This window comes from Moschus berezovskii, chromosome 24 (genome assembly GCF_049115385.1).
Source record: "Moschus berezovskii isolate FMDL1 chromosome 24, NW_MosBer_1.0, whole genome shotgun sequence".
Lineage (NCBI taxonomy): Eukaryota > Metazoa > Chordata > Mammalia > Artiodactyla > Moschidae > Moschus > Moschus berezovskii.
This window is the reverse complement of record NC_142483.1, coordinates 35,958,615-36,246,972: the sequence shown is the minus strand read 5'-3', so window position 1 is coordinate 36,246,972 and position 288,358 is coordinate 35,958,615. Positions and strand designations below refer to the sequence as shown.

Here is a 288,358-nt window from a genome sequence, read left to right as displayed (position 1 = left end):
TTTTAAATTAATTCTTGGAGTAAAACAGAAAACTACTTTAGGTTGAATGATAATGAGAACATAGAATAGAGAAATGATCCGTTTCCGTTCCGTTCAGTCGCTCAGTCGTGTCCGACTCTTTGCGACCCCTTGGACTGTAGCCTACCAGGCTTCTCCGTCCATGGGATTCTCTAGGCAAGAATACTGGAGTGGGTTGCCGTTTCCTTCTCCAGGGGATCTTCCTGACCCAGGGATTGAACCCGGGTCTCCCTCATTGGAGGCAGACGCTTTAACCTCTGAGCCACCATGCAATTAATTTAGTACTTGTGAGTGACAAAAATAACTCTGAATACACCAAAGGAAAAAAAATTGACTATACCCTAATACAAAATGAAACATTTAAAGTTTGGGGACAAAATAAAAACAAATGATACTTTTGATTTTCAGTTATGAAATGCATTAAACTTTTAAATTAAAAACGAGAGAAAAAAAGAACAACAGGTAAGGAAACAAACAAAAACAAAAATACAAAAGCTAAAATTGAAGTAAAAAGGTGTTAAAAAACAATAAGGCAAAAAATTATATTAGCTTGAAATAACAAAGGCAATAGATATGATTATGAATACTGTATTATAGACAAAATTTGACATGACTAAGCAAGAGAAAAGTAAAAGAAGATGCAAATACATTCTGAAATGAAAAAAGGAAAGAAAACTCATATAGATTAAAATTTAAATATTTTGAATCATCAGACAGCAATAAATTTTACCATCTAGAATAAATTAATAACCTGGAAAACTATAAACCCCCAAGTAAATAGAATGTTGGATCATGGCATCCGGTCCTATCACTTCATGGCAAATAGATGGGGAAACAGTGTCAGACTTTATTTTGGGGGGTTCCAAAATCACTGCAGATGGTGACTGCAGCCATGAAATTAAAAGACACTTAACTCCTTGGAAGGAAAGCTATGACCAACCTAGACAGCATATTAAAAAGCAGAGACATTACTTTGGCAATAAAGGTCCGTCTAGTCAAGGCTATAGTTTTTCCAGTAGTCATGTATGGATGTGAGAGTTGGAGTATAAAGAAAGCTGAGCGCCGAAGAATTGATGCTTTTGAAGTGTGGTGTTGGAGAAGACTCTTGAGAGTCCCTTGGACTGCAAGGAGATCCAATCAGTCCATCCTAAAGGAGATCAGTCCTGAATATTCATTCGAAGGACTGATGTTGAAGCTGAAACTCCAATAATTTGACCACCTGATGAAAAGAACTGACTCATTTGAAAAGACCCTGATGTTGGGAAAGATTGAAGGCAGGAGGATAAGGGGACAACAGAAGATGAGATGGTTGGATGGCATCACCGACTCAATGGACGTGAGTTGGGTAAACTTCGGAGCTGGTGATGGACAGGGAGGCCTGGTGTGCTGCGGTTCATGGGGTTGCAAAGAGTCAGAGATGACTGAGTGACTGAACTGAACTGATTAAAAAAAAAAAAAACTATAATAGACACTGAATAATAGTCTAAAGTTTCTCTCTTAAAAAACCATCACCTCAGGCGGTTTCACAAGTGATTTCTACCAAAATTTCAGAGTCTATCTTATATGAATTATTCCAGAATTTAGAGTAAAATGGAATATTTATCAATTCATTTTGAGGTCACATAGCTCTAATGCCATACTGAGATAAGGATAAACTTAAAATAATTGAATTAAAAGCCAATTTCATTATAAACATAGATTTTAAATGATAAAATTTACTCTTGGCCAACATATGTCCCTATGTCATTGCCTTAGTTTGACTTCCCTGGTGTCAGATGGTAAAGCATCTGCCTACAGTGCAGGAGACCTGGGTTCGATCCCTGGGTCAGGAATATCCTCTGGAGAAGGAAATGGCAACTCACTCCAGTACTCTTGCCTGGAAAATCCCATGGACGGAAGAGTGTGGTAAGCTACAGTCCATTGGGTCCCAAAGAGTCGGACACAACTGAGCAACATCACTTGTAAACTTGCCTTAGTTTACAGCTCTGCTATTTCTTTTCAATACTGCCTCCAATGGTGTTCTACATCATCTACTATGTTTTTTATTTCCTTGCAAATGTTTCTTATTATATTCATCATCCTTTCTTCTCATGCAGCAATATTTTCACTTCAATATGTTCTCTCCTTTTACTTTTGTGCTTCTGTATTAGAAAGCATGTCTTTTGACTCAAATTAAAGTTAGTAAACCGTATCAAATTTTTCATTTCCTTTCCTATTTTATTTCCTAATAGCTCACTCACAAGAGTTATAATTCATCACTTAAAGAACTGGCTCATGAAAAAGAATGTAAGATAGTAGTTGGATTTGTTCTAACTTAGTGTTAAATGTTGGAGAAGGCAATGGCAAGCCACTCCAGTACTCTTGCCTAGAAAATCCCATGGACAGAGGAGCCTGGTGGGCTACAGTCCATGGGGTCGCTACTAGTCGGACAAGACTGAGCGACTTCACTTTCAATTTTCACTTTCACACATTGGAGAAGGAAATGGCAACCCACTCCAGTGTTCTTGCCTGGAGAATCCCAGGGATGGCGGAGCCTGGTGGGCTGCCGTCTATGGGTTCGCACAGAGTCTGACACGACTGTAGCGACTTAACAGCAGCAGCAGCAGTGTTAAATGTAAGAAGAAGGCTTACAGAAAACTGTGTTTCAATAATATTATTAACTATGTGGTAATGATTATTATTACTAAGATTTAACAACAACAACAAAACCCTATGAGTTTTAGATTGCTTATTATGTTTCAATAGCTTTCTTTGATATTCATATTATACAGGAGAAAAGCAGAACTTACTCAAACAGAGATTTTGCTCAAGATCAGCCAATTACTTAGTGGCAGAGCCAAAATTTAGATTCATCCAAATTTTCTAACACCATACATAAACTTTAGTATCAAATACTTGGCTCTAAACTATTACTGGATATTAAGAGGTGACTAGTCTCTACATATTATAAAATAATAAATATCAATTCATATTTCTATTGTCACTTCAAATTTATCTATTTTATAAATTGGTGTGTTCTCACTTTTGCCAGAAGTCTCTGACAATTCTGAAAATGAAATCTAAGAATATAACATTTTCCCTCTTAGGTTAATAATGTATAGACTTTTGGGACAGTGATTCATGAATAAGAATGCATAATAAATAAGGATGGTATTTTTTTAAAATATTATGCTACACAAATATTCATTTAAATATTGTATATAAAACCAAAAATGATACATATTAAATGTCTTAAAAAGTGGATTTAACTAAGCAAAATATTGGAATGCAGGCAATGAAATAGTATGAAAGTACTATTTTTTAAAGTACTATTTTTTTTAAAAGCACTGATAATGTAGAAAACAGCAGCATGAAAGGGTGTTGATAAAAAACTAAGTTACTTTTCTGTTGTTTAAAAATGTTTTCACTGAAATTTGCGCTTTGAAAGGGTGGCATTTATGGTATGCAAATCAATTTTTATTAAACTTTTTCATATTTGGTACAAATTAAAACAAGGGACCGATTGGTTAAAAAATTTCTTTCCTTTAGTTTAATGACAACTTTATCTTCTCTTGCAAAATTTAAATAATATAAACACATTTTGATGTTTTTTCATGCACAGAACATATCATATCTGTGAAACAATGAAATACGCTAAAATTTTAAATTGGCTGCATGTTTGTACCTGTGCCCATAAATGATTTTCATTTTTAAATTTCTGCTTATGTAGCCTTCCAATTTTTCCATGTTGAGTGCTGTCTTGATTATTAAATATGGAATATAATTTAAACATTTTTATTCTTTGTGTAACTGCTAATCCTTATTTGTAGAATGCTATATGAGAGCAGTTCTCAGCTATGTCTTTTTTTTGTTTATTTTAAACACAGATTTTTTTATGCTTTGCATGAAACAATTCAGCAGTACCTGCTTATTTTTTTTAATGTTCTCTTAATTGGCTGGTTGGTTGAGGCTCTGCCAAGCATGGTTAGGGGAACTGGGTGGTATAGGAGTAGGTGGATATGGGAAGGGCAAAGCCTTGAGTTATCACTCATCATTACAGTGGTCTGTGACAATGCATCTTCAAAATTGCCCTGTAGAGGTGCACTGTTTGACTTTGCCTTAACATTGGGTATATTAAAACAAGGGAGCACTCAGGTGAATTATTTATTATTCCTACTTGAAATTAATCAAATATACCTTCCTTCTCATCTTTAAAATGAGGATTAAAAGACACCAACAGGACATATGTAAGTATTTCATCAGATAACATATATTTGACAGCCATCTATAGTTTCCAGGCATATATAATAAAATTCAAAAATAAAAATTCTGTAAATTTGAAAAGATATTCTTAAATGTCTTTCTGTTGCAAACTTGGTCAGTCCCTATTGAAGTAAAAGTCTCTCAAATCCCAGGTAGAAATGATTTATATATTTGTATATTGAAATGGCTATTTCAATGGTTATTTTTGACCCAGATTTCAGTAAGTGTTAGGATTATCTTTCTGGAGGTAAACTTACGACCTCAGTCCAGTTCAGTCACTCAGTCATGTTCGACTCTTTGCGACCCCATGAATCACAGCACGCCAGGCTTCCCTGTCCATCACCAACTCCCGGAGTTCACTCAAACTCAAGTCCATCGAGTCGGTGATGCCATCCAGCCATCTCATTCTCTGTCGTCCCCTTCTCCTCCCGCCCCCAATCCCTCCCAGCATCAGAGTCTTTTCCAGTGAGTCAACTCGTTGCATGAGGTGGCCAAAGTTTTGGAGTTTCAGCTTTAGCATCAGTGCTTCCAATGAACACCCAGGATTGATCTCCTTTAGAATGGACAACTTACGACCTAGGTGACCTTATAAAGTCAGCCAATGTTTTCCAGTTTGCCTGAACGAATTCACATTCCCAAATGTTACTAAATCTAAATCTATGGGGAATATTCTTTTTTTAGGTGAATATGGGGAACACCTTGCTTGTCGATTTACAAGATAGACCCTAAAGTCAGAGGAAAAGACTGAATGAGACTTTACCTTGTACTGCTTGTGCTCAGACGCTCAGGCATTTCCAACTCTTTGTGACCCCCAAAGCTGTAGCCAATCAGGCTCCTCTGTTCATGGGATTTTCCTGGCAAGAATACTGAAATGGGGTGCCCCTTCCACCTCCAGGGAATGTTCCAGGACCAGAGATCAAACTAGAGTCTCTTTAAGTCTCCTGCAGTGACAGGCAGATTCTTGTCCAGTAGTGCCATCTGGAAAGACCTTGCACCCCTTAGATCCAGTTTTTTAATCTTTCTGGGTTTCAGTTTCTTCATTTCTAAAATAAAAATTCAAAAGAAGCTGGATGATTGGGTAATGATGGGGAAATCTTCAAGATAGTACCTGGACAAACTATTTTCAGTACGTTCTTGCTACTTTTATTGTTGCTACTATTACTTTATCAGTGAGTAAAAGGAGATTATTGCACCATTTTCTCTCCCCCAGTAGGTGGTTTTTCCAGTAGTCGTGTATGAATGTGAGATGTGGACCATAAAGAAGGCAGAGTGTCAAAGAATTGATGCTTTTGAATTGTGGTGTTGGAGAAGACTCTTGGGAGTCCCTTGGACTGCAAGGAAATCAAATCAGTCAATACTAAATGAAATCAACCCTAGATATTCATTGGAAGGACTGGTGCTGAAGCTGAAGCTCTAATACTTTGGCCACCTGATGTGAAGAGCCAACATATTGGAAAACACCCTGATTCTGGGAAAGATTGAGGGCAAGAGTAGAAGTGGGTGACAGGGGATGAGATGGCAGTTAAATGGACCCCATCTATAGACACTCTCATTTAATACACCCCATGAAATATGTCCAAATGTTTGACTCTCTTCCACAAATTAACTCTTTTATGCTTATATCTTTAAAAGTTCCAGCAATTAGTGTGTGGTAGCGGCTGGTCCTCAAATTATATTTTAAGAAGGCTTTATTGTATCTCAACTTCATCTGCAGAATCATTTAAAATTCACAAAGCCTTGCATTATCACACATCAAATGTCACAGTCTGGCAGTTAATCTTATTGAAAGGTTAGGTATGTGTAGCACCTGCAAAGGTTTCTGAACTGAAGATTGCCAGGATTTGATGCTAAAATGACGATGAAGGTAAAATTAAATTGAGGATTGGAAAGGCAGCTGTGTATTAACTAACTTTTGGATATCTCAATGTCTTAAAAGTTCCTGCATATTTTTCATTGCTTATTGAAGAGAACAACAGCTTACACAACAAATATCAATCTTCTCTGTATGAAAACAAGGTAGTCCTTAGGTTTGCTTCTCTCTGTGTGATACTAAAATAAGGAAGTAAAAAAATGTAATGTGCTCGTTAATAGCATGTTTGGTTTTAATTCATCCATTAAACAGAGAACATTTTTTAATATGTCAAATTCTGCAAATTCTCAATTAGGTATGTGTAAATTATCTTCAGTGTGCAGATTTAAATATTAGTCTATTCTCACTAAGCAGAATGTCTGTGATCATTTTTTGCAAGGATGTGTGCTCTGGGAATGTAATCTTTAATATTTAACTCAATCCAAATATAATTATAAAGGACAAACTTCTGGGGAAAAGGAGAGAAAAATGCAGCCCCGTTTGGATTACAGTTTTGATTACTTCATAGACACAAATGTCTAGAAGAACAAGGCAGGTAATGTAATTGAGTGTCATGGGTCAGTTCCGGCATATGTGTATCATTCAGTGGGGCTGGAAGCCCCCTCTGCTACTTCAATTCCTGGCCAAATTGTGGGGATCTTGGGTCTATATTACTAGTGCTTCGTGAAGTGACTCATTGTTTAAAAACATACAATGAAAGCCAAACAAAAGCTATCTGCAGACTGAATGTTGCCCAGAGGCCATTCATTTATTACTTCTGGCAGAGAATGTGAGGGCTAACCACAGGGCAGATGCTTGATGTTAGTGAAAAATATACTCAGAGTCTGTAGAAAACTATTGCTTCGTGCATACTACCATAACACAGAGTTCTTTGGAGAGCTATTTGCCATAAAAATTAGTTTATTACTTTGTACTAATGCTGCTTGTCTTTTTATGTGATAGTAAGTGGTCACTAATAAATTATGTATAGCAGATACTCAGAAATAGGAGGACTGACTCACCACTTGTCAAGGGACCCAACATTGAAAGACAGAGGTAGAGACAGGAATCTCAAGGTGTTTCTGAATAAGTAACAGGTTTATTTAGTGGGGAGTGTTTTTCCTTCCAAAGCAATGCTCCTCTCAGCCTGAACAGACCCACGAGTATAAAGCCCTCTGTAGCAATTTTCCTGGGCCATCTGAGTAGAGAGGTTGCCTCAAATTTAGGTATTGGTAGACTTTGTAAAGGCTTCCCAGGTGGTGCTAGTGGTGAATAACCTGCCTGCCAATGCCAGTGAAGGAGACATAAGAGACGCGGGTTTGATGCCTGGGTCTGGAAGATCCCCTGGGAAGGAAATGGCAACCCACTCAAGCATTCTTGCCTGTAAAATCCCAAGGACAGAGGAGCCCTGTGGGCTACAGTCCATAGCATTGCAAAGAGTGACTGAAGCAACTTAGTACGCACACAGATACTTTGTACAGACAGTATATTGTTGTTGTTTAGTTACTCAGTCGTGTCTGACTCTTTGTAAACCATGGACTGCAGCATGCCAGGCTTTCCTGTCCTTCACCATCTCATGGAGCTTGCTCAAACTCATGTCCATTGAGTCAGTAATCCATCTAAAATCTCATCCTCTATTGTCATCCCCTTCTCCTCCTGCCTTCAATTTTTCCCAGCATCAGGGTCTTTTCCAATGATTCGGTTATTCACATTAGGTGGTCAAAGTATTGGAGCTTCAGTTTCAGCGTCAGTCCTTCTAATGAATATTCAGGACTGATTTCCTTTAGGATTGACCTGTTTGACCTCCTTGCAGTCCAAGGGATTCTCAAGAGTCTTCTCCAACACCACAGCTCAAAAGCATCAATTCTTCAGCGTTCAGCCTTCTTTAAAGTCCAACTTTCACATCCATACATGACTACTGGAAAAACCGAAACTTTGACTAGATGGAAGTTTATCAGCAAAATATTGTCTCTACTTTTTAATATTCTGTCTAGATGTTATACCTTTCCTTCCAAGGAGGAAGTGTGTTTTAATTTCATGGCTGCAGTCACCATCTGCAGTGATTTTGGAGCCCCCCAAAATAGTCTCTCACTGTTTCCAATGTTTCCCCCTCTATTCTCCATGAAGTGATGGGACCAGACGCCATGATCTTTGTTTTCTGAATGTTGAGTTTTAAGCCAGCTTTTCACTCTCCTCTTTCACTTTCATCAAGAGGCTCTTCAGTTCCTCCTCACTTTCTGCCATAAGGGTGGTGTCATCTGCATTATGAGGTTATTGATATCTCTCCTGGAAATATTTATTCCAGTTCAAGCTTCATGTAGCCCAGAATTTTGCATGATGTTCTCTTCATATAAATTAAATAATCAGGGTGACAATATACAGCCTTGATGTACTCCTTTCCCAATTTGGAACCAGTCAATTCTTCCATGTCCAGTTCTAGCTGTTGCTTCTTAGCCTGCATACATGTTTCTCAGGAGGCAAATGAGGTGGTATCCCATCTCTTTAAGAATTTTCCATAATGTGTGCAGAAACTGTGTGGAATCCATTAAAATTATGATACTTGGATTTTTGTAGTAAGCTCAGGTTCTGCTGTTGTCGCTGACCCCAGCTGTGAAGTTGGTTACTTCCTTTCCAGCAACAGGATGATGGTTTCCACTAGGTTTTTCCAAATCCAAAGAGAGTCTACAGCATTCTCTTCTTCTTCCTTCTTCTCTTAGTTTGTCTAGCAAGAAATTTCTCTTGTGTCTGGTTTTCAGTGTAGTGGGTATGTATAATCTTTGTGTTATGCTATATCAGAGTTTTCTGATTTGGACAGAAAGTGCAGGAGGCTGAGGGGGAGAGAGTATATAAATGCTGAGGGAGCCATGGAGTTGTCCCACTCAGATTTCTTTGAAAAGAACATGCTGTGGGGAGTTCAGTTGACTAAGAGCCTCAAGCTGCCACTCCAGAGAAGGTGGAAGGCTCTTTTAACAAGGGTTGCTGCCAGGCAATGACTAAGGACCTTGGGGTTCTAGTAGTGGACAGATTTCCTGCTCAGTGAAGGATTCTTTCAACTTACAACTTGCTTGAATTCTCCATATTGTTCTGGCAGAAAATTTTTCAGACATGAGCTGTAGACTGAGGCTCTTCTACTCTATCCTTCTTCCACTTTCTCTTTTCACAGAATTGAGACCTGCCTTGTGGTCTTAAGATTTTGCCTTTTTCTATGCTTTTTCCCTTTCTCCGTAATAGGCTTTCTTCCAATAAATCTCTTCAATGAAGCATCTGCTTCTTTCAAGACACATGTGACATAAATATTATAATCTATGTATAAGAATGTGTGTATGTGTATGCACATGTTTGTGTGTCCTTTCTGTTACAATGTATGTTTCTATAATGTAAACTAAATCACATACAGTGGGCATATAACATAAAAGTACCTGTTTCAAGTGCTGAAATTAATTATTCTGTACTTGATTTTGGGCTTCCCAGTTGGCTCAGTGGTAAAGAATCTGCATGCCACTGCAGGAGATGCAGGGACATAGGTTCGATCCCTGGGTCAGGTAGATACCATGGATGAGGAAATGGCAACCCACTCCAGTATTCTTGCCTGAAAAATTCCACGGACAAAACAGCCTGGTGGTCTATAGTCTGTGGGGTCACAGAGTCAGAAACGACTGAACGACTAAGCACAGACACATAAATGTACTTGATTTTCCCAGCATATTAATATTTTGAAGCCATCTGGGACATGCTTTCCCAGAATTAAAAGAGAAACCTTCAGGAAGTTGGAAATACTACATAAGTGCTTTCTATTAGTGCAAATATCACAGGTTTAATGGCTTCAGAACCACTAAAGTTTTCACAACGTGTCTGCCAAAACTGCAAATGCAAATGAATCTGAAAATATATTTCCTGTGTGTTTAGAAAAAACCTGAGGCAAAGTCCATATTGTGAATAAAACTTTTAATTTTTATAAAATTGGTCTCAGTTGGGAGTATTTCCCTGTAAGTAAATTTATCTTGGGGGCCGAGCCATACACCTTGGAAGACATTGGTGGATATCCCCCTAGGGGCCAAGGGTAGTTGAGATTTAAGTCTGTTGATAGCCATATTAAGATTACTATTCTATTAGTACTCCGGCTACAAAGTTACATGTTTTTAGTGCTCTGTCGTACATTATTTAAAAAAAAAATGCTGCTATTTTAGCGTGTGATTTTGTAGAGCACAAGTTTTCTCTCATTATAGAAGAAATTCTAGTGTATATCAATAGTGATATATATTGTTCTTTCTTTTCAGAGAGCCAGGGTTTGGCAAATTAAAAGCTTTAGTTTACAAGATTGTCAAAATGAGCCTGGCTTATTTTGGAACTCAGAATTGAAACACTGATCTTTCTCTTTCATTTGTGTTTTAACCATCCTCTGTTTCCACTCAGGCAGTGGATAATCCAGAATGAATTCAGAGAAGACCCACGTTAAAAATGCAAAGAAGCAAATATGTTTGAAGATATGTCTTCATGTAGGCTTGTTGCCTAATCACCTAAGTGACTCATTTTGTACTTACCCACTCTGAAGCACCCGGGATTCAAATTCATGCACCAGAAGAAGAACATTCACAGGTTGTGGACCTTCAGGATCACTTGGTAAGTGGGGGAAAAAAACAACACCGAATACCAATAATTTGCTGTTTTAAGCACATAACAGAGGCAGAATAATAACTTAGAAAGCTGAGAATGGATTTTATCAAATGCTCCCCACTACTATTTGCACAGATAAAATGTATTCTTCTTCTTTAGCCACTTAAATGATGACCTTTCACTAGGAAATTTTCATTCTGGTAACCTAAGAGAAATACCAAAGCATAAATATATTTTCAGACATGTGGGGAAAAAAAATAAATCTCATATATAGAATGTTTTGTCCTCAAATAAATTGAATGTCTTCTCTAGGAGGGAAGTTTGAGATTCAACTTCATAAAAATAATATCTAAGATTTAAGAATAGCTTTCCTCCTACTCCAATGATGACAAGAGAAGTAAGGGGCATGTATCATGATGAGTGATCTGGAGAGAATATAAGGAAGCCTTTCTTGATAAGGCAGTCCTAAATCACTGCAATACTAAGAAGGATTGCCAAGAAATAAAGTTCACCATTATAGTCTTTGGAGCAATGTGTCCTAAATAAGCAAAGAAGGCCATGGGTCATATGGCCCTATCATGTAATAAATCTTGTCTATTTTATCTAACTCATCTTTAGGTAAATTTCTTAAAATCTCTGCTGTCTGATTCTTTTCATGAAATAGTTGATGAGTGATTTTATATTTTTCTGTTCACATGATTAAGAGAACAGAAAAATAAAGATGAAATTTATCTCCAACAATTAGTCTGTAACACTGGTTCTCAAACAACAGTAGATGGTAGAATGACTTGAAATGAAATGTATTATGATAAGGCCTTACTCAGCACTAACAGAATCAGATTTCCTGGATGTGGAGCATACACCTTGACTTATTTTAAAAGTTTAAAATGATCTATATTTTCTCAAGAGTGGCTTGAAATGCCAGTCAAGAACAAAATATAATTTTCTTATGCAAAACTAAACAGGACCATACCAAGAAAATTCAAGTTTATCTGGGACTTTTAAGCTGTGTGGTGATCATCTAAAATCCTTAGTGGAGGAGATAGGGCCTGAATCAAACAAAGCAAAATTAAAAATCACCTGGTCTTTAAAAAAAAAGAAGCAAAAAACCCTTTAGAACAGAAATGTCAAGAACAGATATTTTAGAAAGAAATATGTTTTTAACCCTAAGATTTTTTGATTCAATTGAAAGGAGGCTTCAGCAGAAGTGGTCAAATATCTTTATGAAATATGTGAAATTAACTGTTATGTTACAAAATTCTTTGTGATTGAGTAAACTGAGGGTCTCCAGTGCATTAACAAGAAATTACAAGATCGTTTGAAAGATGCAATGGGGTTACTAAAGTGAAGTCTCAGGATATAAGCATTGCCAATACTCACCAAAATATGAATCCTTTCCTTACCCCTAAATTGTTAAGTTACCATGGACAATAAAAGGAGGCTCTGGGATAACAAATATTTAAGTAGGCACTGATCTTTTTTGTATTTTGCACATAAGTTACAAGTGAAGGACTGATGCTGAAGCTAAAACTCCAATACTTTGGCCACCTGATGTGAAGAACTGACTCATTGGAAAAGACCTTGATGCTGGGAAAATTGAAGGCAGTAGGAGAAGGGGATGACAGAGGATGAGATGATTAGATGGCATCACCAACTCTATGGACATGAGTTTGAGCAAGCTTCAGGAGTTGTTGAAGGACAGGGAAGCCTGGCATGCTGCCATCCATGGGGTCACAGAGTTGGACACAACTGAGCGACTGAACTGAACAACAAGTGAAATAATTTCCAACACATAATATACTGAAAACATTTCCTTATTTTCTATTTCACTTTCAGGAAAGTTATTCCTGCATTTAATAGCCATAAAGAATGTAAAATCATAAAATAGAAGATTAAAAAAATCATGAGTTCTACTATAGTTTTAATACATACAGATTTTATACATGGTTGTAATTACAAAAAGGAAGTTTCTGCATTGTCTCTAGTTCTGGTTATTAGAAGTAATACCCTCCAGCCTGAGCTTGGCAGTCTATACCATTGCCACACTGAATTTCAAAAGACGTTTGTAAGATGGACAGTTGCCAGTAAGTAGCCTGCTTCTATCCTATTTTAATATTAGCTTAACAACTGGAAAGATATGGCTCTTTAAATATTAAGCACATGTTCAATTATTAAAGAGCTAACATTCTTTTTCTTATTGCTAAACCTGTATGGAGAGAGCACTGAAACTAATATGCAGTCTGTTACCAGTTTCACAAACTGGGATACCACATATGCTAAACTGTTTCTATGCTGTCTTGGTCATCAAAACAGAGCTCAGCAATACCAAAATCTGATGAAGAGGCAATTAAAACTACTGATCAAAGTTTCCAGTGGGCACAACGGATTATTTCCAAGAGGGATGTGCAGATTATTGCTCAAAGCAAAAATAACTACAGATGATTATTTTGCCGTTGATCTAACAGGAAAGAATTGCCAGCTAATGAACCTCAGGAAGGAGATTAATTAAAGGAATAAAAGAATCCTCTTACTCTTACCCTTTTTCAAACATGAACAAGTCTAACAATTGGAAGTAAGATTCGTTAAAATGTGGCAGTAAGTAAGAAAGAGAAAATGCAATAAAAACTGAATTTCTGGATAAATAACAGGCTTCCATAAATAGTGCATCAATTAGCTAATGAAGGTCAGTAGTTTATCAACTTTGGACATGTTATCATGGAATTTAAATATCTTAATACTTAAATTAATGAGTCTTAAAATTAATTTAATAATATAGACAACTTCATCATGTTTGCTGGTTAGAATAATTTTAGCTGTCCCCAGTCCTCCTGATCAAATTATTTTGATCAGGGCATTTTACCTACTTGGCTTATTCTATTCTTATAGAACACTGGAAGAAGAAATATAAGGAACATTTAGTAGAAATAGATTTATAAATAAAATTTTATTTGTTGCCCAGTATCCAGCACTTCAGTCTTCCCAAGTGGCTCAGTGGGTAAAGAATCTGCTTGCGATGCAGGAGATGAGGGTTTGATCCCTGAGTTAGGACGATCCCCTGGAGGACAAAACGGCAACTCACTCTAATATTCTTGCCTAAGAATCCATGGACAGAGGAGCCTGGCAGGCTATATTCCATAGGGTCGCAAAGAGTCAGACATTAGGCTGAGGCATGACTTGCAAAAGGTGTCAGAAATGACATCCAACCCTTAAAAGACTGTACTCTTAAGGTGGAGTAGTCATGTAATGGTGTCTAATGATACTGGTTTCTGTACTTCTGCTACCATCATTAGGTTGTGTGAGTGTGTGTACTCTGTCTTGTCTCCTTTTTTTTGACCTCATGAACTGTAGCCCACCAGGCTCCTCTGTCCATGGAATTTCCCAGGCAGGAATACTGGAGTGGGTTGCCATTTCCTACTCCAGGGGATCTTCCTAACTCAGGAATTGAACCCACGTCTCTTGCACCTCCTTCACTGGTAGGGCAGATGCTTTACCACTTGTACCATATGTGACTCCAAGCAGGTCATGTCACCTCATCCACAAAATGAGGTACTGGATGAAATACTCTCCCTTTCTCCTCTTCACATTATAATTTTACAACCTATAAGCTAGTAAAGGGAAATGTAGCTGAGATAATGCATGAACCTAGCAAAGAATAAGTTACTGACATTCAGCTTTGGGATATTTTACTTTCATATTTATATTCTTCATGGGTTGGTGTTAAAACTAATTTCATTCCCAGGTCACATCACATGATGGTAAAGTCAGATGACTCAGATTCATCATGGGAAGAAGGGTCAACTAGTCTATGAATAATTCACAAAGGTAGGTAATACATGAGTTAGAAATGGCATTTTATGTTTAAATAAACATGAATTTCCATATGCTTCGTGGAGACTAAGACATAATCCATTAAGCAGATGTTTATTAAGTGCTTACTTTGTGCCAAGCAATTGTGTTTGAAACTGGAAGACCCAATGCAGGAATTAAAATTTATATTCTCTACCTTAAGTAAACTTACAAGTTAGCTGAGAGCACTCCAAATGTCAAAATACCATTCTTTTAAAATGTAAACTATAGCACAGTGAATTCTGGTACAATTTTAATACTTGAAGACTTGCAAAATAGAGACTTGCAAAATAAATTGATTTAAAAATACTTATGACTCACTGGAAAAGACTGATGCTGGGAAGGATTGGGGGCGGTAGGAGAAGGGAACAACAGAGAATGAGATGGCTGGATGGCATCACCAACTCGATGGACATGAGTTTCAGTGAACTCCGGGAGTTGGTGATGGACAGGGAGGCCTGGTGTGCTGTGATTCATGGGGTCGCAAAGAGTTGGACATGACTGAGCGACTGAACTGAACTGAACTGAACTGATGACTCTTTTAGAAAATCCTAGCAAACACAGAGAAGTATAGACAGAAGAATAAAAATCATAGTCCCACAGTCAGAGATAACCACTATTAAATATTTTGTTATATTGTCCTTTAAAGTATGTTTTGTTTTACCTGGTTGAACTCATATTCAATTTTGTAGCTTCCTTTTGCTTACTTAAAATTTAATCATAAGCATGTTCTCATGTCATTAAATGTCTCTATAAACATTTAAAAAAAATTTAAAAATAAAATGTAAACTATAGTTAATTAAGTAGTAATTAAATTGTTGTTGGACATTAAGGTTAAGTTCTTAATGCATGTATAAAATAAAATATAACAGAGAAAATAGAAATCTTTCTATCTCTATCCAAAAGAGGATACTGTGTGATACAGTGAAAAGTTGAGCAATTAAGTGAAAATCCAAGGAAACTTGAGAAATGATCAGAGATATTCATATATTAGGATTACAGATCTCTCATAGGTCATGGAAAGAAAGTACCTGATTAAATTTAAAACTTGCCTGTTAAAATAATTTCCTTATGTGTCAGTGCTGTGAATTTGTTCCAAATAATGAGACACGATATACCTTATACCAAAATGGAAATACAGTAATGTCTAAAATGAATGCAAATTATATGGTACAAATATTCAGGTATTAATTAGTGACTTGCTTACCTTCACAATGTACCCCCTTCATTTCTTTAGTTAATATATGATGAATTTTTATTTCATCTCTGCATTGGCTAGAATGAAGTAATTTTTGCTATGGCAACAAAACATGAAACCTAAAATGACAGAAGTCAATTACTTGCTACACATCTGAGACCCAAGCTAAAGAAATAACCTCAGTCTGGACACAGCATTACATGTCATGACATAAGAGAAAGAATTGATTCACATGTTGGTTCTGAAAGATTCATTGGTCAAATCAAATGACATGCTCAAATTTGTAGCCAATATGGCAGGAATTGGTAGCAAATATTTGTAAATAGTAATAATTTCTACCATGACCTTCCACTGATTTCCTCTTACAGAGTCATTTTTTAATTTCAAAAATTTTTCATGAAAGTTCTGATGGCTCAGGGACAAAGAAACTGCCTGCAATGCAGAAGACTCATGAGACATGGGTTTACCCTGGGTCAGGAAGATCCCCAGGAGGAGGGAATGGCAACCCAATACAGTATTGTCACCTGAAAAATCCCATGGACAGAGGAGCCTAGTGGGCTACATTCCAAAGAGTCGCAAAGAGACGGACACAACAGAGCATGCATGAGCACAAAACAGTACATGCATATACTTTTTAAAAAAATATTTTATGAAAGATTTTTAATATTAAAAAAACAAAACTAAACAAAAACAGTGTTCCCTTCCCAATCTTACCTTTGCTGAGTCTTTCCTCATAGCTAACATTAGAAAATGAGGACAGTGATTTTAAAGATCAACTTTTCCAACTATGTTGCTGGTTAAGATAAGCCAGTGTTGGGAGTAAAATTCAACCTTATATTTTAAAACAAGAATACCACCATTCCACGGGATCACCAGACCTATGCATTAACACTCAGATGCTATGTGGACAGAAAACCTTCATTGACTATGTAAAGGGAGTCTTTTTCTTTGTTTAGCTGACACTTGCATTTATATGGAAAATTCAGTGCTAAGGTTCCATCTATTCATGTTCTGTCACCTTTTGATTCATCTCTTGTAAAAGTCAATATGTCACTATTCTCTGTATGTCAGTAGAGACTGATTGGACTGCTGACTTTAAAGACAGGTCAGAAAGTCATTGCAAAAAAAGGTGACAACCTTTACTGAAACAGAATGATGCTAAATGTCAAAGAACAAAAGATTTAGATGCAATTTAAAGACTGACATGCAAAATATTTAACTGTGTTGCTGGAATATTAGGTTCCAAATCATGTAAAACTGACCTAAACTCATCCTACAGCTCTGCGGATTCACTCTGGAATACCACCTCCATCCTGGGTTCTCCTAGAATGGAAATGGAAGGAGAGATAGCCAGGTATCATTTTCTGGAAGGAGTACCTATCTGCATCAAGGCAGGTGTGAAATCTCAGCACCAAAGGGACAAAACAATTCCAAGTTTAAATTCTGATTATTTTCATCAGGTTTCAAGTGAAAAATGCTTATATCTCTGGAGGTGTGAGGTCTGTTTTCTTTTTGTTAATACTATATCGATCAGTGCTTGTGTGCTTAGTAGCTTTAGTCATGTCTGACTCTGCAACCCGATGGACGATATACAGCCCATCAGGCTCCTCTGTCCATGGGGCTTTCTAGACAAGAACACTGGCATGGGATGCCATGCCCTCCTCCAGGGGATCTTCCCAACCCAGGGATTGAACCTGTGTGTCTTATGTCTGCTGCATTGGCAGGAGGGTTTTTTTTTTTTTTACCACTAGAAACACCTGGAAAGCTCATCAGAGATTCACATAAAGAAGACATATTATTTCTAAAGTAAGTAAAACTATTCTGAAGAATTTTTGACACTTTCAGGAAGCCTTCAGCAATTCGTTAAACTCTATTTTTATTCCTGGAAAATATACTCATTTTAGATTATTCTTGAACCTCCACTTCTGCCGATGTGTCCTATATTGAGTAGATAGCCTCGGGAATCAATTCTGAAAGAAAAGTGAACTAAGGTTGAAGTATGATGTTAGAGGTGAGCTGGGGTTATGTCAAGACCAGAGAAAACCAGCCAGAAAAGGTCAGGGAGATATATTACTTACATTAATTTAAAAATTGAAGTGGGTATTTTGTTTAACAAATCAAATGATTGCCTTTCTTCTTTACACGACTTATTACATTTTAGCCAATGGTTTAGATTTCTTCCTACATGTCCCACACTGTGCTTGGTGCTGAGAGAACAACAAAGAACCAGACATTTTGACTTCAAAAAGTTTGCTGTCATACAGGAAGCCAAGCAATCCTGAATATGTCACATACTGTCATACAGGAAGTCAAACAGTCCTTATCAATAAAAGCCTTTTATCAACAAACAGGATAATTTCACCATTGCATTATAAGATACAAATAGGCACAGAATACCTTGAAAGTGCTTAGCTGAACCCCATAGTACATATTCAGCTTCTCTGGTGGCTCAGAGAGTAAAAAAAACTGCCTGCAATACAGGAGACCTGAGTTTGATCCCATGGTTTGGAAGATTCCTTGGAGGAAAGAATGGCAACCCACTGCAGTATTCTTGCCTGGAGAATCCTCATGGATAGAGGAACCTGGCAGGCTACAGTCCTAAAGAGTTTGACATGACTGAACAATTAAGCACAGCAAAGAAGGCAACATCTGAGCTGGGTCTTCCAGGATGTATAGTGATTACTATGTAGGAATACATGAAGAGCATTTCAAGCAGAAATAGGATGTTATGTCAAGACCAGATATGCATGACTCACTCAGTTCCTCCAAGTGGCTCAGCATTATGTTTAGAAAACAGTTGAACAGTGAATAGATGTGAGGCCACAAAACAGCAATGTTTTATGTTCTAACTTTCTATAATGATGGAAATGTTCTATATTTTTATTGTCTGATGTCGATACAGAACCAGTAGCCACATGTGGCTTTTGAGCACTTGAAACATGTTTAGTGAGCTGAAGAAATGGATTTTTAATTTTACTTGATTTTAATTAATTTCAATCTAAATTATTATGTGTAGCTAGTGGCTACCATTTAGTGTAGCAAAATTATAGAAGTGCATGCTATCCATGTACAGCAGGCTAAGGCCCTTGGATATTATTCTGACAACATACAAAGCCCTTGATGGTTTTAAAACAGGGCAGTAGCATGGCACAGTTTATGTTTTAAACAGATTACATTGTCAACTGCGTAGAAGATGGATTTAAGGGGCTAGGTCATGAGGCAGAGAGACTAATTAAACACCTCTGTTGCTATCCACAGAGAGAACCAGTAGCAGGGATAAATGGGTTGATTTGAAAAATATTTAAGAAATAAAGGGCTTTATGAGAATGAGAAATGACAAGAAGGTTCTGGGTTGGGTGACCACATGCATTTATGATACAAAGAACACCAAGATGAGAGCTGTAAGATGAGACAAACATGTTTATAACACCCAACTTGTTGTGAATAGTATACAGCCCTGATAACCACTGATCTCCACAAATAAAACTGTTGAGTTCAGTTCAGTTGCTCAGTCATGTCTGACTCTTTGTGACCCCACGGACTGCAGCTTGCCAGGCTTTCCTATCCATCACCACCTCCCAGAGTTTACCCAAACTCATGTCCTTCGAGTTGGTGATGCCATCCAACAATCTCATCCTCTGTCATCACCTTCTCCTCCTGCTCAATCTTTCCCAGCCTCAGGGGCTTTTCCAATGAGTCAGTTCTTCGCATCAGGTGGCCAAAGTATTGGAACTTTAGCTTCAGCATCAGTCCTTCCAATGAATATTCAGGACTGATTGATCTCCTTTAGGATGGACTGGTCTGATCTCCTTGTAGACCAAGGGACTCTTGAGAGTCTTCGCCAACACCACAGTTCAAAAGCATCGTCTTCAACACTCAGCTTTCTTTATCATCCAACTCTCACATCCATACTTGACTACTGGAAAGACCATAGCCTTGACTAGATGGACCTTTGTTGGCAAAGTAATGTCTCTGCTTTTTACCATGCTGTCTAGGTTGGTCATAGCTTTTCTTTCAAGGAGCAAGCATCTTTTAATTTCATGGCTGCAGTTACCATACATGGTGATTTTTGGATCCTCCCAAAATAAAGTCTCTCACTGTTTCCATTGTTTCCCCCTCTGTTTGCCATGAAGTGATGGGACCAGATGCCATGATGTTCGTTTTTTGAATGTTGAGCTTTAAGCCAACTTTTTCCACTCTTTTCTTTTACTTTCATCAAGAGGTTCTTATCAATAAGAGCCTATAATCAATCAAGAAATCATGGTGCACTCACATCTGCTCATACATCCTGACCTGCATCTTTGCCTTCCTTTAGTCAAAATATAATTTTATAAAGGGTGCTTTTTTCCCCCTTGATTCCATGGAGAGTGTTCTGAATATACAGTTAACTCAAATAGAAGTAGGTTTAAAGGTGATTTCTAATGACATTTTTTGTGTGTCTGTATCTAGTGTTGCCTCAAATCAGATGCTTCTAGAATCTTTTTATGTTTGGTTCAATCATTTGGTTTTTTGGTTAGATAGTCTGAGTTGGTCTTGTGATGCTTGTAAATGAAATAATTCTAAATTCTGAACCAGAATCGATTGGCAATGACTATTTTGCTGTCTCCACTGCCATTGATGTTCAGTTCAGTTCAGTTCAGTCGCTCAGTGGTGTCCAACTCTCCGCGACCCCATGAATCACAGCACGCCAGGCCTCCCTGTCCATCACCAACTCCCGGAGTTCACTCAAACTCATGTCCACAGAATCGGTGATTCCATCCAGCCATCTCATTCTCCGCCGTCCCCTTCTCCTCCCGCCCCCAACCTTTCCCAGCATCAGTCTTTTCCAGTGAGTCAACTCGTCGCATGAGGTGGCCAAAGTATTGCAGTTTCAGCTTTAGCATCAGTCCTTCCAATGAACACCCAGGACTGATCTCCCTTAGAATGGACTGGTTAGATCTCCTTGCAGTCCAAGGGACTCTCAAGAGTCTTCTCCAGCACCACAGTTCAAAAGCATCAATTCTTCGGCAATCAGCTTTCTTCACAGTCCAACTCTCACATCCATACATGACCACGGGAAAAACCATAGCCTTGACTAGACGGACCTTTGTTGGCATTGATGTAGGTAATACCGAAAGGTATTTCCTGCTATTTTCCCTGTTTATGCTTGGTGTAGAGAATTTGAGGAGCAATTAGAGATGCCATTATTGTTGATCAGGATTAGATGCCCATGGAGAAACTTTTGAATATGTCTAATTCACCAAGAATTACTCAGCAATTGAGACATTGCAATTGGCAGCAAGTAATTCTCCATTGTAGTGAAATTCAAGTTTTCTGTCATTCTAAAGTGGATGGTGACTAAAATAAAATCTCTTATTCCTTCCTCTCCTATATTTTCCAGAGGACTCATTTTGTCATAGGGTGACTTTTTCAAACACAAAGGTTGCTGCTGCTGCTAAGTCACTTCAGTCGTGTCCGACTCTGTGTGACCCCATAGACGGAAGCCCACCAGGCTCCCCCATCCCTGGGATTCTCCAGGCAAGAACACCGGAGTGGGTTGCCATTTCCTTCTCCAATGTGTGAAAGTGAAAAGTGAAAGTGAAGTCGCTCAGTCGTGTCCGACCCTCAGCGACCCCATGGACTGCAGCCCACCAGGCTCCTCCATCCATGGGATTTTCTAGGCAAGAGTACTGGAGTGGCTTGCCATTGCCTTCCCTGAACAAATAAGTTTTTCAAACAGTAATATTGATATCATGTTAAACTGAAAAGAGTTCTACTTATGCTTTCAAAAATTTTCACAATTTTTAAAAATTATTAAGTGGGTGAATACACATTTGACATATGGTTAATATTCAAAACCTGTCACTATGTTATCACTCATCGCTGTGTTTAGAGAGTAGGATCTGGAGCCCTGTTGTCTAGATTCACATTTTAGGTCCACCTCATGCTCTGTGATCTTGGGCAGGTTACTTAACCATTCTGTGTGTGTATGTTACATAAATTGTTTTGAATAGTGCATGACTTTCCTGGTGACTCAGAGGGTAAAGAATCCACCTGCAATGCAGGAGACCCTGGATAGGAAGATCCCATCGAGGAAGGTCATGGCAGTCCATTCCAAAATTCTTGCTTGGAGAATTCCATGGACAGTCTGTGGGATCACAGAGAGTCAGACACAACTGAGCAAGTAGTACATGTGACAGAAAATTCTCAAGAAATGCTAGTTCTTTTATTGATATATTATAGAGACTTCCCAACTACATGTATGTTTTTATCACTATGCAAGTTAGAAGCACATGAATATTTTCACTGGACTACTTTGGGAGATAACAGGTATGGTGCAAATGATTCCAGTCCAAATGATGAAACAAGGTATCTATTAAGTTAAAAAATAAGGAAAAAAGATTCCTTCCTTAAAGCAAAAGAAACTGAAAGGATAAAATCACACCATTCATGCAGTAATGAATTCTAAAATTCATTCTATGAGTTGTAGCTATAATATGACTAATGGAATTGAAAGCAAGAGAAGATTCTAGTATACCCGTAGGCAACAGGTGGAGAAAAAAAAGACCTTGCCCCTTCAGTCAGCTGCTCACAGCTAGACTAGTTTTCTTTTTCTTTTTGTCCAGAACCATTATTATCTGATGATCTATGTGATGATTGCTGGCTGGCGATCTCAGTGAAATGTGCTTGCTGGCTTACTCCTGGATTTAATTGATTGATGTTTCTGTTATAGAAATCTCGGCTGCACTCCATTCTAAGTGATGTACTGCTGGCAGTGTTTATACAAAAGCCAACGAGTGAATGGGCCACAAAGATAGCCTTTTAGTCCAGACATTGCTCCATTCTTCCTGGGCAGGGAACAGGCTAGCAGGTGAAGAAACAAAGAACACATCTGGTGGCTGCAGCTGCCTTTGATGTTTATTTAGTGGTTGGCAGATTTCAAATACAATCATTGATTCAAATACTTGCTGGAGTCTCCTCTCTTGTCATTATTTGGCAGGTCCCAGCAGTATTACCCCAATATCTCTTATTCACATTTATATACAGAAAAATGTCTATTTACTGCATCATATGAAAGTATTTTTTAAATAAAGCTGTACCCAATGGGACATAGGATGTGGGCTCAAAACCCAGCTCTTCTGGTTAACCTGAATGCACTGGTCAAGTTTTTTCACCTCCCTGAGCCTTAGCTAGCTCATTTGTAAATAAATTAGAATTACAATACCTGCTTCATAGAGTGATTGCAGAATTAAATTAGGTAATGCATGTAGATGACTGGCACATAGTACAGCTTAATAGATGGAAGGTAATAATAATTATCATTATCATAGTAAATCACGCACACAGTTTTTATTAAAATTATTAAGTATTTCAATGTGGCAGGGATTTTATTATATCTATTTCTTAATGACATGGCTCAGAATTTGCCATTTTCCTTGCCCTGTTACAGACAAATAGTGCTGTAAGAATTAATTTTTAAAAAGCCATCTTGTTCATTTTTCCCAATGTTTTATTACGAAAAATTTCAAATTTTAGTGAAGTTGAATTTCACAGTGAACATCATGTAACCACAACCCACCCATCTATCTTGTAGTTTTTAATTGTTTTAACATGTACCTGGAATTGGAAGTTTCATTCTAGTTCAAGAAAAAGTTAAGCCTTGCAACTTAGAAAAGTCAGTAACAAAATTGCCTGGCTCTACTCCAGGCTAAAGAGTACTGAGGGAGCACTATTGACTTCTACATTTTTAAATGTGGGGGGCTTTTTATGTTAAACCAAACCCAGATCCCTGAGACCACCACTGGAGGCGGAACTTCCAGATGTGTGGGTGTAGGGAGAAATAAGGATTACCTGTACACATGTTAGGATAGTCAGCAGTTATTTATATCTGGGTAAAATAACATGTAACTGAACACTAGAGGGCAAATTGCAATCAGTTTGAAGAGAGACAACAGTCAGTCTACTTTTTTGGAGGCATCTCTTTCTGAGTTCCTAGTTTCTGGTTACTCAGTTTCTGATTACTGCCACTACTCACTTCCTAGTGGACATGCTACTTAACCTTTTAAATTCTGATCTAGTCCTAAGTAACCTCTGTTCCTTCCTGTTTTCTGAGACTGGCTGACATTTTAATCTGTTCATATTTATATCTGTACTTCTATCTATGCATATGCATTTATATATCTATTTTGACTGTCTAGACAGAAACACACACAAACGTTGTCATTTTAACTAAATGCTAAGGGAAAAAAATGATGGAAGCAAAGAGCTTGTATGTAACAAAGCAATTGCATTAATAAATGTGAGTGCTGCTCCTATAATGTTTATCAAACACCCAGATAAATCTCAGACAATTCCGCACTAATTTTCCTGAAATAATCAGTCTCCCACATAAAGAAGCCTAGTATGTTTTGCTGACATCTGTAAACCTGTCAGGTTTACCTCCTTCATTTCTTTCCTGTTTGCAGTAAGAGGTATCTACTTTTTTCCTACCAGTGATAATCAAAAATGTTTAAAGGAGTATCACTGTAGAAGATATCACTCACAGATTTTCTTCACTTTTGTATATGGACAAAAATTTAACAATTTCTATGTATGGATGTGAGAGTTGGACTGTGAAGAAAGCTAATCGCCAAAGAATTGATGCTTTAGAATTGTGGTGTTGGAGAAGACTCTTGAGAGTCCCTTGTACCGCAAGGAGATCCAACCAGTCCATTCTAAAGGAGATCAATCCTGGGTGTTCATTGGAAGGACCGATGCTGAAGCTGAAACTGCAATACTTTGGCCACCTCATGCGACAAGTTGACTCACTGGAAAAGACTGACGCTGGGAAAGGTTGGGGCAGGAGGAGAAGGGGACGACAGAGAATGAGATGGCTGGATGGCATCACCGACTCTGTGGACATGAGTTTGAGTGAACTCCGGGAGTTGGTGATGGACAAGGAGGCCTGGAGTGCTGTGATTCATGGGGTCGCGGAGAGTCGGACACGACTGAGCGACTGAACTGAACTGAACTGAACTGAACATTGGCAAAAACAAGTACAATGACAAATTATATTTCACCATTTATGTAATTGATTTCATATCCTTTTGGCAATTTCTGTGACATTTTTCTGTCTGAAAATGTTTCTCTTGCAAGTTGCTGGTGAGCATCACACCAGACCCCATGCATTCACAGCCTGTTTATTCCTTTGCTAACACCTTCAAAAGACCACATTTTAGATCAATCATACATATCTCTTTAGCTGAGAGTGGTGGGTTTCTTGGCATCATTAAAATTCTCACAATAATTGAACTGACATTTCAAGTTCTATGCAATAGTAACTTTCACCAAATCCCCAATTCTTGTCCATGCTACCAATAAATGTATAGTATGCGATCAAAAGCTATTTGTTGAGTGGATAATTGTGTGATTGTTATAATAACTTCAGCATGACCATTGTTAATTCATAAAAATAAATTTCAGACAGTTCATTGAGGATGATTCTATCACTGATTAAAGTAAGGGTTAGAGCTAGTATTCAAATCACAGAAGCTGTTTGAGGCAATCCACATTTCTTCATCCTCTTCACCTTTACAACCATCACCTTCTTTTTTCCCCCTAACTTTTTTCCTGTGTGGTAAATATTCTAGAGGCTTCCCCAATGACTCAGCAGGAAATCATCTGCCTGCAAGGCAAGAGACACAGATTCGATCCCTGGGTCAGGAAGATCTCATGGAGTAGGAAATGTCAACCCACTCCAGTATTCTTGCTTGGAAAATTTCATGGACAGAGGTACCTGGCATGCTAATGTCCTTGGGGTCATATTGAGCTGGACATGGCTGAGCACCTGGAAAATACATCTAGAGCTTGGTACCTCCTCGATGGTGCTATAGAACCCCGCAGTCTCCCTCCTGTGATCCTATAACAGCTTTCCACCCACGTGTTTCTCCTGCCCTCCACAATTCCACAAGCAATATTGTGTGCCTTGTGCCCTTAAGCCCTTCACATTGCCTCACAGTGTTGACAGTGTTATCTCCATATTAGTCTTGCATTTGAAAGTGAAAAAAACAATACTTGCTGTCATCCCCAGATAGATGATGTACTCAGGGTAAGCAACAGTCACTTTGTACCCAAAGTGTGATAAACCTGTAATAGTCTGATGGGTCCTTTCCCCTGACCTGAAAAGACTTCAAGGTGTCTTAAAGATAAGGAACATGATCTGAACATGAAGGTTTCTCTTTTCCCTTCTTTTAGCTTTGATCTTTCTCTGAGCCTTATTGAATATCCTGATTTACAATTAAGTGGATTGGAGGAGACTGTAGAAAAGACTACATTGCAAAATCAAACTAGATGAGGAGAACATACTCCCTACTGCACTGGGCTGACAGAACAGAGGGATGTGTGTGTCTTTTCTATATTTTTGTGTGTTCTGTAGCCTTATGCCAGGTAAATTTTAGTGGACTACAGCTTTTAAGCTGAGATAAGAAGCAAAATCTGAAAAAAATAAAAGTTTAGTCAAGTTAGACTAACGGAGTTGGTTGAGTGTACTCCTTCAACTCCATTTTAATGATGTTAAGTGGATAATATATTTTTGATGATTAGTTCTTTAACAGTGAATGCCTTAAATTAGTGTTTCAAGGTATGAAAGACTTAACTTGAATTGGTCTATACTATATAACTGGAAGGTCCAGAGGTAGATCTAGCTTTAGGTCTACCTGGACATAAAGGTCCCAAACATGTCCCTAGTATATAATATTGCTCTATCTCTTAATTTTGCTTGAAACAGTTTTTTTTCCTCCTCTTTGTTTCAAGATGGTTACTAGAAGCTTGTTACGTCTATACACTTAGAGATTTAAATCCCAAGAAAATCCCTAATGTTTGTCCTATGGCTAGCCTGTAACTAATCACCACAGCTTGGAGAATGAGACATACTGCGCGGCTTTTTTCAGAGACACATGTTCCATCATTAGGGTTTAGACTCTGGTGAACCCACAGGGACTGAAATTGAGTCGTGATGTGAGAAGATATACTAGCAGCTTACATAACATTATTTATTATGGTTTGACTTATGTGAGTTATAAAGATGAATTCAAAAGAAGCTCCACCTTTAAATATTGCATAATATACAAAGTGGTAAACTTCATCAGTGAACTCCGGGAGTTGGTGATGGACAGGGAGGCCTGGCGTGCTGTGATTCATGGGGTCGCGGAGAGTCGGACATGACTGAGCGACTGAACTGAACTGAACTGAAACTTCATCAGAGAGATTAAGAAGATATGCTTGGAGACTTGGAAAAGCAGTGTTTACAGGAAAATGGGTTCAAGATTCAAGGAAATAATACTTCAAAGCCCTTGAATGGATTTTTATGTTCAAGGATAAATAATGAAGATGGGAAATGTAGAAAACAGCTTGGGCTCAATCATAGAGTAAATGCAATACTCCATATAGAAGTGTAAGGCAAGGGATTCTAGGCAGAAGCAACAGCATAAAACACACACACACACAAGATGACTGGACAGTGAACTTTCAGAAAACCATGGAATCATAACTGTTACTAAAGAATGCAAAATGAAGGTGGAGTAGTGAGAGGGAAGTTTGGAAAGGTCACTTAAGACTAAACTGTATAGATCTTGGTAGATATATATAGTTTGGATAACGGGAACTTAACCTATCTGTAGGCAGGGAGAAATCACTGTAGCTCTTCAGGAGGGCTGCCAGTAAAACTCATCCAAAGGTGGAATATAAGTTAGGAAAGAAACAAGAAGTCAGGAAAGAGTTCATTAGGGCCTGAGAAGATTATCCTTAGTACTTTTTTCATGGCTACTCATACATGTGAGATAGAGTAAGCCAAGACTATTAGAGATTGAAGAAGTAGAGTTAGAACCACTGCCATCTGGGTATTAGGACAGATCTGAGTTTAATTAGTTTGGGAGCAGCCTGGTTCTGTGGCTGTTTTGGGGAATGATACTCTTTGAATTGTTTGGATCAAAATTCATGGTTCTTAGCACTGGCACCTTCAGAGAAGGCAATGGCAACCCATTCCAGTACTCTCGCCTGGAAAATCCCATGGAAGGAAGGGTCCATGGGGTTGCTGCGGTCCATGGGGAAGGCTGCGGTCCATGGGGTCGATAAGGGTTGGACACGACTGAGCGACTTCACTTTTACTTTTCACTTTCATGCATTGGAGAAGGAAATGGCAACTTACTCCAGTGTTCTTGCCTGGAGAATCCCAGGGACGGGGGAGCCTGGTGGGCTGCTGTCTATGAGGTCGCACAGAGTCGGACACGACTGAAATGACTTAGCAGCAGCATAAGCAGCACTGGCACCTTAGAATGAAGAAGAAATAATCTCAGATGAGCTTTTGAAAAAATAATTAGTCTGAAGAGAGGCCTCAGGTAAGTGTATTTAGTCTGAAGAGAGGCCTCAGGTAAGTGTATTCTTAAGATGAGCTCCCCAGGTAAACTTAATGTGCAGCTAGGGTTGAGAATCACTGATCCTAGTGGGAAGAATATTTAACTGATTGCTCAGTGAGTTCAGTTCTAGTCTGAGCTCTGTCTAAATTTGCTATAAACATGCATGAGAATTCTAACATGCTTCTCCATTGACCAAAGTAATACGTACCGACATGCCATATGATGTTGCTGAAGGATAAAACACAGATTTTGAAATAAGATCTATTAGAGTTGAATCCAAGTTCCTGTGCTTACTAGTCCTGTGGGCTTGGATAGATATACTAAGTCTTTTTGAGTCTCACAGAAAAATTTAGGGACTTGCTCAAAGTAAATACAACAAATGCAAAGTGGACTGTAACTTGAGCTCAGGTCTGCCAAAATACCTCTACACTCAAACTTTCTTCAGAGAAGGAGAAAGTCAGTGTGGATTCTATTTTAAAAAATTATTTCCCATTGTGATTTATTACAGAGTTGAATATATTTCCCATGTTATACAGTAGAAACTTGTTGCTTGTCTATTTTGTATAAGGTAGTGTGTATGTGCTAATTTCAAATCTTTAATTTACCCCTCCCCCACCTCCTTTCCTCTTTGGTAACCAAAAGTTTTCTATTTCTATAAGTCTGTTTCTGTTTTGTAAGTAAATTCATTTGTATCATATTTTAGATTCCACATATAGGTTATATGATACTTGTCATTCTCTAACTTGCTTCACTAAGTATAATAATTTCTGTGTCCATCCATGTAGCTGCAAATGTCATTATTTCAATCTTTTTATGGTTGAGGACATGAGTTTGAGTGAACTCCGGGAGTTGGTGATGGACAGGGAGACCTGACGTGCTGTGATTCATGGGGTCGCAAAGAGTCGGACTCGACTGAGTGACTGAACTGAACTGAACTGAACTGAATACTCCATTGTGTGTGTGTGTGTGTGTGAGACTCACATTTTTATCCATCCGTCTGTCAATGACATTTAGGTTGTTTTTATGTCTTGAATATTGTAAACAATGCTGCTATGAGCATTGGGGGTGCATGTACTCTTGCAAATTAGAGCTTTCTCTGAATATATATCTAGGCTATACGTGAGATTGATGAATTAAACGGCAACTCTATTTTTAGTTATTTAAGAAACTTCTATACTGTTTTCCATAGTGGCTGCACCCATTTACATTTCCTAAAGGTGGATTCTAATGGCCAGAACACATGTCATTTATTTTACATTTGTGTCTGTTTGCTCATTTGTACTGTGGTGAAGTTTTTTTTTTTTAACATGGCTTCTTGCAGATTTACAACAGCAGAAATAAGCAAGTATTGACTGCTTGGTATATTCAATACTATTAAAAGTGTGAAGCATGTATGCTGCTGCTGCTGCTAAGTTGCTTCAGTCGTGTCCGACTCTGTGCGACCCCATAGACGACAGCTGACCAGGCTCCGCTGTCCCTGGGATTCTCCAGGAAAGAACACTGTAGTGGGTTGCCATTTCCTACTCCAATAAACTTAAATAATTCTTAAACAACTTATAAACTTGGAGTTATTGTCTCTAAATGTAGAAAACAGCAGTCAAGTAAGTTGCTCAATATTACACAACTGTAAGTGCAAGTTTTCAAGCCAGATGATCTGTCTCTAGAACCGTCACTTTTAACCACTACAGTATAGTTTTAAAGCTTCTGCTGCCACTTATATGCTGGATCAGCTGAAGTCCATTTGAACTGGGAAACAGCATTAAGAGAACATGCTTTTGAACTGAAATGCTACTGTAGGCAACGAATGCCTCATAAAGTGTCCCAACACTTGCAGGCTCCTGACATGACAAGATTTCAGATCAATTTACAAAGTCACCTACTTTCTTTTCCTGGAAGGCCACCTCTAACTTTAAAGGGTCATGGAATAAGAGTCTAAACCAATATTAACATGAGGCGTAAAGAACAATAAATCTGCCTCCCATGCACACATAGCTCAGAAAAAAGCTAGTATGCAATGACAATCTCATAAAAACATTATTAGAAGATAAAACAACACAATGAAGTCTAGTGGGATTAATGGATGGGCAGTAAATCTGACAGATCTTGAGTGAGTTGAATTTGGATTCAATGTAATTTAGTATTTCCCTGAATAGAACCAGAGGCCCTCTGATAAATTACACTGATGTCGAATGAAGTTGATTCTCCTCCTGTCTGTAAAAGGGACATTCAGAACATGCTATAGGGAAATTTTTGTTGCTTTTTTCTTAGGATAGAGAGAAAGCAAACAGAATGTGACAAGAATAGAAAGAATTCCTTGCTCCATCTTTTGGCTGAATGACCCCAGTTTGTCCATGAATATGATGATTTTGTGGTTTTATGAAGAATTAGTTTCACTGGTGTTCTTTTAGGGTTAGAGACAGAGCACCTTAAAGACCTATTCATTTTTTTTCCTCTCTACTCTATCAGTTAAAGACACCTGGGTCAATAAATGGAATGGGAAATATGAGATGGGTGTTGTACCAGACATCACAGATTTAAAACAGGGAATTCAACTCTATTACTATTCTTCTAAGAACAAAATATTGTTAATTAGCAAAATCCACAAGATCAAAATATTACTTTCTTAACAAGAATAGGTTTGAAAATGTGTCATTCATTATGCTTGCTATACTTTTGGACATTCAAAAACAGATATTAAGATGCCATAACGACAGCTAAACAATATGTATATTCCCAGATTCTCAATATCTAGTGACACACACACACAAACTTTGAAGAGACATTAAAATGATAAATTTTTCCCCTATTCCAATGGTTATTTATATTATATGTACAAGCACTAACATGAATTATATACCATCCCATTTAGAAGACAGGTACAAACACAGTAAATTAATTATTTTTCTTTCCAAGAAAAGAAGAAAAATATTGATGCATAATTACTTATAATTATAAGCACTTCAAACCCAAGATACATGTCCTATACATCTTTAAGGCCAATTGTACTTCTGTATAACAGTTTCTGAGTAAATATTTTCGAATTTTGTTAAGTGGAGTAGTTCATACGGAATTAAATCTACAATTAAATGTTTGTTTAAATACTCATGATGAGTAACTAAGCGAAAGAAAACTCATACTTTAATCACTGTTAAGAATAAAACATTGTAGGTGATATGAACATACGTGTAACACATTGGGTGATACAAAATGTAAATCAATAAGAGAACATTTTATATTCTTCCTCTGACTCTTTCCTGCTATCAGTGCTAGACAAGTGTGTCTCTACTGAGCAGACTTTATAGCATTTCTACTCTAATTAGACTCTATCAATTTCCTTCCACAGTGAAATGACCTTGAAACATAGAAAGCCCTTTTATCGCTAGTTTAAAAAATGCTTTCTTGTGAGATTTCAAGTTTTTCATTTCTCAGACCTAACATCTTTTCAGCAAGGGCATTCTTAAGAATGCTCTTTGGAATGCATATGCCATAAATAAAAATGTCTAACCTTCACCTGTTAAAAATTATAATTTCTGAGAAAAAAATGTTATGTTTTTGATTTGAACACTAGAAATTTTTGAGAAAGAGCCAGAAGGCAGTTATTATTTTGTCTTCTCTGATTGTATGAATTTGAATTCCCTTGAAAGTGATAAGTGCAAATAGGATTCAGACGTATTATAAAATGCCATTTTGAAATGATCTTTGCATTTAAATCCATGAGATAGTATGACTTGGTGAACCTAAAGACTAGGGTGAACTAATTACAGATTCTGTGTCAGTTCAGTTCAGTGTCTCAGTCCTGTCTGATTCTTTGTGATCCCATGGATTGCAGCATGCAAAGCTTCCCTGTCCACCACCAACTCCCGGAGTTTACTCAAACTCACGTCCATGGAGTCGGTGATGCCATCCAACAATCTCATCCTCTGTCGTCCCCTTCTCCTGCCGTCAATCTTTCCCAGCATCAGGGTCTTTTCCAATGAGTCAGTTCTTCGTATCAGGTGGCCAAAATATTGGAGTTTCAGCTTCAGCATCAGTCCTTCTAATAAATATTCATGACTGGTTTTCTTTAGGATGGACTGGTTGGATCTCCTTGCGGTTCAAGAGACTCTCAAGTCTTCTCCAATACCACAGTTCAAAAGCATCAATTCTTCGGCACTCAGCTTTCTTATAGTTGAAATCTCACTTCCATACATGTCTACTGGAAAAAACAGCATTGACTAGATGGGCCATTGTTGGCAAAGTAATGTCCCTGTTTTTTAATATGCTGTTTAGGTTGATCATAACTTTCCTTCCAAGGAGCAAGCATCTTTTAATTTCATGGCTGCAATCACCATCTGCAGTGATTTTGGAGCCCAAAAAATAAAGTCTCTCACTGTTTCCATTGTTCCCCCATCTGTTTGCCATGAAGTAATGGGACCGAATGCCATGATCTTAGTTTTCTGAATGTTGAGCTTTAAGCCAACCTTTTCACTCTACTCTTCCACTTTCATCAAGAGGCTCTTTAGTCTTCTTCGTTTTCTGCCATAAGGGTGGTATCATCTGCATATCTGAGGTTACTGATATTTCTCCCAGCAATCTTGATTCCAGCTTGTGCTTCATCCAGCCCAGCATTTCTCATGATGTACTCTCCACTTAAGTTAAATAAGCAGGGTGACAATATACAGCCTTGATGTACTCCTTTCCCTATTTGGAACTAGTCTGTTGTTCCATGCCCAGGTCTAACTATTGCTTCTTAACCTGCATACAGATTTCTCTGGAGGCAGGTCAGGTGGTGTGGTATTCCCATCTCTTGAAGAATTTTCCATAGTTTGTTGTGATCCACACAGTCAAAGGCATTGGCATAGTCAATAAAACAGAAGTAGATGTTTTTTCTGGAACTCTCTTGCTTTTTCAATGACCCGTCAGATGTTGGCAATTTGATCTCTGGTTTCTCTGCCTTATCTAAATCCAGCTTGAACATCTGGAAGTTCATGGTTCACATACTGTTGAAGGCTGCCTTGAAGAATTTTGAGCATTACTTTGCCAGTGTATGAGATGAGTGCAATTGTCTGGTAGTTTGAGCATTCTTTGGCATTGCCTTCTTTGGGATTGTAATGAAAGCAGATTCCTTTTCCACTGTGACCACTGCTGAGTTTTCCAAATTTGCTGGCATATTGAGTGCAATACTTTAACAACATCATCTTTTAGGATTTGAAATAGTTCAACTGGAATTTCATCACCTCCACTAGCTTTATTCGTAGTGATGCTTCATAAGGTCCACTTGACTTCACATTCCAGGATATCCGGCTCTAGGTGAGTGATCATACCATCGTGATTATCTGGGTCATGAAGATCTTTGTTATATAGTTCTTCTGTGTATTCTTGCCACCTCTTCTTAATATTTTCTGCTTCTGTTAGGTTCATACAATTTCTGTCCTTTATTGTGCCCATCTTTGCATGAAATGTTCCCTTGGTATCCTAGATTCTTTGTAAGTGATTTCAATTCAAGGAAGAATACATTTATTTATTCAGAAATATAGCATTTCATTTTGTTTCTAGAGTCGTAACTTTAAAACTCTACATGGTTATAAATGCCAAAAGTTCTCTTGTCTTCAAAATAAATCCAGAATCTACTTTTTCTTTATGAAAAATATAAATTTTTGTTCCTTTTTAACACAAAAGAAAGAAGGGGAGTCAAAATGCATTGGGCTTATTCATACAAAATATAAAGTTGTTTTCCGTTGAGCTGCTAAACTAAATTATGGCTGGTTGAAAAGCACACTTGGCTTTGGTTTTATATGATAATAGATACACATAAGAAATAATTTTTTTTTTTTTAAAAGATCAAGGACATCGTGTTCCCTAGCTCTCAAGAAAGGACAGTGAAATAGACAAGAATCCATAGGTCCTCTTTTGATTTGCTGGAGAAAATAAATGAGAAAGAATTCTAGTGCTGCTATTTCTAGGGCTGAATTTAGGAGACAATGCTTGAGAACAGAGACTGCTGTCTGCTCTTGGTCAATGGATTCATGAAAGTAAGAAGAATTCTGAAATAATTCTTGCCAGAAGAATATAGAAAACCTTTCTGTGCTTAAGAGTGGGAAGGGAAGAAGACCCACCAAATCCCAAATTTGGTGGTCTCTAGAAGGTAGAGTTGGACATGACTGAAGCGACTTAGCAGCAGCAACAGCAGAAAGTATAGCAGTAATATCTCAGTGACTTCATTGATTCCATCAAAGTTAGATGAGGGGCAGAATCCAGGTATAGCCCTGGTGGAACTTGAGCCAAGGTCAGGGAGAAAGTGCTGTCATTGATGCTAAAAGGAGACATAGTTACTCCTTCAGGACGTCCTCTATAGTGGATGGAGCCAGGGGAAACTGAACACTGCCTTCAAACACACACACACACGTGCACACAATGCACCCCACACATACATATACACAGCCCAGAGCTGCAGAGTCTACAATTTTAGATGAAAGCAGATCAAAGTATAAAAAAGACTCCTTATCACTGATTTGAGTTTCCATGTTAACTGGCAATTCCTCAGCAAAGGATGTTCAATGCTCTTAAATACTATTGGGTGGGCTAAAAAGTTCATTTGAGTTTTTCCCATAACATGTAATGTACAAACACAAATGAAATTTTTGGTCAACCCAATATTTCTAGTCTAAGAAGTTATGCATATCTTTTACTCTCTTCTTAGGATAGACAAATATGAGAATTACAAAGAATTTTTGAAGTAATTTAACTTGGTTTTTTCCTAGATATATATTTTGAAAAAAGTTTTGGGTTATGAGGCAAGCCACTCCAGTACTCTTGCCTAGAAAATCCCATGGATGGAGGAGTCTGCTAGGCTGCAGTCCATGGGGTTGCTAAGGGTCGGACACGACTAAGCAACTTCACTTTCACTTTCACACATTGGAGAAGGAAATGGCAACCCACTCCAGTGTTCTTGCCTGGAGAATCCCAGGGATGGGGGAGCCTAGTGGGCTTCCGTCTATGGGGTCACACAGAGTCGGACACGACTGAAGTGACTTAGCAGTAACAGCAGCAACTGTTCCAGAAACAAAATAGCTATGTCTGTGTGGTCAAATTTCATTAATCTATAAGATAAACACAATTAAAACAGATTTTAAAAATCAGCTTATTTATTTTTATTTTTGCTAACATTCTATATGATTTGGGATCCTCCAAGGCAGTATTTATGAAACTGTAACGTACATAGGAATCACTTCAGGATTTTATTAAAGAGAACATTTTAATTCCATAGAATGGGGTTGGGCCTGATATCTCTGCATTTCCTTTCTAACAGGTAACTAGGTTATGCCCATCCAACATCTGGGAGGTATATTCTGAGCACCAAATTCAGAGGGGTATGAAAGAAATGCTTGTCTACTAATTGTCATTTCCCAAATTAATTTGACCACAAAACTACTTATTAATATCTTGGTGAACACTAATGTTCCCTAGTGTACAATCTGGAAAATATCCATAAATCTACTTTCCTGGTTTAAACAGGCTGCTAGTATATCTCTTTTACACAATTTACGTGCAATTTTAAGTTTTGGTGTAATTATAGGGGCTTCCCTGGGAGTTCAGCTGGTAAAGAAGCTGCCTGCAATGCAGGAGACTCTGATTCGATTCCTGGGTTGGGAAGTTCTCCTGGAGAAGGGATAGGCTACCCACTCCAGTGTTCTTGGGCTTCTCTGGTGGCTCAGATGGTAAAGAATTTGCCTGGAATGTGGGTAGACCTGTGTTCAACTCCTGGGTTGATTTCCTGGAGGAGGGCTTGGCAACTCACTCCAGTATTCCTGCCTGGAGAATCCTCCTGGATAGAGGAGCCTGGTGCGCTATAGTCCATGTGGTCACAAAGAGTATTGTGAATGCATTTTAATTCCAAATTAGCAGAATCTGAATGAATGAGGTGTTCTGTGTAATTAAATAAAGACTTAATGAGAAACATTAACATTAATGAGAAAGTGTGTAAAGTTCAAGTGAGAATTTTATATTTTATTTTTTATAATGAGTGTTTTTATTTCATATCAACCAGGAAAGAGTTAAGCCCTGTGGAGGGCATATTCTTTTCTCCGATGGAAAATAAATAACTAGTATTCCTCAGGGCAGAAACTAAACTCTAACAAGGAGAAAGAAAGGACAGGCTCCTACTTCCTCATCTATATAGGCATTCTGATTTATCCCTGGGGACTTTGCTTCATCTGGGCAACTTTAATTGGCCTCACTTGAAAATTCTTTTCTCCTCACATGTAAGGGAAGTCAGATCTTATTAAAAAAAAAAAAGAGAGAGAGAAAGAAAAAAATTTAAAGGAAAAAAATTTTTTTTTAAAGAAGAGAGAAAAAGAGGAGAGAAGAGAGAATGAGAGAGAAAGACGAAATATGATTGTCCTTTTCCTTGGGGAATGTGTATTGCTTCCTGATTCTCCAGGATTACAGAAAGATCCAAGGATTAGCCCAAACTCTTTCAGAAAGACTCACATGTGATTTTAAAATGGAAGTGGGATGGTGGAGAATTTTATATCATTGATCTTTTTAAAGGACGGGTACTCTTTTTGCATTTTATGGTTTTAGCATCTACACTAAAGATAGTTTTCAAATAATTCCTCTTCTACTTACTTTCTACTTACCTACTCTTTGACTTTCAAAAAGAATTCCTCTTCTACTGATAGTAGGGCATATGGGTTTGATCCTTGTTCCTGTTTATGAGCTACGATTCCATATGCCTCATGGCCAAAAATCATAAAATAGAAGCAATAGTGTAACGAATTCAATAAAGACTTAAAAAAAAATGGTCCACATAAAAAAAGAATCTTAAATAAATGACAGTGTTAGACACTCTGCTAACTAAGCACTTTACATGCATTATTAACTTTAATCCTTCAAAAGAAGCCTATAAGATAAATATTTATTATTATCTCCATTTTAGAGATTACAAACAGAGGCTGGAAAAAAAATTAAAGAATCCATCTAAGTCTACATATTAGTGTGACCTGGGGTAGGAACCCTGGTCTTGTCTCTCAATGCTGCACACCATCCCTCTATAGTTAATGGGGGCCATTAATTTCAAAAAACAATCTAGAGGATCACAAATGATAATCACGTTAATCTCTCTGGCTATGTGTGTGTGTGCTCAGTTGTGTCCGACTCTTTGAGACCTCATGGACTGTAGCCCCCCAGGCTCCTTTATCCATGGAATTTTTCAGGCAAGAATACTGGAATGGTTGCCATTTCTTCCTCCAGGGAATCTTCCCAACCCAGGAAATGAACCTGAGTCTCCTGTGTCTCTTGGATTGGCAGGTGGATTCCTTACCACTCTGCCACCTGATCTCTGCCTCTGATCTTCCTGGTGCTTCTCTAATTAAACAAAATACTTCTGTCTTCACGTTGCAGCTATTACAGCCATGCATGTAGATCGTGAATACTACTGAAATCTCAATTTTTCCTGAAATTCAGTGTGTCTTATGAAAAGCCTTAGAATATGATTACAAAATTTGTCAATGCTCGGAGATTCCAGATGAAATATTGTCTGCTCAAATAACATTTCAATAATGTAATGGTTCCACATATATGCATTAATATATAATATTTGTTTTTCACTTTCTGATTTATTCATCTGTATGATGGTCTCTAGGTCCATCCGTGTCTCTGCAAATGGTACAATGTGAAATCTAGAAAAATGATACAGATACACCTGTTTGCAAAGTAGAAACAGAGACACAGATACAGAGAACAAATGTATGGTAGAAGGGGAGGTGGGATGAATTGGGAGATTGGGATTGACATATACACACTACTATGTATAAAATAGATAACCAGTGAGAACCTCTGTTTAGTACAGGGACCTCTACTCAGTGTTCTGTGATGACCCAAATGGAAGGAAATCCAAAAAAAGAGGGCACGTATGTGTACATGTAAATGACTCAGTTTGCTGTACAGCAGAAACTAATACAACATTGCAAAGTTCAGTTCAGCAGCTCAGTCATGTCTGACTCTTTGTTACCCCATGGACTGCAGCTTGTCAGGCCTCCCTGTCCATCACCAACTCCTGGAGTTTACCCAAACTCATGTCCATTGAGTTGGTGATGCCACCCAACCATATCATCCTCTGTCGTTTCCTTTTTTTCCCACCTTCAATCTTTCCCAGCATCAGGGTCTTTTCAAATGAGTCAGTTCTTCGCATCAGGTGGCCAAAGTATTGGTATATCCCAATAAAATTTTTTAAAAGTAAGGTTACTGAGTTTATTTTCTTGGGCTCCAAAATCACTGCAGATAGCAATTGCAGCCACAAAATTAAAAGATGCTTGCTCCTGGGAAGAAAAGCTATGACAAACCTCAGTTCAGTTCAGTTCAGTAGCTCAGTCATGTCCAACTCTTTGCGACCCCATGAATCACAGCACGCCAGGCCTCCCTGTCCATAACCAAATCCCGGAGTTCACTCAAACTCATGTCCATCAAGTCGGTGATGCCACCCAGCCATCTCATTCTCTGTCGTCCCCTTCTCCTCCCACCCCTAGTCCTTCCCAGCATCAGACTCTTTTCCAGTGAGTCAGCTCATCGCATGAGGTGGCCAAAGTATTGGAGCTTCAGCTTTAGCATCAGTCCTTCCAATGAACACCCAGGATTGATCTCCTTTAGAATGGACTGGTTGGATCTCCTTGCAGTCCAAGGGACTCTCAAGAGTCGTCTCCAGCACCACAGTTCAAAAGCATCCATTCTTCGGCACTCAGCTTTCTTCACAGTCCAACTCTCACATCCATACATGACCACTGGAAAAACCATAGCCTTGACTAGATGGACCTTTGTTGGCAAAGTAATGTCTCTGCTTTTTAATATACTATCTAGGTTGGTCATAACTTTCCTTTCAAGGAGTAAATGTCTTTTAATTTCATGGCTGCAATCAGCATCCGCAGTGATTTTAAAGCCCCAAAAAATAAAGTCTGACACTGTTTCCACTGTTACCCCATCTATTTCCCATGAAGTGATGGGACCAGATGCCATGATCTTTGTTTTCTGAATGTTGAACTTCAAGCCAACCTTTTCACTCTCCTCTTTCACTTTCATCAAGAGGCTTTTGAGTTCCTCTTCACTTTCTGCCATAAGAGTGGTGTCATCTGCATATCTGAGGTTATTGATATTTCTCCCAGCAATCTTGATTCCAGCTTGTGCTGCTTCCAGCCCAGCGTTCCTCATGATGTACTCTGCATCTAAGTTAAATAAGCAGGGTGACAATATACAACCTTGACGTACTCCTTTTCCTATTTGGAACTAGTCTGTTCCATGTCCAGTTCTGACTGTTGCTTCCTGACCTGCATACAGGTTTCTCAAGAGGCAGGTCAGGTGGTCTGGGATTCCCATCTCTTTCAGAATGTTCCACAGTTTATTGTGATCCACACAGTTAAAGGCTTTGGCATAGTCAATGAAGCAGAAATAAATGTTTTTCTGGAACTGTCTTGCATCTCCATGATCCAGCGGATGTTGGCAATTTGATCTCTGGTTCCTCTGCCTTTTGTAAAACCTGCTTGAACATCTGGAAGTTCACGGTTCACATATTGCTGAAGCCTGGCTTGGAGAATTTTGAGCATGACTTTACTAACGTGAGATGAGTGCAATTGTGCGGTAGTTTGAGCATTCTTTGGCATTCCCTTTCTTTGGGACTGGGATGAAGACTGACCTTTTCCAGTCCTGTGGCCACTGCTGAGTTTTCCAAATTTGCTGGCATATTGAGTGCAGCACTTTCACAGCATGACAAACCTAGACAGCATATTAAGAAGCAGAGATATCACTTTGCTGATAAAGCTATGGTTTTTCCAGTAGTCATGTATGGATGTGAGAGTTGGATGATAAAGAAGGCTGAATGTCAAAGAATTGATGTTTTTGAGCTGTGGTGATGGAGAAGACTCTTGAGAATCCCTTGGACTGCAAGGAGATCAAACCAGTCAATCCTAGAGAAAATCAGTCCTAAATATTCATTGGAAGGACTGATGCTAAAGCTCCAATATTTTGGCCTCCTGATGTGAGAGCTGACTCATTGGAAAAGACACTGATTCTGGGCAAGATTGAAGGCAGGAGGAGAAGGGACGACAGAGGATGAAGTGGTTGGATTGTATCATTGACTCAGTGGACATGAGTTTGAGCAAGCTCTGGGAGATGGTGAAGGACAGGGAAGCCTGGTGTGCTGCCGTCCACAGGGCTGCAGAGTCGGACACGACTGAGTGACTGAACAACAATTGAGTTTATATGATCTCAGTTTACATCACTGATGATTTTATTGTCTTCCTTCTCCCCAACCCTATATATTAAATTCTTTCTTTAGATCTTGCTGAAAAATAGGGTTTAAAATATAAGCATTGCACAATGTCAAAGGGGTTTTTATTGAAGTATAGTTGATTTACATTACTGTGTTACTTTCAGAAGTAGAGGAAAGTAGTTCAGTTACATATATGTATATTTTTCAGATTATTTTCCTTTATTGCTTATTTAGCTTATTACAAGATATTGAGTATATTTTCCTGTGCTATACAGTAAATCCTTGTTGCTTATCTATTTTATGTGTAGTAGTTGGTATCTGTTAATTCCATTCTCCTAACTTATCCCTACCCCTTGCTTTTGCCTTTTGGTAACCATATGTTTGTGTTTTCATGCCTATAAGTTTGTTTCTGTTTTGTATATAGATTTGTTTGTATTAGGTTTTAGATTCCACATATAATTGATATAATATTTGTCATTCTTTCTCCGACTTAACTTCACTTAGTATGATACACTCTAGGTCCATCCATATTGTTGCAAATGGCAATATATCATACTTTTCATGGCTGAGTAATATTCCAGTTTGTGTGTGTGTGACATTTCCTTAAACTGATCATCTGTTGATGAGCACTTGGGTTGTTTCCATGTCTTGGCTATTGTAAATAGCGCTGCTATAAAATTTGGGGTGCATATATCTTTTAGAATTAGAGTTTTTATCTCAAAGCAACTTCTTTACGGTAATGACAATTAGAAAGGAATTCTAGATCGATGTGAACCAATAAAAGTGCATTTGCAATGCTAATTGTTCACCCTGAAAGTGGACTAAAGAAAAATCTTATTATTAATCTTGAAATGTTAGCAATTTTGAAACACCTTGAAAATTCCATTTTGTGAAATTTCTGTGATAAGAAAATCGTACTATTTTGTGAAAGTGTTAATGATGTTCATGACCTCTTTTAAAACTCTGAGCACTTTTAACCTTTGGCTGTCCACCCTAGTGTCCTCCAATGCCCTGTGTACATTTCAGAGTATACTTTTTCCAGTCAATTTGGTCTTCAGTGTGATTAACTGACTTTTGTTTTAAAAACTACACCAAATCCCTGCCATCCGTCTATTAAAAGACTTAAAAGCAGAGAGAGAGTCCAGAAGTGAGCACATTCAGCCAGTGATAGCTTCTCCTGCTGTTTAACTACTGTTAACATTACCTCAGCTCCAGGGCCGCATGGCAGCTGATTGCCTGATTTTAATTTACACACCTGTTTATTCACCAGCTCCACGGTGATGCAGAAGGGAAGACAGGTATGATGACTAGAAATGTGCCAGCAGTACATTTTCTCTTTTGGCTTACTCTCCTGCTTCTCTTTCCTGCTGTTAGCTACTTTCATTGTCAACCTGGATCTCAGGCCGTCCCGCTTAGCAGGCATTCACTTAACATTTGGCCCTTTGCTTGATTCGGGGTTGGCCGGGTAGGCTCAATTGTGGGAAACTATGGCCAAGACATGAATCAAAGTTGATTTTCAGCTACTTAAAACAAAAACCTTAATCATGCTACCTGTTGAAATTTTCTGACCTTGAAAATAGGAATTCTCCACCACTACATGGATAGCCTATTAAAAAGGAGAGATGTGACTTTTCCAACAAAGGTCCATCTAGTCAAGGCTATGGTTTTTCCAGTGGTCATATATGGATGTGAGAGTTGGACTATAAAGAAAGTTGAGGGCCAAAAAATTGATGCTTTTGAACTGTGGTGTTGGAGAAGACTCTTGAGAGTCCCTTGGACTGCAAGGAGGTCCAACCAGTCCATCCTAAAGAAGATCAGTTCTGAGTGTTTATTGGAAGGACTGATGTTGAAGCTGAAACTCCAATACTTTGGTCACCTAATGTGAAGAGCTGACTCATTTGAAAAGACCCTGATGCTGGGAAAGATTGAAGGCAGGAGAAGAAGGGGATGACAGAGGATAAGATGGTTGATGGCATCACCAACTCAATGGACATGAGTTTGGGTAAACTCTGGGAGTTGTTGATAGATAGGGAGGCCTGGTGTGCTACAGTCCATGGGGTCACAAAGAGTCGGACACGACTGAGCGACTGAATTGACTGACCACTACGTTATACACCTTGGGCCACAGGGTTCTGCTAAGTGCCCCAGACTTTTTTCTGGGACTGAATAGAGGCTGCTGAGAGGTGAGAAAGGCAATGCGTTAATACCACAAGCAAGAGACAAACGAATAACTGAAACCCTGGCTGATTTCCTAAGGATAAAAGAGAAATGAGGTTTCTGGGAGTGTGAAAGTGGGCACACAGGTCCACCTAAGCTACATTTCCCACAGTCTCAGAACACAGGTTAGCCAGAGACCCACGACAAACATTCACGACACGTACAGTTTTATAGGGCCCTCACTCAGAAAGGTCCTGCACTTGGTTTAATGTCCTGCTAGATTCACCTTAAAATTCTTATTAATTTTTAAAATTTTATTATTGGTGTATAGTTGGTTTACAATGTTGTGTTAGTTCCTTGAATCAACTACAAATGTATGTGTATCTGCTTCCTTTCAAGCATCCCTCCCACCCACTCCCTTCACCCAGCCCTCTAGGTCATCACAAAGCACTGAGCTGAGCTTGTGCTATGCAGCAGCTTCCCACTAGCTATCTATTATTTTTGAACAAGCAGTTTTGCTTTTTCAATCAGCCCTTGGCTCCACAAATTATATCGCTAAATACAAAGCATGCTAAAGTATCTCCAGAATGATTTAAGAAATCAGTGCTAGTTCACTCAGGTTTCCACATTGTTAGACCTTATGTAGTGGAGGGAACAGATGGCACCTGGAGGTGAAAAGACAATAAAAGCAGAAACAAATACTTCCTTGCTAGCACTGACTTATGGAACTTTATGCTTACATTGAAGTCCTGTGAGTTGAATGGTGATATTATCTAGTGCAACACCACAAGTGCGTCAACCTTGAAGTTATATCAGTAGAGATTTAGAAACTGAATAATGTTGAGCAGTGTATTGTCCACTGAGAGGGGTCATGCCCTGCCATGCTCTCCTAATTTTTAAAATATGCCCAGACTCCATCAGGTCCTCTCAGACTCTCCCAGGATCCTCTCTCCAATGATCTAATGCTCCTACAGTAATTTCAGAATTTCCAGATCCCATTTTCTTCCTCACAGATTCCCTCAGGTTCCCCAAGACACATTCAAAACCCCAGTCCTTTAGTCCTTCCTCAGAGGACCTCAGCTTCCCACAGGTTATGCTAAGATTCCTAAAGATCTGAAAAATTCCCTCAGTCTTCTGTGTACCCCTACGCCCCTCTAGTCCCTCAGCATCTCCTGCCCCAAGGCACTCTCTTCCTGGACAACCCTTGGGAAGATTCACCCCAGGTGAGGAACCCTAGGTCGGCAACAAAATCCTCTAGCATGTCAAGAGGAATTACTGCTGGAGGCCTCCTGCTGCCTCCAGAAAATGCTGAGGGAGAAGCTGTCACTATTCCTTAGTGCCTCTTTGGTCCTGGGCTGTGGAAAGGAAGAGGTTAAGCAGGTGCTGAGTATCTGTGTGTTCTCAGAGGCTCTGTGGGCTCAGTGTTGGGGTGTGTGTTTTTTCTGAATCTCTGAAAAATTCATTTCCATCAAAGAGTTGGAGTCAGAAGGAACTTTGGTTAGAAAATCTTTTTAGATTTTTGAGATTTCCTCCCAACATTTTGTCAATTAGGGATATGTTAATGTGTCAAAAGTAAACATTTAAAAGGCAATTTATCTTTCGTGACTCAATTTTGTCATTTCTTCATTCATAAGCATCTACTTAGAATCTCAAAGCCCAGAATTTTGGGGCCCTTCTTCACCTCTGAGTGACGCCACCAAATTCCAGGGTTTAATTATCTCCGATTCCTCAAAAGGGCCAGTTTCTATAGATCTACTCACTTTTTCATTATTCCTTTCAGCAGAGATGTTCTGAGAGCACAGAGTTAGCAGCAGTAAGAAGGACTAGCAAGGGTGCCGGCACTGTCACATGGATGGCCTGGTGGTTGAGATATACAGTAGCGGTGCACTGTGTTTTCTTTCACTGAGAAGGGGCACACACAGTTTAGTGAGAACATTTAGAAGGGAAAGTCAGCCCAAATTGGGGGCTTTTGTCTCACTAGAGAGAGATGCTGAATCTGAGGTTCAAAGCCTGGGAAGGAAGTCTCCCATGGAACTGAGTGGTATTGTTACAGGAGAGGGGAAAGACAGCAGAAGATTTAGACTCCAGAAAGAACATAGCACCTTCATAAAACACGTTATTTGTTATGCCTGGACCTTGGATATTGGCTGGTAGGTTAGAAAAAAAAAATTGGCATGGGATCTTTTATGTCAGTCTAAGGAAGTGTAGCTTTATGTAAAGGCAATGGGAAGAATACCAAGCACATTGCATTTTAAACTAGGGATAGAAAATATTCTCAACTCTTAAGGGACCAACTCTGAACTCAGAGTTATAATTGTAAAGATGATCAACTATAAAATAAAACAGTGGACTATTTTAGTCAATAATTTTCAAAGTTGTACCACATGCCTGCTGGGACAGGGGCAATGCTAAACGTTGGGGATTACACAGTGAACAACAGTTCTGTCTCCTCTCCTTGTGTTGTCGCAATGCAGGTAGCTTCTGGACCTAACAGAAATGGAAGAAAAATGAAGCCCTCTCAATGTCTTGGTGCTGATTGCCCCAGCTGGCTGTCAGTAGCCAATTTAGCTATTCTGTATTGCACAGATCAGTGGGAACCATGGGCCCCTGTGCCTTAGTTACCATAGCTCAGAATAAAGCGAAGGACAAATGACATTCCCTGCTGTCTTTTTCATTCTGAAGAAAAATTTCCAGTGCTGAAGAACAGCTAAATGCTTCCTTTTGTGTTTGTCTGATTGTGGACAGCAGTAACCAAAGCTGTGAAGTCAAGTCTTGTTTTAAGAGAAACAGGTAGGCTCACCAGTGAACTAACAAAACATTCACAATGGGAGCAGATGACATAGCACATTTTCAGCTCTAACTGAAATCTTTACATTTCACCCAATAGGAGGTCTTATCTCTTCCCTAAAGTGTTCTGTCTCTTATTTCCTTTGATTTGACTTTGGAACTCAACTTCAGTGCAAGATCCATGCTACTTTCTGAATTTTCTCAGAAGATATTTCTGGGGTTGCCAGAGAAACAGAACCAACAGATATATTGCAAACCAACAGTTCTACACTTGTATGGATTTCCACTCTTGTTGTAATATTCATAGAAATACACCAACTGTAAGAGATCTCTACTTATCTAATATTGAGAAAATAATTCTAGGCATATACAGTATAATGATACATGATATAATATCAGAGCCCTGGATTTCAAAGAAACCTTTTCAGACTTTTAAAAGAGAGAAAAATCATTACGTGAATATATAAATAGGTAGTAACTGAATCATAAATACAAAAGGGTTTCAAGATTCTGAGTTTCAAAATGCTATTTTTATTATACTTTTTGTGATTCCCCCAGAGCAGTCTGGATATGTGTCTAAACGCCTGCATTTGTGTATGTGAGAGTGTGTGTGTTCTGAGTACAACTGTTTTTCAAATTCCAAAGTACTCAGCCTTTTCATTCTAAGCAGTGAGAACAGTGGGGGAAATTGTCTGACAAATTGAAGGAGAAATTTATTTCTTCTAAAAAAAAGAGAGATTACTATCTTTATGCACAGAGTACATAAACTTGGATTTCAAAAACAAATTATCCACAATTTTCTCTGCTTGAGTTACCAGGATATTGTGACAAGGGGGAAAAATTAAATTGGATCTTACTGCTATTTATTAACATTCCAGATATTGAGGGAAGCACATTTTCATTTGAACCTTACTGCTCTATCATGATTTTCTAGGGAGTGAATTTAATGTTGCATTGATAAAGGGCTTAAGTTTTCCATTTATTAAGCTGCATTTTTCCTATACAGCAGACAAATCATTATTTCAAGGAATGATTCTTTTAATAATAAATAATACAATGATATTAATAATAATTGACTTCTATAAAGTAACTAATCATTTTAATTCTAATGTATCATCTCAGTCACCCAAAGTATTGAATTTTAGTTTCTGTAAAATAGGAGTATTCTAAAAATCTACTCTAAGAACATTTATATACATGTCATAGTCCAGAGAAGTCAATTCTTCAAAAGCCGTGTATATAAAAATACCAACTGTTTATAAGTTAGATTTTTCTCACTAAGATGTTCTATCCTTTGTTTTATTATGTCTCTTTAATAAAGACCTTTATTAAGAGACTGTTTTCATATTGTTTATGGCTTTAACAAAAATGATTTCATAACCTACAGATATAAATTATTTTATGTCTCTCTCTTTTTATATCTGCTTTTTATTCCTATACTTTTTATTTTGTATTGGAGTATAGCCAATTAGCAATGTTGTGATAGTTTCAAGTAGACAACAAAGGGACTCAGCCAGATATATACATGTATCCATTCTCTTAAACTCCCTTCCCATCCACTCTGCCATATAACAGTGAACAGAGTTCCCTGTGCTACACCATAGTATCTGCTCTTTTTTTGTCTAGTGTGGTCATTTGTCATACAGAAAGGCATGCAGATGTTAATAGTTTATTTCATTGAGTTTTGATAAGTAGATATATGTGGTTTTACCATTACTGAAATCAAGATACACAGCATTTTGATTATTCCACAAGTTTTTTGATGATCCTTATTGGTCAGTCCTGCCACCTGCTGAGTTAACCTATAACCTAGCTTCTATTACTGTAGATTGATTTAGCTTATTTTTTAAATGTTTATATCTGGAATCATAGTGTATATACTCATTTGTGTCTGGGTAATTTTTCCTCAGTATAGTATTTAAAAAATTAATCCATATTTCATGACTGGCTGAGGAATTTGTTCCTTTTATTCCTGGGTAGCATCTCATTTTCATGAATACAGAGCAATATTAATCTATTGTATTCATGGAAATTAGGGATGTTTCAAACAGGGGCTCTTATAAGTAATCTTCATCAACATTCTTGTACATATGCTTTCAATTTTCTTGAGTATTACTGAATCATAAGGTATTTTGTTTTTAACTATTTTAGAAACTGCCAAATGGTTTTCTAATTTGGTTGTATCATTTTACATTCCACCTTCCTTCCTTACCTAAGAGGATCAGTTCTCCACATCCTTGTCAGTTCTTGTATATCAAACTTTTTACTGTTAACCATTGTAGTGGATGTGAAGCAGCACCTCCTTTTAGTTTTAATTTGTTTATCTATTATAGCTAGTATTGCCAAGCATCATATGAAGTGCTCATTGACAACTCATAATCTTCTATAAAATATTTATTCACAAGTGGTTTTACCACTTTTTAAACTGGATTATTTTCTTATTATGATTGGTCTGTATCCTGGATAATAGTCCTTTGTCAGATAACTATTACAAATATTTTCCACAGTTCGGGGTTTGCTTATTTGTTCTTTTATCTGAAACATGAACAAAGATTTTTATTTGGAAAAAGTCTGATTTATCAACTCTTTCTCATTATTATAGCTTAAATAATTCTTTAAATAATCTTTGCCTATACCACAATTATAAAGATATTCTGTATTTTCCTATAGAAGATTTATGGATTTAACTTTTATATTTAGGTCTATGATAAATCTAAAATTATTTTTTCTGCATGGTGTAAAGTAAGATTCAACTTTGGCATCAACTGCTGAAAAAAATCTTTATTAATCTGTAGAATTTCAGTAACATATTAATATCAATTTACCATTTTATGTGTGTTTACTTCAGTACTCTGAATTATGTATCCTTGATTTTTTGTTTATCCTTATATGAACACTACACTCTTTAATTATTGTAGATTCAAAGTGAATAGTGAAACAGGCTATAATAAGTCCTTCAAGCTTGTACTATTTTTTCAAGTTTGCCTCTACATTCTAGCTTTGAATTTTCATGTAATTGTTATTATAAGCTCATGCATGTCTAAAGCCTTCTGGGATTTTTATTGGGCTATCTTGATATTGTAAATCAACTTGAGGAGAATCAGTATCTTAATATTGAATCTTCAAACTCATGTCCTGTAAAATATGTATTTGTTTTGTTTATCAGTAATATTTTATATATTTTCATATAATATTTTCTATATACTTGCTTTCTTGCATGTTTCACTATATTTATTGCCAGTATTTTTGTTTCTTTTTTGATGCTATTATAAGTAAATGGTATTTTGAAAATTTTATTTTCCGATTGTTTGTTGACTGTGTGTGTGTGTGTATGTGTGTGTGTGTGTATTTTATTGACTTTGTATTCTGTGCCCATGCCAAAATTACTTACTAGTTCACTTAGTTTCTTTCTAAATTCCTTTGGATTTTTAAATGTACACAATCATGTTATCTTCTTTCCATTGTTTATGGTTTTTATTTCTTTATCCTCTTTGTTATACAAACCAGGACCTCCAGCATGGTGTTGAATAGATGTTTCTGAGAAAACTTATGTATTTATTTATTTGATTCCTGATCTTCTTAGAAAAAAAATTGATTTTAAAATTGTCTATGATGTTAGATTTAGAATATTTGCAGATGAGTCACTTCAGACTCTGAATCCCTGTGGACTGTAGCCTGCCAGGCTCCTCTGTCCATGATGGAAATGGACAGGCAAACATACTGGAGTGGATTGTCATCCCCTCCTCCAAGGGCTCTTCCTGATGCAGGGATCTAACCTGCATCTCTTATGTCTCCTGCATTGGCAGGCGGGTTCTTTAACATGAGCACAACTGGGGAAGTCCATTTGCAGATGCACTATATCCTAAAGATGTTCTGTTTCTTGTTTGCCGAATATTTTTATTTAGTGTGAAGAGGTACTGAATTTCATCAGTTGCTTTTCTGCATCCATTGTAATGAGAATCTTTTCTCCTCTACCCTGTTAATAGGATGATTTCCATTGCCTGACTTTTTAATATTAATTCAATTCTGCATTCCTCAACTATAGTGTATTATCCAATGTATGTATCACAAAACTTGGCATGTTTTTATTTCAAAATATTTTTGTGTCTATGTTCATGAGTTGTATTGGATTTTTCTTTTAACATCTATATATGTTATTATAGTATGCAAAATATTTGCATATATACCTATAAATGTTAGATATTATCTATATATTAATTATATAGTAAATATAAATTTTTATATATACATTTCCTTTAATCCTTTATTATTAGGTATAATACCCTTATCAAATGAGCGGGGAAGTTTTACTCTATTGTCTGAATAAAGTTACAACTGGTATTATATCTTCTGTAAGTAGTTGATGAATTCACCAGTGGAGACATCTGAACTCAAAGGAAAAAAAGAAGTGAAAGTAAGCAAATGAAGTGACAGGAAAGATAATAACCAAAGAAGTTCAGGAGTTTAGAATTAAGGTCTTAGTTGCAGAAAGTTGGGGCAATCTCAAATCTCAAAATAACTTTCCATTCATTTTTTAAAATTCTGTGTCACTTTGCTCAATATCTACCTTTCCGGGAAAACAAGTATGATCACCCATGTTTAGGTCATGTGATAGTCTTTGCCCAACCTTTAGGATCAGGAAGCTAGTGACAAATTGGTATCCCCATTAAAAGATGGAAGGTCAATTAGTCAAATAAATTAAGACAGTCTTACAAGGAGAAGTGGATGAAAGAGAGAGATGGTCTTTTCCAAAAGCAGCTTTTGATGAGGGATAATTTTGGGTCCCTGAAGAAGGTATACTGGCAATAGCTGTATATCTTGAAAAGATAAGCTCTTCTTAACAACCTGTAATTTTTTTAAACCTCAAAGGCGCCTACAAGAGTTTTAATTGCTTGAGTTACTGGAGTTAATCCTCCAATCACTTTCTGGCCATTGTTGTAAATAATAATCTTCATTAATGCAGTGACACGGAACACTAATCTTCTAATTCACAGTATGAGGTACAAGGAAAGCATAAAGATAATTACTCAGTAGAGAAAAAAGAAAAAAAATTTCCTGACAGTTTAATACCTTATAGCAAAGATGAACCTTACACATTAAGATATTTAATTTTCACAATATGCATTGATGCTAATCTTTAAAAAAATCTTATACATTAAATGGAATTTTTAACTCTCCTTCTTAGTTCTTTCTCTTTGGGACTGTAAAGTAACTTTTCCACCAAGAAACAGAACAGAGACATTTATATTTTTAGGCAATTTGAGTTGTTCAGCTTTATATGAAATGAAAATTAATGGCCCTTGTATGATGAATTTAAAAAAAAGTAACTGATGGTAATTAGAAAGGCAGTTGGTGATGTCAGCAAAGAGTGTTCTGATGTTGGAATGTAAATGTTTGAAGCTCAGATGTTACAGAAGTCATAGATTTAACTAGTCCTCAGTCCAGAATTCAGAGAAAATTCTCTCTAGCTGAGACAAAATGCTTATTGTGGGCAAACACTGATGAATAAAGCATCAGTTAATGTCCCAGGATCATAAAATTTATGAGTGAAAGTGGGTCCTAGTGATCATTCTAGGTTAAACCTCTCATATCACCAATGAGAAAATAGTTACTATAATATTAAATGATTTTTCCATTTTGCTCCATTAGCTACTGGGTTGAGAACCATGAATTTTAGATTTTCTCTTCAATATTCTTCCAACTCTACTTCAGTATGGATCATTAATTAAATAATATCCATTGAATGTTCTCAACATGATAGGCAATGTGCTGAATGGTTTATATGAATCCCTAAGCTTATCTTCTTGTTAACTCTAGGAGGTGGAAGTCCTACTTCCTCCCAAATGCAATTCTTCTCTCATGGCCTTGTATCCACCACAAAGTCTCTCTTTCTCATTCCAGCTGACATATCTCTATTTTTCTATTCTGACCTGTGGATGACTTCCAAGAAACTGTTGTCTGTCTGAGGATGTCATATGAGAATAGCATCCTATTTTATCCTTTTATGGGAGGATTCCTCTTTCCACCAGCCAGAATGTCAGCTGAGAAAGGTTATTACATCTGTTGTACTCTCCCTGTTGTGATTGGTAAATATCTCTTGTATAGTTTATTTAGAAGTTAGCATTGATCAGAAAGCCAGTTAAGTTTATACCTTTCACATATTTCATGTTTGGTTTAATGTGAGAGGGGTTGACCTCCTGATCAACCTCCCATTATTCCCCAGCATCCTTTCCAAGGACAAGGAACAGACAACTCGAGGAACTTGAAGTGGTGTGGGATGAGGAAGAAGCTTCCTAGTGATAATCAATGATAATAATAAAAATAATATATAGTGTAATGGTATGATTTTTTTAAAAATTTCTAGAGCTCTGGGTTATGTTGTACAAATCTCTTAATCCCTATTACCTATTTCCTCCTAGAGGGACTGGGAAAGAACATATTCTTAAGTCTAGCTTTTGTCTTAACACCAATTTTTTGTCACCTTGAAGAATTTATTTATATCACTGAATTTTTTTTTATCTTTAGATGAGAAATGAAAACAATTGAGTTCAGCTTAGTATAGCTTTTTCTATACTGCCTGCCTCCACAAATCCACCAGACAGTACACTGAATGGCAGTCCTGGGATCATGCTATGTTTTTAAATTTTTCTCTGCATCTTCACACCTGATCCTACACTGCTTCCAACCCCACTAGCTAAGCATCACTGCTCTTTATTTTTTCGTCTTGAAACACAAAGTTGAAACAAGTTCAGTGGTCACTGGCACGGAGCTTAAATTTTACAGGATAAGTGATTATGTTGCAGGATATTATTTGAACTTTAGATGTGAAAGCTAGAATTTAAGTAGCATTTCTTTGGCAGCCATGTACTCTCATTTTAATCTGTAAAATCTCCTCTGAATTGAAGCTTCTTTCAAATATCACCTTTAGATGAACTTGTGATAATCAGCGCTTCATAGGAAAAAGTGGCCTACCATGTGAACTTATCATATTATACATCCTAGAGCCATCAGGAAGATATAATTTGCCAAGTAGATAGGAGTTCTGTTTCCAGTATAATTAAAATCCCTTTCATTATTTTAATATACCAGAGCACAATGATCTCAGGACACAATGCAAATCTGAATCATTCTTCATGCAGTGATTTGAACTGTGACAAGACAATATCTCTGTCCCATCTCTATCCCATTATATAGAATTATACAAATTTAATGTCTTTTTTTCTTTCTCTGTGATATTTAGAAAAAAAATATTATGCTTGGACTTTAGTTTTGAAACTTTAAACGCCTTAGACACATGAACATTTGAACAATGAGACATTTGGTAAGCAAAGATGCTGCTAGCCAGGAAATCACTATGGAAACGATCAAAGACATGGAATATGAAGATGATCAACTTCAACTCCATGTTAATTTTTTCTCAAGGTTGTGGCATTTTGGTTCATTGATTCATATGTTGAAGTGTCTTTTAGAGGAAATGCTGTCAGAGACAAAGTAGAATCTCCCAAGATTCATTATAGAGTAAAATTTGGAACAAGTCAGACTCAAGTTCTTCAAGTAAAATAAGATAACAAACAAAATATCCCAAGGAATCATAAATCCCTGCTAAGGCATAGTCATATAGAACTTGGAAACTGAAACACTAGGTATATCCCAAATAAACTATTATCATAAGACTGTGGTGATTCTTTCATTTCAGGTGTTGTATTATGACAATCTAACATGTAATGAATTATCAGAGTCCTCTCTACTCATTAAACAGCAGTTCATGCTTAATGTAAGCTCTAGGTTAAATTCAGCTGTAGAACTTTTTATCTATTTTTTTTTGGTAATTAATTTATTTTTTATTGGAGGCAAATTATTTTACAATATTATATTGGTTGGTTTTGCCATACATTGACATGAATTCGCCCCGGGTTTACATAAGTTCCCAACTTATGTAAACTTTTTATCTATTTTGTGTTTAAACTAAGTGAAATTTATAATTGGGGCAATAATTTTAAAGTTTAGAAATGAGCTATACCTTAGGAAATATAGTGAGTCCCTTTTAAAAACTGAGAAGTTGGCAGATGGAATATAATTGATGACTAAGAACATGACTGAACTGGAAGGGACCTTGAAAAATCATCTGATCCACCTGGAAGTCTTTAATTTGCCCTCCAGTAGCTAAATGTCTCAGGCTTCTAGAACAGATAGATGCCTGTTCCTTCTCAAAGTTCTCCAGGGAAGGAGTCTCAACAACTTAATTTGATAATCCGTGCCAGGATTTTATCACCTTGACAGTCTAGAAGTTCTTCTTTATATCCCATAGAAATCTCTCTTGTATCCTGTTTTCTCTAGGTAGATTTTCAGTGAACAGAGAAACATAAAATATTCTGTGCCCTTCTGAGAAATTGCTCACATACCCCAGTTGTTGCATCTTAATAGTATCTCCTCTGAGCTAAATTATAACTGTCCTCTCCTGTTTTGAACACATAGGACACATTCCTGGGTCCTTTGGAATTACTTTTTCCCTGATCATGAATTTCTGAAATAGGAAGTAACTTCTACCTGTCATATGTTCAGCTCCAGGGAAAATAGTAACAGCTATGTTTGCACAGTACTGCACAGTACTTTGCAATATCCAAATCATTTCATGTGCTTTATTTCATTAGATCTACAACATCAACTGTGTTAATTAGGCAGAGAATGAAATCCTCATTTATATTTTCAGGATTATGTAAACTTATGTGTTCATGTGGAATAAAGTACTAGTAAATAAACCCAACTGAATATATTGGGCCCTTGATGCATACTACACACAGCTATCTACTTTGCCATATTATTTTAGGTGTTTTCACAAGCTATTTCACATACCCATCAGGGACTATTTGTAGTTAGAAAAGTTGATTTTATTGTGTTTATAGTACATGTTTTTCCTATGGCTGTGTAGCTGGTCAGTAGCAGAGCTTGTATTTAAACTCATGTCTCCTCAATTAAGGGCAGAAATATTCCTCCTTCTAAATAACTGCCTCTTCCTTGGCATTTTAATTTATTTTGTAGCAAGATATAAAATACAACAAAGTAAAAAATTATTATGATAATTATATTAGGTAATATTTCAATCAGTGATTAATAAGAACATGTTAGCCTTAGGGTTAGGAAAAGTGCTCAATTAATGCTAGTTTTTGTTATTACTATTATCAGCGTTATATGAACAACAGAGGAATAAAACAGCTGAGTTGAAATCATTAAAAGCAATAGAAAGTGATCTCATCTAAGTTCAATAATTCCACAAAAACTTTTTACAAAAGTAATACTTGCACTGCAATTCATGTTGCTTAGAAAAAACTTCAGATTAACTTACAAATCTAAAAGTCAACAATGCAATATGAGATTTTCCAGAAGTTAGAGAAATCTTGATATTAGGTAACCAAAAGTCTGAGTGTAGTGCTACACATAAGTTAGATAAATTATTATAGTGGACTTCAGATGCAAATGTCTACTGCTGTGAAATGTCTAATATTTCAAAATCAGTTCTTTGATTTTTCTCTCAGAGAAGAGAAGAGTGAATAATTTATTCATCTCTTGACTATGAACATCGCTATGTGACGCTTTTGAATTAAAGACGTCTCACATTTAAGCCCCTTGCTTGTTAAAATACTCAATCTAATGCCATAAGAAATTCTTGTCACTAAAGACCTGAAAATGTATTATTTCTTTCTATTTTCCAAATGTACAACAAAGCTTTCTTAGTGTTAAAATAGATGTCATTTGTTTATGCTGAAACTACTCAGAGCAGTGAGTTAATGTTTAAGGGTTCTGTATTTTAGGTCAGTTTTACTAATTGGTTGTTTTATAATCAAATCATTTAAATAGTTTTCAGTTCCCTTGGTGTTGTGGACTGTTTGTGTCCACCAAATTCATATGTTGAAACCTAATACTAAATGTGATGGTTTGGGGAGATAAGGCCATTAGGGCAGTGCTTAGATTATGAAGGTTGGGATGTGTGAATGAGGTTCCTGTCCTCCTAAAAGAGAACCTAGAGAGCTCCCCTGCCCCCTCCATTGTGTGAGGACACAGTGAGAATTCTATGAGGAAGAGGGTTCTCATGAGACATCAGGTCTCCTGGTACCTGGACTTTGAACTCAGCTTTCAGAACTGTAAAAAATAAATTTCAACCGTTTATAAGCTATCCAGATGAAAGTATTTTATAGCAGCCCAATGGACTCAAACATTTGCAAACACCAGTCCCTTCTATTCATTCCATTGTGTGAATTAGATGAGATGTTCCAAATGAAAGAACTTGGAATATTAAGGCATTATCCCCACCATATATAGAGTTTCAGCAAATACAAAGCATTTTCTTACTGTGTCTTTTATTTACAGGTTCTCCATAGTTCTTAAATGTGCATGTTAATTGATTGATCAGCCCTATACCCCCTTTTTTCTACCCTTTCCTTTGTTCAATATCTCTTTCTCCAAAACGCGTACACAATTTTCAAGTCCTGAGTCAAATATTGCCTTCTCTGAAGATCCTTACCTTTCCCAGACTGAGACAGTCACTTCTTCAATCTGTGATCTCATCCTGATGTAACAGTTGCCGTGCATGGGCTTAAATATCTGTCTTTTTGTTTTTTTGTTTACTAGACTGAGTTCATTACACAGATCAAAGTACATTCCCTTCAAACAGACTCCCAAATTATGAGAGCTTCTAAAGAGAAATTATAAGCTCTCACTACTATACTGATTAATCTTCAGGAACACACATTTGAATTATTTACATCACTCTCACTCTATCAGTAGAGATTTTGCAAGAGGGATTAATACTCTCCTGAACTGAGTCCACTACCAATCAAAAGAAAGAAGCCAGCAATCCTCCCACCGCCCCACTCACCTCACCTCCAAGCCCTGTGCCTGCTCAGGGATCTCCCAGTACTTCCCCTGACCCTTCAGATCCACCACCCAATGCTCTTAATCACTAGGCACCAGCAAGGCTCCCATGGGTTCCGGAGGTTGAGAAAGGCCCAGCTTTGGTGGTCAGATGGACTTAGATTTGACTTTTGACTGCCAAATGCTTTTGGAAAAACCTTAAAACAGTTAACACTTCAGGTGTTTTTCCATATCTAGAAAGGATATGGAACACCAGTGTGTTGAGGAAAAAAAGTGTGTGTGTGTTTGTGTGAATGAACCATTTGTAGAGGACTTGGCACATAGTAAGCTCATTAATTATTATGGGCTTTGGAATTTGAGAAATATGAAATTATATCCTCATTCTGACTCACCCAATGATCAGCTGGCTAGATAAATTTCAAGTTTTGGGTCTGTGTGTCTCTCTTAAACACACACACATAGACACATGCGCACATACACATGCATTCTACGCTATGACATAAAGAGGAATGGCATCACTATACTTAAGGAATTTATTTTCTAGGGTAGACTACACTTTCAAAAGCAGCAAGGTACACCTTACTTAAGGAATTTATTTTCTAGGGTAGACTACACTTTCAAAAGCAGCAAGGTACACCTCATTCAATGTTTTTTCCCCACTAAAAGTAATCTATTCTAAATCCGTTGAGTCTAGGCCTACTACGTAGAGATGTTTGATTAACAGGAATCAGTAGTTTCATTTATTGCAGATAAAAATAGACTTTATTTTTACTTCTTAAATGGCTTCCAATTCTGGGTAAATTATTTATTTTTACTTTTAAATGCCTTCCAATTCTATAAGGTGTTTGCTTATTTCTTTTGAGCGTCACAACCAATAGCAAGATAAATTTTAAAAAGCAGTAAACTCATGTTTATTTAAATTATGAAGTCCCCATAGCTCTAGTGGTTTAATAAGTTGTCTAGAGTCACAGAGCTATAGCAAAATAATAGCAGTTTTAGTTGTCATTTATTGAGATTTTATCATGAGCTGAGTAGCATCCTGAGTGTTTTACATGTATTATTTCAGTGGTAGGAGACAGGTGTTATCTACATTTTAAAGCTAGAGGAAGTGAGGCTGGTAATTGTGAAGTTTTTGCCAAAAGAACCAGAGACAGAACTGGAAACAAAAACCAACCCCCAAACCTGTGCTCCACTCTGCATCCTAACAAGCAGAGATGTCCAATGGTCATACATGTGGACTTTAGAAGGGTTCTTACCCTGGTTTGAGTCATAACTCTATTATATTACCTGAATGACTTTCACAAAATTTATCTAATTGTCTAAACATCTGTAAGTTAAGTATATCATAATAGTCTCAATCTTGGGATCTTGGAATGATTTGACTAATAAAGGTAAAACTTTTGGTGAAACGCATACTGTGTTCTATTCTATGACAAACCTAGATACCATATTAAAAAGCAGAGACATTACTTTGCCAAAAGAAGGTCTGTCTAGTCAAAGCTATGGTTTATCCAGTAGTCATGTATGGATGTGAGAGTTGAACCATAAAGAAAGCTGAGTGCTGAAGAATTTATGCTTTTGAACTATGGTGCTGGAGAAAACTCTTGAGCATCCCTTGGACTGCAAGGAGATCCAACCAGTCCATCCTAAAGGAAATCATTCCTGAATATTCATTGGAAGGACTGATGCTGAAGCTGAAACTCCATCCAATACTTCGGTGACCTGATGCAAAGAACTGACTCAATACAAAAGACCCTGATGTTGGGTAAGATTGAAGGCAGGAGGAGAAGGGGATGGCAGAGGATGAGATAGTTGGATGGTATCACCAACTGGATGGACATGAGTTTAAGCAAGCTCCAGGAGTTGGTGATGGACAGGGAAGCCTGGTGTGCTGCAGTTCATGGGGCCACAAAGAATTGGACACAACTGCATGACTGAACTGAACTAACACTGTGTTCTGAATAATGTCTTTTATTATTAGTTCTGTCTGTTGCTGCACTAGTTCACCTTCCACATTTCTTGTTCATTTTCCTTCTCAGTAGACTTTTCAATTCTTTAAATAAATAAGACAGAAAACTTGAAGTAAAAGAGACAAATGTGATATTGTATTTCTCAAGGATTAGAGGGTGTGCCACTTTTATGCATTTTTTTCTTTCTGGCCCACCCAAAGGAGAGAAATTCTCTCTAGAATTTCTCTAATTCTATACAGACTTAATGGACCATTAAAGCTACCTTACTCTGAGAAACCTTGCTTCTCCTGAAATAGAAAAGTGAAAGTCTGTGACAATGATAACAAATATGGAAAAGATTATGGACCATGTCTCAAAGGAAAATATCCCTTTTATTAGAAACATATTAAGGCAAAGGAAATCAATCTTGTGAGATCATGAAAATCTGGAACAGTCTAAAGTTGATTTATTTATTTAAGATTTATACCCAGTCCACTTTCATAAAGGATTCAAAGTGGCGGCAGACTGGGCTAAAATCATTTTCTTGTAATATGTCTCAGACTGGAATTAGAAGTTCGTTTTCTAGTAGATGAAGTTAAGCTGATTATAGCAAATGAGCTATTGAAAATCAATACCATAGAACTGTTCCATTAGTACCTGTACAATCATCCCAGGATTATAAGTAATATTTATACTCTCAGACACTGACATTTTCAGGAAATGAGATGCAGAACATTTGCACGGGGCACAGCCACCTGTGGTTGCTTGGCTTTGATGATTAAACATGTTGTTAATGAGGCCAAGGTCATGGGCTCGCTCTCTCCATAGCACAATTATCTCTTTTCTGTTTTGCGACTGTGAATGGAATCATATTCCTTCAGCAGTTGCTTTACTATAATGTGCAAGGGGGTCACTGAAGCTAAGAGAACACTCTTGGGTGATGACATATGCATCCCCACTGTTAGAAGCATGCCACCAAGTATGTGGCACATTGGTTGGGCCTTTTCTTTGGACAAGATTGAACACACAGAGAAATGTTCTCTCTTAAATATACATACACAATGCACTTACAACACACACCCACATACACATACATACACACACCTCTCTTTGGGAAAGGGAGGGTAATTCAGAGCAATAATAACAAGGAGGAAACAAGTCCCAGTTTTCACATACACAAGGTCTTGGATAGGTAAAGTCTTTCATTTTTCAAAAATTTTTTAAAAAAGGACAGTCTGTTTACCTTACAGAGATGGAATAGTTCTGATGATATAATATGTGTATAGCACTTGGAAGAGACACACCAGTGATTTTTTAAAAAATCAGTATTATTTAGGCATTAGTATGTACCAGGTATTTTAGTAAGTTCTTTACACATATTATCTCATTTAATCTTCAGAGTTCCTTATGGCATGGGTGCCATTGTTATCCTTTTTGTTCATGATGAATTAAAGTGAGATTTAGAGATTCTAAGTAATTTTCCCAGTTCCACACAATGAGAAGACAACTAATACACAAGCCTAAGCTGATCTCACTCCAGGGCCCACGTGTTCTTGCACTGTGCTTTATTATTTCTGTTTTTCCTAAAATATGAGCTGCTGTGGTTATTCTAGCCTCTATTAACTGGCCTTTAATAATGTGGTCCATTCTCTAACACAGAAATACGATCATCTCCTGTGGGCTGCCTGCTCCTTTAGCACAAATCCTTCAGTTGGCATCATTGCTGTCATACTTCAGGAGCCTGCTAAAGTCATTTTGGATGGTGTATTCCCTCAGGGACCTATGTGAACATAAATTCCCTATCTCCAGAGACCCTTACAAGAAATCTAATGTTAAGTATATAAAGCAAAGCAAACAAGGACCACAAATTACTTACCTCTCTATTTGTATGCATCTATTTTTACCCCAAGGGTCCAAAAAGATGGATTTCTAAAGCAGATATTCTGGGAAGCCACATAAACTCTAGGCCCTGGTTCATTATACAGCAATACCAGTGACTCGAAATTTCCACTCTTGAAGGCTAAATAAGTTACATCTGTTTGATAATGTTGAAATATGCTTCCACTATTATAACCTTCATCTTTTATTCTCTGGAAGAAGAAATTATATCTTCAGAAAACCTTTTATAGAGTGGAAATCCAGAGATTACCAAGTTGACAGTGTCTGTGCTTGAGGTCTATTGTTGGCTAGCTTTTAAACTAAAATTTCAATTTCTGAGACAGTTTGATGAAGTGGAAAGAGCATGAATGTTGGAGGAAGTTAAGACCTAAGTTTAATTCTGCTGTTTACTAGCAATATACTGAAGCAATTATTCTACCTTTTTTGATTTTCTCCTTTCTTGCCTGTAAAATGAGGCTAACAATACCTAATTCTAGTTTTGCAGTGACAGTTATTACAATTAATATAAGCAATATAATTGCCACCAAGTATCTATTGCATGTAACTATTAACTATTTTAATTAGGAATTTCTAGGGAAATACTTCTATTGATTCAGAAGCATGGGGAGATAGAACATAGGTTAGTTTTCTCCCAAAGCAGTCTTTCATTGAACTGTAATGGTAGGAGCATCAGCCAGGGTCTGTACCCAAAATGGGATGAGTATGCCCATGGCTACTCAAAATCAGATAATTTGAGGAGGGCTTATAAGAGGATATCCATAAAGGCATGGGAGAGTTCAGTTACTCTGCTGCTGCTAAGTCACTTCAGTCGTGTCCGACTCTGTGTGACCACATAGACGGAAGCCTACCAGGCTCCCCCGTCCCTGGGGTTCTCCAGGCAAAAACACTGGAGTGGGTTGCCATTTCCTTCTCCAATGTGTGAAAGTGAAAAGTGAAAGTGAAGTCGCTCAGTCGTGTCCGACCCATAGCGACCCCACGGACTGCAGCCTACCAGGCTCCTCCATCCATGGGATTTTCTAGGCAAGAGTACTGGAGTGGCTTGCCATTGCCTTCTCCGTCAGTTACTCTATCAGCTATCTATTGCTATAACCTAGACAGCATATTGAAAAGCAGAGACATTACTTTGCCAACAAAGGTCCATCTAGTCAAGGCTATGGTTTTCCCAGTTGTCATGTATGGATGTGAGAGTTGGACTATAAAGAAAGCTGAGCACCGAAGAATTAATGCTTTTGAACTGTGGTGTTGAAGAAGACTCGAGAGTCCCTTGGACTGCAAGGAGATCCAACCAGTCCATCCTAAAGAAGATCAGTCCTGGGTGTTGATTGGAAGGACTGATGTTGAAGCTGAAACTCCAATACTTTGGTCACCTGATACGAAGAGCTGACTCACTGGAAAAGACCCTGATGCTGGAAAAGATTGAGGGCAGGAGGAGAAGGGGACAACAGAGGATGAGATGGTTGGATGACATCACCGACTCAATTGACATGAGTTTGGGTAGGCACCAGGAGTTGGTGTTGGATGGGGAGGCCTGACGTGCTGTGGTTCATGGGGTCACAAAGAGTTGGACATGACTGAGCGACTGAACTGAACTGAACTGAATAAAAATACCCCCAAATTTAGTGCTTATAACAACTATCTATTTGCTTTTAATTCTGTGGGTTAGCTACTTAGGTTAGGGTAAACTGGAAAGTCCTTCTTTTTGTGCCTGAGATTACACATTTAAGTGCAGTGGTCCAGCTGGCTGGATAGAATTTAAGTGATCCCAGATGACCTAATCCATGTTTCTGAAGATCAATTCTGGTTGCTGGCTGGGCCAGGCTCTCTTTGGTCATTCATTGTCAAGAAGCCAAACTGGGCTTCCTTACATGAGCATGTCACAGATCCAGGAGGGAAACGGTAGACTCTGTAAAGCCTCTTGAAGCCACTGCTCTAGAACTTAAATAAAATGTATCTCTTATTCTATATTCTCTTGGTTAAAGCAAGGGGGAAATCAACACATATTAACAGGACAGGAAAATTCACTCCAATTCTACACTGAAGAGGAGAAAAGGTCATGTTGCAAAGGGACTTTTATACAAGGACAAGAGTAAGAGCTGCAGCCATCTCTGCAAGCAATCCAACACACCAGCTCTTGGCTGGAAGTGAAGAGGAAAGGAAGGGGTTATCAAAATTCTGAGAGAGAAAAATACATGGAATCAGCTCCCTTCAGAAAAAACAGTAACGATAGAAAAAGACCTGTTTAAAGGATCTTCCTCCCAATTTTCTGCCAATGTTCCCTGTTTGCCATATTGAAACAGTAGCCAGAGAAAAAGAAACTCATTAACATAATCCTTATACATCATCCTCATGGAACAAAGAAAACTGTGGAGAACGGATCTAGAGAAGCAAGCAGAAGATAACCTACACAGGAAGGGAGGCGATATATCATAACGGACATAGAATATAGGTTTTGTAGTTGACTAAATCTGTTTGAATTCTTGGTCTGATATTTTCCCACAGGGTGTTTAGGAAGCCATTTCTTCCCTCTCAGCTTTAGTTTTCAGTTTGTAAAACCATTATAGGAAATACCTTCACTGGAAGATTATTGTGAGGGATGAATTAAATTATGTAGATAGATAGATGTGTGTGTGTGTGTTACTTAGCACAGTAAACGGCAAAGCATGGTAAGCCATGGAAAAGTCATGTGTCAATAGTAAATAGACAAAGCCAATGTATATTTGTTTTGCTAAAGTCAATTTCTTGTTGCTTAGAAGTTGGCTCTTAATTTTATGGTTGTTTCATTTCTCTCTTGCACTTTGCCTGAGTAGGCAAAGCCTGTCTACCAGATTCCAGGGCCCATTTCAAGCCTAACAACCTACAGAACCCTTCTAGGTTGCTCACTACTAGAGTGATGAGGGAGAAATTGATTCCTCTGCAATGGTGAGGGAAGCTAGGAAGCCAGGGCCTTGTATAATCATGTTTATACAAAATGCCATAGATGTCTCATTTACCAGCAAGTTCTCTTCTCAGCCCTTTGTTCCACATGAAGTAATTACATAATCCCTCTGGAATAGCAAATGCAGATACCACAGCTGACTAGAAGAATTGGCATGTGCTGAGATAGAGAATGGAGTGACTTCCTTGTGAAAATTGGTCCCCCAGAAGCAGCCTGTCTCCTCCAGTCTATTCATCCTGCACTCCTGTCCCATGCCCTAAGGGTCTAGGCTATACTAGCTACAGATTTACTCTGTGCGGCCTGAACAGTGCTATCAGAGAAAAAGGTCTCGACCCTGAGGATACTGAGGCAATAAACCGTTTCTGCATCCTCTCAGGGAATCATACACAATCCAGGAATAATAGAGTTCTTGGGAACTTGAATATTATCCCATCAAGAAATTCCCCCATGAGTTTGGGGTGATGTTATTCAGTGCCATTTTTGTAGATTTCTGGCATATAATGTTTATTGTGATAAATCATTTTGGAAACATTGAATTAGACTAAGTAGTATGTTTCTTTATTTCAAGACTTCAAGGATTCTTTAGATTGATAAAGTGCCTTGTGGAACAACTAGAAGGGAAATGGTAGTTTTATGATTTACCATAGACGATTCCTTTTGGGGAAGGGTCTCCTGGGTTTAATACTTCACAGATCAAAGTTGGAGGAATTTTTTTAATTTAAATTTTTTATTTTTAATTTAAATTTTAAAATTTTTTTAATTTGGAGGAATTTAAATAAAAAATCAATTAATCTCTCTCTCTCTGTCTTTATCTCTCCTCCTTCAATATTGAGTTCCAGATAGAAGGGACCTGTCAACAAGATATGAGTGCATTATGAGACAGATAATCTTATAGTTAATTTTGGACTATCATAGTGGAATAAAATTCAATGAAAATTTTAAAAGAGCCTTGTGGCCCTTATGCACTGAACTTGGCCAGCTCTCTGAATACAAGACGTTTATTTCAAATTGATTTTCTCACAGGGGTAATTGTGTCTGTTCATCCACAACCTCTCACCTTGTTGTGGCCTCTGAGCCCAATGATGTATACTTTTTCTTTACATTTACTTTTTCTTTAGAAACCATCAGCTGCATTCCTATCACATGGTGGAACAAATGGCAGGTCAAATGATGCAGCAGTATAATACTAATTCTCAAGCTTATGTGGCAATTTTAACTCTACACAGTTCTTTGTGTACAGTTTACAATTTTATTCTTTCAACTCTCTGTAGAGAAGAAAGTACAAGTAGAACAAAGTTCTTTAAATGTTAAATATTTATGTTAAAGTAAATACAACTATGCAACAACAAAGACATACCCCTAAGTTCCTTTGTCCTAATGATTTACTCCAATTTTTCCCCTAAATGTGCAGTTTCTACAGTATGTTTCATTGAACTTGTCTCCTATGATTTTCTATGGAAAAAAGTTTCTGTTTTCAAATAAAAGTTGGAAATGATCTATATTATACAACACATGTCCCTCAAAAAATCACAATATATAATACAATGACTAAAGTTCTACAAAGCCTGAGAATAAAGGAACATAATTAAATTTATTTGACTTCTTACTTAAAATTGGTCTTAGAACCCTATGTTGCATATCATTTAAAGGCAGTTTATGTGACAGATTTTAGAATTTATCTCTCTGAAGAATGCAAGAAAGTATCAGTGGAGGCTGCAGAGAGGAAGGAAAGAAATAATACTTGCTGAACAACTACCCTCTCCTAAGTGATTTACATTCATTGGCTGATTTCATCATCATGACAGGCTTGGTGGTAGATATTAGTGTGCTTTTCTATGAGATGAGAAGCAGGTTCAAGAGGTTAAGTGAATGGTTCAATATCAGCCAGCTGGAAAATGATGAAGTTGCAAATTGACCTCTATTCTTCCTGGTTCTAGGAAGTGCATCTGATCCTCTCTAAAATAATTTTAAAGTTTCTTGCAAATTATTTCAAAGCCTGATTTTTAGAACATGTTCCCCATTTCTCCAATTACCTAAGCTCATTCTTGTACTAGCAACCACTTCTCCTATTTGTTTACACATTCCTAAGTACCTGGTTATCACTTCTTGTCTGCTGTGGCTAGTTTTGCATTCAGGATTCCTTGTATCTAAATCATGAAGAATTTATGAGCAATCGTTATCAACAATTACAGTTATAAACATTTCCAGTGCTTTAAAAGGAAATAGATACACACACAGAGTAAAATCCATAATCCACAATCAATTTATTACCCGAGAATAATGCTGGTAGAACTATAATTTCTTTTGCATATTACTGTGTACACTATATTTTCAGTATCCCATAAAACAGGTTGTATGAACTGTATTTAGCAGAACTTTGAAACCAAGTTTTTCTCTGTACTTTGATTATCATAAAGATTGCTATTTTAAAATAATCAGAATTAATGAGATAGTAGTGTTTGGGGTGTGTGTGTATTTGTGTATAAAACGTATGTATGCATGTGCATATTCAGTCGCTCAGTCATGTCAGACTTTTTGTGACCCCGAGGACTGTAGCTCCCCCAGGCTCCTCCTGTTCATAGGATTTTCCCTGTGAGAATACTGGAGTGGGTTGCCATTTCCTCCATCAGGGGATCTTTCTGACCCAGGAATTGAACCCACGTCTCCTGCATTGCAGGTAGGAAATTCTTTATCACTTAGCCACTGGGAAAGCCCTCTGTATGCATATGTCTAATTATATAACCATTTATATTTGTTCTATGTCTATATATTCATCTTTGTGTGTGTGTTTGTGTGTACATGCAGTTTTGAGTTGTTTCTACATTACCAGTTACATAAAATGGATTTTGTTGTCAGGTTGTGTGAGTTTATTTCTGACTCTCCATTCACTGTATGAGCTCGGCAAATTTCTAAAACTCACGATGAGTGCTTCTGATTACTGCTCTACCACAAACTTGATGACTTACAAAAGCACAAAATAGATTCCAATGGACTAAAATCAAAGTTTTGGCAGGGCTATGCTCCTTCGAAAGGCTCGGGAGCAAAAAAAATTTTTTTTTTTTTTGGCCTTCACAGCTTTTAGAGGCTGCCTACATCCATTCAATTGTGGCTGTCAATATCAGAAATGGCCCATCAAGTTTTTCTTACATCAAATCACTTCAAACCTGATTCTCCTTCTGCCTCTAGCTTTCATCTGTAAGGGTTCTTTTGATTACATTCAGCCCATCTAGATAATCCAAGATAATCTGCCCTGCTATAATGTTCATAAGTTAATCACATCTTTAAAGTCCCTTTTGCCGTGTATGGTACATTTCACAGGTTTCCAGGTCAGGACTCTGACATACTTGGAGGAAGGAAGTATTATTCTCTCTACCATACTGACTGTTCTAAGATAGCCTATCGCCTAAATGATGGAGCCTACATTTCAGGATTCATGTTTGAGATCTGAGATAACAAGAGAAAATGTCTGATATGCATTGTGAGAAGGAAGAGATTAAATTTAATATATATCATATAGAAACTTTTTATGACAAAGTTTTAGGGAAAAAAAAAACATAAAGCTATCCTTAATATATGGTCAGAACCAAAGCTGTGTGGGTAATTAGAAAGTGTGTTCTTCTTATCATAGTTCCCGAGAAAAGTTTATCTTGCTCGTTACAGAAGAAAAGAGACTTTTTTTTTAACTTTTGCCAAAAAAAAAAGTCATAGTTGCGTGTGGCATTATATTTAGAAGAATTCTGAAGGTCAGAAGGAAGGATTGTCATGGTTATGATGGTAGAATTATGCGTTACATATTGTCACCTTTTTTCCATTAAGTTGATATGTTTTAAATGTAGGTAGATGTGAGATAAAATAGGCGTTACAAATGTAATTTAATGAAAGCTATCTAATTTCATGTTATTTTCTCTTCCATAAAAAAATGGTGATGCAATTTGATAACTGTCTACTTGTTTTAAGGAATAAGTAGCATAGCAAAAACTCTAAGTTATGTTCTAGGAACAGAAAATTCTCTCAGGAAATATATAAGTAGTAGTCATTAATCCATGATTAATTCCTTCTTGTGTAATTAAATAATATTTGTTTATTAGACACATTAAAATCTATTATTTGTTACTTATTTGTTTCTAAAAAAATCCCATTTATTGTGAGCTTCCTGAGTGCCAGCACTGTGTTAGGAATTGCAGATGTAATGATTAGCCAAAAACAAGATTTCTGTCCTCGAGGAGCTTGTGTTTATTGGAAAGTATAGGAATAATTCAAAGTGACACGAATAAATTTAAGAAGAATTTAAAGCTCTAGCTAGGATGTGTGTTAGCAAAGAGTTCCATTGTTACAATGGAGAAATTTAAGAGGGTGGGTTTAACCTAATCAGAGTTAATAGAAGCTAGATAAAAGGAGCAAGAGCAGATGAGTAAAAGCAAAAGGAAATTCCAGGAAATGATAATGATTTGTGCAAAGGTCCTGTGGTGAGATGAGTATAGCTCTTGGGTGAAGAGGAAATGAAGTTCCATTGTGCTAGAACACTGAACCCAAGGCTAGAGTAGCAACAGATGAGTTTAAAGAAGTTATTAGAAGTGGAGATAATTAGAAGGAAATAAGGAAGGGAAATATGTGACAAGAGTGGAAAAGCAGTGTATGATGGAGATTATCTGATAAAAGGAACTTCACTAACAGAAAGCTGTATCCCTACAGTCCTTTAAATTCCTGTAAGTGGATCTCCTGTTTCTACCGTTTCTCTTTTTTACTGTGGTTCCTGTCCCACACCATGAGAAATACCATGTGTCATGTGGCGGTCCTGGATCCCTATTTCTACCATGAAGTTGCAAATATGGAAGGAGGAAGATATGTTGACCCATCATGAAGTAAAAGGTTTTTGTGAACTCTAGAAAGACCATCGTTAGCAATATTTACATAGGAAAAAAAGTGAACATTATGTCTAAACAACCAGATGATAGATTTCCTAGAGCAATGTAATTTGTTCATAAATTGGTGAATGTATGACCTTAAGACTGCAATCATTTCATCCTGTTTGGGAATGGCAAGAATTATCTCTCATCTCACTAAAAACTCACCTGCAGACTTTCTCAGTGGCTCAGCAGTGAAAAATCCCCCTGCCAATGCAGGAGGCACGGGTTTGGTCCCTGGGTTGGGAACAACCCCTGGAAAAGGAAATGGCAACTCATTCCAGTATTCATGCCTGGAAAATTCTATGGACAGAGGAGCCTGGAAAGCTGCAGTCTGGTGGCGGGTGGGGGGGGGGTGTCACAAACAGAACTGAGCACACAGACACAAACAAGAACTCACCTAACTATGATTCTAGGGGTGATGACTGCTAAGATGTAGGTGGGTTAGAAAAAGTAAAGAGGAATCGATTTAAAAGAATAAATTAAACATTGATCTTGGTGAGGAAGATGTCCAAATCATTTTACTTTTTGATATTAACCTGTCTTCTGGACAGAAGAAGCAACAGTGCTGGAATTTTGTTTTTCTTGAAATGTAAGTTTACAGAGAAGTCCTGCTTATTTAATTGTCATAAAGCAAACCAAATTGTCTTAAAATTCAAATTCCAGAAAATGATTCATGTAGAACATAATTGTCATGATATCTTTAAAATGCTTGTTTATCAGCTTGTCTGAGATGAACTAATAAACGGTTCATATTGATAATAGACTTTTTTTCCTTCTTATTTCAATATGCTCTTCTTATATATATTAGAAAAAATTTATAGGCAAACTAGAATATTTAATATTATCATTCCATATTCTTGTATTTAGATTTCTTTTTGTTCTAAAATATGTATCTGGCAAAATACATTCAGACTGATTCTTAAACAAAAAAAGAAAAAGCAAAACTTTCTTGATTTCTTCCCTAACTCGTGTCTTCCTTGTGCTCAGCATAATACTAAGTGCTGGAGAATTCATAGTCCTCAAATAGACTGATGGTTGTAAAATCAAGTGCCAAATGTTGACATTGAGATGTATGCAAGAAGCTGTACATCCACTTCTCCAGAAGTGCACACACAATCTGAGGAGGAGGAGGATGGATTATGCAGAGAGGTATCCAAGGTGGCAGTGGCTGTCACTAGAGCTGCCTACTGAAGATGCTGTTCCCCAGACAAAGAGAGCAATGTGTTCCATGCAGAGAATGAAGCATAAGCAAAAATCTAAAGAAATAAAAGAAAAATGTTGCCAAACAGAATTTGTTACCCTAAACTTAATAATTCAGCTTTCAAAGACTCTTTTGGAATTAAATCAAAGGAAAAAAATAAAAACCAACAAATTAGAAGTGTATTGATTTCTCATTTTGGAATTTCTTTAAACCCCCCAAATTTTTTTGGATTTCAATCAGTAATCAATATATATTTTTAATTTTTTAATTGAAGTAACCAATCTTAATTGACAGAAGTATTCTGCAAATGCAGTTCTCTAGTTAATTTTGAATCGTAGTTAACGTTTCTTCTGTGTATTTTAGGGGTAAAAAAATTAAGCTTAGTAAAGTCAAGATGGCAATCTAAACAATCCTGTTTAAAGGGCTAACTCAAGATCTTTTGGGGTTTAGGGTTCTTGTTGTAAAGCTTCGATTATGTATCATTCATAATACTTAAGAACTACAAAATTATTTTAAAATTTCTGGGCATAGCAGTGCATTATAAAGAAGAAAAATGTGAGACTTGTGGAGTGATATAGCCCACTTCAAAAGGAACCACAGAGGTCAAGTATTACTACGGACTGTTAATGAAAGTGCTGACCAAGATCTCCTTGACCCTAATTTCAATGATGTGTTCTGTTGACCCAGATGTGTTCTACCCAGATGTGTCATAAGTACCTCCAAACTACCAAGTCCAAACTAGAAATCTTGATTTTTCCCTAACTTCTGTATTCTTAGAAATGCTCCTTCCCTAGTCTTCTCCATCTGATAAAACAACAACATCAAAATCCAAATCAATTACCCAATTTTAGCCTGCCAACTGGTAGTTCTTGACAAGTCCATCCCCAACTGCCAACCCAGTCTAAGCCACTAGTACCCATCACAGGGGCTACTATTAGAACCTCTGGTTCTGCTCTTGACTCCTGACCATCCATTTATCACACAGCAGACAGCGTAACCTTCTTAAAGTATTTTGTTTGTTGTTCAGTCACTCAATCATGTCCGACTCTTTGTGACCCCATGGACTGAGCACACCAGGCTTCCCTGTCCTCCATTACCTCCTGGAGTTTGCTCAACTTCATGTCCATTGAGTTGGTGATGCTATCTATCTCATCCTCTGCCATTCTCTTTTCCTTTTACCTTCAATCTTTCCCAGCATCAGGATCTTTTCCAATGAGTCAACTCTTCACAACAAATGGCTAAAGTATTGGAGCTTTAGCTTTAGCATCAGTCCTTTCAATTAATATTCAGGGTTGATTTCCTTTAGGATGGACTGGTTTGATCTCCTGCAATCCAAGGGACTCTCAAGAGTCTTCTCCAACACCACAGTTCAAAAGCATCAATTCATCAGTTCACAGTCTTCTTTATGGTCCACTTCTCACATCTGTCCATGACTACTGGAGAAACCACAGCTTTGACTAGACAGACCTTTATCAGCAAAGTGATGTCTCTGCTTTTTAACATGCTCTCTAGGTTTCTCATAGCTTTTCTTTCAAGGAGCTAACCTCTTTAAATTTCATGCTTGCAGTTACTATCTACAATGATTTTAGAGACCAAGAAAATCAAATCTGTCACTGTTTCTACTTTTTTTCCCTTTTATTTACTATGAAGTGATGGGACCAGATGTTGTAATCTCAGTGGGTTTTTTTGTTGTTGTTGTTGTTTTGTTTTCTTTTAATGTTGAATTTCAAGCCAGTTTCAGTTCAGTTCAGTTCAGTTCATTTGCTCCATCATGACTGACTCTTTGTGACCCCATGAACTGCAGCATGCCAGACTTCCCTGTCCATCACCAACTCCCAGAGCTTGCTCAAACTCATGTCCATCCAGTCAGTGATACCATCCAACCATCTCATCCTCTGTCATCCCCTTCTCCTCCTGCTTTCAGTCTTTCCCAGCATCAGGGTCTCTTCCAATGAGTCAGTTCTTTGCATCAGGTGGCCGAAGTATTGGAGCTTCAGCTTCAGTATCAGTCCTTCCAATGAATATTCAGGAATAATTTCCTTTAGGATGGACTGGCTGGGTGTCCTTGCAGTCCAAGGGACTCTCAAGAGTCTTCTTCAACACCACAGTTCAAAAGCATCAATTTATTTATTTATTTATTTTGTTGTTGTTCTAATTGTTTTTTATTTATTTATTTATTTTAATTGGAGGCTAATTACTTTACATTATTGTATTGGTTTTGCCATACATTGACATGAATCTGCCACCGTGTGTACATATGTTCCCCATCTTGAACTCCCCACCCACCTCCCTCCCCATCCCATCCCTCTGGTTCATCCCAGTACACCAGCCCTGAGCATCTTGTATCATGCATCGAACCTGGACTGGCGATTTGTTTCACATATGTTAATATACGTGTTTCAATGCCATTCACCCTCGTCCTCTCCCACAGAGTCCAAAAGACTGTTCTATACATCTGTGTCTCTGTTGCTGTCTCGTATACAGGGTTATCGTTATCATCTTTCTAAATTCTTGTATGTGTTAATATACTGCATTGGTGTTTTTCCTTCTGGCTTACTTCACTCTGTATAATAGGCTCCAGTTTCATCCACCTCATTAGAATCAATTCAAATGTATTCTGTTTAATTGCTGAGTAATACTCCATTGTGTAAATGTACCACAGCTTTCTTATCCATTCATCTGCAGATGGACATCTAGGTTGCACAATTTGTATGGAAATACAAAAAACCTCGAATAGCCAAAGCAATCTTGACAAAGAAGAATGGAACTGGGGGAATCAACCTGCCGGACTTCAGGCTCTACTACAAAGCCACAGTCATCAAGACAGTATGGTACTGGCATAAAGACAGAAATATAGATCAATGGAACAAAATAGAAAGCCCAGAGATAAATCCATGCACCTATAGACACCTTATCTTTGACAAGGGAGGCAAGAATATTCAATGGAGAAAAGACTTTCTCTTCAACAAGTGGTGCTGGGAAAACTGGTCAAACACTTGTAAAAGAATGAAACTAGAACACTCCCTAACACCATACACAAAAATAAACTCAAAATGGATTCAAGATCTAAATGTAAGACCAGAAACTATAAAACTCCTAGAGGAGAACATAGGCAAACACTCTCTGACATAAGTCACAGCAGGATCCTCCATGACCCACCTCCTAGAATATTGGAAATAAAAGCAAAAATAAACAAAAGGGACCTAATTAAAATTAAAAGCTTCTGCACAGCAAAGGAAACTATAAGCAAGGTGAAAAGACAGCCTTCAGAATGAGAGAAAATAATAGCCAATGAAGCAACTGACAAAGGATTAATCTCAAAAATATACAAGCAACTCCTGCAGCTCAATTCCAAAAAATAAACAACCCAATCAAAAAATGGGCCAAGGAACTAAACAGACATTTCTCCAAAGAAGACATACAGATGGCTAACAAACACATGAAAAGATCCTCAATATCACTCATAATCAGAGAAATGCAAATCAAAACCACAATGAGATACCATTTCACACCAGTCAGAATGGCTGCTATCCAAAAGTCTACAAGCAATAAATGCTGGAGAGGGTGTGGAGAGAAGGGAACCCTCTTACACTGTTGGTGGAAATGCAAACTAGTACAACCACTATGGAGAACAGTGTGGACATTCCTTTAAAAACTGTAAATAGAATTGCCATACGACCCAGCAATCACACTCCTGGGCATACACACCGAGGAAACCAGAATTGAAAGAGACACACGTACCCCAATGTTCATCGCAGCACTGTTTATAATAGCCAGGACATGGAAAAGCATCAATTTAAACCTACATACTATTTAAAACTTAAAACCAAATTCTTTCTCATGACCTGAGAAGTCCAGGATAATAGGATTCCAGCTTATCTCTGCACATTCATGCCAGTGTACACTTCCGGCTCCATCCTCAGTGGCCTTCCTTGAGCCCACTATAACACACTGAGCTCTACCCTGCTTAAAGCATTTGTAAATTTCTTTTTCAGTTTTCAGTGTAAATGGAACTTTTTCTAAGTTGTTGGACCTTGTGTCGCTCTCTATCACAGCCCCTTCATTATTTCCTCTTAGCATTCATCTCAACTTGTTAATATTATTATTATAATTATTATTATTTGGTGGTGTATAGTGGGTGGGTGGGAAATTGGTTGTTTATACCTGCTGCCTACTTGTAGCACATTTATCCTCCACTAATTTCTGCAGAGCAAAGCACAATGCATAGAACATGATAAACAGTAAGTATTTCTTGAATGATTTGATGCATCATAAATAGAGATCTAGTCAATGAGTAGCTACAAGTTTTCTGACATCAATATGAACAGCAGGGAGTATTTTTTAAGTTGATAACATAATTATAAAACTTTCTTTCACTTCATATAAATGTTCATTTTTCTTACATTACATACATTGTTCACTTGAAAGTTAAAATAAAGAGTTCATTTAAATAAGAATAAGGCAACATTCTATAAAAAATGATATTTATTACTAAGGTTTCAAAAACATAGAGGGAAAATTAGAAATTAACATAATTAAAATAACACAAACATAAATAAAACAGAAAGAGGCTGTTCTCATTTCTGGTACTACTTACACTTCATCTAAAACAATAAGTTCAAAGAGAGTCTTGGCCAATCAGTACCCATTAAAATTATTTAATTTTTCAAAATTTATAACTCTTTTATTTTGTATATAGAAAACACAATTCCTTGTATATTCCATTATGTATACGGAAAAGCTATTTAATTTTCATTTGACAGATATAGAAACTGACGTTCAGAACAAATAAGAATCTTGCTTGAGGATATCCAACTAGGGGTTGCTAGTTCAATGGTGTTTCCATGATAAAATCTTATTTTCTAAGTACTTTTTTGTCACATATAACCCAAATCAAACTCAAATGTCTAAAAAGTTGGACTAACCAGTTTGGAGCTGGGAGCTGGGAGGGGGAACATGGTGAAGGAAAGAGCAGTGCTTCTCAGTGGGATGACCCTATTCAGCAGCCCACTAAGTTGGCCCCATATAAGAAAGTGGCATGACATCTCACTTCTAAACACTGATAACTATTTCAGACTTTGAACAAACTGACACTCATGACATCTAATCTGTCTGTAGATGGCTTTGATCTTGGGCTGAAGGTTAGCAACCTCTTTAAAAATACCAAACACACTTTTAAAAAACCAAGTATTCATAGATTTTGGCAACAAAGTGGGTTGAAACTTACATTGTCACCGAAGCAGAACCTTTGAACCTATAATTTTGTGTGTGTTATTATCTGCTAACTAAAAATACTTGCCTGGATAGATATATAGAATTAATATTGCAGCATGACAAGATGAATACATTTCATAACAGTGTGTGGTTAAGTGTATGGACTTTAGTTAATTTGGCCTCAGGGAAATAGTTACAACTTAGACCTTGGAATGATGCATAAGGCTTCTTCACAGGTGGTGTTACTCCTGAGCTTGACTCTACACTTTTGAGAGTCACGTTTAAATAGACAAACTTAAGGTTCTTTTGTCTATTAAAAATCTTCTAGTAGAAGGAGAATAAACTTTTGTATAACTCCATGGTATTTTCTATGAAGTTTGCCCTTAAAATTTTACTTTAGAACAATTGTAAAAAATTAAAGTATTTTATATGCAGTAAGAGGGATAAACCTATCTAGGAAAAAGCCTACCTAAGGAGACAAAAGAATTGTACACAGAAAATTATAAGACACTGATAAACGAAATCAAAGACAACATAAACAGGTGGAGAGATATTCCATGTTCCTGAGTAGGAAGAATCAAAACTGTGAAAATGACTATACTACCAAATGCAATCTACAGATTCAATGTGATACCTATCAAATTACCAATGGCATTTTTCACAAAACTAGATCAAACATTTATGGAAACACAAAAGACCTCGAATAGCCAAAGCAGCCTTGAGAAAGAAGAATGGAGCTAGGACTCAACCTTCCTGACTTCAGATTATACAAAGCTACAGTCATCAAGACAGCATGGTATAGGCACAAAACCAGAAATATAGACCAAAGGAACATGATAGAAAGCCCAGAAATAAACACATGGATAAAGTACCTGTGGGTACCTTATTTTGACAAAGGAGGCAAGAATATACAATGGGGCAAAGACAGCTTCTTCAATAAATGGTGCTGGGAAAACTGGACAGCTACATGTAAAAGAATGAAATTAGAACACTTCCTAATACCATACATAGAGATAAACGCAAAATGGATTAAAGACCTAAATGTAAGGCCAGAAACTATAAAACTCTTAGAGAAAAACATAAGCAGAACACTCAATGACATAAATTAAAGCAAGATTTTCTATGACCCAGCTCCTAGAGTAATGGAAATAAAAACAAAAGTAAACAAGTGGGACTTGATTAAACTTAAAAAGCTTTTGCACAGCAAATGAAACTATAAGCAATGTGAAAAGATAACCCTCAGAATAGGAGAAAATAATAGCAAATGAAACAACTGACAAAGGATTAATTTCCAAAATATACAAGCTGCTCATACAACATAATACAGAAAAACAAAAAACCCAATCAAAAAGTGGGGAAAAGACCTAAACAGACATTTCTCCAAAAAAGACATACAGATGGCTAACAAACACGTGAATAGATGCTCAATATTGTTCATTATTAGAGAAATGCAAATCAAAACTACAATGAGATATCACCTCACACCAGTCAGAATGGCCCTCATCAAAAAGTCTAAATGTTGGAGAGGGTGTGGAGAAAAGGGAACACTCTTGCACTGTTGGTGAGAATGAAAATTTATATAGCCACTATAGAAGATGGTATGAAGAATCCTTAAAAAACTAAGAATAAAACCACTGTATGACCCAGCAATCCCACTCCTAGGCATATATCCTGAGGAAACCAAAACTGAAAAAGACACACGTACCCCAATGTTCATTGAAGCACTATTTACAATAGCTAGAACACGGAAGCAAACTATATTACCTTCTCAGATGAATGGATAAAGAAGTGTGGTATATATACGCAATGAAATATTACTCAGACATAAAAAGGGACACGTGTGAATCAGTTCTAATGAGGTGGATGAACCTAGAGCATATTATACAGAGTGAAGTGAGTCAGAAAGAGAAAGATAAATGTTGTATATTAATGCATATATACGGAATCTAGAAAGATGGTACCAAAAATTTATTTGCAGGGCAGCACTGGAAAAGAGTCTGATGCTAGGAGGGATTGGGGGTAGGAGGAGACGGGGCCGGCAGAGACTGAGATGGCTGGATGACATCACCGACTCGATGGACATGAGTTTGAGTGAACTCCGGGAGTTGGTGATGGACAGGGAGGCCTGGCGTGCTGTGGTTCGTGGGGTCGCAAAGAGTCGGACACGACTGAGTGACTGAACTGAAATGAACTGAACTGAACTGAATGGAGAAACAGACATAGATAATAGACTTATGAACACGGGGAGACGGAAGGGTAGGGTGAGATGTATGGAGAGAGTAACATGGAAGCTTACACTACCATATGTAAAATAGAGAGCCAACAGGAATTTGCTGTATGTCTCAGGGAACTCAAACAGGGGCTCTATATCAACATAAATGGGTGGGATGAGGAGGGAATGGGATGGAGGTTCAAGAGGGAGCGGACATATGTATACTTTCTGGTTGATTCATGTTTGCAGAAAACAACAAAATTCTGTAAAGCAATTATCCTTCAGATAAAAAATAAATTTAAAAAATTAAAATATTTTTATACAGTCAGAGCTACATCAGTTACACATCTTGCCAAATCATACTCATTTAACACAGAGGGCTTACTGAAAGAAGACATTCTCAAGGTAAACTTTTCCACTTTTTTAGAAGTGGTGATCTGAGTCTATTGAGCAATCTGTGTTTGATTTATACACAATTTCTACTCAGAAATGTATGCTTCCTTTTGATTGTTTATTTACTCAGAAACTTTTTTTTTTAAGTAACTACTGGAGTTTAGACATTTCCCTTGGCATGCGGGTTGTAGGAGGAATAAAAAGATAACATCCAACACTTCTGGGACTTATTTTCGAGGACGGAAAAATAAGAAATTATATAATTTGATATAATGTAATATACTATATACTTACCATATAGTATAGTTGGCCTTCCTTATGTGTAGGTTCCACATCCGTGGGTGTGTGTGCCATGTGTGTTCATTTGCTCAGTCTTGTCCAATTCTTTGCAACACCACAGACTGTAGCCCATCAGGCTCCGCTGTCCATGGAATTTTCCAGGCAAGAGTACTGAAGTGGGTTGCCATTTCCTCCTCCAAGGGATCTTTCTGACTAGGGATTGAACCCACGTCTCTTGTGTCTTCTGCATTGGCGGGTGGATTCTTTACCACTGCACCACCTGGGAAGCCCACATCCATTGGATATGGAGGGCCAGTTCTAAAGAAATTGAGTGTTTGTGGGTTTTGACATCCAAGGGGCATCCTAGAACCAAACAATCCTTCATTAATACTGAGAGATGATTCTACTATAATGTAACATAAAACATCACCTGATAACATCACCCAACATAACATGATATAATGTAATAAAAACCATTATAAGTTTTCTGAGAAGGATATCAATTTCAGATACACAAATCCAATATCTCAATTCTTATCAACAGATATGAAGTAATATTTATTTCTCCCCTGTCTATTCGGACAATGGCTTGTAGGTTCTTCAGATTGTCTTAACTAGTTACAACTCATACTTCTGCACATATCTAATTTGAAATGAGTCCAAACATTTCTGAAAATAGCTTGAGCAATGTCCATTTATTTAAGAGATTTTCTAAAGAAACTTCTAAGGGCTGTACTCCCTTAAGAATTTAAAAGGATAAAAATAGCTTTGTATGAGTTTGCAAGTCTAAAGATAATAATTTAGGATGACAGCACTTTCACTTTTAAATAGATAAGGAAAATGATCTGATTTAGAAAGCCAGTAATATATTCAATTATTCTTTGCTGTCAATAAAAATAGGCTGGAATTTATCTGCTCAGAGTTGGTTTAGGAGATTTTATAACTACTGCACTTAAAGGTAATAAAAATTGGTCACACCCTTTATTGTTACTATCAGAAGCCCTGGAGAATATACTTGAAGTTTATTATGAGTAAATATCAGAAACAAATTCTCTTGTTATGACATTTACTTCACAAGCTGGCAACTCAGTCACAAATAGATGTAGATTACCTTATGTTTGAAATAAATTTACCTTGTCCATGCAGTCTTTTGGGCTTCCCTTATCGCTCAGTTGGTAAAGAATCCATCTGCAATGCAGGAGACCCCGGTTCAATCCCTGGGTCGGGAAGATCGGCTGGAGATGGGATAGGCTACCCACTCCAGTATTCTTGTGCTCCCCTTGTGGTTCAGCTGGTAAAGAATCTGCCTGCAATGTGGGACCTGGGTTTGATCCCTGGGTTGGAAAGATCCTCTGGAGAAGCGAATGTCTACCCACTCTAATATTCAGGCCTGGAGAATTCACAAAGAGTTGGCTATGACTGAGCAATTTTCACTTTCACTTTTAATGCAGGCTATTATGAATGCACCTAAAATTTAAGTATTACGTTTCATATTTCTGAATTGCTGTTTTCCCCCAGGCATGGATCTGGACTCAGTCACTAATGCATGCTTTTTCAAAGTGTCATTGCAAAAGTCATTATGTTTCTTGGAAAAAAATATCATAAATTATTAGAATTTATGAAGTGCTGTTATTTTCAAAGTCATTTATGAACATTAATTAATCAGTTTCCAGAACAGATATCTACCAAATACAGCATTTAGTTCCAGGAATAACATGACAAACTTGCAAAGATTTCAGCTTAGCATACTGCCTACTCTTTGACAGGGATGGGGAGCAAAACACTTTATTACATCAAGACTTATTTTCTCTCTCATTGAACTACAACTTACTACTTTTATTTAGTCATCACATTTACTTCTCTTCAGAATTTACCTTGGACAAGATACATATCTCCCAAGATATGCCTTACCAGACTAAAAACTATGTTTTGAAAAATGGGAAAGTAATCTGACATTTCTGATATGTTCTCAAAAACTACTATATTCCAAAAATTTTACTTTATTATATTTCTTTCAAGAATATGTTATTTACCCACAAAAATCTGGAGTTCAGTTTAGCATATTATTTTAGTCAGACTTATACAAGAAAAACATTTATTTTCCTGAGGAAACTAAGAAAAAACAAATCTCCCTGACAGTTGGCTGTTTAATTCAGCCCAGGAAGCAAACTGCATGTTTCAGGCATCATTCATTCTCTCTGTTGAGGACTATAACAAGAACTATGAAGTACAAAACTATTAAAAATAATGAGGGAAACAACTTTGCCTTTTTGTAAAAATTATGTTACTGTGTCATGACATTAGATAAATAGCTACTATTTATGATTTCATAAAGAAAATGAATTTTAGTATGGAAAATTAAAAACATATAGTCAACAAAACAATACAGGATTTTGATATTTTTTGTTGTTAATTCTTTAAATAACTTGTTTTAAAAGGTGGACCAGATTTCCTAGACCTGTAATTGCACTTATATATATAAACAATAATTCCATAGAACTCAGAACATTGATGTTCAAGGAATACAGATAAAGACCTTGGCACACAATCTTTGGTCAGTGGACCAAGTTAAACTTAATTTGATGGTATTTAGATAAAAGAAATATGAATATTTTAAAAAGATATAAAGAACACCCATGATTTTCAGATTTTGATTTTTCTCAGAACATGTCTTAAATAACAATAATAATTAATTAATTCATATAAAGTAAACTACTCCTGTGCCAAATAAGATATTTTGAAATCAAACACATAAAGCAAACTAGTATTCATACTCAACTTCATTTCATAAGTGTGAATTTCATCACAAAATTGCCAAAAACATAATAATCTCCCAAATATATCATAGATTCAGTTCTGTTCAGTTCAGTCACTCAGTCTTGTCCGACTTTTTGCAACCCAATGGACCACAGCACGCCAGGCTTCCCTGTCCATCACCAACTCGCAGAGCTTACTCAAACTCATATCCTTTGAGTTGGTGATGTCATACAACCATCTCATCCTCTGTCATCCCCTTCTCCTCCCGCCTTCAATCTTTCCCAGCATCAGGGTCATTTCCAATGAGTCAGTTCTTCACATCAGGTGGGTAAAGTATTGAAGTTTCAGCTTCAGTCGTTCCAGTGAATATTCAGGATTGATTTCCTTTAGGATGGACTAGTTGGATCTCCTTGCAGTCCAAGAGACTCTCAAGAGTCTTCTCCAACACCACAGTTCAAAAGCTTCAATTCTTCGGTGCTCAACTTTCTTTATAATCCAACTCTCACATCCATACACGATTACTGGAAAAACCATAGCTTTGACTAGATGGATCTTTGTTGGCAAAGTCAACTTTTTAATATACTGCTAGGTTGGTCATAGCTTTTCTTCCAAGGAACAAGCATCTTTTAATTTCATGGCTGTAGTCACCATCTGCAGTGATTTTGGAGCCTCAAAAAATAAAGTCTCTCACTGTTTCCATTGTTTCTCTATTTGCAGTTAAAATCTCACTACACTGTCTAAATTTTTCTTTTCTCACTGAACAGTGAAAACTATATCGCTGTTTTTTTTCTTTCTTTCTTTTTTTTAATTTTATTTAAAATTTATTTATTTTAATTGGAGGCTAATTACCTTACATTATTGTGTTGGTTTTGCCATACATATATCATAGTTTTGAGTTAAAACTATATCATAATTTTAATGAAGTTGAGCCTGAACTTCTCTCTTTTTTTAAATTTTTTAAAGCTTATTGTCCTTTAGTTAAAAAATTGAAGTATATATGATTTACAGTGTAGTGTTAATTTCAGCTGTAAAGTGACTCAGTTATACATATACTGATATATATGTTGTTTCTTGAAATCCTGTTTCTATAATGATTTATCATAGGGTATTGACCATAGTGTTCTGTGCATTTCAGTAGGACATTGTTGTTTATCCATTCTATATATAAAGCCTTACTTCTTGTAACCCCAAACTTTCATTCCATCTCTCCACCAACCCCTCTCCCTTGGCAACCACCATTCTGTTCTCTATGTCCATAATTCTTTTTCTGTTTCATAGACAAGGTTCACTTGTGTCATATTTTAGATTCAACATAAGTTGTTGTTCAGTCACTAAGTTGTGTCTGACTCTTTGTGACTCCATGGACTGCAGCACACCAGGCTCTCTGTCCTCCATGTCTTCTGAAATTTAAATTCGTATCCATTGAGTCGGTGATGATATCAAATGGTATTTTTTCTTTCTCTTTCTGCCTTAACTTCACTTAGTATGATAACCTCAAGTTGCATCCAGGTTGCTGCAAATTGCATTATTTCATTACTTTTTACGGTTGTAATATTCCGTTGTACCACAGCTGTTTATCCATTCACCTGTCAGTGGACATTTGGGTTGTTTGCATGTCTTGACATTGTAAATAGTGCTGCTATGAACATAGGGGTACATGTATCTTTTTGTATTAAAGTTTTGTTAGGTTATATGCCCAGGAATAAGATTGCTGGATAATATAGTAATTCTATTTTTAGTTTTCTAGGAAGCTCCATACTGTTCTCCACAGTGAAAGTGAAAGTGAAGTCGCTTAGTCGTGTCTGACTCTTTGCGACCCCATGGACTGTAGCCTACCAGGTTCCTCCATCAATGGGATTTTCCAGGAAAGAGTACTGGAGTGGGTTGCCATTTCCTTCTCCAGGAGATCTTCCTCACCCAGGGATTGAACCCGGGTCTCCCTCATTATATGCAGACACTTTACCATCTGAGCCACCAGGGAAGCCGTTCTCCATAGTGGCTTTATCAATATTCATTCCCAGCAGTGTAAGATGCCCTTTTCTTACACCAGCAGTGTAAGATGCCCTTTTCTCCACATCAACTTCAGCACTTGTTTTAGTAGACTTTTTAATGATGGCCACTCTGATCAGTGTGACGTGGTACCTTATTGTAGTTTTGATTTGCATTTCCCATAATAAAAAGTTGGAAGGACTGATGCTAAGACTGAAACTCCCTTTGACCACCTCATGTGAAGAGTTGACTCACTGGAAAAGACTCTGATGCTGGGATGGATTGAGGGCAAGAGGAGAAGGGGACGACAGAGGATGAGATGGCTGGATGGCATCACCGACTCAATGGACATAAGTTTGAGTGAACTCCGGGAGTTGGTGATGGACAGGGAGGCCTGGCGTGCTGCGATTCATGGGGTTGCAAAGAGTCGGACACAACTGAGCGACTGAAATGAACTGAATAAAAAGTGATGTTGAGCATCTTTTCATGTTCCTATTGGCTGTCTGTATTTCTTCTTTGGAGAAATATCTAGATTTTCTGCCCATTTTTCCATTGTTCTTCATGAGTTGTATGAGTTGTTTGTATATTCTGGAAATTAACTCCTTGTCAGTCACATAGTTTCCAGGTTTTTTTTTTTTTCTCTAGGTTGTCTTTTCATTTTATTTATGGTTCCTTTGCTATTCAAAAGCTTGTAAGTTTGCCTAGGTCAAGATGGACCAGAACTTCTAAGGGTTCTTTGCTCTTTGAAAAAATATTCAATTTACCTATTATTTTTGAAAAGTCCAGTTAAGAAAGCTCAACACAATTGTTTAGGCTAATGAAAATATGGGGGAGGGGAAGCGTGAAAAGCTTTGCAGCATGTTGTGTGGGTTATGGTTGTTAAAACCTGTTTTGTACTAAAAATGATACCACTCTGCAGCTTGATATATAATTATAGGGTTTTAAAGGAACTTGGAGATCATGCAATCCCAATATCTCATTTTACAGATAAATAAACTAAGGATGGTGTCTCCATAAATTCATTTCAAAAGTTTTGGGGATTAGAATTGAATTATTTAAAATAATTAAAAAGGGTACTATAATGGTTAAGTTTAGGTGACATTGTGACTGGGCCAGAAGGTGCCCAAATAATCTTTGTGTATTTGTGAGGGTGTTTCTGCATTTGAATCTGTAGACTGAGTGAAGCAGATAACCTTTTTCAATTTGGAAAGGTCTCATCCAATTCATTAAAAGTAGAAAAGAAACAGAAAAAAGTAGGCAAGTATGGAAATAACTTACCACGTTCTAACAGTGTATAGCAAAAAGTAGGAAAGTAGAGTTATAGAAATGATTCATCATGTTCACATCAGTGTATAACAGTACACACAATCAGTAAAGGGAGTCATTGGAAATCCTTCCTAAATGTCAAAGGAGCATGGACATCACAAAGAATATTTTCCTTGAAAGGACTGATGGAACCACAACTGCTTTCATTCTTTAGCACCATTTTGTGTTGAGCAGGCAAATTACTCATTTTTCTTGAAGCTGCTTTAGATTTTGACATAAATACAGATTGAATCTGTTTTCATAGTCTATTGAACACTTAAATTAGTAACTTATTTTGCTGGGTGTTTAGTTCATAGTAGCAGATGACAGCAGCTCTGTTTGTTAACAACTTACAGTATTGCATGCAACATACTCAACACTTGTGTACATTATGTCCTTTAACCCTCATAATAGTTATATGGGAATGTTAAAAGATATACCCAACACCACACTAAGAGTCGAGATTCAAATCAATCTAATCAAAACTTGCACTGTTTAACATTAATGCCAAATTATATTCTGAAAAATGTAGTATGGATGGATGAAAATATAAATGGTATATTACATATTGAATAATGCATTTAATACTCCCATGATTATGAATTAAAATTCACCTGCAAATGTATGTGTTGTTGATAAGAACTGACTTAGCTTTTGGATTCATACTCAAATGACCATGCATCTAGTTCTCTTAATCAGCAAAAATGAAAATCTCATAGTATATCTCATGCTCGTTATGACTATATCTCAGTCTCTACTGTGGGATCCAGGGCACAAATCTTATGTCTAACCAAGGTGAGAAAACCATTAAGACCATGTGCCATCACTGGTATGTGATCAATACAAATGTGTGTTGTTCAGGCAGCTGTGGCTGTGCCAAATGATATTTTCAGTTGCTTGTTTATTTTGTTCCGTCAAAGCACAGTCAGATCTTAAGGTGCAAGGATAATAAGGTTCATTGATTTTACTGCATGCTTGACATACTCCAGGAGCAAGGAGCAAATTCTGAACTGTGGAAAGTCACTGTTCCTCTGCTGTTGATCGGGTATTTTAAGCAGTTCTAAAATATTTTGGAAATGAAAATGACAAAATCCAACTTTGGGGATTGTGTGATTTGAGAGTTGTGAGGAGAGTTTATATATTTTCAATGTAATTGAGATGTTGTACCATGTTAAGAAGGCAAAAAATAGTGTGTCCATTCCTCAGCTCCCCAGGACACCAAACCTAATTGACTGATAGCTAGAGCAGGCTGACAGCAGGACAAATCCCTCAAGGCTGTTTGTGAAGCAAATAGATGACTGCTTAGAAAGGCAGAGGTGTTCTCGTTAACCTTTCATCCTCCTATACTGCTGTCTCCAGACTGTACAATCAATCCTAGGACTTGAGACCACTGACTTTAACAGGTACATCCAAGAGAAGAGTCAACCCACAGGAATCTTTCTAAAGCTTGGACAGTATAAAATTATATTTATAGTTGCAAAGAACATTAGCAAAAAAAGAAAAATTTTGACCAAAATGTCAAAAACTTAAAGTAATTTTGTTTATGGATTTATTTATCATATAAAAATAAAGCCACACACATTGCTAACAATTTGTAATAATTACCTGAGAACTGTTCATGCACCTCTTCCTTGGGATAATTCAGAATTGATTTTAAAATTAAACTTTGCTATGAGAAATTGCTTACTGGAGCCATTAGATTACTTTTGTTGGCTACTTATTCCCTACTTTAATTTTTCTTTGCCAGAAAGCACCTTTTCTGCCATTTTTATTACCGAACCTGATACAAAAGTGAGTTGCGAATAACATCAAGTATACAGTTACGCTACTGGGTGCAAATATTTCTGTCCCAAGTTGATTCAGAGATAAAAGCACATCATGCTTTACAATAGTTGACATTTTTAAAGAATCCATAGTATAAACAAACAATTATATTTTATTTCCAAAACTAGGGTCAGATTTTAAGTTACTGAACTAAATTGCTTAGAGCATATAAGATATGGACATCTTAGCTATGGAAAAAGCAATTTCTTTCATACTGACCATCACTATCAAGAGATTTATATATACTTTCCATAGAAGCCACAGCAGTGACAACTCCATGCATTAATTTGGCACCTTCTGAATATGTGTAATCATGTGTGAACACTAAAATTCCAAAGTGTTTAAAATTTCTTTATTTAATGTACCATAGATATTTACAAGATTTTAATAATATACATTTTTTCTTTCCAAACAAGTCTGCTTTGAATGTTACTTTGTCACGGGGACTTTTTTTTTTTACAGAGTAATTTGCTTTTTAAAAAACTGAAAGATTTATGGTTTTATTCATCATATAAGTGGCTGAATAGCAAAACAACAAAAAATTGTGATAACAACTGACAGGAAATGGACGCTAGGTTCTAAGACTGAAATGCCTCTGGAACTCAAACCTGCAAAATATAAAAATGAAACAAAATATATTGAGAAAAAGTAAAGTCACTTGTTAGATTAATTCTTCATGAACCAAACACATACTATCATTTCTCTTTTAATACCACATTTATTACACTTGTTTCACTTACATTGCGTTTAATTTTAGGACTTGTTTTTTAACCCTCTGATTTAGGATATCTGTTTTAACTATAAAAAAAAAAAGAAAGAAAGAAAAATGCCTAAACTTGGCCAAGTCTGACTAAAGGGCAGAATAGGATTGGCCAACATGTAGTGGCTGATGAGTTATACTCAGTCACAGCTTCAGATAGATAAGTGAGTGATTCTTCTAAAGCAGAAATAATAAATTATTATTATATACTAAATCTGACTGATTGGTGTTACCTGCTTAGGACATCATGTTGAGAGGATTTGAAAGCACTAACTCAGCTCAGTATGAATGCCATAATCGATTAGTGATGTCTGCCATGAAAATGGCAATGGAGATGTACCTACACGTACATCACACTTGTTTTTCCTGCTCTGAGAAGCTTGCAGGTACCCATGGAAAACCTTTCCAGTTTTGTGCCAACAAGATAAAGCATATACATACCAGCGACAGTTGTGAAGTTTTTTTTTTTTTTTTTAGTTTCAAATTAGGAAACATAAAACTGCTTGCCATATGTAAACATGTTATAAATTTGAGGGACTAAAGAAAATTGACTCATCACCTCTTGCTCACAATTGAAATATGGAAAAAATAGACCTTTTATTTTTCAGCCAATATTTAAACAAAAATTGGAAAGATTCATAGAGCCCAGATTTCATGCTGGCAGCTGTCTTTATTCAAAATCCACAACAGCAATGGTGATTCAACTTACTTGACATTTTTGGAATCCTAATTTCTTCACTGCTGCTTCCATCCCCACCATCACTAACTGTTCTTATTTCAATCAAGTAGTCCTCTTCAAAGGGAACCAGAAGCTCAGCAGATGTGTTGTTTGTTTCCAAAATATGAGTTTTACTCTGTCTGTTTTGCCGGTATAGAATCTGAATAAAATGGTGAATCGTGTTAAATGGACATGTAGCTTCTCGAAGGTGCAGAAACTCTTACAGAACGCTAGCACTGTGAGCCTTATCCATGGTGTAGTCCTTGGATGGAAATATCTGGTCTACATTTTTTCTTTAAATTTTGTTGTGAAGAAAACATATTTCCTTTTTGGCCAATGCTTCTAAAATCAGTATAGACTTATCTCTATTAATTAAGTCGCTTGAGGCCATTATTTCTGGAGTTTGCTGTGGAAAGTTACTGATTAGTCTGGACCCATTTCAAGTGTCTGGATACTATATGCATTTGTCAGCAGATGATGTTCTTTACCACTGATGGAAATGGTTTGTCTTGTTATTTGTCTTATTATTGGATTTCTTTTATATTGCTGATAGATTATATCCTTTTGTAGCCTAAGTTTTAGAAATTCTGTTTGAATATACTTTTTGATCTCATTCTCATCTCACATTTTTAATACCTAAATACACAATCATATTTTTTGAATATGGGTGAGTTGCTTGAAGAAAAAAATGTTGCATACTGTAAAGATTTATTTGTTAATGCTTCAGGACACATTACTGACCTCACAGTATAAAATTTACCATGAAGAACTTAAAAGCAGTAATGCTAAATATTTCCAAAGCATTAGAACAAAGATTTCTATATTTCCACATGCATAAAATGTGTTTCTTATGGTTCTAACATTTATCATTACTTAGGTATCTAAGTGATCTGTTTAAAGGAAAAACAGAATACTCACCTTGTAGCCTAACACTTCAGACTCATTTTCCATAGTTTTTACATGCTCCCAGTTTAGGCATAGCTTAGAGTTTGTCAACTTCCAGGCAATGTTAGCTGGTGGTTGGCTTGGAGCTTTAAAAAGATAATCAAAGATCCAAATGAATATTAATTAGTTCATGGTTACCGTATGACCCGACAACACAAAAAAGAAAAATAAGTCCTGGATAATTAGCATGAAAGGAGGTAAAATGTTTTTAGTGTCATTTCAAATATCATATTAATTCTAATCAGAGGAAGTAAATTCATTCAAATTCCGGTCATTTGGAAATGTTTTTGTGACAAACGTGAATTAATAATGGTATGCTGCATTTCCAGCATTAATTTAGTAATAATTTCTGTTGAATTTGTTTACTTTACTATATGTAAATAGATGGAGGGCTCCTTTATCTGATGTTTAATTTGCCCATCAATGAGCCTCTCAGACAAACTCCGGTTGCAAACTTTTTACATATATCAATACAGAGGTGTACATTCCTAGTAGTCCTTTACTTTTAATCTTGTATTAATTAGGACTCATTGACTATAAATAACACAACCAACTCAAGTTATTTTAAACAAAATATTAGCAATAGATTGTGAAGGATATAGGGGACTCTCCTGGAATTCATGGCAGAATGCAGCAGAACCTTAGAGGACAAAAAAATGTCTGAAAGCCAAGAAGTTCCTCTCTCTACCTGCTAATCTTGCCATGGACCACCTCTTGGTTCTGTCAGTATATGCAGCAGAAATCAAGGCTGCCTACCTCATCTGAGATTTGAAACCTCCTTTGTTGAGAGGTAGTTCAAGCTAGAATCTCCAGGTAAAAGCTAATGATTGGCTTAATTTGGCCATATTCTATTTTATCCTAATCCATTGTGGCTAGACAGTGAGAAAGACATATGATTCTCAACACAGATAGAGCTAGTAGGAACCATGAAGAGGAAAAGTGATTACAAACTAGGTGATCATCCCGAAAGGTGTCTACCCTGAATCCAAACTGTGGTTTTAGTTCCCTAAGATTAATGTTTTCTGGGAGAAGGAAGGTATGAAGTTCAAGAAGACATATTTAGAATCAGCTTTCTAAAGTAATGGATCTCAACCAACTGGAAGATTTTACATACAAGAAAACTAGAGTCCAGGTTGAAAATCTGCTTCTTCAAAACCATATAGATAATGAGTGCTTAACCCAGTCAGAATCCTGGTTTCTTGACTTTTAATCTATTTTTTGTTTTTCTTCTGCATGACAGCACACTGCTTCTCCAAGATTTGAATCCACGTGATTATTTTTGAGATTTAAGAAACTGAAGAGACTAAAAATAATTCAGCTGGATAGCAGAGGCAAAGATAAAACTGCCCAGAAAGATGTTTTTTGCATCTTATTTGAATTTGTGAGGCTAAATGAACATAATATTTAACTCATTATAACACTGATGGAAATGATTTCTTTTGGAGTTTTAACTCAATGGCTATTTAGTGTCTTATGTGCCACTGGAAGAATTACAGGGTGTCACCCAACATTGCCTTATGATATATCTACTTGCCTTCTCTAAGTCCATGGGATGTCATATACCTAGTCACTTATACCTCAACTGGCACATAGTAGAGAGATAAACGTTTCACCCATGCTCCCATGGGGCTTAGTTCATATATTTTATTATGAATTTATCACACTGAATTATAGTTATTCATGCTTTGTGTTTCTTTAAATTTACTGAGAATGCATTACCAGCCTCTAGCATAGTGCTTGGCATGTAGGCAGAGGCATATATATCATATATGTTGAATAGTGACTGTGTAATAGATGGCTAAACAAAAACCACTCAAGGTCCTATGTGATTTTCTCAGATCATGTAGATTATGCACTGGACAGTGAGCAGACCCATAGGTGACACAATGTGGCAAATCTGTTAATTATGCTATCCTACAATTGAGGCTAATTGACATGGTCATACCTACAGAAACCCATATGAATTTATAAAATAAACATGCCAGATGAATAAACCATGTCCTAGTACATTTCTTGACAATATAAACCAAATAATAATTAAAAGCCTGAGAGTTTTGCACGTAGTAAGAATTCAGTGAAGAGGAACTAAAGAGCCTCTTGAGAAGGTGAAAGAGGAGAGTGAAAAAGTTGACTTAAAGCTCAACATTCAGAAAACAAAGATCATGGCATCCAGTCCCATCACTTCATGGCAAATAGATGGAGAAACAGTGAAAACAATGGCAGAGTTTTATTTTTCTGGGCTCCAAAATCTGCAGGTGGTGACTGCAGCCATGAAATAAAAGGATACTTACTTCTTGGAAGAAAAATTATGACCAACCTAGACAGCATATTAAAAAACAGAGATGTTTCTTTGCCAACAAAGGTCCATCTAGTCAAGGCTATGGTTTTTCCAGTAGTCGTGTACAGATGTGATTGTTGGACTATAAAGAAAGCTGAGCACCGAAGAATTAATGCTTTTGAACTGTGGTGCTGGAGAAGACTCTTGAGAGTCTCTTGTACTGCAAGGAGATACAACCAGTCCATCCTAAAGGAAATCAGTCCTGAATGTTCATTGGAAGGACTGATGTTGAAGCTGAAACTGATACTTTGGCCACCTGATGCGAAGAGCTGACTCATTTGAAAAGACCCTGATGCTGGAAAAGATTGAGGGCAGGAGGAGAAGGAGACAACAGAGGATGAGATGTTTGGATGGCATCACCAACTCGATGGACATGAGTTTGAGTAAGCTCTGGGAGTTGGCAATGGACAGGAAAGTCTAGTGTGCTTCAATCCTTTGGGTCGCAGAGAGTCGGACACGACTGAGCAGCTGAACTAAGCTGAACTGATGACAATGATTATAGTTTTCAACTGTTTTTCCTCAATTTATTTCAAAGTGCCCTTTCTAATCTTTCTCAGTTATGAAAGAGATAATATAAAAATTCTCACAAGATACCACAATTTTAATATCTAGTATACTCTTTGGCACATTTCTTTTATCTCTGGTCTTTAAAACAAAGTACTAACTTTAACAATTTCATATAATCAATACAGCAAAAATAAAAATTCATGTCTTTGATATCACTGGCAGTAGCAGATTCTGAAGGTATTATCTATTGCTGTGCCTTTTCTATATGTTTGCATGTTTAGATAAAAAGTACTCCTTTTATACTATGAATCCATTGATGATGCTTCAGATGGAGAGAAAGAAGAAATGACTTCTATTAAGTATATGTTAGTGACTGTGTCTCTGAGATTGGGATATTTGCATTTGTTTCCTCATCTACCATAACAGAAGTAAGGCATTCCATGGACATAAAATGAGAAACATTTTATCAGGAATGAATTCATGGAATGAATGGCTAATTGTGTGGGTTATTGGGAATGCTTTACTCTTCATGCTTTCTGGAAGATGTAAAGAATTGGACTTCGAAGTCAGAGAAACCTGAATCTGTATACCGTCTCTTCTGAGAGGCCTGGTTTTCCAATTTTGGAATGAGACTAACATATCCCAGTTTATAAGAGTTTTAGCTTCCATGAAATAAAATGAGAAATGTCCCTCCATTTGTTAGTGGTCCATAATATATTGCTCAGTAATTGTTAACTCTCTTTCCTATGAGTATCCATTCTTCACTGTGGTATTACGACATAGTCAGTTTTTCAATGGTGTTCAATGTGGATTGTTTCTAATAACACAGTTCCAAAGTTTGCAAATGATTCATTTCTTAAATATAATTAGGGGTATTTTTAAGATTTTCCCTTCATAATTTTGTTCTTCCTTCAGTTTTTCATGTACTTTTTGAAAGGCAGAAAAAATTGGGAATTCTCAGCTAATAATCTGGAAAGTTCTCATAGTCCAGAGCTTTTCTTATTTTGTCCATGGGTGTGACTTCAATGTCTATGCCTTTTGTCTAGTATTGAGTTGGGAAAAAAGTTTGTTATTTCTAAAAGGTGCTTCAGAAGGCCTTTAACAATTCTGATTTCATGAGTTTGTTGTATTTACCTAAACTGGATTGTAGATATCTGTGACAAAATAGAAATTTCTGTCACCTTGAAAAACCAAAATACTGTCACGTGGATAATATAAAACACATGCCATGTATGTTTATACCTAGTTGGTCACTGGAAAACTCAACAGCAAGCATTTTTCCAATCTTTTGAAAGAATTTTGCAGGCAATTTTCAAAGACTAAATTATTTTCTATTAATCAAATGACAGAGCAACATTAAACTAGCCCTCTGCAGCTCTAATGGCTTCCCTGTGATCAATTTTTCTGTAGATGGCATTTATATTCAACTGTCGTTCACACTGTGAACTCAATTCAAAAACAACTTCTTATGTTACACTTCTAAGTAACAGCATGGGGTTGACATTTGGGAGAGAGAGAAAGAACATAAGTGCAAGATGAAATAAAAGCTTAATGCTTCCTTTATGTCTAAATATGGATTGATTGCATTATTTACAACAAGAAAAATTCAGTACAAAGTGCTAGTCAGTCAACGTCAGGGGCCAAATTGAAGCAAAATTTGCAAACACTTTTTATTACTGGGTCTGAATACTTCTGTCTGTATAAGCAGTGCTTTTCCTCTCCCCTTTCCTCTTGGAATTGATGTAAATATTTTTCTCCCTTTAGTTGTAAATTTAAATTTTATTTAGTGACGTCTGTGTAAATGACAATATACTTGCAGTGGTCCTCAGTTTTCTTTTGGAAAGACAGCATTTTCAGTAAGCTACAATACTTAGTATCAAACCACTGATATTTATTTTAAAAATCCCATATTTAAATAAAAAAGACTTTTATTTAAAAGTCTATCATCATCACCACCAACAATAATAACAAAGACTTAAGAAACTTTGTATATACTGTTCCATCTATTTGGAGGTCTCTTTGTCCACTAGATCTCTTTATTTTTTTATGTCATGTATGTCTCAGCCTCTTAATTTCTTCATAGTAACTTTTCATAATTTGTGACTATTTTATTTCACTTTTTCTTGTTTTTATTTGCCTCCCCACTAAAGAGAAATTGCCTGAAGGCACATATCCTTTCTGTTTTAATCTCCATTAGTCACCTAACCCTGTTCATGGCTCATGGGAGGTACTACTCTCTTGAGTGAAAAACTGATTCATTGTATTTCCAAAAATAAAAATAAAAAGGCTCTGTTTTCTGCTTATCCAATCAGAACAGGCAAAGATTTTGATGAATGTAAGCTCTGCTTTCTCACAATTTACAATGGATGACCAAATATCAGATGGAAAATCTAGGCAGTGGTAGTGTGAATATGTGATGCATGTAGATGACTACTATTCAGAGTTAATTATAGTGTCATCTAAAGGGCACGGAAAATCAAGGTAAGACCCAGGGATAGCATTTAGAATCAGAGCTATCCTTGGTGATTCATGAAAGCCATTTCTCATATTTTCTTTGCATGTTCTTCCATGACTCTTGAAGAAAATTTCTGCAACAAATTTATGAAAAGAAAGAAACTAGAAGTACTTTAAGAAATGCATAGGAAGTGAAATCACCTCTCAAGAAGAAATATAATAATATATGTTACCACACATTGAGCTCTCACTGTATGGCTGCCTCTGGGTCACCTCGCTGTACATTATATCCTTTAGTTCTTAAAGAAAACTCTGGAGGAAAGTACAATCATCTCTGTTTTTCAGTTGAGAAAAAAGGTTCTGAGTCATTAAGTAAATAGACTTCTCACACAGTTCATGGCTGAGCTAAGACTCACATTCAGTTATTTCACTCTGAAGTCTTTTTCTAGTTCTTTTCAAAGGTATCTCACAATGGGCCAAAGTTATGGAATCACTCATAAAAAAAAAATGCCAACATATTAAAGAGGAAATTTATAGATCAGTAGAAAAGATATTTGTCTGTTTATAGGCATGATGGGGTCATTACAAACTGAGAGAATGCATAAAATCAGATAATCAAATATTAAATGTTAGATCAGTAAGTCTGGCGCTGCTGGATGAGGAAAGGGAATGGAAAGTAATTTGTGGACAGTGTGAACAGACTGTGAAAGATCTTGTACACCTTTCTCTAGTCTTTGTTCTCTGAAATAGAGACAATGAAAATTTGAAATTAAAAGAGGATGTGACTCTTATTACAGGAGGAGAAAATCTCAAGGCAGTTTGAGGTTTGGACTGAAGATCTGAGAGTCTGGAGAGAGGGAGACACTATTTAGATGATTAGAAATGAACACTACAAATTAGCACAATGTCCATGGGATCCAGAGATTCAGAGTCTATATTCATTGTATGTCAGTCCAACACATGCCACAATAGAATCTTTATAAGCATCTTTATTTTTTTGTATCTAGGAATTAAAATAACATACTTCTTGATGTGCTTTCATAATTAAGATAAGTATACTGAATATTAATACTAGGCTTAGGACTTAAATGTGCTCAGTATTTTGTAACTGTGATTGGTAGAATCAGGGCCTCCCAAACATATCCAGGTTCTGATCCCTCAAACCTGTGGATATCTTACTTTATATGGAAAAGGGGATGTTGCATGTATAATTATGTTGACGATCTTGACATAGAGCAATAACCCTGGATTCTCTGGGTGGGTTCAGTGTGATCAAAATGATGCTTATGAAGGAAAGCGCCAGGGTCAGAGGAAATGTGAAAGGCAGAAGTAGAAGGTTCTAGTCACAGGGAGACTTGAAGATATCATGCTGTTGGCATTAAAGAGAGAAGAAAGGGTCACAAGCCAAGTGGTGTGTGTTGTCTCCAAAAGCCAGAAAATTCAAGGAAACAAGTGCTGTTCTAGAACTTCCAAAAGGAGCTCAGAAGCTTACCCAAAGCTTGTTTTCCAACCAGTGAAACTCATTTTTGATTCAGCCTTTAGAAGTGCATAATAACAAATTTCTATTGTTTTAAAACACTAGGTTGTGGTAATTTGAATAGCAACAAGAGAAGACTAAAGCAGTTTCTATTAGATTTTCCAATGACAGTGATAAAAAATGTTGAAAGAATAAAATTAGAGATTTGATTGGTATTCAAATACAAAATGGAGTCTTGTAGAACCTTATTCTCAAGTCCTTGTTGGATATTTTGATAAAAGAGTTCATGCAAACAGGCTGGTGTAAGAAAAATTTAAGAAATATTGAAAGAAGATGCTCATGAAAGAAATTAGGAATTACAAGGGGTTTTATTCATTTTTTTTTTAATGAAAAAGAAGAGGGATGCTAAACTTCACTTTATACTTTCTGACTCTCATCTCACTCTTCTCTCACCAGATATATTCTAGCACTATAGCACTTGGATAAAAGTACTCCTTGTTAATGAAATTGTTTTCGAAGGACATGTTTCATACTCTTTGATGAGGCTGATCTCATGTGAACACTCAGGAAAACCACCAATAAAGTTCTTGGCACTTAATCAAAATTTCAGTCAAGCCCATTTGTAGGACCAAATGGGTCAACTGAACACATCTCTTGCTACTGTGTCTAAAACAAGTTTTCTGCTTAAACACATAGAGTATGTTAGCATAAACTATCATATGGTTGATTTAGGATGCACAAGCAATCAAACTATCAAATTCAAAGTAAAGAAAAAAAATTATTTTTAAGGTTATATATGTGTGTAATCTGTATGCAGGTCAGGAAGTAACAGTTTAAATTGGACATGGAACAACAGACGGGTTGCAAATAGTGAAAAGAGTATGTCAAGGCTGTATATTGTCACCCTGCTTATTTAACTTATATGCAGAGTACATCATGAGAAATGCTGGGCTGGATGAAGTACAAGCTTGAATCAAGATTGCTGGGAGAAAGACCAATAAGCCTTACATATGGAAATGACACCACACTTATGTCAGAAAGTGAAGAAGAACTAAAGAGACTCTTGATGAAAGTGAAAGAAGCGAGTGAAAATGATGGCTTGAAGCTCAACATTCAGAAAACTAAGATCATGGCATCTGATCCCATCACTTCATGGAAAATAGATGGGGAAACAGTGACAGGCTTTATTTTTGGGGAGACTCCAAAATCACTGCAGATAGTGACTGCAGGCATGAAATTAAAAGACGCTTACTCCTTGGGAGAAAAGTTATGACCAGCCTGGCCAGCATATTAAAAAGCAGACACATGACTTTGTCAACAAAGGTCCATCTAGTCAAGGCTATGGTTTTTCCAGTGGTCATGTATGGATGTGAGAGCTGGACTATAAAGAGACCTGAGTGCCGAAAAATTGATGCTTTTGAACTGTGGTGTTGGAGAAGACTATTGAAAGTCCCTTGGACTGCAAGGAGATCCAACCAGTCCATCCTAAAGATCAGTCCTGAATATTTATTGGAAGGACTGATGCTAAAGCTGAAACTCCAATACTTTGGCCACCTGATGTGAAGAACTGACTCACTTGAAAAGCTCCTGATGCTGGGAAAGATTGAGGGCAGGAGGAGAAGGGATGACAGAGGATGAGATGGTTGGATGGCATCACCATCATGAGTTTGGGTGAACTCCGGGAATTGGTAATGGACAGGGAATCCTGGAGTGCTGACGTCCATGGGGTCACAAAGAGTCAGACATGATTGAGCGACTGGTGTGTGTGTGTGTGTGTGTGTGTGTGTGCTTATATAGGTGGTTCTCTGTATCTGTGTATCTCTGGATTCAACATTAGCAGATTCAAACAATTTAAGATTGAAAATGTTTGAAAAAAATTACAGAAAGTTTTAAAAAGCAAAATTTTAATTTGCTGTGTGCAGTTAATAATAATTTACATAGCATTTACATTGTATTAATATTTGCAACTATGTAACATTTTACATTTTTATGTATATATAAGTAATCTAGAGGTGATTTTAAATATACAGAGGATGTATTAATATGTAGGTAATATACAAATTCTATGATTTTTTTATGCAAGGCATGTGAGCACCCATAGATGCCCTTGGAACCAATCCCCCTCGACTACTAAAGGACACATGTATGTGTATGTGTATATAGATGTATGTACATGATCTTATATGTATAGCATGTGTATATCTATATCTTTTTGCTAATTAGTTTATTGTTTGGGTCTCAGCCCACCTTAAACTGGTCAATGGAAGTAAAGTAATACAAGGAAAAGAAGAAGTAAAACTCTCACTGTTTGCAGATTACATGATCCTCTACACAGAAAACCCTAAAGACTCTACCAGAAAATTGCTAGAGCTAATCAATGAATATAGTGAACTTGCAGGATATAAAATCAACACACAGAAATCCCTTGCATTCCTATACACTAATAATGAAAAAATAGAAAGAGAAATTAAGGAAACAATTCCATTCACCGTTGCAACAAAAAGAATAAAATACTTGGGAATATATCTACCTAAAGAAACAAAAGACCTATATATAGAAAACTATAAAACACTGGTGAAAGAAATCAGAGAGGACACTAATAGATGGAGAAATATACCGTGTTCATGGATTGGAAGAATAAATATTGTGAAAATGAATATATTACCCAAAGTAATTTATAAGTTCAATGCAATCCCTATCAAGCTACCAACGGTATTTTTCATAGAGCTAGAACAAATAATTTCACAATTTGTATGGAAATACAAAAAACCTCGAATAGCCAAAGCAATCTTGAGAAAGAATGGAACTGGAGGAATCAACCTGCTGGACTTAAGGCCCTACTACAAAGCCACAGTCATCAAGACAGTATGGTACTGGCATAAAGACAGAAATATAGATCAATGGAACAAAATAAAAAGCCCAGAGATAAATCCATGCACCTATAGACACCTTATCTTTGACAAGGGAGGCAAGAATATTCAATGGAGAAAAGACTTTCTCTTCAACAAGTGGTGCTGGGAAAACTGGTCAACCACTTGTAAAAGAATGAAACTAGAACACTCCCTAACACCACGCACAAAAATAAACTCAAATTGGATTAAAGATCTAAATGTAAGACCAGAAAATATAAAACTCCTAGAGGAGAACATAGGCAAAATACTCTCCGACATAAGTCACAGCAGGATCCTCCATGACCCACCTCCTAGAATATTGGAAATAAAAGCAAAAATAAACAAATGGGACCTAATTAAAATTAAAAGCTTCTGCACAGCAAAGGAAACTATAAGCAAGGTGAAAAGACAGCCTTCAGAATGGGAGAAAATAATAGCCAATGAAGCAACTGACAAAGGATTAATCTCAAAAATATACAAGCAACTTCTGCAGCTCAATTCCAGAAAAATAAATGACCCAATCAAAAAATGGGCTAAAGAACTAAACAGACATTTCTCCAAAGAAGACATACGGATGGCTAACAAACACATGAAAAGATGCTCAACATCACTCATCATCAGAGAAATGCAAATCAAAACCACAATGAGGTACCATTTCACGCCAGCCAGAATGGCTGCTATCCTAAAGTCTACAAGCAATAAATGCTGGAGAGGGTGTGGAGAGAAGGTAACCCTCTTACACTGTTGGTGGGAATGCAAACTAGTACAACCACTATGGAGAACAGTGTGGAGATTCCTTTAAAAACTGGAAATAGAACTGCCATACGACCCAGCAATCGTACTCCTGGGCATACACACCGAGGAAACCAGAATTGAAAGAGACACATGTACTCCAATGTTCATCACAGCACTGTTTATAATAGCCAGGGCATGGAAGCAACCTAGATGTCCATCTGCAGACGAATGGATAAGAAAGCTGTGGTACATATACACAATGGAGTATTACTCACCCATTAAAAAGAATATATTTGAATCAGTTCTAATGAGGTGGATGAAACTTGAGCCTATTATACAGAGTGAAGTAAGCCAGAAAGAAAAACACCAATACAGTATACTAACGCGTATATATGGAATTTAGAAAGATGCAAATGATAACCCTGTATATGAGACAGCAAAAGAGACACAGATGTATAGAACAGTCGTTTGGACTCTGTGGGAGAGGGCGAGGGGTGGGATGATTTGGGAGAATGGCATTGAAACATGTATATTATCATATGTGAAATGAATCACCAGTCCAGGTTCAATGCATGATACAGGATGCTTGGGCCTGGTGTACTGGGATGAACCAGAGGTATGGGATGGGGAGGGAGGTGGGAGGGGGGTTCAAGATGGGGAACACATGTATACCTGGGGCAGATTCATGTCAATGTGTGGCAAGACCAATACAATAATGTAAAGTAATTAGCCTCCAATTAAATAAATTTTTAAAAATTAAAAAAAAAGTAAAGTAATATGAGATGGTTGGCTTGAGTATTTTGTCACCAACTACACTAGAATGTCTGTCAGTTTGTCACAGATCTGTCAGATAAGAGAGGTTTTTTTGATACTACATTTCCACATTTCTAATTACCCTTGATTTTGCCTGAGATAGAAGCTGAATTATACACAAGAGTTTTGTGAGTTTGGCATCTCTCAATCAGCTATAAAGAAATGTCTGGGCAAATTTAAAACCTCTGATTGATTAGAGATTTCCATCAGATTTTCAGATTAACTGAAAAAGGCTAGACTCTATAAGGGCCATAGAAACAAATAGTTCATACAGGTATACAGCAATGGCTTCACCAACCCAGTCAACATAGAGTAAATCAGGAAGACAAATTGAACCACATCTTTAGCTAGTCCATTCTAGAAAATTACATATGACTTAGTCTACATCAACGTAGGGGATTGAAGGAGAACTGGTTTAAGAGTTGTTGATCCATACAAACTCTTCCATTAAAATGGACTGATAGTGGAGGGTTTTGTTCATCTGTTTGTTTCCTGCTTAGCAGTTTCATAGCACTTTGTATTTTCTAGTGTGCTCCTATAATCAAAACCTCATTTGTGCCTTACTGGTAATTTGAGAAAACAGTGAGGGCAGAGGAAGTTTTCATTTAACAGTTTAGAAAATTAAAGCAGAAAAATGAAATGTTTTATCCTGTACCAGGTCATGAGTCAGTGAAGTACCTAGAATTAGAACACAAGTCTCTAGCCACTGGCTGGTATTATGGACACAAGTGGATAATACATCCTGTAATCGAAGACCTACTAACTGAAATGATTCCCAAGTTCATTTTGGACATGGCCAATGTATCTATATGGAAAAGAACTTTGATTTTCAAACTTTTTAAACCACCTGTTCATTCCCAATACATAGGACATAAAGAATACAGTATTTAAAGGTTTGTTCTATTTTTTCTTTTTTGTTAGTAGCAGTGCATTCATGTATTAGTCATTCTCCAAATTCAGCAACTATATTTGTTACTCTTTTTCATTGGAATTTAGAGACCAAAAAGTGTTTCAAAAAGCCTGTTTACACAAATAATTTATGTCTATCTACAATATGTAAGAAATACATAAGTATTATTCACTTATAAAAAGAATAAATTGCAGTTCTTACTAAGCCGTATCTGATCAGACATGGCTGTTTACTACTTTGACTCACATTATGGAATGTTTGTGCAGCACCAGAGTGATTCACAGGGCAAATGCAGCAATAGTCAAGTATTAATCCTTTATTCAGTAGGTCCTATCTTTGTGAAAGATATTTAGTTTATTGTTAAGGGAGATAAAAAGAAGCAGGAGAGTTAATTCTTGGATTTCAGAGGCTTTCCAGTAATTTGCAGTGATAAAATATCATAGAGGGAAAGATCTAGGTATCTGACAGTGAGGAATCACATCAAGACTCAAATGTTAAGACAAACAAAAACAAACAAAAAAACCTATTTAATAAGCATTTACTAAAGTATATGCTGGACACTTTATATTAATTATCTCTTCCAATCTCGAACAAGGCCCAGTGAGAAAATCAGTACTACTTATTCTTCATTTTACAGATGAGGATATTGAAATTAAATGATTAAATTAACCACTTAACATCCCCAGAATGGGAGGTCAGATTTTGATCCCAAGTTGGAAGAGGGCATCAGAGACATTGTATTTCATCTATATACTCAAAATATTTTCTCTTTTGCAATTCCAGAAAGATCAGAACAGTTCATTTTGGTTGTTATCAGAAAGTTTCAACAACTATCCAGATTTATAGGCCAAATCCACTAATCAGTTAAAGCAATCAGTAAAATGATGAGGTGGGATGAATGAAATGGAAATTGAGCAATAAAATACTTATTGTAGGTAAATTGTGGTCCCTACAGTGTGATGTATACTTACGGGACTTCTTGGTGGTAACGTTGACTGGAGGGCTTGAGGGCCCTGTCCCAGCAGTGTTATAAGCTCTCACAGAAGCAAAGTAGACAGTGTTAGCTTTCAGGCCTGTGATGTTTTTGGTTGTGATGTTTCCACTGACCCTGATTTTGCCAATCATGGATTCTTTGGAATCATCTGTCCAGTATAAAACCTGCTCATTAAAAACAAAAAACAAGCAATTTATTGTTTCCTAATAAGTGCCAACCACAGTGGTGATTGGGAAGAAGTCAGGAGCACAAATGAGAGGATATTTTTCAATTAAAATGGTTATACAATGACAGCAAAATAATCAAAGTCCAAAATTTATTGAAAGAAATAAAAAAAAATATGAAATCACAATGGAAATGAGAAAACCTAGTTTTCTTTTTTTTTAGATTATCACAATAAAATATTTCATGAAATATCTAAAGGGTAACAGCTTTACATCCCCCCCAAAAAAGTGAAAGTGTCAGTCGCCCAGTTGTGTCTAACTCTTTGCAACCCCATGGAATGTAGCCCAGGCTCCTCTGTCCATGGGATTCTCCAGGCAAGAATACTGGAATGGGTAGCCATTCTCTTCTCTAGGGGATCTTCCCAACCCAGGGATTGAACCTGAGTCTTCAGCTTTGCAGGCAGATTCTTTACTGTCTGAGCCATCAGAGCTGAAGCCTCAGGCATACAGTAGTAAGTCAGAACAAAATAAGAGTCATACTTTCAATGACTCACATTATGATGTTTTGCTATTGACTTTTCTTCCAGAGTTCTTTGAATCACAGATGAATTATTAATTCAGCATATACTGATCCCTTCCTATACATTAGCACTGTTTTAAGCAAATTGGAGAAGACAAGAAAGAATAAAGCATAAGGCATGCCTTTGCACCACTTATAATCAAGATGTTAGAGCACATATGTGAAAAGAAAGCAGAGGATGCATCTGCGGAAAATCATATGGAAATAAATGCTATCAGAATTTAAAGACACATAAAACCAGAAAATAATCGGAGACGAGTTCAAAGAGCAGGGGAGAGTAGAGATGATCTTTGAGAAATAAATAGGGTTCACTTAAGAGGTATGGCCTTCTAGGACTGGAGTGGCAGAGGCACCTACAGAAAGAAGAACTTTCTGTTTGGACAACTGGGTTTATATAAAAGGAGAAAAAAGAATAAAGGCAAAATTCTACTTTCATTCTAACACCAAAATAAAGTAAACCTTGTTACTCATTTTTGAATTATTAGATTTGCAAGTCAAAGAGGAGTAATTTATTTATAAATCCCATCTATTAACTTTGTAAGAATGAAAGACTGTAAGTTTGAAATGATTTGTTTCACTCTATATAGACTATAATGGCAGATTAGGAGAATGTAAGCTTTATCTTGTCACATAACTGCCTTTTCCAAGATGACTAACTTTTTCAAGTAATGTTCCAGTTCAAGATTAGGTTTCCTGGTAAGATTAGTCTATTGTTTAACAACACTAAAAATTAAATGCTTACTTCTCCCCAAGAAACAAACATGACTGTAGCTTGGATAATTAAATAAGATAATCACCTGATGACTTTTAAAATTCTACCATTTGTTAATTTACTTGCTTAGGATCACCTGGAAAGATCCTCTTCATTAATTCCCCTCTGTAGCTTTAGACACGCACTATCTTATATTAAGGGCTTCCTGGGTTGGCTCAGTGGTAAAGAATCCACCTGCAATGCAAGAGATGCAGGAGACACAAGTTCTTCCCCTGGGTCAGGAAGATCTCTTGGAGGAATAAATAGCAACTCACTCCAGTATTCTTGCCTGGGAAATCCCATGGACAGATGAGCCTGGTGGGCTACAGTCCATGGGGTCACACAGAGTCAGCCACAACTGAGCACAGAATAGCACAATTTATATTAAGGACTAGGTTGGTAGTATAGGACTGTTGAACAGAGCTGTTGCCAGCTGGCATATTCAGAGTGCAAAGTGAAATTACTGTGGATTACCTCATAGCCCAGAACTCTTCCTGTGTTTCTATTCCAGGCAATAGCATTCCATGAAACCTCCATTTCTGAAGCAGAAAAGCTTTGAACAGAAGTTCCCCTTGGGGCCAGTTGAGGTTCTGCCATACAGAGAAACATACAACCATCTTAAGCAGAGTGGTTCATAGAAAACAAATGCAAAATATACATACAGTCTCAAGGAGGACCAATCTAGTATTGACTACAACTTACCATCTTCCCCAGAGTATATAATGGATGCAGTACTCTGGGGTCCTTCTCCTTCTTTATTATATACACCCACTTTGACTTCAAAGGGAGAGAGAGGGATGATGTTTTCATTTCTGTAAATAAACCTTGATGACTCTACAGATGGTACTCTTTCCTTGGTCCAGGTTGTTGAGCCTACTGGCCGCAGCATGACGATGTATCCAAAGTCCTCTCCATTCTGTAGTTCTTCTGGAATTGACTTGGGCAGAAGTGATCAGTCACTGAGTACTTACAAAAATATTTTGTATAGCTATTATAATATTGATTGATTTTTTGGCATATCTTTTATAGAGGTAAGATGAATATGTATACTGCTTAATGAAATTATTTTAAACAAATTTCTATTGGGAATGCCAATTAGAAAAATGATCCCAATTAAAGATACTCAAATAAATGAAAAATTCAAATGGAAAGATAAAACAGGTTTTACATGCTTATATCACCTTCCCTCCCTGCCGCTACCTCTTGGCAACCACAAGTCTGATCTCTATGTCTGTGAGTCTGTTTCTGTTTTGTAGATAGGTTTATTTGTGCCATATTTTAGATTCCACGTGTAAGTGATATCATGATAGTTGCATTTCCCGTTTTGAACTACTTCACTTGGTACGATAATCTCTAGCTGCATCATGTTGCTGCAATGGGCATTATTTTGTTCCTTCTATGGTTATTATTTCATTTTATACACACACACACACACACACACACACTCGCCACATCTTCTTTATCCATCAGAATCTCTGAATGCTTTAATTCCTCTCCATTATGGAATTTGAATATGATATATAGATGTTTTGGGGCAATAATAAATAAACTTAGAGCATAAGTAGAAAACGTACAGTAGCAGGACACTGAGGCAGTGGAAGCTAAGAGAAAATTGAAAGTGTAAATTATACAGAGAAGAGACAGAATTCAGCTGTTAGTCAAGTAGAAAACTGGATGTAAAGTAAATGGGAAGAACCGAAGCACAAGCAGGAGGGACTGTTGGACCTGGTGCTGGATTATCAGAGTAGCTGACAGAACAGTGATGGACAGTGTTCCAGTTCTTCATTTAATCTGTCTGCTTAGCTATTGAGACTTTTCCCCATCCTTAGTATTTCTCAAGTAGCTTTAAAATCAGTTCAGTTCAGTCACTCAGTTGTGTCCAACTCTTTGTGACCCCATGGACTGAAGCACATCAGGCTTCCCTGTCCATCACCAACTCCCGGGGCTTGCTCAAACTCATGTCCATCGAGTTGGTGATGCCATCCAACCATCTCATCCTCTGTTATCCCCTTCTCCTCCTGCCTTCGATCTTTCCCAGCATCAGAGTCTTTTTCAGTAAGTCAGTTCTTCACATCAGGTGGTCAGAGTATTGGAGCTTCACTTTCAGAATCAGTTCCCTCCAATGAATATTCAGGGCTCATCGAGAGGCTCTTGCTTTCTGCCTTTAGAGCGGTATTATCTGCATATCTGAGGTTGTTGATATTTCTCCCAGCAATCTTGATTTGAGCTTGTGCTTCATCCAGTCTGGCATTTCACATGATGTACTCTGCCTATATAAGTTAAATAAGCAGGGTGACAATATACAGCTTTGACATACTCCTTTCCCAATTTGGAACCAGTCTGTTGTTCCATGTCCAGTTCTAACTGTTGCTTCTTGACCTGCATACAGATTTCTCAGGAGGCAGGTAAGGTGGTATGATATTCACATCTCTTTAAGAATTTTCCACAGTTTTTTGTGATCCACACAGGCAAAGGATTTAATAGTCAATTAAGCAGAAGTAGATGTTTTTCTGGAATTCTCTTGCTTTTTTAATGATCCAAAGGATGTTGGCAATTTGATCTTTAAAATAAATCCCCATTAGTCGAGATGACCTAAGCTGGTCTCTACTTCTTACCATGTAGAACAATCTAACAAATACTGACAGCGAAAAGTGGAAGAAATACACAGTCCTGAAACCTTAGAAAAGAAAATGCTTCCTTGTGTTAACACTTCTTTTTCACAGATAGATCGGAATTAAAACAGTTAAATTTGAGTGGTATGGAAGAGATTTGTAAGAGTTTAAGACACTTGCTAGAGCATTTGATTTGTTTTGGATGCTTCTCTGATCTTAGATTTAATCCACAGGTTTAGTTCATCTGAGAAATGGAGGACTTCTGCTTTTCTTAGTTAAGTACAATTAATGTTTCACATGGCATTCCCTCAAGAAAGATCTGCACACAACATTTTCAGTTTAGAAGGGAAAAGAGACTTCTTTAGGTTCTTCCATTCATCCTTTTCATATTGGCTGATCCAATGATGGAGAAATATACAGAGCTATTTAAAGTGGCCAGAAAGATAATTTTCTCCTTTAAACAAAGAAAGTATTCAACAGAATACAGAAATTCAGACATTCCACTGGTGATGAAATCTATTAAAGCTGATAAAGGCTAAAAATATAATTTTTCAACCCTGTGTCTGTAGGAAATAAATTTTCAGTATAGACCAAGAGTCAACAAGCATGGCCTTTGAACCAAACCTGATCTATAGCCTAGTTTTGAGTGTTTTGAAAACACAGTCACACCTGTGTATTTATAATGATATACGGCTTTTGAATGACAATGGTAGGGTTGAACAGTTGTAATAAAAAGACCATACATCCTGTAAGACTGAATAGCATTACTGACCTTCTAGAAAAAAGTGTACCAACTGCCAGTTCAGGTGTTTATCTTTTACTGTATAGTGTTTTATAGTCACATTTTATGTGAGAGATTTACCATAAGCATCTCAAAGTTGGAAGTACTTTGGAGTATAAATGAAGGTAAGATATGAAGATATGAGTAAAAATACCTTAGAAAAGGAGTTAGCAGTTATTGCATCTCTCAGATTAGATATCATGTCTGCTGCGGCTAAGTCACTTCAGTCGTGTCCAACTCTGTGTGACCCCATAGACGGCAGCCCACCAGGCTCTCCCGTCTCTGGGATTCTCCAGGCAAGAACACTGGAGTGGGTTGCCACCTCCTTCTCCAATGTGTGAAAGTGAAGTCACTCAGTCATGTCTGACTCGTAGTGACCCCATGGACTGCAGCCCACCAGGTTCCTCCATCCATGGGATTTTCTAGGCAAGAGTACTGGAGTGGCTTGCCATTGCCTTCTCCAAGACATCATGTCTAGGTTAGTGTAAACAAAACAAGCCAAAATAGAAATATACACAAAATACACATAACTTTGGCATAGAAGAAAACATAGGTCTATTATACTACAGTGTAATTATAAACCACAATGATAGAGTCAAACTGAATTTAGAACAGTGATTGGACCTGGATTAGTGTTAAAAGTTCAAGGGGTACTTCTTCATCCACAGTGAATAACTTTGGCCTTCAGTGGTCTCTTTGTACTCCCAAGTTCTTTTTCAAAACGTTGTTCAGATATGCTATGATGGTGCCTTTACTGACCTCCTCTCAGACTGAGTTAAGACTGTCCTATTGGGTTCTGAGCATTCAGACTTTTTCTTAAAAATTTATTTTTGTACCCTGACTGCTTGGAACAGTGTGATTACTCATTAATTACATGTTCATTGATATAAAAACATTACTACATTCCTAGTGGCTCAAACTAATGTGTTCATCTCCTCCTAAGTATACATACCTGGTTCCTTGAAGAAGTTCGGGCACCAGAAGAATTTAGCTCAGTAACTGCATGTACATGATGCCAAATGTGAATGATAAATGGGAATTTGCATCCATTTATACAGTTTCTGTTAGTGTCTGCATATTTGATATCCCAAGAAAAATACACAAAGGGATTGATTTTAATTGAATTTTTTATTAAATTTAGGTCAGAAAAAAAATTTTTTTAGAGTGATAGATTCTCAAATATTGGGGAACCTAGGGTCTCTTGCAGCAACAAAAAAGCAGCAATATAGAGCACATAAGAGAATAAGACTGGTGGTGGTGAATGTGTTTAGGAAAGCAGGCAGGAGGCCAGATTTGGCCTGTAGGTGAAGGTCTGTGGAACCCAGCTTAAGAAAAAGAACACTATGAATCATGGAAAAATTTTTTGTTGTTGTTAACTTATATCATCTCCATTTAAGAATAGTATACATAGAATTTCCCATTCTTCCCATGTATAGACTGAGTAAAAGCCACAATTTACCTACCTTTAGTCTTTTCTGACCATGGAGGAAAAAAAATAGGTGAAGTCAGGCAAATGATGAAATACTCATATGACTGTCAAAGAATGTTGAAACCTACATAACCTACTCATCATGCCATAAAAACAATCCTTTTAGACCACTCGAGAGTCAGTGTTTTTGTGGGAAACTTGTTTGGTAGACAGGAATTATTTTAACTTAATACTCAATGCAAACACAGAACTCCCACCTTCCCTGAACCCTGACTTTGCTTAGGGACCATTGGAATTCTAATTCAGGACAAAGTAAAAGAGAATGGAATGAAAGTCTTGTGGTCAGATGCTTCTCTGTCCATCGATCTCACATTTCTGTTTTCTGGGTGTGGCATCATGACCACCCAGCATTGTCATGGAGTAAATGACATGAAATGTCCAGCACAGCATCTCAAATCCTGTCAGTTCTCGACAAGTGAGTTACCTCTGTGTTAGCCAAGGCCACACTTGGCTCCTGGCTCTGTATGTCACAACTTTTAGAAAACATCTATGTGTCTCCATGTTCTCTCATATGAAGAGAGCTTAATAATACTGCTCTTTCTGTAATGGAATTTTTTGAGGAATAAAATGAACCATGTATACAGAATGTTTTATACTACTGCAAAATCACTTACAGATGCAATATATTACTACTGTTCTACAGTGGTATTTCTCAACCTTAGCACTCTTGACATCTGGGGGCAGGTATTTTCTCGTCATGGGGGTGGGTGGGTACTATCCTGTGCATTGGAGGATGTTCATCAGCATTCTCACCTCAGATACACCCCTCCCCTCAGTTGTAAACAACCATACATGTCCTCAGATATTGTAAAATATCTCCTGACGTATGAATCACCCCACACCTCTCAATGAGAGCCCCTCTAATGTATCAAACATCACAATTTTTAACTAAAAAATCCATGGCCATCATGTTCTTAGGTGTAATATTAAAATGTCCAAAGAAGTAGATGGTATGGCTGTGAAAATTATCATCACTGTGTCAAAAGCATGTACACGGGGCAACGACATGGCAAGGCTCTTTTATCCCTGAGGCTCAAAGCTGATAATGAAGGCATGAAATGCCATGCATTCCCAAGAGTACAAAACATTTGTATATAGGACTCCATGGCACAACTTAGCCTATGAAAGGTGAAAGTCGCTCAGTTGTGTCCGACTCTTTGCAACTCCATGGACTGTATAGTCCATGGAATTCTCCAGGCCAGAATACTGGAGTGAGTAGCCATTCCCTTCTCCAGGGGATCTTCCAAACCCAAGGATCAAACCCAGGTCTCCTGCATTGCAGGTGGATTCTTTTCCAGCTGAGTCACAAGGGAATGACCCAAGAGAAATGCACAGAAAGGGAGTGCTGATTTAAGGGAGAGACTAGTAGGGAGATATTTCTTTTGAGACAATTGTAGAAAAAGCTGTGTATTCCTACCCCCCACTCAAGAGAGGTTAAGGGGCTACTTCTTAACCAAGTGACAAGGCTTCAGGGGAAAAAAAAAGGCTCATGGAATGTGGGGGATTTGTCTGAAATTTGGGGGATGTGGGTTCTTTTAACTGACAAATGCCTGAGAAATTTCCAAAGGGGAGAGAGATCTGGAGATTGTATTGTGGCAGAGTAAGACAGGCCAAGTGGGGACTCATTGCACCTCCACAGAACGTGGAACAAAGATGCATGTTTGCTGAGGGAAGATGTGAAACCTATGTAGGAAGCTGTCTGTGAGCACCATTAAAAGGTACTATCCACAAACAGTATCTAGAGGAGAAAGACGACCTATAACCGAAAATTTGGCCATGGACTCCAGTAACTGAGGAGACCTTCCAACAGCCTGCGCCAATGGATGACAACTAGAAGGCCCCAGTGGGGCACCTCCTGAACCTTCCCCACCACTACCACCAACAAAAAACAAGGCAAAACAAACAACTGCTCTCTGAAATGTCAGTTAGAGTATACCAAAGTCAAATTACAAATGACCATCAGTTAGAACCATTTCTGTCCATTACCTCTTCTCCCAATCCTAATTCACTATAACTCTGGAGGAACTAGCTTGGGAAAGGAGAAATTGAATAGCAGAATGAAGGAAAGGGGAGAACTGAATATGCATTCTCTTTCACACTGTAGAATCCCTTGCCTAAGGCAGACATGAGCATCTGGAAATGAGAAACTTTAATTGGTTGAAAGTCCAAATTTTATGATAATAAAACAGGTTGAAAAAATTTTTAAGTACAAAAATCAACCTACCTGTTAATACTTAATAATGATGATTACAAAAGCTATGCCATCTGCCTAAGCTTTCATCTACATGCTGCTGCTGCTAAGTCACTTCAGTCGTGTCCAACTCTGTGTGATCCCATAGGCGGCAGCCCACCTGGCTCTGCCCTCCCTGGGATTCCCCAGGCAAGAACACTGGAGTGGGTTGCCATTTCCTTCTCCAATGCATGAAAGTGAAAAGTGAAAGTGAAGTTGCTCAGTCATGTCCGACTCTTAGCAACCCCATGGACTGCAGCCTACCAGGCTCCTCCATCCATGGGATTTTCCAGTCAAGAGTACTGGAGTGGGTTGCCATTGCCTTCTCCATCATCTACATGCAGGGAAGAACAAATTGGAAGGATTTAAAGAGCAATGATAGGAAAAGAATTATTTTTTACCTGCATTCTGCTGAGCCTAACTCATAAATATTTTAGAGGTAATGAATAAAATAATTTCTCGTTCATTAACTAGTAACAAAAATACTACTGACCCACCATCAGCAGCCATTGGGCTATGTTTCTTATTTGGGAAAGAATTGCATTGAGTTAGTCAACACAACTTTTGGGGGAAAAATACTCTCTTACTTGGGGGAAAATTACAAAAAATTTCCAATACCTCCTCTAAATTATGCATCATCAGGAGTCTCTCATACCATGTATTTTTATATACTCAGTAGTGATCAAATACATCTTCTTTGTTTTTCAGTGTTCTTGTTGGCCAGCTAAATCTTTTTCCCTCAAAATAATTGACTTGGATAGAAAATTACCTCCCAAGTAATGATGAGTTCAGACCGACTTCCTCCTCCTCCATTGATGTTTGTTGGCGCCACGGCAGGGACTGAAAGCAACCAAGAGAAATGTAGGATGGCAATTATTAAAGCATTTTTTCATCATGAAGAATTTTATTTTTGGATTTCACCTGAAAAAATCTCATGCAGGCACATTATGAGAGAGTCTTGCATTTTTAATGAACATAAATTATGTTTACATATATCCAAATTTCTAAGAGAGAGGACGCAGTCGTGTTTGATACACGAGCACCCTGGCTCCAAAATAGAGTAACATCATGTGTTTGACATTATTATGCATCATCTACTAATTGGCAAAATGATGTTCCATTCAGATGGTAACAGCAACACTGCTGATTTAGTGCCTAATTATACAGTTGTGTTGTAAACAAGTTACTGAAGCAGTCTATTAATTAATTTTTTTCCAATAAACAAACTAAAATAATTTTTCTTTTTGTTAGTCATCAAGAGATTTTAATGTTTAAAAATGAATCCTTAAAATATATCAATTTAAATAATCTTGGTTCATAATTCCATGTTTGAATCTCAAATCTCTCACTACAGAACAGGACATTTCCTCTAATTTTTCACAATCAATGTAAGAAGATGTTCTTTGATCAAGGATGTGATTGAGAGAATTACCTGGGTTTAACTTGTACCCTAAGACTCAGTGGAAGAACAATACAGAGACTGGTCATGTTTACAAAGTAGGAAAATATACATCCTTCAACTATACCTTTGTAAGGACTAGTATAATGAAATGTAAACATTTCAAGGTAAATTGTAGAATTGATGACAACTGTGAGCATGAGTGTAGTAGTGTAGTGTGTAATCAGAATGAAGTTTTATTTTATACATGTTGAAGTGTTAAAAAGTACTTTTCCTGAAATAATAACAAATGTATGCTAAATCTGTGATAAGGATACTTTTTAAACATTGAATTATATGCAATTATTTATATTCAATCATTTTAAATTAAAATATTCAATGTTTAGTTGCTCATTTAAAATTTTTCTCCTACCATGGGTACCATTCAGATAAATCTATTTTATTTGTTCCCATTTCATACATATTTAACTCCAAAAATGATATAAGGATATAATAATCTCCTTGTTTTTTTAAATAGTAAAACCAAACATTACCCACTTTCATATTCACATTAGCCCTAACTTTGCCTATTTTGATCTTCAGAATTTATTCAAATGATTGCCTTGTACCCATACTCTGTTTTCTAAGTCTTCCAATGCCTTTGGCCAAGTGCAGTGTGAATTAGAATAGATTCTATAGTTGCAAGGATTTTTAGTACATGATAGCTTTACAGTGACATACTTTAGGACAATCGAATAGTTCAGATGTATAAGAAAATTATTTTAAATTATGCTTTAACTCTTTCAAAGTCTTCAGTATTCTGGGTAATAGCAGTTCCTTCTTTTATTCAGTTTTCAAATGAACCATACTAATACTAAAACCATATTGAGAGGAATTACTTTTGATAATATCATCCCTCAAAAAAAAGTCAAACTTCAGTATGATTTGGAGATCCAGGAAAATCATCGTAAATACCAAGTTTCATTATGCTACTGAAATGAGAGTATCAGTGGTTAACAGAAAGTGACATTAAAAACTTTATTGTAAACCTTTCGAGTCAGCATCAACACTGCCCAGAGCTACCATAATACAAATCAACTTTGAACAATCTAAACAAGCTAGTATCCAGAGTCATGAGGCCCATGTGTAGATTTATATAAGGTTGTTCTATGATAGGGCTTGGGAATTTCTATGTTTAGACATTTCACTATGTCAGGCCTTTTCTCATTTAGGTTATTGACTACTGTTATGGTGAATGCTGGAGCTTAAGTCTGGGTGTCTGGTTTCTAATACTGACTGTCCAAGATCATCAGCTACATCCTGGTCTTCCTTTTCTTCTATTAAAGACTCACCTCTTAGCTCTAAATTTTTTTAGAATGATTTAATTTATGATATCACTATCAAATATATTATTTTCCAGCCCCAGTCCTATAATAAAATGACTAACATTACCTTTTGTTTAAAAAATGATTTATTGACATCTGACCATTGAGAACACTTTTTTGGAAGTAGTTTGTGTGTGTTAAACCAAGTCAGTAGCAGCATGATCCTTCATTCCATTCCATTCCATTCTGTCGCTCAGTCGTGTCCGACTCTTTGCGACCCCGTGGACTGTAGCCTACCAGGCTTCTCCGTCCATGGGATTCTCCAGGCAAGAATACTGGAGTGGGTTACCGTCTCCTTCTCCAGGGGATCTTCCTGACCCAGGGATCGAACCCAGGTCTCCCGCATTGGAGGCAGACGCTTTAACCTCTGAGCCACCAGGGAAGCCATGATCCTTCATAGGTGACTGGATACAAATATGAACTTTTTTGGCTACATTCATTGAGATGATCAAATGTTATCTTGGGTGTGAAAGTTTGAGTGGAACAAAGAGTATCCACTGAAAAGAGTTTAAGAAGGTGTGATTTCTGAGTCAGGTTCTACTTGTATTCTGCTATTCAGCAAGCCACTTGATGCTCAATTAGCACTTCTGTTCAATGAGTTTAACATTCACCTCATTTGCATGTGGAAAAATTTATGCTATCACTCATTGAAGCTGCAAAGCTAGGTCAGAGTTGAAAAATAAATGGAAATGTGTGGCTGACTGCACCAACAGTCTTAGTTAATTCTTGGCTAGCTACAGTATTTAATGAAACAAGTGGTAACTTATTTACATTTACAAATCTACAGATTCTCTATTGGATTTTGGCTAGAAAATAGATAAGATGAGAGGACAGCTTTTGAAAAATTTTTATTTTTGACATGCCTTCCTAATCATCTTGTTTTGAATTCACTTTTTGGGAGAAAATAAACATTGCACATAAAAGTGTAAAATAAGAGCCACTGGTTTACTGCTCCTGATTGTGGACCAAAAATGATGCATGACTTCTCACTTTTCATCTTTAGGAACTATATCATAAACAATCGTCTTCATCTTTAGAAGACATTGATATCTTACCTGATGCTTTGGTTCTTAATAATTCTGATGGCTTGCTTGGTTCTCCAATCCCAATGCTGTTCCCAGCAACTACACGAAATTCATATTCAACCCAAGGATTCAAACCAACCACTGTTGCATTGAATGTCTTACCATTGAGAATTTCTGGAACTGAAAAGAAGGTTATGCTTTAGGCAACTAAATTGGCACTAATTAAAAAGATCAACTATTTAATCAAAACAAAACAAAATATTTGTTTTAGAAAGTCATCCAAAATCATGCATCACTTACCTGTAGAAACAGCCTGCCAACCCACAGAGAATGGTGTCCGAGCCTGAATACTAAATATTTGAATGGGGCTGTTATTATCTGAGCCTGGTCTCCAACTTAGTTGACAAGTAGCACTGGAAATATGTTTCACTCTTACATCCTCTGGGGGCCCTGGGGGACCTTGAAAAATATGTTTTATGATGACTATATTAGAAATTACTAAATTTGTGGATTTGGGACAAGGATATTTGATCTGTCATGCTTAGAAAATAAAATATTGAACATAATGTATTTTAGCACATTACTTGTGATAAAAACCCTATTAATTCAGCTTACATGGTGAGAGATTAATTTAGAAATGCTTCCTTTGAAGATTAGAAAATGCCAGTCATGGGATGGTTGAATATCATCCGATAGAGAGCTAATCTCAAAAACTGAGAACCATTCTCACCCATTCCTCTCTCGAAAGCTAACTCAAAGAAATGCAACTGATATGGAGTACTTCAAAAAGAAGAGTGGTTTATTATGAATAGAAAGCATATCTAAGTTTTAGGGACCAATACTGCTAGCTAAGTCTGATCATTCCTTATAAAGAAACAAAACCTACTCAATTCAATGTTCATATCTATAGTCACACCCTGGGGTCTTGGAGTTCAGGAAAAAAAAAATTGTGCTATTTATTTTACTGGTTTATCATAATGTGGTTACTCAAAAATCTACCATGTACATACTAATGTCTTTGATTGTGAATAAACAGTGCTCTCATCTATTTTCAACATCTTTGCTTACCTCTCACAATGATATCACCGTCAGCAGATAAACTTTCTAGTGTTGTTTTTACTGTGCATAGATATTTTCCTGAATGATTTAACTGAATATTCCTTATCATCAAATCCCCAACAGATTCCTGTAGATAGAAAGGGAAAAAGGGATAAAAGCATAATGACACCCAGCAAGTCTCATTTTTTTTTAAGCTGGATAAATATGAAATATGAGGCACCTCTGAAATTAGGAGATATACCAGTATCATTATAGTTTTTCATACTTGATCCCTTTTATTACCCCCTTTATTATAACTGCATCTAGAACACAAACATTTCTATGAGAGACATAAAAGAAAATAAAACAAAAACAGATGCAGCTTTGTAAACAGACAGTGAGTGATTATCCATGCAAATAAATATGGGGACAATAATTATGAACAATGTTGATTCATGTAAAAGGCTTGATTTACTTTATTAAGCACTTAAAAATTTCAGCAACTTACTCCTCCAATCCTCTCAAAATGAGCCACTCCTTTTTTAAAGTCTATGACATCTCCATTGAAAGACCATACAAATACAACTTCAATGGAGGGGTCATGGGACACCTGGCAGGGTAGGACTATACTCTCGCCAACTGTAACATCCATTTTGGAAGGTGGAACGGTAATAACAGTCCTCTCTGTTGAGAAAAAAATTATTGTTTTAAAAGCTTATAAAATGATAGTATATGGCTATAAAATGCATATTTTGAATGGTTGTGCTATTGTTTGAAATTATATAAGTACAACATGAAGCTCTACTATAGTCAATAAGGAAAATTATATTCCCACTTTTCAGATATTTCTACATTATTCAATATAGCCTATTACTTGAAAGAAAATTCAAGACATATTCTCATTTATACTTAATATTAAAATAAGTAGAAACCAGGGACCTCAAAAGACAACATTCACGTCATAGAGAGTGCACTACACCATTTTTATTATTATTTCATTCTGAAATTCCAGGCAAAACCTTGTAACCCACAAAATGGTTACAACTCTAATTATTCAGTTAATTTCATATACTAGAAACAAATTGTGTTCCTAAGTTCATAATTACAATAGCTCATATTAAGATTTATAATCATAAGTTTATATTTGCCAATGTGAATACTACATATTTATTCTATTTCTGACATAGTCATAATAAAAAAGTTTCCATTTTAGATAAAAGTGCAACATGAATAGGAAAGAGGTAACTGTTTTATTTTTCATCCAGCTTTTTTAATTTTAGAGTTACATATCTATCATAAAAATATTTGCTTCTAGAAATATGCATCACAATATCAATCCTTGCTCTACAAGTTCTATCATGTCATTGACCAGTTTCAAAGGACAATTTGAAAGGACACAAACAGATTTCCAGTTGGACTCAGGAATCCTATATTTCTGTGGTTAAAACAGACTCTTAGTGATATCATTTTTTACACATTTTATACCAAACTACATAGTTTTGATTTTAGAGCACTAAGAATTTACAAAAATGGCAACTCAATAACCATAAAGAAAAAAAAAAAAAAGAACTTGGACACACATTTGCATGTAGATATGCACTATCTTACCAAAGTAAAATATATTCTAAGGGGTTAATATCTAAGAATTAGGAATTTTGGCAAATTATATTTTAAAAATATTGTACATGAAGTTTCAAAACAGTTTTAAAGAAAAGTGAAATTAGGACCCTGGAAAATCTCTTTCTCTAAAGATCACTCATAAGATAAAATTTAACCTTATAGGAGGTAGGCTAAAATCTTTCCTTTCTTTCTGGCTTCTCTGTATTGCTCAAGAAACCAAAGTAGCATTGAAGTTGAATGTGTATGTTCATACGATGAATTTGCCACTGTATTTTATAAATAGAATGTTTAAGTATTGTTCTAATATTTTAAAAGTTGTGATTGTTTTCTTAATAATAAAAAAGTAGGAAGAAATAATCATAGGCTTTAAGGTACACATAAAAGAATCATGGAAAAATAAAAACACATATTATATTTTCCAAATATGATGGAGGAAAATCTAACCCAATCTACATCATATGCATCTTCCTATTTTTATATTTTAAAGATACTCGTTCCATTATTATATTAGATGCATACACTTTTTATTCTAATTATTTCTGGGAAAACATTTCTAGAATGATTTTTAGGGCTAAATCCATTCTTAATCCCAAGCCTTCTTCACGGGTATCCCACAAAGAAAAGATAAACTATATCATGGTTTCAATAATACTTTTTAAAACTAGGAAATATTTTCCTTCTTATAGTATATTTAAAAATAAATATTTCACTAACATCTATTTACACTCATAGGAGGATGAGGTAGATAATTCAATGTGCTGGTATAATAAAACTGCTCTGATTTAAAGTTTTAGATCATGCAATTAAAAATAATTTTCAAACATTAAAAATGAAAGCCTCTCCTTCTAATTATGGCACTGCAAAGTGAGAAAATTAGACAAATCATTCCCTATATACATAGCTCACCAGAAGTATAGCAATGATAACTAAAACTTCATGAATAAGAAATAATTTATTACAATGTTCACATATTTTCACTATTTAATTCACTTATTAAGTAATATTTATTGAGCAACCACCAAATCCCAGCTGTCTTCTAAGTAAAGGAAATACAATGAAACATTAAAAAAACTAAGATCATGGCATCTGTTCTCATCACTTCATGGCAAATAGATGGGGAAACAATGGAAACAGTGACAAACTGTATTTTCTTGGACACCAAAATCACTGCGGATGGTGACCAGAGCCATGAAATTAAAGACACTTGCTCCTTGGAAGAAAAGTTATGACAAACCTAGATAGCATAATAAAAAGCAGAGAAATCACTTTGTCAACAATGATCCATAGAGTCAAATACTCTTTTCCAGTAGTCATGTGTGTATGTGAAAGTTGGACTATAAAGAAGGCTGAGCACTGAAGAATTGCTGCTTTTGAACTGTGATTTTGGAGAAGACTCTTGAGAGTTCCTTGGTCTGCAAGAAGATCAAACCAGTCAACCCTAAAGAAAATCAGCCCTGAATATTCATTGGAAGGACTGATGTTGAAGCTGAAGCTCCAATACTTTGGCCACCTGATGTGAAGACATGACTCATTAGAAAAGACCCTGATGCTGGGAAAGATTGAAGGCAGGAGAAGGGAACAACAGAGGATAAGATGGTTGTATGGCAGCACCAACTCAATGGACATGAGTTTGAGCAACCTCCAGGAGATGGTGAAGGACAGGGAAGCCTGGTGTGCTGTACTCCATGGGGTGCAAAGAGCTGGGCATGGCTGAGTGACTGAACAACAACAGGAATAAAAGCACCAAATAAAAATGATCAATGAGTGCCTTCACAGAGGTTTATATCTAAAGCAACAAGCTGATATTAAATCATACTCAGAAATACATAGCTATAACTATGATGAAAAGTGAGAAAGTTAGTTACTCAGAGTTGCGTCCAACTCCTTGTGATCCTATGGACTATAGCCTACCAGGCTCCTCTCTCCATGGGATTCTCCAGGCAAGAATACTGGTGTGGGTAACCATTCCCTTTTCAAGGGGAGTTTCCTAACCCAGGGATTGAACTGGGGTCTCCTGCATTGCAGACAGATTCTTTACTATCTGAACCACCAGGAAAGCCCTATAACTGTGATAAGTGCCATATAATTCTATTAAAATAGTGAATGCTGAAGGATCATTTTATTAAGAAAAAGCTGCTTTAGTTCACAGTAAAAGGCAAATGGATTTCCAGGTAGTGCAGTGGAAAGAATCTGCCTGCTCAAGGTTCAATCTTAGTGTGAGGAAGATCTCCTGAAGTAGGAAATGGCAACACACTGTAGTATTCTTGGGATAACAAAGGATTGGACATGACTGAGTACACACACAAAGAAGGCAAATAGGAGTTAGCTAAGTAAACATAATTGGCAGGAAGAAGTAACTTTATTCACTATGCAGGCAGGAGCATTTACAAAAAGTCTGTGTAAAGAACAAATATAGCCTGTGAATACAAGGCAGCCGTTTTGCTAGAAAGCAGTGTTGGAGAGTGAACAAGAAGTGAAATTGGAAATTATAATAGTCTCAAAATGTAAGCTTTAGATGTTCTTAGGGACAGCTACATAATATTTGGATTTTTTTTTAAATAGGGTAAAAGCATTTTGCTAAATATGGAGAACTTTGCTTTAAAAATAATATATGTATTACCTATAAAATTTAACAGAGTAACAGTAATACATGAGTAACAACATAAGCATACAAATTGCAAAAAATATATTTTTGCTTCAATTTTATATAATGCATTAAATAATAATACTTTAGTAATAAAGTTAAATCCTGATTAATCATGAGAGTTTTCTCACTTTTCTGTAAATCTATTTATCAGGTCATCAGAATTTACATTTTTAATAATTTTATTTTCAAGTGATTGACATCAACTGCTCATGGCAAATATAAAATAACAAATGCTTTCTGAAATGTTTCTTTTAAAATTTGCAGTCACGTTTCTGTTGATGAACTTGTTATAGAACTCGAGAGTATTTTACAGGTGTGACAATGTTGGAATAAACTTCTGATGAATTATTTAGAAATGCTGAATCTTAGAATGTCTAAAAATATTGATTCTCAAGGAATAATTTTTCTCTAAAAAGATTTAACTCTTCATACAAATCCATTCTGCTTAAGTTTGGATTTAATTTTAGATGTTAATTTAAACAGTGAAACATATTCTTTGGACACATCCTGTAACTTGTGAAGGTTTCACCAGAAACTGAAAGTGGTTAATGGTTTATGTATAATCCAAAATGTTTAGGCGTTCTACTGCTGTATCTTCAATTATGAAGAAACACTCATTAATAGTTGGTTTACCTGAAGCTTCATATAAAAGTAGTATTTTTCCCACTGGGTAAACTAATATTTAAATTTGAATATATATTTCTAAAGCCTCTGGATATTAGCTTTCTAGTGTTGCACACATTATGAAAATCATGTATGCTAAACTTTGAAAAATTCATGTAACTTTGATATGCTTTATTGCAATGTCCGTATGTAGGCTTTTGCTTCATAATACTTTACTGACAAAATTTACTGGCTTGGCCCTGACAGATTCTGTCCTGGTGCTCGGGCTGAAGAGTTAATATTTGTACAAATGACATTTGACATCCTCTGAGGACAGATGGGGTAGCTGACCTCTCACCGTGGATCTTGACATTGACTACTTTCTCTTTCCCTTGCTCCCTTGAAGCCCTTGCTGTCATCCTCTGATGTTTCTACAGCTGCTGCCATCATCAGCTTTATCAATTTGGCCCCAGGTCCTGATGTGCCACCCTCCTCTGGTCCTCAGCTCATGGGTGTACGTGATACCACCAGTTGTGCATGAACATTGCCTGCATGGTGCTCACTCCTGAGCCCGTTTGTGCACAAGCAGCTGCTGCTGAGCCATAAAAACTTGTTTGTGCTTCTACCCAGCATATCTCCTCTGCTCATGTGCATGCTCCATTGTCCCTGTAGACTTTTCACTTACAAAGTACAAGTTCAGAAACAAAGTGATCAAGGATTTCAAGATAGCGACTGTAGAGCATTAGACCAAACATGAAGCAAAACTCAGCACGGGATCCTGTGTGACTGGGCTGCACAATGCTGAAACCAGCCCTGGATGCCCTGTTAAAAAATTGCTGATAAAATGAGAAGCCTTAGAAGTACAAAACAGAGGGAATAAATGGCATAGAGACATACCAGTTTCTGTAGGGTGAAAAAAAAAAAAAGGGATTATATTTAAAAGAAGAAGGTTCTATGTAGGCAGACTTGTTATCCAAAACAGGGAATGCATGATTATCTGAGCACGGTTTCCCTGTGAGTACCCTCCTGCGGGGGTGAGGGGAGCATGGACAAGAACACTTAAAACTACTGTATTCTGTCCTCACACCACATGCAGACCTGCCCTAATCCTGTGTAGGTGGCTCTCCAACACCCACAAGGCTGTTAATTGCTATCTAAAGAGCTCCCTTCTGCAACCGCTACAGTTCTATCTCTGAACTAGAAGTGAATATTCCGCAGAGACAAAGTCACACTTGCAGAGAATGGAAGAATGGTTCTCGAGCAGAAGAAACAGACACAATTTTTATGCTATTTTAGGGAAAGAACAAGGAGTAGCTTTAGTTCATTAACAAGTTCAGACTCCTCCTTTGCATACACTTTAGCTTCTTAAGAAACTAACACTGGAGAAAAAAAATTTAAAGCTATTCAAATCACTCTGGTGGAGTGGAGGGATTTACATACACACTTCTAGTATACTCTTTTCCTGGAAACGCATACATTCTGGTAGAGTAGGTGCAGTAAACTGAAGCTCATTATTAACACTGAAATACTTCTTGGTGTTTGTGGAAAAGTGAGATAATTAGGGCCTGAATTATAATGAATTAAAAAGCAAGGATGTTGACTGTGCTAGACTCTAATCATTTGTGAAACTTTGAAATTCTTTAAGGCTCTTTCTCTGAAACAAAATAAGGGAACAGTTATTCCTTTTCATTTCACATAATTATATTTTTCTTGCCTATTCCTTAAGTATTTATAGAAATTCTGCTTTAATAGTTTAAAAATTTAGCATGAATTTCCTGGAGACTATGTTCAAAATGTGAATTTCTCTGCTTTCACAAGAATTACTGATTCAGCAGGGTTGCAGGGAGAATCTCGAAATGGATTTTTAACAGGTTGCTTCTTCAGTTGATTTTGATGTGGTCAGTCCAGGTCCATGCTTTGAGAAATATTGCCTTAGGTTTTGAAAATTGAACCTGAATTTTCTATTTTAGAAAAGTCCGAACTATGTAAACTATATTGTCATAAAGCCACCAATGCTTTGGTTTCAGGGGAAAATCATATCCAGTAAAATGTTATGATAAGTGATGCTTCAAAAATAAACCAAGATGAACTTCTCAGGCTATTCAACTATAATTAATTCTGTTTACTTTGTTTGCTTTTAGCATTTTGTAGTACATTTTAGCATATTAAAAGCTCTGAATATTCCTGCATTAAAGAATCTTTTTAAATTTTATTTAATTCTAGATTTCCTGCACTTACTAGATAAGGAACATTTTAATTCATGCATCACCTCTTAATATATCTTGAAATATAAAGAATTCTAAGAAATAAAGTTTGGAAATATGACTTTAATGGTTAAAGAGAGTTAAAATACACAGACATATACATGTATATGTATACATATATATGTATGTATATTTAGCATGCCTAATGCATATATAAATATATATTTATGAGAAAATCATGTAAAATTTAACTCTGAAAAATTTTTGGAGTAATTGTTAATATTTAAGATGAGAAAATTGGTTTATTGTTATGCAAAAAAGATCCTCTTATTTAAAATATATTCTGCAATATTTATAAATGGAATTATAATGTTTATGATTTGCCTTGAGATAATGAGTGGATTTGGGGAAAGTAGGTGAGGATATAGGTGAACCAAAGTTGGATATGGCTTCCCTGGTGGCTCAGAGGTTAAAGCGTCCGCCTCCAATGCGGGAGACCCGGGTTCGATCCCTGGGTCAGGAAGATCCCCTGGAGAAGGAAATGGTAACCCACTTCAGTATTCTTGCCTGGAGAATCCCACGGACAGAGAAACCTGGTAGGCTACAGTCCACGGGGTCGCAAAGAGTCGGACAGGACTGAGCGACTGAACGAAACGGAAAGTTGGATATGAGTTGATAATGATCAACCCTGATTCATGAGTACATGGTGTTCCTTATACTAACTTCTTTACTTTTTTGCACGTTTCTAATTTCCAGTAACAATAAAAGAAAGACAGAAAGAAAATGATGAGGATAATGAATATTTACATACAGAATAGGGAGGCACCTTTTCCATTCAGCTTTAAGAGTGATGACTGACCATTTTTTGAAGGTTATTTTAAGTATGAATGGCATGAGTTAATGAAGAATTCATGAAATAACAGAATGTTAATATTTACTCTTTTCAATCTATTTCAATGAGATTTGTATCATATGAAAGTAGCTTGATATAACAATCCTACCCTTAAGAAGTGTAAAAAAAGACTTAATAAAATCCATAATGCTTTTGATGAACTTTACTCAAATTCACATTGTCAAAATAGACAGTGACATTTCCAGAAAACATCTTAAGAGCATCTCAGGAGACATGAAAACTATCATCAAAGTACTCCAGAATTGTTTAGCATGATTTCTTTAAATATAAGTGTGGCTTGTTCCTATATGAATGGCAAAACATACTATTACATATCATGATCCGCAGGTATATTTTTACAAGCCAGGGATGCAATCCATCATGTATTGGTCTTTTCTGAGCATGTAGGAAATATTACTTTGGGTCACTATTTATTTGTTTCCTTTGTAGATTTAACTCAGTGAAAATCTCCATCTGTGAGTAATAGTCTTTCAGTGACATTGTTCAGAATAATAATGGCTCACGTGGTTCTGAAATTATCAACTGCTCTCAAAACACTGACATTATCTTAAGAAAATCACCAAATCTTTCTCCCTCTGTAAATATGTGATTCTGCCTTTACTTGTCTATGACATTATTGAAAATGTTGCTAAGATACCAATATAAATGAAACTAGTATATAAATAGCACTTAAAACAGGTGATGAAATTCTCTGGTATTCTCTCTTATTAGTTAACTTGTGAAGACTAGAAATTAAAACTTTTAATTTGGATCCTCTTTCTAATTCCTCAGAATCTCAATTATTCTCATATGAACATATTAACTCTTCCCATCGTTTTTAATTTCTTCTTCCAATTATGTTCTTTTCTGAAGATATTTTGATGGATTTTCTGAGATTTTGTTTGTGTGAAAGCATCTCTGTTTTGTCTTCATTAAAGAGGATATCTTTTCTTGGAATAGAATTTATTGTGTCATCTGAAAGATGGTTAAAAAGGTCTTTCTGCTATCTTCTTGAGTCATTTAATTCTCTTGTTATGTTAACTGTCAATGTCTTTGCTATTTTTTTTTTAATTGGAATGATTTTTTCTCACCTTTGGTTTCACTGCTGCTGCTGCTAAGTCACTTCAGTCGTGTCCGACTCTGTGTGACCCCATAGATGGAAGCCCACCAGGCTCCCCCGTCCCTGGGATTCTCCAGGCAAGAACACTTCACTACTATGTGCTTATTTAACTTTTCCTTGTGTTTATCCTAGTAAGGCTTATATGATTTCCAGAATAGATGACTGCTGTCATTTAAAGTTTTTTTGTTTTGTTTTGTTTTTTTTTAATCTCTGGCAAATATTTCTTCAAATTCATCATCCTTCATTTTATTTCTCCCCTCTCTGCTCGTTTTGGTATAAAGGGGAAAAGTCCAATATGGCAGTAGCCATAGGGGGAATCATGGTCAGATAATGACTGTTTTTTAAATTATGTGAGTATGGTGGTGGGAATGATACCTCGGAGGGGATAATAGAGATGAAAAAGACAAAGTGAGGGAGAGGGACAAGAAGGGGGTGGGGAGGGAGAAAAAGAAGGAGAAAGAGGGAGGGAGGGTTGAAAGAGAGAGAGAGAGAATATCCCTGAACGTGAGAAGGAATTAATCTATTGTACAAGTGGAAGAGGTGAGTGCATGACCCATATCTCCCAAACTGTGCTTTCCAGTTTACTTGATAAATTTTGTTTAAGCAAAACATAGCTAAAACTTGACTTTTTCTAAATATCAGATCAGAAAAATAGAATCACAGTAAAAATATGATGTACAATATAGTGGTAATGATAACTGATTATATAGTATTTATTTCAAGTTCTTCATAAACATCTAATAAATGATGTCAAAGAAATTTATTTTCTAGGATACAAATCCACCAAAACAGAGACCAAGAATGGAGACAAAATTTGAGAAACTGTAATGAAGTTGAATGATTTCTAATTGACTTACTATAAAGTTCAGTCACAGGCTGGAAGTGGGAAGACAGAGGAGAAAACTTATTTAGCATGTCTTTATGTATTCATTCATTTTGGAATTTATGAATAGGATGTTATTTGGTCTCTAAAATAGTTTCCCATCTAAGAAGGAGACCAGCAAATTATTTTGCTGAAAGAATATAAAAAAGAGGGTCTTTGAACTGCCTATCACCAAGCCCAGTTGAGGGTCAGGGAAATCCTACTGAAAACAAGGGAATTAAGGAAATATGTACACAGTGATGTGAGAGCTGGACTGTGAAGAAAGCTGATCACCGAATAATTGATGCTTTTGAACTGTGGTGTTGGAGAAGACTCTTGAGAGTCCCTTGGACTGCAAGGAGATCCAACCAGTCCGTCCAAAAGGAGATCAATCCTGGGTGTTCATTGGAAGGACTGATGGTAAAGCTGAAACTCCAATACTTTGGCCACCTCATGCGAAGAGTTGACTCACTGGAAAAGACTCTGATGCTGAGAGGGACTGGGGGCAGGAGGAGAAGGGGACGACAGAGAATAAGATGGCTGGATGGCATCACCGACTCGATGGACATGAGTTTGAGTGAACTTCAGGAGTTGGTGATGGACAGGGAGGCCTGGCGTGCTGTGATTCATGGGGTCGCAAAGAGTCGGACACAACTGAGCAACTGAACTGAACTGAACTGAGGTACACAGTGAGTGCTGAGATCTGTGGGTTGTAACCCTGTTCAGCTCTGAGAGTGCTCTCTGCTTGGCCTTTGCTCTCCCGACAGGAAACCTGGAAGGGAAGTGAGGGACAGTTGTCCTAGGAATCTGTGAGCCTAAAGAGAAAATACTCCAATATTTTTCTTAAGGTTCTCCACAGAAATATCCTGACCAAATCATCTAAATATGAAGTTAAATCATTCAAAATTCCCACTCTTGATTAGAGCTTTCTGTAAGATTTTTAGTGATTTAAATATGAACAGACAACAGTTCCACGATGTATCTTCAAACACCTCTTAATAAAGGATAGGACTTATAGAGAAAAGAAAGTAGTTTAGGAACAGAGAGACCTTGCAGAAAAAAACAAACTAGAAAAGAGAAAAATCTACAAGCAATACTTCCAGAGGAAAGGAAGAAAAGAGCAAGATATTATTTAAAAGAATAGCCAGAAAATAAAAAGACACTTAGAAATTTTTATTGAAATAAAGCAATAATACAAAAGAAAATCTGGAAGGTAAAGTTGAGAAAATATCCTAGAAGGTAGAGCAAAAACAACTATAAAATGGATGTGAGAATATAGGAACATTTTATATATATAATATATATATATAAACATATAAGCATGTAGATAGACTATACCTATCTAAATATATATATAAAGTACAATAAATTCTACACATAGATGAGTCGATACATACACACATGCATACATACACTCATAAACTTGACTACCAGTCTAGGAAATCTATTATAAATGGGCATTTAAGAAAAAGAAACGGAGTAAATTATTACTCAGAAAGATTTCCCAGGCCCAAAGAGCTATGAGCTTCCAGGATGACAAAGTGCACCAAATGCCCTGTAAAAAAGGCTGAAAATAAATTTATACCAATCATCATGTAATTGTGGGATACTTGGGAAATAAAGACTTCTAGACAGAGAGAGCGAGAAAAGATGTCACAAACAACAGGTCAGAAATCACAATGGTTTCAGCTTTTAAAGCAGAGTAAGATTTCCAAATTTATGAAAAATCATGATTTCCAATCCAGGATTCTGTTTCCAATTAAAGCATCAATCAAATGAAAGCTTAGTGTAAAGACTTTTTCAAACATGAAAGATCTCAAAAAAAAAATGCACTTTTATTGATTTCTTTCTCAAAAATCCATTGGAAGATGCAGACTCTTCAAACGAGGAAGTGTGTCAAGAGAAGGGCATGGTGCTTAGGCAACAAGGCTCCCCGACAGAAAGGCATGTCAATATCAAAGAGAGTAGAGATAGAATTGAGGAATGAATTGTTGTCAGGTCCATAGAAAACTAAGTAAACAAACAAGAAAATTACTGACTTTAGGGAAAGCAAGCACAGGGAAATCAAAGCTAATACTCTGAAATAAACCCTACAGAGAAAACAAACAAACAAACAAGGAAATTGGTGTGATGGAGTCTAATTCCCCACCTCTAGCAAGACAGAAATGGAGGAGTTTTTTAATCTTTATTTAATATACTTTTCCTCTTTGAACCTATACTTGCAGTAGGGCTTGGTTGCTTTATATCCTCTTAGCCAGTGCGAAATGGTCTGCTCAGACACGTGTTTTTCAGATTAAAATCTATGTGCAGCATTTCATATTTATATTGTATTCTGCCACAAGCAGAGTATAACTTAATTCCAATGCACAAAATAACCATGGTCAATATATTATAGTTTCCCTGCAGTTACCATTACCCATTTATCTTCCACTTCAATATTTAAATGATTTGGAGCAAATATTAAAAGACTACCCTGAACACCTGAGTAAAAGAAACAAATGAAGAACCGTCTGGAGAAAGTAATTTTCTTAAATTTGTCTAAATGAAAAAACAGGTCTAAGTATCATGCAAGGTAACACTGAAAAATTCCCTAGCAAGTAATATAAAAGTAATAAAAAATGTAAACACAGATCTTCTGTATTAACAAGTAATCAAAACAGGGCCTTCCATCTGTTTAAAAAGAGCATGCACTGTAGATTCTGCTTAATGAATTAAATATGCCAACAACTCACTTTCAAAGCGATTAATACGTAATAGGCAATGACTATTTATGGGATCATATTTATATTTCCTATAAATAGATAGTGTTCACTCAGTCCTCCAACTGTAACTTTATTCTGGGTTGTAGTAAAACACCAGGTTGAAGTGTTCTGTAGCTTTATAAGAGATGAGATCAGAAAATTTTTATTTTGCCTGGATACAGGACCTAATATAAAATGTTTCCTTCTGAATGTTTATGTTAGGTTTGCATGCGTGCATGCCAAGTCGCTTCGGTTGTGTCCAACTCTTTGTGACCCTATAGACCGTAGTCCACCAGGCTCCTCTGTCCATGGATTCTCCAGGCAAGAATACTGGAGAGGGGTGCCATACCCTCCTCCAGGGTATCTTCCCCACCCAGGGATTGAATCTCTGTCTCTTATACTGGCAGGCAGGTTCTTTACCATGAGTGCCACCTGGGAAGCCCTATGTTAGATTTAGGGAAGATGAAGTAAGAAAATAAAATCCAGAAGAGGAAAATTAGAGTCAATTAATTCCATTGATTATTTTTCCCCTCTGCACTTCCTCACCCCCTTTCCTACCCTATTCCTTTTCTTGACTTGAACGAATTTGCTAATAACTCTTTCTTTGAGTATTCAGGATCTATAGGCTGAAAAGCTTGCATCTGGGTGTTTTTTTTTTTTTTTTTAATATTGTAATGACACACATTTTTCCTTAAAAAAAAAAAAGCACTAGAGCTTAAGTGACCAATGTACTAGTTTAGAAATAGAATATCCAAGGAACAGAGAAGTATATTCACTACTGTAGCCTCAGAATGGAATCATGGGAAAAAAAAGACTGAACTTCCAATTGTAAACCAAATACTTAGGGCACAATGTGAATAAATTTGAGAGGGAAAATGGAGGCAAAGATATTTAAAATTCAAGATTTTTTTTTTTTTTTTTACTGCACAGACTAAACCCACTGTTGGTTCAACTTTGCTTAGTTTTTCCCTGCCAGGCTCCTCTGTCCATGGAATTCTGCAGGCAAAATACTGAGGTGGGTTGCCATTCCTTTCTCCAGGGGATCTTCCCAGCCCAGAGACTGAAACGAGGTTTCCAGTATTGCAGGCAGATTCCCTACTGTCTGAGTAACCAGGCAAGCTGATAATGTATTTTGGTAGACTTTGGGGTTACATTCAGCAAATGTACACTTAAGACTTATATGTTTCTTTACATATGTAAAGTTTACTTAAATGATAATGAGTGTAATCAAATTTTGAACTATATTTAATAAATTAAAACGAAGTATTTAGAGGGAAGTACTAATATCTGCAAATTACTATATCTTTTTCTGAACTTTAAACAATGCCATGTGAAATTATCTCATGTAATTATTATTATATAACTTTACTGGAATATAAAAAAGAAGGATAAAAATAGTTCTGCCACTTAATATCAATAACATAAGGACCTTGTCAAGTAATTTTAACCCTCCATACCTCAATCTCTAATGATCACTTGCTTCAAAGTATTGTTCTAGGGTTCAGTGAGATGACATACATAAAGGACCTGTGACAATGCCTGGAGCAGAGTATATACTTGATAAAAAATGATGATGATAAATAATACAACATTAATAACAGCAAAAACAAACTCTTTAGGATCTCATGCTAGTTCATAATTGAACCAATAAATCTAATTTCAAAGTCTCTGCTTTTCACCACCTTAAGAAGTGGTATATGGTCGTCTATTTGACCTCTTTAATTGGCACAAACTAAAGCTATACATTCCCTATTTTTATTAAGAGTAAATAAAACAATGCAAAATTTTAACCAATAGTAGATTTGGTGACAATTTTCTTGAATAATCAAAAAATGTGCAAACTTGCAATTCATTAATTATAATTAATATACAATGTACATCCTATAATGCATAATATATATTTAAAAGAACCAAAAGCAGCTTAACATACCTGGAAATTTTATTTGAATGATAAATGTGCTAGATTTTTAAAAAGCTATGAACTAAATTGTTATGAAGGCCTAAATATTATTGACATTATTGGGTTTCCTTACATGAATGGTTTTGGTTTTTTTCTCCTTTATTCTTGAAGAAATTAATGAAATTCAGGTCTCAAGAACTCACTCGGCATTATTTTCAATATTGGAGGGGGAATGAAAATTTCATATCTAGACAGTGTAAAAATTCACTATATATTTTTTCACCTTAAAAATACTTCCATTAAAAAATTTAAGTCAAAGTCTTCTTTATATTAAAGCTTTTAATTCATTCTTTGCAGAAAATTGGGATGTAGAATTAAACATTTGGGGAAAGACATTAGCAGTACTTGGAGAATTCAACCACTAAAAATAATGGATATATTCCACTGTGTCTTGTCACCTCTGTGAAACTGTATTTTTGGTTTACTCAGGAAACCAGGCTTCTAGATACAGCTGAGTTAAACACCTCAAATCTTTTAAACTGCCATGGAAAACCACAAAGCCTCCAATTATCTGCCTATCTTAGTATTTCTCTTAGTAAATGTAAAATCACATTAGTGAACACCCTCTTCTGCTAGAGAAAATGGATAGGCCACTCTCCATGCTGGTATAATAAAGACTTCTATCACAAAGAATAAACAACTAAATGAGCAGCAATAAACTTAATTTGCACATTAGATATGCTTTTCCAAGTTCCGACATTTCAGTTGAAAATAATGCTGAAGCAATGAGGCCTATAATTGAACATCCAAAACTTCTCCAGTGGGGAAACAAAAACAAATGTTGCCTGCAAACAAGATCATTTCTAGAGCCTGCTGTTTCTGTGCTTTTTAATAATTTTCCAAATGCCAGATCAAATAATTTTCCCTTTTATGTGACTTTCATATACCTCTTAGTGTATGTACACATTGTAATTTTACAAGTCCTCAAAACGAAGACATTTAAACTCTCTTTCCTTTCAATTTCCTGTTTGTGCCCATGGAACATGTCCTCAAATTACCCTGGGCATCTTCTGAGGCTCTGGCAAGGCTGGTGCTAATTGCACTTCCAGTGTTTGAATGGCAAATTGCTTTATCCTGCTGCATTAGTGAAATAGAAATTTCCAACATACAGTGCAGATAACTTCAGAATCCTCTTAACACAGATAAGCCATATCAGCTAAAAACTAAGCTGAAAAATATCTTACTCTTGTAACTATTATCTTTTTACATGTTATCTAGCAACAACATTTCTTGCATGACTGAGGCTGATAAGTAAATTCAAAGAAAGATGATTGCTTTATCAGTTTTACTGAAATTTCTCATTTGCTCTTTACCACCATATTACCAGAAAGGTCATTGTAAGCTGATCTTGATTTGAGAGACAAAATTATACTTGATGCTGTAATGACAATAAATGAACACTATAGACAGGAAAATACAAACACATACAAATATACAGGCGCGCACACACACACACACATGCACGCACACAGAGAAATATTAAATCGTCGTCACAAACAGCCAGATGGCTGCTCTTAATAGTCAAGAAAATGACTGAATCAATGCATATTATTATGTTTCCTCCTCAGATTACAGCTTCAATTCTATAGGTTGTAAAATAATAATTTTTGGCAGTGATACCTTCAACATTCCTACATGAAAGGGAATTAGAGACAAGTCTCATTAAGAGGATATGCCAATGATAGACTTATCTTAGAACTATTTTGTATAAGAATCCCACAGTGTATGCATTACAGATCAGTAATAAAGCAAAGTTTCTAAATATGTTTTTATATTTTGTGTTTATGTAATTGTTTTAAATGTATATGTTATGTTTGTGTGTTTATTTTTATTACATTAATGGCTACTGTCAATGGCAAAGAAGCAAAAAAATCTCCAAATCCCCTTGAAATAGGATGCGGATATTTCATGAAGGCTAAAAATAACAAACACACATTCCTTCCCATGGTGGGATATAAATGACTGAAAATAATGATATTCATGCATATTGATATAAGTCCTTTTGCATATGTAAATCATCTGGTATTGTACTGAAAATACAAGAACAGTGAGTTCTGTCCATGAAGTATTTTAGATTTTCATGTAGCTTCCTATTTGTCCCCCCTTGCAGAGTGTGGCGTTCTCTGTGCATTAAAATCATGTAACTACAAACACTAAATTTGGAAAAGCGAAAGCATTTAGAAGTTTATTATTTGTCTTTGAAGTGCTCTACTATTAAGTAGTCTAACAAGTATAAATCCTGAAAAATTGAAAACTTTCAGATTTTAGAGCAGAGAAGCCAGGATAGAAATTATCTCTGAGAACCAAGGGGGATAAGGTGAGATCTTTTCACTCAATCAATCAATATTTAGTGAACACATACAGTTCCCAGGACTGTACTAGAATTTGCGATAACCTTGTCTTTTTCATTTCTTTTCTAGAAGAAGGGAAAGACAGGGAGAAAATACATGTGAATAAGTGAATCATATCATTTGTAGGAAGGTGAAATATGCTACAGAAGAAGGAAAAGTGGAAAAGATGAAGATGACCAGGAATGCAGGTTGTGATAATTTTGTTTTAGTATCTCCAGCAAAGGACATTAGAAATACGCAAAACTATGCCAGCTTTTTAACTGAGCAATCTTATTTCATTATTTTCTTACAGAGAGAGAAGAGTATCTGGGGTTATGGTGTTTTACTGAAAATCCCCAAATACCTATCAACTTGTTTCTGTCCTAAGAATCAGGAACCTACGTGGCTATGTTTCACTTCTGAAGTATCTACATGCTATCTCTAGAACTAAGCAGATGTTTCTGAGTTTCTCATATTTATGTGAATCTTCTCACTTGATTTTTCTTCCATTGATTAGTAATGTACAATCATTATGATGCCAAAGGCAAAAGAAAATATTGAGGAAGAGAAACTGTGTTGCTTAATCTATTTATAAAAATTTTTTTTTGTTAGTCTTTGGGGTGAAAGGATCTCGTCATTGTATTTTAGAAGCAAACCCTTGGTCCCGCTTACCCATCACCAGTAGTCCACCAAAACTTTTGAGAAACTACATTTTCACTACTGATGTGTTTTATGTTTAATATTTCACATTTTAATTCCTTCTGGATTTCTCTGTACCTAAAAAAATTAACTGCATGTCTTTCTAGCATATATTAATCTTCTATTGTAATATAATGAATGAATTCCACCCATAGCGTCTAAATTGGAAATAAGGTAATCTCTTTTTCTTCCCTGATGGACATGTTATTTTTTCAAACATAAAGCATTCACACTTTTCAGAATATATGAGTATTACCAAAAAGTTGCTGGGGAAATTCCCTATCATTAAATATAATTATAGCACATTCCTTGAAACATTAAGTCCATATCAGTCTTAAAAATCTGATGACAATAAAGTATTAACGAAGTGAAATTTTTCAAAATATGCCACACTGGTTGGATTTTTACACAAGTTCTATCATTTACATTTCCCCTGAGTGTTTGACAATTGTTGGCATAATATAATAGGCTTGAGATAAAGTTGGCAGAAATATCTTCTAGGGATAAAAGTGGGTGTTTATTTTCCTTTAGACGTTTTAAAGGATAATTGGTGGGTAATAGCTAGCTACTTTTTATTGAATTTATTTATTTCTAATAGAAATGATGATAAAACACCAATTGCTGAATTTAATCATTTGGGTTTAATAACCTGCTCAGACTCCTCTATAAAGACAGTCATTTTGATCATCCAGGAGGCAATGAAATGAAAAAGTGACCTGGCTTCCGCTAAACATACTAGTTTTATGACCTGAGATTCAATAAAGTAGCAGAGATGGAGAATAGAAGCATCCAATCCTAATTATGTCCCTGGGTGATACATGTAGTTACATTTGGACTGATACTAGTTTAAAAGTTTCAGGAATAGAGTGTGCACTTTTACCATCTGAAATCGGGTGAACATATCCGTTTACTGTGATGAGAATCTAATAATGATTTACTTGTCACCAATATTTTAATTTTTTTTTCTCTTTGAAAAAAACTGCTTATTAAGGCAAATGCAAGAAAGTCTGCATTTCGCTAGTTATAGTTAAGTACCCAGAGTTATAGAAACAAATGAATTGACTATGTACTTGGCAGCCTTACATCCAGGTAAAATTTTTACACAAATTAAGAGTTTCTGAAAGAACCCTCACTAACATCATCAAAATATTCATAAATTCCTTTCACGGAGGCATTTGTAGAAATCCGCGAATTTTGATTGCAGGTTTTAGTTTTGTCTTATTACCCACTGGACAGCTTTTGAACTGTCAAGCTATTCACATCTACCATGCTGTTCCACTGGCAAAGTGAGCATGCTATTAATAAATATAAGGGCACTACTCAAATAAGTTGTGAAATCAAATATTTTCACGTGTGATATGATGCAGGGTTGACAGTGATAGAGGTCAGGTATGCATACGTATCTCCAGTGTTCATCAAGCACAAACAAAGTTAGTAAAATACCTTTTATGATGAGGCTGCCAGTGTTCTTTGAAACACCAAACTGATTTGTAGCAATGCAAGTATATAATCCAGCATCCGACTTGGTAACATTATATATTTTGAGGCTGCCGTCCTCCAAGAGAAACACTCTAAAAAGAAAATTTATAATTAATATAAGTAAGGTTCTGTAAAATTGGTAAGTTTTAAACTCTTACTTTCATTTTAAAGCATTTCTAAAACCATGGCTGTATTTGATAATATGAATATATCCCTTTCCTATTATTCTGCTTTTAATTGTGAGTAATCTCTGAATCTGCATGTTAGAAAAAATGACAGTTGCTTTTATTCTGACAGAGTATTAACAATTATTTATGCTTTCACTTGAATTATCATCGGTGATACCAATGCACATTAAAAATCAAATGAGTGCTTGATGCTGCAATGCCCATTTGCTTGATTAAAAACAAATACAACTATTCACTGTGCATTTTGAAAAGTCAATTCTCTGCTGAAAATTGAAGTTGGTGTTAAAGACATGCAAGCTGATTTTGACACTGTTAACTCTGTGGCTTTATAAACCTGTTTTTACTTAAGACTTTCAGCTACCAAACAATAGGTTCTCAACCATGACGATATTTGCCTGTGCTAGTGGAGAAGGCAATGGCAACCCACTCCAGTACTTTTGCCTGGAAAATCCCATGGACAGAGGAGCCTGGTAGGCTGCAGTCCATGGGGTCGCCAAGAGTTGGACACGACTGAGCGGCTTCACTTTCACTTTTCACTTTCATGCATTGGAGAAGGAAATGGCAACCCATTCCAGTGTTCTTGCCTGGAGAATCCCAGGGACAGGGGAGCCTGGTGGGCTGTCATCTATGGGGTCGCACAGAGTCGGACACGACTGAAGCAACTTAGCAGCAGCAACAGCAGTGAGCTAAAGGAACCATCCACATGGTCCCATAGCTAAAGGACTCAGGCCCATCTTGTTATGTGGCCTATTCCATCAAAAGGAGAAAGACAGGAGTAAAATGAAGGAAGACTTAAAAAAGTCAGACTGAATTAAATATTCCTAAAATATATATATGTAATCATATAGTACACAATGGAGGGATAGCTATTTAAGAACTTGCAGCCTTTCAAAAAATGGTTCCTATGAAATTTTCTCTGAAACTCAGAAATAGTCAAAAGCAGACATCAAAACACTGTTGATATCAAGGGAAACCCTAAGATTGGTTTCTTGGCAAAATCATCATCAAGTGTTTTAATAAGGAGACAAAATGAAACTAAAGAACACGTACCCAATTTTGTCTTATAGATTTAATTTATGATCTTTTAAAAACATAGACTGCTATATTCAAAATGGATAACCAACATGGAAGGATCTATTGTATAGTACATGGAACTCTACCCATTGTTATATGCCAGCCTGAATGGGAGGGAAGTTTGTGTCACTTGAAATTACCACAACTTTGTTGATTGGCTATGCCCCAATACAAAATAAAAAGTTGAAAGTTTAAAAAAACAAAACAAAACTGTAAAAGCACTAGCTAGCTCAGTATTGCGTAAACATAAGTAGTGAAAATTCATTTGTAATGACAATGGTTTTAAAGGAAAGAAAGGAATATGGCATGCATATCACATCTGTTAAAAATAGCAAAGCCATATTTGTTTCATTGTAAACATATCATTGTTTCTAATATGTTTATTACATGAAGTGTAGCTAGTATAATTAATTACCCAATTTGAAACACAGAGAATATTAGCCAACTACAATTTGTACCAAACCAGCTTCTGATGTTGGTTTATTATTAGTGATGAGTCCCATATTCTATTGCCAAGTGAGTGAAAGGAGTCGCTTCTGGGTTTAGAATGTTCCATGACACATAATCAGAAGTTTTTAAGTCATTATCTTGGAGTATTCCCCATTAGCACATATTTGATATCTTATTTAATTTCTGAAATGTCTAGATTTCTTGATCCCAATTTATGCTAGCAGTTGAATCATACTGTTAATGAAGAGTAACAAAGATATTCTAGTATCTAGCAAGGGTCTGGCCCCAAACAATTCCTTATCTGATTCAACTGGAGGAAATTGATATGAGATACATTTGGGTGCATCATTTACCTCTAGAATTTAGGAAACACTAAGAATTTTACAGTGTCAGACTTTATTTTCTTGGGCTCCAAAATCACTGCATATGGTGATTGCAGCCATGAAATTAGAAGACACTCACTCCTTGGAAGAAAAGTTATGACCAACCTAGATAGCATATTAAAAAGCAGAGACATCACTTTGCCAACAGTGGTCCATCTAGTCAAGGCTATGGTTTTTCCCGTGGTCATGTATGGATATGAGAGTTGGACTGTGAAGAAAGCTGAACGCCAAAGAATTGATGCTTTTGAACTGTGGTGTTGGAGAAGACTCTTGACAGTCCCTTGAACTGCAAGGAGATCTAACCAGTCCATCCTAAAGGAGATCAGTCCTGGGTGTTCATTGGAAGGACTGATGCTGAAGCTGAAACTCCAATACTTTGGCCACCTGATGCGAAGAGCTGACTCATTTGAAAAGACCCTGATGTTGAAAAAGATTGAGGGCAGGAGGAGAAGGGGACAACAGAGGATGAGATGGTTAGATGGCATCACCAACTCAATGAACATGAGTTTGGGTAAACTGTGAGAGTTGGTATGGACAGGGAGGCCTGGCGTGCTGTGGTTCATGGCGTTGCAAAGCGTTGGACACGACTGAGTGACTGAGCTGAACTGAAGAGTCCATTTTGTTTTCATAAGGTCAGTATGCAAAAAGGACTTCCCTGGTGGCTGAAATCTTAAAGACTCTGTCTGCAGTACAGGAAACATGGGTTAAATCTCTGGGTAGGGAAGATCCCCTGGAGAAGGGAATGGCTACCCACTCCAGTATTCTTGCCTGGAGAATTCCATGGACAGAGGAGCCTGGCAGACTGTAGTTCATGGGATCACAAAGAGTTGGACATGACTGAGGGACTAACACACACACACATTATGCAAAAATGTACAAAAGAATAAAAAATCTTAGATTTAAACATTTTATAAAAACATTTTATGAAACCAAACTAGTTTTATGAAACCAAACTAATAAACAAACCAATTTGCCATTTATAAAAAATAAATAATTAAGAGTGTAATTCTCCCTAGTTAACTAGGATATAGAAAACCAGACATTTACTATAATTTGAGATTTTAATGTGATAAGTAAGTGATATGAATATTTCAGATTATTTTTTCATTAATAAGAGATTTAAAATAAAGCTGTGGTATATTTACACAATGGAGTATTACTCAGCAACTAAAAAGAATACATTTGAATCAGTTCTATTGAGGTGGATGAAACTGGAGCCTATTATACAGAGTGAAGTAAGCCAGAAAGAAAAACACCAATACAGTATACTAACACATATATATGGAATATAGAAAGATGATAACGATAATCCTGTATGCGAGACAGCAAAAGAGACACAGATGTATAGAACAGTCTTTTGGACTCTGTGGGAGAGGACGAGGGTGGGATGATTTGGGAGAATGGCATTGAAACATGTATATTATCATATGTGAAACGAATCGCCAGTCCAAGTTCGATGCATGATACAGGATGCTCGGGGCTGGTGTACTGGGATGAACCAGAGGGATGGGATGGGGAGGGAGGTGGGAGGGGGGTTCAAGATGGGGAACATATGTACACCCGGGGCAGATTCATGTCAATGTATGGCAAAACCAATACAATAATATAAAGTAATTAGCATCCAATTAAATAAATTAAAAAAAAAAAGAAAATTCAATCTTTAATAATGTAGATAGACTAAAACTACCTAATCATAGCCCTAAATTCATGCAGAATAATTAAAAACTATTAAAGAAAAGTGAGAATTTCCAATTTGTCACATGTCAAAACACGGCTTAGTATAAATGATTAAAAAAAAGAAAGAACACCCAGTTGACGTCAAACTGTATTAAGCAAACTGAGCAATTGACATTTTCAGATAAGGAACGATGCACATGTCAAAATTAACTGGAACATTTTAATTGATGGTTTTGGTAACATTGATATAGAAACATAAAGTCTGACTTTTTCTGTCCTTCTTTTGGATTATTCTAAAAGATACTTCAAAATGCTATCTGGAGGGTTGTAAAGAACATATTAATAAAGTACATTAAAATATCCTATCTTTATTTACATAAGCCTCTCTGGCATTTAAAAACAAAACACAGCTACAAGTGTAGATATGCTTGGTTATCTAAAAACTGGGAAAACATTCTGGTGATAAAAATGGAAATTTGCATAAATAATTATCAAAGATAATATAAGCCACAGAGAAGAAAGCAAAAGACATTGAAGTGATTGATTACATATAATACAGGTATATATTTAAATTAGAACTTAAGGCTGAGATTACATTGCTAACAGACAATAGATTATAAAAGCATGTATAAAAATATCAAAGTAACATGGAGTATGGTAAGGCTTCTAAAAATTTAGTAGCAACTTATACAGCATTTATAGAGATTGTTTTGCTTCTAAATTTATTCAGCAAATATTCATTAAACTTCTGTTGTGTTCAATGTACTGTGTTAAATATTGCAATAGGTATGTGAAAAGTAGAAAATGTCAATATCAAGGATATTATTTTGCAGAACTAAACTCATTGGTCAAAACACAGCAGGTTGTGGTGTCTGCACAAGTCCTCTACTAAGCATATGTATGCATTCTGTGCTCAGTTGTGTCCAACTCTTTGCGACCCCACAGACTGTAGCCCACTAGGCTCCTCTGTCCATGGGATTTCTCAGGCAAGAATATTGGAGCGGGTTGCCATTTCCTCCTCCAGGGTTCTTCCCAACCAAAGGATCGGACACATGTCTCTTAAGTCTCCTGGGCTGGCAGGCGGATTCTTTAACCACTAGTACCACTTGGAAGGAAACTTATGACCAACCTAGATAGTATATTAAAAAGCAGAGACATTACTTTGCCAACCAAGGTCCGTCTAGTCAAGGCTATGGTTTTTCCAGTGGTCATGTATGGATGTGAGAGTTGGACTGTGAAGAAAACTGATCACTGAAGAATTGATGCTTCTGAACTGTGGTGCTGGAGAAGACTCTTGAGAGTCCCTTGGACTGCAAGGAGATCCAACCAGTCCATTCTAAAGGAGATCAGTCCTGGGTGTTCATTGGAAGGACTGATGCTAAAGCTGAAACTCCAATACTTTGGCCACCTCATGCAACGAGTTGACTCACTGGAAAAGACTCTGATGCTGGGAAGGATTGGGGGCAGGAAACGGGGACGACAGTGAATGAGATGGCTGGATGGCATCACTGACTCGATGGATATGAGTTTGAGTGAACTCCTGGAGTTGGTGATGGACAGGGAGGCCTGGCGTGCTGTGAGTCATGGGGTCGCAAAGAGTCGGACTCGACTGAGCGACTGAACTGAACTGAACCACTTGGGAAGCCCTAAAAAATGTCAATTTATTGAATCATTAAGTAAACCTTTGTGCTTACTATTCATATCATCCCCGTTTTACAAGTCAGGAAAATGAGGCATGGAAAGAAGGGGATACCTCAATGTACCTGCTAGGTAGTGTAGATTCCAACCATGTTTGTCTCTCTAGATTAGGAAGCACTTATTTTAGCAAGTGCTCTTTCACTTTAAGTTTACAAAGTATAGTTACTCATGAGGTCAAATGTTCATTTAGGTTTTTCTGTAACATCTTATGGAAAATCCAAATACACCCTGGCCAACCTAATAGTTTCTAGAGCACAAATTTGAGAGTATACATACACACACACACATGCATATGATAATCTTTACTATTTGGAGAGATAGAATACTGTGAAAGGTAGTGAATAAGTGGAGGGGTATGATAGAGAAAGTTACACAGTTTACTCCAGATTCCCTAGGAAACAAAAGTAAGAGTGAAGCAGGTAAATACATGTACATATACATAGGCTTCCCAGGTGGTGCTAATGGTAAAGAACCTGCCTGCCAATGCAGGAGATGGAAGAACGCAGGTTTGATCTCTGGGTCTGGGTCAGGAAGATCCACAGGAGTAGGAAATGGCACCCCATCCAGTACTCTTGTATGGAAAATTCCAAGTGGAGAGTAGCCTGGTGGGCCACAGTCCATGAGGATATAAATAATACTTGTATAACATTCTCTTTAATATTGGAGGTTTTTAATTTGACTCCCCAAATGTAATGGAACATTTATGTGTGTGCACATATGCACATTTTCTCAGGACTCTAAGCTTTTCTGAAATAGTAAAAGCAAGTTTGATACCCCTTACCATGGGAGAGTTTTAACCGAAAACATAAGGTAATGATGACGGCAATACTAAGGATTATATTTCTTCTCTCACACTGTCGTATGCAATAATGGTGTTAGTGGTAGTAATATTATTTAGCAAACGTGGAGTGGGGGTCAACTGCTTATAATTGAATCTCAATTCAGTTCAGTCACTCAGTCATATTCCACTCTTTGCGACCCCATACTGCAGCATGCCAGGCCTCCCTGTCCATCACCAACACCCGGAGTTTACCCAAACTCATGTCCTTGAGTCGGTGATGCCACCCAGCCATCTCATCCTCTGCCTTCCCCTTCTCCTCCCACCTTCAATCTTTCCAGCATAAGAGGCTTTTCAAATGAATCAGCTCTTCCCATCAGGTGGCCAAAGTATTGGAGTTTCAGCTTCCACATCAGTCCTTCCAGTGAATATTCAGGACTGATATCGTTTAGGATGGACTGGTTGGATCTTCTTGCAGTTCAAGAAACTCTCAAGAGTCTTCTCCAACACCAGAGTTCAAAAGGATCAATTCTTTGATGCTCAGCTTTCTTTATAGTCCAACTCTCACATCTATCCATGACTACTGCAAAAAAAAAAAAACAAAACGTAGCTTTAACTAGGCAAACCTTGGTTGGCAAAGTAGTCTCTGCTTTCTAATATGTTGTCTAGGTTGGTCACAACTTTCCTTCCAAGGTGTAAGCTTGTTTTAATCTCATGGCTACGGTCACTATCTGCAGTGATTTTGGAGCCCCCAAAAAATCTGTCACTATTTCCCCATCTATTTGTCAGGAAGTGATAAAACCAGATGCCATGATCTTAGTTTTCTGAATGTTGAGCTTCAAGCCAACTTTTTCACTATCCTCTCACTTTCATCAAGGGGCTCTTTAGTTCTCGTTCACTTTCTGCCATAAGGATGGTGTCATCTGCATATCTGAGGTTACTGATATTTCTCCTGGCAAACTTGATTCCAGCTTGTGCTTCATCCAGCCCAGTGTTTCTCATGATGTACTCTGCATATAATTTAAATAAGCAGGGTATCAATATGCAGCCTTGATGTACTATTTTCCCTATTTGGAACCAGTCTGTTGTTCTATGTCCAGTTCTAACTATTGCTTCTTGACTTGCATACAGGTTTCTCAGGAGGCAGGTCAGGTGGTGTGGTATTCCCATCTCTTACAGAATTTTCCAGTTTATTGTGATCCACACAGTCAAAGGCTTCGGCATAGTCAATAAAGCAGAAATAGATGTTTTTCTGGAACTCTCTTGCTTTTTCAATGATCCAGAGGATGTTGGAAATTTGATCTCTGGTTCCTCTGCCTTTTCTAAAACCAGCTTGAATATCTGGAATTTCACGATTCACATACTGCTGAAGCCTGGCTTGGAGAATTTTGAGTATTACTTTACTAGCTTGTGAGATGAATGCAATTGTGTGGTAGTTTGAGCATTCTTTGGCATTGCCGTTCTTTGGGATTGGAATGAAAATGGACCTTTTCCAGTCTTGTGGCCACTGCTGAGTTTTCCAAACTTGCTGGCACATTGAGTGGAGCGCTTTCATAGCATCAGCTTTGAGGGTTTGAAATAGCTCAACTATAATTCCATCACCTCCACTAGCTTTGTTTATAGTGATGCTTCCTAAGGCCCACTTGACTTCTCATTCCAGGATGTCTGGCTCTAGGTGAGTGATCACACCATCATGATTATCTGGGTCGTGAAAATCTTTTTTGTACAGTTCTTCTGTGTATTCTTGCCAACTCGTCTTCATATCTTCTGCTTCTGTCAGGTCCATACCATTTCTGTGCATTATCGAGCCCATCTTTGCATGAAATGTTCCCTTGGTATCTCTGATTTTCTTGAAGAGATCTCTAGTCTTTCCCATTCTATTGTTTTCCTTTATTTCTTTGCATTGATCACCAAGGAAGGCTTTCTTATCTCTCCTTGCTATCCTTTGGAACTCTGCATTCAAATGGGGTATATCTTTCCTTTTCTCCTTTGATTTCACTTCTCTTCTTTTGTCAGCTATTTGTAAGGCCTCCTCAGACAGCCTTTTTGATTTTTTGCATTCCTTTTTGTTGGGAATGGTCTTGATCCTTGTCTCCTGTACAATGTCACAAACCTCTGTCCATAGTTAATCAGGCACTCTGTCTATCAGATCTAGTCCCTTAAATCTATTTCTCACTTTCACTGAATTTAACTTGGATGACCATTATATCTATTATTGTGGGCAAGAATCCCTTAGAAGAAATGGAGTAGCTATGATAGTCAATGAAAGATTCTGAAATACAGTACTTGGATACAATCTCAAAAGCAACAGAACTATCTCTATTCATTTCCAAGGCAAACGATTTAATATCACAGTAATCCAAATCTATGGAGAAGGCAATGGCAAGCCACTCCAGTACTCTTGCCTAGAAAATCCCATGGATGGAGGTGCCTGGTAGGCTGCAGTCCGTGGGGTCGCTAAGGGTCAGATATGACTGACCGACTTCACTTTCACTTTCACACATTGGAAAAGGAAATGGCAACCCACTCCAATGTTCTTGCCTGGAGAATCCCAGGGACGGGGGAGCCTGGTGGGCTGCCGTCTATGGGGTCACACAGAGTCGGACACGACTGAAGTGACTTAGCAGCAGCAGCAATCCAAATCTATGCCCTGACCAGTAATGCGAAGAAGCTGAAGTTGAACAGTTCTATGAAGACCTACAAGACCTTTTAGAACTAACACCCCCAGAAGACGTCCTTTTCATTATAGGGACCTGGAATGCAATAGTAGGAAGTCAAGAAACACCTGGAGTGATAGGCAAATTTGGCCTTGGATACAGAGTGAAGCAGGGCAAAGGTAATAGAGTTTTGCCAAGAGAACACATTGGATATAGCAAACACCCTCTTTCAATAACACAAGAGAAGACTACACATGGACATCACCAGATGGTCAACACCGAAATCAGACTGATTATATTCTTTGCAGCCAAAGATGGAGAAGCTCTATACAGTTAGCAAAAACAAGACCGGAAGTTGATTGTGGCTCAGATCATGAACTCCTTATTGTCAAATTCAGACTTAAATTGAAGAAAGTAGGGAAAACCACTAGACCATTCAGGTATGACCTAAATCAAATCCCTTATGATTATACAGTGGAAGTGACTGAATCTGAGCCCTCATATTCAATATTTGTATTACTGAGTCCAAGTTATTCAGCTGTGCAAGTTGTCAGCTCTCTCATCTGTAACATGGGAATATTAATATTATCTGTGTCACTGAATCTTGAGGTGAAAATCAGGTAAACTGTTTAGCATGCTTAGCAATATGCTAACTCCTAGTTAGCTGAAGTGACTTAGCAGCAGTAGCAGCAGCAGTTAGCCATCAGTAGGTCTTTAATGAACTAATTTTTCATTCTTCTAAACAATGTAAGCACTTTTGCAATTCCATGAACAGGAACAGCAGGGAAAGAACAGTGTTTTGTCACAGTTCAACAAAGAGGCCTGAGAGGTATATGATAAACTTTTTAAAGGAGCCTAATGACAGATTGTCCTCAGCATTTCACTGACTAAGAGTCTACACTAAATTCATACCACTTCCTGTCTGTACTTGTGGAATCATTTTTTTCTGATCTGCAGTGTTCTCGTTTTTATTTTGGGTATGGAAATAGACTTCTTGTAAGAACTGGATTAATTAAGTGCTACCTATTAATCTTATTTTTCACTGATACCAGTTTTGGTCTTTGCTTTCCTACATGACTCAGACCAGTGTTTTTGAATCTCACTTTGGTTCTTACTCCTGCCTGACATCTTAAAAAAAACCCTTTTCTCTGACTGACCTAGTGATATGGTTTGTGCCTTTAACTAGGAGATAATTATCAGTCCCTGGATTATCTTGGATTTGGCATCACCAAGTTCTAATGCTTAACTGATGGTGTATGTATGTTTCCTCCTAAACTCTTTCTCTGTGATCATTTCACAGTTCAGTGATAACACTGTTCCTCTCCAGTGTCTATTCTCAAAAATCCACTTAATTAGAATATTTCACCTGTTCACGCAGTCAAATTGAAAAATTTCCCCCAAATTACCAAAGCTTAGTAGTCTATTTAGATGATTAAATTGCAAATTAAGGCATTTACATTTAAAATGTTCTGTAATAATTAGAATTTAAAGACATTAACCTGTATAGATGTATTACGATCATTCAACAATAGAATAATTATTAGTTATAATGTGTAATACATCACACTATTCTTCTAATTGCATTAGGGCATTCATATAAAGGTGGAAATTCAGCACTATAAGCTGTATCTGACAGTCAAATGACATTGGGGGATTTTATATTGGCATAGAAAAATGGAAAATGTAGAAAAACTGAACCACCAACATTTGCAAACATTTTAAGTTTAACTGATAAATTGAAGGCACACTATATAGTGTGATCGAACGTCCAATATTTCAGTCTTCCCACATCATGGGATGTTAGTAGCACAAAAGGAAAACAAAATAATAGATGCCTTAACTTGCTGCCTTCTACTTTTATATACTTTGCTGTCTAATTTTGAGCTATTGCGAATAAAAAAAATCAGGAACATAGACTATGATGTCACGTGAACACGTAGGAGTCTTTTACCTGGTACATGTGTCAAATGTATTATCTTAAGGAATTAGTCTAAAAACTAGTGTTGAATGTTTTTCCCCTTGCTTTCCAAGTTGTATGAGATACTTGTTCATTATAAACTTCATAAATACAATGGATATTAGCATTCACATCCAGTTTATCGCTACATCGAATCTAAAGCATGCCCGATCTTTGATTTACCTACATATAGAAAAAACAGATCTATATTATGTAGACACCATATGCATAGAAAATTAGGAAGTCTCTTTTTTTTGTTTAGTATTAATCATGCTGCTAAGTCACTTCAATCGTGTCCGACTCTGTGCGACCCCATAGACGGCAGCCCACCAGGCTCCGCTGTCCCTGGGATTCTCCAGGCAAGAACACTGGAGTGGGTTGCCATTTCTTTCTCCAATGCATGAAAGTGAAAAAGTGAAAGTGAAGGCGCTCAGCCGTGTCGGACTCTTAGCGATCCCATGGACTGCAGCCTACCAGGCTCCTCCGTCCATGGGATTTTCCAGGCAAGAGTACTGGAGTGGGGTGCCATTGCCTTCTCCAGTATTAACCATAGCCTATCACAAAATTTTAGGACACAAAAGACTAGTAACAGCTAAATTTCTTAAACTCAGGGAAATTAGGACATTGGGCAATTACAATTTTATACTGCTGAAACTAGAGCAATACTGCTATTTTTATAGTTAGATTATTAACTGGAGTATTGCTTCCAGTTCTGTCTAAAGATAATACTGTAGACCATGAAATTTTAATTGACTGTCTAATTTTACTGATATCTAGAAAATGTAAAATAGATTGGATTAAAATGAGATAAGAAGTAGAAAAGTACGTATAAATTTTGACTCTGCACAATTTAAGTTTTAGGTAAAATGTCCCACTGGAATCCATTTAAGATCAAATATTGATAATAATTTTAGCACCTGATTAGCATAGTTAAGGTGCAATATCTATGCTAATCTTATTGTCATTTAATAAGTTATCTTTTAAAAATTACTTATTTTAACAAGTTACAAAAAGTAATATAAAAACAAGTAAATACCAATGCTTCCTCATTTAAATCGAAATAAAGGTTTTCTTTTTCATCTTTTTTATGTCAGTAACTTTAAACATCTCTAATGGTATTTCTACACAGAAAATATCTCACACCTCTGTCCAGGATAAATTTAAAGGTTTAATCAATGGATTATTAAAATGTATTTTATGATTCTTATAAAATCATCAGAGTAGTAAAAAACCCAACAGGTAACCTGAAAAAAGAGATAAAAGGATAGAGACAGAATAAAAATGCAGTGCTATCTCCAAACAGAGATGATCGAATAGGCACAGAAAATAAAATCTAGGCTCTCTACTAAATGGCATAGTGAAGCAGAATACACTTATTATCATTAATCAATTCTAAACAAGGGAAAATACATACCAGAAAATTCAGCAAAATTTTTGGAAGGAATTAAGTATGTTATCATATCTTTTATTTTTTCTGCCTCTTAGGAAAGATCACAAATATTCTTTTCAGTAAAGAGTTAAGTTCAAAAGAGAAAACAAATGTTCTCAATTTGCAGATATTTCTGTTTTTTAAAAATTAATTGCTTTACTTATTTTTGGTCACCCCACAATGGCTTGTGGGATCTTAGTTGCCCAACCAGAGACTGAACCTGGGCCCTCAGCAGTGAGATCACAGAGTTCCCACAAATCTTTCTTGGAGTACATCCTTTAGAGACTTGCCAGATGAAAGCCTAGAGGTCTCTTCCCCAAGTATCTAGTAGAAGATTTGTACTCCATTGCTTCCTTTCCTGGTGGCTCAGTGGAAAGAATCTGCCTGCCATGCAGGAAATATGGATTCAGTCCCTGATCCTGGAAGATCCCCTGGAGAAGGAAATGGTAACCCACTCCAGTATTCTTGGCTGAAAAACCCCCATGGACAGAGGAACCTGTTGTATTACAGTACATGGGGTCTCAAAGAATCAGACATGACTGAGGGCCTGAACGACAACCACAACCCCTTGACTGAATCCCATTTATCCTCCCAAACCTACTTTGATTTTCACTGTTTCAGACACAGCTTATGCATCTCCCCAGGGTCTCTTAGTGCATTGGCTGCCAAAAGTTCAGATAATGTAACCACACTGGCAAAGGGGCAGTCAGCACATAAATCCCATTCTCTTTCCTTTCAAAAAATTTTAAGTAATTTCTGTATGGAGACAGTCTATGTAAGCCATCTGATGCCAGCCTGCCTGTTGTGTATTTATGTGGGTTAAAGCGAGCCACCGGCCTGCATTGCTGCCTATATTTACTTGCTTCACTCTTAGTTTTGTTTCCTAGGGAATCTGGAGTAAAATATGTAAGTTTCTCTATCATACCCCTCCTCTTATTCACTACATTTCACAGTACTCTCTCTGTCTCACCAAATATTAAAGATTAGCAGTTTTGTCCAAAATAAATAGAATAATATGGGGAATTCCATGGTAGTCCAGTGGTTAGCATTCTGCACTTCCACTTAAGGGGTACAGGTTCAGTTTGATCGTTGGTCAGACAGGAACTAAGATATCTTATTTAAAAAATAAATAACTTACTTAGCCATAGCCAGGATGCAGGTCTTTGCATCTTGATTTCTACTGAATCATTATGTTACCTTGTATTTTGAATTTTCCTTTATTTAAAATTGAGAGAAAGGTAGACTTCCTACATAAGAATCTACATCCTTCATCCTACAAGACATGCCTAGTCTCCCTCATTATCAACATTCTCCACCTGAGGGGTACATTTGTTACAACTGACACAGTCACCCAAAGACCATAGTTTACCTTAGAGTTCACCCTTGGTGTCGTACATTGTTTAGAAGCATATATAATAACATGTATCCATTATTATAATAAGCTTTCCTGATGGCTCAGCATTAAAGAATCTATCTGAAATGTAGGAGATACAGGTAGACGCAGGTTTAATTCCTGAGTCAGGAAGATCCCCTGGAGAAGAAAATGGCAACACACTCCAGTATTCTTGCCAGGATAATTTCATGAACAGAGGAGCCTAGAGGGCTACACTCTATGGGGTCGCAGAAGAATTGGACATGACTGACCACCCACACACAGACATAATATCATACAGAATATTTCCACTGAACTAAAAATTCTTTGTATTCTACCTATTTGTTTTTCCCTTCTCCACCTATTTGTTCGTCCCTCCTTGGCAACCACTGATTTTTGTACTGTCTCCAAAGTTTTGCCTTTTCCAGAATGTCGTATAGTTGTAATCACACAGTATATAAATTTTCAGATTGGCTTTCTCCCTAGGTAATATGTATTTAAGATCCTTCCATGTGTTTCCATGACTTTCGTTTCTTCATGGGGGTCGCAAAGAGTCAGACACGACTGAGCGACTGAACTGACTGAACTGAACTGAATATTCCATTGCCTGAATACACCACAGTTTATTAGCCATTTGCTTACTTAAGAATATCTTGGTTGCTTCCAATTTTGGCAATTATGAATAAAGATGCTATAAATTATATAGTGTGTAAGATTTTGTGTGGACGTATTTTCGAACCCTTTGAGTAAACGTTAAGGAGTACAATATCTGAATTTTATGATAAGAGTAATTTTAATTTTGTAAGAAACTGCCAAACTATCTTTCAAAGTGTCTGTACCATGTTGCATTCCTATCAACAGTGAACGACAGTTCCCATTCCTCCAGTTCCTCCATATCCTTGCCAGCATTTGGTGTTAGTGTTCCAGATTTTGGTCATTCTAATAGGTGTGCAGTGGTATCTTGTTTTAATTTACATTTTCCTGATGACATATGCTATGGAACATCTTTTCCAAATGTGTATCTACTAACTGTGTATCTTGTATGCTGAGGAGTATGTTAAGGTCTTTTGCCTATTTTATAATAGAGTTGCTTTCCTATCCTTGAGTTTAAAGAGTTCTTTGCAAATTTTAGATAAAAATCTTTTATTAGATGTATATTCTGAAAATATTTTTTCCCAGACTGTGGCTTGACTTCTCATTATCTTGGCATTGTCTTTCACAGAACAGAAGCTTTTTTCCTCCAAGTTATTATGTTTTTTCTTCATGGATCTGCCTTTGATATTGTATCTAAAAAGTCATGGCCTTTCCCAAGGTCATCTAGATTTTCCCCTATGATATCTTCTAAGAATTTTACAGCTTTGTTTTCTACACTTAAGTCTGTGATTTATTCTGAGATTTTTTTCCTTTGTGAAGAGTATAAGGTATGTGTCTAATTTTTTTTGCATGTGGTTGTCCAATTGCTTCAGCACCGTTTGTTGAAAATAATATCTTTGTTTTACTGCTTCTGCTCCTTTCTCATAATTTTCTTTCTAGGCAAGCTTTCACTCTCTAAATAGATTGTAAAAGTAAGCTTTTTTTTTAATTGAAGTATAATTGCTTTGTAATGTTGTGTTAGTTAAAGCTAAGTTTTTTGCTTCAAGTGACACAGAGGTTTTAAGACCATGACCTCTAAAATCAGCTTGGTTTTCATTTGTGTTCTGACTCTCTCCTGTTGGCTTTGTTACTTTGGAAGCACTTGTTTTCTATGAAAATTTATACGTAAATGGGAATAACAGTAGTTATAACATCAGTTTGTTTTGTGAATTAAAATTTTTAAGTGCATTAAAAATGCTGAGTTAAGCCTAGAAGATAATGACTACCACCAAATGGTAGCTGTTATTATTTTTTTTGCATTTTTCAAGAAGTCCTATAATTCATAGAAAGAAAAGTGGAAGTGAAGTCGCTCAGTCGTATCCTACTCTTTGTTTCCCGATGGACTGTAGCCCACCAGGCTCCTCCGTCCAAGGGATTTTCCAGGCAAGAGTACTGAAGTGGGTTGCCATTTCCTTCTCCAGGGGATCTTCCCCACCCAGAAATCGAACCCGGGTCTCCCACATTGTAGGCAGACACTGTACCATCTGAGCCACCAGGAAAGTTCATAGATATTACATAAATATGCGTTTTCTGATTGTGTATACCCCCAAACCTTTAGTCTCTCTCTAGGAGCAGATGTATATTTATTATCATTACCAATAAAAGTCACTTGGGCAAATAATTTCTTAATTTAAAAGTAAAGGCTAATATAGGTATAAACATAGGGCTTATTTAGCTAATGACTTTCAAGTTAGTTTGTTGATACCATATAAACTAGGACAAAACTTGAGGTAAAGAAATACATTCAAATCAGTCTTACCTAGTGTATATATGTATATATATACACTCATATATATTCGATCCCTGGGTGGGGAAGATCCCCTGGAGATGGAAATGGTAACCCACTTCAGTACTCTTGCCTCTCATATATATATGAGAGAGAAAATTTTAATCATTATTTAATATAGTTCCATTCATGAAACTAAAGTTTTAATGAAATACTTCATACAAAAATTAATTATTATGTTAATATAGACCCTATTGAGGGGTTTCTAATTCTTTAGTTTATTTACAGAAAATACTGTGATAATATTCTTTGTATTTTATTAGTCTCTTTCCTATCACCAGACAAGTATTAGTGTTTCTTTGGTCTCTTGTATTGATTAACATCATGCACAAGTGTGTTTAAATTTATATGTAATGGGATGTGAGTAGAGCAGGACAAGTAAACAAGAATAAAAACCTACATGGCATGGCATCAGAATTGGTAGCACAAATAAATTGAATATATTTTTTTCAGAAAATACATTTTTCTCAGGTACCTAGGGGAAAAACAGGTCATGAATGCCATTTAATTTTTTAACCACTCTTAGGTTTTAGAAAAGGCAGAGGAACCAGAGATCAAATTGCCAACATCCGTTGGATCATGGAGAAAGCAAGAGAGTTCCAGAAAAACATCTATTTCTGCTTCATTGATTATGCCAAAGCCTTTGACTGTGTGGATCACAATGAACTGTGGAAAATTCTGAAGGAGATGGGAATACCAGACCACCTGACCTGCCTCTTGAGAAACCTGTATGCAGGTCAGGAAGCAACAGTTAGAACTGGACATGGAACAACAGACTGGTTCCAAATAGGAAAAGGAGTACGTCAAGGTTGTATCTTGTCACCCTGCTTATTTAACTTATATGCAGAGTACATCATGAGGAATGCTGGGCTGGAAGAAGCACAAGCTGGAATCAAGATTGCTGGGAGAAATATCAATAACCTCAGATATGCAGATGACACCACCCTTATGGCAGAAAGTGAAGAGGAAGAGCCTCTTGATGAAAGCCTCTTGATGAAAGTCAAAGAGGAGAGTGAAAAGGTTGGCTTGAAGCTCAACATTCAGAAAACAAAGATCATGGCATCTGGTCCCATCACTTCATGGGAAATAGATGGGGAAACAGTGGAAACAGTGTCAGACTTTATTTTTGGGGGCTCCAAAATCACTGCAGATGCTGATTGCAGCCAGGAAATTAAAAGACGTTTGCTCCTTGGAAGGAAAGTTATGACCAACATTGATAGCATATTAAAAAGCAGAGACATTACTTTGCCAACAAGGTCCGTCTAGTCCAGGCTATGGTTTTTCCAGTGGTCATGTATGGATGTGAGAGTTGGATTGTGAAGAAAGCTGATCGCCAAAGAATTGATGCTTTTGAACTGTGGTGCTGGAGAAGACTCTTGACAGTCCCTTGGACAGCAAGGAGATCCAAGCAGTCCATTCTAAAGGAGATCAATCCTGGGTATTCACTGGAAGGACTGATGCTAAAGCTGAAACTTCAATACTTTGGCCACCTCATGCGACGAGTTGACTCACTGGAAAAAGAGTCTGATGCTGGGAGGGATTGGGGGTGGGAGGAGACGGGGACGAAAGAGAATGAGACGGCTGGATGGCATCACCAACTTGATGGACATGAGTTTGAGTGAACTCTGGGAGTTGCTGATGGACAGGGAGGCCTGGTGTGCTGTGATTCATGGGGTCTCAAAGAGTCGGACACGACTGAGCGACTGAACTGAACTGAACTGAATGGACAAGAAGAATATATATTTTAAACAGATTAAATAGCTAAAGATGTTTCTCATGAACTGATTAATCAAAGATGATTTAAGTGTCATTATACAGTTAACTGAAAGCATTTAACTAGCCAAAAGATTGTTTAGAGGTGTTACCTAGGGAGATTAAAAATGAAATCAAGCACATTTTAATTTGCATAGAAATAAAAACATCACTGCAACCAGTGTCTAATTTTTTTTTAAAATTCCTGATTTCTGTAGTTGCACTTTATGCCTAATGCATAATTACTGGTGTGAAGAGCCAAATGTTTCAAAGTTAAATGTTTGGTTCAATTGTTCTAAACTCCAAAGCAGAAATCAGGCATCATGTATTCAGACTATAGAATTCAACAGAATGTGTCTCAGTGTTTAATATACAGAAATAATGTAAGCAACAACTTTGTAGTGGCTCCCAGACAGCACAAATACAGATTTAGGGTGACTAAATTGTGCTATAAATTAGGAGATGGCAGATAAGAGTCTTTGCTAAATAATGTAATTATTTGGAGTCATGATGTGTCTTTATTTTGATGGCATGCCAAAGAGTGTGCTGCTAGGCTGTTTCCCATAAAGTGCGAAGGAAATGTGATTTAAAATTAACAAAATAGCATCAGATGGAAAGCTTAGCTAAATTAATCCAATGAAAGAGGCCTAAGAGGAATATTTAGCTGTTCAGTAGAAGGAGGGAAAGATAAAGAAAAGTGTCTCCATTTGCTGCAGTATTTTCGGATGCCTGAAAACACAGAAGGGAATTAATACAGATTCATATGCTAACATGCCTTACAGCTCAAGCAAATCAAAAGAAAAGACAGGAAATTATAAAGTTGGCAAAGGACAAAAAGTTGTGAAAATAGGACTTAAATGTTTTAAAAAGGATGCTTCCAAAATAACTAGAGGAGAATGGATTGAAGGGACAATGGGAGAAAGAGTTGTGCAAAACAGAATGGAGAAGTTTGAACATTGTGAGGACATTTTGACTATACTTTCATTACATTTATGATGATGAGCCTATTGTGTGATTTTCCTCAGGGCTTTAAAATTTTGCAAATGTAAAGTTATATCTGCAGCCTACTTTTAGATAGATACATGAGATTCAAACACAGCCAGATGAACTTAAACTAGTAAGTTTATTCCTGAGGTCCTTGGTTTCCCTCAAATATAAAAAGTGAGGGAATTGAGCTGAAACATTCATGATTATTACCTTTTTCACTCCAGCTTTATAATTCAGGGATTACAGAATATGTGTATCTGGGAAAGTCTTCCCCTCGATATCTTGAACATGGGTAGTTTTGAAAGTGATGGATGCTAGTGGGATTTCCAATTTTAGATCCCCTTTGGCTACTGAATTATTGTATTCCTCAGAAACTTGACAAAACCAAGTTTACAAACTGACTGAGCAGGGGGAGGGTCAACTGGACATGCCTCCTTACCTGCTGACTCTAATTCCTTCTTAACTGTAACATAGTTTCATACCTAAATCAAGTCCTTTATGGAGTTTAGGAAGTTTATCGTTCTGTGTTGAGTTGTTATATTCCTGACTATATGTCAACAAAAATTATAGTTCATGTTACATGGAAAACCCAAGGGCTTCCTGGTGGTTCAGTGGTTAGGAATCCACCTGCCAATGCAGGGAACATGGGTTTGATCCCTGGACTGGGAAGATCCCACGGTCCACAGGATAACTAAGCCCATGCATCAGAACTAGTGAGCCTTCGTCCTAAAGCTGCACACCATAACTACTGAAGCCTGTGTTCCCTAGTACCCGTGTTCTGCGGCAAGAGAAGCTAATGAAGTGAGAAGCCCAGGCACCATGACTAGAGGGTAGCTTCTGCTTGCTGCAACTAGAGAAAACCCACGTACAGCAATGAAGACCTAGCTCAGCCCTAAATAAATAAATTAATATTTTTTTAGAAAAGAAAATACAATCAGTCATTTGAACATTGTGGATGCAGGATGCTAAGCCTTTAAGTGAACTGATTTATTTTATTGATGTGAATTAAGACTCCATTTCTCAGTATGTTGACAACAAATGGATTTATTCGAATACCTTTTATAGATATAAAGATGGAATTTGTATATGTCACTGTTTTCAGAAGAGCTTTTGTCTAACTGGAAAAAAAAATGAGGAACAAATAACATGTACAGTATGCCTTTAGAGCCACAGATGGACACTATATTACATCAGAAAGCTAATTAAAAACCTACAGTGTGGTGTTTAAGATTACACATGGCTTTGTAATCAGAGCTTCCTGAAATGCTTTTCTATCATTTACCGTCTCTGTGACTGTGGACATGATGCCCAACTTCTCTAAACCTTCGCTTTAACCATCTAAAAAATATGAGTAAATGATACCCCCCATAGGTATCATGTGAAAATTAAGTGGTATTGTATCTAACATCTCAACACATCACCTGTCAATTGTAGATAGGATATTACTGGATATTATTATTATAACTGGGTATGATAAGCCTCAGGTTCAACTATGGCAAGGGTATATTGCTGACTGAATTGATTAATTTAATCTGAAAAGGAATGAAATTGTATGTTATTAAGTATACCAAAGAATCCCTGGAATACTCAAAGAACCGCCTGTTGGATGACTCATAAAATAATTTGATTCTCTACTTAGAGAAATCATGGATGAAACACATCCTGTATTGAGGAAGGAAAGTCTGTATCTATATCTTCAAAATGGCATCAAGTATGGAGAAGGTAATGGCAACCCACTCCAGTACTCTTGCCTGGAAAATCCCATGGACAGAGGAGCCTGGTAGGCTGCAAGTCCATGGGTTCGCGGAGAGTCAGACACGACTGAGCGACTTCGCTTTCACTTTTCACTTTCATGCATTGGAGAAAGAAATGGCAACCCACTCCAGTGTTCTTTCCTGGAGAATCCCAGGGATGGCAGAGCCTGGTGGGCTGCCGTTTATGGGGTCACACAGAGTCAGACACAACTGAAGTGACTTAGCAGCAGCAGCATGAAGCTAACTATGGGTTACGACAGCCACACAGAAAATCTGCTCCTCCCACATTCCTCATCTAGGAAATTTTCCATCTACCCTTCAAGTGCTGGGTCAGTTACCTCCAACCTGCTGAGGGCTTTCTCTACTCCTGTGAGCTGCATTTGTGAGTCTCCACCCCATCCTGTCTGTGGTGACACACGCCCCACTGCACTGGAACTGTTGACCTGCCTGCTTCCCTCATGAGACTCTGAACTCATTCAAATTTATAAACCTAGAAACTTTCACATGGCCTGTCAAATTGGTTTGCAACTGTGCTTATAAATAAATGAGTAGCTTGACAAGTCACACTTGAGAATCAGATTTGTCAGTCTAAATCAGAATTTTCCAACTCTGCTCTCAAGAGATCCAAGAGATTCTTAGGGCACTCCTTGGGTTGCTTGTGGCTGGAAAGTGGGGAGGATGTAAGGCGGGGCTCTGATTCTCTCTCCAGGACATTAGCCGGATTTGTTCAATTTTACCTGTTTTATTAAATGAGCTTGCATGTAAATTTCATTTGGAAATGTTTTTAAATTCTATAGTGGAATTAAAAAAAAAAATAAAGGAAATAGGGAAATAGTGATTTTAAAAAATGCTCTGACAGCCTCACTCTTCATTTTGAAAATATGAATGAGACTAACTGCCATTTTATTAGTTTTTTCTTTCTTCAACTGGATCATAATGTCTACCAAGACAAAAATTCTGTTTCTATTTCTATTTATTTACTTTCCTTGTGCCCACTGGTATCTCTAAGAAGGTATAGCTGTAACAAACAGCTTAACAAACCTGTCAAGCAACCATTTTCTTTACCTAAGGAGCATTATACTTTAAGTCTATCAAGTCAGCACTTCTTTCTTCCAAAGTCAAACCAAGAACAAAAGATAATTTGTATACATTGTACTAATAACTGACCTATTCTGTCTTTAAAATTATTGCTGCTGAATATTTATGGAAACTTTGGAAGATATAAATGTCACTCAGAAATTAGAAGCAAGCACATAAGTAAGTTGACACCATTTGAAGGCTAACTGTATTCATATTTTCAAAACTAACTGAGCTGAGCATTGAGATAAGATGAGGAGCTGAGCATGTTGGTATAGAAAGCAGAGTTCTTAGAGGAAAGAAAATGAAACAAAATTTCTATTTTTTAAATGATTTGTTTGCACCAAAGCAGAGTTTCTTTTGCTGCTATTGCTTTACTTGGAAACAGAGTGAATTCGCAAAAATGCAGATTGCTCAACCCTGCTTTATGCCTATGGACTCAAAATCTTGAATGCAACCCTCGGATTCTGCATTTTTCCACAACCTTCTTAGGTGCATAATCATGCATGATCTTGAAATCTTAGGCACAATAACCTTATGCATGATAGTGAAAGCTACTGATCTAGCCTATGAATTCGTAGCAACTCTACAGCGAAGCTTATATGCATTTTCAGTGATAGCTTCTAGTACAAGAATTTATAGGATGCTATTTATTTGTGGAACTTCTTTGCCATATTTACTCTTGGCTTAAATCCACATGATGTTATTACCCATCACTAAAACATTTTAAATAGGGAACTAAAGCAACGGTAATCTAAGCAAGACAGTAGTGTAAAACAGTGCATACCCAGCTGGACAGGTTGGGTTTAAAGGCAGGCTTTACATCTTTAATGAACTGGAGCTTTTTCACACCACGGCAGGCAGGTGGTTCTATAACTATTGTGCTAAAGGGTCAGTGCTCCAGGCCAGTGGAGGCCAGTGGGGATGAAGGAAAGAAGACTGGATGACAAGAGGGAAAAAAGAGGGCAAGAGTGACATGGGCACACGTAGGATTTTAGCTTGTTACATCTTTGCGTGACATAGGCAAGAGATTCAGATGGCTCTTGACATCTTCAGCATGTATTCCCTTGGAAAGGCTCACCTTAACAAGGCTCTCAGGAGTTGAGTATGAACAATTTAAAATTTTATTACAAAGAAGCAGCACAGAAGGGAGATTGTAATAAGCCTGGCATTATGCAGACTGTCATTCTTCCTTAAACATGGGAACATATGGTTCATTTGCCTATTTGATACTCATGTTACCTGATGTACTAAGCAGTATTCCATTAAGTAGTTGATGATACAAAATAAAATTAGATTTGTTTGCTTGTTCCATTAGGAAGCTCTGCAAGGAGTAAGGGATAGGAAAGCCTACTTACCAGTTGCTACATTTTGGCTAAAGTTGTATTAAAAAAAGTGTGCGGGGAGGGGCTATTTTAAGACTTAACCATTGGGAATAAAAGTTTAAAAAGAAAGGAGGAATAATGGTGATTTAGAAAGCAGTTACTGAGAGATGCATGCATACTATGTGCTCAGTCACTTAGCCATCTCCAGCTCTTTGCCATTCCATGGACTGTAGCCTGCCAGGCTTCTCTGTCCATGGAATTTCCCAGACATGAATACTGGAGTAGGTAGCCATTCCTTTTTCCAGGGATTCTTCCTCACCCCGGGATCAAACCCATGTCTCTTGCATCTCCTGCATAGGCAGACAAATTTTTAACAGTGTGCCACTGGAGAAGATATATAGAAAAGGGTCAGAAAGGGAGGGAGCTTCCTTACAATCAGGCAGGCAGACTCCCACAGGCTGATTTACAAGGTAAGATGCTTGTGACAAGGCTCCAAGGAGAAAGTGGAGTGATAACAAAGTGTTGGGCAACAGGTTCTGTCACTGTTTGTCACTCTGGAACTACTTTGTCCTGGTGGCTTAGCAAGAAAAAGAATGAAAACAGACTCATTTTTAATTCTGTTCCTTTTCTATGTCACTATACTAAGGACTTTCAAATAGGTTCTCCCAAGGGCACCTTTTTATCCATGAAGAGAAGAAAGATCAAGTGACTTGCTCAATAATGATCAATTCTCTCTTGGCACAGAGAATGTCGTCTCATCTTTCTTCCTCTTCATCTCCTTTCTCTCATTTCTGCTTCCCCTCTCTACTCCTTCCTTGACCTCTTTCAGCTCTCCTCAGACTCCTAAAAATCTCTATTGTGTCTAGGAAAGAGGTCTTAGGAGTTGAAGTGTCCATGCAGATGGAAATGGAGTGGGCCTATCAGATTGCGGCAAAACTATTAAATAAGCATCGCTACAAGATTCCATACCAACTTATGGGTTCATACCTTGCCATGGGATGCAGGCATTTTGTGAAATACTCAGAGCCATGAAGGTTTTGATGATGTCATTACTGTAGGAGAAATCACAAAATCTGTGATTTCATAAGATCTTTTTGAAATATGTGTGTGTGTGCATGTATATATACATGCCAACACTCACATATATATGTATCTGAGTGGAAAGAGGTCATGAAATTGGTTCCAAAAGGTCCAACGGTCCTCTTGTTTTAAATCTATGGACTGTGACCACATCCTGAAACCAGTTGTTCAGGGGTAGCGGCAGAATCTCTATGTCTGAGTGAGTTTAATTCCCTGTGAATTTCAAAGTGTCCTTTGTATTCAGCTTTTTGAGATTACCAGGGTAAAACTAGTGCAAACATTGTGGCTGAAGGTGTATTCAGATACACCTTAGGAATGTATCTGAATATAGAAAAAAAAGACTGTGCTTTTTTTGGAAAATATGAAAAGCATATATACTGACTGGCTTATGGACATGCTTAAAATAGTTATTTTCAGTATTAATGGCAATTTAACATACAGCTGGATTTTACTTCATCTTATGAAATGAGAGAGAAATATGGTAGATGTTTTTAGGAAAGTGAAGAAGCAGTATGGTGTGTTACTTATTAATTCAATTATTATTCTTTTGATAATAGGAAAAAAAATCGGTACATCTCTTCATTTTTGTTGTTCAGAGAGTGTATATCCACTCTGACAAAATCTCAGGTGATTTAGGCATCTTTTTGTATGCTGCCTGTCAGAGGACAACTTTGAGCTGTTGGTCCAGAAAGTTCACATTTCCTCCATCTTTTATTAAATTCAAGAGGTGATCCCTGCACAGGTAGCCAGCAGTCACTGGGGATAAGGAGATAAATCTAGGCCTTTGATTTCTGTCAGTTCACTTGCTAAGTGGATCCACAAGGCAAAAAAGAAGTGATTAATCAAACTTAGCAGATGTGGAATTGATTCCCTCAGTTGCCTCAGAATGCCTTGCAGAGATAAGCTTCATCTGTATTCATCTTGACTTCCTGTGGTGAAGTCTCTGGTTTTTCCCTTGGCTGGTGGAGGTAAGAATGCTTAATTTGGATTTGCATAAAGGTTGGGATAACAGCAATACATGCAGCCAATAGTAACAGAGTATAGACAGATCATCTATCCTTTTCACTTATTCTGTGTCATTTGAGTCACACAGCTCCAAGAGTGAGACAACTATTATTTTCTCCAATTTTTTTTAAATGAATTAACTGAGGACCAGTTAAATCAAAGGACTTAGTAGAATTATCAGCTAAGTGAGAAGTAGAGTTCAGAACAGAAATCAGATCTTCTGACTCCAAATAATTGAAAAGGAAAACACCTTCTTATGGAGGGATATTATGCACCATGTAGTCGGCTACTTAAAACTTATCCACAGCACCTAGCATAGAATTTGGGGCATAATTGTTGCTCATTAAATACTTACAGAATGAATGAATGAACACATTTTAGGCCTATTAATTATTAAATACATTTTTGGTTTAACTGTAAAAATCTTTTAATTCAGGTAGACACAAAATAAAGTGAATTTTAGCTTTCATTGATTTAGCAAAGTAGAAAATATGCATTGGACATCTGTTGTGTTCCAGGTTTGTTCTGGGTGCTAGGTCCATAATGGTGAGTTAATAAATGGTGCCTAGTACTCAGTGATGCTTAAATCTAGATACCAGAGCCCTCTATAATCTCTGAATCCATCTAACCAGGTCATTTTAGCTAATTTGACAATTCATAGCAATCACCATGTTTGGCACAATCATTCGGTCACCTGAACAAATCAATAAAGCATGTACAAAATTTTGAGTATGATAGAATCTGCAATTTCAACCTTCCAGGCTAATGTTTTGCATTGATTTCTAAAATATAATCTCTATTCTGGCAGTCACTATGGGGGTAGCATGTTAACTGTTTCTGTTAGGTTTTTTTTTAATTATTTCATTTTAAATAAATACAAGAACAGTGACCTTAATTAAAAAAAAAAAAAAAGAGTAGGCTAGTGATTTTACCCAAGGTCAGGTCCCTTATTAATGATAGAACTGGAACCCTGTTTTCTGATTTCCAGCAAGGGGCTCTTAATAATACACTCCAGTTTCTTCCTGAGGAATATACCACTGCTTCTCTTCAACTTCAATGCTGTTTCTAAATGATTGGTAGCTCCAGAAAGAATGAAGTAGATAGAGTATGACTATACATTTCTAGCAGGGAATCAGGCAGCCTTTGGGCTCTGCCTATTTTTAGTTGGAAGAAAACTTTTCTTCTCTGACAGCTAGCCATAAATAGAGACACTGTTAAAGATGGAACTCTTAAAATAGTCAAGACTTCAATTGTGACACATAGGCCAATAAGAAATACAAACCATATTCATAAATGTTGCTTGATCTGAATTACCAACACATGAAATTCAGCAAAAATCATGTGACAGTAGGCTTCAAAAAATAGTTTGAGTGTGTTCTCCATTATTTGTAGAAAGGAAAAGTTCTGGAGATTGGGCATCAGGTCTAAGCTTTACATTAGCTATAAGCTGTATGCTGTCCCGATTCATGTAATACTGGAAGAAATTTTCAAAAAATATATATTGCCACTATTTTTTTTAAAGTAAGCCACAGAGTAAGGTTACTTTGGACAGATTTCTTTAGAATCCTTTCGATCATCACTAGATAGATAGCTACACTTTATTGGAAGCAAGTATAGCGACAATGAAATTTCAAAGTAGACAGGATGGTATAGAAGTTTTAAAACAGAGACTAAAAACATGTATTTCTCCATATAGGTATTTCCAAGGTCAAGAACTAAAACTGTTCCTACTTGAAGTCATTTAAGCTATTTTCTATATCTGACTCTTTTAATCTTCCTGTATATACAGTGATATCATGCTTTAACAGAAGTATGAAAGGATAGGAATTATGTATATTATTTAGATATAATATTCAAGCTGATGTGGCATTAAAAAGTGTGTACTAAGATTCATTATTCTATGTTTGCGTTTGTGATCTGGTCCTATAAAATTTGGAAAATGGACTAGGTCTCTGTCTCCTGGCATAATTAATTTCATTACTTTTGGAAATTTTGGCTAACCCTGTGGCACACACATATTAATATATACACACACGTGTGAGCACACTCAGTGTTCAAATGTATACACAGACTATAAGTCAAATAACTTTTATTCACATATTGTAAATGTTATAAGAAATAGTGTGTGGCATTAGATACTTTTTTAATATTCTCCTCACCAAAGTATTCTTGCACTGTAGTAGCTATTTACAAGCTGAATGCAGTTACTTTGCTAAGACCTGGGATTTGTCCTGGCGTTGCTGATTTGAGAAGGAGAAAAGATCATGAGGAAAAGATTCAGTTACCCCCTAATGGCTCAGATCAAACCTATGGAAGAAAAAATCAAGCTTAGACCTGAATGGGCTTGAAGAGACCACTTTGCTCTCTGTTGTCTTTCAGGAAGATGTGATGCTTCTAATCCATTTTACATATGGAAGCCTAACAAGGACATGTGCCTTACTCCAAATTATGGTACAATTAGGACTGAACAGAGGCTGAGCTATGTCTTCATTGTACCATACCACCTTTACAGTAGTAAGTAGTTATGCCCTTTCTTTCCTTCCTCCCTTCCTTCTTTCCTTTCTGTTTTGTTTTTTTTAATATTTTTCTACTGAATATAATTGCTTCCCTGTGTTGTGGTAGTTTCTGCTGTACAGCAATATGAATGGGAATCAGCCATATATCCCCGCCCCCTTGAGCCTCCCCCAGCCCCCACATTCCACCGGAACTAGGCTCCCCGTTATACAGCAGCTTTCCACTGCTTACCTATTTTATGCATGGCAGTGTATCTACGTCACTGCTACTCTCTGAACCCATCCCCTGCTTCCTCCCCTGCAGTGTCCACAAGTCCATTCTCTGTGTCTGCATCTCCATTTCTTCCCTGTAAGTAGCTTCATCTGTACCATCTGTACCAATTTTTTATAGATTCCGCATATATGCATTGATATATGATGTTCATTTTTCTTTTTCTGACTTCATTCTAATTTTTACCTGCAGCCTGTTTGAAAATCCCCATGATAAGACTTCAGAAAGGCCATCAAATAGAATCATAGGTGCTGCATTTCTCAATAAGCTACATAAAGTCTTGGATTTAATGAAACTAGTCCTCTCAGAAGACAATAGAAGCAAGGACAGGATAGGAAGCCTTCAGAGACACAAAGTCTCACAGAGCTGGCTGTGTGTGACCTTTGCAAAAACTGCTTAAGGTCATCTATACCTGACAGAGATACGCATCTGTAATTGTACTCTACTGGGGCTTGATTTTTCTCAACTTTTTAGGATGCATATTCAGAAGATAATTTAGTTTGTTTTCTTTTGTTGAAACATGTAATGAAATTCTAAAGCAGCGAGTGAATAGAATAATGAAAGGTGGGTCTGTACATAAAAATCACATGGACCATTCTTTTAATCCCAGTGAGACAAGAATGAATCTGACGTAATCATTAGTAACTGTTCTGAGGCCACAAAGCTCCCAAATTCATCCTCTATACAAATAAAGCATAAATCTGAAAAGCTGTTTTAAAAAGCAGTTTCCCTTGTACGCTACAAACCTTTCTCTCTCTCTCATCTTCTTACCTTCATCCAAATCTTCTCCCTCCCCCCCGCTTTTTTTCTCTTCCCAACATACTTACTTGCATTCAGATCTTTAAAGGTTATGGAGGGTAAACAGTAGTCATTCTTGCTCTTTAGGTGAAAACTTACAGTCACTTTAGTAAATGAAGCAGAGCTAATCAATTTATCCCAATGCTTGTACAGAGCCTGTGTTTGAGGCTCTGGGATTCTCTTGAGTTTTCCTGTTCTATAGCAGTGCATTTAAACCTTGATTAGGATTGAGGAGTGAAAGAGTAAACGTTTACAGAGGATGCACATCCAGATCTGTTGGGAGTGCTTGTAGCAGTCTCCCAGGTAGTCTATAAGGGAAGGAGGCCAACTGGGGCGGGCACCAGCTTTCCTTTCCTCTTTCTCACCTTTCTTTTCATAGCGTCTGTTCTTATGTGTTGAGGCATTTCCTCCCAGAATAGCCATTCTGTGAAGCTGGTAATGCCTCACATTTTCATCCTTTTGGAAACATTCATTCATTTTGCAGATATTTACTGAGTTTAGGTTCTATGCCAAGGCACAGGGCATACAAGAATAAATCTGACAGGATCCCTATCCTGGGAAAAGCTTCAGTTCTGGGCTACAGAGTTCCTGGGAGACAGAAGAGGAAAAGAAAGAGTGCCTTCAAAAAGCTTTCTCTTTCTTGTCAGGAGAGAGTGTGCAAGGCCTCAGTGAGAGATAGAACAATGAGAGCATTCTACACAATCAACGAACACTGCTTATTTGCTTGTTTTAGTGTACTGTTCTCTCTTCCTGACCACAAATGCAATCTGAGATCAGAAATGACAAAACAGTATCCCTTTAACCAACCCATGGATGCTTTTTCTGGCCCAGAAGTTTGAATGCCAAAATTTAGATTTCTAGCTTTTCCTGAAATGTTAAAAGTTCTTCCCATAAAACAACATTTGACTGAATTCAGATTTGTGACTATCCCTTTTAGGTGTAGAACTCTCTACACTCCTTCACAGGCTTTTGAGATTGACAGACTGCCATTTTTTTTTTCCCACAACAATTGAGCTGTCTTTTCTTTTACCTGGTGTATGTTGTTATTTATGTTACCTGCCCGGTATGTATATGAGTTTGTGGCACATATGCTGCTGAAGAAGTGCCCATGAAACCATTTTCATACCATCAGCACCGTGGCTAACTCATAGTAGCACCCTATTGTGTATCTGACCACATCGAAACACACGTGGGTCCTTAAATTAGAGTTGGAACTTCAGTCAAATCAACTCTGAATTTACAAGGTTCTACAGCACAATGGAACGCAATGTGTTATAAGCAGAGAAAAACACCTGTTTTGTGCTGTCAAAACTCTCCCAGAGAACTTGCCCGTGCTGATCCGGGATTTCTCAATCACATCCATAATAGGAGGAAACCTCTCTTCTTTCTCTACGGGAACCTCCCTACATTCTTTTTTCATGTGGTGAATTCATTTTGTCATGGAGTGAACACCTGTGTGACTATTTAAAAACCACAACACCAGGTGTGTGAGTATGAATGTCTCTCTCCTTTGTGTAATGCTCTTCTCACTGATTTCTCAGCAGGCTGGGTCAGGAAAAAGGCTTCAAACTGAATACAGAAAAAGGTCTTAAAGGAGTTCTTAAAATATATCTATTACAAGCACATGCACTGAAAATATTGCAGTCAAATTATACAGTTTGTAGCCTTGTAAATTCCTTTTGTTTATACCATCATGTGAAAATGTTCAGATCTCCAGATACACAGTTGCAAGCTTACTGTAAAAGAGAGAATTTTAGAAAACCTAGTAAAGCCTCAAATCTGGAAGATATTATATTACAAAATATTTAAAATATTAAAACAAAGGAGATTTGTTTACCTTTTGCTTTGTCTCAGGCTCTCTATTCCTCTTTTCCAGGAAATAGTGGCCCTGGGGAAAGCATTCGGTTTGCATTCGATCACAATATCCCCACCAACTTGAACAACTGAATATTTTTTAAGGGGATTTTTGGAGAAATCAGGAGCTGAGGCTAAAAACAAAATCACAGAATTATTCAATTACTCATCTAATTAACATGTTGTAACCGAAGAACTGATGCAATATTCTAGATAGAATCTAATATCTGTAAAAAAAAAAAAAAACTATTTGAAGCTACTTTGCTTAAGGTGTTTTGGAGCTAACTGTGGACTTGGCATTTTGGAGTCACTGTTTCCATTTGTAAAATGAAGATGGCAATAGATACTACCTCAGTCAGTTAGTCTGGGTCTTGAACGAAGTAACATTCAGTAAAGAAGGTTAAGTGCCAACTGGCACAAATTATTTGCTCAGTAAATGTAAATTATTTTTGTTTTGGTAATGGTCATTGAGATAACAAAAGCAGGCTAGAGTGAGGGAGGAAGCAAGTTACAAAAGGTCACATTTTTTATAGTATTTATAATAAAGAAGGTGAAGGTGGTTTCACGGGAGAGAGAGAGAGTGCACACAATGAAATACCTTTTAAATAAATCAAAAGCAGTATATTATTATTTCAGATTTCTTTAGGCATACCATTAACTGGAAAAATGGAAATAGTCTGCCTTCAGTTGAAGCAGGCAGGCTGAGTAGAAACTTTAACAACAACGAAAAATAAAAGAACAGTCTTTGTCAGTTTCAACTCCGTCCTCACTAAATAAATCTTGAACAAGTACCAGTTCATAAAGGTATTAAATAATTAGACTGCCTGGGGATACATCCAGGTCTTCCCAGCTGCCTTCCTGTGGGAACCTATGTGTCCAGTTCTCATTCCTAGCGTAAAGTCTATATGAATTTCTTTCAGATTTGCCATGCTATCTTGTATGGCTTCTCAGCCCTTCCACTGACCTATACATGCTTTTTCTTCTGATACCTGTTTAAAGAGAATGTCTTCAATTTAGGTTATATTCATCTGATAGCACCTACTCAATTCTTGACTGTAATAATCATGATATTTTAAAATTCAGCTCTTTTTTTCCCCTCTGTAGAACTATAAGTTCTATAAAGATCACTTTGATATTGATAATTCTGTTTTCAGGGGTTAATACACAATAAATATTCAATAAATGATTATTGAATGAAGAAACTCATGCATCAATGTCCATCACCTATAGACTTATAAAACTTTGCCATTTTACTTGATCCTTCCTCTCATCTCCTGTGTTTATACTGTTAAGGAAGTCTCAGGAGGATAGTCATCACTGAGTCATTTATGGTGATAACTCCACTAGCTGACTGTCCCAGAATATCATCCTCACACTGCTCTGTCTCAACATTTTCCACTTTAGGGGCTTATTTCCCAGCTTCCCTTGAGGTCTGAGTTGTCACGTGACAGAGTTCTAGCTAATTACATAAAAGGAGTTTGATGTAAGGACGCAGGGAAATTTTGCTTTTCTAATGATAGGGGCTGTCCCCTCTCTCTTCTTCGGCTTTCAGTATGGACTTGATTTCTGTAGCTACAGCACTCATCCTGGATCCAGGAGGCTACAACCATGAGGAAAAATTTAAAGACCAAGTCACAGTGCTCTTGCTCAGCTACCTCCCCCCACCCCCCATAAAGTGCTTGTGCATGTGTGTGTGCTAAGTCGCTTCAGTCATGTCTGACCCTTTGGGACCCCATGGATTGTAGCCTGCCAGGCTTCTCAGTAGATGGGATTCTCCAGGCAAGAATACTGGAGGGGGTTGCCCTGCCCTCCTCTAGGGGTTCCTCCTGACCCTTGGATTGAACCCACATTTGCAGAGAGATTCATTAACACTAAGCCACCTAGAAGGTCTGAAGTTCTTGTTGAAATAAAATACATCCTTGTTTAAGTCTTTAAATTAAGATTTTCTTTTCTTATTTGTAGCTGAAAACATTCCTAATAGATGCTTTTTGAGTTGTATTCAAAATCTCATGCGGGATCAACTATGGGGGAGCCACCTCTGGTTTGGTTTCACCCAATAGGGGGTTCCTCCAAGCCCTGATGTAGTACCACATCACCCAAAGCTGAGTAATATTTCTCACTTTGCATATTTTAGAAGCTAATTTAGACATTTCTTATTATTTCAAGGAAAAGCAATTTCTAATTTACAGAAAAATTGGATTCATATTACATATAATCATAGCTTGCTAAAATGTCAGTTTGAATTTTTTGGCTATAAATGAATGACTTACCTAATACTCTCAATTCTGCATTTGCATAAATTATCTGATATTTGTTTTCTGCAGCACATTGGTAGATACCAGAATCTGACACATTCAGCATAGTTATGATGAGTGTCCCATTTTCTATTTGAATCCTCTCCTAATAAAAGAAAAGTCACATAAAGATGCTAGTGCATTAATGTAAGCATGCTCTTAACATTTGTGCATATCTATGATCTGTTGGGGTATGAGACCTGTTGCTTATGAAAATGAAATTAATATACTTCAAGATCCCAGGCAGATTTCTGGACTTTAAAAAACAATGGAAATTTTTTTAACATAATTTTAGTGGTTAGTTTAATTTATGTTACCTCATTTATTTGAAAATTGGCATTTTTCTGCATAGAAGGTATGAGATTTTTGGATGGGATCACTGACTCAATGGACATGAGTTTGAGTCAACTCTGGGAGTTGGTGATGGACAGGGAGGCCTGGCGTGCTGCAGTCCATGGAGTCTCAAAGAGTCAGACATAACTGAGCTACTGAACTTCCTTTCTGTTATGCGGTATATAAAATAATTTGGAATATTCTACCATTTCAGTTTTTTCAGAAAACAAAGTCGACAATAATGTTAGACATGGATAGAGTGAGTAGCAAATTTCCATGGTTTTCCATCATAAAGTCTTAAAAAATTAAAATAGATGACTCAACAATTTTCTAATTGAGTACATAAGTTGAAGGAGCTAAATTCTTTTCTGCAGTGTACTGTGAAGTATGCTTAAACATACTTAAACATACAAAGTCTGTTACAGAGTCCCATTTAAGGTACAATTTTGAGTGTATAGAATAAACTAGTTTAATAGGGTAAATATAACTTCAAATATTTCATTCAAAAATATCACTATCCTGTAAAGATAGTAAAAGTAGGCTGGAGGAAACAGGGAATGTTGTTTGCAAAAGGGATGAAGGAATTAAATTCCAATAAAGCTGAAACAAAGAACAGCATTCTATTCAGGTTCTAAACAACAGGTGTTCTTTGTGTCTGTAACTGAGCCTGTACGTGCAAAGTAGAGTGGTGGGCTGACACAATTATTAGGATAATTTGATGGGAAAAATAAGCTTGTCTCATTTTCTATATATTGTAAAATGTGCTTTAATTTGAAAAATGTGGATAACTGCCTCAGTTTTCCACTTTTCTAGGTTTAGAGGCAGCGATTACTCTTCATAAAAACCAAGTTTCTGGGTGATGACTGAGAGCTGGGGTTCTGAAATCAGGCAGATTATGCTTAGAATACCAATGCTAACATTTACTCGTTGCTTTGTGACCTTGGACAAATACACTTAAGCCCTCTGAAACAATTTTTTTTCACTATACAAATAATAATCATATCTTTCTTGTAAAATTGTCATGAGGATGCCAGTAGATAATGTGTGGAAAATATTTAACACAGTGCCTGGCTCATATGAGAGTTCAATGAATGTTGTTGATGATAATGATATCATCTGAATATGGATCAATCACTAAATGCAACTTTGTACAAGTTGTGTTCTCTATCCATAGATTTCTCATTTGAATAATGGGAATAATGTTAATAATCACTTTGAGTTTAAGTATTAAATAAATTACAATGTGTAAAGATTATACTACATTTCCTAGCACCTACTAAACATTCCGGAAACATTAATTGTTGCTGTTAGTAATAAAATTTCCCTAGCAGAGTAGGTGGAAGTTTAATATCACCATAGCTACTTACCTCCGGATTGAGGCGTTCACCATTCTTCAACCAGGTGTACCAAGGGTCTGGCTTTCCACTGGCTTTGCATTCCCAAAATAAGCTGTCATAGATAGACAAGTATGTATTTTGGATTTTTTGTTCCCATTCTGGAGGGGCTGTTTCAAAAAGAGGCAAGAGCAACTATTTAGCAAATCATTTTGCCAAAACATTATGCTGCATTCCAAGGACTATGGAAATCAGAAGGACAAAGTTAACTGGGTCTAGTAATACTGTACTCATGATTTGAGGGAGGGGAAATGCAGGACCTCCAAAGTGCGACAATAGAAACTCTGTTGTAAACGTCAGTGGACCTTTTGCATAAGATTGATATTTGCCATCTATCACTGCACCTGTATAACAGTTTTGGAGCTGTGGGAACAAGGCTAAAGGATCATTCCATATTAGATACTAGTATATAGGTCAAGTTAGAAAACGTATATCAAATCTGAACCCTCTGTGGGCAAAAGGCCAATAAGTATATTTAGACTGAACTAACTAAAATCTGGCGTGCTGTGATTCGTGAGGTCACAGAGTCGGACACGACTGAGCGACTGAACTGAACTGAACTAAAATAATTGTATCTATATCCAATATAATTACAATTCAATAGTTTGAAGCAGAAATCAGATATCAGCCTCATCACATTTTAGTAGATTTTAATCAAGTTGTTTTTCCCTATGTATAAGTCTTGACAGGGAATGATAACTTTTAGAGTTGTATGTAGGTTTAAGCATATAACTTTAATTCTAGGCATGAGTTTTCCAAACCTTATTTTCTAATCTGAGAAAGTTCAACATAGTTCTGAAGCAAAAAGCAACTGATATAATTGTTGTGGAAATGCTATTTAAGATAGTATTATCCTTACTAACATTCATGGAAACAGGTTTGTATAAATTCTTTGAAATTAATATTTCTTCTATAATGATGATATAAAACTCTCTGGATTTGCCATTTAATCCCTCTCCTTTGTTTAGGTCTGTTCTAGATATGTTGGAGTTCATGAGCTTCCTGTATAATTGCACTTAATTCTCCCTCCAAACTTTTGTGGAGGATTTTTTGTGTAGGTGTTAGGTAACCTTATCAGGAAGTTGCTGTTCAGTTGCTTGGTTTTCTCTATCTCTTTGAGACTCCATGGACTACAGCACTGCACACTTCCCTGTCCTTCGCTCGCTCCCAGAGTTTACTCAAACTGGTGTCCATTGAGTTGGTGATGCTATCTACTCATCTCATCCGCTGATGCCTTCTTCTCCTTCTGCCTTCAGTCTTTCCCAGCTTGCAATGAGACACAGTTAGAAAATAGAGAAGCCTGATTTTGTACACCGAAAGTAGTCACATGTTAGTGTTTGTTTGGGAGTGCTGGCCAAGGGTAAGTTGTCAGGAAGGCGGAGAATCAACAGGGAAGGAGAGAGTCAATGCACGAATGAGTTACTGAGTCGGCCACCAAGCGGCGCTAGTGGTAAAGAACCTGCCTACCAACGCAGGAGACATGAGATGTGGGTTCCATCCCTGGGTTGGGAAGATTCCCTGGAGAAGGGCATGGCCACCCTCTCCAGTATTCTTGCCTGGAGAATCCCATGGACAGAGGAGCCTGGTGGGCTAGGGTCCATAGGTTCACAAAGAGTCAGACACAACTGAGCACGCAGAGATGATTGTTACCCATCCTCTGTGAATGTATAAGGAATCTCTATAACTGCCTGCTCAGGAAAGAAAGAGGAAACATTTATTCATTGGCTCTTGTCCACAGTCATTCAAGGGCAGTGCAGGTATTAACTGGAGAAGGCAATGGCAACCCACTCCAGTACTCTTGCCTGGAAAATCCCATGGACGGAGGAGCCTGGTAGGCTACAGTCCATGGGGCCGCAAGGAGTCTAACACGACTGAGCGACTTCACTTTCACTTTTCACTTTCATGCACGGGAGAAGGAAATGGCAACCCACTCCAGTATTCTTGCCAGGAGAATCCCAGGGACGGGAGCCTGGTGGGCTGCCGTCTATGGGGTTGCACAGAGTCAGACACGACTGACGTGACTTAGCAGCAGCAGCTGCAGGGATTAACTATTAGCACATTCAGGTTGTGTGAGCTTAGATTTTGAGTAGGTTCTCGAAGGGGCCAAAGAAAACTGGAGCAGGAAACCAGATGGTCTGTTGTGCCACCTGAGATAAGACTCTGTCAGGCTATATCTGCAAAATACGGTGGCAGAGGTGGTCACTGCTGCAGTGGTTGGAGTAAGTGGTACTGAGAGTCTTTGAAATGATGTACAAATATATCTGACTTTCAAGGTTTTTCCACTGTAACTTCTGCTTGCACTAAAAGAGAAGTTCCTTCAGGGAGCTAGTCAAGGAGAAGAAGGAATCATGATATCCCATTGCGGTGAAAAGTAAGCCAAGATGAACTCCTGTGGAAATCAGGGCAACCTCCAGTTACAGAACACGCTTTTCACAACCTTGAGGGATAATGGATGGCAACACTTAGAAGAACTGAGTATACTGACTAAATTGAATCATGTTTCTATTTAATATTTTAAAAATTTATAGTTTGTAGATACTTGTTTAGAAATTGCCCTTTTATACATTTGATCTGGGAGAAAAAATGAATGCACACAAAAAATCCACATAGCTTACAGGAGTTTCAGATATAAATATATGGTTTGTTGCCTAGTGCAATAGCTGTAACTTTAAGCTTTATTTATTTTTTTAATGTGTACATTTTTGGGATGCTTAGGATTCCAAAGAATAAACTTTTAAATCTTCAACTACATGTAGGTCCAACTGAGTAGGAACTACCTGAAAAAAGAAAAAAATAAAAAAAACTTGGTATTTCAAGTCTACCATATAGGCTTGGGTATTGTTACTTATTTTGCCCTCTCAATGGTTGTGTAATTCACTTAACTCCTCTGAATGTGCTCCATTATTTATAATGATAATAATACTTTATAAACATATTTTGGAGGTTGTGTATTTGTGTTCAGTCACTCAATCATGTGACTCTTTGTGACCCCATGGACTCTAGCCTGCCAAGCTACTCCATCCATGGAGTTTTCCAGGCAAGAATACCGGAGTGGGTTGCCAGAGGAGGACGCAATATAAATGGATAGAATTCTGAAGTATAACTTGAGCATAGCAACATAATGGACTGAGAGACTCTTAACTTGAAATTTTCAGGTATTTTTCGATTCTCAAGTAATTGAATCAATTCTCTTCTCCTTGGGAAATATGTGTGCATGTGTGTGTGCTATGTCGCTTTAATTATGTCTGATTCTTTGCAACCCTAATGGACTGTAACCCACCAGGCTTCTCTGTTGATGGGATTCTCCAGGCCAGAATATTGGAGTGGGCTGCTATGCCCTCCTCCAGGAGATCTTCCCTACTCAGAGATTAAACCTGGGTCTCTTATATCTCCTGCATTGGCAGGCAGATTCTTTTCCACTAGCACCACCTAGGAAGTACTTTGGGAGCATATTGACAACTAAATAGATGAACAAGAAGCATTATTTTGTCTTATTGACCAATGACCCATTATTCTCCCACTAAGATCATTTGTACTTCTTAAATGGCTAATTTGATTGTTATAATAGGTCATGTGGGGCTTCCCTGGTAACTTAGTTGTAAAGTATCTGCCTGCACTGAAGGAGACCCTGGTTCGATTCCTGAGTTGGGAATACCCTCTGGAGAAGGAACCCACTCCAGTATTCTTGGGTTTCCCTCATGGCTCAGCTGGTAAAGAATCTACCTGCGATATGAGAGACCTGGGTTTGATCCCTGGTTTGGGAAGATCCCCTGGAGAAGGGAATGGCTACCCACTCCAGTATTCTGGCCTGGAGAATTCCATGGGCTGTATAGTCCATGGGGTCACAAAGAGCTGGACACGACGGAATGACTTTCACTTTCACAGTTCTTGTGAATAGAATTAGATGACCAGGTTGAAGAGCTATGGTAGACTGGGCAGAATCTCGTTTCAGAAGATTGTTCAAGGTTCTAATCTCAGATCTAGAAAACATTATTTGAGATCTTGTTCAATTCATCAAAGGTTAATTACATATAATATCACTGAAAATTATTTCTATACTTTATTGCTATAAAAATTATGTGAATTATATTTGTAAAATCTTCTATGTAAGCTAGCAGTTGCTATATCCATGTGAGCAAAAGTACTTTATTATTGATTTCCAGTTTATAGAGACTTCAATTTTATGGTTAATTTTTTCTTATCTATATATTTGTCAGTTTAGTAGAAAAATGACATACCTATTAGCCAAAGCCTGTGTAATATTGTGCTGCTCCTAAAAAAACTCCCAGTTACATCCTCACAGCTTTATTTCCAAAAGAATGCCATAGTCCAGAGACTTTGGATTTAAAAATAGGAGCTATCAAAAGAATATGTGTATAAACTCACTTGACAGCTTCTGAAAGATCCATTTAGTCAAAGCTATGGTTTTTCCAATGGTCATGTATGGATGTGAGAGCTGGACTGAAGAAAGCTGAGTGCCAAAGAACTGATGCTTTTGAACTGTGGTGTTAGAGAAGACTCTTGTGAGTCCCTTGGACTGCAAGGAGATCCAACCAGTCCATCCAAAAGGAGATCAGTCCTAGATGTTCACTGGAAGGACTGATATTGAAGCTGAAACTCCAATACTTTGGCCACCTCTTGGGAAGAGTTGACTCATTGGATAAGACCCTGATGCTGGGAGGGATTGGGGGCAGGAGGAGAAGGGGACGACAGAGGATGAGATGGCTGAATGGTATCATCGACTTGATGGACGTGAATTTGAGTGAACTCCGGGAGTTGGTGATGGACATGGAGGCCTGGCATGCTGCGATTCATGGGTCGCAAAGAGTCAGACAGGACTGAGCAACTGAACTGAACTGAAGTGGCTCAGTGGTAAAGAATCTGCCGGCCAATGCAGGAAATGCAAGAGAGAAGGGTTCGATCCCTGGATCAGGAAGACCCTGTGAAGAGGAAATGGCAACCCACTCCAGTATTCTTCCTGGAGAATTCCATGGACAGAGGAGCCAGGCAGGCTACTGTCCATGGGGTTACAAAGAGTTGGACATGACTGGGTGACTGAGAACACATGTATAAACTTGATTGGCATACCTTCTTGGTAATTACAATACCTTAGAACTTTTAGTTATTGAAATATATAGTTTTCTTCCAATTACTTTATTATTGATTATAAATGTGTCACATAGAAACATGTCACACAGAAAATGACTTTTGGCCATGTATAAATACAGTTTTTAAAGTCCTCTAGTACAGAGGTGTTAAATATAGCTAAGTTAAGATTATTTTAAAAGCAGCAAACATTTTGACAATCCTGAGGTATATTTGATATAAAAAAAAAAGTGAACTTCGTGCACGTGTGTATTTTGGCCTGGATAAAAGAAGACACAAGGACAAACATTAGAAAATATACGTTTTTATCATCTCTCTTAAGTCCATGAGAGATTCTGATAACTGAGACAAATATATTTTTAAATGAAGTAATGAATTTATTTTTCTCTTATCTACATATATGTAGACAATCCTGGGAAACATAAACAAGTACTGAAAACTACCGTAAGTATTATGCTTCTCCTGTCATTTTCTCCTTCTTTTATAATTTCTGCTGGCTGTTGCTGAACATATTAAGGGAAATTTATTGAATTCCATTTTACTTTGTGTTATAAACTTCTATGGCTTTTAACACGACACTGCTCATATTTCAAAGGAAATTATATTAAACAATAACTTGCATAGACTATGCTGAAATTAAAGCCATATTTTAAAAATGGTCATTCCATCCTTACCTGGAAATGTGTCTTCTCTATTTCTCCTATGACACTTGCCCACAACATGCCAAACACTTTCACTATTTACCAAGAAGGATATCACCAAATATTTCATATATTTTGTGAAATTCTATTAGCTCACCATAGAAAATGAGTTGACCCTTTGCAAGGTTTCTTCCTCGAAGGTTACTTGCAATACACTCATAGACGCCTTCATCTTCCTGTTGAAAGTTCGGGATTTCAAGGATAGCTTGGGATTTGCTGTATTTGACTTTCCCCGGCAATGGGCTTCCATCCAACCTCCTCCAACTAATATCAGGGACGGGACTAAACAGTTATACCTCATTAGAATAGAAGATGGTTTAGTCTTTACGACAGCAGGATAAAATAAGAATTCCTGAAGCTTAACTCTCAAGGAAAAATATCAGTCAATCTACTACATTGTGACTAGTTTTCAGATTATACAGTCATTCGCCATTCACTCATCCAGCAATTTTAATAGTTTATTAAGTGCCTGCCATGAGCAAGTCACAGTAGTAAGATCAGGAAATAAATTGATGACTAAACATGTTTTCTGTCCTCGTGTTGCTCACAGACTAGAGGGGAAAACAGACAATAAACACAATATAAAAATCAGATTTGTAAATTGCAGTAACTGAAACAAAGGAAGGAGAGTGCAGAGATAGTAACAGGATTGTATCAATTTAAATATGAAGGTCAGGAAATTCTGTGAGGATGTGATATTTAAGAGGAGGCAATTTCTTTCTGTATTTATAGATCCTAAGGCAAAAACTCAGATTCCTCTATAGCTAAATTGGTACTAATAGGTAACTGAAGACATACATGACTTGTGTTCTAGATTATCAAAAGAGATAAGTACTATATAACAAACCCAAATGAACTGGGAGTATAGGATCTGCTATCATCAAAAGAATATATTATTTATACATGTTTTATTTTAATGACATAAAAAAATCTTTGCATTGTACTTTGTCTCTTTTCAGAAAGAATGTGTAAACAATTCCTTTATTATAGGAATTTAGCTTAATATCTTATATGTAATATATTTCGTCTAATATGATTATCTTTTTAAGAGGAAAAAAATTTATAATATATGAATCTAAGTGTCAAACAATAGAGATGAATTTAGAAATTCATGGTGAAGAAAGCCTTACTTGTACAGGTATAATAGAATGTAATGAAAATGTAGGCTGTAAATAAAGGTCTAACCAGAAAATATTCCCTAATAAACTAATCATTTGAAAAATCAACCCCAATCTATTAACACTAACATCTTTCCTATTTTCAAGTATTTTTTTCATTCCTTTATAGATTTTACGGTGCTTAAATAATTTCTGTTCTAAATGTTTTCAGCTTAATAATAATAAAAATCATTTTGCAAAACCAAATTTTAAACTTTGTAGAAGATGCAGGACTTTTTCCAAATCCACAAAAATAATGTAGGAGAACCACCCAATCATATACAAAGTGGTTGACAAATAAAGATATATAGAATCTGAGCCGTAACAACTGCAGATAATTGGTGATGCTTCAGTAGAGGCTTCAAATAAAGCAACAAAATTGTGGAAGCCTCAAGAATTTTTGATTGGCCAACAATGAGGATCCTGATGTGCGAATCAAAGATACACATTGTGTAGAAAGTCATAAATGTGCTCACACATATTTCACAGAAACACTACTCGCCAATCAATGTTTGATTTGTCTATTTTTCTCAGAATAAGCATACAGTGAAAAATACAACTTAAATTTTAATTAAATACAAAAATCATAATTTTAATAAGTTTTGTTTTTGTCCTTTGAAAAAGCCTTGACACTATAATTTTAGGTTGATATTTTAGTAAAACAGCATATTCCTGCCAACAGGTAACCTCAGGTAGATAGTTTTCTTATTCATCCATTTTATTAAATACAAAACTACAAGTTTAAATAATTATTCTAAAAGTTCTAAAAGAAAGTTTATTCACTGATAAAGATCTTCACCAAGTCTGAGGCAGTGCTATCCACTTTTTGAAAATACATACAGTGTGTGTGTGAACATGAAAATTTAGTATCTACAGGTGGTTAGGATATACATGCCTTTTATTTTCCTTTTTCTGCTTGTCTCAATTTTTCCATTATTTTTCTACAATAAGGATGTATTACCCTTGTAATAGAAAAATTCTAAGAAAATTTATTTGCAAAGAGAAAAATAAATAGAGGCTCTGATATTTATCTGAATCCATGATTATTTATCTTTTTATGATAGTGTATCTCTGAGGTTTATGAGAAATACATGCAAAACATTCAACTAAAAATGTTTTTAACCTAAAACATTAAAAAAAAATTGGTAAAGGCTGAATATTTTCCCATTGTTATATCATGTTCTTTATTTTAACTGTGAAGACAGGAGTCAATTTTTAACCTATTTATCTAAATCTCTGAACCAGTAATTGAACAGTATACTTTAATTACAATACCAACTGCAAGGGACCTTTAAATACTTCTCAGTATGGTATGTCTATATAGCTTTTCAGTTCAGTTCAGTTCACTTCATTTCAGTTCAGTTCAGTCGCTCAGTCGTGTCCGACTCTCTGCGACCCCATGAATCACAGCATGCCACACATAAAAATGATATTCTGTGAAAGTGAACATTAATGGCATATAAGACCAAAAACTAAGCAGTATAATCCTTGTGAAAAAATCATGATTGTAAATATATTTTAAGAACAATGCTCTATAGGGTCAAAATTATAGTAAAAGGCAAAAAATGTAAAACAGACATGAGACTGAAGAGATATTTAAGCTTCTCACTTAAAGAACATCCTCTAGATAGATGCTTGTTTTTCTTACCTCAATTATGTTCAGAGTGATACACCTTGTCTAATAAAACACTCAACTATGGAGAATGTTGTAAGTTTCAGTGTACTGGTTTCTAACATAAGAGTTTCCAATTTTGAAGAAGGATTTAAGAATTAGACTCCTGTATTCTCAGTCTGCATTGGACATGTGTTTGTTTTTGTGTGTGCATTTTTATTTTCTTTGGAAAACCCAGTGGTTCCTATCTTACAGTTCAGTTCAGTTCAGTTCAGTCGCTCAGTCGTGTCTGACTCTTTGCGACCCCATGAATAACAGCACGCCAGGCCTCCCTGTAAATCACCAACTCTCGGAGTTCACTCAAACTCATGTCCATCGAGTCGGTGATGCCATCCAGCCATCTCATTCTCTGTCGTCCCTGTCTCCTCCTGCCCCCAATCCCTCCCAGCATCAGAGTCTTTTCCAGTGAGTCAACTCGTCACATGAGGTGGCCAAAGTATTGGAGTTTCAGCTTTAGCATCAGTCCTCCCAATGAACACACAGGATTGATCTCCTTTAGAATGGACTGGTTGGATCTCCTTGTAGTCCAAGGGACTCTCAAGAGTCGTCTCCAGCACCACAGTTCAAAAGCATCAATTCTTCGGCAATCAGCTTTCTTCACAGTCCAACTCTCACATCCATACATGACCACGGGAAAAACCGTATCCTTGACTAGACGGACTTTGTTGGCAAAGTAATGTCTCTGCTTTTTAATATGCTATCTAGGTTGGTCATAACTTTCCTTCCAAGGAGCAAGCATCTTTTAATTCCCTGGCTGCAATCAGCATCTGCAGTGATTTTGGAGCCCCCAAAATTAAAGTCTGACTCTGTTTCCACTGTTTTTCCATCTATTTCCCATGAAGTGATGGGACCAGATGCCATGATCTTTGTTTTCTGAATGTTGATCTTCAAGCCAACTTTTTCACTCTCCTCTTTCACTTTCATCAAGAGGCTTTTGAGTTCCTCTTCACTTTCTGCCATAAGTGTGGTGTCATCTGCATATCTGAGGTTATTGATATTTCTCCCGGCAATCTTGATTCCAGCTTGTGCTTCTTCCAGCCCAGCGTTCCTCATGATGTACTCTGCATAGAAGTTAAATAAGCAGGGTGACAGATACAATCTTGACGTACTCCTTTTCCTATTTGGAACCAGTCTGTTGTTCCATGTCCAGTTCTGACTGTTGCTTCCTGACCTGCATACAGGTTTCTCAAGAGGCAGGTCAGGTGGTCTGGGATTCCCATCTCTTTCAGAATGTTCCACAGTTTACTGTGATCCACACAGTCAAAGGCTTTGGCATAGTCAATGAAGCAGAAATAGATGTTTTTCTGGAACTCTCTTGCTTTCTCCATGATCCAGCAGATGTTGGCAATTTGATCTCTGGTTCCTCTGCCTTTTCTAAAACCTGCCTGAACATCTGGAAGTTCACGGTTCACATATTGCTGAAGCCTGACTTGGAGAATTTTGAGAATGACTTTACTAGCATGTGAGATGAGTACAATTGTGCGGCAGTTTGAACATTCTTTGGCATTGCCTTTCTTTGGGATTGGAATGAAGATTGACCTTTTCCAGTCCTATCTTTAATCTATCTGAATTGAATTGGATGGACTGCAACTCTGGAGACTTCCCAGGTGGCTCAGTGGTAACGAGTCTGCCTGTCAATGCAGGAGACATGGATTTTATCCCTGGATTGGGAAGATCCCCTTGAACAGGAAATGGCAACCCACCCCAGTATTCTTGGCTAGAAAATTCTATCAACAGAGGAGCCTGACAGGTTGTACAGTCTATGGGTTGCATAGAGTCAGACAGAGCTAAGCATGCATGCATGCACATCTGGATGAAGGCGTGAGCAGAAAATTCAGGTCTTACCATTAGAAATTGGTGTATTTTGGCCACCATGGTTGGTCAACTATGGTAACTAAGACAAAACAATCAGAAACAACTAGATCAATTCTGGGACTGCCTTTGAAAGAGCTATTAAAGACAGGATCTTTTGTCACTAGGTTTCCTCAGATGTTAGGATGTATACTTGGCACTTCTAGGCAACAATTTCAAATGAAATCGAGACAGTGTGTTTGAAAACCAAAGCTAACACATAGAAAGGTAACTTGGAATTCTTCACATGCCTATATTAAATCGTGTCATTGCCAAAAAAAACTTCAAATATATCTGTTAGTCAATAGTCATTTTTTGCCTTACGCCTGTTTGCGTAGTTTTCCTGCTACTTTCATTTTAAAAAGACTTGAGAAATAGGCTAAATGCCTGGGTTAAAAAGCTGTTAAGATATTTTCTATCTGTGTAATTGAATTGTATGACATGGTATCAGTAGATTTCTTTAGGATATTATATTTTATGCTCTGGATATTTTAGAATTCTCAGAGCAACTAAAATATCAAAAATAGTCACTCAAACATTTTTTTTTTAATTGAGTCTTATCAAGTGCATTTTATGGCTGCATTTCATGTTAAAATTTCTAATGGGAGAAAAATCAAATTTTATATGATTTTGCAGATACTAATTCAATGTTAAGGCTTTTCTCAGATTTGTTCTGTCACTACAAAATATGAATGTCAAGAGTCCCTTGATTACTACTGGTCATGTGAGCTATAGGGTCAGGGAGAATAACTGTAAAGAATAGATTACATAAAAATGCATGTTCGTCTTAATGAAAAGTTCCCATTTAGTCTGGGCATGTCTTATGAAGACAGTAAATGATGTGGATTTTAAAAGAATGAACCACGTGACAGTTGTGACTTATGTTTTATTGGTGCAAAATAAGGATTATAGCCAGGGAGACAGCATGTCTCTGAGAAACTGTTCCAAAGAGGTAGGGGGAAAGATCTGTATATATGTGATTTTGGTGAAGGGAGAGTATGTTCAGTAAAGCACATATTTTTTGCAAAAGGCTTCTGCTAGTCATGAGGAGCAGTCATCATCATGATTAATTTTAGGGCTTTTCTAGATATCAGAGGATATGAGAATTGGGCTCATAAAATCAGCTGCTGAAAATATCTAACTATCTGAAGACCTGTTCTGCCAGTTTTTCCCAGAGCACAGGTTGCCTCATTTCTGCACTCTATCCTGAACTACTTTTAGGGGATGTTGAAAGTCAGTAGCTACAGCAACATATTATTTAATCCTTGTAGAGGTAGATGGCAAGTGCCAAAGGCAAGTGCCAATTAGTAGATAACAATTAATTGCTTTAGATTTCACACCCTCTCTCTTTTCTGAAGTCCTCCCAAGTGGACAGTGTGTGGGAAGAACTAAATTCAACAAAAGATGAAATTATTAGTAGTGAGTTCAATTTAAAAAGTAAGCTAAAATTTCCAAGATACACCATTCTATGTAAGCAATGAAATACTAATACTGGTACTAATATTAATAGGAAAGCTATTAGAATACTATATATAGAGTACAGAGCAGAGTGTAATTCTTAAACTTACCAGCTATATCTTATTGTACATTTATAACATAAATTTTCTAATTAATAGAATAGGGCTTGCTGTGCTGTGCTTAGTCACTCAATCATGTCTGACTCTTTGCGACACCATGGACTGTAGCCCGCCAGACTACTATGCCCATGGGAATTCTCTAGGCCAGAATACTGGAGTGGGTTGCCATGCCCTCCTTCAGGAAATCTTCCCAACCCAGGGATCAAACCCAGATCTCCCTCACTGCAGGCAGATTCTTTACCGCCTGAGCCACCAGGAAAGCCCAAGAATACAGGGTGGGTAGCCTGGGCTCCAAAATCACTGCAGATGCTGATTGCAGCCATGAAATTAGAGGACGCTTGCTCCTTGGAAGGAAAGTTATGACCAACCTTGATAGTATATTAAAAAGCAGAGACATTACTTTGCCGACCAAGGTCCGTCTAGTCAAGGCAATGGTTTTTCCCGTGGTCATGTATGGATGTGAGAGTTGGACTGTGAAGAAAGCTGATCGCCGAAGAATCGATGCTTTTGAACTGTGGTGTTGGAGAAGACTCTTGAGAGTCCCTTATACTGCAAGGAGATCCAACCAGTCCATTCTAAAGGAGATCAATCCTGGATGTTCATTGGAGGGACTGATGCTAAAGCTGAAACTCCAATACTTTGGCCACCTCATGCGACGAGTTGACTCACTGGAAAAGACTGTGATGCTGGGAAAGGTTGGGGGCGGGAGGAGAAGGGGACGACGGAGAATGAGATGGCTGGATGGCATCACCGACTCTGTGGACATGAGTTTGAGTGTACTCCGGGAGTTGGTGATGGACAGGGAGGCCTGGCGTGCTGTGATTCATGGGGTCGCGGAGAGTCGGACACGACTGAGCGACTGAACTGAACTGAGCCTGTCCCTTCTCCAGTAGATCTTCCCAACCCAGGAATTTAACCAGGGTCTCCTGCATGGCAGGCAGAATCTTTACCTGATGAGCTATCCAGGAAGCTGAGAATAGGGCTTAATACTTGTATATACTTCACAGGATTATAGTGAAGATTAAATGGTATTAATATAATACATTTCACACATTTAAGTGGGCATCACTACGAACAAACCTAGTGGAGGTGATGGAATTCCAGTAGAGCTATTTCAAATCTTGAAAGATGATGCTGTGAAAGTGCTGCACTCAATATGCCAGCAGATTTGGAAAACTCAGCAGTGGCCACAGGACTGGAAAAGGTCAGTCTTCATTCCAATCCCAAAGAAAATTGCCAAAGAATGCTCAAATTACCGCACAATTGCACTCATCTCACACGCTAGCAAAGTGATGCTCAAAATTCTCCAAGTCAGGCTTCAGCAATATGTGAACCATGAACTCCCAGATGTTCGAGCAGGTTTTGGAAAAGGCAGAGGCACCAGAGATCAAATTGCCAACATCCGCTGGATCATGGAGAAAGCAAGAGAGTTCCAGAAAAACATCTATGTCTGCTTCATTGACTATGCCAAAGCCTTTGACTGTGTGGATCACAATAAACTGTGGAACATTCTGAAAGAGATGGTAATACCAGACCACCTGACCTGCCTCTTGAGAAACCTGTATGCAGGTCAGGAAGCAACAGTCAGAACTGGACATGGAACAACAGACTGGTTCCAAAGAGGAAAAGGAGTATGTCAAGGCTGTATATTGTCACCTTGCTTATTTAACTTCTATGCAGAGTACATCATGAGGAACGCTGGGCTGGAAGAAGCACAAGCTGGAATCAAGATTGCTGGGAGAAATGGCAGAAAGTGAAGAGGAACTCAAAAGCCTCTTGATGAAAGTGAAAGAGGAGAGTGAAAAAGTTGGCTTGAAGCTCAACATCCAGAAAACAAAGATCATGACATCTAGTCCCATCACTTCATGGGAAATAGATGGTAAAACAGTGGAAACAGTGTCAGACTTTATTTTTTTGGGGGCTCCAAAATCACTGCAGATGCTGATTGCAGCCATGAAATTGAAAGACGCTTACTCCAAAGTTATGACCAACCTTGATAGTATATTAAAAAGCAGAGACATTACTTTGCCAACCAAGGTCCGTCTAGTCAAGGCTATGGTTTTTCCTGTGGTCATGTAAGAATGTGAGAGTTGGACTGTGAAGAAAGCTGATCGCCGAAGCATTGATGCTTTTGAAGAGTCCCTTGTTCTGCAAGGAGATCCATCCAGTCCATTCTAAGGGAGATCAATCCTTGGTGTTCACTGGAAGGACTGATGCTAAAGCTGAAACTGCAGTACTTTGGCCACCTCATGCGACGAGTTGACTCACTGGAAAAGACTCTGATGCTGGGAAAGGTTGAGGGCGGGAGGAGAAGGGGACGACAGAGAATGAGATGGCTGGATGGCATCACTGACTCTGTGGACATGAGTTTGAGTGAACTCCGGGAGTTGGTGATGGACAGGGAGGCCTGGCGTGCTGTGATTCATGGGGTCGCGGAGAGTCGCACACGACTGAGCGACTGAACTGAACTGAACTGAACTGAAAACACATGAAACAGTGTTTTTGTGTTAATGACTTTAAAAATAATTTTAAATTATTATATTATTGTTATCATTTCAAAATAAGGATCCTAGCTTGTTTATTTGTTTTCTATTCTCCTTTAAGAACTCTGTATGACTAGGCATTTAACATAAATTGATTTATGAATCATGCATAAACTAAAATCAGATCATACTGTACATGAAACGGGTACACAAGCACGCATATATGTCTCTAGAAGTAAATGTCCTTCTTCTGCCATTTGATAGCCTGACTGCTAAGGAGATAATGCCTCTGATCATAGCCATCATGTTCATTTCCTTATCATGAGAGCAGGGATCTCTCAAGTGAGCTATAGCATGCTTTGTTGTAAAATGCTTTTTTTTTTAAACTTGACAAATCATCTAGGACCATTGTGGTAGGGAGGAAAGTAATTAGACACCTTGTGCCAAAGAGGAAAAAAAAATGCTTTGTGAGAAAGCTAAGCATTTATTTATGAATAGTAGTAACCATTAATTGAGTGCTTACTATGTACCAGGCTTGTGACAGATGGTGTCCATATGTCATCTCAGTTTAATATTCAGCTGGAAGCTGCTAACAATCCTAATTACCTTTTTGAAATGGTACTCACGTTTAGACAGGTAATTTCTGCTAAATTATTACCTGCCAATTCTCTTCCACTTAGAGTTCCAGTACAGGCTAATTTATTGTGATCCACCTTCCAGTTCTGAGTTGCCACCCATTTAGTTATTAGCACTAGTAGACTCCTTTTCCTTCTGTGGCTTCAACATTCTTTTTAAGACCTATCTAGCCTGGATAATCCCAGGGACGGCAGAGCCTGGTGGGCTGCCGTCTGTGGGGTCGCACAGAGTCGGACACGACTGAAGCGACTTAGCAGCAGCAGCAGCAGCAGCTTATCTATGTTGATGATATCAGTGATGCAGTATTCCCTGGCAGTTCATTTTAATTTAAAATAAGTGTTCTATTTAAAATCAAAAGTTAACATGTTAATGTATGAAGAATTCAATGGAAGAAGGAGATCTTTGAAGGGTCTTCAGAATGAGGATTCTTATTAAATCACTTGAAGCTCTGCCATTAAAGGGTTAAGTCAAAATACACGGTGCCACCATTATCCTGTAACTTCAGGTATCAGCCATTTCTGGCAAAATTTTCCTTTCAGCTCCAAATCCATCCCTCCTCACACTTCTTTTTTTTTTTTTCGATCTTTACAAATGCGGTGTCAAAACCCAGCTTGAATGTAAATCTCAGAAAAGAAAACCGGTTTGAAGAAACTCTCTCATTCAGTTTCCTCACAGCACAAATGAGACATTCATGAACTGTGTATTTCAGAAAACTGTACAGAAGCCTTTTCTTATTTTGTATATATATTTTCCTGCAACATGAGTCTGCACAGTTCTAAAAGACTGCTGCTGCTGCTGTTGCTAAGTCACTTCAGTCGTGTCCGACTCTGTGTGACCCCATAGACGGCAGCCCACCAGGCTCCCCCATCCCTGAGATTCTCCAGGCAAGAACACTGGAGTGGGTTACTATTTCCTTCTCCAATGCCTGAAAGGGAAAAGTGAAAGTGAAGTCACTCAGTCGTATCCAACTCTTAGTGACCCCATGGACTGCAGTCTACCAGGCTCCTCCATCCATGGGATTTTCCAGGCAAGAGTACTGGAGTGGGGTGCCATGGCCTTCTCCATCTAAAAGACTACTAGGTCATAAAAGCAAATTTTCTTTCTCTTTCCTTGCTTTCCTCCCTTTTAATCTCTCTTTCCTTCTTTCTCTGTCTCTCTTTCTTCCTTCCTTACTTTCCCTCTCTCTTTTTCTTTCTTCCCTCTTCCTCTGGTTTTGTGCTTCTTAAATAAGCATTGCCATGAGGACTTTTACTTCTTACTCTCTTGTCATTGTGCTTTTACAGAGTGAGCATCCTATTAATTTTATCTGGAGACAGAGAATATATTTGTTAACCATCTGGCCTAATTCAACCTGAATTGGAAGTTAAATTAAAGCTCTTCACACACTTGTAGAAACTCTACTTCACTTCTGTACTTTTAGCCCATAAATAGAATTTTCATTACTAGTGCTATTTGAGAAAGCTTATATTTTTCCCTTGGATTTCTTAAACCTCATTATCCACAGCTTAAATCCAGGCTATACCAAGTTTGTAAGTAGAAACTGGTACAGAGAACCAGTTTCCTAAGATGCTTATATTTGGGATTATTCTTAACTTGAACCTCATTTCAGAAAATCCTGTCTGTGGCCATTTTTAATCGAAGAGTGGGAAGCAGAATAACAAAACCAGCACAGAGTGCCTCTGTTCAATTTTCAGACCGTTCAACTATCTTCTTTCATTTCCTCAACTTGAAATATTCATACAAAGAGCTTGGGATATAGATTGTCCTGTGGGGATACAATATGGATAAATTCATGAGTTCTGTAGAAAAGCAATCTCACTGTTATGGAAAAAAGGAATTTTATTTTTTTCTTTTTTCTCTGTGTGATCCAAATGTAGTCATGATCCTGTTCTCCTGGTCAGTGTCTATACCAGGTTTCCCTGGGGGGAAAAAACATTATCGTGTACATGCATTTTTCTGGTATTTGACACTACACTTGTTGCAGCCAGTTGAAAAGTCCCCAAATATTTTGGTCTTAATAGCAGTGGTAACAAAACAGTACTTGCATGTAGGACCCAGGCAAGTTTTGTGTAATTGAGTGCAAATAACCTCATATGTCTGAGCCTCAGTTTTCTCCTTATAACTAGAGATAGCAATGGGTACATGAAAGGCTGCTTGAAAGGATAAAATGGGGATATATATTATGAGAATAAATTCTCAAATATAAAGTTAGAACCCATAATAAAGTTTGCTAAATTGTTTCAGTTCCATGATCATCCACACAGGGACAGTAAGGTTCTATTGTCCCAAGTCCCTAAGACTTTTATGGCCACTTTCTACTCCACAGTGTAAGCACTAATTGGTACATGAAACGTGAAACAGGAGCCCATAATTTCAAGATATAGTAGGGCTGAAAATAACACTGTACATAGCAGGAAAAAAAAACAAAACTATCCCTTGGTCGATGGCATCTCCATAGTGTTTTATGAATACATAATATTAATCCTAAATAAATACTTCACCAAGTATATAAGTGCTATGTTGCCCTACAGGAGAGGAAAATATACTTTGGTCAAGGTAGTTTCTGGAGACTCATGTTCCTTCAGAATTATGATGTTGAGAGTTAGAATTCCTTAGAAATTATAGGGCTTGACTTTAGCTCAGCTCATAATCATAAATGTTCACATAAAGAAATTAAGGAGACATTACATATGGTTTGTTATATTTAATCATTCTATTATTAATATATCTAACATTTATTGGTCACATTCTACGCCAGGAACTGTGCTAAGTGCTTCACTGAAACTATATGATGATATCTTAAGACACAAGACTGTTGCTATTAACATTTTGTAGATAAGGAGATTGGGAATAAAATAGGTTGGTAACAGGCCCAATATAACACAGTGAATTACAAAAAAAAATTATTTGAACTAAAGTCTCTCTCCATAGTGACTGAGCTCTAAACTTCCATGCTTTGCTGCTCCTGCATGAGCTAAACAGCTATTGCGTGAGAATCATCTTTTGGTCAGTGTGCTTAGAAATATATTCCTTACCTAATTAACTAATGTGTTATATAATCAGGGGGTAGAGTTTCTTTTGTTCAGGGGCCAGAAGATGAAATCAGAGTTGTTTTTGTTTTAACATATTGAGATGCCTCCAAATTCCAATAAAATGTCTAGAGATGGGTTCCAAGGTTAACAGGAAAAATGGAAGTAACTTCTTTTCCTTCAGTTCAGTTCCAACTTGGATTTGAAATCTTTCTCTCCTGCAATTGCCAGTTACTTAAAAAGTAAGATTTATAAGTCTCCTGAGAAAGGTGATGGTAGACTGAAATGGAAAGGATAAAGAGTTACTTTCAGAAGTATATATATTCTTCTTGGATGATTTTTAGGGCCTTGAGATTAGTTTGTTTTTTGAAACAGCAGTGTAAAAATTTTGGCCAATTTTGGCTTTTGAAATAGGAAAAAAAAAAGTGAAAGGAATGTTTGACTTTTTGGATTCAGTATGTAAGATCTAAAGAGACCCGACTTGTAATTTGGTCCATTTAAAATGGATCCTCTGCAGTTGTTCTTGAGGAGAATTTGCCAACACATATCAGAAACTTTAGCTTTTACATTCCTGTTATTCAATAATTTAATTTTCTAAAATTATTCTGAAGAGGTTTGCATGCAGATGGACAAATTATAGCCCCAAGAATATTCATTTCACCATTATTTATGACAACAAAAAATTTAAACAAATTAGAAGGAAATTAAATTTCCACCAGTAAGACTGGCTGAAAATACACATTTGAATGCCCCACTGTCATTCCATATGAAGGTATAGAAGACTGTTTAATGGGAAATATATTCATAATATATATTTTAAAGATTTTTAAAAGTGTTTTACAAAGAATATTCTGGAACAATTTGAGCATCAAAACAAATCAGTATTGGATTATAACCCAAAAGTGAAATAAATATCCACTACGTGATACTGATATAAATAAAAGATTGAATGAATTGATAAACGAGGATGGAGAAGTGAAAAATCTCCCATGAGGAAGAATTCTAAATAAATTACATAGGTTCATACCTTAGAAGAAGTGAATCATGAACCCTTACTCATTAGATATGAACAGCATACATTGACCCTTCCAAAGACTCAGTTTTGGAAAAGAGAAAAATGAGTAGGTTTACAGTGGAGAACCCTGATAAAACTGCTTCTGCCAAGTGATGAAGGCCAGCATTAGCAGCATAGATCATATTGATAGAGTAATAACCTTGATATGATGTGGTGAAAACGGCACTTTACTTTTGCAGTCTTTTTGCTCAAAACCCATAACCTCAGGTTAAAGTTAAGGAAAATAGCAGACAAATTCCAACAGAAGGTCATCCCACAATAAAACTGACCCCTACTTCTCAAAACTCTCGGGTTATCAAAAACAAGAAATGTCTGAGACACTGTTAATTACAGCCAAGAAGAGCCTAGGGAGACAAGAAAACTCAATATGGTACCTGAGATAGAAGTTTAGAATTAAAAAGGATATCAAGTAAAAACCAAGGAACTTTGAATAAAGTATGGCTTTAGTTAATAAAGATGTATTCATGTTTGTCCATTATTTGTAACATAAGTACCATCTTAATTTAAAATATTAATAATAGGGAAACTGTGTGGTATTATATGGGATTTACTATATTGTCAGCTGACTTTTCTGTTCAAAAACTGTTATTTTAAAATTTTTGGGGGGAGAGGGTATTAATGAAGTGGGAGAAAAAGAGGCAGGAATCTTCTATTTCTCAGAGACACACAAAAAAATTCCTTCAATAACACTCTTTTATTAGTTCTACCAAAGAAATTGAGAGTGACTCTTTGCAGTCTCAGTTTAAAAAGGAGCAACCTGGAGCAAAGATCATCAGAGTGTGTACTCTTGAATCTTCCTTCATTGAATGTTTGTAAGGAAAGAACAGATTCTAGGAAAAAAAGAAATGTGTGATCCATATTGTTACATCAATCCTATTTTCAGTAGCCTGCGAACTCCCTGGGGTCTTTCTATTATCTTTATATCCCCAGGGCCTAGCCCAGCATCTGCTGTCAGAATTCCTCCTGACTAAGTGAAGACACAAAGGAATTAACTGTTGAATAAGATATTCAATGCATATTTACTAAGTTAATAGATACTGGAGCTTAATTTGCCAAGTGAGTGAATGAGGGGATGTCAATAATCCTCATCAAGGATAAATCCATTATTTTAAAATGGTAAATCCATTGTTCTGAGCAAGTCCTTGAGGATTGTGTTAGCAAAGAAATATAATGCAGAAATCCCTTCTCTCCCTCTTGTGTATTCCTTTTTACCTTCTCAGTCAAAGCACCACTGACAATTACAGTACCACAGTTTATTAATTGTTATTATGTACTGATTGGCTATTATAAGCTAGGGATTATGATAAGGGAGTGGTGAAGTTTAAAATTCTTTCCAGTCCTTACATCAATCCTATTCTCTCTATAGTCCACCTGCCTATTTATCTATTCATCCATCTAGTTTTTGCCTTTGTTTTACAGATAGGAAACTGATCACAGTGGCCCAACTATTGACGGGGGAAATAAAAGGAAGATAGCACTGAGTCGTGTTCGACTCTTGTAATCCCATAAACTGTAGCCTACCAGGTTTCTCTCTTCATGGGATTCTCCAGACAAGAATACTGAAGTGGATTGCCATTTCCTTCTCAAGGGGAACTTGACAGGGGGACTGAGTATTTAAACCCTGATCTCTTCAAAGCCTATACACTTTCTAGAACACAGTGTTTCCTTGAAATGTTAGTGAATCCACTGATAAAACTTTCAGCTCTATGGTGAATGTGTGTTTATGTGTTCTTTGTTGAGGATTGCTGTCTTTCAGTTTTTCATAATTGGCTTGAATGCTTGTCAGTTCTCATATTTGCATGGAATTTACCATATCATCTTATGCGAACCAATAGAAAATCATGATAAAATACAAAACAGAAAGAATCTGAAGGGTAGTTTCACTATACTACATTGTGGGACAAACAGGGCAAGCTATTCATAGGAAAATAATTTACTCTCTATCCATTTAACTTAATGAGGAAAATTTTTTTAAAATGAACTATCAGACATTCAAATGGGAAATTTTTAAGATGTCTCTCTGAATTTTTTTTTAAAAAAGTGTTAAAATCCTAAAAACCCTGAATGCACTTAGTTTAACATTAACGTATTATTGGCCAGAGATGTATTAATACCACAGGCATTAGTTTCTGCAAAAAACTAATAATGTGTTAAAATGCTACTGTCATTCTGAGCATCCAGAACAATCTTTCTGTGGTATGCTCTTGAATGATGTCCATATGTGTAAAAGAAAGCAAAGTCAAATAGCTGCTCTTTCATCTGAAAGTTCTGGAATAGATAACAACATCTTGGTGAGACTTCATATTTACTGCTTAACATTAATAGCTAAGCTGGGGTATCTTTTCCTTCATAAATTAGAAAAAAAATGAATAAGATATACCTGTATACATAAATATCATTGTCTATACATAAATATAGTCCTCTGTGTGAAGGCTTCATAACACATAGGAACATTGAGTAAAGCAACTAATTTAATTTGCATTCCAGAGTATTGACAGCAAAGTTATTAAGACAAAAAAAGAAAAGTAAATATATTTGGTTGATTACGAGTGGTAGAAGAATTGTGATTATATCAGTTTAACTTCTTTACTAAGAACAAAGGTATATATTTTCTTGAAAGGAGACACAGAGATCTATCAGTCAATCACACTATATTTGAATAGCACCTATCCAAGGAGTTTCTCAGGGTATTTCACAATACAATTAATTTGCAGCTTAGATAATTAAGAGTCTGCCATGTTAAACAAATGAGACAAAACAGAACTGAAAGCTGTGATCAAGTCAGCTCTGAAACTCCAACATAGAAAGTGAGATACATGTCCCCAAAGTCATAGTAATTAAAGTTCAAGCAGGTATCTGAAGTTTTGTCTTAATTATTCTATATTCACTTTAGCCCATGGTAGTTCAAGATGGTTAGGGTCTTTGAGTAAATACTCTAGCCAGCCTTCCATAGATCTCATTCTGCACACTCTCTGCCTGCATGACTGCAGCAGTCCCCTAGGTTGGTTGGTATATTTTCTGTACTCTTCCTAATCATCTATCCTAGATTTTATAAATAGTAGCTATTACCATTGCCACATATAAACCAGTGGGGTGTATCCTCCGCAATGACCCTGATTGATTTTTAGAGTTTTTTCTTCTCATTCAAAAATAATGAATTTTGAAAAGGTTATCTTTTGAATTATCAAAAACTTTAATATATAAAATTAAACTTGCTATTTGCTGAAATATTAGTAATTGCAGATTACTATCCATAATTTTACTATCCATAATGAAATATCTATAATTTCATTCTCAGATAAATGTTTTTTACCATTTTGCTGAAATTTTTCAAGCCTTTTAAAGGAAAACATTTATAGAATTGAGGGCTAACTGCATCTGCACATGGGGAATTAATTTGTACATTAAAAAGATAATTTGATGTAAATATCAAATGGCTAAAAGCATGAGTTTTGGAGTCAGAATCAATTATTTTTAATTTGAATTGCAAATTTACAACTTATGTATATCAATTATTTCATTTCTCTAAACTTCACCTATTTCCCTCCAAAATTAGCCTTAAAAAAAAAAATCTGGAATTTAGCACTGTTGGATTAACTGGACTTGCATTTACTCTCCTTCCAGAAACAGTTGGAATACTGGACAAATATAATGGGAAACAAACCTGATTACAGGGAAGTAACAATAGGCAGCATAAAATTGTGATCCCTAAAGGCTGCATCTTGAGAAACCTGTATGCAGGTCAAGAAGCAACAGTTAGAACTGGACATGGAACAACAGACTGGTTTCAAATAGGAAAAGGAGTACGTCAAGGTTGTATATTGTCATCCTGCTTATTTAACTTAGATGCAGAGAGTACATCATGAGGAACGCTGGGCTGGAAGAAGCACAAGCTGGAATCAAGATTGCTGGGAGAAATATCAATAACCTCAGATATGCAGATGACACCACCCTTATGGCAAAATGTGAAGAGGAACTAAAGAGCCTCTTGATGAAAGTGAAAGAGGAGAGTGAAAAGGTTGGCTTGAAGCTCAACATTCAGAAAACTAAGATCATAGCATCTGGTCCCATCACTTCATGGGAAATAGATGGGGAAACAGTGGGAACCGTGTCAGACTTTATTTTTGGGGGCTCCAAAATCACTGCAGATGCTGATTGCAGCCAGGAAATTAAAAGACGTTTGCTCCTTGGAAGGAAAGTTATGACCAACATTGATAGCATATTAAAAAGCAGAGACATTACTTTGCCAACAAGGTCCGTCTAGTCCAGGCTATGGTTTTTCCAGTGGTCATGTATGGATGTGCGAGTTGGATTGTGAAGAAAGCTGATCGCCGAAGAATTGATGCTTTTGAACTGTGGTGCTGGAGAAGACTCTTGAGAGTCCCTTGGACTGCAAAGAGATCCAACCAGTCCATTCTAGAGGAGATCAATCCTGGGTGTTCATTGGAAGGGCTGATGGTAAAGCTGAAACTGCAATACTTTGGCCACCTCATGAGACAAGTTGACTCACTGGAAAAGAGTCTGATGCTAGGAGGGATTGGGGGTGGGAGGAGAAGGGGACGACAGAGAATGAGACGGCTGTTTGGCATCACCGACTCGATGGACATGAGTTTGATTGAACTCCGGGAGTTGGTGATGGACAGGGAGGCCTGGCGTGCTGTGATTCATGGGGTCTCAAAGAGTCAGACACGACTGAGCGACTGAACTGAAAGGATGGGAAATGTACGAAGTAAGCCATTGATATCCCAGATTTTTTACCTCCAGGCACTTTCCAGAACACTGAATGAAGAAGCAAACATAAATAGGACAAGACTGCATCACTGAGTTAGAAGACACAAGGTGACTGAAGTGGCTGGGATTGCAGAGCAGAGTATCAGAGACAATGGGACTAGAAAAAGAAAGTGCTCCAGAAATCTACATAAGAATGATAAATGAGGCTGGGCAAAGGACAATTTTCAGAGCACAAACAGGGCTGAAAGTAGAGTTCCAACATGCTAGAGAAGAGAGATAGTAAACATTTAGAGCATTTGACAGAAGAAACATCGTAGAAATAAACTAGCCTTAGACTAACATCTACTCCATACCCAAGGAAGTTTAAAAATAAGCTACAAAAAGGTCAAGCAGATTCACTGCAACTTAATTCCTATCAGTAAAATCCAACACTTGAAAGAAATACACAACAATCCACCTTTTAACAACATAATATTTATTATATCTTTAATTAAATTAAATTACTAGATAACCTGAAAAGCATAAAAAAATAGGAATCATGATTAGAAGCAAAAACAGTCAATAGAAACAGATCCATAAATTATTGAGATTAAACTTAGCTAACAAGGACATTCATATCATCAATAGGTCTTCTGAATAAATAGCTAGGGGTTATAGGTAAAGAAACTGCAGACCTCAGTCTCTGATTAAGACAGTCTCTAGGGAAACCTGAAGCTAACAGGGAAAACAGAAAGTAAAACAGTAGAGGGAGTTTTATCCTTTGAAACCACAGCTATGGCAAACACAGCCTAACTCCTTGCCAGATAAACATAAAAGTTTACACTAAAATCTAGTGTAAAATCACTTACTTTTACCTGTTACATCCTACTAGGTTTTAACAACAACAAAAATATATAAAAGGCCAATTAAAATGTACATTCTGCAGAGAAAAGCAAACCGTGGAACCAAATTCAAATACGGCAAATATTTTGAAACTACCACATTGGGAATTTGAAACTACTAAAATTAATATGTTAAGGGCTCTAATGGAAAAAGCAGACAACATGAAAGAACAGAGGATTAATGTAGCAGAAAAAAAAAGAAATTCTAAGATAGGATCAAAAGGAAGTGATAGACATAAAAACACTGTAATATAAATAAGAATGTCTTTGATAGGTTTACCAGTGGACTGAGCATGACTAAGGAAAGAGTAAGTGAAGAAGAAGAAATGTCAATGGAAACATCCCAAATTAAAATGTGACGAGAAAGAGAGAAAAAAGAAAGAATGGAATATCCAGGAACTGGGGGCAACTACAAATGGTGAAACAGATGTCTAATGGGAACACCAGTAAGAGAGCAAAGAGAGAAATGAACAGAATAAATATTTGAAGTAAGAATGACTGGAAATTTTCCAAAATTAGTGACAGTTATGAAATCACAGACCCAGGAAGCTCAGAGGCCAATAAGCAAGATAAATTCCAAAATAATCTACCCATTCAAGAGAAGGAATATTCCTAGGATAAAGGGAATTATTTTCTAGCTACTTAGGAAACATTTCCACAAATATTTCATGAAAACCAGTCTGTATTTCAGAAACTGTCTAGTCCTTTTAAAAAAAATGGTGAATATGAAGTGGCAATGACTTGTGTTATTTTGTGTGTGTGTGTTCCTCTTTCCTATTCACATACTACTTTCCTTACCCTGCCTCTACTTGCCCTCCTTCCTTATTAACTAAAATATATAAACCTTAGTTTAATGAATGTATAATTTATAGCATATCAGTTCAGTTCAGTTCAATCACTCAGTCGTGTCTGACTCTTTGCAACCCCATGAATGACAGCACGCCAGGCCTCCCTGCTGCTGCTGCTTCTGCTAAGTCACTTCAGTCGTGTCCAACTCTGTGTGACCCCATAGATGGAAGCCCACCAGGTTCCCCCGTCCCTGGGCTTCTCCAGGCAAGAACACTGGAGTGGGTTGCCATTTCCTTCTCCAATGTGTGAAAGTGAAAAGTGAAAGTGAAGTTGCTCCATCACCAACTCCCGGAGTTCACTCAAACTCATGTCCATCGAGTCGGTGATGCCATCCAGCCATCTCACTGTCTGTCGTCCCCTTCTTCTCCTGCCCCCAATCCTTCCCAGCATCAGAGTCTTTTCCAATGAGTCAACTCATCGCATGAGGTGGCCAAAGTATTGGAGTTTCTGCTTTAGCATCAGTCCTTCCAATGAACACCCAGGATTGATCTCCTTTAGAATGGACTGGTTGGATCTCCTTGCAGTCCAAGGGACTCTCAAGAGTCGTCTCCAGCACCACAGTTCAAAAGCATCCATTCTTCGGCGATCAGCTTTCTTCACAGTCCAACTCTCACATCCATACATGACCACTGGAAAAACCATAGCCTTGACTAGATGGACCTTGGTTGGCAAAGTAATGTCTCTGCTTTTTAATATACTATCTAGGTTGGTCATAACTTTCCTTCCAAGGAGTAAGTGTCTTTTAATTTCATGGCTGCAATCAGCATCTGCAGTGATTTTGGAGCCCCCCAAAATAAAGTCTGACACTGAATCCACTGTTTTCCCTTCTATTTCCCATGAAGTGATGGGACCAGATGCTATGATCTTTGTTTTCTGAATGTTGAGCTTCAAGCCAACCTTTTCACTGTCCTGTTTCACTTTCCTCAAAAGGCTTTTGCGTTCCTCTTCACTTTCTGCCGTAAGGGTGGTGTCATCTGCATATCTGAGGTTATTGATATTTCTCCCAGCAATCTTGATTCCAGCTTGTGCTTCTTCCAGCCCAGCGTTTCTCATGATGTACTCTGCATATAAGTGGGTGACAATATACAACCTTGACGTACTCCTTTTCCTATCTGGAACCAGTCTGTTGTTCCATGTAGTCAGTAATTAGCAAAAGTGTTTAGAAACACTGTAGATAAGAGAAAGAACTCTTGAGTTTACTCCTCACTGAACCAATAGCTTTTTCAACTTGGGGTGTATCCAATTTACTACAGATAAGTGTAGTACCTCAGAAAGTGAATGAGGGGATTTAAAAGCAGTCCCAACATTGTTTGGAACTTATTTGTTTGAAACAAAAAATACAACAAAATCAACTATTGCACACAATATTTTTATAAAGAGTTGTCAGAGAACATGATTTATAATTATCATTCAACAGTTTGTAAAACACTTGGCAATAGACCTGCAAATAGATATGTATCATTTAAAAGGGGGGTTAATTTTGTTCTTTTCAGATTGTTAATTATGTTTATCAATGAAGTAATTTTCTAGGGAGTGCATTGTTTGTGTGTATGTTAATGCTGCAAATTCAGAAAAGTCAGTAGAGTATTTGGTAAATGTCCACTGCAGAGGGCAGAGGCAGTAAAAAGTCTTTTTTGTTAGTAGCTAACATTTGCATAATATTTTCCAAATATATAAGGGATTTTCATTTACATTCTGTTCATCTGAAGAAATGAGAACTATATCTGCACTTCAGTTACACAGAATATATGTTTCTTATGCAAAACATTTTAACGCTATCATTATGTCCTTGTGGATGCTTTAGACTTTCCATTTTAACACTGAGGCATTTCAATTCCATATTAATAGTATTTTTAATAAATATAATCTCAACAATGATTAACTTTGTCAGATAAAATGTAATGGGACATACTCCACTAAATGAATTATTTCCTTGACAATTTTCTAAGAGGTACAGTGAAGCAATTCTCATCATTTTCCCATTCTTCCTTAATTTTATTTTATGTACATCAGCTCTTTTATATATAAACTTAACAATGAATGTACACTTTATCATTGAGGGAGTTTTATTTTGTACATATGCATCATATTTGCCATAGTTTTACATGTATTATGCACTGTAATCTTCAAAACAATACAGGAGATAGATATCATTTTAATCTTTTTCACATGAGGATATGGAAATTCATAACAGTTAAGAAGGATGTTTGTCGATGGTCAGACAACTCTTGAAAAAATTGAGAATTCAGTCTGCCTCCTCTAATTTGGAGAGCGGTTATCTTAACCATTTACTCAAAAGTTTCTAAGTTCAGAATTTAAAATCAGGTGAGACTAAATTTAAAGTGTCCTTTCTTTCTTATCAGAAGCATGATTTTGAACCAGTTACTTACACACTTTGAGCCTCATCATCTTCCTCAAATATAATAAAAATATGAGGTACCCTGCACAACTAAGAGGATTAGGCATATCATATAAATTCTTAGTTGTAAATGATTAGCACATGAAACTTATTTACATGAGATTCTTGAGAACTAGCATCAATCCTTTTCACTTATTTATTATGTGAGTATTTTCTAAATTACAGGAATCTATATTTCCTGATGCTAAAAATGATGAACTATTAATATTCTTTTCAGATAATATTTTTCATTCGTTTTCTTTGTAAATAAATCAACAAATTTTCAAAGTTTTTGCTGATATTTTATGGTGTTTTATATACTTTAATTTCTGAGAAAGCTTGAAAATGGGGAAAGTTCATCATATCTTTCAAGGCATGTAAACAAAAACTGACAAAACTCCCATTTGTTAATCTCTTAAAATAATTTAAACAATCTATAATTGTTTATTGAACAAATACTATGGGGCCAAATATGTAAAATTCAACAGTCCATGAGCTGAGAATTTCCAGGTGTTCAAGCTAGATTTAGAAAAGGCAGAGGAACCAGAGATCAAATTGCCAATATCCACTGGATCATTGAAAAAGCAAGAGAATTCCAGAAAAACATCTACTTCTGCTTTATTGACTACACTAAGCTTTTGACTGTGTGGATCACAACGAATTGTGGAAAATTCTTAAAGAGATGGGAATACCAGACCACCTTTCTTGCTCCTGAGAAGTCTGTATAGGGGTCAAAAAGAAACAGAACTGGATATGGAACAATGGACTGGTTTCAAATTTGGAAAGGAGTATGTTAAGACTGTATATTGTCACCCTGCTTATTAACTTATATGCAGAGAACATGATGCAAAATATTGGGTTGGATGAGGCTCAAGCTGGAATCAAGATTGCCAGGAGAAATATCAATTACCTCAGATATGCAGATGACACCATCCTATGGCAAAAAGTGAAGAAGAACTAGAGCCTCTTTATGAAAGTGAAAGAGGAGAGTGAAAAATCTGGCTTAAAATTCAGCACTCAAAATGAAGATCATGGCAACTGATCCCATCATTTTATGGCAAATAGATGGGGAAATAATGGAAACAGAGGCAGACTTTATTTGCGGCGGCGGGGGTGGGGCCCAAATCACTGCAGATGGTGACTGCAGGCTTGAAATTAAAAGATGCTTGCTCCTTGGAAGAAAAACTATGACCAACCTAGACAGCACATTAAGAAGCAGAGACATTACTTTGCCAACAAAGGTCCACCTAGTCAAAGCTATGGTTTTTCCAGTAGTCGTGTATGGATGTGAGAGTTCGACCATGAAGAAAGGTGAACACTGAAGAACTGATGCTCTTGCACTCTATGTTTTTGGAGAAGACTCTTGAGAGTCTCTTGAACTGCAAGGAGATCAAACCAGTTATCCTAGAGGATATCCTGAATATTCATTGGAAGGACTGATGCTGAAGCTGAAGCTCCAATACTTTGGCCACCTGATGCGAAGAACTGACTCATTGGAAAAGACCCTGATGCTGGGAAGGATTGAAGGCAGGAGGATAAGGGGAGAATGGAGGATGAGATGGTTGGATGGCATCACTGACTCAATGGACATGAGTTTGAGCAAGCTCCTGAAGTTGTGATGGGACAGGAAAACCTGGCATGCTTCAGTTCATGGTTTTGCAAAGAGTCAGACACAACTGAGCAACTGAACTGACAGTCCATTCTGATTCTTTGCGACCCTGTGGACTGTAGCCTGCCAGGCTCCTCTGTCCACAGGATTCTCTAGGCAAGAATAGTGGAGTGGGTTGCAATTTCCTCCCAGTGGATCTTCCCAATCCAGGGATTGAACCCATATCTCCTGCTGCTCTTGCATTGCAGGCAGATTCTTTACCACTGAGCCACTAGGAAAATAGAGTCAAATGATGCTGATTACAAAATATTTATTAACCAAAGTTATTTGGATTGGGCTTCCCCTGTGGCTCAGTGGTAAAGAATCCCACCTGCAATGCAGGAAATGTAGAAGATATTAGTTCCATCCCTGGGTCTGGAAGATCCCCTGGAGGAGGAAATGGCAACTCATTCCAGTATTCTTGCCCGGCAAATTCCATGGACAGAGAAGCCTGGCAGTCTACACTCCTTAGTCCTGGAAAGAGTCGGACACCACTAAGCATGCACACACAAACGAACAAACATTATTTGGATTGCTTGGCATATTTGCTTAATAATAGGATAAAGACTTTTAAGGATGTTTCCCATAGTTTTAAATGTAAATAATTATTCCTGAATATGAGGCCCACATGAGGAATAGATTATGGATTTATAGGTAAGCACTTAAAGGTGGTGCTTGAGAGTAAAGTCTCTTACTATTCAAAGTATATTCTATAGGCAAGAAGAATCACTATTACCTAGGAGTTTGTTGGAAATGAAGAAATCAGGTAACACACCAAATCTACTGAATCTCAATTTAGCTATCCCCCAGGTAATTCATATATACATTAATATTTTAAAGTGGACTTTTATCACTTTGTTACTTGGTTACTGGTATTTATGGGTGTCAAAATGAAATTTTAATATTGCCAAAATGCAGTGTTTTGAACATTCCATGAAGAAAAGCAGATATGTGGCTGGATTCAAAGCTTTCCAAACTTATTGCTTATAAACACTTATCTGAGTAGTAAAACAAAATGCTTCCCCTACCAGGACAGGTTTGGCTCAATTCTAATTATCCACTATGAACAATGGCCTTTAATTTGTCTTATTGTGAAAACTAGCTGTGCAGGTTTTTCATTTACAAGAGTTGTTGATTAATTAAGCAAGGAGACACTCCAGGTAATATATTTCTGGGTGTACGAGAAAACAGAGTGAAGGATACATCGAAAATTTAGTGACCTGCTTGCCATCTTATGCAAGCTCACTTATCGCTTTGCAATGTGCTGCCTAAGTGGCTTACACTGTGATCAAACCAGAGTAAATATTGGCCCAGTTGGCAGAATCATCTCCCCAATCATTTTTAGAGTATTAATATTAGATATGTTTATTTAAAGTCCAATCAGAAAGTTCCACATTTGCCCAGCTTTTAAAATGTTTGCTAATTTACCTATAGAGCAACATCTGAATACCAAAATATTTGTTTGTTTGTATTAATTAAAACAATTAGAAAAAAAAAAGAAAAAACAACCTTACTTTCCAAGGGCAAAGCATTCCAGTTTTACAGATGAATCCTTTGCAGCTTGAATAGTTTCAGGAAAACGCACTTCAATCTTTGGTTCATATTCCCCCATCACACCTGTTAAATACCAAAAGAGCTAGCAGCATTTCTAAAGAACAGAGATTTTCTATGAAGCAAATTCTTTAGTTATCAAAATTTGATTATTCTGTCCTTTAGTTAACAATATTTTTCTATACTGATGATGAATGATGGAGAGCATCACTTCATGATGATGTTTAAAAAATTAGTTCATTCCTCTCTCCCCTAAAAAAGAAATACCTAAGATATAACAAAATATCAGAATAAATGCATTCCAAATTTCCCTGTATTCCACAAGAGCATTTTAAACATAAAATAAATTCTTTTACAAAATAAAAATACTTCCTTTCTTTAATCATTCTAAACATTCGAAGAGGCTGTGCTGAAAAGACAGAGTACTACTTCATTCAAATAAATTGGTAAATTTTCCTTTTTCTATTTCTTTGATGTGATATTTCTCGAGTGACTACTTTTAGAAGAGATTTTTTTAGTAGTATGTATGATGCTTTTGTATATTTTTACCATAAATGTATTAAAAAGAATAGAGGATGGAATAATGAAGGAATTAAGAAGAGACGTTAAGAAAGTAGGTAGATAGGGAGGAAAAAGGCCAATGTGATAGTTTCTATGTGTATTACTGGCTTAGGAGCTCTTGTGATCATGAACAGAGCACTCACTGAAGGGGAGAAATTGGACTTAAGAATAAGTCCAGTGGTTGATGAATTCTAAATTAAGATCATGCAAATATATTTGAATAGTGATTACAAAAGCTCTGTCATAAGAACTCCCTGTATGGAGCTAATTCCGTGATTCTGTTAGCCATCATTAAATTATATTACTGCTTTCCTTGAACTTAGAGAGGCGAAAACTCTATGGACGTATTACATTTCTTTTTTAGGTTCTTATAAATATTTATATAGGATATATAGGTAAAGTTTGGGCTGATATCACACATGGAAATGTATAATTGTTAAAAATAATAGCAGTCACAAAGTGGTATATCAATAATGTTATGGTTTAAATAATATTTGGAGAATAAAATTACCAATGATTTGATAAGACATTGTATACATAACTATATATTTCTTAAAGTTTAATTTGAACAGAGAGTCCACTGCAAACCAAGCAACTATTAGATATATCTTGTTTCAAAAACAGAGGAAGGGTGGCCAGTGATATCGACATTCCAAAAATATATTTTTGGAAATGTGATGATGCTTTGTATGAATGATCTTATTTAGTTTGAAATATCACAATCATTTTGGGAAAATATTATTAGCCTCTATTTTATAAGTTGATAAATCTTGCTTCTAAAAAATTACATGATTTTCCTAAGGTAACATTGTAACTAGTAAAGATAGATTAAAATTTAAGCAACTATGAAATTTCTTCTATGCCTTTCTATTTCAGAAATGAATCTTACAGTTCCTTGCATTGATTTTTTCCTAAACTGGGAACCAAGACAAGTGCAGGTATTATATTATCTAAAGAATTAAATTTCAAGTTCATAATCAAGATTGCCCAGACTCACGTATGTCCTTCCCACATTTGGATAGCAAGATTCATTGTCTGAGCAGAGGAGTAATGTAGCAGAATTCAAAGGCCAATTCTTCATTTTAAAAAATGATAGATGCTATTTTTCAAGCATTTTACTTTTTGAGCATTTTTAGGTTTACAACAAAATTGAGAAGGGGGCATAGAGATTTTTCATATACTTCTTGGTCCCACACACGCATAGTCTCCCTCATCTTCACATCACTTACCAGAGTGGTACTTTTTCTTTCAAACAAGGATGAACCTACAATTACATATCATAATAACTCAAAAGTCCGTAGTTTACCTTTTCTTGGTGTTGTACATTCCATGTGTTTGGAAAAATCAATCAACAAATCCATCATTACGATTATCAGAGTATTTTTACTGCACTTGTAATTCTCTGTGCTCTGCCTTTTCATCTCTCCCTGCCAACTCTGGCAACCACTGATCTTTTTATTACATTTCATTTACATTCGATACATTCGTATTACATTTCAAGTCCAGAATCTGATCATAAAGCGCATCAACAGCTATTTCCATCTTTACGTTTACCACTGTGAATATTTAATTAAAGAATCAACTAGAGGATTTTTCTACTTTGATGACTTTCTTAGGTTTTCTAGCTCTGAATCTTGTACCATCTATGGCTTGACTAAACTCCAAAATCATCAGAGACCAATGTAAATTATGTTCCTTGGAGAAATATAATTAGTATGAATTTTGTGTTTCATTTTTCTTTGGAATGCTCATTATTAATGTTGACTTGATTTACTTTCCTTGGATGTGAATTGTTTTCCTGCCTTGACAACTAGGGGTAAAAATGGGTGACCAAAAGAGACAAATATGGAAAAGAAAGTGGCATTAAAGAAAAGCTGTATCATATGTTCATTGAAAATATATTAAATTAATGAATAATTCTGTCAGCACTCACACATTCACACACACATGACTACTCGCCCAAACATTGTTTCTTTTTTAATAAAATATTTCTCAAGCAAAGAAAGGATCTGTTTCAGATCCAGAGAGGAAATGGCATAGCGGTCTCAGAATCATCTATACTATACCATGTGGATTAATTATATAGTTTTCTGTTATTTTTGACAGTATGTGATTTTCATCATATCTGTGAATTAAACCTCAACTCCTAGATATTATGGCTCGACTGAAACAGAGGAGAGCAGAAAGCTCTACAGATCTCCCCAAGTTTCCAAATTCACAGACAAAATTTGTCCCTAAGATAACGCATCATCGTACCATCAGTGCGCTGTACTAATGGAGTGGGTGGTCCTTGAACACTTCTCTGGGCTTCTTTGTTTGTTATGAAGCAAGTGTAGTTGCCAACATCTGATGGCTCCACTTTGGCAATGTACAAGTTCCCTGTCTCTTGTGATACAAACCGTCTGTTGTCCTCTTGAACATATAAGGGGTTATCATTGAAAGTCCATGCATAAGATAAATCTGGAAACAGAACAAAATAAGTATTATCCTTACTGTATTCATTCTTATCTGAAAGTTATGTGCCCTACTTCTCCATAAATAGAATACAGCTGTGCCCCTGTTTGTCCAGTTTGTGCCTGTCATCCTGATGTAATTGTTTTATTTCTTTATAGTTAAGTATTTCCCAATTTGGATGATATGGTTTTCCCGTCCATCACTGGCTTTGTGTAATTAAAGATGTGATGGTGAGATGTCAAGGGAACAAGTGGATGAACTTATTAAGAAAAGCTATATGATATAAAATATTATGGGCTCGAAATGTACACTGAATTTCTGCATCTATGCTCATGTTAAAGCTGTGCTTCTCAATATGCAATCAGAAGGATGCCCATATTAATCATGTTTAGGGGTGTTTGCTAAAAATTTTACTTCAAGATGTAAGTTCAAGGGACCCTACCGCTTGGAGTCATTCATTCAATTATTACACAATTTCTGAACATCTCTTTTGTGACCATTTTTGGACTTAGAACACATCAAAGCAAAACCTGTGCCTTATAAAACTTGACCTAGTAAACTGATTGCAACTAGTGTGGATAATCTCACTGTGGGCTGATATGTGCTTGGCAGAAGCATCATTGGAACCCAGATGAGGAGCCTAGAATGATCTGTGGTCAGAAAGTCTTCTGAGAAGAATTCCATGCTCAAACTAGAAGGATGAATGGGATTTATCCAGGCAACAGATTAGCAAACCTTGCTCAGAGAACAAAAGCTTGAAGATGAAAGAGAACATTTCATTTTTGCTGAACATCAATCAACCTCTGGAAATCTTATATATAAATATGAATATAAATATATAGAGGCATATATAACTGATATAATTATCATGCCATAAAATGCACAAATCCTAAGTGTTCAGTTCAGTTAATTGTAACAATCTAAGCACTATGAAATCACCAGCCTAAAATAAATTGTGGAACATTCCCATCTTTAGAAATTTTATTATGTCCTTATTTGTCAACCTCTACTGTTGTAACAACTACCAGATTTCTATCATTGTAGGTTATTGAATTTCATAAAAATAGAATCAAACAGAATGCACTTCTTTTTGAACTTTTAAATTGGAATATAGTTGCTTAACAATGTTGTGTTAATTGCAGGTATACAGTAGAGTGATTCAGTTATACATGTAGCTATTCTTTTGTCAATTTTCCCCCATGTAGGTTATTTCAGAGTATTCAACAGAGTTACCTGTGCTATATAGTAGGTCCTTGTTGATTATCTATTTTAAATATAGCAGTGTGTACATATCCAATGTACTGATTTGTGTCTGGTTTGTTTAATGTATCTTAATTTAGTTCCCCTATGTAGTTGTGACTATCAGTACTTTTCTTTCTTGCTGAATGGAATTCCATTTTTGTGAATATACCACAATGTGTTTGGCTGCTTTCTTGTTGAAGATTATTAGAATTGTTTCCATTTGGGGACCATTATATTGGGTTGGCCAAAAAGTTCGTTTGAGTTTTTCCATACGATGTTATGAAAAGACCTCAATGACATTTTTGGCCAATCCAATGTATTAGACTCATATAAACATTATTTTCTAAGACTGTCTGTGGACATTTTCACTTTTCTTGGTTAAGTCCCTAGACGTGAACTATAGAGTAGATGTATATTTTACTTAATTAAAAAAAAAAAAAACTACATCCAGTTATACTAGTTGATATCTCTATCTGCAATATATGAGAGTTAGAATTGGTGTACATCTCTGCAAAAATTTTGTGTTGTCATTTTTTAAATTTTATCTAGATATCGTTGAGCAAGGGGGTTGCAGGTGGCACTAGTGGTAAAGAATCTGCCTTCCAATGCAGGAGATGCCAGAGATGAGGGTTTGATCCCTGAGTCAGGAAGATCCCCTGGAGGAGGGCATGGCAAGCCACTCCAGCATTCTTGCCTGGAGAATCCCATGGGCAGAGGAGGCTGGCATGCCACAGTCCATGGGGTCACAAAGAATCAGAAACGACTGAAGTGACTTAGCCAGCACGCATCGTTGAGCAAAGGAAAATAGTCTCAGGTATTAAGGTTTTGTAAGAAGGTTAAGAAATTGTATGTATTGTGAAAACTAGATACAAATGAACTTATGTCAAGGAAAGTGGAAGACCTTAACTGGCTCAAAAATGACCCCCTCCCGAAATATGTAGAAGATATAGGTGCTGGGGGTGAAAAGGGGAAATATACTAGTAATGGTTAAAATGTCTTCAACTATAGATGAACTTGGACATCACACATTTGGAAATCACAGTCACAGGAAAACAGTTAAAGCAACTGGGATCCTTTTGTCCAGACAGAGGTTTCAGTTCATGTTTGTCATATATACTTACGTTCAAACTAGTGCAGAATTAAGACATGGCAGAGACAAAAAATAAAAAATTGAAAGCTAATTATTTCTGTAATGTTCTAGCAGTCCTCTCCAGATAGAAGCAGACTACCTGAAACATTCTTCACTAATAGAACTGATTTAAAATTCTCTAGAGGGATAATGGATGGAGGAGCCTGGTAGGCTGCAGTCCATGGGGTCGCTATGGGTCAGACACGACTGAGCGACTTCACTTTCACTTTTCACTTTCACACATTGGAGAAGGAAATGGCAACCCACTCCAGTGTTCTTGCCTGGAGAATCCCAGGGATGGGGGAGCCTGGTGGGCTTCCATCTATGGGGTCACACAGAGTCGGACACGACTGAAGTGACTTAGCAGCAGCAGCAGCAGCAGCAGAGGGATGATGAAGCAATATGAATTGAAAACTCTTTTGACCTTAAATCTCATCCATATACAAAAACTCCTGAGGAAATGTGTGTGTGCTCTGTTGTTTTAGTCATGTTGACTCTTTGTGACCTTATAGACTATAACCTGCCAGGCTCCTCTGTCTGTGGAATTCTCCAGGCAAGAATACTGGAGTGGGTTGCCATGACCTCCTCCAGGGGATCTTCCTGACCCAGGGATGAAACCCATGTCTCTCCACCTGGGAAGTCCCTTGAGAAAGTGGGAATGTGTGAATTTTGGCATCTTTATCATCCCTTTCAATCCAAGTGAAAAAAGAGATAAAGCATTAACAATATAATTAGGGAACCAGATTCTTTTTAAAAGAATGAAATAAAAGAAGATAGAAAGGAGACAGAAGAAAATAATGAATTTACAAAAGACAGACTAAATTAAATCACATTATATATTAAATTATATATCGTATATGCAATGTATTAAATTCTGACAACAATTCATAAATTATTCAGTAAGACTGAATTCATCTAAATAGCCAGAACTCTGGTATCATTCTCAGGAATAAAGAAGATGTGACAGAATTATACAACAAAGAGGACAGACAGCAACAAAAATACCACTTAAGCATGAAATATAAAAATTCATAAAGTGTTGTTAAGCCTATAAAATTAGTGTTCAGGAAGAAAAACAATCTAAGACATGTTGTTACATGAAGAGTATATTGTAAATAAAAATGTTTAGTATGATCTCATGAAAAATTATGCATTTACATGTATGAGAACTTATGTGTGTGTGTGTTTCTGCAAATTTTTAAATTTAAAAATCTAGGAATGTATACAGTGGCTCTCTCAAGGGAAGGGAAAGAAACGCAGAAGACTTCCACTGTCTATATAATTTGTGCCTGCCATATTTGAATATTTAATTATTATGTAATTGTGTAAATGGGAAAAATAAACAACAGCATGAATAATGTACCAGGAAAGCTAAATACAAGAATGGGTTATCATTTACAAAAAATAAAAAAGATGGATAGTATTATTCTTTTAATGTTCTTTATTCTTACTCTGGACTCTTCAGACTGGAGTTATTATGCTTCATTCAGAGCACATTAAGAAACTTGTTAAGGTTCAGATAGCTAATCCTACCCTAGCAATTGGGTTTATTAACATCTGAGTGAAGTACCATGGAATCTGCATTTTCAACAGCCTACAAATATCTTGTGGTTGAATTGGAATATTATGTTCAGAGTACCCATTATTGAGAGGGAACTGAAAATCTTAAGTATATTGAGATAGATAGCCAAATTGTAGCCAAATCCAGAAGCTAATACTCCAAAGAAAGTGGTAAGAACTTAGATTTTGACCCTGGAGGGCAGAAATGGAGAAAAATAACTGAGTTGTTTTCATAGGTCAAATGGCTATGACATTGACAAAGGGTAAAAAAAAAAAAAAAAAGCTCTCTCCATTGATGTCCAGAAGGCAAAAGTAGGACTTGTGGCTGTTGGACATTATAGTATGCTGTTTGACTACATTATGATAGTGAAGATCAGTCCAAACTTTAGAGCTATACCAGCAGAAGACTTTGGAGATAATGAGTTTTCTATCATTAGAGATGACCAAGCAGAGAATGGATGAGAATTGTTTGAGGTGTTGCAAAAGAAGTTTATTTCTTCAGTGAATGGGAAGCTAATACTATGTCTCTATGAGTGGTTTACTCCACTCTCAACATTCCTTCGAGTTTTCTGAGTCTATGCTTTTAGGTCCTGGGTGTTCATTGGAAGGACTGATGCTAAAGCTGAAACTCCAATACTTTGGCCACCTCGTGCGACAAGTTGGCTCACTGGAAAAGACTCTGATGCTGGGAGGGATTGGGGGCGGGAGGAGAAGGGGACGACAGGGAATGAGATGGCTGGATGGCATCACCGACTCGATGGACATGACTTTGGGTGAACTCTGGGAGTTGGTGATAGACAGGGAGGCCTGGTGTGCTGTGATTCATGGGGTCGCAAAGAGTCGGACACGACTGAGCGACTGAACTGACTGACTGACTGATGCAAAAATAAAATTCACTTCTTTTTAAAATATGTTTTGACATTCTTGTCGCATTCCCAGGTATTGAATCTTTTTTTTTTTTTTTCTTGGCAAGTCCCTACTAGGGTCTTGTAACATTTCATATAGGCTCTTGTGTCTGAGTTTTTTTTTACTGATGTCCTTTGCTACTTCACTTCTAAGCCTGTTGCTCTGTCTTCACCAGAGAGATGCTCAAAGGGTTTTGATTGAAACTGGAGAGCCACCTAGATAGTAAAATTTTTTTCAGTATAAAGAGGAGGGAAAAAATGTAGTTCAGGTTTCCCTGTTGTCAGTGACTCTTCATCTTTCAAAACTTCTGTGAAATAAAGACAAATCTTGAGCAAATTCCCAGGGCTGTGTTCAGCCTAGGTATCTTTAATCGATGCCTCTGTGGGAAGAGGAATAAGTTCTAGCCCTCTGAAATCCAAAGAAACTCCTTTCGCTTAACAGAAATTACACATTGCCACTGGTGCTCAGGAAATCTTTGTATACTTTTACCCTATAATCTTGGGGCCAGAGGCTATAATTTTCACCTTTTCCTAGGTGAGTTCATTTTTACCTTACTACTAAAGCTTTCTGATCTGTTCCCACATGTAGTGTATCTTTCTTCAATAGTGGGATATTTAGAAGTTACTCGAAGAATGTGTTCAGAAATAAGGAAGATGACATAAGGAATAATTTTGAAAAAATAGAAGCACTTTTGTTTCATACTCGTTTCATCATTCCTGCAATTTGTTTTGTGAGGTTAATTGGCTATTGCAAATATTCCTGCTACTATATATTCTTCCCTGTAGGAAGGATACTGGAGCTAGGAGTATAAATGTAATTTCCCAAAATTATACTGTTAACCTGTAAAAAGGGGTAGCACTTGAACCTTTGTCCTTCTAATGTCTAATCCTTCTTTCTTCCCATCAGACTTCCAAAATCCCACTTAGGCCAGCTGCTCCTCACGCTCCCTCCCCTATCATATTGCCCATCCTGGGTTCAAATTCCTCAGAATCTTGTAGAATAAATGATTAACCTGCTATTCAAAATTACTCCAACAAGCTTACCGCTACTATGTTAGCAGGGAAGAGAACATACTTGCAAAACCTGTAGTTAGTAATTCTCCTCTCTATGAAGGTCTCTCTAGAGCAGAGATTTTAAAACTTCAATGTGTATCACAATCATCTGGAGGACTTGGTAAACCATAAACTAATGAGTTTCTCATTCATTAGGTCTGAGGAGGGGCCAGAAAATTTGCATTGATAAGAGATTCCCAGGGGGTGTTGGTAGTGAGGAAATTCTGCTTTGAAAAGCATTGCTGTTAATGGTAAAACTCAGTCTTCTCTGGGAGATGACACTAGGGAAGGTTTGATAGAATGGTGGTCACTTTGTATATTTGCCTTCAGGTGGCGTGTAGGATGTTGGAGAAGAGTGTGTTCCTCGACTCACAGATTCATGGCATGTCTGGAATGGTAGGGACCTGAAATTTCTTCCAGCCCAACCCCCTCATTTTACAGGCAAATAAGCAGAAAGAAAGATGACAGTAGCTCTGAAACTAGAATCCAGATGTCCTTTTGTACCCTTCTGTGAACTGGTGAAGATGGAAAGTTGCAAGTCCTTCCTGTCGCTATTATTTTTCATCCTGCCCTGCTTCTTTCTCCCCACTGGCTGCCTTTTCCCATTCATCCAAACAGCCAGCCTGCAATGGGGGCTTTTATCTTTTTTTTTTTTTTCCATCATCAGCCACTGTTGTGCTTAATTTGTATATTTTTTAATAGGGAAAGAAGAAAAATACCTTGCAAATTGGAAGTTTAAAATCCGTCCCATTTGGCTTTTCTTAATTAAATGTATAATTCATGAGCCACTTAAGTTGAAATCGCTGAATTTTTAAATATTTTCTCCACCATCTATGACATTTATCTGTTATTAATGATTGTGATGTATTTTCCCTGTGATGATTCAGCAGGAACATTAGAACTGAATGATAATTGGTCTTCTCTGAGCCATTGTCTGTAGTTTCACACTGACACCATCCTCTATAATTTTATTATTATTAGAAATGGAAGATCTGCAGTAAGCAATTGAAGACTATCTGCTGCTCTGCCAAGCATACAAAAAATCCTATTTTCCTCAGAGCCTGATTATGTTTTGACATCTTTTATAGCCCTATATCTTGTACTCTGATATTGAAAATACAAACACAAAGATATATGCAAGTATACCCATTATATGGGATGTAATTTTTATTAGAGGGGAAGCATCTCATGGGAAAGAAACTCGTAAAATAAACATTGACACTGAGAACTTCTACTGGCACTGTAGAAAGGGTCTCAAAATTGGTAGCATGTTTCTTGAGGTAGAAAATAAATGAGCAGAATAAAGAATCTGAAGCACAGTGCTCAGATTTAGTGGATAAATCCCCCCTTTGGAATATTCCAGTATGAGTGTACTTTACTGCAAACCTTCTGTAGTGCTCCAGGGTTAAATGTGACTGGCTCTTAGGTGGTAAATCATGGTTATGCTAGCTCAGTGGTAAAGACCTAATCCAAGAAGAATAATTTCTTTTCTGGGTTGAAGTCATTGATATGGTGCTGAGCAAGTTTATGATGCAAGCCAGAAAACTGGCCCGACACCTTTATAATCACTCCTAGTTGAGTTCCCATTTGTTCCACAATTACTGCTTGACCACCTAGACTTTATTAGATGACTTTAGATTTACAACACCTCCTGTTTGGAATCATGGAGATGATTGCCTTTGTGCCCTACAGACAACCACTAAGTAAAGGCCCTCTGAGTTTCTATGATTTGTTGTTGTTTAGTTGCTCAGTCATGTCTAACTCTTTTGTGATTCCATGGACTGTAGCCTGCCAGGCTACTCTGTCCATGAGATTTCCCAGGCAAAAATATTGGAGTGGGTTGCCATTTTCTTCTCCAGGACAGACAGCCACTAGGTAAAGGCCCTCTGAGTTCCTATGGTTCAGTTGAGTTCAGTTCAGTCGCTCAGTCGTGTCCGACTCTTTGCGACCCCATGAATCACAGCACGCCAGGCCTCCCTGTCCATCACCAACTCCCGGAGTTCACTCAAACTCATGTCCATCAAGTCGGTGATGCCATCCAGCCATCTCATTCTCTGTTGTCCCCGTCTCATCCCACCCCCAATCCCTCCTAGCATCAGACTCTTTTCCAGTGAGTCAACTCATCGCATGAGGTGGCCAAAGTATTGGAGTTTCAGCTTTAGCATCAGTCCTTCCAATGAACACCCAGGATTGATCTCCCTTAGAATGGACTGGTTGGATCTCCTTGCAGTCCAAGGGACTCTCAAGAGTCTTCTCCAGCACCACAGTTCAAAAGCATCAATTCTTTGGTGATCAGCTTTCTTCACAGTCCAACTCTCACATCCATACATGACCAGAGGAAAAACCATAGCCTTGACTAGACGGACCTTGGTTGGCAAAGTTATGTCTCTGCTTTTTAATATGCTATCTAGGTTGGTCATAACTTTCCTTCCAAGGAGTAAGCGTCTTTTAATTTCCTGGCTATAATCAGCATCTGCAGTGATTTTGGAGCCCAAAACAATAAAGTCTGACACTGTTTCCACTGTTTCCCCATCTATTTCCCATGAAGTGATGGGACCAGATGCCATGATCTTCGTTTTCTGAATGTTGACCTTCAAGCCAAACTTTTCACTCTCCTCTTTGCTTCCAATAAATTCTAGGACAGCTTTGAGACTGGTAAATCCTTCCTGAAGAAGGAATGAAAACCCAGGCAACTTCTGAGTAAACTTCAAGGCATGCTCCAGTTCTCAGGAAACCAGGGTGAGCCATGGAGCAAATTACAGAAGGACTAGACTTCTTTCCTCCTCAGTTTCTACCCTCCATGGGTGAGCTTAAAATACTGAACATAAGACATGGGCACCAGTGGATCTCCAGCAGAGGGGAGTTTGATCATCTAGGGATACTTGTCAATGTCTGGAGCCATTTTCTCATTCTCACAAGTGGAAAAGGAGTGCTACTGGCATCAAGTGGGTACAGGCCAAGGATGCCATTAATATCTTAACAACGCACAGGACAAGTCTTGTGAAAAGAAATACCTTGTCCTAAGTTGACAGTAGTGCCGATATTGAGAAACTCTGGGTTAAACAAGTGGTAATAGACTGTATTTGGCCACCTGATGCGAAGAGCTGACTCATTTGAAAAGACCCTGATGCTGGGAAAGATTAAGGGCAGAAGGAGAAGGGGATGACAGAGGATGAGATGGTTGGATGGCATCACCGACTCAGTGGAGATGCATCTGAGTAAACTCTGGGAGTTGGTGATGGACAGGGAGGCCTGGCGCGCTGTGGTCCATGGGGTCGTGAAGAGTCGGACACAACTGAGTGACTGAACTGAACTGAATAGGCTGTAACATCAGAGTTCTGTTCAATGTGCTGAAAAGTAAGGAAAATGTTTTTCTTGGGAGTGAATGAGATTCTGAATGTGGATATGAGAATGAAATCTAGAGAAACATACTCTAAGATGTTGGTCCTACATGGAGTGGAAGAGCCATAGTCTTGCCAGTTCTGATACTGTATACCTCTGTGGATGGTATTCACATATTCTTCAGTAGAGATTAGAATACTTCCTACATCCTTTGTACTTTATTTAGCAATCATTAAGTGTCTGTTGTGGTCAGATTATGCCAGACAAAATTAGGCAGGAGAAAAATTGCAGTGATATTTAGATACAATCCTTTGAATTCCAGACACATGATCTTGGCCAAGTTAGCACTAACTTCTTTAACACGGTTACTCTATTTTAAATTGGAGAAATTTTTCTTGAAAGTATTACATGAGTTGGGATATACCAAAGGCTGAGCTGAGCTCTCAGTGTATGCAAGTGAAATTATTAATCACTCCATCATGTCCAACTCTGTGACCTCAAGGACTGTAAGCCTGCCAGGCTTCTCTCCCCATGGAATTCTCAAGGCAAGAATACTGGAGGGGATAGCTATTCCTCCTCCAGGGAATCTTCCTGACCCAGGGATCAAACCTGGGTCACTTGCATTGCAGGCGGATTCTTTACTGTCTGAACCACCAGGGAAACCCAAACTCTCAGTGTATAGTAGGCACTCATACATTTCCAACTATGTGGTGTTAAATACTATTTACATAAGATAACTTCTAAATTTAGTTATTCAGACCAGACCTTTCTCCCTACACATCAGTTTAGCTGCCTATTGGAAGTTTTTGGTCTGAAGTTAGACATTTGAAAGTTTAATTCAGTTCAGTTCAGTCACTCAGTCATGTCCACCTCTTTGTGACCCCATGAATCACAGCACGCCAGGCCTCCCTGTCCATCACCAACTCCCGGAGTTTAATCAAACTCATGTCCATCGAGTCAATGATGCCATCCAGCCATCTGATCCTCTGCCGTCCCCTTCTCCTCCTGCCCCCAATGCCTCCCAGCATCAGAGTCTTTTCTAGTGAGTCAACTCTTTGCATGAGGTGGCCAAAGTATTGGAGTTTCAGCTTTAGCATCAGTCCTTCCAATGAACACCCAGGACTAATCTCCTTTAGAATGGACTGGTTGGAGCCCCTTGCAGTCCAAGGGACTCTCAAGAGTCTTCTCCAACACCACAGTTCAAAAGCATCAATTCTTCAGTGCTCAGCTTTCTTCACAGTCCAACTCTCACATTCATACATGACCACGGGAAAAACCATAGCCTTGACTAGACGGACCTTTGTTGGCAAAGTAATGTCTCTGCTTTTTAATACGCTATCTAGGTTGGTCATAACTTTCCTTCCAAGGAGTAAGCGTCTTTTAATTTCATGGCTGCAGTCACCATTTGCAGTGATTTTGGAGCCCAAAAAAATAAAGTCTGACACTGTTTCCACTGTTTCCCCATCTATTTCCCATGAAGTGATGGGACCAGATGCTAGGATCTTAGTTTTCTGAATGTTGAGCTTTAAGCCAACTTTTTCACTCTCCTCTTTCACTTTCATCTAGCTAACATGTCTTAAAACAAATCCCTGATTTCCCTCACCCAAAAATCTGCTCCCCCTTTATTGACCTTATCCCTGTACATGGAACTTCATTCTTCCAATTGCTCAGGTTGGAGTTATCTTTTACACATCACTTTATCTTAAAATCTACATTTAATCTTTCAGGAAGTTATTGCAGCTATACCCTCTAAATTTATCCTGAATATGGCTACTTATCCATCTGTCCACTGCTCTCATCCTGGCTTGAGTCACTATTAACTCTAACCTGAATCATTGTAATCACTTTTTAGGTGATTATATGCTCACTATCATGTAGTACATTTTAATTTCACTCAAAGGAAAATCCAAAGGCTGCAAAATATCTTGAAAGTAGTGCCTACATCTTTATCTACTCTCCTGTTTGCTCACCTTTCTTCATCCACACAAGCCTCATTGCTGTTCTTCCATCATGTCAGACACAGTCCTACCGCAGGACCTTTGCGCATGCTGTTCTTACTCCCCAAACTGCTTTTCTCAGTGTCTCACTCATTCCTCTAGTTCTTTTCTCAAACGTCAATGAAGGCTTCTTTGACCTCTTAGTAGACATCAGCAACACCCATTCACTCCCTGTGCTCTTTATTTTTCTCCCAAGCTTTTATCATCATTGGCCATATTTATATTTTTTATTATAATTTTTACTGTAAGATTCATGGAGTGAAGGACTTTGTTGCTTTGTTCTCCACCATATCCCTAAACCTCAGTAAAATGAGTGGCCCTTAGTAAGTACAGAATAAATATTCACTGAGTGAATATATGGTAGAAGTTCAGTAATGATGGTTATTATCACTACTATTGTTATGCCAACAGGAAACTCTTAGCCTATTTATCTAAAATTTTTACCCATTAAAGCAACATTCACAGGGAATACTGCCACTGCCAATTTAACCTACCTTTACCATTGTGATATATTCAGAAATAGCAAAAACAAAAACAAGCAAATACTAATTGGTAGGAAGAGGATATGAAAATTTAGCATGTTTTCTCCTTATGATTGTCCTTTTTATTCTCGAACACAATTTTGAGACTTTGCTGAGAATGATTTTCAACTTAGTTTGAGTCGTCAATATTTTTATTGATGCAAATACAAATGCTGAGCTCAAACAATAGTGTTATCTTTCTATTACAGGCATAGATGCTCCTAACTACTGGCATAAATCCAATTGTTCAACAAACCTAAAAGTTGTATCTGAGGAAAGAATGGAACATTTCCTCTAAAACAAATTTTAAACACACAATTTTTATGAGCCCAGGATTGAGAGTTTTATATCCAGAAAATAAAGAGAAAGAATGTTGCTTTACTTTCAATATGATAAAACTGTTATTTCACAGTGAAGGTGATTTTAATTATTTCAGACAACATGCATCATTTCTATACCCTGTCATTTTTAAACAAAATTTCATGTGAGGCCAGACTCATTCACTGCACTCATGAAGATCTATTGACTGCTTATTTTCAGATTCATCCAATAGCTTTTGCTTCAAGAGTTTTTTGTTCATTTTAAAAATTCAGAGGAAACTCCATTTTCAGTCCTCTTTCAAACTGACTTGTGCAGAATCTTTGTTACAGGTGATGAAGGATGTTAACAAAAGCTCACCCTTGAGCTGAGTGAGATCTCAAGAGGCAGAGACTTTTCTGCATAAAAGTTCAAAGGCCATTCCAAAGCTGTGATCCCCTTCCCCATATGAATAAGTAAAATAAATGTTATATTGCCATTTTTTGTCACATGAATCTGTGTTTCTAGGAATGACCTTAGAATTCTCTAAAGACATCATGGAGGAAAGAAAAGCGTTTTATTTAGTTGACCATCCAAATTTTAGTTCTGCCAAGAACCAAGAGACAAGTAGGAGAATTGTATTTTTCTGAGGTGTATATCCAAATTAAGGATAAAACATATAAGAGATAATGGAAGGGATTGTAAAATATTGTGTGAAGATAAATGAAGTCATAGACTACCAGCGAGTTTAGGAGAAAGGAAAATGAGGTCTATTGGGGAATGAATGTTTCAATCCAGTGTGTTTCTTCCACCACACCTTCATTGTAACTGACATTTCTCTGAAGTATTTTGAAGTCATATGTTAGGAGGGCGGAAAGGAAGAATGAGTCCGTCTCTACTGGCATATATTCAGTCACATTCAAGGAGCTTATCTCTGCTAAGGAAGTAGAATTACGGAAGAAAATACACTTATCTCCACAGAGTAGAGCAAATGGTTCCTGTTGTGTTTCCAAAAATCACATTTCTAAAAGATACAGCAGAACGTGCCAATTTTGTGTTCTGGTATTATTGCCTAGGTTTCTCTTCTTTTCCACTGTGGGTACTTTTCTCCTAAAATAAACTTTATCTGTAAATCCTCCCTTCCTAGATCTGCATTTGTTGTTGTCTTAAAAATTGTGTAGGAAACATCCATAAGAATGTCTACTCAGATCTCCTGTGGTTTATTTGGAAGAAAGGACATCCATATAACAGCACTGCTTCAGTTTGGTTTATGCCGATTATTCTACTGTTTCATTGAGTTGACCAGTTATTTTCATGGGAAATCCATTTACACACTTTTTTTTGTTTGTTTGTTTGGATCCTGGAGCTATTCTTTGTTGGGTAAATTTCTAGTGTTCAGCCTAGTTGATACTTTTCTTCCTCTCCCAAAGTTTTTTTTTTTTTAAAGCAATATATAAAACAGACTGAAATACATTTGACAGGCCTTGTTAAGAAAAAAATTGCAAGTTTTTTGTGAACACACTAGAAAGAAAGCATGAAGAATTCAGGATGTTCTGATTTCACATTTAATATGATTTTTCACTTGTTACTGAACACCTTGAGGGATTCACTGCTGTGGACTAGGTACATAGAACATACATACCAGGTGCACATACAACAGAACCAAATTTTTCAAAAAATGGTATGAGAATTTCAGCTAATATGGCCTTCTATAACTATGGAGTCTATATCACCTTTCTTTATGAGAAGCTTTATTAATATTTACAGCGAGTCTTTACTATTCACATACTGGATATAAAAATAAATTTGGCCTTGCCAACATTTGCTCCGTCTTGCCCTGCTGACTCTGTCTGCCCCAGTTGGTATACTTCTAGGGCATGTCTTTATGACTGCCAGGTGTGCAGGCAAATATGGAGCCTTTAGAGAGATGGAAATAAAGGAAGGAAAGTGAATTATGGCTGACAGAATTCTAAAATAACCCCCATTGACCCTTTCCCACTATCTGAGTATGATGGGATTTATGAATATGGTGAGCCCTCACTTTCAAGTTTATGTTAGAGTAGATGGCACAGTTGACTTGGAAAAGTGGCTTTATCTTTGATGGTGCTGACCTATTCAGATGAGCCCTTCCTGGGACTGGATAGGGCTAGAGAGATTTGAAGTATTACAGGGAATTGATGCAAAGGAGATTCTCTGTTGCTGGTTTTGAAAATGTAGAGGCATGTGGCAAGAAGCGTGGGCAGCTTCTATAAGATGAGAGTGGCCCTTGACAGCTGGCCAGAAAGGAGATGGGGACCTTAGGCGTACAACTGTAAAGAAATGAACTCACCCAACCACCTGAATGAGCTTAAAATTATATATGTGTGTGTGTGTGTGTGTGTGTGTGTATAATACAAGGAAAATTACAAAGATAGACAATGTCTGTCTGTAGAGTTGGCCCACTTTCAACTAGCTGTCCACTAATGTAATTTAAAGCTTATCTGACAAATACATTTCTTTTCTTTCTTGAGGTTTTCCTTTGCACAATTCACCCTCACAAAAAGGTGAGGAATAAAGAAGAAGAGTAATGAATTGTTTTAATGACGTAGTTAAAGACACTCTCAGGGCTTTTAGCAAGCTTAGAGGTATAAGATTCTTGAAACTAATAAATAACTTGTTATTTATTCAACTTGAGGTTGAAGAATTAACCACAGAGACTATCCATTGGCAATTTTTGAAGTCAGAAAGTTCTGGATTGGAATCTTGTCTTTATTTACTAACTGAAAACTGATTTACTTAGACTGAGTCTCAATTTTCTTATTTTAAAATTATAATTCTTAATTATTGGCATAGTGAGAATGAGAAAATAAATGGAAAGCCTTATAGTGCTTGCTGAGGGTAACAATTCAACAACAAGTAGTTATTATTGCCATTATTAATATTTTAAAAATCAATTACTCTATTAATACTTTAATGATTAATAATTCTTTGTATAATTGGAGCAAATGGTGTCAATATTCCCCTCAGTTCTAATCTGAGAGAAATATGAAGGGAAAAAGAATAGTATTCCAGCATTCCTGTCATTGTAGATATGAGAAAGCCATAGCTCTTAGAAGAAAATCCTTATAATACCTAGATGAAGTCAATATTGACAAATGCCTTTGGAATCCTGCTGGAGCATTATATATTGCATAACGGAATTTGGTATCAGTCAAATTTGTCATAATTTGCATGCAATAGGTACTCATTATTCAGTTATAATGGACAATTTCAGGTAGGTTTTGTATATATATGAGTTAATTTCATGACATTAAACAGGCACTGTTATAATGAAAGCTTTACATGCTTTAAAAGTTTGATACATGAGGCAGGATGCTCAGGGCTGGTGCATTGGGATGACCCTGAGGGGTGGGATGGGGAGGGAGGTGGGAGGGAGGGTCAGGATGGGGAACACATGTACACCCATGGCTGATTCATGTGAATGTATAGCAAAAACCCACCATAATATTGTAAAGTAATTAGCCTCCAATTAAAATTTTAAAAAAAGAAAAAAAAAATCAACATATGCTTCTTCATTGGTAGGTGACCAGGGAAAGCTTCTCCTACTTTACTGCCTTTTAAAAATATATGACATTCATTTAATTCCATGAAATTAAAATATTTCACCTGTCTGCTGTTCCTATTTAGAGTAAACAAAGTTGGAACTAGTCTATGATTCTGTCAAGACTCTTTGACCAATGTTAGAGTATAAAATGATGTAGACCGAAAGTACGAACAAACACGATTTGCATGTTTTGTCTTAGATTATAGTACTGGAAAATAACCTTCCTATTGTTAAAAAATGGAGCCCCTGGTGGCTCAGATGGTAAAGAGTCTGCCTGCAGTGCAGGAGACCCAGGTTCAATCTCTGTGTTGGGAAAATCCCCTGGAAAAGGAAATGGCAGCCCACTCCAGTATTCTTGCCTGGAGAATCCAATGGACGGAGGAGCCTGGCAGCAGTCCATGGGGTCGCAAAGAGTTGGACATGACTGAGTGACTTCACTTTCACTTTTTTTAAAAAATTGTTAAAATATAAGCACTATCAAATTTTTGCATGCTCTGGAATAATATCATTTTATCAGTTAACACTGAAAGTATTGTAACTCTTCCCTAATATTGCTAGTGATCATAGTGACATACCACTCTAATAATATTGAATAAAAATATTGCTAACTCTCAATTAGGGTTTTTCTTTTTGTATTAGCATTTCACAAGATTGTATGAAACTGAAAGTAATGGCAAAAATAACTTCAAGTTTTTAAAAGATCATAAATAATATTTTTTAATATTAGAAGAAAAGTTATTTTCACTTATTTCTTAAAATGTGTCCATTTCCAAAAATCCTCCTGTTCTAAAGTGGAAGTCAGTTATAAGAGACATTGGTGATTAGGATCTATCCAGGGTCTGGGATCCAGACTGCATGTATTTGAAGCCTGGCTTCATGCTTTCAAGGTTCATGACACTGGGCCATTTACTTACCCCCTCTGTATCTTAGTGTTCTCAACCATAAAACAAGAAACATCATAGTATCTCCCTCGACTAGTAGTTCTATAGATTTAAAAATCTAATACATATAAAGTATGTAGATCTGTACTGTGTAAGTGCTTGCTATTATTATTAAACTAACTATAACATTATTTCAAGAAACCAAGATCATGGCATCTGGTCCTATCACTTCATGGCAGATAGATAGGGAAACAATGGAAAAAGTGACATATTTTATTTTCATGTGGTGATTTTTGGCTCCAAAATCACTGCTGATGGTGACTGCAGCCATGAAATTAAAAGACGCTTGCTCCTTGGATGAAAAGCTATGACCAACCTAGACAGCATATTAAAAAGAAGAGACATTACTTTGCCAACAAAGGTCTGTCTAGTCAAAGCTATGATTTTTCCAGTAGTCATGTATGGATGTGAGAGTTGGGCTAGAAGGCTGAGCACCAAAGAATTGATGCTTTTGAACTGTGGTGTTGGAGAAGACTCTTGAGAGTTCCTTGGCCTGCAAGGAGATCCAACCAGTCCATCCTAAAGAAAATCAGTCCTGAATATTCATTGGAAGGACTGATGCTAAAGCTGAAATTCCAATACTTTGGCCACCTGATGCTAAGAACTGACTCCTTGGAAAAGACCCTGATGCTGGGAAAGATTAAAGGCAAGAGGAGAAGGGGAGGACAGGATGAAATGGTTGGATGGCATCACTGACTTAATGGACGTGAGTTTGAGCAGACCTCAGGAGTTGGTGATGGACAGGGAAGCCTGGCGTGCTGCAGTCCATGGGGTTGCAAAGAGTCAGACACGACTGACTGAACTGAACTGAACTACAACATAGTGTGGCTTTCCCTTCATAGCTCAGTTGGTAAAGAAGCCACCTGCAATGCAGGAGGCCCCAGTTCAACTCCTGGGTTGCAAAGATTCCCCTGGAGAAGAGATGGGCTACCCACTCCAGTATTCTTGGGCTTCCCTTGTGGCTCAGCTGGTAAAGAATCTGCCTGCAATGTGGGAGACCCGGGTTGGATGTCTGGGTTGGGAAGATCCCCTGGAGATGGGAAAGGCTGCCCACTTTAGTATTCTGGCCTGGAGAATTCCAGGGGCTGTATCGTCCGTGGGGTCGCAAAGAGTAGGACATGAGTAAGAGACTCACTTTCATAACATAGTGTGAGATTGGATTGTACTAACTGAAATGACTTTATGAATATCTTTACACTGACTTCCTCCAGGATCATAGTTGTCTGAGAATCTACCAAATTGTACCAAACCGCCCAGATTTTAAGAAATTGCAGCCCCAGTGGGTTGAGAATCAGTGGGTGGTTTAGATCCCTGGCAACTGGGTAATTCACCGGTTAATCCAGATTTTTCCAAAGCAGAGAATGGCATTTACTGCTTGACTTTCACCATTGCCAGGAGATAATATGATTTGGTGTCCCCTAACATTTTCTTCTAATTAAAGGGGCAACTTTCCTCTTCCAATAGTTAACCTGAGGTTTTCAGAACAACTGTTGGAATTTGCTTCTCCGTGGAACCCAATAATAAAAATAAAATAACAGTCCTAGCTTTTTAAAAAAAATAAAACACTGGCCGTTAAATTAATTGGTTTACATTCATTAGCTCGGGCTTCCCTGGTGGCTCAGACGGTAAAAGTGTCTGCCCACAATGCGGGAGACCCGGGTTCGATCCCTGGGTCCGATCCCTGGGTCAGGAAGAACCCCTGGAGAAGGGAATGGCAACCCACTCCAGTACTCTTGCCTGGGAAATTTCATGGATGGAGGAGCCTGGTGGGCTATGGGGTCGCGAAGAGTTGGACGCAACTGAGTGACTTCACTTTTCACATTTTCATTAGCTCATTTAACACTCATGACTGTCCTATAGTATAGTCATCAGTTAATACCTCTACTTTACAGCTGAGGAAATTGAGCCTAAAAAGGTTAAACAAATCATTCTTTGTCATGTAGGGTGACCACAGATTACAGCTGTGATCATTTCACTGCAAACCCCCAATGCTCACACATGTGTACAGGGTCATACTGTGTCTCTTTAAGGACATATCTGTTAAGTGAGTAATTGAATACGTGTTTTTAAAAGAAAAGATTTGGATTAGGACTTGATGCAGCAGGATGAGCCAGAAAAACTTTCATAGTCCCTTAGATTTGATGGAGGGCTACCACTGGCACTAAGGACTACTATGCCTACTTTATTCCCTGAGTGGCCAAATTAATGGTGTGACCAAAAGTAACCATACCTCCAAAGTGTGGTGGTGGACCACAGAGAAGCACCACACCTTGACCTTCGCGGACGGACACTGTGCTTCTTGTTTTGGTTTCAAAGTCTTCAATATCTTGAAAAACAGAAAAGCAGGTTTAGAACTAATTGTTTTGCAGAACAAAATTTTAGGAAGAAAAAACTGGCAACAACAATGAACACTCACACTTGTCTGACCAGAAGATTTAGTTGATAATCAATTGATGTACACTGGTTATACCTCTCAAAATTTTGTCTTTCCTTTTTCTAATTTTAATACAACTATGCAGAATATATGATAAAGACATTTATTAACATAACTCACTATCTGTTTTATTCTCCCAGGCAGCCTGAAGCTCAACAGAAAATCTTTTAAACACAGCACATATTTACTTTTCCTGCCCAAGGAAGGCATGATTTAAAACAGGTATGCGGCAATTTTGCTGCAATCTTCTAGCATTTTAGATTCCGTTCCGTTCTGTCGCTCAGTCGTGTCCGACTCTATGCGACCCCGTGGACTGTAGCCTACCAGGCTTCTCCGTCCATGGGATTCTCCAGGCAAGAATACTGGAGTGGGTTACCGTTTCCTTCTCCAGGGGATCTTCCCGACCCAGGGATTGAACCCGGGTCTCCCGCATTGGAGGCAGACGCTTTAACCTAACCATTTTGATATGGGGATGAAGCCTGTGAGAGCTTAGCTTGGAAATAATTATATCTGATTGAACCAACAAGAAAAAAGGTAAACCTTCTAATTTCTCTTGATCTGCTCCTTCACAAAGCAGCTTCATGGTCCTATTTGGAGTGTTGTAATTTCCTACAACACCGAAGAATCATAGACATTCAGTTTTGGAAGAGAGCTTACTAACTGTTTTGTTAAGCTATCCATCTGAGTTATAAATCATTCAACATTCCTAGAAAATGGTCACCCAGTCTCTAGAAAGGGCTAAACTGTATATCTGAATTTTAGTTTCTTTGCCTGGAAAATCACTTGTATTCATTCATTCAGTCAGTGATTTAACAAATTTGTATTGAGTACCTACTAAAAGATAGAAAGGGTATTAAGGGTAAAGGATGTAAGTAAATAAAGCAGACATAGACTTTGCCCTTATTATATTCACTAAAGGTAAAAGTAGAAGACCAATTACAAAACATGTAACAAAACACACACACATATATATACACATACATATAAATATGATCTACATGTTGTAATAAGTGTTGTAGAGACTGCTAGTTGTCTACCAAAATCTACTGTCCTTTCTTTCACAGTACTAGGTTTATAGGTTTATAGAATAAATACTACACTTTTCTAACCAAAGATACTTTTCCCAGACATCTTTTGCAGCTGAATAGAGAAAGTAGAAACTCACATTTTGTGAACTTTCACCTATTATGTTTGAGAGGAAATATCCAAAAGATTTGTCGTTCTCCATCTACACACCAAGTGTTAACACCATCTAGATGGCCAATGGTGTGAGAAATATAATTGTATTTCTCACACTCTTTATCTCTCCAAGTATTATTTCCCAAATGAGTGTTCTTTTTGTATACTTTGTTTCCTGCTCATGAGTAACAATTAAAAAAATAAATCACTAGACCTGATGTGTAAATTTCATATATATGTATACACAAATAATACATAGTGAAGGACATGTGTAAGATGGCAGAGTAGAAGGATGCACACTCATCTGCTGCGAGAACTCCAAAACTACAACTCGCTGTTGAACAACCATTGACTGGAAAATGTTGGCTCCCACCAAAAAAAGATAACCCACGTCCAAGGGCAAAGGAGAAGCCCCAGCAAGACAGTAGGAGGGATGAAATCACATTTGGAATCAAACCCCTTACCCGCCAGAGACGCTCAGAGGCTCACCCTAGCCTGGTGGGTACCAGGACCCAGAGACCCCACAGAGAAGGAGCCAGACGGCGGCAAAGCAGGTGCCGGTGACAGAGCTCCAGCGGAGCCACTTCAGAGCCTGAGAGATGACGCTGTGGAAGTGCTGCATTCAACACACCAGCAAATATGGAACACTCAGCAGTGGCCATGGGACTGGAAAAGGTCAGTTTTCATTCCAATCCCAAAGAAAGGCAATGCCAAAGAATGCTCAAACGACTGCACAATTGCACTCATCTCACACACTAGTAATGTAATGCTCAAAATTCTCCAAGCCAGGCTTCAGCAATATGTGAATCGTGAACTTCCAGACGTTCAAGCGAGTTTTAGAAAAGGCAGAGGAACCAGAGATCAAATTGGCAACATCTGCTGGATCATCGAAAAAGCAAGAGAGCTCCAGAAAAACATCTACTTCTGCTTTATTGACTACACCAAAGCCTTTGACTGTGTGGATCACAACAAACTGTGGAAAATTCTTCAAGAGATGGGAATACCAGACCACCTGACCTGCCTCTTGAGAAATCTGTATGCAGGTCAAGAAGCAACAGTTAGAACTAGACATGGAACAACAGACTGTTCCAAATAGAGAAAGGAGTACATCAAGGCTGCATATTGTCACCCTGCTTATTTAACTTAGATGCAGAGTACATCATGAGGAACGGTGGGCTGGAAGAAGCACAAGCTGGAATCAAGATTGCCGGGAGAAATATCAATAACCTCAGATATGCAGATGACACCACCTTATGGCAAAAAGTGAAGAGGAACTAAAGAGCCTCTTGATGAAAGTGAAAGAGGAGAGTGAAAAAGTTGGCTTAAAACTCAACATTCAGAAAACTAAGATCATAGCATCCAGTCTCATCACTTCATGGCTAATAGATGGGGAAGCAGTGGGAACAGTGACAGATTTTATTTTTTTGGACTCCAACATCACTGCAGATGGTGACTGCAGTCACAAAATTAAAAGACGCTTGCTCCTTGGATGAAAAGCTATGACCAACCTAGATGGCATATTAAAAAGCAGAGACATTACTTTGCCAACAAAGGTTCATCTAGTCAAAGCTGTGTTTTTTGCAATAGTCATGTATGGATGTGAAAGTTGGACTATAAAGAAAGTTGAGCACCAAAGGACTGATCCTTTTGAACTGTGGTGTTGGAGAAGACTCTTGAGAGTCCCTTGGACTGCAAGGAGATCACACCCGTCAATCCTAAAGAAAATCAGTCCTGAATATTCACTGGAAGGACTAATGTTAAAGCTGAAACTCCAATACTTTGGCCACCTGATGTGAAGAACTGATTCATTGGAAAAGACCCTGATGCTGGGAAAGATTGAAGGTGGGAGAAGTGGACGACAGAGGATAAGATGGTTGAATGGGGAGCTGACAATTGACAGGGAAGTGTGGCATGCTGCAGTCCATGGGGTCGCAGAGAGTCAGACACAACTGAGCAACTGAACTGAACTGATGTAATGTATATATGTAATTTCATATGTATTTATATATATATATATGCTCTACTTTTAATAATGAAAATATTTTTCCAAGATAGAGTCTGCTTATTCCCAACTAAATCCCTTTCCCTTCATCTTCAGCAGTCATTAACCTCACACCTGCTTAGGATCTAGAAAGCAAAAGTTGCTCAATCATGTCCGACTCTTGCAACCCCATGGACTACACAGTCCATGGAATTCTCTAGGCCAGAATACTGGAGTGGATAGCATTTCCTTTTTCCAGGGGATCTTCCAAACCCAGGGAATAAACCCAGGTCTCCCACATTGCAGGCAGATTCTTTACCAGCTGAACCACAAGGGAAGTCCAAGAATACTGAAGTGGGTAGCCGATCCCTTCTCCAGTGGATCTTCCCGACCCAGGAATCTAACCAGGGTCTCCTGCATTGCAGGTGGATTCTTTACCAACTGAGCTATCAGGGAACCAGAGTGCCTTGCATTTTTCTTCTAGAGGATTTTTAAACAAATACGCCCCCCTTTCTTCTTTGGCTGTAGAATAACTAAGTCAGTCCATAACATGTTGGGACACTTAATGTGAATTACTGACTAGACTTGTTTGCATCATTTTACATATGACTCATTAAGAATCAGACTAACAAACTGTATTTAAAACCAAAAATTAATGTATTGATTGTTTCTATTTCTATCTGTAATAACAAGTGAGAATTTTAAGGATTTTTTTCTCATTACTGTTATCATTGAAAGGTCTCATTAAATTGTCATGACTTTTTAATGGTCACAAAAACAAAAGCTGTCACAAAGGAGAGAAATTGAATGATTCTATGAAATTAACAAGCTTTCAATTACGTTCTCTCTGTTTCCCATTGTCAGTGTTCCATGCTCACCCTAACATCAATCATGTTTTCAGTGTTAATCAGAAGCCATTATAAAACGCTGTTGATAAGACCATGGGTACTTTAATAAATTCTGTGTTAACTTCCACTTAAATAGCATCCACTTGTAACATAATTTCTTCATGCCTCTTATGATTACAATGGGGTTTCTATTAGCTAACATAAAAGGAAATCAATTTCTTTTGAAAGTCACCCAAGTTCTGTTAGTAATCAAAACACAGTCATTTTAAAATAGTACTAGTTCACAGGTTTTAATTAATAATTCAGATTTTAAAACTGTTTAATAGCATAGATATCATAGACAAGATCTAATTTTACCTTAAGTGCCATTTCACGTGAATATACTTTGAACAAAATCTATTTTAAGTATCCAACCTGTATTTCAAGTACATTTCTGCCAGCCAGCAACATAATATAATTTACATTACTTTGAAGCAATGTACAGTGAAGGTAGTCATACAAACCCAGTGAAATTTTCTTTGCTCTGTAAGACCTTTATAAACTCCAGATTTATTCTTCTATAAGGAGAAGCCAGAGAGAACCACGCTTTTCTGTTTTAGTCCTATCCATTTTTTTTGCTTAAGAGAAAAATAGCTTAGTGTGAGGTCATTCCCTGAGATGATCTCAAGTTTTATAATATTTGGAGAAATTCCCATAAACCGCAAAGGTGACCTGCCCAGGCTGTCCTGGTACTCAAGGCACAAGTCCTGCCGTGCTGGTTGCTGTTAAAGACCCCAATTGTCGAGGTTGCTCTCATTAAGCCATTCTGATGACCAGGGCTTATCGGATCCTGCGGTTTTATTGCTGGTTTTGGAGGAAGCATTTGGCAGGAGCATAAGCAAAAATGCAGTCACAAACAAGGCTGTGTTCCAAAGGCCAGCAGGAAGTGCCTGAGAATGGCCCATAAAATGAGCTTTAAAGAATTACTGGGCCATATGCTCTCTCCTGGAGCAACCAAGGTGCAGTGGAGGGAAAAGGGCCTCCAAAATGTACTTAAAATTAAGTCCAAGCAATGCTAAGCGCTGCAATGCCTAATTGTAAGGAGAATGCATCTTTGCAGCTGCCACATGTAGGAATGAATCTCAGCCCAATTAAAGCAAGAAAACTGTATATTGGCTGCCAAGACCTGAGGATCACAGTCAGAGGATATGTTTGGCGGTGCCAGCCCCCATCACAGAAGGAGGCCAGTGTTTTGCCACCTCTCATAACTGAGAGGAAGTCTGTGGGTACCCAGGGTTTGTTGACCCCAACCAAGAGAACAGCACTTGAAAAGATAGAGATAGGAAAAATGTTCACCAGGAAAATGTCCATGCTTCAAGCAGGACATAGAGTAGTTGAGCTATCCAAAGTAAAAATAATACTATTTATTGAATCTTTCTTGATTTGCAATGCATGAATTACTTTGTTACAGTGTTTTAAATCTTCTTTATTGTTCCTTTATTCTTTCATATATCAAGAATAACTGCTATGTACCCAACACAAAGTGAAGCAGTTTCATTGAATCTGCATGATGACCCTAGAATGTAGATACCAATATCACAATCATTTAACAAAGGAGAATATTGAGGTTCATAGTGGATTAGCAACTGACTAAAGACCACACAGTTTCTACTTGTCAAGGCAGAACTGAAAAGGAGAAAGTCTGGTTCCAGGACTCATTCTTGCAAGCATCATATTATTCTGTTATTCTTTCCAGTTGTTAACTGGGATGTCCCTACCACTTGCAGCATATAAAGTGGCATAAGCTGCCACTCCAAGCTCAAACAAACCAACACAAAAGCTCAATGCTTTTCCAAAGAGTTCTGCAAATTCTTGGGTTGGTGTGGGGGAGTGCTGTGTTGTCAGGCTTTAGAAAGAGCTCCCTGGTGGATCAGATGGTAAAGAATCTGCCTGTCAATGCAGGAGACCTGGGTTCAATCCCTGAGTTGGGAAGATCCTAACCCTAACCTCAGGAGAAGGAAATGGCAACTCACTTCAGTATTCTTTTGGAGAATTTCATGGACAGAAAAGCCTAAGGGGCTGCAGTCCATGGGGTTGCTAAGAGTTGAACAAGTCTGAGTGACTAACACTTTCACTTTTTCACTTTCCGTTTCTGATATCCTTACTCCTATGCATCTTTTCTTTTTTTTCCCCCTTTTCCCTTCACGTGTTCTTGATTTGTCTCCATCCACCTGTCCCTGCAAAGCAGGAACTCGGCCCCTTATCTTGGCCTCCATGCAGAGATGCACACCTGCTCACACACTCACAAATTTGAAGCACCACCATTATCACACTTTGTGCCTCTTCATTGTCAAGTTTGTTGATTTAGGAATATGTGACCCAAACACCTTAAAATCCAATATAAGATATTTACTTCTCAAAAGTTCTTCAGCTCCTTCCTTCTGTAACTTATGTCTATTCTTCTGTTTTCTATAATGTTCCCACTACAGTCCTCTCTTTGAAGAGCAAGGAAAATCTAAATCTTCCCATTTTCCTCTGCAAAGAAGTCCACCTCCCTCCAGCTCCGCCTATGAAACTCAGAAATTGATGGATCTATCCTACTTCACAGTGCTTGTAAGTAAAGGAAATAAAATTTAATTCCAAATATCATTGCTGTAGAGTACATTTGTTTAACCGCTTAACTGCCTCTCTAACTAGCATCTAATCCAAGACACAGACCATATGATCTGCCCCCAGACCAAAAACAGTGCTCAATTTCTCTTTTTCGACAACTCAAAAGCAATTTTGATTACTTTGAGGATATAAAATCTGATTTTCAGCTCTAAGATTTCCTTTATGCTGCTCCTGGGTCTCCACCAATCAAATATTGTTTTCCCCCTTTGCAAATCCTCTGAAGAAGCCTCAGCATTAAGAGCTGGTGCTGAAGTAAACAGGAGCAAAGAGCACTTGTTCACCTTCATGATACAGCTCCCACATTGGAGGTACATGTTCTTGATTCTGCCCACGGAAAAACATCTTCCTGTTCCAGAAGCTGGTACTTTGCCCAGTGAAAGGGAACTGGTGAAAATTATCAAGAATAATTCTCTTGTTCTGCATTAGTCCTGCTGAATTCCCAGATATAACATGTGTAGCTTTTGTAATCAAAAAACTCTTTATGGATCTCAAGACATGGCAGTAAGGTGATTCTGAACTCATATCTCTATTAACTTGCCCCTTGTAAGAGGACTGCTCATGGAGAACACCAAAATTGTTATTATTTCCTATTTCTTGGGTGGTTTTGAATAAGCTGAAATTCTTGGCACTGTAATTAATTTTCCTAGGTCTTTATTAAATGGAATACAAAAATATGTCTACTTAGACCAGTTTCGTTTTCCACCATCATTTTCAAGATGATTTCTACCACATTTTCAGTTACAGAGTTGCAATATTACTGTGTTTCCTAGTACAACTCAGTAACATGACATAACCTAATAAAGCACAATACTACTGTCAAATTCTATAAAAGGGGCAATAGCTAAGTCTTGATATTGGGCATAAATTTGGAATGGTTATATGCAAGCAGGAAGTAAAGAGATACTTTAAGAGATTCTGGTGTCAAATCCATTTATAAACCATGTTAAAATTTCTCTTTTTTGGTGTAAAGGGAATTTTATAAAAATTCAGAAATAAATGGAGAGAGCAAGTGAGCTGTTCTTTGGTTTTCTGAGAATAATGAATCTACTGAAAACCATTTCCTTATCGTTTTTTAAGAAAAATATATAGAATAATAGTGAGGAGGGGGCTGATAGATTTTTTCCCTATTGGCTTTGCATCGAGATTTTCAGAGAGAAAAGTGTTTAATAAACAGAACAAGGACACAAATATGAAATAATTGGTCTATTATAATATACATTCAAGACTGGATTTGAATTTCTATAAATGGACTCATTTTTTATGACTAAAGATGGTAAAAGCAGTATAAGCTATGACTGAAAACAAAATTTCTAAACATGACTTGTCCACCTTGCTTTCTAAATTTGCACATTTCCTATAGTTAAAACTAGGTGAATGAGAGAGAAGCAGAAGTGAAGGATGGACCAATATAAGTTTGTATCCACTATGTGTTAGCCTTTGATACAGGGCAGATTCTATAGTCTCTTTCTATCTTAGTTCTCACCACTTTAAATAGAGCTACTGGTAATTCACTGGAGGTTCAGTGGTTAGGAGATGGCACTTTCATTACCATGGCTCAGGTTCAGTCCTTGGTAAGGGAATTAAGATCCCACAAGCTGCAAGGCCAAAAGTAAATAAATAAATAAATGAAATGGAGCTCCCAAGAGCACCTGTGTCAGAGAAATAGAGATATGATATCTCTGAAACTTTTAGAAGATGCTAGGTACTAAATAAATGTTATTGGGAACTGTGTATTGTTAATGATCAACAAAAGAAGGATGTTTAGACATTTTAAATGGGTTTCATTTTCTGTTCTCATCTCAGTGTCTGACGATGTAACAAAACATATTTTCTTAAAGACTGAGTATGGAACTCCATTTTCTGCTCAGCCAGTGGCCAGCTCAAATACTCGGTGAATTAATGAAAGAAAACAAGGCTGAAACTCAAAGCATATGCATTTTATTCCAAGCATTGCCACATCACATTTTACTATAGAGAGTGTTTCGCCAACTTGACAGGAGTGTTAGATGGAGGGTCATTGCAGCTCTCTGCTCAGAAAACTACACAGCCCATCTGGAGGCAGAAATAAACCTCTCAGCTTCGTGAGTGAGTAGCCAGAAAAATCCTAGGCTACTCTGCTTTTTCTTGGTCTTGGATTGTGCCTTTTGGCAAATGCCCACTTTCCTGCCTTTTACTCCACAAGAAGGACGACGCCAGTACATTTTTAGTCAGTAATCTCTAATCTCTAAAGAAATTTATTAAGGTTATTTGTGTTCCTTGATTAATAAATGATACAAGTATTGCTCAAGTGAAAAAATAGGAGTATCTGGAAGAGATCAATCTTCGGGTGAATAAAGGGTGACTATGTGGTGTTGGAGAAGACTCTTGAGAATTCCTTGCACAGCAAGGGGACCCAACCAGTCTATCCTAAAGGAAATCAGTCCTGAATATTCATTGGAAGGACTGATGCTGAAGCTGAAACTCCCATACTTTGGAGACCTGATGTGAAGAACTGACCCATTGGAAAAGACCCTGATGCTGGGAAAGATTGAAGGTGGGAAGAGGGGACGACAGAGGATGAGATGGTTGGATGGCATCACTGACTCAATGGATGTGAGTTTGGGTAGGTTCCGGGAGTTGGTGATGGACAGGGAAGCCTGCTGTGCTGTGGTCCTTGTGGTCGCAAAGAGGTGGACATGATTGAGTGACTGAACTGAACTGATAGCATGTGGGAAGAAATGAACTGAAATGTGTGTGTGTGTGTGTGTGTGTGAGAGAGAGAGAGAGAGAGAGATCAAGGTTATCTTTTTTCCAGAATGAACATTTGAAGATTTTGCTAAGGAACCATGAATGGCAGCGAGAAAGTATTCCATTTTGACCATCAAAGTAGCTAATCCGAAGAATGCTGGGGTTTAACTGGATTTCAGTTAAAAATTTGAATGCATCCACTAAGCTTGGAAGGACACAGTGAAAGGGACTTTCCAGCACAATGGAAGGAAATTCTTATTTATCGACATAGTTTGCAGTTACAGGAACTTTATAAACACCATAACATTTAATTTTCACAGTGTCCTTGAGATATAGCTACTATGACACTATTTTATAAATAAACACACCAAAGTTCAGAAAGGTTAAATAACTTACCCAAGGGTGAAAAGCTAGAAGAGGTCCAGAAAGGGACTCCTACCTAATTCTGACTCCAGAAGCATTTTCAGCTCTTCAGGATACCACTCTGGTCATACCATGGAGGGAGAGGGGAAAACCAGAGGAAGGGGAGAAGGGGCAAGGAAGGCAGAGCAGAATTTCTTTTTATCCAAAAGTCTTCCTGCCTTTTTGGAAAGAAAGCCCTAGCCTGGTACAAAAGTCCTCACACATGGTAGCAAAAAAGCCAAACTGATCTCTGGCCACCCAGAGGTCTGAGGGAGTTCAGGCAGAGCTTCAGTTGTAATTAGCTCCTGTGCCAGGTCATCAGCTAAGGGGGCTGGAGGTATTAGTTTTGGTGGAAAATATGGTGAACCTATGTCCTTTCAGGAGCAATCTCACTCTTCTCTCCCTTTTGATCCATTTTTGTGATGTTCATTACAGTAAAAGGGAGTGATTTCCTTGAAGTATAGCTCCAGGCTCCTTGGTAAGAGGGGTGAATATGAATAGCTACACCAACCAGAGTCCTCTTCTACAGAGTACATAATATGCCCTTTATTCATCATGATGGTTTAATCGGGAAGTTCGATTTCAAAATTTGCAACCTATGTAGAATATAAAAGGTAGAGTTTTCAAGGAAATGGGGCAGAACTTCTAGCAAAAATGTGTTACTGCTCCTGCTTTTACATGGAGTATGAAATGAAATCTTTTCAAAGACCTCCCACACACTTAAGCTCTGAGTTTACCAGAGTTTTTATTCTATGGATTTCAATTTGCAAGAACTTCCACAACTAGAATTAGGGAGATTGACTTTATGGTTGTTGCTAAATACTTTTTTTTTTTCTTTTCCTATTAAATTGTTTTACTCTGAGCAAGGTCTTTGGAGTCACAGATGCAATCTGCATTTTCTTTGCAGCTTTCATCAGCTCAGCCCTCAGGGGAATTGAGGTTCACTGATAAGGACTTTTGCATGCATTGTCATTTAGAGACAGAAAGGGAGAGACCAGAGAGAGAGCAGAAGCCAGAGCCAGAGTGTGCACCTAATTTAAATAAAATCCCATTGTTTTCCCAAGCACTTTCACTTCTTTCACCTTTGTAACTACTTATAGTAACCTTGACAGGGGAACAGGGAACATATTAGTAATATATGGGATAGATATACTTGGTTGTATGGGTGATGCATTTAAGTGTCATACAAACAAATATATATATTTTTTAAATTTTAAAACCTGCTCATTGCTCTTTAAAATTTTCTTCTTTTTATCATAAAAGACACTAATTTTCTGGATACAGTGATCATAAATATGTACTTTTAAACAAGTATATTTTAAAAATATAAAATCAATTTGATTGGGAAAAATAAATAATAGTATATGTGATACCTGAATATTTTTCAAACCCGAGAGTTAATGTCCAGATGCCTGGAGTTTCAGCTCAGTTCAGTCCCTCAGTCATGTCCAACTCTTTGCGACTCCATGGACTGCAGCAGGCCAGGCCTCCCTGTCCATCACCAACTCCCAGAGTTTACTCAAACTCCTGTCCTGAAGTTTGGGGATGACTTAAGAAAATGGGCCATTTGAACTCCGGAGGATATGGTGGATCAGGAGACAGGACACTTTTGAGAGAACCAGAGGTGGTTTGTATTAGGAGTGAACAGGGATGGGTTGGGAGGTAGAGGGGAGAGAGAAACAGAGACAAAATGGAAGTCAACTTACAGAATTCTAAAGGGCTTTCAGAAAAAGTCTATCAACCTAAAGTAGTTTGTGTTCTTGTGTCAATACATCTTTCCTCCCCTAGACTTTTATAAGTGTTTTGTTACAAACCAAAGACAATGTGAGTGTGTTTAGCAAGTGCATTATGTGGCAGACAGAATTAAAAGCTCCATTCACTCTCGGATCAAAACCAGGGTGAAGAAAAGAAGGAAAACTGTATGAGGCTGTGCAGAGATAGAGGTGGAGCTGTAAGTGCTGGTTGGAATGAATGACTGTCCACTGGGATACACATGAATCTGAACACTGATTCTCCCATAGAACAGTGAGTTAGATTTTATCCAGATTTTAAGAGCCACAAAGCGCCTACTGGTAGTAGTTTCATATAAATGAAATTGGTCTGGGTTATAGTACTTCTTTCTGACAAAGTTGAAATTGTTGCTTTCAGTCTCAGGCTCATTCTGCTGAATCTCTCAGGTTCCCTTTAAGTATCTGCATCTCATAGACAAGTGCTCAAGAAGTAATGGTTGATTTAATACATAAAAAATAAGTGAATTGCTTGCATTTCATTATAACTTATCATAAGAATCTCTTAAATGTAGAGTTTACTCATTAGTTCATGTATCATGAAAATACTTATAAACCCTGCCCTACTGCAATTGTGTGTATGACTTCCTTATGAAAAAATGAGTAAATGGACTTGTTTTTGTATTCCCAGTGCATAGTACAGTGCTGGCACACAGTATAAACTCAGAGAAATAAAAGTGACTTTAAATCATTTACTAAATTATTTAAGCCTCCTGGACTGATGCTGGAGCTGAAACTCCAATACTTTGGCCACCTCATGCAACGAGTTGACTCACTGGAAAAGAGTCTGATGCTAGGAGGAATTGGGGGTGGGAGGAGACGGGGACGACAGAGAATGAGATGGCTGGATGGCATCACCGACTCAATGGACATGAGTTTGAGTGAACTCCGGGAATTGGTGATGGACAGGGGGGCCTGGCGTGCTGTGATTCATGGGGTCGCAAAGAGTCGGACACGACTGAGCAACTGAACTGAACTGAACTGAAGGGTTAAAGTTGAAGTTAGGGTTATATTTTCCCTGGTGGCTCAGACGGTTAAAGAATCTGCCTGCAATGCAGGAGACTAGGATTCAACCCCTGGATTGGGAACATCCCCTAGAGAAGAGAATGGCCACCCACTCAAGTATTCTTGCCTGGAGAGTTCCATGGACAGAGGAGCCTGGTGGCCTACAGTCCATGGGGTCCCAAAGAGTCAGACATGACTGAGCTACTAACACACGCACCAGGGTTAGGTTAGGTTATGCTCCTTCTTTCCACTTCATCTGTTGTTCAGGAAAACTCAGTGAATACTTTTCTTTCATGTTTCTCAGAACACAAGCTTTCTCCCCTTTAGAACCCTTTGCCCTTTTGTTTCCTCTGCTTGAAAAATTCCTCCAGATCCCCACATTGCTGGATTCTTTCTGACATTCAAATTTCTGACTACATGCTGCTGCCTTCTTAGGGAAACCTCTCTTGGACAAACAATCTAAAATAGTAGCTCCCTATCACTCTCTACTTTTTTCCCTAAAGGTCTAATCACTGTCAGAAATGGTAATTGGTTTAATTTATTTCAATTTTTCCAAATTAAACTATAAGGAGAATAGGGACCTTGTCTTCCTGCAGTAACTAGGTCAGTGCTCAGAAAAAGCAGGTATTAAACAAATACATGTTTAATGCATTAATAAATAATTATAACTCTAAAGTGAATTGTGAATGCAAAATAACTATTTGTAGAGTCAACCATATTTTCTTACAGAATTGAAGAGAGGATAAGACCATTTTTGTTGGATCATTGAATTTCAGAGAGAAAAGGCTAAGATTTATTCTGAAAAATAAGATGGTAGCCAGACTCTAAAACAGCCCCCAGTGAACTTGTTCATGGTATCCACTGCTTCCTCTGGTACCTTCCCGCCACATCATACTAGGATTGGTCTATGTGCTCAATGTTATGGCACAAATGCTGGCTCATTGCCTCTGAAGTTTGGTTATAAAAGATCATGGCCCAGGAGAGAGAGAGCCAAACCTGGGAGCAGAGGGGAAGTTTGTCTTATATAAAAGGAAAGAGTGGTCACGTAGTTGAAAGATAACGTTTGGGCTTTGAATCTAGATAAGCCTGTGTTTTAATTTAGTTCTTAGATTTATAAAGTGTGAGACACTAAAAAGTTTGCTTTTCAGCTATTTTTATAGTGTTCCTTAATATGCTTAGTATCTCATACTTAAAGGATATTCAATAATCATTTGTTGGAAAGAAGAATGGATAAGTAAATCAAATCTATAAAATGGTTTTTAAAATAATTACGTTATTTGATTATTGTGAGAATAAATGAAATGCTGTAAGTAACTGGTTTAAATACTATGTTAATAGCCCTTAATAAGTTATATGTTTACCTAATAAGTATGTACTATTATTATGCATATTTTGCATTGCTGTCATTTAGTCACTCAGTCATGTCTGACTCTTTGCAACCCCATGGACTGTAGCCTGCAAGGTTCCTCTGTCCATGGGATTCTCCTGGCAAGAATCCTGGAGTGGGTTGCCATTTCATTCTCCAGGGGGTCTTCCTCACTCAGCCATTGAACCTACATCTCCTTCATTGGCAGGAAGATTCTTTACCACTGAACCACCATGGAAGCCGCATGTGAAATGCTAAATGTAAAGCTTAAGAAAACTTGCCAAAAGGTCACTGAACTAGCAGTTAATTGCTGGAGTTAAGTTTCAAATCCCAAGGAGCTACAGTTTTTACCACAATGGTCTAGTTGATCTAGTACATTCTAATTTATGCTGTAATCATAGTCTGTTCATGGCAGCGCCAGAAGTTTACTTAAAGCATTCTAAATGAAAAATAGGGACAGATAGAAAGCTGTCAGGAGAAATCTCATGCAAACAAATATAGGAAACCTGTCTGAGGACAGGAAGGCCATCAGACAGTTGTTCCCTCCCTCCATCTCTCTATTTCTTTATTCCTGGTAAATCATCAGGGTCTTGGTCATCTCTGCTTTCCTTGAGCTTCTGTTCCATTCTTGTCTCTGCAGATCAGTCTCCTTGTATTTACTTATAGTTCATACAGCCATAAAATATCAAGACTATATATTGCTTTGCCTTAACATAGCTACTCTATATACTTCTCAGCTCCTGAATCTACAGTGAAATTGGCTTGTGTCTCTTACTTGAAATTTTTGAGATGTTGAATGTCAGATGTCTGTGACTATAGAGAACAAGTTATCCATCCAGCATCCTAGGCTTATTCTTTTATAAGACAGGTAGAAACTGTAATTATCATCTTCAGCATGATGATTAATCAAAGAGGTCACTGTCCAATTGTCTCAATTAGGTATTTATTTTAAGAGTAGAGTAAGTACAGTCCAATCACTTATTCAGTAATCAGAAGCAACTGAAAAATAACCTATTTACTTAGAAATACTAGGGCCAGGTATATGGAAAACATAAAATTTCTGAATTGCTATCTTTGAACTTTTATGTATCCTCTTACCTTATTAGATAAGTCTCTATGACCTTTTAAATTAAAACTGTCATAGATGTAAATACCAAACCAAATTCTTGAATTTTCTCACATTATGACTGTCACTTATAAAACCAAAAGTGATGTAATTCTTTTAAGGCATGATTGTAAGCCACTGTAGATTCCCCCGTATTCCCTCAGCCCCTCTAGGAAGCCACCTGACACTTTGGGAGGTAATTACAGGTGATGACTTGCTACCTTCAGCACCTGGGTCTCTCTGCCTGAAACTGCTCTATGGACTTATTTATTCCATGAGCATAGTATGACTTGCATCCCAGGTATGCCAGCTGGGGATTTAATGTCCTCAGGAGTGACCCTCAACCTAGGAAGTAAGAGAATTGGTAGGTAAGTCCTCAAGCTTCCTTGCCCTGTGATGGGGAAATCATGTGGTGTGTTCTATACAGCTTCTCCGAGGGGCCCACTGTAATGAGAACCCTCTCTCGAGCTTTCTTTCTGTGGGTTTTCCCTCTTTCCTTTATAGTTCCCTTCTCCTTCACTGTGCTGCCTGAAATTGCCTTCATCCAAATCCTTGTCATGAATTCTGATTTTGAAGAAAGTCAAGCAAACAGACAAAATATACTATGGACATTTAAAACAACCCTTACTGCTATCCAAAAGTCTACATGCAATAGATGCTGGAGAGGGTGTGGAGAAAAGGGAACCCTCTACACTGTTGGTGGGAATGCAAACTAGTACAGCCACTATGGAGAACAGTGTGGAGATTCCTCAAAAAACTGGAAATAGAACTGCCATATGATCCAGCAATCGCACTCCTGGGCATACACACCGAGGAAACCAGAATTGAAAGAGACACATGTACTCCAATGTTCATTGCAGCACTGTTTATAATAGCCAGGATATGGAAGCAACCTAGATGTCCATCTGCAGATGAATGGATAAGAAAGCTTTGGTACATATACACAATGGAGTATTACTCAGCCATTAAAAAGAATGCATTTGAATCAGTTCTAATGAGGTGGATGAAATTGGAGCTTATTATACAGAGTGAAGTAAGCCAGAAAGAAAAACACCAATACAGTATACTAACGCATATATAGGGAATATAGAAAGATGCAAATGATAACCCTGTATACGAGACAGCAAAAGAGACACAGATGTATAGAACAGTCTTTGGGACTCTGTGGGAGAGGGTGAGGGTGGGATGATTTGGGAGCATGGCATTGAAACATGTATATTATCATTTGTGAAACGAATCACCAGTTCAGGGTCGATGAATGTTACAGGATGCTCGGGGCTGGTATGCGGGGATTACCCAGAGGGAGGATAAGGGGAGGAGCAAGGTGGGAAGTGGGGTTCGGAAGGGGAACTCATGTACACCTGGGGCAGATTCATGTCAATGTATGCCAAAACCAACCAATATAATATTGTAAAATAATTAGCCTCCAATTAAAAAAAAAAAGAAAAAAAAAAAAGAAAACAAGCCTTATACACTAATTTATTAAGCAACTACTCTGCCAAGCACTGCTCCAGAAGCTGAAAATGCAGCAATGAGCTAAACAGGCAGAGATTCATCTCCTGTGGGAAATCTGTGTTTCTCTCTGTTTCTCTCTTTTTTTTTTTAATGGCACACATGGAGTTTCCTCAAGCTTCACATTAAGTTTGAACAGCCAGTATTTTTATTTCTTCATAAAGCAGAGAATATTATGCCTTACAGAAACAAATCAATTTTTGTTTTTCTTTCAGTGAATTATTATCTAAAACATCAAATAAAGGGAATTTATTGTTGTTACCACTATTAAAATGTTGAAGAGAAGCAGAGAAATTCACAATGGTATTCAGCAGCCCAAACATGCCACAACATCAAACATCTGCCCTGAATCCATCATTGGGACTACACAGTTAATGGTATAAAATATTAAGACTCACCTCTGGACCATAAGAGGTGCTGTGCTGCATAGTAAGTACAGATGGATCCTCTGATGCTTTGAGTCTGAACCCCCATGTGGAAGCCACAGGCAGGCAAGGCAATTGGCTCGCCAAAGCAAAAAATGTTTTTGATATTCTGTTTTTGAAAAGTTCTCTTGCTTGTCATCACAAAGTCACTTAAAATCAGGGAGTCAATTTTGTATTCAAGAGGTTCTCCTTCTATCAGCAAATGGTTTATAGGCACTTTCACTAAATTGCTTCTCTAGAAGAAATAGTCAGGATGTCATCTGCATTGGCTTAAGGATATCCCTGCCTAAAGACAAAGGAATGGCATAGATAACCCACTAAGAAACCATTATGCCTCAAAATCTGTGAAAATTTCTTCACATTTTTTGCTTCACATTCAAAGCAGTTTTGGTTGAGATCACTGAAAGACAGACTTTCTTTATTCATCTAAATAAAGCATAACTTTTTAAATACTTTCACATAAAAAAGAATCTGCCTGAAATATGGGAGACCGGGGTTTGACCCCTGGGTCAAAGGGAGATCCCCTGGAGAAGGGAATGACAAACAACTCCAGTATTCTTGCCTGGAGAATCCCGTGGGCAGAGGAGCCTAGCGGGCCATAGTCCATGGGGTTGCAGTGAGTAGGACATGACTGAGTGACTTATACTTTCACATACATCATATACTTTCATGTGTGTGTTTGCATATATATATATATATATATATATATATATATATATATATTTAACTATGCATTTTAGGTATTATGCCATTTATTATTTTTATATTATTACATCTATATATGCATGTCTCCAGTAATTCAATAGATCCTCAAAATAATTTTTAATGTAGATATAGAGCTGCTGCTGCTGAGTCACGTCAGTCATGTCCGACCCTGTGTGACCCCATAGACGGCAGCCCACCAGGCTCCCCCGTTCCTGGGATTCTCCAGGCAGAGATATGGAGCTAATGCTGGTCTAATTTAAAAAATGAGATAATGAGGGCTCAGAATGGAACTTGCTCAAACTCATACATCTTGTCATAGAACCAGTTAATTTATCTCCAAATCCCTGCCTCTTTCCAATATTTCATGATGACTTTACATATCTTGCATTTAGTCTTCTACACTTTTTCCCTACCAGTAAGTTCATAACTAAATTTTCTCCAGATAAAAATGTAAACACTTAAATTTAAATAATAGTAACAATCCAGGGCCCTATGAATGATAAACAAAACACTATGCCCTATTTCATTTTATTAAATTAAAATAATAAACCTCTTTCATACATGGAAACATCTCACAGAAATAGATTTTTGTAGCATTTTCATTCTATTGAGTAATAAGCAAAGCATTATGGAATAAGCGTTTAGAAAGTTTGGGTCCCAGGGTAAGCCTGACTTCAAATGTTCCTGTACCATGTCTTAGAAAATTACATGATCTTTGTCAGTTTCTGCTTACTTATCTGTAAAATGGATTTTTAATTGTCCCTGCCCCTTAGTTTTGCTAAATGATCTGAGATTCTGAGTAGTTAGCTATCTCCATTGGCAGAATGCATCTAAAAAAAAAAAGGATGCTAAGTCTCTTCAAGGACTCAGGAAACTATGATGACCCATGAGATAAATCCAGCCTCCTGCCTGTTTTTATAAATAAAGTGTTATTGAAACACGGCAACATTAATTTGTTTACATATAACTGCTTTCACCCTGAAACAGCAAAGACCTTGGCTTATAAACCAAACGTATTTACTGCATGGTTCTTTACACATAAAAAAGTTGAGCTAACCCTTGGTCTTACCTCTTCACCAACACTCATTCAGACTAGTATCTTGATCAAGCCTGGCTGATCTGCATGTGACACAGCTAAGAAAAGGATCTGAGAAAGGAAATTAAAAGTGCCCTCAAACAAAGGTAACTGCTCCATGGAACAGATAAAAGTCAAACCTAAGAGTTTTAAGATGAACTGGAGATATCAATCCTCAGGCATCCAGCAATATTAGAAGACTGGTACTAGGGGGAAAAGTTGAGAAAGTCGGCTTTAAAAGCCATGATCCCCAAACACAAATGAAACTTCTTTTATTTGAAAAACTAAGCTGCTTCAACCCACAGTTTTTTATTAAAAGTATTTATGAGTACTCCTCCAGTCCTTCACACATAAACCATGCAATACCCGTACCAGGCCACTGCGCGTTCAAGCTTTGTGACGCGTATGAAGCAAGATTTACCTGCATTACAACAGTGAAAGGGAAATAAATTGGGTGATTTCATTACTTTCTGTTCAATGAAATCCTTATTTTATTGCTAAGCTTTGACACGTTTTCCAGAACCTCAACTATCTTTCCTCTCGCCCACTAAGAAGCATCAGCAGCACCAAAAAATCATCTGGACATCTGGATATTGCATTCAATAATTTATTGGAATCTCAGTCACACTGCTACAATGAAAGTAGGGGAGATAAAAAGGACTTCACCCACACTACAAATAAAGGAGTTGGAATAATAGTCTTTTCTGTTTTTTTTTTTGCTCCCTTCAAAATATTAAATTTTATCAATCAGAATCTAACAGCTCTGGGACCAGAACACACTTTGTTGTTAACAATATCTCAATCACACATATTGGTTTTCCAATACAACTTGCAGGGGACTGATTTGTGATAAAGCTGATATAGGAAATGCAGAGGGGGACAGACATGCAGCCAAATAAATCAGGTTAAAATGAAATTGATGGAATGTACTCTGGGGCAACTCCTCACTCACTTTCTCCAGTTTTGATGTAGCATTTTGTGTTAATAACTGCCTTTGAAATCTTTGTATCTGACCTATTCATAGGTAGAACAAACACCAAAAACTACTAACATCTAGGCAGTGCTGCCATTTTACGTTTGTCTTTAGGTGATAAACAAGCTTTCTCTAGAGGAGAAATTTCACCCTATGGTACAGCTTTGGGCTTTGTGTAACAGTTTACTGTGTCACCAGACAGTGATACATCCTACCAGGAGGGGCAGGATGACACTAAAGGAGAATTATTTGGGGTAATTGGAGTCTTTACTCTTAATTACTGCATTGTACTGCCTCCAAAGCAAATAACCACTTGCACTGTAAGTGGAAAATGAGCTCTGTCAACTGTGGATTATTTAATAGATGAAAATGAGAAAACACGGCAGAATAGAGTGCAAAAGCAAAGCTAGGTGTTAACCTCAAGCTCCTCACAAAAATAAATTGTAGATGAATCACAGACCTAGGTATAATAAATGAAATTACAAGGGTATTTAAGGGGAATGGTTTTATAATTCTAGGCTTGAGAAAATGTTTCTGCATGTGTCACAAAGCAAACCAAATTTAAAGGAAATCAGAGATACATTAAATTGCAAAGAAAATCAACTTTACTGCTACAATTTCTGTTTTATAAAAATATGACAGAGTTAGGATAAAAGTTGAAAATTTTAAAAAGCTTGTAATAGAAAATATTAACATGTTTAGAATAAAAATTCCTGGAAAATAGTAAGAAAAATCTGAACCCCCTTTGTACAAAACTAAGCAAAGATCATGCAAAAGAATTTTGAATTTCTAATAAGTGTATAAAAAGTTCAGTTTATTAATAAACCATGACATCCAAATTCAAACAACAAAAATTGTCACTTATCAGATGCTAAATGCAAATTTTAGCAATATATAATATTGACAGAGAAGGAGGAAACTGCACACTCAGTGATGCTGCAAGTATAATCTTGTATAACTGTTTTTCAAGGGTTGTTAATCAAGATGTATTCATATCTAAAATGTAAAACTTATTTTCCCCAGCAATTCCACTTTCTAATATCTACTGTAAGGATATAAGTGGTCAAATGAATAAAGGAATATATAATAGTCATTATATCACTGTCTAATAATGCTTAACTAAGCCCATTAACAGTTAATTATTTAAAATAATATGATAAAGTTCATATAATCAGCCACTATGTAGCTATTTCAAGTGTGCATATATCTGTTTATATTCCTTGATGCCTAATAATTGGAATTATTTTGAATTTATTTTGGGGCCAGCTTCTTTCATTTGAAAATTTCATTCTTGGTGTTTTTGACCACTTGTATGGCTTCAAGTAATATTTATATTGGATTTTCCAGGTGGTAAGGAATCTTCCTGCCAATGCAGAAGATGCAGGAGATGTGGGTTCAATCCCTGGGTTGGGAAAATCCCATCGATAGGAAATAATAGCCCTCTCCAGTATTCTTAGCTGGAGAATTCCAGGGATAGAGGAGCCTGGTGGGCTTCAGTCCATGGAGTCACATTGTCAGACACAACTAAGCAACTGAGCATGTGCACACACACACACACACACACAGTACTTAGATGCAATACAGACCTTTGAATCTAAATATATGACATCTCCTAAATGAAGCTTTTAATTCCTTCCTCAAAGTATTTCTACACGTCTTCCTCATAAAAACACAGCTATCCTTTTATCATCTTTGATATCATCTCCTCCCTCAAAATTTGTATCCCATCTAGCAGCAAATGTTATTATCAGCCCACATTCCTCAATAGTATCTCCTCTTTTCTCATTTTCCATTGGTACCCTCTCACTCATGTTTTTTCTCATTTAACATCTGAAGGACTGTATAACCTCCCAGACTGTTCCACCACTTGAACAATTACAGTCTTTAATACATTAGCACACATATTAGCCAAAGAAACTTAATTTAAAATTAAATTATATAATCTACTAAATCATGCTGCTAAGTCACTTCAGTCATGTCTGACTCTGTGTGACCCCATAGACGGAAGCCCACCAGGCTCCCCTGTCCCTGGGATTCTCCAGGCAAGAACACTGGAGTGGGTTGCCATTTCCTTCTCCAATGTGTGAAAGTGAAAAGTGAAAGTGAAGTCGCTCATCGTGTCCAACCCTTAATGTCCCCACAGGCAAGAGTACTGGAGTGGCTTGCCGTTGCCTTCTCCGCTACTAAATCATATAATAGATTAAATTAGATAATAAAATCTATTACTTAAAATTGAGGTCCTATTCTTCTTGGAATACTATTCAAAATCCAAAACAGTGTTTCTTAAGGTCTCAATTTTGCAGGCCAGTACTCCTGAGTTAAGAGAATAAATAATAACAAAAATATAAATATTCATTTTCTTGCTTTCAAAAATATAAGAGTAAATGATATGGTGGCACAGTGCTGGGCTGGATTAGGGAGAGGTGGTATGAGGCCTGATGCTGAAGAGGTTTTGCCAGCTGACAAAATAAAAGAGAATGCTTGAAACAGATTAGTTAGAGTAGAACATCTGCATTGAATTCATTTCTATACATGTCTCTAAATAAAATCTCAGTGGTTCAGTGAGGGAAAATGCAGAAAGTAAGCATTCTGACTTTCCAAATTTATCCATGCAATACCTACTTCCAACCGGGAGTCTCTGTTGATGAATTGCCCTGAGAAGATTCCTTAGGCCCAACTTACACCAGACACCAACAAGATTTAGAATGACGCTACTTGGAGCTTCTCAGAGGCATCGTTTACCACTGTTAGTCTTCTCAAGTCTTGCTGACAAGAAGGAACCCTCTTTGCATGCAGTTTTCACTTGTAGTTTGGCAGTCCCAAAATATTATTCTCCAGAAGTAAAATGACATCTTCGTCAGGAGACTTGACTTTTAAAAGAAAGATTATGACTATCTAACTTTGAGAATTTGGAAATCCAGTCATTTTTAGATAAAGAAAGCAGTTTGGCAATTCTATTATTGATTACTACTAAGGAGGGAAAAGGAACACAAAAAGGAAAACGCACACCTGTGTGCTTGTCCTTAGAGGAAAACACTATAGTTAGACTCAGGAAAAGTGAATTTCAATACCGAAAGTGGATGGTGACAGGTATTTAAAAAAAAAGGCAAGCTGGGTGATGTCTAAAAAGTGGGACTAGGTTATGAGATAAAACAGAGTCAAGACTTTGAGAGGTACCCAACACAGCAATATCTTTGAATGTCATGATTACTTCCCCCCATACCTTTATGTCAAGCAGCAATAAGGTCCCACTTGATGTTAGTGGTTACAAATTAAAAGTGAGACCAGGTGTCATGGTTGGACTTTTCTTTAAGTGAAATTTTTAGTCTGGATTCAGCATGGTTAGGTTTTCATCAGATGAATAAAATGAAGAAAGAAATGAGCAGTTGAGTCAAGGTGACTGGAAAAAAAAATGGTTTGAATGTTAAATCAGGGGATTTAGTCCGATTAAAAATGAAATGACAGGAGGTCAGATAGGGACAGGGGATATTTGTTAGGATTAATATATTATAGGTTCCAGTGAACCAAAGTATTGTTGGAGTCCCTGGACGTAGGGGCAGTGAGCTAGATAGTTAAAAAGTGGTGTTCCAGAGTAGGGGCGGTTGAAAATTAGATATGAGCGAAGCTTTGCATTTTACACAGGTAAACACGGTTTTGGTGTCAGCTTGACAAGGTGGCATCTGGCTAAGGTAGAGTGATGAACAAGATTAGAAGATGAGAAATCAAGGAACTGATAAATCAGATTATTGAATACTGAATGCTGAATGTAGGGAAAGATGACAAATATTTTGGTAAGATTAACAGTAAGCCAGGAGGTAAAGTCTTCAAGGAATGACGGGGTGAGCTGGGATGATAACATGAAGATGACAGAGGTAGCATAATCTAATTGCCATGATTAAAGCAACTGAGGCACCGTATATGAGAGAAGAAGATTGTCTAGAAGTGGCATTGAGGGAAAAGTGGAACTCTCCTCATTCACAAGATGGGTAGTAAGAGGGCATGGGACACACTGCTATATTTAAAATAGACAACTAACAAGGACCTACTGCATAGCACAGGGAACTCTGCTCAATACTTGTGATAACCTAAATGGGAAATAATTTGTAAAAGAATAGATACAGGTACATGTACATCCTGCTGTCCACCTGAAACTAACAACATTGTTAATCAACTATCAGTTCAGTTCAGTCGCTCAGTTGTGTCTGACTCTTCGCGACCCCATGAATCACAGTGCACCAGGCCTCCCTGTCCATCACCAACTTCCGGAGTTCACTCAAACTCATGTCCATCAAGTCAGTGATGCCATCCAGCTATACTCCAATTTAAAATTAATTTTTTTTTAAAAAAGAGAGCATGGGCAAAAACAGTCACCCGTTTGGAGGAATACAAGAGAAGCAGCATCCTCAGATGAAAGCCAGTTTCAACTGAAGCAATGTAGGGAGGAATAAGTTAGAGCAAAGTTTAAGGATTCAACTGATTACTGACTTGGTTTCACATGGTCCAGGGAATAATTTTAGCGGCTGAGGAGGTTGGGAAATGGGGTCAGATATGAGAACCAACTGAGTTTTGTGTAGATGAGGGTCTGGGCAGTGATTGGTGACCTTAGAACTCAAGGCTTATTACAGTGTCCTATATCCACAATAGTGAAGGTCCAATACATCAGAAATGGTAATGTCAAGGCAAATGTGGGGGTATGGATGTGTGTTTGGGTATGTGTTTGTGAAGGGTCTTGTCAAAACACCCTCTCTGTGTCTGCTGTGAGAATGTAAAGTTAAGGGGAGGGGATAGTTTTATCCGGAGTGTCTGCAGACAGAGAGATGGAGGGTGGAGGAGAGCTGAGGAGGGTGGAGAGGAGATTACTGGGACCATAGAAAGTAAGATGCTCCTTTAGGACACCTGCCAATGAGGATGTTTGCGTTCAGAGCCTGATTTCTATTGTCAATCAGAGCCGGGCTTAAGTTCTCAGCCCTCCCACACATCCATGATGGGAATTTAAGCAAGCCCAGGAACTGTTTTTCCCAGTGCTTGGCTTATTGGATACATATTAACTTTTATTAATATTAATGTTTATGTTAATAATAATAGGACCCTCAACCTGCTGCTGCTGCTGCTGTGTCACTTCAGTTGTGTCCGACTCTGTGTGACCCCATAGACGGCAGCCAACCAGGCTCCCCCATCCCTGGGATTCTCCAGGCAAGAACACTGGAGTGGGGCTCAACCTGCTAGACTTACCAAAAAGAAATATCATAAATTTTGATGTTTGACTCAGCCAGATTTCATACCTTTTCAAACGAAAACATTAGGTTTATTAATACGTTCTAAATAAATACTGAGAGCAGTACAAAGACAAAAAAAAAACCAGAAGCTGAGAGGCAACTGGCATGGGGCACAGCCCCCTGGCACAATTGTTTACATTTGATTGCTCTTGCTTAAAACTGATGAAATAATTAAAATAAACCCTTTATACTCAAAGGATAGTAAGATAAATTCTAGTAGCTCTTATGGATGGGATTTCTGGAAGAATTAAACGAGGGTTATGTAATCTCCATTCATAAATCAGAATTGACTTATGCAAAACAACTCATTAATACATATGTGGAAGTAGATCTCTCAACTTAAGGATTCTTAAAAAGGAAGGGGAGGGTAATCACCCTGCAATTGACTTGTTAAGTCATGCCTATAAATCTATACTCTTCCTCATTTGAATTTTCTGATGTAATGAGTAGAAATTTCTGACAGGAGATTATAGTTCAAAACCGTATTGCTTTGGTTAATGGTCAGACACATTTTTGGTGTATGTTCTATATTCCAATGACATTGATATATTGTTTTTTTTAAAAGTAGATTTATAGTTATATTTGAGCAGATTCACAACCACAGATAATAGAATTTACTTTGTTCGCTGCTTCTACCTGTGTTTGTCACATTGTAGGTGCTCAATAAATATGCATTACTTGAATGTGTAAATAAATATGTTGAATGACCATCTTAGAGTCTGGAAATACAGATGAACAGTTGCTTTTCCTCTGAATGTATGTAAACCATAGCAGAGCTGCTTTCTTGATTCACCTTGGGTAGACCCGTATATGCTGCTATTAGATTGTTTTAGACACTAATGTAAGTATTATTCTGAGAGTGTGTTTCCTACTCAGTATGGTTTTGAAGCCAGCAACAAATGTGTCACCTGGAAGTTAGCTAGAACTTGAACTATTGGGCCCCCATTTAGATTTCTTGAACCAGATGTACATTTAGTAAGATTCCCAAATGATTTTTATGCATATTAGCATTTTATAAGCACTAGTTGAATGATTCAGTTCAGTTCAGTTCAGTTCAGTTCAGTCCCTCAGTCGTGTCTAACTCTTTGCGACCCCATGAATCACAGCACGCCAGGCCTCCCTGTCTATCACCAACTTCCAGAGTTCACTCAAACTCATGTCCATCGAGTTGGTGATGCCATCCAGCCATCTCATTCTCTGTCATCCCCTTCTCCTGCCCCCAATCCCTCCCAGCATCAGAGTCTTTTCCAGTGAGTTTGGGCCCCCATTTAGATTTCTTGAATCAGAATTTACATTTAGTAAGATTCCCAAATGATTTTTGTGCATATTAGCATTTTATAAGCCACTAGTTGAATGATTAGGGAGAAGGTTTAAATATCAGAATCTCTTGTATTACATCTCACCTACACTATTTTCTAACTACCCTAAGCATATTGCTTCATTTCTTGTCTAAAATTGGGATTATAATAGTAGCTTCTTCGTTACATGGTAGTTTGAAGGATGAAACTAAATTATACTCTTCAGCTGGAAAGATCTGTTGAAAAGATTGGTGATTCCTTTTATGAGCATATATGTTAGCATCCATCATAGCAGATGTACTCAACATCACAAAACTAGAAATGCTTACATGCCTCATTTTTATAAATTTCCACTATTCCCTCATTTCTACAAGAACAGAAAAGGGGGTGACATAAATGTAACACCACCAGTTCTGGAACCAGAGCGATTTTCTTGCTATACCATCTATCTAGGAAGTCTGAGAAAATGAAGTAAACAGAGGAATATCTAGGAAAAATATTCTAACCTAGTTTTCTGGTAGAGGTAGGAAGGACCTCTGGAATGAGTTATGCTTTGTGACCCTTCCACCAAGAAAAGTCACACAATCTAATGCCTGTGCCGAGGACAGATTGATGGTATTGCAACAGCTATAGCCAGAGGTTGGTGACAATTGCAAATAGACAGTTACTTGGCTCCAGTAGTAGTAAACTAGGCACATAATTTGAGAAGCCTCTTAACTAATGTTATGGAAGAGGCTTGAGGAGCATCTAACAAATATGAGCTGTTATTTTTGAGATATGATGTAAGAAACCACCATAAGAAAACCAATATTGTAAGTATTTGAACAGGTTTGTGAGGGGAATGTCATTCACTGAATCACCCACTTTGCTCTTGAGGATTCACAAGAGAAACTTCTCTCAGGCTCTAGAATCAGAGGAATTATGCTTACAGAAACAGCTGACGTGTTTTTATCCCCTGAAAGATATGAACCCTTGTTTGCCTTCACCACTGGAAAGCTCAAGTTTAGTGATTGGATAGAATTTTATGATATGTGTTTTTATCTCTTTTTATTTTATTTGGGATTTTATTCTCCTTGAGTTTAGCTTACAAATTGAACCTCATATTTAATATGTATCATCAACTTAATCACGCCCAGATATTAGAACTTATTGTAAGACTACCATAATTAAGAGTTTGGTACTTGCACAAGGATCAAAAATACACCAATGGAAGAGACGAGAGAAAACCTAAAGCAGTCCCAGGCATACTTGATTATCTTCAGCAATGGCAATATAGAACACTGAAGGGCTGCATTTTTCATATATTGATTGGCTCAATAGGATCCGTGTAAATTATACATATGTATTGAACCTACCTTACCCCATGCCAACAAATAAATAAATAACTTCCAGGTGCACTGCAATTTTAAATATGAAGGTCAAGCCAATAAATTAAAGTAACAATATAGGTGAATCTTCATTTTATCAAGGTAGGAAAGCATTTCTTAAACTTTTTACAAAAAGCATCATTACATATAGGGAACAATTGATAAATTGGACTGTATTAAATTTGAAAATTTCTATTTATCAAGGCATGTTTAAGTGAGTTAAAGGCAAGCCACAAAGTAGGGAAAGCTGTTCCCCCTCATAAAAGCAACAATATGCTCATAGCTAGAACCAATTACTAAGAAAAAGAAAGATGGCTTAATAGAAAAATGAGTTAAATGTTTTCTTCTAAAGGGGACAGGATTTGCATAAAGCCAATACACATATGAAAGGTGCTCAAGTTCTGACCAAATCTGTAAATTTCAAAAGCAAAATATCTATGGGTTATGTTCAAAAGTTCCTCAAAATCATTTGTCAAGTAGCATAAGAGTAATAAATAAGCCCTTTGGCTTTGGGTTTCTTTCTCTATTTTACAAACCAGGAACTCTCAATTTTGATTAGATTTTCATTAGTTACCAGGAAATGGAAATCAAACCCAAATGAGATAACTCGGCAGATCCTCTTCAAATACTAAAATTTTTAAAAAGGCTGACAAAAGAGTTGACAAAAGATAGTGTCAACTGTGGTCAAAAAACATTGCTGGTAAGAGGATAAATTAATAAAACCACTAGAGACAACAGTTGACATTATCTTTTAAAGTTGTAAATACGCATACCCAAATGCCCTATAATTCTACACTATGGTATATACAACAGAGAAATGTGTACACAAATGTACCAAAGATATAAACATGATTATTCATAAAGAATTATTCATCTTTTCCTCTAGAAACAATCCACATTTCCATTAAGATGAGAAGTCATTCAGTAATCATAGTATACTTGTATAATAAAATATTATATAGCAGTGGAAATGAATGATCTACAATTGCCCTTAACAACATGAATAAATCTCATAAATACTGTCGACTGCAAAGCCAGACGTAAAGGAATATATATAGTGTGATTTTATTCAAATCAAATGGAAAAAGACAATATTTAACTATGTATTTACAAGTCAAGATAGTGGAGAGGAGAGAGGAAGTAGAAACTGGAAAGGTATGGTAGGGAGAGTGCTTCTGGGGTTGCCGATTTTCTGTCTCTGGATCTGGCTTGGTAATGTTTCACTGTTCTTGTATGTTTTGTAATTTTCTGTATGCATTTGCTTCTTGGAAAAGATTGCATATACATTAATATGTTAAAACAAGATGAACATTTCCAGAGGTTGATACCAAATCCTCTTTATCATTCGAATTTACTTTTTAAACACTTGATTTGGGTCTACTATTTCAGTAACATATTAAAACTCCTAGAAAACAATTCACTTAATTCTTTGGTACAGATAAGAATGTGGCTGTGAGTCCTGACCAAATCTGTAAATTTCAAAAGCAAAATCTCTATGGGTTATGTTCAAAAGTTCCTCAAAATTACTTGTCAAGTAGCATAAGAGTAATAAGCCCTTTGGCTTTGGGTTTCTTTCTCTATTTTACAAACCAGGAACTCTCAATTTTGATTAGATGAATACCTTACTTTATAACATTTTCTTCTCGAACCCCAACTCTTCACCTGTGCAGCTTGAATGTGCACTTTTACTCAAATGGACCGAAAAAGACTAGGTCTTACTGAATGTGGGAGGTAAGAGAAAGCCTGCCTTTTGAAAAAGCGTCATTTCTGATAAGATACATACATAGATGTCCACCAGTGATGAAGAAGAAAAAAAATGAGACTAAGATATTAAATAATCCTTTTTCCTGTTGATTCAGTAGAGAAAATAAAAATAATAGTAGCTTGCTGTAATTCAGTTATGCAACTACTCTGAGTCCAATTTTTAAGGCTTAAGTTATTTTTAAAAGCAAAGACAAACTCTTCTCCATTTTACAATACCTATTGATGGTTTTACGTTAAGATAAATTGAGAATATTAATTTCATTGGAACATTTTTTAGTGCTATTTCCAAAATGATAATGAAAAACCAATACTAATTATCTGATTTATTTTATTTAATGAGTTAAAGAAAAATATGTCAGCTTACTTTGTTTAGTTATTTTCCTGATGTAAAAAAAAAAAAGGTTAAAAGCCATCTAGCATTTTCATTTATAATTAGATATGCATTACCCACTTGACACATACTTCAAAATTATCAGAGCCTTTACAATTTCCAAATGCATTTTCAAGTGTTATCTTTAAAACTCCTTCTCCCGGGTCTTAATTTATTTTTCAGATATAAATGCACTTTGCCACCATATCATCAGGATCATGTATAACTGTTTTTATATTTCTTACATGTGAAAAAAAAATTAAAGCCATTTTGAATTCATCAGAATTTATTTCTAAATGTGAGGAGTTTCTTTTGTTTGTTTTTTGTGCTTGTACAGATACTGGGCAAGAGACAGAAATAAAAATACACATCCCCTTCCCTTGTGGTTCAGCTGATAAAGAATCCGCCTGCAATGTGGGAGATCTAAGTCCGAACACTGGGTTGGGAAGATCCTCTGGAGAAGAGCATGGCAACCCACTCCAGCATTCTGGCTTGGAGAATTCCATTGACTGTATAGTCCATGGGGTCGCAAAGAGTCAGACACGACTGAGTGACTTGCACTTTCACTTTTTCAAATAATATACAGGTACCTTTGGAGTTCCTTCTCTAAAGAGTCAAAGATCTTTATCTCATTACTTTTACCTGGAGATCTTTTCTGATTATGGTTTTTGGATTTATGTGGATTCTGTTTTACTTCCTCTACCTACAAATATATATATATTTATTTATTTAATAGTTATTTTGAGATTGAGATGTGAAAAATTCTAGGTCTGTGTTAGGTTAATGACCAGGTGATGTGTTTGCCCCATTTTGAATTTCTTTAATTTCTTAACCTGCAAAACATGATTTGGGACAGGTTACAAGTAGAGAATAAAGATGAACAGCATTGCAGATATAAAACCCTTGGCATTTCTCTGGGAAAGAAAAAATTTACAATGATTGTAAATGCTCACATCTTTATAGCCCTTTAAAATGAAATATTATCACATTTTAACCTTGAGCCATCTGAAATTAAACCCTGTGACATGAAGCAAGAATTCTTTAACTTCATCCTACAAGTGTGAGAAGTGAGGTTTGGAGCATCCCTAAATGTGTGCCTGCATGTGAAGTCGCTTCAGTTGTGTCCAACTCTTTGTAACCCCATGGAATATAGCTCACCAGGTTCCTCTGTCCATGGGATTCTCCAGGCAAGAATACTGGAGTGGGTTGCCATGCCCTCCTCCTAGGGATATTCCCAAGCCAGGGAATGAACCCACATTTCAAGTCTCATGCATTGGCAGGCGAGTTCTTTACCCCTAGAAGTCCTAAATATGTATATGGTGGTTTTAATAATAAAATTAAGATAATTAATATATCAGATCAATATGTTTAAGGAAAAAGTATTAGTATTTTCAAACAACAGTTTATAAACAACTTCAAAATCTGCAACATCATTCAAAACATTTCCATTGTTCTTAGGATAAGTACTGAAGGACCAAACTTGGTCTATTCACAGTTACATGGCCAGACCTCTCCCAGGCTCTCCATCAACAACTCACAACAATATACCAGGTGCCCTTACCCACTGCTCTACATATAATAATGCATATTTGGTCCTTAAAATAAACCTATTTATAAAGAGTGGGCTTCCCAAGTGGCACTGTTGGTACGGAACCCACCCACCATTGCAGGAGACATAAGAGACATGGGTTCCATCCCTGGGTCATGAAGATCCCCTGGAGAAGGGAATAGCACCCCACTTCAGTATTTTTGCCTGGAGGACCGCATAGACTGGAGCCTGGTGGGCTATAGTCCATAGAGTCGCAAAGAATTGGACACAACTGAAGCGACTCAGCACACACAAGCACAGAAAGTGGGTACTATTGACACCACAATTTTACGCATGAATTCACACCTGTGTACATTGTCATACTAAGTGAGAATATTTTTTAAACATAGCTCATCCCTGGTGCCTCTGCCTAAAAGCTTCATGATATGATAGAATTTTGCTGGTTTTTCTGGCATCTCGCAATATCACCCAATCATGCTTCCGTCTATGGGATCACACAGAGTCGGACACGACTGAAGTGACTTAGCAGCAGCAGCAGCAGCAGATTAAGCTTGGAAATAAAGGGTCTCTGAAATTTGGATGTGAAAGTTGCTCAATCATGTCTGATTCTTTGCTACCGCATGGGCCATACAGTCCCTGGAACTCTCCAGGCCAGGATACTGGAGTGGGTAGCCTTTCCCTTCTCCAGGGGATCTTCCCAACCCAGGGACCGAACCCAGGTCTCCTGCATTGCAGGCGGATTCTTTACCAACTGAGCCATAATATACCTGGCTCCAGTTTATGGTTTAGCCTTGTCCTAGAAAACCAATTATTTCTGAATCATAGCTTGTCATGCTCCTGCCTGGTTTTTCCCATTCCCCTCACATTTTCTCTAATACTTGAGGCTTATTTGCATCCCTCTTGTTCTCCTGTGGACCTGAACATTCTCCTCCCTTATTTTCTTTATCTAGAACACAATCTAATATTTCAAGACTCAGTTCAAGCCCTGTTTTCTTTGGAAGGCTTCCCTTGCCCTTTGTCCAATCCAGACAAACTTGACTACTTTCTCTTCTGGTCTCTCTTAGAGATTACATCTAACCCTCTCACATTACATGATGCTTTTTTTGAGGAGGTGCTGTGTGGTAAAAAAATCTGCCTGCAGTGGAGCCACAGGAGACATGGGTTTCATCCCTGAATTGGAAAGATTCCCTGGAAGAGGACTTGGCAATCCACTCCAGTGTTCTTGCCTGGAGATTCCCATGGACAGAGGCGTCTGATGGGCTACAATCTATAGGGTCGCAAAGAGTCAGACACAACTGAAGCAACTTAGCAGGCACGCACATGTGGGCATTAAGAACATGGACTCCAGGTTCCAACTGCCCGGGTTTGAATACTGACTCTGTCACTTACTATGTGTGTGATTTGAGGTAAATTGGTTAATTCTTCTACAGCCTCGATCTGGTCATCCGAAAAAGGGATTATAGTAACTTCATAGTGTTATTGTGAGGCTCATTGAAGTTAATTTACATAAAGAGCTTGGAAGGATGCCTGCTATATAATATGTATTATGCAATGCTAGCAATTTCTTTCTTTCCTTTTTTTCTTGCTCTCAAGTTTTCACCTGTCTGCTCTGTGAAGACAGGGAGTAGCTATTTCTTATCTACCATTTGATCTTTAGTCCCTAGCACAGTGCTTGATGCATATAAATAAGGTGTTTTCTGGTTGCTTGACTGATGAATAAATAAATGACCATCTATTCAACCAGTCTAGCATCAGTCTTACAAAACTAGGAGATTTCAGCAATAATAGAACAAACTTATTTGAAATGGTATCTGTGATTAAATATTAAACAGAGGAGGACCAAAAAGTCTATTCATAAGTAACTTTTATCCCAGTGTTTCTCTATTCATTGGTAGAGGTATATATTATGAGTCTCAAAAAAAAAAAAAAAATACAGCTCAGTGACATCAGAGGTTTCTTTCAAAATCCTCTATCTTTTCTTTACTCAAGGATGACATTTTAAACTGCAATGACAGATGCAATGTTCTTTCACACAAATACAGAGTAATTCATTAACATACATATGAAAGGAAGAAGTCTACATTCAACTTTTACCACCAAAGTCCTTGAGAAATAAAAGAAATTCAAAGCAGCTGTATGCGTAGCTTGTATAAAGCTACAAACTGGTTTTATCATTCAAGAATGCCAGGGTGATAACAGAAGATTTTGGTGACTAGACACTCATGCATTTGCTTGAGGGTTGAGGTTGCTTGGAGGAAAAAAGGAAAGAGCTTAAATAAGAATCTACCTGATAATTTGGAATGACAGAATCTTATGTGGAAGAACTGAAGGAAACTTTTGTGATTAAATAATTCAAAACATATCTTTACTAAGTCTACAGAGATGACTAACTTGCCTGAGTAACATAGCAATTTAAAGACAGATTAGATTTAGGAGGATATTCTATAACGGAGTTTTTTGGTTTTTTGTTTTTAAATATTTGGGCTGTATTCCTGCATGGTTTTGTGTTGGGATGATTCAAGTTAAGGCAACTCTAACAGGCCGGAGTCTAAAATAAACTCCAAGGGAGATTTTTAATTGCTGAACATCAGGAAAGAAGTTGCAAACACAAGCTATCAATTTTCTAGACACATTTACCTAGAAAGCCTCTCCCATGGATGAGTTAGGTTCTGAAAGGTAGTTCATAGTTCATTTGTTCTGAAGGTCAAAGTGGCACTATACGACTGCCAACTGGTGGAAAGCAGAGTTGTTGACACAATTTTATTCTGATGTATAGTTTTTCTCTTACGTATGGAAATTCATACGATTAGAGATTCTGGACCCAATTTGTCAATAAGATCAAATATCTTATATGTGTAGTGTCTGTCTTGCTTTGGTTTCCTTTAGAAGCAAAGCCTGACACAGAGGTTCAACTACGTTGATTTATTGAGGAAACACTTGAAGAAGAAATGCAGGGGTGGGAACTGGATAGGGCATAGGAAGGGGCTAAGCAAAAAGGGGTCTCAGCTGTTGTCTAGCTCCAGCCTGAGCCCATGGGGAGCTCTAGGGCATGGGTTGAAGAAAAGAGTAGCTGTGGGCATTAACAGCTGGGCTCGTTGTCCAGTAAAGGGGATTTGAACTCAGCACCAATGGGATCGACCACCAGGCCTATGTGAAGGTTACTGTCCTTCAGAAATGGCTTATTATTTATTTCAGCAGTGATTATGTCAAAGGCCTATTAAATAAACAATGAAAGCCCAGTTGATCTGTGTGAGCACTGTTTAAATTGGACTGAATACCTTAATACAAAAGACATGAGTTTTAGAATCTGAATTTTTATTATTTTTTAATGGAATATAATTGTTTTACAATGTTGTATTGGTTTCTGCTGTAGAATCTGAACTTTTATACTAAAGTTACAACTGATTCTCTAACAATATACTTTCTAAAAAGTCCCAATCTCAGTGAGCCTCGGGCTTCTAATCTGTAAAATGGGAATGATAGACTCATCCTCTTATGGTTATTCCACAGTTCAAGAAAGGTAATATATGTCAAACACTTAAAAGCCTTGAAAACAAGAGAACAACTGGTCTGGAGGAAGTTTTGAAATGTAAACTAGATTTTTCTATGAGTAACTGTAGCAGTTTGAAATATATGGATGTTTGGCCAATTTGGGGGAGGAAATGAAAATATCAAAAGAAGAATTAGAGTTACCATTTCCTGAGTGCCTATCAGGGGCCAGGGGTTTCTCATCATTACTCATTGAATTCCTGTCACTGTCCTTTGGATTCTGCTGCAGTTCTCACTGTATACATTTCATAAATAGGCTTAATATTGTTGAAAGGTAGTCTAATTCCCTGCTGCTGGATATTTTACAGAGATAGAATTTGAACTCAGGTCTGTTTGTAGCGAAAATTTTAGCATGTGACCACCATTGCTATGATTTTAAGAAAGGTACAAAAGCCTTTCTAGTAAAATAGGCAATGTTGAAAATTTATGAAGATAGTGATGAGAACTCAGATTAAGTTGAAGGTATGGCTAGAGGTGGAATTAGTGTGTTGTGATAAGTCTATGTTTAATTTTTTAAGGAACTGCCATGCTGTCTTCCATAGTAGCTGTATGATTTTACATCCCCACCAGTAATACAGAAGGGTTTCGATTTTCCCACACCTTTGTCAACACTTGTTATTCTCTGTGGATATTTTTGTTGTTGTTGTTTATTTGTTTTGCTTTTTTTTTTTTTTTTGGTAATAGCCACCTTAATGAGTATGAAGTAGTGTTTTCTGGTTTTGATTCGTATTTACATACTGATTAGTGATGTTTAAGATGTTTTCATAGAAAAACAATTTTTTTTATTGAATAGTTCCCTTCTATTTTGTTCTTTCTTCTGCTTTCTTCCACTCCTTTCTCTGTATCTTAATTTTCTCTGTCTCTCTTGCTCCCCTGGCCTCTCTTTTTGGAAAAGTAATTACTTTTTGGAAAAGTAATCTTATTTCTAAGATTATGTGCAAATTTCAACGTGGATACAAATGTAATCTCTTTGGGTGAAATTTCAGAAAATCTATTTTGCAAAACTAATATCCTGTGTACCTTAAATGAGATTAGAAGAAAGAATTTGTAAATGGAGTCTTCTGGGCTGTAACTTATTAACACCTTTTGATTCATTTTTAAGATCTTTATGCACATTTGTTCAAAATAGACCATTGGGAGTTGTGTAATAGCAGTGATAAAGCTAGAAGTGGTATTTTTCACATTTTTAAAATAAATTCTTTACTACTTGGAATGAACAACTGACTTAAGTCAGCTGGCAAGAGTACTTATGAGATCTAGGAAAGGAAGGGAGATACTTTATAGATGATTAAAAAGTGTTGGTTATTTTTAGGGTTGATTCAAGTCAGCAGAGATAAACTCAACCAAATCTCTCCATGGAAACAACAGGAGACATTTCAGGCAAGACACTGTTATAGTTACTGAACAGAAAAGGCAGAATGATCTGAGCCTTTCTTGTTTGTTAGTTTGTTTTATGTTTTCAAGTTTAAGACTTGGAACCTAAGACTCTTTAAATCTGCAGGAGAAATATCAGCTAATGGATGTAGACCTTCTTTCTGCATAAATAGTAATAGAAATGCTTTTAGGGAACAACAGTCATATACTTTGAACTCCCAAAAAAGAAAACTTTATGAAGAGACAGGAAAGTCAACAAGGATAGAAGAACTGACTTTCCTTATTCATCCAAATGAAAGCATAAATTGTTTTTTCTGAGTTTTAAGTATTTCCTCTTTTATTACTATTTTTTTTAGCAAATAGAAGTTAGGTTTTAACTTACAAAAACTTCCAGTTACACATTTTTAAAGCAGGAAAAAAGTAAAAAAATAATTTGGAAATAAAAAATACAAATCATTTAAAAAGGGGAAGAAAGAGAAAGAAATATATGGCCATATAAAGCACAGTGCATTAACTTTCATCATAGGTATTCAGTTATTTTCAAGAATGGATAGAATCCATAACTCAAGAAATACCAGGTGTAGCAAATAAATACACTCTATGGGATTTCCTTTACCAGAAAATCAAATTTATTAAATTTATTTTTATGCAATCTGACTATGTATATCTCCTAGGGTCATCTTCTATTCAAGAAAAAAAATATTATTTTGGCAGAGTCATTCAAAGACTGTGGAGCAACTGTTTATTTCTGTAAAATAAGTCTTCAGTAATATTTTGCTCACTGTTGTTTTTCCAAGTGATGGTCTTAGCTGAAATGTAGAAATCAAGTATTGTGATTATCTTTACCCTAAGTTTCAAATGGGGCTTCCCTGGTGGTTCTAACTGTAAAGAATCCACCTGCAATACAGGATACCTGAGTTTGATCCCTAGGTTGAGAACAGCCACCAGCATTTGTTTATATTCCACTTAGCCCTGTAAAATTTGCATTATCCTTTGTTTTTGGAAGATATAAATACATTAGATAGGAAGATGGCGGAGGAATAGGACGGGGCAGCCACTTTCTCCCCCACAAAATCAACAAAAGAACGTTTGAACACTGAGTATTTCCCACAAAACAACTTCTGAATACCGGAAGAGGACATCAGTTCAGTTCAGTTCAGTCACTCAGTCGTGTCCGACTCTCTGCGACCCCATGAATCACAGCACGCCAAGGCTCCCTGTCCATCACCAACTCCCAGAGTTCACTCAAACTCATGTCCACAGAGTCGGTGATGCCATCCAGCCATCTCATTCTTTGTCGTCTCCTTCTCCTCCTGCCCCCAACCTTTCCCAGCATCAGAGTCTTTTCCAGTGAGTCAACTCGTCTCATGAGGTGGCCAAAGTATTGCAGTTTCAGCTTTAGCATCACTCCTTCCAATGAACACCCAGGATCGATCTCCCTTAGAATGGACTGGTTGGATCTCCTTGCAGTACAAGGGACTCTTAAGAGTCTTCAACACCACAGTTCAAAAGCATCAATTCTTTGGCGATCAGCTTTCTTCACAGTCCAACTCTCACATCCATACATGACCACGGGAAAAACCATAGCCTTGACTAGATGGACCTTGGTTGGCAAAGTAATGTCTCTGCTTTTGAATATACTATCAAGGTTGGTCATAACTTTGCTTCCAAGGAGTAAGCGTCTTTTAATTTCATGGCTGCATCAGCATCTGCAGTGATTTTGGAGCCCCCAAAAATAAAGTCTGACACTGTTTCCACTGTTTCCCCATCTATTTCCCATGAAGTGATGGGACCAGATGCCATGATCTTTGTTTTCTGAATGTTGACCTTCAAGCCAACCTTTCCACTCTCCTCTTTCACTTTCATCAGAGGCTTTTGAGTTCCTCTTCACTTTCTGCCATAAGGGTGGTGTCATCTGCATATCTGAGATTATTGGTATTTCTCCCAGCAATCTTGATTCCAACTTGTGCTTCTTCCAGCCCAGCGTTCCTCATGATGTACTCTGCATATAAGTTAAATAAATAAGGTGACAATATACAGCCTTGACGCACAACTTTTCCTATTTGGAACCAGTTGGTTGTTCCATGTCCAGTTCTGACTGTTGCTTCCTGACCTGCATACAGGTTTCTCAAGAGGCAGATCAGGTGGTCTGGGATTCCCATCTCTTTCAAAATTTTCCACAGTTTATTGTGATCCACACAGTCAAAGGCTTTGGCATAGTCAATGAAGCAGAAATAGATGTTTTTCTGGAACTCTCTTGCTTTCTCCATGATCCAGCGGATGTTGGCAATTTGATCTCTGGTGCCTCTGCCTTTTCTAAAACCTGCTTGAACATCTGGGAGTTCACAGTTCACATATTGCTAAAGCCTGGCTTGGAGAATTTTGAGCATGACTTTACTAGTGTGTGAGATGAGTGCAATTGTGCGGTAGTTTGAGCATTCTTTGGCATTCCCTTTCTTTGGGATTGGAATGAAGACTGACCTTTTCCAGTCCTGTGGCCACTGCTGAGTTTTCCAAATTTGCTGGCATATTGAGTGCAGCACTTTCACAGCATCATCTTTCAAGACTTGAAATAGCTCAACTGGAATTCCATCACCTCCACTAGCTTTGTTCGTAGTGATGCTTTCTAAGGCCCACTTGACCTCACATTACATGATGTCTGGCTCTAGGTCAGTGATCACGTTATCGTGACTATCTTGGTCGTGAAGATCTTTTTTGTACAGTTCTTCTGTGTATTCCTGCCACCTCTTCTTAATATCTTCTGCTTCTGTTAGGTCCCTACCATTTCTGTCCTTGATCGAGCCCATCTTTGCATGAAATGTTCCCTTGGAATCTCTAATTTTCTTGAAGAGATCTCTTGTTTTTCCTATTCTGTTGTTTTCCTCTATTTCTTTGCATTGATCACTGAGGAAGGCTTTCTTATCTCTCCTTGCTCTTCTTTGGAACTCTGCATTCAGATGCTAATATCTTTCCTTTTCTCCTTTGCTTTTCGCTTCTCTTCTTTTCACAGCTATTTGTAAGGCCTCCTCAGACAGCCATTTTGCTTTTTTGCATTTCTTTTCCATGGGGATGGTCTTGGTCCCTGTCTCCTGTACAATGTCACGAACCTCCGTCCAGAGTTCATCAGGCACTCTATCTATCAGATCTAGTTCCTTAAATCTATTCCTCACTTCCACTGCATAATCATAAGGGATTTGATTTAGGTCATACCTGAATGGTCTAGTGGTTTTCCCTACATTCTTCAATTTCAGTCTGAAGTTGGCAATAAGGAGTTCATGATCTGAGCCACAGTCAGCTCCTGGTCTTGTTTTTGCTAACTGTATACAACTTCTCCGTCTTTGGGTGCAAAGAATATAATCAATCTGATTTTGGTGTTGACCATCTGGTGATGTCCATGTGTAGAGTCTTCTCTTGTGTTGTTGGAAGAGGGTGTTTGCTATGACCAGTGTGTTCTCTTGACAAAACTCTATTATCCTTTGCCCTGCTTCATTCCGTGCTCCAAGGCCAAATTTGCCTGTTACTCCAGGTGTTTCTTGACTTCTTACTTTTGCATTCCGGTCCCCTATAATGAAAAGGACATCTTTTTTGGGTATTAGTTCTAAAAGGTCTTGTAGGTCTCCATAGAACCGTTCAACTTCAGCTTCTTCAGCGTTACTGGTTGGGGCATAGGCCTGGATTACTGTAATATTGAATGGTTTGCCTTGGAAACGAACAGAAATCATTCTGTCATTTTTAAGATTGCATCCAAGTACTGTATTTCAGACTCTTTTGTTGACCATGATGGCTACTCCATTTCTTCTAAGGGATTCCTGCCCACAGTAGTAGATATAATGGTCATCCGAGTTAAATTCACCCATTCCAGTCCATTTTAATTCACTGATTCCTAGAATGTCGACGTTCACTCTTGCCATCTCCTGTTTGACCACTTCCAATTTGCCTTGATTCATGGACCTAACATTCCAGGTTCCTATGCAATATTGCTCTTTACAACACTGGACCTTGCTTCTATCACCGGTCACATCCACAACTGGGTATTGGTTTTGCTTTTGCTCCATCCCTTTATTCCTTCTAGAGTTACTTCTCCACTGATCTCCAGGAGCATACTGGGCACCTACCGACCTGGGGAATTCCTCATTCAGTAGCCTATCATTTTGCCTTTTGATACTGTTCATGGAGTTCTCAAGGCAAGTATACTGAAGTGGTTTGCCATTCCCTTCTCCAGTGGACCACATTCGGCTGTGGTCCATGTGATCAGTTCAACTAGTTTCCTGTGATTATGATTTCAGTGTGTCTGCCCTCTGATGCCCTCTTGCAATACCTACCGTCATAACTGGGTTTCTCTTACCTTGGTCGTGGAAATCTCTTCACAGCCGCTCCAGCAATGTGCAGCCGCTGTATCTACCTTGGATGAGGGGTATCTCCTCAAGTGCGCCCTCTTGACCTTGAACGTGGAGTAGCTCCTCTCGGTCCTCCTGCGCTCGCACAGCCACTGCCTGTTGGACATGGGGCAGCTCCTCTCTGCCGCCAGCCCTGGACTCAGGTGTGGGGTAGCTCCTCTCGGCCACGCCTCTTTGCAAGGTCGGTTGCGCCGGGGCCGGCGTCTCTCGCGTCTGTGCCGGCCCCGGCGAGAGACGCCGGCCCTGGCGGCGCAGACGTGAGAGACGCCGGTCCTGGCGGCGCAGACGCCAGAGGACATCAGGCACTCAGAAAAGCAGCCCATAGTCGACGAAAGGAGGTAGGAAATAGATAAAAAGATAAAAAGAGAGACAAAAGAGGGAGGGACGGAGCTCCGTCCCAGGAAGGGAGGCTTAAAAAAAAAAAAAAGAGAGAAGTTTCCAAACACCTGGAAACACTGGGGAGTGGAATCTCAGAGGGCCGCATAACTGGGAGACAAAAGACATAAATAATTAAAACTCAGGCTTCCCTGGTGGCTCAGAGGTTAAAGCGTCTGCCTCCAATGCAGGAGACCCGGGTTCGATCCCTGGGTCAGGAAGATCCCCTGGAGAAGGAAACGGTAACCCACTCCAGTATTCTTGCCTGGAGAATCCCATGGACGGAGAAGCCTGGTAGGCTACAGTCCATGACTAAGTGCCCAGAGGAAACTCAGCGGAGAAGGGGTGCAGACATCCGCGCCCCTCACTAGCAGGCGGGGGCTGGGCAGGGAGGCACCAGCAGAGGCACCTAGAGGGAGAACCAGGCTTGAACGCCCCCCAGGGCAAACTGAGGGCTCGAACTTAAGATACCAAAAGGCGTAAAGGCTAGGAAAAGCCTGTGAAAAGCCCCAAGCCAGCCCCGCCCATAGAACCGGCTCTGAGCGGAGCGAGCCGGCTGCGGGTGGCCCTTCCCCCAGCCCCCGCCGATGCGGGCAGGGAGGGCGGCCAGCGCCTGGGCAGGGGCAGCCGAGGCCCCAGAGAGGCTTCCTGTGCCAAGCTGCAGGCAGGCTTCCTTGCTGGCCAGGACTTCTTGGGTTCGGGCCAGTCGATATCCGACTTAGAAACTGCGCCAGTTGTACTCCCAGAAAACCGAGCGGCAGGGACCGGGAAGGCGATAAGTCGCAGTGACCAGGCTCACCAAACATCTGGTCACCTGAGCTGCTAGGACCGGGGAAGGCACAAAACGCAGGCCCAGCCAAGTCTGCGCCTTTGTCGAGTATCCGAGGACCTGAACCTGAGCCGCTCAGACCTGGGAGGTGCATGCAACCCAGCGCCAGCCGCGTACAGCTTGCAGCAGAGCAAGCTAAAGCCTAAGCAGCATAAACAGGGAAAGCACACATGACTCGAGTAGGAGCATTCCCAGTGTAGCCGAGACACTGCAAGCACTCCCCACAGACGCCAGGGATATTTGTTAGCTGTTCCTCCCTCCCCATAGCAGGACTGAATAGGTGAGCCGGGAAAAAAAAAAACAAAAACTGTCCACCACCGCATCCTGGTGTCAGGACGGGAATTAGACACTGAGGAGACCAGAAAACAGAAGAGCTTTTTCAACAGAAGGAACTGCCTTGGAAGTAACAGAGGGAGAAGCCTTGAGACTACTGCAAGAATAAGACTGAAAACCAGAGGCAGAGGCTTAAGGCCAAATTCTGAGAACACCAGAGATCTCCTGTTCCAGAGAACATTAATTGATAGGTACTCATCAAATGCCTCCATACATACACTGAAACCAGGCACCACCCAAGGGTCAACAAGTTTCAGTGAAAGACATACTACGCAAACTATCCAGCAACACAGGAGAATAGCACTGAGCTTCAATATACAGACTGCCCAAAGCCACCCCAAACCCACTGACATCTCAAACTCATTACTGGACACTTCATGGCACTCCAGAGAGAAGAAATCCAGCTCCACCCACCAGAACATCGACACAAGCTTCCCTAACCAGGGAACCTTGACAAGTCACCCATCCAACCCCACACACAACGAGGTAACTACATAATAAAGAGAACTCCACAAACTGCCAGAAGACGGAAAGGCCACCCCGAACACAGCAATATAAGCAAGACGAAGAGGCAGAGAAATACCCAACAAGTAAAGGAACAGGATAAATGCCCACCAACACAAACAAAAGAGGAAGATATAGGGAACCTACCCAATAAAGAATTTCGAATTTTAATTGTGAAAATGATTCAAAATCTGGAAAGCAAAATGGAGTTACAGATAAATAAATTGGAGAAAAGGATTGAGAAGATGGAAGAAATGTTCAATAAGGAATTAGAGGAAATAAAAAAGAGTCAATACATAACGAATAATGCAATAGATGAGATCAGAAATACTCTCGAGGGCAGAAGGGAGGGAGAGGTAGGGAGGCAGAAGACAGGATAAGCGAGCTAGAAGATAGAATTGTAGAAATAAATGAAACAGAGACAGAAACAGAAAAAAGAATTAAAAAAAATGAGGACAATATTAGAGACATTTGGGACAATATTAAACGCCCCAACATTCGAATCATAGGAGTCCCAGAAGAAGAAGACAAAAGGAAAGACCATGAAAGAATACTTGAGGAGATAATAGTTGAAAACTTCCTTAAAATGGGGAAGGAAAGAATCACCCAAGTCCAAGAAACACAGAGAGTCCCAAACAGGATAAACCCAAGGCTAAATACCCCAAGGCACATATTAATCAAATTAACAAAGATCAAACACAAAGAACAAATATTAAAAGCAGCAAGGGAAAAACAACAAATAACACACAAGGGGATCCCCATAAAAATAACAGCTGATCTTTCAGCAGAAACTCTTCAGGCCAGGAGGGAATGGCAAGACATACTTAAAGTGATGAAAGAAAATAACCTACAGCCCAGATTACTGTACCCAGCAAGGATCTCATTCAAATATGAAGGAGAAATCAAAAGCTTTACAGACAAGCAAAAGCTGAGAGAATTCGGCATCACCAAACCAGCTCTCCAACAAATACTAAAGGATCTTCTCTCGACTGGAAACACAGAAAGGGTATATAAACTCGAACCCAAAACAATAAAGAAAATGGCAATGGGATCATACTTATCAATAATCACCTTAAACGTAAATGGGTTGAATGCCTCAACCAAAAGACAAAGGCTGGCTGAATGGATACAAAAACCAGATCCCCATATATGTTGTCTACAAGAGACCCACCTCAAATTGAGGGACACATATAGACTGAAAGTGAAGGGCTGGAAAAAGATATTCCATGCAAATAGAGACCAAAAGAAAGCAGGAGTAGCAATACTCATATCAGATAAAATAGATTTTAAAACAAAGGCCGTGAAAAGAGACAAAGAAGGAAACTACATAATGATCAAAGGATCAATCCAAGAAGAAGATATAACAATTATAAATATTTATGCACCCAACATAGGAGCACCGCAATATGTAAGACAATTACTAACAAATATGAAAGGGGAAATTAACAATAACACAATAATAGTGGGAGACTTTAATACCCCACTTACATCTATGGATAGATCAACTAAACAGAAAATTAACAAGGAAACACAAACTTTAAATGATACAATAGACCAGTTAGACCTAATAGATCTCTATAGGACAATTCACCCCAAAACAATGAATTTCACCTTTTTCTCAAGCGCACATGGAACCTTTTCCAGGATAGATCACATCCTGGGCCATAAATCTAGCCTTGGTAAATTCAAAAAAAATTAAATCATTCCAAGCATCTTTTCTGACCACAATGCAGTAAGATTAGATCTCAATTACAAGAGAAAAACTATTAAAAATGCCAACATATGGAGGCTGAACAACACGCTGCTGAATAATGAACAAATCATAGAAGAAATCAAAAGAGAAATCAAAATATGCATAGAAATGAATGAAAATGAAAACACAACAACCCAAAACCTCTGGGACACTGTAAAAGCAGTGCTAAGGGGGAAGTTCATAGCAATATAGGCACACATCAAGAAACAAGAAAAAAGTCAACTAAATAACCTAACTCTACATCTAAAGCAACTAGAAAAGGAAGAAATGAAGAACCCCAGGGTCAGTAGAAGGAAAGAAATCATAAAAATTAGGGCAGAGATAAATGCAAAAGAAACAAAAGAGACCATAGCAAAAATCAACAAAGCCAAAAGCTGGTTCTTTGAGAAGGTAAATAAAATTGACAAACCACTAGCCAGACTCATCAAGAAACAAAGGGAGAAGAACCAAATCAATAAAATTAGAAATGAAAATGGAGAGATCACAACTGACAACACAGAAATACAAAGGATTATTAGAGAATATTATCAGCAATTATATGGCAATAAAATGAATAACTTGGAAGAAATGGACAAATTCCTAGAAAAGTACACCTTGCCAAAACTGAACCAGGAAGAAATAGAAAATCTGAACAGACCCATCACAAGCACGGAAATAGAGGAAGTAATCGGAAATCTTCCAGCAAACAAAAGCCCAGGTCCAGACTGCTTCACAGCTGAATTCTACCAAAAATTTAGAGAAGAGATAACACCTATTCTATTCAAACTCTTCCAGAAAATTGCTGAAGAAGGAAAACTTCCAAACTCATTCTATGAGGCCACCATCACCCTAATCCCAAAACCTGGTAAAGATCCCACACACAAAAAAGAAAACTACAGGCCAATATCACTGATGAACATAGATGAAAAATCCTTAACAAAATTCCAGCAATCAGAATCCAACAACACATTAAGAAGATCATACATCATGACCAAGTGGGCTTTATCCCAGGAATGCAAGAATTCTTCAATATCCGCAAATCAATCAATGTAATACACCACATTAACAAACTGAAAAATAAAAATCATATGATTATCTCAATAGATGCAGAGAAAGCCTTTGACAAAATACAACATCCATTTATGATAAAAACTCTCCAGAAAGTGGAAATAGAAGGGACATATCTCAACATAATAAAAGCTATATATGACAAACCCACAGCAAACATTATCTTCAATGGTGAAAAACTGAAAGCATATCCCCTAAAGTCAGGAACAAGACAAGGGTGCCCACTCTCACCACTACTATTCAACATAGTTCTGGAAGTTTTGGCTACAGCAATCAGAGCAGAAAAACACATAAAAGGAATACAAATTGGAAAAGAAGAAGTAAAACTGTCACTGTTTGCTGATGACATGATCCTCTACACAGAAAACCCTAAAGACTCTACCGGAAAACTACTAGAGCTAATCAATGAATACAGTAAAGTTGCAGGATATAAAATCAACACACAGAAATCCCTTGCATTCCTATACACTAATAATGAGAAAATAGAAAGAGAAATTAAGGAAACTATTTCATTCACCGTTGCAACGAAAAGAATTAAATACTTAGGAATATATCTACCTAAGGAAACAAAAGACTTGTACATCCGTTCCGTTCAGTCGCTCAGTCATGTCCAACTCTTTGCGACCCTGTGGACTGTAGCCTACCAGGCTTCTCCGTCCATGGTATTCTCCAGGCAAGAAAATTGGAGTGGGTTACCATTTCCTTCTCCAGGGGATCTTCCCTACCCAGGGATCGAACCCGGGTCTCCCTCATTGGAGGCAGACGCTTTAACCTCTGAGTCACCAGGGAAGCCCAAACAAAAGACTTGTACATAGAAAACTATAAAACACTGGTGAAAGTAATCAAAGAGGACACTAATAGATGGAGAAACATACCGTGTTCATGAATTGGAAGAATAAATATTGTGAAAATGAGTATACTACCCAAAGTAATTTATACATTCAATGCAATCCCTATCAAGCTACCAACGATATTTTTCACAGAACTAGAACAAATAATCTCACAATTTGTATGGAAATACAAAAAACATCGAATAGCCAAAGCAATCTTGAAGAAGAAGAATGGAACTGGAGGAATTAACCTGCCAGAATTAACCTTCAAGCTCTACTACAAAGCCACAGTCATCAAGATAGTATGGTACTGGCATAAAGACAGAAATATAGATCAATGGAACAAAATAGAAAGCCCAGAGATAAATCCATGCACCTATGGACACCTTATTTTGACAAAAGAGGCAAGAATATAAAATGGACAAAAGACAGTCTCTTTAACAAATGGTGCTGGGAAAATTGGTCAGCCACTTGTACAAGAATGAAACTAGAACACTTCCTAACACCATACACCAAAATAAACTCAAAATGGATTAGAGAGCTAAATGTAAGACCAGATACTATAAAACTCCTAGAGGAGAACATAAGCAAAACACTCTCTGACATAAATCACAGCAGGATCCTCCAAGACCCACCTCCCAGAATATTGGAAATAAAAGCAAAAATAAACAAATGGGACCTAATTAAAATCAAAAGCTTCTGCACAGCAAAGGAAACTCTAAGCAAGGTGAAAAGACAGCCTTCAGAATGGGAGAAAATAATAGCCAATGAAGCAACTGATAAAGGATTAATCTCCAAAATATACAAGCAGCTCCTGCAGCTCAATTCCAGAAAACTAAGTGACCCAATCAAAAAATGGGCCAAAGAACTAAACAGACATTTCTCCAAAGAAGACATAAAGATGGCTAACAAACACATGAAAAAATGCTCAACATCCCTCATCATCAGAGAAATGCAAATCAAAACCACAATGAGATACCATTTCACACCAGTCAGAATGGCTGCTATCCAAAAGTCTTCATGCAATAAATGCTGGAGAGGATGTGGAGAAAAGGGAACCCTCTTACACTGTTGGTGGGAATGCAAACTAGTACAGCCACTATGGAGAACAGTGTGGAGATTCCTCAAAAAACTGGAAATAGAACTGCCATATGATTCAGCAATCGCACTCCTGGGCATACACACCGAGGAAACCAGAATTGAAAGAGACACATGTACTCCAATGTTCATTGCAGCACTGTTTATAATAGCCAGGACATGGAAGCAACCTAGATGTCCATCTGCAAATGAATGGATAAGAAAGCTTTGGTACATATACACAATGGAGTATTTTTCAGCCATCAAAAAGAATGCATTTGAATCAGTTTTAATGAGGTGGATGAGATTGGAGCCAATTATACAGAGTGAAGTAAGCCAGAAAGAAAAACATCAATACAGTATACTAATGCATATATATGGAATTTAGAAAGATGGTAACCTGAACCCTGTATACGAGACTGCAAAAGAGACATAGGCATATAGAACAGTCTTTGGGACTCTGTGGGAGAGAGTGAAGGAGGGATGAATGGGGAGAACGGCATTGTAGCATGTATTTTATCATAAGTGACCAGTCCAGGTTCGACGCATGATACAGGATGCTTGGGGCTGGTGCACGGGGATGACCTGGAGGGAGGATATGGGGAAGAGGGAGGTGGGAGGGGGTTTCAAGAAAGGGAACACATGTACACCCGGGGCGGATTCATGTCAATGTATGGCAAAACCAACCAATATATTAATGTAAGGTAATTTGCCTCCAATAAAATAAATTAAAAAAAAAAAGAAAAAACAATACATTAGATACACTTAGCAATGCTTGTGTATATGTGTACATATGTGTATGTGTGTATATAGAGGACCACATACATATATGTACGTGTGTATATTTATAATCACATGCACATATATACACACATACTTATATACATATGTATTTCTTTCTGAGTGTATTTATATATATATTCAGAAACAAGGCCATTCGCAGAATGGTTAACATAGGGGAGCTTTGTGTGGAGCAAGGTATCTTTGGAACACAAAACTTGCAATGAGAAACAGACTTAATTATTAATTTATATAATGGTGGCAGTGGTGGTAGTTTAGTTGCTAAGTCATGTCTGACTCTTGTGGCACCATGGAGTGTAGGCTACTAGACTCCTATGTCCATGGGATCTCCTAGGAAAGAATACTGGAGTGGGTTGCCACTTCCTGCTTCCCTTGTGGCTCAGCTGATAAAGAATCTGCCTGCAATGCGGGTAGACCTCAGTTCCATCCCTGGGTTGGGAAGATCTCCTGGAGAAGGGAGAGGCTACCCACTCCAGTATTCTGGCCTGGAGAATTCCATGGACTGTATAGTCCATGGGGTCGCAAAGAGTCGGATACGACTGAGCGACTTTCACTTTCACTGATGATTAAAGTAGTTCTGTTAGGGGAAGCACACTGATTGAAACCTCCCACTCTAGCCAGACACCATAGTAATCATTTGCATGAGTTGTTTTATGACAAGAGGTCTTGGTAAGGAACATGGAACTAATAAGCCTCCATCAACTGAAAGAGTTTGGGAAAGGTCAAAATGAGACACCACATGTCTGACCACCTCCCAGAATCCTTTTCTCTGGCATTCATCTTGGCTGAACCACCAGGAAGGACTCTTGAGTCAGAATGATTGGCTAAAGACAACCTGGAAACTAATCCCATCACCATAATACCCGAGACTACAAGCTGTGTGACAGAGCTGTTCTCCTGGGTTCCCTTACCCTGCTACTCTCCGCTCGGGTGCCCTTTCCTAATAAAATCTCTTGCTTTGTCAGCATGTGTCTGCTAGGACAATTCATTTCAGAGTGTTAGACAAGAGCCCAGTTTCGGGCCCTAGAAGAGGTCCTCCTTCCTGCAGCAGTTCTACAAGTTGGGCTTTGGATGTATATTTTATTCTGTAAATTTCAAAATAGTTACTTTTTCAAAATAACAGAAGCATAGACCTATTCATCAGGGTCCCAAAGAGTAACTTCTCACTCTTTGGCCCCTGGTACATCCTCTGAGAAGGGCTTGAGTGGGAGTTGCATGGCAGAGGGGGTATAAAGGAAAAGATGTAAGGCTTCTGCTTCATCTACATCAACAGATGTAATTACTTTCAAACAAGGCTTTCCCTGGATCCAAGATGAAACATTTCAGTCCCTGGAAACACTATATATAAACACTATAAGGAGCAGTATGTCTATTGTTCATCTGCTAATGTCCCCAAATGTCACCAAGGTAATTATTTGGATGACATTTATGTGACGCAGTTGGACATTGTTACAGTTAATATAAAGTCTGCCTTTGGCAACCACTTTATTTCCACCTGCATCAAACTGCAGATGCGTGATCACTTTTCCTGGGAGAATGCTTTCCTCCCCCAAAAAACATCTTTGCTTTCTTTTATTCATGTGCCTTTCACATTAATGCTCAGTGCAAAAGAAGAAGGAAAAAGGATACATACATACATATATATATATCTGAATATGTATATCTAGAACTTTCAGAGATATTTCTAAATATAATTCACAAAATACAATAATACTGATATTTTCTGTTTGTTTTTTTTTTAACAGATTCAGCTATTCCCAGGAGTCTGAATTCAGAAAATGCACATTGTTAAAACTTTTTACCTCTCTAAATTCATGCTGCTGCTGCTGCTAAGTCACTTCAGTCGTGTCTGAGTCTGTGCGACCCCATATACGTCAGCCCAGCAGGCTCCCCTGCCCCTGGGATTCTCCAGGCAAGAACACTGGAGTGGGTTCCATTTCCTTCTCCAATGCATGAAGGTGAAAAGTGAAAGTGAAGTCGCTCAGTTGTGTCCGACTCAGCGCAGCCTACCAGGCTCCTCCATCCATGGGATTTTCCAGGCAAGAGTACTGGAGTGGGCTCTAAATTCATATTTGCTCTCAAAAAGCATGTGATTGGCAAAGTTGGCTTTTTTCTACTATGGTTATAATAAGAATACATTTTCAGAAACACAAAGACTATAGATTTTTCCCACAAACTCACATGCAAATTGGAGCTTTGCCTTCTGACTCAGAATTGTTCCCAGAGAATTGGTGGCCAGGCACTGGTACGTGCCAATATCTTGATCTGTGCGAGGGCTGCTGATTGCCAAACTGCCTCCATCCAACCTGTAGTGATAGCTCATGGTAAAATCAATATCTGCACCATTTAGCTTCCACCTTCAAAGAAAAAAAAAATCAAATTATGCCTCCAATAGCCAGAGTTTACCACTTTTGGTTTAAACAGCATACATTTGCAGTTCCTGAGACTGTTAATATAAAATAAAACATGGTTACATGTGGACACATCCTACCAGTTTCACTGAAGATAATTGTGTTTGTGAGCTCCATAATATCAATAACTAGATTATTTGAAAGATCTTCTACTCTTTACAAATTACATTCACCAAAACCTGTACAGAAAGGCAACAGAACTCTTGACATAAGAAATAAAAACTAGACATTCAGTCAATAGTCCTATTCCTTTAACAACTTTTCAAATAATATATACTATACCTGAACACCCACAACTGATACTGCAAAACTGAATGTCAAAAATGATTTAGACATGAAGTCCAGGAAGAATATATTAGAATGGCACAAAGAAAGCCAGCAAAGATTTTACAATGCCAATTTGAGGTTGATAACAAAACAAAAATAACCTGACTACTTTAGAACATGATTGTCTTTGATAGTTTCTTACTTGGAAAATTAATCATGCTGAAAATATTTCAACAGTACTTAGAAATGCCAAACTAAAATTATACCTTAACAAAACAAATGCAGTTTGAGAAGTTTTCATTTTAGGCTGCAAAAAATTTCTTGTCTTACCTAGAAGTCAACAATCTTTTAGAATATTTATTAAGTATTAGAAAATCCTAACAGTTATATTTATTTTCAAAGAAGTATTAGATGATTTAAAAATTACATTTTATCATTTTAAGATGAATGAATACCCATTTGTTATCTTTAATGGACCCACTTCCCCCAACTTGCAACCCCTTACTTCCATCAAAATAGTCAGAAATTTTGAAATAAGACGATTACATATTCAAACATATACATTTCTAGGGCACTAACTTTATGTAGTAATATAAACCATTTAAGAAAAGAGATATATTTTAAAATATTGAGTTAAGATAATCAGTCAGAAAAACAAGTGACTGGCCTCTTCCTGTGAAATAAAGACATTTTGTAAATCTTGTTTTTTAGGGTTTATGCGAGCTCTGCAGATTCTTCCCTTCATGCTAAGGTCATGTTAAAAATAGTTTTGTGCGGGTAGCCAATTGTAAGAAAGGAATGACATTTTATAGAATTATTCCAAATGTCATTGACTTTTTTAGAATTCTGAAACATCCCATGGAAAAAGCCTGGCAAATGTCTACAACAGTAGAAGAGAAATACAGACTGAGGGAATCTTCCACCCTGTGAAAGATGAGAAATGATGGATATCAAATCATCCAGAGGACTTGAACCAACTCTGTCACTTTTAAATTACTTAGTCAATTCTTGTGCACCTCAACTTCTTTTTAATAAAAGGAAGCTGAAAGACAACAGTCAGAAATATTACATTTCATTTGCCTGAACGATCTGCCAATTTTTTTTTCTAGAGAAATTTATTCGGTTTCTAGTTCTCAATATTAGAAGAAGAAAATGGAGAAAACTATTATTTTTTAGGCCTATCTGAAGCCTTGAATATTCTCCTTTCCAGTGCTATAATACTGTCTTTCATAATTTGTTTACAGGGCATGGTCTTTGAACCTGTGTGTTCCCTTGTTTTTTTTAATGCAAATGATATACAGCACTTAGTTTGCCAGCTCTCTTTAATTTTGAAATCAATCACTGAAATAACTGCTGTCATCATTACATGCTCCTAATTAAGCTCGGTAATTGTTTTTCAACACAAATTCAAAGTTGTTGGCTTAGCTGCAGCAAATGAATTTTTCACACTCTCCCCACAATCTTTCTAATCACTATGGTACAATGATTATTAAACTGTGCATATATATCAGGGGTTCAACTCGTGGTGTGGGCTTTGTTCTAATTAATATGTTTAAATAAATTGAGAAATAGTATTAATGAATTCAGGTGATTGTCATACAAGTGTTACTGATAGAATTCCATGCACAGGAGAATTATCTCATGATGCAAACTAGGAAATATGCTATAGAAGATTATTTTAAGCATCTGCCTTAATATCATATTAATTCCATGAAACATAATGGATTTGAACTAAAATCTTGACCTTTTTCTGGGGAACATCCTTCACTATTAAGTAGTTAAGCCCTGTGTCAAGAATATAATGGCTGGGGCTATATTTGTTTGCTAGTCTGTGATAATGTATGTGTGTGTGAGAGTGTTTTTTTCAAAACTGAGCCTTGCTTTAGAGTTACATGGAGTGCTGTTTCTGGACCCATTCCTAGACACATGAAGAACTCCAAAATAGAAATTTTTAACATCTCTCTGGGTGATTATAATGTGCACTAAATTTAGTTCCATTGACCTCATAGAAAGAGTCCTAGGCCTAGCTTTGATATTCCTTTGTTCTGTATGCTTAGCCAAGTCATTTCTCCAAAGTCATAACCATTGATTATAAAATTTGCACAATAAAAATATTTTGCTTTGTCACCGGAAGTTGTTAAGTAGATAAAGGGAGGAAATGAACAAAAAGAATAGTAAGGCAGAGTAACACCCTTTGTGATTTTTACTCACAGGCCTAGAGCTTCTCCAAACTTAAGAATGCCTTTGTGACTGGAGTAGATTAAATCACAGAAAGGAACCTTCTTCAGTGACTAGGTTCAGAGAACACGTGGTGGAAATTCTCTATGACATTCAAAGAACTTTTTCTGACAGAGTGTATCCTATGTAAAAATAATTTATGTGTGTGTCAATTCATTTTCCAAAATAAAATATATGTTCTGAGCTCTGGAACTAAGCTCATCACTATCTCATCACTATATCCTTGACTTATTAAATATAAGCAATCCTACCCATGTACTATTTTTGGGTAACCCATTTTCCTTCCTTAAACAAAGCTGCATGGTTAGATGTTAATTTTCATGTGTTTCCTGGTCTTTAAAAGAATAGAAAGTGATCCTTTCCACTGGAAAACTTTGCCTAACGTTTATCTTGTCTTCACTGATATTCTTTGCATGAAGGTAATGACTCCAACTGAAAGTGACCTTAGACAAGTTACTTTTAAAATGTTTCCAAAGTTCTGCTTTCAATATTGCTTATTTTATCTTATGAGACTTCATTTTCTAAAGGGAATTTACTAAAAGGAATAAAAGACACCTTAAAATCAACCACACCCTCACTTTGTGGATGAGGGATACAACAATAGGAGAAAGACATGATTATTCCAGCGTTATATATGTAATGATAGAGCTGTGACTAGGAATGATAACTCTTGGTTCTAAGCCAAGGGGTTTTTAGTACAGCTTCACACTATACCCAAGTAACTTCAAATAATGTTAAACTCTGATTCATAAAGCGTGTCCATCTATTTCACACATACACATACACTCAGACACAATCTAAAATGAATACAGTCATGAGGATTTTTTAAAAATAAATTTTAAGTTCTAAAGGGTCATATTAACACTAAAATTCACATTTTGTTGCTAATGTGCATTGTCTGAAATAACTCTGCCCTTTGCTTTATTATCAAGAAAACTGGGACTCAGTCTGACATTTAAGCATTAAAAACTTTTTTTGTTTCTCATTGTCTTTTAAAAGCATCTTGAGTATTTTATACCATGATAGTAGAAATAAGCTAAACCCAGTTAAGGCAACTGGAAATAAGACATTGATTGCCTGTCTTTAGCCTTCTTACTACAGAAGCCATTTCACGATATTGAAATTTGCAATCTCTTCATTCAGTGTATTTCTTCACAGGTAATATTAGCAAATTGTTTTGAGAACCACTGTATTATATCTTTCCATGTGCTATAAGTCAATAGAAATTTTTATATAAGTACATGACTAACCGATGATCTGTCTTACTTATACTTAACAATTGTTTTTACTGTATAGGGACTTACATGTTTTCCCCTTCTCTAGTAAAATATATCAATCTTTCAGTTCAGTACAATTCAGTCACTCAGTAGCGTCCGACTCTTTGTGACCCCATGAATCACAGCACGCCAGGCCTCCCTGTCCATCACCTACTCCCAGAGTTCACTCAAACTCACGTCCACCGAGTCGATGATGCCATCCAGCCATCTCATCCTCTGTTGTCCCCTTCTCCTCCTGCCCCCAATCCCTCCCAGCATCAGACTCTTTTCCAGTGAGTCAACTCGTCGCATGAGGTGGCCAAAGTATTGGAGTTTCAGCTTTATCATCAGTCCTTCCAATGAACACCCAGGACTTTAGGAACAATTAAATTAGTTCTCAAAAATAAAACTGCAACGTGAAGTATTAGGTGATCCCAAAAATATGTTAGTCACATTTTTGTATATTTAACCAAGTTTTAAGTTAAATAACAGTTTTTTACTTAAGGAAAACAAACCAACAACCATGAACTAGATGGACCAATTTATAAACTAAGTAACTGAACTGAACTTAATCTTCATCTGCCAGATGGACTTCATTGGTTGAGGTGTTCTAAAGATAGAAAAGCCTTCTGTTCTGTTCTGTTCAGTCGCTCAGTCATGAATGACTCTTTGCGACCCTGTGGACTGTAGCCTACCAGGCTTCTCCGTCCATGGGATTCTCCAGGCAAGAATACTGGAGTGGGTTACCATTTCCTTCTCCAGGGGATCTTCCCTACCCAGGGATCGAACCCGGGTCTCCCGCATTGGAGGCAGATGCGTTAACCTCTGAGACACCAGGGAAGCCCCAGAAAAGCCTTAATAAAGCCTAAATAATAAGACACAGTTTTTAGCTCTTTAGTTGTAAAAAATAATACTGAAGTTATTTTGACAAAGATAAGAGACACAAGATAGAAAGTTGTCTTTAACCTTGTGTATTTAAGTCATTTAGCTAGTTAATCTAGATAATTATAAGATAAAAGTAATTATGTATATAAATATGGTATTTTTAATGGAACATATAAATCAGGAAAAGCCAGTGTTTTTTTGTTTTGTTTTTTACCAAAATGGACTGAATTTGTTGCTTTTTGTGTGTGTTGATTTATAATGCAGGAGACGTAAGAGTTGTAGGTTCAATCCCTGGATCAGGAAGATCCCCTGGAGGAGGGAATGGCAATCCAATCCTGTATTCTTGCCTGGAGAATCCCATTGACAGAGGAACCTGGTGGGCTACACAGCCCATGGGTTCACAAAGAGCTGGACACAATTGAAATGACTTAGCATGCATGCACGCACTAAAAATTAAGACAAAAAAAAATGCTTTTAAATCCTAAAGCCACAATAGTCATTTTAATATTATTCTACTTTTTCTATATTCACACTGCACATGCAATTCTTACCAACACAATATCTTTAAGATTTACACAAGTATAATGCATATATGAATATATTTGTGAAGTCCACCCACAATGTGAATCAGTTTCTGCCTGTACTATAATATTCTAAGAACAGAAACACTGGAGACCTTTCTTCCTTATTATTTCAGAGGTAATATGAGAGGAAAAAATATATATTTTTCTAGTTTCCCAGAATAAAAATTGCTTTTCTGCCTTAGGTGGTCTGTAGCTGTCTTCAACATATTTTTCTAAAACCAATTCTTTTTGGGTGATGGGATGTGTCAGTGGAATCACAGAAATTGCTCTAATAAAAATGCTTCAATCTGGATTAATTCCTTTTAGAGAAACATGTTCATAGTCATTATATATGGGGCAACTGAGGCAGTAGCTGCATATTGTGGGGAAGGGAGTACAAAATGAACTTGTGCTTTACAATCTCTTTAACCTTGGGAAAACCAATCTTTTCCTGTCCTTTCTCTTATTTTTTTTTCTTTCTGCCTGTATTCCTTCCTTCCCTCCCTCCTTCCTTCATTCTTTTTTTCTCCCTTCCCTTCCTTCCTTTTTCTTTCATTCTTCTTCAGTTCGCATTGTAACACAGAACCAATCTCAAGAATAACTGCTCTAAGCAAATCTAACCAGTAAGTTACAAGAGTGGTTGCGGGAGGATGAGGGTGGGATAATTATCACTTGGCAAGTGGCCTGAGGGGATACTTTCAGTTCAGTTCAGTCTCTCAGTCGTGTCCGACTCTTTGCGACCCCATGAACCACAGCACGCCAGGCCTCCCTGTCCATCACCAACTCCCGGAGTTCACAAAAACTCATGTCCACGGAGTCGGTGATGCCATCCAGCCATCTCATTCTCTGTCGTCTCCGTCTCCTCCTACCCCCAATCTTTCCTAGCATCAGACTCTTTTCCAATGAGTCAACTCGTCGCATGAGGCGGCCAAAGTATTGCAGTTTCAGCTTTAGCATCAGTCCTTCCAATGAACACCCAGGATTGATCTCCTTTAGGATGGACTGGTTGGATCTCCTTGCAGTATAAGGGACTCTCAAGAGTCTTCTCCAGCACCACAGTTCAAAAGCATCCATTCTTCGGCGATCAGCTTTCTTCACAGTCCAACTCTCACATCCATACATGACCACGGGAAAAACCATAGCCTTGACTAGACGGACCTTGGTTGGCGTAGTAATGTCTCTGCTTTTTAATAGGCTATCTAGGCTAGTCATAACTTTCCTTCCAAGGAGCAAGCGTCTTTTAATTTCATGGCTGCAATCAGCATCCGCAGTGATTTTGGAGCCCAAAAAAGTAAAGTCTGACACTGTTTCCCCATATATTTCCCAAGAAATGATGGGACGAGATGTCATGATCTTCATTTTCTGAATGTTGAGCTTCAAGCCAACCTTTTCACTCTCCTCTTTCACTTTCATCAAGAGTCTTTTGAGTTCCTCTTCACTTTCTGCCATAAGGGTGGTGTCATCTGCATATCTGAGGTTATTGATATTTCTCCCAGCAATCTTGATTCCAGCTTGTGCTTCTTCCAGCCCAGCGTTCCTCATGATGTACTCTGCATATAAGTTAAATAAGCTGGGTGACAATAGACAACCTTGACATACTCCTTTTCCTATTTGGAACCAGTCTGTTGTTCCATGTCCAGTTCTAACTGTTGCTTCCTGACTTGCATACAGGTTTCTCAAGAGGCAGGTCAGGTGGTCTGGTATTCCCATCTCTTGAAGAATTTTCCACAGTTTATTGTGATCCACATAGTCAAAGGCTTTGGCATAGTCAATGAAGCAGAAATAGATGTTTTTCTGGAACTCTCTTGCTTTCTCCATGATCCAGCGGATGTTGGCAATTTGATCTCTGGTGCCTCTGCCTTTTCTAAAACTCGCTTGAACATCTGGAAGTTCATGATTCACATATTGCTGAAGCCTAGCTTGGAGAATTTTGAGCATTACTTTACTAGCATGTGAGATGAGTGCAATTGTGCGGTAGTTTGAGCATTCTTTGGCATTCCCTTTCTTTGGGATTTGAATGAAGACTGACCTTTTCCAGTCCTGTGGCCATTGCTGAGTTTTCCAAATTTGCTGGCATATTGAGTGCAGCACTTTCACAGCATCATCTTTCAGGATTTGAAATAGCTCAATTGGAATTCCATCACCTCCACTAGCTTTGTTCGTCGTGATGCTCTCTAAGGCCCACTTGACTTCACATTCCAAGATGTCTGGTTCCAGGTGAGTGATCACGCCATCGTCATTATCTTCGTCGTGAAGATCTTTTTTGTATAGTTCTTCTGTGTATTCTTGCCACCTCTTCTTAATATCTTCTGCTTCTGTTAGGTCCATACCATTTCTGTCCTTTATCGAGCCCATCTTTGCATGAAATGGTCCCTTGATGTCTCTAATTTTCTTGAAAAGATCTCTTGTTTTTCCTATTCTGTTGTTTTCCTCTATTTCTTTGCATTGATTGCTGAGGAAGGCTTTCTTATCTCTCCTTGCTATTCTTTGGAACTCTGCATTCAGATGCTTATATCTTTCAAAAGTAGGAAGTCAAGAAACACCTGGAGTAACAGGCAAATTTGACCTTGGAGCATGAAATGAAGCAAGGCAAAGGCTGGTAGAGTTTTGCCAAGAGAATGCACTGGTCATAGCAAACACCCTCTTCCAACAACACAAGAGAAGACTCTACACATGGACATCACCAGATAGTCAACACCGAAATCAGATTGATTATATTCTTTGCAGCCAAAGATGGAGAAGCTGTATACAATCAGCAAAAACAAGACGGGGAGCTGACTGTGGCTCAGATCATGAACTCCTTATTGCCAAATTCAGACTTAAATTGAAGAAAGTAAGGACAACCATTAGACCTTCAGATATGATCTAAATCAAATCCCTTATGATTTTACAGTGGAAGTGAAAAATAGATTTAAGGGTCTAGATCTGATAGATAGAGTGCCTGATGAACTCTGGACGGAGGTTCGTGACATTGTACAGGAGACACGGACCAAGACCATCCCCATGGAAAAGAAGTGCAAAAAGCAAAATGGTTGTCTGAGGAGGCCTTACAAATCGCTGTGAAAAGAAGAGAAGCAAAAAGCAAAGGAGGAAAGAGGGGATACTTTAGGGTACCAAAAATATCTATCTTCATTTGAATGGTGGGCACACAACTGAATGTTATGTGCTGTGCTTAGTTGCTCAGTTGTGTACGACTCTTTGCGACCCCATGGACTGCAGCCTGCTAGGCTCCTCTGTCCATGGGAATTCTCCAGGCAAGAATACTGGAGTGGGTTGCCATGTCATTCTCCAGCAAGGCTGTATATCTATGTAAAATTTCATTGAGCTGTACACTTCAAATTAGGTCAGTGAAGAAGAACTAAAAAGCCTCTTGATGAAAGTGAAAGAGGAGAGTGAAAAAGTTGGCTTAAAGCTCAACATTCAGAAAACTAAGATCATGGCCTCTGGTCCCATCACTTCATGGGATATAGATGGGGAAACAGTGGAAACAGTGTCAGACTTTATTTTTGGGGGCTCCAAAATCACTGCAGATGCTGATTCCAGCCATGAAATTAAAAGACGCTTACTCCTTGGAAGGAAAGTTATGACCAACCTAGATAGTATATTAAAAAGCAGAGACATTACTTTGCCAACCAAGGTCCGTCTAGTCAAGGCTATGGTTTTTCCCGTGGTCATGTATGGATGTGAGAGTTGGACTGTGAAGAAAGCTGAGTGCTGAAGAATTGATTCTTTTGAACTGTGGTGCTGGAGAAGACTCTTGAGAGTCCCTTGGACTGCAAGGAGATCCAACCAGTCCATTCTAAAGGAGATCAATCCTGGGTGTTCATTGGAAGGACTGATGCTAAAGCTGAAACTCCAACACTTTGGCCACCTTGTGCGAAGAGCTGACTCACTGGAAAAGACTCTGATGCTGGGAGCGATTGGGGGCAGGAGGAGAAGGGGACGACAGAGAATGATATGGCTGGATGGCATCACTGACTCGATGGACATGAGTTTGAGTGAAATCCGGAAGTAGGTAATGGACAGGGAGCCCTGCGTGCTGTGATTCATGGGGTCACAAAGAGTCGGACACTACTGACTGACTGACTGAACTGAACTGAATTGAACTGATGGTGTGTATGTGCTTCGCTGGCAGTTCAGTGGTAAAGAATCCACCTACTAATGCAAGAGACATGGGTTTAACTCCTGGGTCAGGAAGATCCCCTGGATTAGGAATGGCAACCCACTCCAGTTTCCTTGCCTGGTAAATCCTATGGACAGAGGAGCCTGGTGGACTACTATAGAGGAGTTCATGGATTCATAAAGAGTTGGACACAACCTAGCCACTAAGCAACACAGCGACAATAAATTGTGTGTATACTTTACCCCGAAGACAAAGGAAAAAAAAAAGAAAACAGCATGGTGCTCAGAAGTAGAAATTTACCTATAATGGGGTAATGGGTAACCATTAGCAGCACAGTTCAGGATTATTTCAGCTTTTGACAAATCCAAAGGAAAAATAGCATCTTGTGGTTCTTGGGTAAAAATAGGAGGGCTCAAGCCACCATTACCTGGAAAAGAAAAGAAAAATTACACCACGTGGAAAATACGTGACCCTGTTTTGAATGCAAACAGTATTAGACATCAAATAAATACATATTTAAAAAATATTTAATCTTGAAACAATCTCAAACATATGGAAAATTTCAAGAATGGTACAAAGAATTTTCTTCCTATACCAATTCAGAGTAGCATTGCAAACATGCCTCATTATCCTAAATGAATTAGTTTCTATTTTTTATAAAGGACACAAAAAATGATTAAAATCAAGGAATTGACATTGTTTCAATGCTAGCATCGAACTGTCAGTCCCTTTTCTCTATTTTTCTTGATAAAATCCTTTATAGCAGAAAGATCCAGCAGAGAATCATAGATTTCATTTATTGTTTTCTCTTTTTAGTCTCCTTAAAGGTATTAATTGAACACTTTCTGTTTTCACTTGATTTTCCTCACCTGGTAACTTCTAAAATTACAAGGCACTGATTTGGTTAGGCTTCACTCAATTTAGACTTGTCTAAGGGACAAAAATAGATGGGGAAACAGTGAAAACAGTGTCAGACTTTATTTTGGGGGGCTCCAAAATCACTGCAGATGCTGATTGTAGCCATGAAATTAAAAGACACTTACTCCTTGGAAGGAAAGTTATGACCAACCTAGATAGTATATTAAAAAGCAGAGACATTACTTTGCCAACCAAGGTCCGTCTAGTCAAGGCTATGGTTTTTCCAGTGGTCATGTATGGATGTGAGAGTTGGACTGTGAAGAAAGCTGATCACCAAGGAATTGATGCTTTTGAACTGTGGTGCTGGAGAAGACTCTTGAGAGTCCCTTGGACTGCAAGGAGATCTAACCAGTCCATTCTAAAGGAGAACAATCCTGGGTATTCATTGGAAGGACTGATGCTAAAGCTGAAACTCCAATACTTTGGCCACCTCAAGTGACAAGTAGACTCACTGGAAAAGACTCTGACACTGGGAGGGATCGGGGGTGGGAGGAAAAGGGGACGACAGAGAATGAGATGGCTGGATGGCAGCACAGACTCAATGGACATGAGTTTGATTGAACTCCGGGAGTTGGTGATGGACAGGGAGGCCTGGCGTGCTGTGATTCATGGGGTCGCAAAGAGTCGGACACGACTGAGAGACTGAACTGAACTGAACTGAAGGGACAACTGGGTAGGGATCCTCGTAGAAGCTCTATGCTGAAAATATGGGTGATAAAAAGGGTCTATAAAGATTTTTGTTTGTTTGGTTAAAGATAATTAAAGCAGTGTAAAAACTGGCTCTTAATTTAAAAAATTATCACCATGAAAAGAAATCACTCCCCACCGTCCAGAGTATTCTGATCACATCATCTTGTCCTCCTGAACCTCCATTCCCCTCCCGCAAAGGGTGTTTCTCTGTGTCTGCTGTTTCATTATGATTAGATTCAGGAATGTTGTGTGCTTCAGATAGCATCTTATCAGATGGTGCAGGACTTCTGTTTGTCTCATTTCTGCTGAAGTTAACTTGATCACTGGTTAAGGTACTGCCTGCAAAACCTCTCCACTATGAAATTACCTCCCCCTCCCCTTATAATTAGTAAGCATTTTGTGTTTACGGACTTTGAGACAATGTAAATGTACTGTTCCTTACTGATAATTTAATTTTTATTATATATTTCTATCAGTATGATATACTTTTTCAGTGTGAATCCATAGCTTCTTCTTTTATTAAATAAGGAATTTTTTCATTAAATAAAGGAAGTTATTTATTTTTACATAAAGGAAGTTATAATTCATGACTATTTTGATGCCCAAAGTTTCAGTGATTTGGCCAGCAGGAGCCTATTCAAGCTGGTTTCTTCATCTTTTTGACATGTGCCTGCTATTCTTTGTTCTCTTCCTTACTTTCTGGTCCAAGAAAGTGTTTCAGGATCATCTTATAATTTTCCTGTTCCAGCCATCAAAGTGGTCTTCTTTTCTAAGAAAATTTCATTCTTTTTATTAGAGAATTGTATTTAGAAACCATGATCTGGATGCTAAGTGTACTCATTGAGGTGTTTTTGCTCTGAGGACCTTTCAATATGTGCACGTGTTTGTGTGTGTGTGTGTGTATGTGTTTGTGTGTAGGTTTTATATATTATGTGTATATGAATGCATGTAAGTATGTATATGTATAATTTTACATACATGAATTGTTGTTGTTTAGTTGCAAAGTCATGCCAGACTCTTGCAACCCCACGTGCTGTAGCCTGCAAGGCTTCTCTGTCCATAGTTCCCAGGCAAGAATACTGGGGTGGGTTTGGGTTGCCATGTCCTTCACCAGGGGATCTTCCCGGCCAGGGATCAAACCTATGTTTCTTGCATTGGCAGGTGGATGCTTTACCCCTGAGCCACCAGGGAAGCCCATACAGTCTAGTTCAGTTGCTCAGTCATGTCTGACTCTTTGTGACCCCATGAATCGCAGCACGACAGGCCTCCCTGTCCATCACCAACTCCCAGAGTTTACTCAAACTCATGTCCATCAAGTTGGTGATGCCATCCGGCCATCTCATCCTCTGTCTTCCCCTTCTGCTCCAGCCCCCAATCCCTCCCAGCATCAGGGTATTTTCCAGTGAGTCAACTTGTCGCATGAGGTAGCCAAAGTATTGGAGTTTCAGCTTTAGCATCAGTCCTTCCAATGAACACCCAGGACTGATTTCTTTACGATGGACTGGTTGGATCTCCTTGCAGTCCAAGGGACTCTTAAGAGTCTTCTCCAACACCACAGTTCAAAAGCATCAATTCTTCAGCGCTCAGCTTTCTTCACTGTCCTACTCTCACATCCATACATGACCACTGGAAAAACCATAGCCTTGACTAGACGGACCTTGGTTGGCAAAGTAACGTCTCTGCTTTTTAATATGCTGTCTAGGTTGGTCATAGCTTTCCTTCCAAGGAGTAAGCATCTTTTAATTTCATGGCTGTGATCACCATCTGCAGTGATTTTAGAAGCCCATACGCTTGCACATATATACACATATATAGATAGATAGAAGCATGCGTTTATGTATTTAGAGTCCACACCAGAGTCTGTGGTAATTCACAGTGGGTTTGTTCTAGGTTTATTTTTTTTCTATCTATATTTTTAACTTTCTATTCCAGCCATGAGAACCCTGGTTTCCACTATTCTCAATGTATTTATGCATTTGTTCAATCTCTCTATATGTAACAACTGCCCATTACTGTCACCAACTTCTCCCTTTTATGGAGCTCCTCCTCACCCTGCACAGATCGTGATACCTGCTGCAAGTTTTACTCCCATACCTGCCCTGACAACCCTTGTTGAGCTGTCTCTTGCCTCCTTACCTCACTCAGGTTCTGACCCTGTGCAGGGTCTCTTTCCTGTGTAAGATGCTGTCTTTCATTACACTGGACCTCTGACACTGTGCGCATGGTCATATTCCAAAGTGGATAACTTTCACACCCTTGTGTAGGATCTAACACCTCACAATGGAATGTCCTTTCGTTGTGGGGATTCAGTCCTTACTTTGCTTGACTCCAATACCAGATTGCAGGTTTCTACTTTTACCACCGCCTTTTGGCAATGGGACCCTCTTCAAGCTTCTCAGACTCTGATATTTATTGTTAGGCCAGCCCACTGAGGGTGTGCCCTTTTCACTTTACTTGGGCTCTGTCACTCCGCAGGGCCACTCCTGCCCTACCCCTTTGCCCTGCATGCATCACTATCTCACCCCTCTCAGTATCTAACATATGCACTGCTATTGTGCTCATCTTCTACATTGATGTGGATGCTCACATTACCTATCTCCACTCAGGACATTTGAACAGAATTGTTAAGAAAGAAAAGTATGTGGGAAAGGGAGAGGAAGTGTTCAGTACTCATGGTTTAAGAGAAATTCTATGTGTGTTTTTTTTTTTCTAATGTGCAAATGAACACATAAAGCAAAAACATCATCATATTAAGATTTAATTTAAGGACATCCAGTCCAGAACTCTACTAGTTGTACTTGAGGGTCATGTAGGAGCATGTTCATTTCCTCTGATACCTACCGCAGCTCGCGATAATCTCAAATTTGGTAGATATTTTAAAGACCATTCAGGCCAGACTTCTTGGTTTGAAAGATAATAGAACTGATGGTTTATATCATGTGCCCTTAAATTAAATGGGCTTTAGTGGATTTGCGAAGTTTGCATTATCTTCATTGATAAAATAGAATGTGTATATCAGATGGTTATTTTGAGATGTGAAGACACGCTACTTATAAGTTTATCACATTGTGCCTGGGACAAGTGAATAATAGTCATCAGACTAAGAAAATTACCATCATTATTGTCATCATCATCCATATTATTATTGCACACAAGAAAACTAAAACCCAGGAAGTTGAATCATCTTTTCCAAATTCATCATCAGCTTTGAGAGATAGAAAGAAATCAAACTTAGGCATCTTGAGTCTCTCCTCACTTTTTTCACCATCCACTTAGATCCACATCTTTCTTCCAAAATATTTGCAACCAGGTATAATAAATATCTGTAACTTTATCTTAAATTTATAATTTTACTATATTCCATTATTTACCTAAAAGAGCAGACAGATGGGGGGTTTAATTCTAGCCTAGTTAGTTCCTGTCCTGTGAAAGTCACTCAGTCATGCCTGACTGTTTGCAATCCCATGGACTGTATCCTTCCAGGGTCCTCTGTTTACGGAATTCTCCAGGCCAGAATACTGGAGTGGGTAGCCATTCCCTTCTCCAAGGAATCTTCCCAACCCAAGGACTGAACCCAGATCTCCCACATTGCAGGTGGATTCTTTACTGTCTGATCCACCAGGGAAATGCTAGCTAGTTACTAGCTATATAATGCTGGATAAATTACTTAACTCTGAACTATAAAGTAGCAATATTTAGTCTTACATTATTGTGCTGCTATAAAAGTTGATTAGCAAAGAGTGAGTTAAAACAGACTTTTCTTATTCCAGTGCTTAGTGAAATGAGCAAGGAATTATAAAAATGAGTAAATAACAAACAGAAATTAGCAAGGTCTGGGCCACAATACTTGTTAACTCATCTTATGACACTTAAAGTGAGATTTCTGCTCTGAACCATCCTCTTTCTACAGTAGAGGAAATACTCGGAAAACAGTTTGATTCAGGCGGATTGGGGGATTAGCTCTTTACTCATGACATGCTGGGAGGGATTGGGGGCAGGAGGAGACGGGGACAACAGAGAATGAGATGGCTGGATGGCATCACTGACTTGATGGATGTGAGTTTGAGTGAACTCCAGGAGTTGGTGATGGACAGGGAGGCCTGGTGTGCTGTGATGATTCATAGGGTCGCAAAGAGTCGGACACGACTGAGCTACTGAACTGAACTGAACTGAACTGAATGACATTGTTGTTCCTACTACCAATTTAAGGTAAAGTCTGTGGAATTATAAGATGGTAGTTTCTTGTCTTTCACACTGTGTGTCATCTGCTTATACTAGAATAATGATGTCTAAACAACTTGAAGCTGTAGATCACCTCTAATGTGGCCTATAAAATAATGGGCAATGCACAATGCACATGCAAGGAAACTGGCTTAAGACCCTTATTGGATTACCTAGAATTGACCATAAACACTTGCTGAACATTCTGCTAGTATAAGCCACCAGAGAGAATCAGGCTATTAGCACCCAGCATTGAGGGATATGATGCACACTGGGAAAGGCAAGCAGCCACACCCCAGCTTCAGTGGGCCGATATTTGATCACATAATGCTTTCTATCGAAAGATTGATGATCAACAGGAGAAACTGTGAAATAAAAATTCACATTTTATGGCAAGACAAACAATTTAAGAATTTTTTTTTCCTCTCTCCACTTTGGCCTCCTCTCTCTTCTGCTTGTGCACTGTGTATCTGCATTAACATCAAGCAAACCTCCTCCATCAGCAGAAATACCTGCTCATCCATAAAGAGCAATGTTCTCCCAGCACCAACGAGACAACTGCTTAAAAGGTAACATCCATTCTCAATCTTGTAAGGCCACATGACCCACCAAAATGATGCTTAGATGTGGATTATGTAAGCTGTCAATAATGCAGCATTTGATGAGCAGCTTTCAGTCTCAAAAAGCTTGTACAACTCTATCTTGACTTCTAGGGGCAAGACAGTTCTCACAGCTTTCTGAGATGGTCTTCCCAGGTTATAATCCTCAAATTAGGCTCAAATAAAATTTTCTTTTCTTTTTTTTTTTTTAAAGTATGAACAAGAAAAGGGACAAATCCCAATGCCATTGACTTATAAATAATCAAAATAAACAAAGAAACAATAGAAAAAAACATTTGTGGAATAAGAAGTGCTTGTCCAGGCTCAGAGAGGCAAAAGGATTTTCGACTCCTTAATCTTTTCCCCAACTGTTGTGAGATTTACTGGTGAAGCAACAAAATTCTGAGAATTCTCTTAACAACCTCAAATTCTGGAGAGAAATAGATTTATATGTACATGCATTGTTATTATTTAGTCGCTAGGTCTTGTCCAACTCTGTGTGACCCCATGAACTGTAGCCTGCCAGGCTCCTCTGTCCATGGGATTTCCCAGGCAAGAATAATGGAGTGGGTTGCCATTTCCTTCTCCAAGGGTCTTCTTCATCCTGAGACTGAATTCATATCTCCTGCATTGGGAGGTAGATTTTTTTTTTTTTTTTTTTTACCACTGAACTACTAGGGAAACCCATGTACATGCATAGGGTATTTTAATTTTTTTCTCTTCTGTTTGAAGGGCTCCTTTCTCCAACCCTTTACTCCAGGGCTCCTGGAGAAAAAAAGAGTGAAGCAGAGAAGCATGAATAGTAAAGCTGACTCTGTCTCACAAGCCAATAGCTTCATGCCTATATACTCACTTTTTAAAATCTCTGAAGCCCAGCTGAAAAA

The 288,358-nt window shown here is 37.5% G+C and overlaps 1 protein-coding gene across 1 annotated transcript; it reads right to left on the bottom strand.

Moving 5' to 3' along the window:
• Window positions 1-85,553: 85,553 nt before the first annotated feature.
• Window positions 85,554-281,465, bottom strand: CNTN6 (contactin 6). The gene is given in 22 exon segments (XM_055413365.2): window positions 85,554-85,592; window positions 85,594-85,661; window positions 86,523-86,691; window positions 87,450-87,562; window positions 100,573-100,759; window positions 102,565-102,680; window positions 102,793-103,027; window positions 109,972-110,042; window positions 113,021-113,170; window positions 113,291-113,449; window positions 114,059-114,176; window positions 114,537-114,712; window positions 133,150-133,277; window positions 163,667-163,817; window positions 165,954-166,083; window positions 167,678-167,814; window positions 173,609-173,793; window positions 199,013-199,115; window positions 201,867-202,070; window positions 220,865-220,960; window positions 271,485-271,660; window positions 281,347-281,465. Coding segments are annotated over 21 exon segments (2,877 nt in total). The 5' UTR covers window positions 271,627-271,660; window positions 281,347-281,465.
• Between the last annotated feature and the right edge of the window lie 6,893 nt (window positions 281,466-288,358).